This window comes from Dendrobates tinctorius, unplaced genomic scaffold, assembly GCF_039654945.1.
Source record: "Dendrobates tinctorius isolate UK_male_01 unplaced genomic scaffold, ASM3965494v1 ptg000013l, whole genome shotgun sequence".
Lineage (NCBI taxonomy): Eukaryota > Metazoa > Chordata > Amphibia > Anura > Dendrobatidae > Dendrobates > Dendrobates tinctorius.
This window is the reverse complement of record NW_027361681.1, coordinates 12444572-12732929: the sequence shown is the minus strand read 5'-3', so window position 1 is coordinate 12732929 and position 288358 is coordinate 12444572. Positions and strand designations below refer to the sequence as shown.

General features: G+C 46.8%; 3 protein-coding genes across 8 annotated transcripts; all 3 read left to right on the top strand.

Annotated features, from left to right (window-relative positions):
- The first annotated feature begins 55475 nt into the window (after positions 1-55475).
- On the top strand, positions 55476-103955 carry NOTCH1 (notch receptor 1). The gene is made up of 34 exons (XM_073559375.1): positions 55476-55826; positions 64609-64681; positions 80668-80933; positions 81034-81366; positions 88218-88340; positions 88418-88651; positions 88749-88904; positions 88995-89180; positions 89288-89401; positions 90460-90573; positions 91685-91918; positions 92444-92554; positions 92681-92873; positions 93188-93333; positions 93422-93535; positions 94651-94770; positions 95210-95362; positions 95464-95692; positions 95797-95998; positions 96098-96251; positions 96349-96533; positions 96618-96750; positions 96862-97119; positions 97202-97314; positions 97567-98135; positions 98306-98725; positions 98815-98963; positions 99449-99668; positions 99927-100017; positions 100241-100403; positions 100511-100809; positions 101038-101185; positions 101275-101372; positions 101485-103955. The coding sequence occupies exons 1-34, from the start codon at positions 55769-55771 to the stop codon at positions 102895-102897; spliced, it is 7572 nt and encodes a 2523-aa protein (XP_073415476.1). The 5' UTR covers positions 55476-55768; the 3' UTR covers positions 102898-103955.
- Positions 103956-159406: 55451 nt separating this feature from the next.
- On the top strand, positions 159407-254258 carry SEC16A (SEC16 homolog A, endoplasmic reticulum export factor). 5 transcript variants are annotated; one of them, XM_073559361.1, is made up of 33 exons: positions 159410-159566; positions 165700-168114; positions 168814-169245; positions 169535-169671; positions 180476-180537; positions 180628-180763; positions 180856-181051; positions 181134-181314; positions 181390-181532; positions 181985-182046; positions 182684-182822; positions 183317-183556; positions 183764-183861; positions 184398-184479; positions 184599-184716; positions 198247-198358; positions 211292-211397; positions 211482-211622; positions 214536-214649; positions 214756-214957; positions 229841-230074; positions 230248-230333; positions 231042-231089; positions 231179-231328; positions 231697-231774; positions 234232-234291; positions 234411-234531; positions 234741-234878; positions 244145-244236; positions 245037-245096; positions 247180-247239; positions 250431-250517; positions 253396-254258. In XM_073559361.1, the coding sequence occupies exons 2-33, from the start codon at positions 165754-165756 to the stop codon at positions 253462-253464; spliced, it is 6345 nt and encodes a 2114-aa protein (XP_073415462.1). In that variant the 5' UTR covers positions 159410-159566; positions 165700-165753; the 3' UTR covers positions 253465-254258. The 5 variants fall into 5 exon arrangements, with proteins under 5 accessions (XP_073415446.1, XP_073415428.1, XP_073415438.1 ...); XM_073559353.1 differs by having other exon boundaries at positions 168811-169245; XM_073559327.1 differs by having other exon boundaries at positions 159408-159566; positions 165700-169245.
- A 15625-nt stretch (positions 254259-269883) lies between these two features.
- LOC141069605 (phosphatidylinositol polyphosphate 5-phosphatase type IV-like) lies at positions 269884-286970 on the top strand. Of its 2 annotated transcripts, none has more exons than XM_073559318.1 (11): positions 269884-270022; positions 276675-277489; positions 278223-278346; positions 280749-280846; positions 281303-281427; positions 282072-282191; positions 282605-282712; positions 282945-283106; positions 283660-283775; positions 285366-285502; positions 286579-286970. In XM_073559318.1, the coding sequence occupies exons 2-11, from the start codon at positions 276807-276809 to the stop codon at positions 286709-286711; spliced, it is 1806 nt and encodes a 601-aa protein (XP_073415419.1). In that variant the 5' UTR covers positions 269884-270022; positions 276675-276806; the 3' UTR covers positions 286712-286970. The 2 variants fall into 2 exon arrangements, with proteins under 2 accessions (XP_073415419.1, XP_073415410.1); XM_073559309.1 differs by lacking the exon at positions 269884-270022 and adding an exon at positions 275581-275882.
- The last annotated feature ends 1388 nt before the right edge of the window (positions 286971-288358 follow it).

The following is a 288358-nucleotide window of genomic DNA, read 5'->3' as shown; positions in this document are numbered from 1 at the left end:
CAGCAAAAGATAATGCCCCGTCACACACAGCGAGATCGCTGATTTTGTGACGCCACAGCAATCTCGCCAGCGATCTCGCTGTGTGTGACACACACCAGCGACCGGGCCCCCTGCCGGGTATCGCTGATCGTGCAGCATCGTCCTGGGCCATTTTTTCATCGTTGCTCTCCCGCTGGCCAGCGCGCATCGCTGCGTGTGGTAGCGGGAGCCAACGATCAGCGGCGCTCCCAGCGCTCTAAGCAGGCGCTGGGAGCTGGTATCTAAGGTAAATATCGGGTTACTAAGCGGCGCGCGTCACTTAGTTACCCGATGTGTACCTTAGAAACCTGCGTGCTCGCAGCTCCCGATGCGAGCACGCAGGTTTCTAAGGGGAGCTTGCTCATCTTCTCTCCAAATCACACCTCACCACTTGTGCACTTGACCCTATCCCATCCCACCTCCTCCTCAACATCACCACCACTCTTATCCCATCCCTAACCCACCTCTTCAACCTATCACTAACTTCTGGTACCTTCCCTTCTGCTTTCAAACACGCCACAATCACACCTATCCCTAAAAAGCCAACCCTCGATCCAACAGCCACGTCCAGCTATCGCTCAATATCGCTGCTCCCATTCGCTTCTAAACTCCTGGAGCAGCATGACCACACTGAACTTTCCTCCCACCTCTCATCTAACTTGCTCTTTGACAATCTACAATCTGGCTTCCGCCCCCATCATTCCACTGAGACAGCCCTGACCAAAATAACCAACGGCCTACATACAGCCAAAGCTAACATACCCCCTGACGAAGGAGAGTATCTCCGAAACTCGCGTCGGGGCGAGTTATACCGGCACTTTATTCTATCTCTGGCTCATCAGGTAAATTGGCCTTTTTATTGTATGGTGTTCCACTGGATTACTGATGGTCATTCACTGTTTATTCACCATCACATTGTTATTTTAATGAAATAGTTGCTCACAGTGAATAACACTAATGGTTATTCACTGTTTATTCACCATCACATTTTAACTGCTCACAGTGATTATTTTATTGCTTTGCACAATTGCACAATTTTTTTATTGTGGTTTGGTTATTGTATGGCAATATATTTACCTGTTATTAATGTAGCCTGTGTATCATGGTTAATGGGAAAGCTTTAATATATAGCTAATTATCTATTATATGATTCCATGTATACAATTTCTGTGTGCCTTTTAAACTATTATCAATTTTGCACTATTTGTTGTACCATTTTTTAATAAAGGTAATTTAATATTATTGTTTTTTTTATTATTTTGTTTTAAAATAATTATTTTTTTATATATTATTAATTTTCATTTGTTCCTTTATCCCACCTGTTTCTTTTTCCACCACACCCAGAGTGCATAGTGGTACTTATCCCGAATGGTCTGCCATCCATTTGCTCCGGAGGGGGTTCTTGGCACTTTAATTGTGTATTCTATTGTATTTTGATATAGTGATACTTTATTGTTCCCCCACGGATTAACTTCTTAACAGCCAAAGCTAACGGACAATACTCTATACTCCTGCTTCTAGACCTGTCCTCTGCTTTCGACACAGTTGACCACTGCGTCCTACTACAGATCCTCTCCTCCTTTCGCATCAAAGACCTCACCCTATCCTGGATCTCCTCATACCTTTCCAACCGCACATTCAGCGTCTCCTACTCCCACACTACCTCCTCATCCCACCCTCTCTCTGTTGGAGTCCTCCAAGGCTCTGTTCTAGGACCCCTACTTTTCTCAATCTACACACTTGGTCTGGGGCAACTCATAAAGTCCCACAGATTCCAGTACCACCTTTATGCCGATGATACTCAGATCTACCTCTCTGTCCCAGACATCACCTCTCTGCTCTCCAGAATCCCAGAGTGTCTATCAGCCATATTCTCCTTCTTCTCCTCTCGCTTCCTCAAACTCAATGTGGACAAATCTGAACTGATAATCTTTCCCCCATCTCACAGATCTTCCTTACCTGACCTTTCTATAACAATTGACAACATCACGCTTTCCCCCGTACTGGAGGTCCACTGCCTCGGAGTAACCCTTGACTCTGCCCTGTCCTTCAAACCGCACATCCAAGCTCTCTCCACCTCGTCATCTCCAGCTCAAAAATATTTCCAGAATCCGTCCCTTCCTCAACCCTCAATCTACTAAAATGCTTGTGCATGCCCTCATCATCTCCCGCCTCGACTATTGCAACATCCTTTTCTGTGGCCTCCCTGCTAACACCCTTGCACCTCTCCAGGCAATCCTCAACTCTGCCGCCCGACTAATTCATCTCTCTCCTCGCTACTCCTCCTCTTCTCCCCTCTGCAAATCTCTTCACTGGCTCCCATTCCCTCAGCCTATCCAGTTCAAATTACTAATACTGACCTACAAGGCCATCTACAACCTGTCTCCTCCATACATCTCGGAACTTATCTCCCGATACCTTCCCTCACGTAATCTCCCGTCCTCCCAAGACCTCCTTCTCTCCTCCACACTTATTCGCTCCTCACCCAACTGCCTCCAAGACTTCTCCCGAATAGCCCCCATCCTCTGGAATTCCCTGCCTCAACACGTCCAGCTATCAACCACACTCAGATCCTTCAGACGGAAACCTGAAAACCCACCTCTTCAGGAAAGCCTACAACCTGCAATGATCCCCGCTGCCTCCTCACCACTACTGGAGCTACCGCCTCACCATCACTGGAGCTGCTGCAATCTCCCAACCTACTGTCTCCTTCCCTACCATCCTGTAGCATGTAAGCCCCTCTATATCAGTCTGTGATTGTTAGTTTGTTTGCTGTAAGTGATATCTGTAATCTGTATGTAACCCCTTCTCATGTACAGCACCATGGAACCAATGGTGCTTTATAAATAAATAATAATAATAATAAGGTACACATCAGGTAACTAAGTGACACGCGCCGCTTAGTAACCGGATATTTACCTTAGATACCAGCGTCCTCGCTGGTGCTGATCGCTGGTGAAGCTGCCTGTTTGGCAGCTCACCAGCGATCATGGAACGATGCACCAGTGATCCTGACAAGGTCGTATTGTTGTCGGGATCGCTGGTGCATCTTTAAGTGTAACGGTACCCATACAGTGAAGGAGCTGTCAGAGAAGTAGGAGGAGAACCAGGAGAGAACGGTGTCCTTGAGGCCCATAGAGTGAAGCATAGTGAGGAGGAGCTGATGGTCCACAGTGTTTAATGCTTCAGAGAGATCCAGGAGAATTAGCATGGAGTAGTGACCATTAGATTTAGCTGTTAGTAGATCATTAGAGACTTTAGTGAGTGCAGTTTCAGTAGAGTGTAAAGAGCAGAAACCGGATTGAAGAGGGTCAAGAAGAGAGTTATCTGAGAGATAGCGACTTAGACAAGAATGGACCAAGCGTTCCTGGAGTTTAGCCTCTTTCTGACATCTGACATAATGATTCGTCCATGTGACCAGGGCCTGCCTGACTATGGACAGATCATTACGTCATGGCAATCTCCGGCGATCACGGGGGGTGCACAAGTGATCGCCGCCGGGTGTCAGCTGATTCTCAACAGCTGACATCCGGCACTAGGTGCCAGGAGTAGTCACAGAATGCTCCCGGCTCATTAACCCACGAAATACTGCAATCAAACAAGATTGCAGCATTCCGGAAGCCGGCAAAGGGCTGACAGCCCCTCTGCCTTTGGTACCAGAGATGTCAGTGTCCGTGTGTAATACTTGCGGCACATGTGTGCATGCGCATGCCGCATCAGTACCACAAGGACTGGCACCAGTGAAGAAGTGTTACAGTAAGCGCTGTTCCCCGGCGCCGGGTGCTGAACACGGCTCTCATCATTCACTGCTGCTTTGCCAGTGATCGGTGCGAGCAGGGGTGAATGATGAGAGTTACATTTAAATAATAAAAGAGACAGCAGGTAGCGGCTGATGGGACTATTACTCCCATCAGCCTACCCCTGCTGCTGCTAATAACAGTGACAGCAGGAGTGGTGGATGGGAGTATTCATCTGCTGGTCCTGCGCTGTAAATAAATACGGTAATTTAAAAAAAAATGGCGTGGGTTCCCCCCTATTTTTGATAACCAGACAAAACTCACAGCAGGGGGCATCAACCCTCAGCTGTCAGCTTCAGCAAAGTTGGTTTTCCTGAATAGAGGGGTCCCCACGTTGTTTTTTTAAATTATTTAAATAAATAATTTAAAAAATGGCATAGGGTCCCCCCCATTTTTGACAACCAGCCTTGCTAAAGATAAGCTGGGGGCTGGTATTCTCAGGCTAGTAAGAGGCCATGGATATTGACCCCCAGCCTAAAAATAGCAGCCCACAGCTGCCCAGAAAAGGCACATCTATTAGATGCACCAATTCTGGCGCTTTGCCCGACTCTTCCCACTTGCACTGTAGCGGTGGCAAGTAGGGTAATATTTGTGGGGTTGATGTCACCTTTGTATTGTCAGGTGACATCAAGCAAACAGCTTAATAATGAGGGCGTCTATAAGACACCCATCAATTACTAATCCTATAGTTGTATTGTAAATAAAGACACAGCCAGAATAAAGTCTTTTATTTAAAAAAAATTACACAGACGCCTTTATTAATCTCAATTAAACCATACTTACAACCTCGCCTAATCCCAGCGAAGCCCTTGAACTCATGTAACATAGTAACATAGTAACATAGTTATTAAGGTTGAAGGGAGACTTTAAGTCCATCTAGTTCAACCCATATCCTATCCTAACTTGCCCTAACATGTTGATCCAGAGGAAGGCAAAAAAAAACCCATGTGGCAAACAGTAAGCTTCACATTGGGGAAAAAAATTCCTTCCCGACTCCACATACGGCAATCAGACTAGCTTCCTGGATCAACGCAATATTAAGGAAACTAGTGTATATACCCTGTAATATTATACTTTTCAAGAAAGGCATCCAGTCCCTTCTTAAATTTTAGTAGGGAATCACTCATTACAACATCATATGGCAGAGAGTTCCATAGTATCACTGATCTTTCAGTAAAGAATTTGCGCCTGTGAGTATGCTTAAACCTTCTTTCCTGTAGACATAGAGGATGCCCCCTTGTCCCCGTCACAGTTCTAAGAGTAAAAAGATCATTAGAAATGTCTTTGTATTGTCCCTGCATATATTTATACATTGTAATAAGATCACCCCTAAGCCTTCGATTTTCCAAACTAAATAACCCCAAGTGAACTAACCTATCTTGGTATTGCAGACCCCCCAGTTCTCTAATAACCTTGGTCGCTCTTCTCTGCAGCCGCTTCACTTCAGCTATGTCTTTCTTATACACCGGAGACCAGAACTGTACACAGTATTCTAAGTGTGGTCGCACTAGTGACTTATATAGAGGTAAAATTATGTTCTCCTCATGAGCATCTATGCCTCTTTTAATGCATCCCATTATTTTATTTGCCTTTGCAGCAGCTGCCTGACACTGTCCACTAAATGTGAGTTTGTCGTCCACCCATACACCCAGGTCTTTTTCAGTGGCAGTTTTGCCCAGTGTTTTACAATTAAGCACATAATTATACATCTTGTTCGTTCTACTCAAGTGCATGACCTTACATTTATCCCCATTTAAGCTCATTTGCCATTTATCAGCCCAAGGTTCTAGTTTACATAAATCCTCCTGTAATATACAATTGTCCTCCTCTTTATTGATTACCCTGCAGAGTTTAGTGTCATCTGCAAATATTGAAACTCTACTCTCTATGCCCCTACAAGGTCATTAATAAATATGTTAAAAAGAAGCGGGCCCAAAACTGACCCCTGTGGTACCCCACTGCTAACCGTGACCCAGTCCGAGTGTGCGCCATTAATAACCACCCTTTTTTTCCTATCCCTGAGCCAGCTCTTAACCCACTTACACATATTTTCCCCTATCCCCATTGTTCTCATTTTATGTATCAACCTTTTGTGTGGCACCGTATCAAAAGCTTTTGAAAAGTCCATGTACACCACGTCCACTGCATTCCCTTGGTCCAGTCCAGAACTTACCTCTTCATAAAAGCTTACCAGATTAGTCTGACAGGAACTGTCCCTTGTAAACCCATGTTGATATTGGGTCATGAGGCTATTCTTCTCCAGATACTCCAGTATAGTATCTCTTAACCTCCAGGATTTTACCCACAGTTGAGGTTAAACTTACTGGCCTATAATTTCCAAGTTCAGTTTTTTCCCCATTTTTGAATATTGGCACCACATTTGCTGTGCGCCAGTCCTGTGGTACAGACCCTGTTATTATGGAATCTTTAAAGATTAAAAATAATGGTCTATCTATGACTTTGCTTAATTCCTGCAGTACTCGGGGGTGTATCCCATTCGGGCCCGGGGATTTGTCAATTTTAGTGATTTTTAGACGTCGCCGTACTTCCTGCTGGGTTAAGCAGGTGACAATTAATGGAGAATTTTTATCCCTGATCATGTTATCCGTCATGGGATTTTCTTGTGTAAATACTGTTGAAAAAAAGTCATTTCGCATATTGGCTTTTTCCTCATCCTCATCCACCATTTCACCCAGACTATTTTTAAGGGGTCCAACACTATCATTTTTTAGCTTCTTACTAGTTCTTGTAGTTAAAGAATATTTTGGGATTATTTTTACTTTCTCTGGCAATGAGTCTCTCTGTCTCAATCTTTGCTATTTTGATTGGCTTTTTACAGAATTTATTTAATTTTCTGTATTTATTTAATGCCTCATCACTACCTACTTGCTTTAATTCACTAAATGCTTTATTTTTATCTCTTATTGCACCCCTTACAGCTCTATTTAGCCATAGTGGTTTCCTCCTATTTCTCACATGTTTATTCCCATATGGTATATATTGTGCACAGGTCCTATTCAGGATGCTAATAAACGTCTCCCATTTTCTTTGTGTATTTTTATGTCTCAGGATATCGTCCCAGTTAATTACACCAAGATCATCTCTCATCCGTTGGAAATTTGCCTTCCTGAAGTTTAGTGTCCTTGTAACCCCTCTACTACACATCTTATTAAAGGATACATGAAAACTTATTAATTTGTGATCACTATTACCCAAGTGACCCTCAACCCTTACATTTGATATGCGGTCTGGCCTGTTGGTTAATATTAGGTCTAGCAGTGCCCCCCCTCTTGTTGGGTCCTGAACCAGTTGTGAAAGGTAATTGTTTCTCATAGTTGTCAAAAACCTATTACCTTTGCTGGAACTGCAGTTTTCGATTCCCCAATGTATTTCAGGGTAGTTGAAGTCCCCCATAATAATGACTTCTCCTTGAGTCGCCGCTTCATCTATTTGCTTTATGAGGATATTCTCTGTTGCTTCCATTATTTTTGGAGACTTATAACAAACCCCTATCAGTAATTTACTATTATTCCCCCCTCTCCTTATCTCTACCCACAGGGACTCTACATTTTCATTAGATTCATATATATTATCACGCAGGATGGGTTTTAAGGATGATTTTACATATAAACACACGCCTCCCCCTCGCTTATTTGTACGGTCATTTCTTTTTTTTTTTAAACCAGTTATTTTTATTTAGGTTTCAAAAGATTTTAAACAATAAACAGTGGATATCAATATACATGTAACAATTCACATATCTTGTATGGTCATTTCTGAACAGACTATAGCCCTGTAAATTAACCGCCCAGTCGTGGCTCTCGTCCAGCCATGTCTCAGATATCCCCACCATGTCATAATTATGTTCCAACAACATTAACTCCAATTCCTCCATTTTGTTGGCGAGGCTTCTGGCATTAGTATACATGCACTTTATGTATCTCTCTGTACCTCTATTCTTTCTTAAATTATTAACTGTTTTAACCCCACCCCCCATGCCAACCCCACCCCCAATTTCATTATTTGTGCCCAGGTGTCTATCTGCTCTGTCTTCCCCTCCTATAAAAGAAATACCCTCCCCCCGTCCCTAGTTTAAACACTCCTCCAACCTTCTAGCCATTTTCTCCCCCAGCACAGCTGCACCCTACCCATTGAGGTGCAGCCCCGTCCCTAGCGTAGAACCTGTAGCCAACTGAGAAGCTGGCCCAGTTCTCCAGGAACCCAAACCCCTCCTTCCTACACCAATTCCTTAGCCACTTATTAACCTCCCTAATCTCCTGTTGCCTCTCTGGTGTGGCAACGTGGTACAGGAAGTATTTCTGAAAATACCACCTTGGAGGTCCTTGCTTTAAGCTTGCAGCCTAATTCCCTGAAATCATCTTTAAGGACCTTCCACCTACCTCTGACTTTGTCATTTGTGCCTATGTGCACCATGACCGCCGGATCCTCACCAGCCCCTCCCAGTAATCTGTCAACCTGATCAGCGATGTGTCGGACTCGAGAGCCAGGTAGGCAGCACACCGTTCGACGATCCCTGTCTTTGTGACAGATTGCCCTATCTGTTCCTCTAATAATTGAGTCTCCCACTACCAGCACCTGTCTGGCCTGCCCTGCTCTCCTATTTCCCCGCTTATTGGAGCAGACACTCCTCCGGCTTTCAGAGGACATGCCTTGCTGCAGCAGTGCTACTCCTGCACTAACACTTCCCTCATCTGCAAACTTATTGGGGTGTGCCAGATCAGGACTAGTCTCCCTGGTGTTCTTCCCTCTACCCCGCCTTCTAACTGTCACCCAGCTAGTTGCTTCATTGTCCTGCAGCTCCAACCTAGCATCCCCCCCTCATCTATCCCATTGAGCGTCTGCTCAGTGAGCAGAAGACTCCTTTCCATATTGTCTATGGATCTCAGTGTTGCCAGCTGCACATTTATATCCAGTATCTGGGCTTCCAAATGCACAACGTGCTCACATCTCGCACAGCAGTATGCACCCTCGACCGGCTGTTCAAGGATTTCAAACATGCGGCAAGACGTGCATTGGATGGCACTGGCAATAGTGGAGCACATCCTAATGGGGATTGCACCAGACAGAAAAGATAAGCAAAAATAAATAAAAAGTATTAATAAAATATAACAGCAATTCAGTAATACTTCCCTTGGAAACTCCCTGAATCCAAAGTCACTGAATCACAAGTAACACACTTACCACAGTTCGCACTTACGCTCAGGTCACACTCAACTCGTTCACACTTGCTCAGGCAGATTTAAAAGCAAGTAAAATAAAATAAAAAAAACAACAATATACCATACCTGTACGTCGTTGTGTTCCACACAGTAATCCATGTCTGGGGGATAATTAGTTTTCAACCTGGATGATGCCAAGATGCGACCGTCCCTGCTGAAAACCACTGGTGAATGAGCACTGGGAATGCAGCATCAGTGACCGGGGGTGACCTCATAGAGGTCACCTCCGGTCACTGAGCACCATTCCCAGCCGGGCTGAGCTGCGATCAGATCCCCGTTAGCACAGTGAGTGTTCATGGCTCACGGCGCTAGCGGGGATCTCACCAAAGTCACCTCATCTCAGCCCAGCTGGGAATGGATCCCAGTGACCGGAGGTTACCTCTGTGACGTCACCCTCAGTTGCTGACACTGCATTTCCAGTGGGGCTGAGCTGTGTCGACTTCGGTGAAATCCCCGCTAGCACTGTGAGCCGTGAGCACTCACTATGCTAGCGGAGATCTCACCGGATCTCATTCCAGCTCAGACTGCCTGGAAACGGAGCACAGTGACTGAAGGTAACCTCTATGACGTCACCCCCGGTCACTGATGCTGCATTCCTAGCTCATTCACCAGTGGTTTTCAGCCGGGACGGTCGCATCTTGGCAACGTCCAGGTTGAAAACTAATTGTCCCCCAGACATGGATTATAGCGTGGGACACAACGACAGACAGGTATTTGGTTCCAGTCAATTTTGCATTGAAAAAGTAAAATGGCGCTCCTTCTCTTCCGAGCACTGCAATGCGCCCACACATTGGTTTACCCCCTGTAGGGATTCGCTCTGGTAGGTAATGGCAGGGCTGCAGTAACGAGGCAACACACAGGCTTAAAGTCTAATTTCAGTGGTTTAATGTCACTTTGCAAACAGCAGGTTAACAGAAAATAAGGGAAAAACATAAATGTACTCCAGCTTGGAGAACCACTCGTCCCAGACTCACCCCTTGCACAGGACGGGCTTAACTAAGCGGCTGCCAGGTCCTGCGGCATCCGCCAGGTGCCATTCCCAGGGTTTTTGAGAGTCTTGCTGCTATAGTCCTGCAGCCCGGGGATCCTGTATACAAGTTCAGGCTAAGTCCAGCCAAGTTTCTGTAACTTCCAGACTCACACTCACCATGTGCCACACCAACCTCCATACATAGCCCCTAGCCCCTCCCACAAGTGAGGTAGACATCACATGGGCTGATCACGTGACCATGACATCATCGCAGGTCCTGCCTTTAGGAAAAAACCCAAACACTAATCTGCTGGGAGAAATGTATCTCCCATCCAGTAAACACCCTTTACTCTACCACATACCTCCCTCCTATGTTCAACCCGAGAGGGGTGGACACATGACATACAGTGAACTCTGGACGCAATGACTCCAGTGCCCATTTGATGGCCAGGCACTCTCTCTCCACAATACTGTACCTGGTTTCAGCTGGGGTAAGCTTCCGGCTTAGGAAACTAACGGGATGCTCTTCCCCGTTAACCTCCTCAGACAGCACTGCACCGAGCCCTATCTCAGAGGCATCAGTCTGCACAACAAACTCTCTTTTGAAATTTGGAGTGATCAGGACTGGCGTACCACACAGTACCTCTTTTAACTTTGTAAAGGCCCCCTATAACTGATCATTCCAGTGGACCATCACTGATTTCCTTCCTTTTAAGCAGTCTGTTAAAGGCGCGGACAGGGTTGCAAAGTCGGGAATGAAACGCCTGTAATATCCCACCAAACCTAAAAAGGCTTTTACCTGTTTTGTTGTGAGAGGACGGGGCCAGTTCTGAATTGCCTCCACTTTGTTTACTTGAGGCTTGAGAACTTCTCTCCCAGTGACGTAACCCAAGTACCGAGCTTCCTCCAACCCTATGGAACACTTCTTTGGGTTGGCAGTTAGCCCTGCTTGTCGCAGAGAGTCTATCACTGCCTGTACTTTTGCTAAGTGACTTTCCCAGTCGGTGCTGTACACAATAATATCGTCTAGATAGGCTGAGGCATAGCGCCGATGGGGACGGAGAACAATATCCATTAATCGCTGGAACATTGCTGGTGCGCCATGCAACCCAAAGGGTAACACCTTATACTGGAACAGCCCCTCGGGCGATACAAAAGCCGTTTTTTCCTTCGCCGCCTCTGTTAGGGGTACCTGCCAATAACCTTTTGTGAGGTCCAGAGTTGTAAAATACCGTGCCTGCCCAAACCGCTCTATCAACTCGTCAACCCGAGGCATGTGGTAGGCGTCAAACTTTGAAATGTCATTAAGCTTTCTAAAATCATTACAGAATCGTAGAGACCCATCAGGCTTGGGTATTAGGACTCTTGGGCTGGCCCACTCACTTTGGAACTCTTCTATGACCCTTAACTGTAGCACAGTTTTCACCTCTTCCGAGATGGCTTGTCGCCGGGCCTTAGGCACCCGATATGGCTTTAGTCGGACTTCGGCCTGTGGCTCCGTGTCATGTTGGATTAGGGAGGTGCGTCCGGGGAGCTCCAAAAAAAATCTGTATTTCGGCTAATGATCTCCCGGACCTCCTGAACCTGTCTAGGAGACAAAGTATCTGTAATTTTGACTGCGGTTTGTGCTTCTCCTGTCTCGCCCCGAGGTAATGGAGCCTTCTCCATCTGAAACGCAGGCAGCGGACTATCCCCACCAAGGTTTTCCCTATCTTTCCATGGTTTAAGCAAATTAACATGGTAAACCTGTTCTGACTTTCTCTGTCCTGGCTGGTGTACCTTGTAGTCTACTGGCCCCACTTTTTCCATGATCTCGTAGGGTCGCTGCCACCTTGCAAGGAATTTGCTATCTACGGTAGGCACAAGTACCAGCACCCGATACCCAGGGTTAAAGGTTTTTACCCGAGCCTCCCGGTTATAGACCCGACTCTGTGACTGTTGTGCTGCCTCCATATGTTCCCGGACTAAGTGTAGGACTGTCTCCATTCTTTCTTGCATTTTTGCAACATGTTCTATCACACTTTTGTGGGGCGTAGGTTGGTTCTCCCAGGCCTCTTTGGCTATATCGAGTAAACCCCGTGGATGTCTGCCGTACAATAGTTCAAAGGGCGAGAACCCTGTAGATGCCTGAGGCACCTCCCACACTGCAAACAACAAATCTGGCAATAAGAGATCCCAGTCCTTCCCATCTTTGGAAACTGCCTTTTATAACATGCTTTTCAGCGTCTTATTGAACCTTTCTACCAGGCCATCTGTTTGGGGATGATAGACCGATGTGTGCAACTGCTTAACAGTCAGCAAACTGCAGAGTTCCTTCATAATTTTTGACATAAAGGGGGTTCCCTGGTCTGTTAAAATCTCTTGAGGAATTCCCACCCGCGAAAACATACCCATGAGTTCCTTTGCTATAAGCTTAGCTGATGTGTGGTGCAGAGAAATGGCCTCAGGATATCGGGTAGCATAATCTAGAACTACCAGGATGTGTCAGTGTCCCCTTGCTAACTTATTGAGAGGCCCCACCAGATCCATTGCCACTCTCTTGAAGGGTACCTCTATAAGGCACCAAAGGACTCCGAAAGTGAGGCTGGGGACTGGTTACCTGGCACACTGGACAGGAATTACAGTACCATTTAACTTCTTCATGGACCCCTAGTCAGTAGAACCACTGCAGAATTCAGTCTAGGATTTTCTTTTTGCCCAAATGCCCACCAAGTACATGCGCATGCACTAAGTCCATTACCAGCCTACAATATGTCTGAGGTATGAGTAACTGTTCCACCAGTTCCCAACGTATTTTCTGTTAGGCGTCAGGTTCCTGCAGCTGCACAGCAGGACTCCAGAGCCTTGCATCCTGTGGTCTCCCATTCTTCTCCAACCACTCAGGAGCCTGCACAGCAATCTCGGCGTTGCAGGCACTCTGCTCAGACTAGCTCTGTAGGACTGGTTGTTGCTGCCACCTCTGGGTCAGCAATAGCAGCGCAGGCTGCCCTGCAGCAAGCCACTCCAGTGGCTAAGTCCTCTTGTCACACTACTGGGCATGCTCACGAGACGATCTCCCATTGGAGATCGGGAGTCACGTGCTCAAGTCCTTCTCCTGATCTGATTGGTCCAGCCCAGAGATTTGGAAGGTCCCGCACGGCTATAAAAGGTCCGCATGGCCACTCGGCCATGCGCTAGTATAGACTTTATTTGCTACTGTGTGAATGATGATGGATGCATGTACCTGCGAATGACTCATTAAGATCCCCTCCCTCTGATACTACGTATGTGGATAGGGACTTAGTCTTAAAGTCAGCGCCAGTAATAGGCACGCTTCAGGCCACGTTGCATATCTACACAGTGCTAGCGTCCGACGGTGCGCCCTCTCTTGGGCATTGTCGTACAGCGGCTGGTTCAGTCGCCGCGCTGCACTTGGGGCGTCCGCGGTTGCGACGACGCACGCACGGTAGGTCTAGACAGACACCGACCGTGTCTTGGGCCCAAGTCCTGTGACCATATACCGTGCGTGCACACCGCTGAGACCTGTGAGGTCAACAGACTCGGCATTTATGTTTATGCCTTAAGGCGCCTCTGTGAACATAACAGAGTATGCCCAGTGCACACCGGGTGACGTTCAACCCGTGTGCGATATACCGCCATATTGTGCATCTGCCATTATATAGCAGCAGTTTAACACCTCTGCACGGTGGACCCCGGGCGGCGAACGCACTTTCTATTATTTTATATTTAGTGCGTTCCGCTGTCCCTAACATTTTCTCCACTCGGTACAACAAATCTTGGTGTAGCTCAAAGCGTGGCAGCACTGTAGCTGCCCCAGGTTGTTGGGGTTCCCCATTGACAAACAGTACATTTTCTCTGGCCCGGGCCAAAGTAGGGTCTCGGAGTTGCGCCGTACCAAAATTGTCACCTGACACATTCAAGTCTGACAACTCGGGTACCGGCGGCAAGTCTTTCACCTCTCCAGCCAATACTTCTATGGGAGAATTCTTCCTCTCGTCCACCGAAGGGTAGGTTACCCCTACCGCCAGCACTTCTTCCTTCGGGCCACCAGGTTCATGCCCTACTTCTGGAGAATGTAACTTGGTTGCCTCTGGTGCCAGCAGTTGCTCTGCGGGTGATACAACAGATGGCCACAGCATAGAAAATAAAGGAAAGTCTCTTCCAATTATCACCTCATAATGCAAATTAGTCACAACCCCCACCTTGTGGCACCGCCTCCCCGCTGGCGTGCTGATCACCACAAGTGCGGTGGGATAGTCTTTTAAGTCCCCATGTATACACGAGAACCCAATTTTCCGACCCATATACTCGCTGGTTTGTATCCAGCTGGCTCGTACCAGGGTTACAAGACTCCCTGAGTCCAATAGGGCCACAGCCGGGGTGCCCTCCACTTCAACCTGACACAAATGTTCCATATTGGGACCTTTCGGGGTGCCCATTGCACACATCGGTTCGGCATAGTGAGACTGGCGGTACCCAAAGTTTGTGTCCATGCGCTCAGCCAGATGGGGGCAATCAGCTCTCATATGACCTGGATCTTGGCACCCCCCAGCAGATTATGGGGCTCCTTACGTCCCCAGATAAGTCCTGAGCGGCCTTCCTCGGCTCCGCTGACCGAACCAGGGGTGGAGAGTTAGGGAACCTTTGATAGCCCCATACATTTTTATGCGGTCTATCATCTGCATGGCATTAGTAGGGTGTCAGGAACACCACACTGCACTTGCTCACTGAGCCAGTGCGCATGTCCTGAGTCCAAACCTGTGCCCAAAGATACCTGTGGAGTGGGGCAGCAGTGGTGACGATGCGTGCTCCAGGCTCACAGGACCTGTGTCACTAAGGGTAGATAGCAGTGAAGGACCTACGATCATGTGACTGCAGGAGGCGGGGCTTAGCGTCCTGCTGCTGGAGATAAATGCAGGATTCAACTACTGGGATCCTCAAATCAGACAAGCGGGGGTCATACACAGAGAGGGCAGCGCGGTACCAGAGGGACAAGCAGAGAGCAGTCAGAACGCAAGCAAAGAGTCATACATGGAGATAGCAGCACTGTACAAGAGGGGCAATCAGAGACTAGTCAGGACATAGGCAATGAGTCAGAAACCAGAGAAGCAGATAAACAGTACAGAATCAAGAGACAAACTCACAACAGGGTACAGAACCGGGTCAGAACCATATAAGCAAGCTAGAAGACAATTAGAAGGCACAGGCACACAGGGGTCACCACACTCGGCCAAAAGCAAAAGTATAACTGACAGGGATTGGAGTCTCCCAGGGCTATAAGAAGCTCTCCTTGAGCCAAAGAGAGGCCACCATAATTAACCCCAGGTGTGCAGGTCAAGCCTGCACTGAGCTCAAGACATTAAGCCCTGATATGCAGGTCAAAACCTGCACTGGGATCATGACAGTACCCCCCTCTCAACGGGGGCCTCTGGACCCCCAGGCTTCCCCGGGTATTTGGCATGGAAAGCCCGAACCAGGTGATCTGCATGTACAGAGTGAGCAGGAACCCATGAGCGATCCTCCGATCCATATCCCTTCCAGTGAACCAGGTACTGCAAGGAGCGGCGCACCCGCCGAGAGTCCACAATATGTCCGACCTCATACTCCAAGTGACCCTCCACCAACACTGGAGGAACAGCAAGCTTGGAGTCCTCCTTGACAGACCCCACGGGTTTCAACAGCGATTTATGGAACACATTGGATATTTTCAAGGAGACGGGTAGAAGCAGCCTATATGCCACTGGGTTGACTATCTACACAATCTCATACGGACCAATGAATTTTGGTCCCAATTTAGCTGATAGTACCTTCAAGTTGATGTTACGTGTGGAAAGCCAAACCTTCTCCCCACCTGAAACATGTGTCCCGGGGCTCTCTTTTTGTCAGCAAAATATTTATACCTCCCCTGGGCCCGAGAGATATTACACCGAACTTAAGCCCAGAGGTTTTTTAACCATTGAACGGATCCCTCCGCCCCTGGACAACCGAAATCCACCCGTGAAAACTCCCCAAATGAGGATTAAACCCATATTTGATCTGGAATGGGGACATGTTGGTGGACTGATTCACCCAGTTGTTAAAAGCAAACTCCGCCAACGGTAACGCATCACACCAATCATCTTGTCTGGTGGAGGTCAGACACCTGAGAATCTGTTCCAGGGATTGATTGGTGCATTCCGTCTGACCATTACTCTCCGGGTGATATGCCGAGGAGAAGGAGAGTGAGATGCCCAATTTCTTACTGAATGCCCTCCAAAATTTGGCCACAAACTGCACACCTCTGTCAGACACAACATTCATTGGTACCCCATGCAATCGGACCACATGCTGCACAAACAACCTTGACAATGTTACTGCTGAGGGTAATGCTGCCAAGGTAAAGAAATGGGCTTGTTTCGAAAACCTGTTCACCACCACCCAGATCACGGTATTGCCCCTGGATGGTGGAAGACTGGTAATAAAGTCCATGGAGAGATGAGTCAATGGCCTATCAGGAACCGGTAACGGTATGAGTTCCCCAGCCGGCCAGTTATGCAAGCTTTTGGAATGGGCACAAACTTCACAAGCAGAAATGAATTTCTTGACATCGGACCCAAGTGAAGGCCACAAAAAACCCTGGCTACTGCCTCTCTAGTGGCCGTGATACCGGGATGAGCACTGAGCCTAGACTCATGAAACTCCTGCAGAAGTCTAGGCCGCAATAAATCTGGAACAAACAATTTATCTCCTGGCCTGGCCGCCGGAGCTAGGGACTGGGCCCTCATAATTTCTTGTTCCAATTCTGACGAGACCCCCGCCACTACCACCCCCGGGCAAAGAATGGAGGACGGCGGCTCGGGGGGAGACACGGGTCAAAACTTCTGGACAGCGCATCTGCTTTAACATTCTTGGACCCTGGTCGAAAAGTAATTGAGAATTGAAAGTGTGAAAAAAGAGTGACCAACGGGCTTGTCTAGGAGTAAGCCTCTTAGCAGATTCAAGGTATGCCAAACTTTTGTGATCAGTGATAACCGTGATAGGGTGAGCTGCCCCTTCCAAAAAGTGCCTCCATTCTTCGAATGCCAGCTTGACCGTAAGAAGTTCTCTATTGCCTACATCATAGTTTCTCTCGGCGGATGAGAACTTCTTGTAGAAGAAGGCACAGGGTTTGAGATTAGTAAGGGTGGCCAGACCCTGGGACAACACTGCCCCCACCCCTACTTCAGAAGCATCCACCTCCACAATAAATGGTTTGGACGTCTCTGGCTGAACCAACACCGGGGCGGACATGAAACATTTCTTAAGAGCTGAGAAGGACTCCTTAGCGAGTTCTGACCAATTTTTTACAACAGCCCCCTTCCGGGTAAGATCCGTGAGTGGTTTAACCACTTGAGAGAAACCTTTAATGAATCTCCGGTAATAGTTCGCAAATCCCAAGAAGCGCTGGAGCCCCTTGAGATCACGAGGCTGAACCCAGTCTGTGATCGCCAGCACCTTCTTAGGGTCCATACTAAACCCCTCACAAGATACAATCAGCCCCAAAAAAGACAGTTCCTGTACGAAAAACAAACATTTTTCCAATTTAGCAAACAAGTGGTTCTCGCTGAGTCTCTGGAGAACTGTCTGTAGGTGTTGCAAGTGAGACTGACTGTTCGGGGAATACACCAAAATGTCATCCAAATAAATGACAACAAAACGGCCTATCAGGTCAAAAAACACAACATTGATAAAGTTTTGGAAAATAGCGGGGGCATTAGTTAACCCAAACGGCATAACCAGGTTTTCAAAGAGTCCCTCTGATATGAGGAACACAGTTTTCCACTCGTCCCCTTCCCGAACCCTTATCAGGTTGTAGGCCCCCCGAAGATCTAATTTGGAGAACCATTGGGCCCCAGATAGCTGGTTACATAAGTCTGGGATGAGGGGAAGTGGATAAGTGTTCCTAACCGTTATCTTGTTAAGTTCCTGAAAGTCGAGGCACGGCCACAAACCACCATCTTTCTTCTTCACAAAGAAGAATCCTGCTGCCATGGGTGACACAGAAGGCCTGATATGCCCTTTGCGGAGACTCTCAGCTGTTGTGAACTCATTTTCTACTCCACCAGTTGAGAGTTCTCCTTCCGTTCTCCCTCTGGTGGTGACAGGAGGTAGTGAGGTTGGTTTAATTGGTAGTGATCTGCCACCTGATGAGGAGGATAACGATTGGATCTCTGGAGTATCAGACTGGATATAAGACAGCCGACGCCCTATCCTGGTGCTGGTGATTCAGTCTGCTTCTCAGGTCTTGGACTTCAGCTCTGTTCCAGTCTTCTCAAGTTAAGTTTGTTTTTGCTATTGTTCACACTTGCTCTTGTTGGTCAATTCAGTTTTTTGTGGTCAGCCAGCCCCTGCTGGGGTTATGCTGAATTTCCACTCCTATTTATCTGTATTTGCCTTTTGGTCCCTTATTAGATTGGCCTCTTTTTGCTCTGTCTCAGAATATTTCAGAGTGCTGATATAGTGGGAGAAGTCTAGTGACTTCAGGGTTAATTTTGCTATCAGAAGTGTTGGACATTATTTTTGTAGGGTTTTTTGCAGATTGCAGACAGTGTCTTTCCTTTCCTATCCTTTCTAGTTAATTTGGGCCCCATCGTTTGCTCAGCCTATTTTCCTGCCTGTGTTTGTGCTTTCATCTTGTTTCACCGTCAATACATGTGGGGGCTGTCTTTCCTTTGGGGTCTGCTCTGGGGCAGTTAGGTTTCCTCTTTACCTGCTTTAGGCTTATGTAGCTCTCCGGTTGTGACGAGGCGTCTAGGATCATCGTAGGTACGCTCCACGACTGCTGCTAGTTGTGTGGTAAGATCAGGGATCTGCAATCTGCATAGTTACCAACCTCTCTGGTTTTCTGAGACTTGGCTTGTGTTGTTTTTTCCTCCTCGGTGACCCGTTCATAACACTCAGCTATGTACTCCTTCATGGCTTGGCGCTCAGGCCCAGACAAATTGAACAATCGAGCCTTAGGTAACTTGGCTCCGGGTACTAAATCAATGGCACAATCGTAGGGTCTATGTGGTGGCAGCGCCTCAGCCTCGCTTTCGGAAAATACGTCTTCGAAATCCTTCAGGTACTCCGGAATACTTTCCAGACTGACAGACGACACAGATACAGTTTTAACAGAGTTAACAAGAGGCCCCAGATTACAACATTTATCTTTGCATACCCATTGAGTGATCTCCCCCGTCACCCAATCAATGGTAGGATTATGGCGTTGTAGCCAAGGCATCCCCAGTACCAGTCCTGCAGGCAAGTTATCTAACACAAGACAAGTTAATTTTTCCACATGAGTGGGACCCACTTTCAGAGAAAAAAGTTCAGACCTGGAACAGATACCGTCCCGGGTAAGAGAGGACGAGTTAATTGCCACAAGTTTAACAGGGTCCTGAAGCCTGACTGTCCCTATCTTATTAAGAGTTATAATCTGGGCATCAATCAGGTTAACAGCAGAGCCACAGTCAACAAAGACCGTAGTCTGAACAGGACCATCAGCAAGATCCAGTTCCACCCAAAGCACAATTTTTGCAAGTGAGGAAAAAGGTACCTGAAGGTCAGGGTAGCCTCGTCGATTACTACCCAGACCTAGTCGTTTTCCCGCCACCTTGGACGATGACGCACAGGAGGGGCAGTCCTTCTTCCAATGTCCAGATTCCCCACAATAAAAGCACAACTGCTTCTCCCGGCGGCATCTTCTTTGCTTCTCCTCACAGGTGACAGCGCTCACCTCCATAGCCTCAGGAGGAGTTCGGGTCTCACCTCCACTGGAGAATAAAGAGGTTTCGAGTTGCATCAACCCTCTTGCCCACAGTCTGCGATCCATACAAACCGCTTGGGTCATGGCATCCTCCAGGGAGTCAGGTGGAGGAGGAAGTGCCAGGGCATCCTTCAGACGTTCACACAGGCCTCTACGGAACAACCCCCGAAGGGCGGCATCACTCCAAGAAATCTTAGCTGCCCATCATCTAAATTCAGAACAGAACCACTCGGCTGAGTGCTTCCCCTGAGAGACACTCATCACCGTGTCCTCAACTAAACGCACTCTATCGGGCTCATCGTAAATAAGCCCTAAGGCCTCAAAAAACGCATCCACAGTCATTCTCTCTGGGGCAGAAGAGGAAAGAGAAAATGCCCAAGCTTACGGGGCCCCTCTAAGCAGGGAAATTATCACCCCCACCCTCTGTTTCTCATCCCCAGAGGAGCTGGGTCTCCAGGAGAAAAAGTGCTTACAGCCCTCCTTAAATGCTCTAAATTCATTTTTGTTACCAGCAAACGTATCTGGTAACTTAACCGGATATTCGGTTGAGACTAAAATGACATCTCTAGTCCCCACCTGCTGAAGCCAAAGAGAAACCATCCCCTGAACCAAGTCCGCAACCTGCCGTTGGGACTGGGTCAGAGTTTGGTGTTCTAAACTTAGCTTCTGCAGCGACTGAGTCAAGCATTTCACCTGCTCAGATAAAGCATGCATTGGGTCCATGCTGCAGAAGTGAGAGAAAAAAAAAGTTCACGGTCAGTTATAATGTCAGGAACACCGCACTGCACTTGCTCACTGAGCCAGTACGCATGTCCTGAGTCCAAACCTGTGCCCAAAGATACCTGTGGAGCGGGGCAGCAGTGGTGTCGATGCATGCTCCAGGCTCACAGGACCTGTGTCACTGAGGGTAGAAAGCAGTGAAGGACCTACGATCATGTGACTGCAGGGGGCGGGGCTTAGCGTCCTGCTGCTGGAGATAAATGCAGGATTCAACTACTGGGATTCTCAAATCAGACAAACGGGGGTCATACACAGAGGGCAGCGCGGTACCAGAGGGACAAGCAGAGAGTAGTCAGAACGTAAGCAATGAGTCATACACGGAGATAGCAGCCCAGTACAAGAGGGGCAATCAGAGACTAGTCAGGACATAGGCAATGAGTCAGAAAACAGAGAAGCAGATAAACAGTACAGAATCAAGAGACAAACTCACAACAGGGGACAGAACCGGCTCAGAACCATATAAGCAAGCTAGAAGACAATCAGAAGGCACAGGCACACAGGGGTCACCACACTCGGCCAAAGGCAAAAGTATAACTGACAGGGATTGGAGTTTCCCAGGGCTATAAGAAGCTCTCCTTGAGCCAAAGAGAGGCCACCATAATTAACCCCAGGCGTGCAGGTCAAGCCTGCACTGAGCTCAAGACATTAACCCCTGATGTGCAGGTCAAAACCTGCACTGGATTCATGACATAGGGGCTGCCTGTTCGACCCATGTCTGGAGGGAGGGGGCAAAGAACTCCAAAACTTATCAGCCACTATGCGGTCCAGCATGGCCGTGCGGGACAACACCTCAGGCTGCAACCACTTTCGTAACAGGTGCATCAGGTCGTAATACTGGGACCAAGCCGGCTTGGAGGGGGTAAACTCCCACTGGTTTACCCGCTGGGCCCGAACTAACACATTTACCCCAAGACATGCCAGTATCTCACCCTTGACGACCATGTAGTCCGCCTTTTGCTTCGTGGGTAGGTCCTGATACGCTTTCAAAGGTCCTGGAGTCAGAAACGGAGCGATGATTTCTGCCCACTGGTCCCGGGGTAGCTTCTCTCGCTCAGCGACTCCTTTGAACATCTCCAGGTATGCCTCCACATCGTCCGACTTCTCCATTTTGGGAACCGCTGTACGAACCGCTTTCCGGACATCATGGATTCCCCGGTTAGTTCCTTGTGTTTGCGCTGTCATGATATGCTGTATCAACAGCTGATTGGTTTCCTGCTGCTGCATAGCCTGCTGTCGCATGGCCTCCTGCTGCTGCTGCCGCATGGCCTCCTGCTGCTGCTGCATAACCTGCTGCTGCATAGCCTCATGCTGCTGTCGCATGGCCTGTATGAGCGTTTTTACCGTGGCCTCTATTTCTGGAAAGTTCCCCGCCTGGGTCTGTGCCACTCATTTCACCCAGGACATAGGCTGGGGTACAAATCAAAAATAAGAAAAACAGCCTGGCCTCACTGCGTTTGCCCGCATTCTCCACCAACTGTAGGAATTCGCTCTGGTAGGTAATGGCAGGGCTGCAGTAACGAGGCAACACACAGGCTTAAAGTCTAATTTCAGTGGTTTAATGTCACTTTGCAAACAGCAGGTTAACAGAAATAAGGGAAAAACATAAATGTACTCCAGCTTGGAGAACCACTCGTCCCAGACTCACCCCTTGCACAGGACGGGCTTAACTAAGCGGCTGCCAGGTCCTGCGGTATCCGCCAGGTGCCATTCCCAGGGTTGTTGAGAGTCTTGCTGCTATAGTCCTGCAGCCCGGGGATCCTGTATACAAGTTCAGGCTAAGTCCAGCCAAGTTCCTGTAACTTCCAGACACACACTCACCATGTGCCACACCAACCTCCATTACATAGCCCCTAGCCCCTCCCACAAGTGAGGTAGACATCACATGGGCTGATCACATGACCATGACATCATCGCAGGTCCTGTCTTTAGGGAAAAACCCAGCCAAACATTAATCTGCTGGGAGAAATGTAGCTCCCATCCAGTAAAACACCCTTTACTGTACCATACCCCCACATATGGGGTATCAGCATACTCCGGACAAATTGCACAACAACTCTTTGGGTCCAATTTCTCCTGTTACCCTTGGAAACATAAAAAAATTGGCGAAAAGTCATTTTTGTGAATAAAATATGATTTTTTATTTTTACGGCTCTACGTTATAAACTTCTGTGAAGCAATTAGGGGTTCAATGTGCTCACTACACATATAGATAAGTTCCTTAGGGCAGGGGTGGGGAACCTCAGGCCCCAGGGCAATTTACGGCCCTCGATGACCTTTAATCAGGCCCCCGGGCAGATTCTCAGGGACCACAGTACTTTGGCAGGGAGTTATATTTTGATTGCCACCAGCTCATTAATTTCTTGCTCAGTGGGCACACACATGCAGTGTTCACTACTGAACACTGAAGGGCATGCAATGAAAGATTACGTCCTGACACCAGTGCCAGAGTCAGGATGTACTTTGTGGGCGGAGTTTGTACGGCCCCCGAAGGATGGTATAAATATTCAAATGGCCCTTGGCAGAAAAAAGATTTCCCACCCCTGCCTTAGGGGGTCTAGTTTCCAAAATGCTGTCACTTGTGGGGGTTTCCACTGTTTAGGCACATCAGGGCCTCTCCAAACGCGAAATGGCATCCAATCTCAATTCCAACCAATTTTGCATTGAAAAGTCAAGCGGCGCTCCTACCCTTCCGAGCTCTGCCATGCGCCCAAACAATGGTTTACCTGCACATATGGGGTATCAGCGTACACAGGACAAATTGCACAACAACTTTTGGGGTCCAATTTCTCCTGTTACCCTTGGGAAAATAAAAAAAATTGGTTCTGAAGTAAATTTTTTGTGGAAAATGTTCATTTTTTTTAAGGGTTAATAAACTTCCTGATTGTGGTTTTGAGCACCTTCAGGGGTGCCGTTTTTAGAATGCTGTCACTTTTGGGTATTTTCTATCATATAGACCCCTCAAAGTGACTTCAAATGTGATGTGGTCCCTAAAAAAAATGGTGTAAAAATGAGACATCACTGTTTACATTTTAACCCTTATAACTTCCTAACAAAAAAAATGTTGGTTCCAAAATTGTGCTGATATAAAGTAAACATGTGGGAAATGTTACTTATTAAGTATTTTATGTGACATATCTGATTTAAGGACATGAAAAGTTGGAAAATTGCGAAATTTTCAAAATTTTTGCCAAATTTCCGTTTTTTTTCCACAAGTAAACACAAGCCATATCAAAGAAATTTTACCACTATCATGAAGAGCAATGTGTCATGAGAAACATTCTCAGAATCACCGGGATCCATGGAAGCGTTCCAGAGTTATTACCTCATATAGGCACAGTGGTCAGAATTGTAAAAATTGGCCTGGTCATTAACATGCAAACCACCCTTGGGGGTGAAGGGGTTAGAGATGAAGGGAAGACTCCAAATAGAGTCCAAATAGATATAATAAACAAAAACAGAAAAATAAAAGATGAATAAGATAATGTGAAATTTTTAATTTCCTCCTGCTCTCCAAAGTCTTAATAATGATAACCTATTTCATTTCTCAGATTCATTCCCAAAGGTGAATGAGTACCCAAATTAAAAATCCAGAACGCCACCCTCACCATTAGGTGTCTCCGCATATCACCACCTAGAGCCGATCTAATCATTTTCTCAAAAACAAAAACCTTGAGAGATGGGAGATTGCCTCTATGTAATAAAGTGTTTGGATGCAGTGGATATATACCTATTGTTATGATTATTACCAGGAATATCATTAATATGTTCGTTAATATGAACTTTTAGTTTGCGAGACGTACATTCAATGTACAGCTTATTATAGGCTGCACATTCAGTGGCATAAACAACGTGATCAGTTTTACAATTAATGAATTGCTTAATGTTAAAACTCTGGCTGAAGTCAGAATAAGAAAAGGAAGAACACTGGCGCACAAAGCTGCAGGTACTGCAGCGCCAGGCTCCACAACGGAAAAAGTCTTTAAAATTAAGCCAGGCCTGTATATCAGCTGTGTCTGCCTGCACCAGCCTGTCTGCATATCAGCCGTGCCCACTTGCACCTGCCTGCCAGTATATCAGCCTTGCCCATGTGCACCAGCCTGCCTGTGTAACAGCCATGCCCACCAGCACCAGCCTGCTGTACATCAGCCATGCCCGCCAGCACCTGCCTGCCTATATATCAGCTGTGGCCGCCTGCTCCAGCCTCCCTGTATATCAGCCTTCCCTGCCAGCACCTGCCTGCCTGTACATCAGCCGTACCCACTTGCACCAGCCAGTCTATATACTAGCCATACCTGCCTGCACATGCTGTGCCAGTCTGTATACCAGCCATACCTGTCTACACCTGCCATGTTTCCCAGTATTCCTGCTGTGCCTGTCTGTATAGTACTTATCAAGTCCATCTAGTCTTGGCTATTCCATCTGCCTGCCACATTGGGAGTCAACTGTCGTGCATTCGAGGTCTGTCCTGGAGTATACCTGGAGTCCATCTGCAGCCAAGTCTAACCTCACCATCAGGGGCTTTAGCGAAATGTCAGGTGTTCACCTAGTCATGCCCCTCCAGGCTCTTCTCGGATCACGGTGCAGTGATTCCACCAATCCTGTTACAACTAGCTGAATCCTTCTAAGCTTTATGTAGAAACAGGAGGTCAATTTTCCCTGTATGACTCATCAGTCACCGCAAAAGTCAATGGCAGGGATGGGGCAGTTTGGTCAGGAGTTGAAGAGTGGAATGATTTCTGCCGGGACAAGAAACTTCCTGTTTAGAGCAGAGAAAAGAGTAGAATTAGCTGGGTAGAAAGGCAAAATGAGCAATTGTAAATACACAGTGCTATCTACTATATAATCGTCTAATTCTGTCTGCCTGTCTCTCTGTTTGTTACGGAAATCCCGCGTCGTTGATTGGTCGCGGCCGACAGGTGCAGTCTGGCTGCGAATTGGCTCGGAATTCGAACGACGCACACCACCCCTACCGTCGGGAGATCTGCGGCGCTAGCCACTGATCTCCCGACGGTTGCCGCGGGTCATCTCCTGCCGCACGGAGGCATGATAATGTATATATTTTACCTGGAAAATTCTGTGTATTCATTGCATTATATTCATAAATAAAATACATACATATTCTAGAATACCCGATGCGTTAGAATCGGGCTACCATCTAGTATAATATGATGACTGCAATATAATAAGAGAATAAAAGATTTGATGGGAGTGCTTCTTTAAGGCTTCATGCACACTGACGTTTTATGGCTTGGCTTGATATGGATCTGTCATTGGGCACCTAGAGCTCCTGGGTAATTTTCTGTAGCTCGTACATCATATCATGATGGAGGCATGGGTGATATTGAAGTGATGGCCGGGGGACCACCACAATGCAGGGAAACTACAGTACGGAAGATGAGGTGCAAACAACAAATTGTTAATTTATTTACAGGCAAAGAATGCAGTGTTAGGAAAGTGTAAACAGGAGTATGCTATGACATAAAACAATTTACAAAAGTGATATTCGCTAGCTGGGCCGTACAAATTGCATGGTGCACAAACTATTACAGACCAGTGTATTTTGCAAAAGGCCAAACAATACAATGGCCGCACAGCTACCGTGCTCTGTCTATTGCAGCCTATCCAAGCCCTAAACATGTGTGCACATGGGGTTAACACTCACAGTAGTTGGTATCTCAGTCCATTCCCGGGGTCCATTCCTGGAAGCTCTGTGCAATGTGATCTTTTCCATTTGTGCAAGTTCAATGATGCTCCTAGAAACGCTGGATTCCTCCTCTGGGTTCCTTTCTTGTCTTTTCTTCATGGCTTCACACGGCAAGACAGGAAAGCCACCTTTTAATCCCCAGAATAGTTAACAAAGTCACAGTCGCAGACTAAACGTTCTTTTCCTCATAGCTCAGGCAGGCACACCTGCTTCCTGCAGAAATCTCGGGTCTCTTCTCCACACAGAAAAGCAGCCCCTCCCCTCTGTAGTCTGGCAGATGAAACCAAACAGCCTTTACAGCAGGGAAGCGCAGAATGTCCCACTGCTCTAACCAAGGGGGTGGTGTCTCTTAAAGGGGCAGCTTGTCTCTACTGTCCATAGCAATGCCACCTCCTTACATGCCTCCCTACTTAAAGATGGTCGTCCTCGACCATCACAGCATCAAGGTTGCAGTGGAATAGAGACACTTGCAATGCGGAACAGCACCTATAGGGGAGAAAACACAAGTGGAGAAACAGACAGAGAACACTGTTCTATGTATCGGGCTGGTGGAAACCCTGCAGTAGACTTCTGGGATCTCCAGATGTTTTGACTATCCTCCAGAGGAATACTTGCTGCAGGAGTTGTAGTAGGCTCTTGTCTGGACTCATCATCATGTGTCGGTAGTGATACCTCCAGAAGATTACCTTCTCTGTCCGGCTGAGGGCCCCCCACGGTGTCAGGGCCGATCCACCATTCATAATTGATTTCACCAGCAGGCAAGACTGGTTCAGGAGGTGGAGCATCACCCTCAAGCTGCACTGGTACAGGACGGACCTCGGACCGGCATGGCCGTAGCATATTCCTGTGGAGCACTCTAGGGGCGGACGCCCCATTCTCACCCTGCACCTTGTAGACCAGACCGTAAGCATACACTCGCTCGATGACTTTGTAAGACTGTACTTCCCATCTCTCGCTTAGTTTACCCTTGGGGCGTTTCTCTCTGACTAATACTCGGTTCTTGGGCCGAGCGGTATCTCTTGAATCGGTTTACGACCCAAATGTTCTTTCTCCTGTAGCTGCTGACCCACCAACCTCCATATTGTTTGCAGTCGTTTCCGATGTTCTTTCACCCATGAAGTGACGTTTCGCTCCATCAGCTCCTCTGGATGTTCCAACTTCAATTCAATGATCTCTCATCCAGCTCTTCCAAACAGCAGCAGATAGGGGGTGTAACCCGTGGTGGAATGGACCCGATTGTTGTAGGTCCAGACCAACTCTGGCAGGAAATCTGGCCAGCATGCCTTCTTGTCCTCTTCCAACGTCCTCAGCATTTGAAGGTCCGGTTGAAGCGTTCACATGCTCCGTTGCCTTGAGGATGGTAAGGGGTGGTCCGGCACTGCTCGATGCCATACAAACGGTACAGTTTTTCCATCACCATGCCTTGTAAACATGCACCTTGGTCAGAGTGGATGCGCTTTGGGCACCCATACACTCAGATGAAGTCTTGACAGATGGCCCGTGCCACCGACTCGGCAGTCTGATCTCTAGTCAGGGTGACTACCGAGAACTTGGAGAAATGGTCTGTCATCACCAAACAGTACTGTGGCCCCCGGGCTGAGTGTCCCACGAGGAGATAGTCGATCATCAGGACTTCTAGCGGTTCCTTAGTATGTATGGTCTGGATGGGTGCCCTTTGTTCAGTACTCTTAATGAGGTCGCATACCCGACATTGCCGGCAAACCTCTTCTACCACGGACTCCAACGGGGGGCAGTACACGTGCCGCTGTAACCACTGGTAGGTCTTTGTGGACCCGAAGTGGGCTCCGAATTCGTGGGCATCTTTAGCAAATTCTTTGGCCATTCCTCCTGGGATGACCATCTGCCACCTTACTTCAGTATCTTTCGGCTGTTGCCTCTTGCGATATAGCACCGATTCTCGCACCTCCAGCCTATCCCACTGGTGTAAGACACTCTTCATATCAGCGTCCAGACTCTCTCTCTCTTGTTTGCCTGGCTTCCACTTCTGCGCTACCCAGCATTTCATCTGTCTCAGCCCTCCGTCTTCATCTTGAACATTTCCCCACTCTTCATTGGTTCTCCCCAGAGATCGGGGTAGTGCGCAGGCCTCCCTACTCGACTGGACCGCAACCACTAGGGTCTTGAACTTACGGTAATCTGGGGTTTCTTCCTCTTTGAGTTGTTAATCAAGATCCCCCAGTGGAGTTTCAACATCGGCATTTGCATTTTCAGTAGCAGAGCGATAACGGATGGTAAAGTCAAACTTGGCCAGGCGAGCCACCCACTGTTGTTCTAAGGCCCCCAATTTAGCATTCTCAAGGTGAGCCAGGGGATTATTGTCCGTTTGAACTTGAATCTCAGTCCCTGCCAGGAAGTCCGCAAACTTCTCTGTCATGGCCCACACGAGGGCCAGGAGCTCTAACTGGAAAGAGCTGTAAGTATGGGGGTTTCTTTCACTATCTCGCAGGGACCTACTGGCATACCCAATGAGTCTCTCATGTCCATCCTGTATTTGGGAAAGTATTGCACTGAGTCCATGAAGGCTACTGTCTGTGTACAACAGGAACGGTTGATCGAAATCTGCGTAGGCCAAAATCGGGGCTGAAGTAAGAGCATTCTTTATAGCCTGGAAGGCCTCATCTCACCTCTGGTCCCAGGGGTTGCACTGGGTCTTCGGCACTCCGGCGGTCCCCCTCAGCAGTTCATTCAGAGGACCTGCCACCTTTGTAAAATCTTTGACAAACCGTTGGTAGTAGCCAGTGAGTCCAAGGAAGCCCTGGAGTTCCCGCACGGTTCGAGGATCTGGCCACTTCTGGATAGCAGCCACTTTTTCTGCTGAAGGCAGAACTCTGTTTTGTAACACTATGTAGCCCAGGTACTCGATCTCTCTCTTGAAGAGGTGGCACTTCTTTGGTTTCACCTTCAGGTTGTGAGCCAGCAGTCTTCCAAGTACCTGTCCAAGCCGGGCAAGATGGTTTTCGAACGAGGCAGAGAACACAATGATGTCATTCAGGTAGATCAGGGTAGCCTCAAAGATAAGTCTCCCAAACACTTTTCCATCAGCTGTTGAAACATGCCCGGAGCATTGGAGAGCCCGAATGGCATCCGGTTAAACTCGAACAATCCCATAGGGAGGATGAAGGCAGTTTTTTCCTTGTCTTTCTCGGCCACGGCCACTTGCCAGTATCCGCTTGCTAGGTCCAAGGTGGAGAAGTACTTGGCTTTCCCCAACGCTGTCAAGGATTCCTCGATGCGGGGTAACGGATATGAGTCTCGCACAGTGCAGGCATTGAGTTTCCTGTAATCTACACAGAACCGGATGGTTCCATCCTTCTTCTTGACGAGCACCACCGGTGCCGCCCAAGGGCTTTGACTACTCTGCACTACTACTAAATCCAGCATCTGCCTCAGTAATGTCTTCACCTCTTGGTATATCTTGGGTGGGATTTGCCGGTATCATTCTCGAATTGGGCGAGCGTCCCCGGTCGGTATCTCGTGTGTGATCGCTTCGGTACAGCCAAAATCTTTGGCGTGACGGGCGAATGCGGCCTGATTTTCCCACAGCATAGCTTCTATCGCCCGCCCATGCTCAGGGCCAAGAGTCTTCACATCCACTTCCATTTGGTCAAGGATGATTCGCCCATTCCACTCCGGGGATGGCTTCTCTTCGGGCCCCGCAGCGACTGCCAGGGTCCACTCAGCCCCTTTCTTTCTGACTCACCACTTCGCCATTGTGTAGGTACACCCGGGCCAGATCGGTCCCCCGTGGCAAGGTGACTTCCCCGGAGCCCACGTTCAAAGCTCTTATGGGGACGTGTCCTCGCTGGACCACAGCTATCGTACGAGCTATCATGTCTTCTTGGTCCACTCCTCCACCTACCACAGGCTGAACTATCACCTCCAGCCCGTCAAGGTTGCGATGAGTCCCCACTGGAAGGTGTAATATACTTTCTCGCTCGGGAGGCAGGATTACAGACTCCTTCCCAGGGGTCCTGATGACCCCTACCGCCTGATAAGATGGCACACTCTTCTGCGTCCCACAGACGCGGATCAATCGTTGAAGGGTTTCTTGAGTAGGCTTGTGTGTGGCAGGGGGTAGCCCCTCACACCCAGGGCAGCGGGGTACTCGATACCGGGCCGGTGTCAGGGGGATGTGAGGGGTATTGATGCTACTCCTTTGGCAAAGAATAAACCTCAGTTTTGGATCCAGGTGGTAATGCGGGTCGCCCCAGACCATCAAGAAAATTGCCGATTTTTTGGTGTTGCATAATCTGCATGATACCATTGTTCTGGGGTTTCCCTGGTTGCAAATCCATAATCCAGTTTTGGATTGGAAATCTGTGTCTGTGGTGAGTTGGGGTTGTCGGTGTGCCCTTAGTGACGCTCCTGTTTTCTCCACCTCTCCCCAGTCGCATGATGTTCCTGACTATTTGGCTGATTTTTATGATGTATTTAGTGAGAATGAGTCTGCGTCTTTGCCTCCTCATAGGAGTTATGACTGTGCAATTGAGCTGAGCTCTGGGTGTAAATTTCCCAAGGGTCGACTTTTCAATTTATCTGTACCCGAGCACGAGGCTATGCGATCCTGTATTAAGGAGGCATTGGAGAAGGGTCATATTAGACCATCCTCTTCACCCTTAGGTGCTGGGGTTTTTTTCGTGGCTAAAAAGGATGGTTCATTAAGGCCTTGTATTGACTATCGTGCCCTCAACAAAATTACTGTTAAATATCAGTATCCGTTACCCCTGATTTCTGATCTATTCTCCAGAGTTAAAGGTGCTTGCTGGTTTACCAAGCTTGACCTCAGGGGGGCGTATAATCTTATTCGCATTAAGCATGGGGATGAATGGAAGACGGCTTTTAATACTCCGGAGGGACATTTTGAGTACCTGGTGATGCCTTTTGGGCTCACTAATGCCCCTTCTGTCTTCCAGTGCTTCATGAACGATATATTTCTAGACTTTGTGGATAAATTTTTGATTATCTATCTGGATGATATTTTGATCTTCTCCAAGAATTGGGGTTCTCATGTGGAACATGTTAGGACTTTGTTCTGGATTTTGAGGGAGAATTCCCTGTATGTCAAGGGATCGAAATGCCTTTTTGGGGTACAGAGGATTTCATTTTTGGGATTTATTTTGTCTCCGTCAACTATTGAAATGGACCCGGCCAAGGTACAGGCCATTTATGATTGGGTTCAGCCCACTTCTTTGAAGGCCCTCCAGAAGTTTTTGGGTTTTGCTAATTTTTATCGGAAATTTATAGCTAATTTTTCTGGTATTGCCAAGCCATTGACGGATTTGATTAGGAAGGGTGCTGATGTGCTGAGTTGGTCTCCGGAGGCTGTTTCTTCCTTTCAGGAGCTGAAGCGAAGATTCACTTCTGCTCCGGTTTTGCGTCAACCTGATATCTCACTCCCGTTTCAGGTGGAGGTGGACGCTTCTGAGATTGGTGCAGGAGCGGTGTTGTCCCAAAAAGATCCTGTGACATCTAAAATGAATCCTTGTGCTTTCTTTTCCCGAAAGTTCTCCCCATCCAAACGTAACTATGATGTGGGGAATCGGGAACTGTTGGCCATGAAATGGGCATTTGAGGAGTGGAGACATTGGTTGGAGGGAGCCAAACACCAAGTCGTGGTCCTTACTGACCACAAGAATTTGATTTACCTGGAGTCGGCCAAGCGCTTGAATCCTAGACAGGCTAGGTGGGCCTTGTTTTTCACACGTTTTGATTTTGTGGTCTCTTTTCTTCCGGGCACTAAGAATGTCAAGGCTGATGCCCTCTCTAGGAGTTTCCTTGCTGATTCCCCTGTTGTGACTAAGCCTGCTACCATCTTAGGCGAGGGGGTAGTTCTTTCTGCCATCTCGCCCGATTTGAGACGTACTCTGGAAGAGTTTCAGGAGGACAAACCTGAGCGTTGTCCCAGTGGAAAGTTGTATGTTCCTGACCAGTGGAGGAAGAGAGTGATGTCTGAAGTTCATTGCTCTGCATTGGCTGGTCATCCAGGTATTTTTGGTACTAGAGATCTGGTGAGTCGGTCTTTTTGGTGGCCCGCCTTGTCTCATGATGTCAGGAATTTTGTGCAGTCCTGTGGGACTTGCTCCCGGTCTAAACCTTGTTCTCGCTCTAGTGGCTTGTTGATGCCTTTGCCGGTGCCCAGGAGGCCATGGACCCATATTTCAATGGATTTTATCTCTGATATGCCTGTCTCTCAGAGAATGACTGTTATTTGGGTGATTTGTGATAGATTCTCTAAGATGGTCCATCTTGTACCACTCCCTAAGTTGCCATCTTCCTCAGAGTTGGTGCCCTTGTTTTTGCAACAGGTGGTTCGCTTGCACGGGATTCCTGAGAACATTGTATCTGACAGAGGAGTTCAGGATGATTGGGTTTCATTTTTGCCCTTGGCCGAATTTGCTTTAAATAATAGAGCTAGTTCTGCCACTTTGATGTCACCTTTTTTTTGTAACTTTGGTTTCACCCTCGATTTTCTTCAGGGCAGGTGGAGCCTTCTGCCTGCCCAGGTGTTGACACTGTGGTGGAGAGAATGCACCAGATCTGGGACCAAGTAGTGGATAAGTTGTCTCTCTCCCAGGAAAAGGCCCAGCGGTTTTCCAACCGGCGTAGGACCGTTGGTCCCCAGTTTAAGGTGGGTGATATGGTTTGGTTGTCATCAAAAAATATCGCTATGAAGGTGGCTTCTCCTAAGTTTAAGCCTAGATTTATTGGACCTTACAAGATTTTGGAGATTATTAATCCGGTCTCTTTTCGGTTGGCTCACCTTGTCACATTTAAAATTCATAATGTGTTTCATAAGTCCTTGTTGAAGAGGTTTGTTGAACCAGTAGTTCCTGTGGTGGCACCTCCTGACCCTATATTGGTTGAAGGTAACATGGAATATGAGGTAGAGAAGATACTGGATTCCCGTCTGGCTAGACGGAGACTCCAGTATTTGGTTAAGTGGAAGGGTTATGGTCAGGAGGATAATTCCTGGGTCTCTGCCTCTGATATTCATGCCGAAAGATTGGTGCGTGCCTTTCATCGGGCTCACCCGGATCGCCCTGGTGGCATGGATGGTGGCATGGATGAGGGTTCGGTGACCCCTCCTCAAGGGGGAGGTACTGTTGTGAGTTCATTTTTCCCTTCACCATTGAGGTCTGATGAACTCCCTCCTCTGGTGAAGGAAGGTGGTGAGGCTGATTACCAAACACCTGGGCAGCTAGATGATGACTGGGTGGCTGCAATTGAGGACTGGATATAAGGCTGCCGACGCCCTTCTTCCTGGCTGGTGATTTTCCTGCTGGATTCTTGGAGACCAGTCTGATTCCTGCATCTCAAAGCTAAGTTTTTCTGCTCTGCTTTGTAATCTTCAGTTTTGTTTTTGTTTTGCCTTGTTTTTTGGGAGTTCTGCCATCCCCGGCCGGGTGTGAGCTGAATTCCATTTTTGTCTCTGGACTTAGCTGGTATTTTGTTTTTTCCTCCTTCGGTGACTCATCATAACAATTGGGTTTCATTTTTGCCCTTGGCCGAATTTGCTTTAAATAATAGAGCTCGTTCTGCCACTTTGATGTCACCTTTTTTTTGTAACTTTGGGTTTCATCCTCGATTCTCTTCAGGGCATGTGGAGTCTTCTGCCTGCCCAGGTGTTGACACTGTGGTGGAGAGAATGCACCAGATCTGGGACCAAGTGGTGGATAGGTTGTCTCTCTCCCAGGAAAAGGCCCAGCGGTTTTCCAACCGTCATAGGACCGTTGGTCCCCAGTTTAAGGTGGGTGATATGGTTTGGTTGTCATCAAAGAATATCTCTATGAAGGTGGCTTCTCCAAAGTTTAAACCTAGATTTATTGGACCTTACAAGATTTTTGAGATTCTTAATCCTGTCTCTTTTCGATTGGCTCTTCCTGTTACATTTAAGATCCATAACGTTTTTAATAAGTCTCTGTTAGGCTGGTTTCACATTCGCGTTAAAACGACGCTGCGCACTGCGTCGTTAAGCCCCGCCCCGATCCGGCTCCCTGCCCGCCCCATCCGGGATCACCGCCTACTTTCGCATTTGCACGCATGCGATCGGCGCACCCTATCTTTAGCATAGGGTGCGCAGATCATGCGCTGCCAGTGTGAAAGTAGCGTGCTGTGCACTTTTGACGGTGCGCCGTGCGCGCCGAAGTGCAACATGCTGCATTTTGGCGCGCACGGCGCACCGTCAAAAGTGCGCAGCACGCTACTTTCACACTGGCAGCGCATGATCTGCGCACCCTATGCTAAAGATAGGGTGCGCCGATCGCATGCGTGCAAATGCGAAAGTAGGAGGTGATCCCGGATGGGGCGGGCAGGGAGCCGGATCGGGGCGGGGCTTAACGACGCAGTGCGCAGCGTCGTTTTAACGCGAATGTGAAACCAGCCTTAAAGAGGTTTGTTGAGCCAGTAGTTCCTGTGGTGGCACCTCCTGACCCTGTATTGGTGGAAGGTAATGCGGAATATGAGGTTGAGAAGATACTGGATTCTCGCCTGGCTAGACGGAGACTCCAGTATTTGGTTAAATGGAAGGGTTATGGCCAGGAGGATAATTCTTGTGTTCCTGCATCCGATATTCATGCCGAAAGATTGGTTTGTGCTTTTCATCGGGCCCATCCTGATCGTCCTGGTGGCGTGGATGAGGGTTCGGTGACCCCTCCTCAAGGGGGAGGTACTGTTGTGAGTTAATTTTCCCCTTCACCGTTGATGTCTGATGAACTCCCTCTGCTGGTGAAGAGAGGTAGTGAAATTGATTGGGTTGAGAAGAACCTGTCATCTGAACAGGTGGAGCCTGATTGGACACCTGGAATCACTGAGTGGATATAAGGCAGCCGTCGCCCTACAGGGATGCTGGTGATCCTTTCTGCTCTGAGCTCTTGCAACCAGTTAGTCCTGTCTACTGAAAGCTAAGTTTTGCTCTCTTATTTTTCCATGAGATTTTGTCTGTTTGCTTCGTGTTTTGTGTTCAGCCTGCCTTTGTTGGGACGGGCTGAGCTCCATTTTTGTCTCTGATCAGTTTATCTCTTTGCTCTGTTTTCAGAATATACCTGAGTGCTGATATAGTGATTTTGAAGTCTAGCGACTTCAGGGCCTTTTTACCTATCAGACGGTTGGGACATTTTTGGTAGGGTTTTTTGCGGATTGCAGCCAGCATCTTTTCTGTCCTTTCCTATTTAGTTAGTTGGGCCCCATTGTTTGCTCAACCTGTCTTTCTGTCTGTGTTTGTGTTTTCATCTGCTTTTCACCGACAATACATGTTGGGGGTTGTCTATTGCTTTGGGGTCTGCTCTGGGGCAGTTTAGACTTCCCCTTTCTTTCTTTAGGCTTATTTAGTTCTCCGGCTGTGAACGAGGGGTCTAGGGCACCGTAGGAACCCCCCACGGCTACTGTTAGTTGTGTTGAATAGGATCAGGGGTCTGCAATCCGATAGCTACCAACCTCTCTGGTTTTCTGGACTTAGCTTGTATTTTTGTTTTTTCCTCCTTCGGCGACTCATTCATAACATTCCGCGCTGTTCCTTCTCTCTCTTATGGAAGCTGAGGTTGCAGGTCTACGTCCTTCTCTTTCTCTTCTCTTTCCCATGCCAGCTGGCTCAGATCACTGAGGCAGCTGCAGCACTTTCTTTCTAAACTGAACTCAAACTGAACTTCAGAACTGAACTTCTCTGGGACTCACTCCAAACTGACCTTCTGTCAGACTGACCTCCTATTCTCTACTTTCCCCTTCTTTTATACTAACTCCACCCACCTCCCAGCACATCTCGTGTTACGAAGCAGGGTTCCGCGAAGGGTGCTCTGCTACCCCCAGCCAGAAGCTGCTAGGTGGACCTACTGAATTATCCTGTGTGTGGGATGCAGGTGTTAGAGTGTGGAAAGGAGTTCCCAACTTACCTAGTTGGTGGGGCACAACACCTTAGGAGAAGGTGCAGTACCTCTGTGGCGACTGAGCCTCAGGGGCGCCAAATACCCCCCCGTTAAACACAGCACGTCCGCGGGCTGCAAGATAACAAAGTAGACAGCAAAGAAACATACAAAAATTTTGTAATGCTGCATTAACATTTCTTATACTAATCTTCCTAGTATAGGAGGTACTCATCTTGAACGTTACAAACAATTCTATCTTAGATTCTATCTAAAATTTTTAATTCTAAGTGCAATTCTCAATTCAAAATGCTATTCTCTGTAACACATTTTCTCTCATTTTTCTACTTTCACTGTCTCTTCTAGACGCAAGACGCTGACCACAAGTACCTGGTCCGTCACCTGTCTACTTTCAATTCTTTATTCATATCACTCATCTCTATATCAGACATTCCTAATTCTTCTATAAAGCCATTTCTCAGTTAATAATACTCAATAAACACATTATCAAATACTTCACAGTAAAACATTCAACAGTTATTCTTGTAAGGTGCTGGACACCGCTCCCAGCCGGGATCTCTTGCAGTGTCCTTTGAGGTAGACTTCATCTTCGAAAAGTGTTCACGCAAAAACATTATCTTTGTAAAGTGTCTCTATATGTAAAACCAAGAAAGGGCACCTAAAGAGGTGCAACTATTTACAAGTAAGAGGTTTTGGATCACTCCAAGTTCATGATCGCTAGTTCAAATTGTGAAAACGCTGCCATTGCAAAAACTAGGCAACAAAAGTGCTACCAGAAAAACAAAACATGATAGCAAAAACTACAAAGCACAACTGGTGCAAACAAACTCTCCTGGGTAACGAGATTTGAAAAGTGTAATTCTTAGTGCTGATCCCCTCCTAGGGCTCTGGAAGCTGAACTGGAACTGTTCTCAGAGGTGGTATCATCGTGATTCTGGCTTCTTGCCAAAGGGTCTTGAAGCTGTGGCAAATGGAACCCATGATGTATCTCAATGCCCGTCAACTGTTCTTCCTCAATAGGTGGTTCCACTGTTCTGGTACGAGGTCTAGCTCCTTGGGCCTCTGCAGCTTGCCGGCTCTGACAGGCCACTACCTGGGGACTGGGCAGCGAAGGAATCCCGAAATCACTGTCCCAAAACGATCCAAACCCCCTTCTGGCCTGTAGATGTCGAATCGGGCACGCCGGCTCCAACCGTACCCCCACCAGCATGGTCCTCCTCCTCCTCCCCATCAACCCATTAGGAAGGCCGTAGTATATACCTGAGAGGTCCCGACGGTGCGGCCTCTGCTCTGATGCAGGTGTGGTGGCAGCGGGTGCTGCCCGGTGAGACACCGGGGATGGTGGTGGAGCCAATAGCAGCTCCGGCTCAGAGGGGGTCGCTGGCGGGACCTGCGCAGCCGCGCCAGGTCCGGGCAGGGGCCTCTCTTCCTCCGCTTCAGCTCCCTCGGCTGTGTACAACTCCTCCGGTATTAGCGGCAAAGAGGGAACAGAGTACGCTGCTGGTGGCATGGCAGCGGCTCCAAGCTCCACAAGGTCTGCCAGGAAAAGATCCGGTGCAGCAGCGGCAGGTACCGGTGTCGCGGGTACCGCAGGTGTAGGCCCCTCCTGGGCGCGCTGCCGGCTCAGTCTCTCCAGGGCCTCCTGCCTCAGCCACAGCCGGGTGGTCAGCGTGACTATTTCTTCTTCCAAATGCCGGCAGTTCATCTCGCGGATCGGGTTGGAGCCGTCAGCCATGGCGCCAGGGGAATATGCTTCCCCGCGCTCCGCAGGCCTCCTTCCCTCACTCTCCAAAATGGCGTTCTGGCGTTCTTCTTCCTGCCTTGGCCCCTTTCCCGCCACTGGCTTCTTCTGCCCCTCCTTCCGGGGGCGGCGTCTTCTTCCAGCGCCTCCATACCAAGCCAGGATGCGTACCCCTCGGGGGGTGGGCCATTTATCTGTCACATAGTAATTTAGGCAGGGAAGGCCCAATACTCTTCGCGGTCTTTTCTTAGGACCTCCCATCTCTTCACGCCCTTCTTCTCCGCGCCAGCGGCCATTTCTAATGTCCATTTTACAGTCTATTAAATTTGGTCTTCTGCACATTTTCAAAAGCACAAAGTCTCACAAATCTCAGGTGCACAGAACCCGATGGAATCAGGTCTCATCATCCTTTTCGTGACGCCAAAATTGGTTTGCCCCTCACACCTAGGGCAGCTGGGTACTCGGTACTGGGCCGGTGTCAGGGGGATGTGTCACGGCAGCGGTGACCCGGTCCGTGGCCCTGGGCGCCCAATATCAATGGCGGTGATGTTAATAGTATAGTTTATATGGATAGTTCGTGACGCCACCCGTGGTGTTTGGCAAGTAAGATGTTGAGCCAACGCTGCGTGCAGATCCACTGGGACTGATGGTGTGGTGCAGCAAAGATGGTGTAGCTCCCCACAGATGGAGCTGTAGTCCCAGGGCAGTGTGGGTGCAATGGATGAGGAGAGGCGCAGAATGGTATATATGCTGGTACCCAGATGTAGCGGTGCTGAAGGTGTTAGCGATGAATGAATGGAGGACACCAGGGCTTGTAGTTTCAAAGCTTTACTCACAGTTCGTGGTACCCACTGGTGCCTGCCTCCGTGCCCGTGTCCTCTGGGGTAGAGACTCAATCAACCTCCCGGGCAAGTCAGGGTTCTCCTCTCCAACACTCCGCCAACATGTGCCTTTCCTGAACGACTCCTCTATTGCGCCTTTTAATGTGAAGAGCTCCAGTACCCTAGTTCTCTGGAATTCCTCCTGTCAGATGTTCCTAGAACCTTACTTGTATGACAGACAGCTGTAGCCTCTATCAGGGACTTCCCTCAGAGTCCTGGCTAGCAAATCGGTTGCTGTTGTGTCCTGGATGGGAGTAGTGCATTTACAGCCAACTACTCCACCGGTGTCTGCTGCAGAACCATAAGTGTCCATACAACCTCGGGGACCGGGCCCCGGCCTTGCGCTGAGAACCTATAGGCAGGGTTCCTCTTCCAACCCACAACTCATCTCTGTTCTCCTACTCCTTCGTTCCACGCTGTTCCTTCTCTCTCTTATGGAAGCTGAGGTTGCAGGTCTACGTCCTTCTCTTTCTCTTCTCTTTCCCGTGCCAGCTGGCTCAGATCACTGAGGCAGCTGCAGCACTCTCTTTCTAAACTGAAATCAAACTGAACTCAAAACTGAACTTCAGAACTGAACTTCTCTGGGACTCACCCCAGACTGACCTTCTGTCAGACTGACTTCCTATTCTCTACTTTCCCCTTCTTTTATACTAACTCCACCCACCTCCCAGCACATCTTGTGTTACGAAGCAGGGTTCCACGAAGGGTGCTCTGCTACCCCCAGCCTGAAGCTGCTAGGTGGACCTACTGAACTATCCTGTGTGTGGGATGCAGGTGTTGGATTGTGGAAAGGAGTTCCCAACTTACCTAGTTGGTGGGGCACTACACCTTAGGAGAAGGTGCAGTACCTCTGTGGCGACTGAGCCTCAGGGGCGCCACAGCAGCCTTCTTCCAATAACTGGGTCACCATTTGGTGAACATTATCTGATCAAGTTCTCGTAGGATATTCATTCCCAGTACTACAGGCACATCTTCTTTGATGGGCTCAGGGACTAGCAGGATCCCTTTCTTTCCTACTTCTTGCCCACAGATTCAAATATTCATCCACACAACCCCTGTGACCGTGATCGGCTGTTGATTGGCAGCAAACAACCGGATCAATTTCTCCTTCTCTGGCTTGGCCAGGGCTTGAAAATGCTGTTTGAAATATGATTCTGGCATCGTTGTTGTTAGGGTCGGTGGAACGCACCAGATATAAATAATGGAAGGCGCGTTCGCCGCCCGGGGTCCACCGTGCGGTAGATGACAAGACCGCTGCTGGACAATGGCAGATACGCTAGAAGTGCGATACAGCGCTCGGGTTAACGTCACCCGAGAGCCTGAGAGCGGACTCTGTTTAGTCACAGAGACGCCAAAGTATGAACTTAGACGTAAAGGCTGAACCTGTTAGCTGCACAGGTCAGCCGGCGTGTGGCGTCGCAGCCGCGAACACCAAAAGCTGCTACTACTGCAGCGCGGCCGTAACTGAAGCCGCTAAGCGACGATGCCGGAGGAGCCGGGCACCGACGGACGCTAGTGTAGGTGAGGAAGGCTCAGTGGCGTGTAGCCTGCCACAATCTGGAGCTGACTAACCCAACATACTGTCACCATTCGTAATATCCGAGGGAAGGGGTTTCATAATAAGTCAGACACCAGTCCATGCATCCATCACCATACACACACAGCATAATATGCTACACTAGCGCATGGCCGAGCCGCCATGCAGGCTTTTTATAGCCATGCGCTTCCGGGACCTTCCAGTACTATAGGAAGGACCAATCAGATCCGACATAGGACCTTCACATGTGACCCCTGCTCTCCACTGAGAGGACAAGTTGCGGGCATGCCCAGTCGCACGGCGCGAGGACTTAGCCTCTAGAGCAGTTCCCTGCAAAGCAGGTTGCGTTATCATTGCTGCACCAGAGGTGGCAGCAACATCCAGGCTCACAGAACGAGTCTGCGGGGAATGCCTGGTTCGCCGAGATTGCTGAGCAGGAGTCCGAGCGGTCGGAGGAGAATGGGAGACCGCAGGATGTCTGGCTCTGGATTCCCGCTGTGCAGTGCCAGGAATCCGACGCCTAACATTGGCCCCCCCTCTCTGAGCCTCACTGCGCTCAAAGGCCGCGATCAGGAGCGGTGCGTGAATATTTTCCACCGGCTCCCAGGTCCGAGCCTCGGGCCCATGACCCCTCCAGTCCACCAAATAAAATTTTTTGCCACGGACAAACCTGCGCCCCACGATGGCGTTAACCTCAAACTCATCAGACGATAAGTCTGATGACCCGGCAGATGACTCAGAAAACCGGACCATGTGAACTGGTTTGAGGAGGGACACATGGAACACGTCCGAAATGGCCAAATGTGGAGGTAGAGCCAGGCGGTAGACCACCGAGCTAAGTCGCTCGAGGACCTTGAATGGTCCAATGTATCGAGGTGCGAACTTGGGAGACTCAACCCGCAGTTTAATGTTTCGGGTGGAGAGCCATACCATGTCGCCAGGGGAGAAGCTTGGCGCAGGCCGCCGATGCATGTCGGCGGACGCCCTCATCCTTTCTTTAGATGCCCGGATAGCATCCTGAGTGCGATCCCAAATGTCCCGGGCCTCCACTGCCCAGTCTGCCACCCTGGAGTCAGTGGAGGACACTGGCATCGGGACAGGGACACGTGGATGTTTAGGGCCATAGTTTAGGAGAAAGGGCGTCTGACCAGTGGAATCAGCCACCGCATTGTTTAGGGCAAATTCTGCCCAAGGTAGCAAGGATGCCCAGTCATCCTGCCTGGCAGAGACAAAATGTCGTAAATAGGTGACCAAGGTCTGATTGGCTCTCTCGACCAAGCCATTCGTCTCGGGATGGTAAGCGGAGGATAGATTTAGCTCGATGCTGAGTAAACTGCAGAGCTCCCTCCAAAACCGAGACGCAAACTGGGGACCACGGTCACTCACGATTTTGTCCGGCATGCCATGTAGACGGAATACGTGTTTAATGAACAAGGTGGCCAGACCTCGAGCGGAAGGCAGGCGTGCGAGTGGCACCAGATGCACCATTTTGGAAAAATGGTCGGTGACCACCCAGATGACCGTACTGCCACCAGACTTGGGCAGGCCAACTATGAAGTCCATGCCAACCATCTCCCATGGTCTATCCGCCACTGGCAGGGGAAACAACAGCCCCGCCGGCCTCTGTCTAGAGGGTCTGTTCCGAGCACACGAAACACATGCCTGCACGTACTCCTTGACATCTCGAGCCATATGTGGCCACCAATATGACCTTGCCAGGAGTTCGGCGGTCCGTTTTTTACCAAAATGGCCACCCACTCTGGAGGCATGTGCCCAGGCGAGGACCTCCGGCCGTAGCTGAGGAGGCACCAAGGTCTTGCCCGGTGGTACCGACTCGAGCGCAACTGGAGCCACGGTCGTAAAACTCTCCGGCGGGAGAATTAACCGAGGCTCAGCCTCTCCCTCCTCCGCTGAGACCACTGAACGTGAGAGAGCATCCGCACGGACGTTCTTCTCTCCAGAGAGGTAGTGGAGGGTGAAGCGGAATCGTGAGAAGAAGAGCGACCACCTGGCCTGACGGGAATTCAGGCGTTGGGCCGTCTGTAGATAGACCAGGTTTTTATGGTCCGTATATACCAGAAAGGGAAACCGGGCTCCCTCCAGGAGATGTCTCCATTCAGAAAAAGCCAACTTCATGGCTAGCAGCTCCCTGTCGCCGATGGAGTAATTTTTCTCCGCCGGTGAGAAGGTCTTGGAATAGAAGAAGCAGGGGTGCTTCCGACCTTGAGCATCCTTTTGATAAAGGACTGCTCCTGCACCGACTGAAGAAGCGTCTACCTCAAGGATAAACGGCTTATCCACATCGGGACGATGTAATATGGGAGCGCCAGCAAAATGTGATTTTATAGCCGAGAAGGCCTTGGAGACATGTTCTGACCAAGCATTGGGGTTAGCTCCTTTCTTGGTGAGAGCAACCAAAGGAGCCACCAGTGTGGAAAAGTGTGGTATGAACTGGCGGTAGTAGTTCACGAACCCCAAAAAGCGCTGCACCGCTTTGAGGGAATGGGGTTCCTGCCAGTCCATTACCGCTTGTAGTTTGGCCGGATCCATGGCCAGCCCCTGGGCCGAGATGATATAGCCCAGGAACGGCAAGGACTCCTGCTCAAACTGGCACTTCTCCAGCTTGGCAAATAACGAGTTCGCCCGCAGACGGTCAAAGACCCTGCAGACGTCTCTCCGGTGGGTGGTCAAATCTGGCGAAAAGATGAGTATATCATCCAGATAGACCACCACCGAGGTAGAGAGCATGTCGCGGAAGACGTCGTTGACAAAATCTTGGAAGACAGCTGGGGCATTACAAAGGCCAAAGGGCATAACCAGGTATTCGTAATGGCCATCCCTGGTATTAAAAGCTGTCTTCCATTCGTCTCCTTCGCGAATGCGGATCAGGTTGTATGCACCCCGCAGATCTAGTTTAGTAAAGATCCGGGCCCCCCGCAACCTGTCAAATAACTCCGAGATCAACGGTAGGGGGTATTTGTTTTTAACCGTGATAGCATTGAGACCTCGGTAGTCGATGCAGGGGCGTAGCTCTCCGTTCTTCTTCTGTACGAAGAAGAATCCGGCACCAGCCGGTGACACCGATTTTCTGATGAAACCCCTAGCCAGGTTCTCCCGGATATACTGGGACATAGCCTCCGTCTCAGGGAGTGATAAAGGGTAAACACAGCCTCGGGGAGGCTCTGTGCCTGGCAGGAGATCAATCGGGCAATCATAGGAACGGTGCGGTGGGAGCGTCTCCGCAGACTTCTTAGAGAAGACGTCCGCGTAATGGTGGTAGGGTTTGGGGAGCGAGGAGAGATCTGCAGGCACTTCTGTGGAAGCCACCTGAACGCTGCCCCTCAGGCACCTTCCCTCACAGTCCTTGCCCCAGCCCAGTATCCTCCCTGAAGCCCAGTCAATATGCGGGGAGTGGCAACGAAGCCAGGGAACTCCGAGGAGCACCTGATCGATGCCATTGGGCATAATTAGCAGGGACAGAGTCTCCCGATGTGAGGGTGAAATAGAGTCCGAGTGGGGCTGTCTGATGGGTCACCTGAGATGGTAACGGTGCCCCATTTACCACCCTGATGGTCAGAGGTTGGGGGAGTATCACCAGAGGGATAGCGTGTCTCTGGGCAAAAGTCGAGGACATAAAGTTCCCCTCGGCCCCGGAATCCAGGGTGACCTCTGCCTCCCAGGAGGAGGACCCACTATCTAATGTACCCTGGAACACCGGTTTGGGTGAAAAGGGTCCCACCTTGGATTGACCACCACCTACGGCCACTGAACGTGGTCGTCCTTTCGACCGCTGAGGGCATGTGCCAGCCGAGTGGCCCAACTGTCGGCACCGATAACAGCGCACAGAGGTTCGCATCGGACGCAACTTAGTGCCGGTGCGAGACACCTCCATAGGCTCAGAGGAGAGGTGCTCCTGTGCGGGAAATTTCAGCGGCTCAGTAAAGGTGGGAGCCAAATTAACCCTACGTTTGGATTGCGCTCGTTCCAACCCGCGCTCCGTGTAGCGGAGATCAATGCGGGTGGAAACGGCGATCAACTCCTCCAAACTGGTGGGAATCTCCCTAGTAGCTAGAGCATCTTTTACGTGCTCAGCCAGGCCTCTCCAAAACACCGGGACCAACACTTTGTCCGGCCACTCTAACTCGGAAGCCAGTGTCCGAAACTGGACAGCATGATGGCTAACCGAAAGTGACCCTTGTGTTAAAGATAACAGTTGGAGAGCCGTATCGTGGGTGACCCGTGGTACCAAGAAGACTTGCTTCAGAGCCGCGAGGAACTGAGCAGCCCCCTGTACCACGGGATCACCACGTTCCCACAATGGCGTGGCCCACTGTAATGCCCGGCCAGACAACAGAGAGACAATAAATCCCACCTTAGCCCGCTCCGTAGGGAACCGTGCAGCCAGCAACTCCAGCTGGATGGAGCACTGACTAACGAATCCCCTACAGGAGGCACTATCACCCGAAAACTTATCGGGGAGCGGGAGGCGAGACATTGTCGGCAGGGGCAAAAGTGTGGGCGCACGTGAGACAGCCTCAGCGACTGTCTGAGCAGCAGCTAGCGCAGCATTCGCAGCTGAGTTGGTGCTCTCAATAGCCGCCAACCTGCTCTCCAGCTGCCGAATGTAGCGCTGCAGCTGCTGCACGTCTGCCATTGCCAGCCAGACCCTGGCGCTAGTGTAATGTTAGGGTCGGCGGAACGCACCAGATATAAATAATGGAAGGCGCGTTCGCCGCCCGGGGTCCACCGTGCGGTAGATGACAAGACCGCTGCTGGACAATGGCACATACGCTAGAAGTGCGATACAGCGCTCGGGTTAACGTCACCCGAGAGCCTGAGAGCGGACTGTTTAGTCACAGAGACGCCAAAGTATGAACTTAGACGTAAAGGCTGAACCTGTTAGCTGCACAGGTCAGCCGGCGTGTGGCGTCGCAGCCGCGAACACCAAAAGCTGCTACTACTGCAGCGCGGCCGTAACTGAAGCCGCTAAGCGACGATGCCGGAGGAGCCGGGCACCGACGGACGCTAGTGTAGGTGAGGAAGGCTCAGTGGCGTGTAGCCTGCCACAATCTGGAGCTGACTAACCCAACATACTGTCACCATTCGTAATATCCGAGGGAAGGGGTTTCATAATAAGTCAGACACCAGTCCATGCATCCATCACCATACACACACAGCATAATATGCTACACTAGCGCATGGCCGAGCCGCCATGCAGGCTTTTTATAGCCATGCGCTTCCGGGACCTTCCAGTACTATAGGAAGGACCAATCAGATCCGACATAGGACCTTCACATGTGACCCCTGCTCTCCACTGAGAGGACAAGTTGCGGGCATGCCCAGTCGCACGGCGCGAGGACTTAGCCTCTAGAGCAGTTCCCTGCAAAGCAGGTTGCGTTATCATTGCTGCACCAGAGGTGGCAGCAACATCCAGGCTCACAGAACGAGTCTGCGGGGAATGCCTGGTTCGCCGAGATTGCTGAGCAGGAGTCCGAGCGGTCGGAGGAGAATGGGAGACCGCAGGATGTCTGGCTCTGGATTCCCGCTGTGCAGTGCCAGGAATCCGACGCCTAACAGTTGTCACTTGTGAACCGGTATCTATCAAGCAATCCACTGGAACGCCCTCAAATTCAGCACGCAGGATGGGACTCCCAGCAATCGAGTGTTCATTATAAGGAGCGGCCTCTCTTCTTGCTTCCTCCACAGAGTGCCGTGTTACTGCAGGGGTTGGTAGTTTAACGGCGACTGTTGCTGGCTTTGAGCATAATTCCGGCAGTCCCTGGCAAGGTGCCCTTGTCCTCCACATTCCCAGCATTGGATGCCTCCTCTTTGCCGAGGGGCACCCCGAGCCTGTCTTGCCTCTGATGCCTGGTGGGGGGGAGCTTGCACCCACTGACCCCTTAAAGGTCGGTGGAAGGATGGTTATATGAGTGCGTTGAGTCAGACTGTTGTTCTCCCATTCTTTGCTCCATCCGGGTTAATTTATCTTGCATACTGACAAGAGACCGCTGCAAGTTGTACACTACCTGGACCAGCGCCTCCTGATGATTTGGGTCCCCTCTGGTATTGGCACCATGGACACGCATCACACCAGACGCGTAACTGTCTTCCTTGCTTCGGGCCACTGCTTCTGCCAGGATTTGACGGAATGAAAGAGTCGGTTCTATACGGACCCGTTCTGACAGTGCTCTCCTCATGGATGTGCTATGCAGTCCCAGAATAAATTGATCCCAGAGTACCCGGTCTTTGGAGCCTATGCCACCGAGCCCATCCGTCTCTTTCCTCTGCACTTCGGTCAACACTTCTTGCAGTGCTGTCGCATACAGAGAGATCCCTTCTTCTTCCTGCTGCAGTCTAGAGAAAAATTTGGCACGAAGGTGTCCCACGCTAGTAGTCTCGCCATAGATCTCTTCCAGGAATTTCATTAACTCCTTCAGGGTACTACGGGTGAGTTACAGCTGTAGACAGATGTTTTTACGGGCCTCTACCTCCAAGGCAGTCAAAGCAATGTCCACTTCAAGGTCTGTGCTGATGTTATAACTCTTCAGGGTGCTTTGCAGCTGGGACACCCAATCAGACAGGCAGGGGCATATTATTGCCGTCAAATTTTGGAAGCACACTAAATATGGTGCCCATAGGGAGTGTCCTTGCAGGGGTTCCACTAATGCCCAAAGCATCCCCACTAACACTAGCATTCTCGCCGTGGCCGCCTTCTGCCTGCATCTTGGTGACAGTAAAGCTGCTCGCAGCGCCGTTTGAAGTGATGGCCGGGGGACCACCACAATGCAGGGAGATTGCAGTATGCAAGATGAGGTGCAAACAACAAAGGGTTAATTTATTTACAGGCAAGGAATGCAGTGTTCGGAAAGTGTAAACAGGGGTATGCTATGACATAAAACAATTTACAAAAGTGATATTCTCTAGCTGGGCTGTACAAATGGCATGGTGCACCAACTATTACAGACCAGTGTATTTTGCAAAAGGCCAAACAATACAATAAAGTACAGTATGCTGCTACTCTAACTATAGCCTGACTGTCCGCTGCTACTTCGACCGCACGGCTACCGTGCTCTGTCTACTGCAACCTATCCTAAGCCCTAAACATGTGTGCACACGGGGTTAACACTCACAGTAGTTGGTATCTCAGTCCATTCCCGGGGGCCCCTGAAGCTTTGCAAGATGGTGCGCAGTTCTTCCTGGAAGCTCTGTGCAATGTGATACAGTATTTTCCTTGTGTGCAAGTTCAATGATGCTCCTAGAAATGGTGGATTCCTCCTCTGAGCTCCTTTCTTGTCTTTTCTTTGTGGCTTCTCACGGCAAGACAGGAAAGCCACCTTTTAATCCCCAGAATAGTTTACAAAGTCACAGTCGCAGACTAAATGTTCTTTTCCTCACAGCTCAGGCAGGCACACCTGCTTCCTGCAGAAATCTTCGGTCTCTTCGCCACACAGAAAAGCAGCCCCTCCCCTCTGTAGTCTGGCAGATGAAACCAAACAGCCTTTATAGCAGGGAAGCGCAGAATGTCCCACTGCTCTAACCAAGGGGGTGGTGTCTCTTAAAGGGGCAGCTTGTCTCTACTGTCCATAGCAATGCCACCCCCTTACAATATACTCACCCCATCATAGCACTGAGGTACAGAGACGCTCACTGTACAGCTTCTGAGCCTGTAGATAATGGACTATAATTTAATTCCATGGAGAGGCCCTAATACTGATAGAATATACTTTCAGTGTCCTTCAGTGTCCACCCCTCTGTATTCCCCCCAGCACTGGGCTGCAGGGGCTTATTCCAAGGATAGAGAAATATTCCTCACTAATACAAACTCCAGCATAGATTCTGCCCAAGGCAAAGTTTAGGATAAGTCAACATTCCCACGCCGGCACTCTATACAGAGTCGGGATTGCGCCAAAAAGGCTTGTGTTTTGCAAGGAGGGGAAAATACAGCAGAACCGAGAGCTGGTCCGTCCTCTCTGATCTCTGGAGGCGAAAGAACAACACTTGGCAGATGTGCAAAGTCTGTTCATATGAGTGTAATGTTTACATAGCGGCACAGAACTGTCCCGTGTGTGCCCGGAAAACAATGCTGCGCTTATCTTTTGTTATTGCTTAAAAAATACAGAGTCCAATGGGCAGGGTGGGCACATTTCTCACACCTGGGACCACTCTCTACCCTCTGCTGGGAGGCTGACCAAGCCATGGCCACCCAGGGATGCCGCACACCACAACCGCACCCTGGATACTGGTGTGTAGGTGAGCAGCGTACGGCTTATTATTAGTGCCCTCTGCACATCTAAGATCTGGATGGTTTAGGCCCTGATCCTTTATACGTTCCTGGCACAGACATAATGATGTGATGATAAGGGTGAAGGAGCAGTCATAGACCAGGAGGAAGAAAGTCAGGGAATTTATCAAAAGACATGTACACACAGATAGCAATGAGGGCTACAGAGGTAGAGGACCCTGGCGCGGTCCGTCCAAACCAGAAATCTGTGCCACAGTAAGGCCTCTTTCACACATCCGTCTGTCACCATCAGTCAAAATCCGCCGTTTTGCAAAAAAAACGGATCCACCATTTTTCTTGGCGGATCCATTTTTCTTCCCATTGACTTGCATTATCGGCAAATTTGACGGATGGTCAACTCTCTCTCTCTCCTTTTTCCAGGCACGGGTTCCTTTAAAATTCATCCTTACACGGATCCGTCAACACACCGGTGCCACCCGTTTCTTTCAGTCCGCCTACGGATCCGTTTTCCGCCATTTTAACGGATTTCGACTGAGCTGAAAAATGGATGTGTGAAACAGGCCTAAGTGGGAAGGAGAACAATGGTGCAATCACCCTGGAGGAATGCATGATGCCAAGGCCACTTTACTACTCTGCTTTTTGTGGACCCTCCAGGGGATGCAGCGGTAGCATCTGCGCTTTACATACACCGCAGCAATATACACAGCATGTGAGGGTTAATTTAGAGTGTGCATTCAAGTCCAGAGGCAATACTTTTACTATTAGCAGTGAGAAGATGGTCTTTCACAGTGGGTGAGGGGCTGTGACCCCCGACAAGGTGCAAGGCTTCATTTTAGCAAGTGTGCGCCACATTTATCAATGCAGTGCAACTTATTCTGCTGAAGAAAGTGTCAGTGAGTATAAGGCAGGTGTTGTCTCCCATCGCTGCTACCAGTGTGGAGGGGACATGTCTGGGCAGAGCACCCCGAGCCGGGTTCTTGTGCCATCAGCTTGTTATGAAGTGAGCGGGATGTTTTCTTTCGAAAGTTACAGGTAGAACGATGCTGATTCTTCCAGATAGAAACGTCTCACACATCTTCCTGCTGCTGTCATTGGCTGCCACTCTGTACAAACTAACCAGCCCCGAGCTCCCTGGCCGAGACTGAGGTTACTATGAATGTGACTGAGCAATAGCTGCTAAATCTGTCACCTCAGGCCATGAATGCTCAAACAGTAGATGTCCAATGATCTTCACCGAATATTAGAAAAATGCTCAGATCTGTCCTGATTAACAGAAATAACCTCTGGTCTGCCCTAATTATCAGCAATAACCTCAGATCTGCCCCGATTATCAGTAATGACTTCATATCGGCCCCCGATTATTAGTAATAACCTCAGATCTGCCCCGATTATCAGTAATGACTTCATATCGGCCCCCGATTATTAGTAATAACCTCAGATCTGCCCCGAATGGCAGTAATACCCTCAGGTCTCCCCCGATTATCATTAATAACCTCAGATAGGCTCCGATTATCTCTATATATAAAAGTGAATGTATGTATATACAGTTGTGGCCAAAAGTATTGACACCCCTGAAATTCTGTCAGATAATACTCAGCTTCTTCCTGAAAATGATTGCAAACACAAATTCTTTGGTATTATTATCTTCATTTAATTTGTCTTAAATGAAAAACACAAAAAGAATTGTCCTAAAGCCAAATTGGATATAATTCCACATCAAACATAAAAAAGAGGGTGGACAAAAGTATTGGCACTGTTCGAAAAATCATGTGATGCTTCTCTAATTTGTGTAATTAACAGCACCTGTAACTTACCTGTGGCACCTAACAGGTGTTGGCAATAACTAAATCACACTTGCAGCCAGTTGACATGGATTAAAGTTGACTCAACCTCTGTCCTGTGTCCTTGTGTGTACCACATTGAGCATGGAGAAAAGAAAGAAGACCAAAGAACTGTCTGAGGACTTGATAAACCAAATTGTGAGGAAGCATGAGCAATCTCAAGGCTACAAGTCCATCTCCAAAGACCTAACTGTTCCTGTGTCTACCGTGCGCAGTGTCATCAAGAAGTTTAAAGCCCATGGCACTGTGGCTAACCTCCCTAGATGTGGACGGAAAAGAAAAATTGACAAGAGATTTCAACGCAAGATTGTGCGGATGTTGGATAAAGAACCTCGACTAACATCCAAACAAGTTCAAGCTGCCCTGCAGTCCGAGGGTACAGCAGTGTCAACCTGTACTATCCGTCGGCGTCTGAATGAAAAGGGACTGTATGGTAGGAGACCCAGGAAGACCCCACTTCTTACCCCGAGACATAAAAAAGCCAGGCTGGAGTTTGCCAAAACTTACCTGAAAAAGCCTAAAACGTTTTGGAAGAATGTTCTCTGGTCAGATGAGACAAAAGTAGAGCTTTTTGGGCAAAGGCATCAACATAGAGTTTACAGGAGAAAAAAAGAGGCATTCAAAGAAAAGAACACGGTCCCTACAGTCAAACATGGCGGAGGTTCCCTGTTTTGGGGTTGCTTTGCTGCCTCTGGCACTGGACTGCTTGACTGTGTGCATGGCATTATGAAGTCTGAAGACTACCAACAAATTTTGCAGCATAATGTAGGGCCCAGTGTGAGAAAGCTGGGTCTCCCTCAGAGGTCATGGGTCTTCCAGCAGGACAATGACCCAAAACACACTTCAAAAAGCACTAGAAAATGGTTTGAGTGAAAGCACTGGAGACTTCTAAGGTGGCCAGCAATGAGTCCAGACCTGAATCCCATAGAACACCTGTGGAGAGATCTAAAAATGGCAGTTTGGAGAAGGCACCCTTCAAATATCAGGGACCTGGAGCAGTTTGCCAAAGAAGAATGGTGTAAAATTCCAGCAGAGCATTGTAAGAAACTCATTGATGGTTACCGGAAGCAGTTGGTCGCAGTTATTTTGGCTAAAGGTTGTGCAACCAAGTATTAGGCTGAGGGTGCCAATACTTTTGTCTGGCCCAATTTTGGAGTTTTGTGTGAAATGATCAATGTTTTGCTTTTTGCTTCATTCTCTTTTGTGTTTTTTTATTTAAGACAAATTAAATGAAGATAATAATACTTCAAAGAATTTGTGTTTGCAATCATTTTCAGGAAGAAACTGATGATTATCTGACAGAATTGCAGAGGTGTCAATACTTTTGGCCACAACTGTATGTGTGTGTGTATCACCAACCAATCACAAAGCATCTTTCATTTTACCAGAGCTGTTCAAAAGAAGCTGAGCTGTGATTGGTTGCTATGAGCAACAGTTTTCCTTGCAACCAATCACTAAGCATCTCTCATTTCACCAGAGCTGGTTAAAAGTAGCTGAGCTGTGATTGGTTGCTATGAGCAAGTTTTCCCACTTGACAACACCTCAGCAGACACTGAGGGTATGTGCACACGCTGCGGATCCGCGCGAATTTGCTGCGGGTTACAATCCGCAGCATGTCAATTCTTTGTGCGGATTCCTACCTTCACCATTGTGAGGTGAGAAACTGCAGATAATCCGCAGGTAAACCGCAGGTCTTTTGACCTGCGGATTTACCTGCGAATTTTACAAAATCCGCAGGGAGAAATCCGCAGCACCTAAAAACTACGTGGGCACATAGCCTGACATGGTGGGAGAAAACTAGCATCCCCGGGAACATAAGCTCCTAGCCATTGTGTGCCCCCCTGAAAGGAGCAGAGAGCACATGACAGAAATGAATCCCCCCCCTCAGGTATTATTACCCAAAAATAATCTGATTAAACTAAACAGAGCCTTGAGACTGATTCATAACAAAGGGCATTTTATCCCTTAGGCTGTGTTCACATGTTGCGTTTTTGCTGCTTTTTTTTTTCTGCAGGCAAAACTTGCTCTCTTGGCAGCAAAGAAGTTGCTTACAAACAGCAGGTTTTGCTGCTTTTCATTTGCTGCGTTTTTGTTGTCTCTTGTGCATGGCGATAAAGTTTAGTGCCCCCCAAAAAATCATGATGCAACTTTTTTAAGGTTTTTGCAGCAAAATCTCTCATTTTTGCACTTACTCATTGCTTTATATGGGTGAAAAAACGCTGTAAAAAAAAAAAACTGAAAGAAGTGACATGCTGAAGTTTGCAAAAACGCAGCAGTTTTCCAAATCAGTCAGGAAAAAAAACAATGTGTGCATGAGATTTCTGAAATCGCATAGCTTTTGCTGGTGGAGCTGGCATTAAACGCCAAAAGTCAGCACATTTCCCACAACTACCCACCAGTTTCTAGCTTCACCGGATTGATGAATTGATCTCTGACTTTTCAGCGCTGCTTCCAGCACAGATTTCCACATTCCGCAGGAGTAAATTCATCTTCCTATACTCTGGGCCCCCGATTCTGTCATTGCCCGGGGAAGGCTTTTTTCTAATATAATCCTCCTGCCAGTGCCAGGTAACTGTAATTACACTGGGGCGATGCCATGCTCAGTCTGCGGGGGATTTCCACCTCTTACATGAGAGTGATAACTAAATAGCGGATTTCCATTTCACATAACTTGTATTAAATCAGAGAATTCCCCGCAGATTTGGCTTCATCCTGTGGATAAATGCGGCCAATATCAGTCATGTATCGCCTACATCTGGGTGCCACAGACCAAGGGTGGTACCAGTGCTGGCACAATAAATGCCAACAAACAATGGCATCACTGCGGAGTATCCGGCGAAGGGCCCAATCTGCTCTATTTCAATCATCTATAGACCGACAAACGCCCTAAATTAGACTGTGGGGGTGTGCAGTGCCCCCAGAAGTGGGTCATGTCCTCCGCGTACTCCCACCCAAAGCATCCGTGTATACCCACAGCATATGCGTATTATGTGTGTGTATTATCTTCACATTCAGAGCTGCATTCACAATTCTGCTGGATGTCCTTTGGAATCTTTGCTCTTGCCTAAGCTTCCATAATACCCTGCATTCTGTTGCCTTATTGGAGATGTTACCTTCTGTATCTCACCATTGAGTAAGTACCTGGTGTCAGCGACGCAGCCAAGCACGAGTGGTACCGGCCCGAACCTGCAGAGGACGTCAGTGACAGTGAAGGCCCGGAGCCTGAGCGCTAACTGGAAGCCAGCATGGATGTGACACATCAGGTGTCAGTGAAGCTACAAAGTTACAAGTAACCACTGATTATAAGGACAGGGAAGGGACTGCTCTGCACTCAGCTGCAGACATTGGACGGGGAAGACTGAGCTGTCAGTGATCTGCGGCTGTGATCGCTCCTGATCAGCAGCAGTCCCTACACGCTCCAGATCCTCATCCTTTCCTCAGTGAATATAATGCATCACCTGTCAGGATTCTGGAGATTTAAAGGGATATTTCCATCTCCGAGATCCTATCCCATTATTTAGTAGGTGTAATAATAATATTAGTCCCTACCTTTATTAGGAATGTAGTTTAGTGTTTCTGATACTCTATGTCTCTATCCTCATGGGCAGGCATTGCAGGACCTTAGGTATCCATGGTTACAACCACTGATATAGTGACAGTAAGCTAGTTCTTAGTGGTCGTAACCATGGCTACCTAAGGTCCTGCAATGCCTGCCCATGAGGAAAGAGACATAGAGTATCAGAAAAACTCTACTACATTTCTAATTGGAGGTAGTTGCTATTATTGTTATTATTACACCTACTACATATTGGGATAGGATCTTGGCGATGGGAATATCCCTTTAGATATTCTTCTTTCTCCATTTATCTGAAGGGTGAAAACCAGCATGGCCGTCATTAAGGTTTTTGCTGGGGTCCATACCTAGTTCTCTTAGATCTCGGGATGGTGGTTCAGGAGTAAACAGGACCAGGTCAGGGCTGTTCTCATTCACTGACAGCAAGCAGAGCTTGAAAACGATGAAGAAATAAAACACAAAATGGGCAATTTGTCCAATGTTTTGCGGCAACCAGGATTTTGGGGCATTTTGTGTAGGGGATGGCATAAATAGAGGAATCTCACCATAACCCTCCTCAATCCTTCAGGAAATTGTGGTGAATAAAGGCGAGGAGTGGCCATTACCACCGTTTACCACTTTTTAACCTGTTGAAGACTGAAGTAAATAGTTATCCCTCACATCATATTGTCCGGTCTCCCAACCATTACTGCAGTGGATCCATCCCAGTGACGCCAGGGGGAGGGGGTGACAGATGGTTGTATCCAGTCCTCCATTGCTGAAATCCATACTGTGCCCTGACCACATGGCCTGTGCCTGAGGGTGGCCTCGGGTAACCCTTTCAGGGCCGGCCAAGGCGCTGCTTGGAGCAGTCAGTAAGGTCCCAGGGTCTGAGCTGTAATGGCGTTTTTGGGGCACCCTCTAAAGCAGGGTTCCCCAACTCCAGTCCTCAGGACCCACCAACAGGTCATGTTTTCAGGATTTCCTTTGTGGAATTATCACCTGAGCAATAATAAGGAAATCCTGAAAACATGACCTGTTGGTGGGCCTTGAGGACTGGAGTTGGGGAACCCTGCCATAGAGGGAATCGGAGGCCTGGAAAGATCCAGAGATTTCACATGATAATGGGAACCTTCTCATCGGTGTAAAATCAGCACTAAAGGGGTTGTCTGCAGGCCCTGCATAAAATAGGGCCTATGTTAGGGGTCACTGTAGCGTTTTCTGCCGCAGTCCCCTCACTTATCGGTTTAAGTTTAGCTGTGGCCAATAGAACCACAAGTACCAGCTGGCTCTATAGCCTATGGTTTCTCTGATGACCCATGTGACATGATGTGAGTAGCAATCACAGCCCTGCACACTGCTGGGAGTTACAGTCCCCTGACAGCTCTTCCTGTCACCAGTCCCTTGTGCCTGCAGCCATAGCCAGCACCCCCGGACCCTTCCCCCTCCTCCCCGATCGCTCAGCGCCCTCCACACTCCCATTCACATGGTAATGAGAGGGAGCATCAGCCCGATCCCTCCGCAGCCACAAGTCACAACTTTTGAAGTTTGTGCAGTAGTCCCTCCCTCTGCCGGCGGAAGGAGACTGGCCGGTCGCGCACACCCAACGCTGAGCGCTCACTCTGGCATTTCCCTGCTGAGACCTGGAGCAGAACTGCGGCTCCGGGGACTGAAAGAGCGCGAACGGACTCCTGCGCGGAGGAAGCGGCCACAGTGCGGGAGATAGGCGAGGAGCCGGGATTACACCGAGGAGCCGCCGTTCTCCGGGACTTATGTGTCTGCTGTAGCCGCATCCAGGAGGAATGGAGCGGGCAGGAGCCGCCGCTATACTGGTCCTGGCGCTGGTAGTCACAGCACACGGTAAGCGTGAGTCCAAGAGCTGACACTCCACACAGACCGACAGCGTCACACTGCAGGCGCTGTGCATAGGTACTGATACAGTGTCACACTGCAGGCGCTGTGCATAGGTACTGATACAGTGTCACACTGCAGGCGCTGTGCATAGGTACTGATACAGTGTCACACTGCAGGCGCTGTGCATAGGTACTGATACAGTGTCACACTGCAGGCGCTGTGCATAGGTACTGATACAGTGTCACACTGCAGGCGCTGTGCATAGGTACTGATACAGTGTCACACTGCAGGCGCTGTGCATAGGTACTGATACAGTGTCACACTGCAGGCGCTGTGGATAGGTACTGATACAGTGTCACACTGCAGGCGCTGTGCATAGGTACTGATACAGTGTCACACTGCAGGCGCTGTGCATAGGTACTGATACAGTGTCACACTGCAGGCGCTGTGCATAGGTACTGATACAGTGTCACACTGCAGGCGCTGTGCATAGGTACTGATACAGTGTCACACTGCAGGCACTGTGCATAGGTACTGATACAGTGTCACACTGCAGGCGCTGTGCATAGGTACTGATACAGTGTCACACTGCAGACGCTGTGAATAGATACTGATACAGTGTCACACTGCAGACGCTGTGAATAGATACTGATACAGCGTCACTCTGCAGGCGCTGTGCATAGGTACTGATACAGTGTAACATACGGGAGCAGTGTACGGACTGATGCAGTGTAACGTGTGGGAGCAGTGTACGGACTGATGCAGTGTAACGTGCGGGAGCAGTGTACGGACTGATGCAGTGTAACGTGCGGGAGCAGTGTACGGACTGATGCAGTGTAACGTGCGGGAGCAGTGTACGGACTGATGCAGTGTAACGTGCGGGAGCAGTGTACGGACTGATTCAGTGTAACGTGCGGGAGCAGTGTACGGACTGATTCAGTGTAACATGAGGGAGCAGTGTACAGACTGATGCAGTGTACAGACTGATACAGTGTATCGTGCGGGAGCAGTGTACGGACTGATACAGTCACTACAGACGCTGTGAATAGATACTGATACAGTGTAACATACAGGAGCTGTGTACAGAGTGATACAGTGTAACGTGCGGGAGCTGTGTATGGACTGATACAGTGTAACGTGCAGATGCAGTGTACGGACTGATAGTGTCACACTGCAGACGCTGTGAATAGATACTGATACAGTGTAACATACAGGAGCTGTGTACAGACTGATAGTGTAACGTACGGACTGATACAGTGTAACGTGCAGATGCAGTGTACGGACTGATGCAGTGTACCGTGCGGGAGCAGTGTACGGACTGATGCAGTGTACCGTGCGGGAGCAGTGTACGGACTGATGCAGTGTACCGTGCGGGAGCAGTGTACGGACTGATGCAGTGTACCGTGCGGGAGCAGTGTACGGACTGATGCAGTGTACCGTGCGGGAGCAGTGTACGGACTGATGCAGTGTACCGTGCGGGAGCAGTGTACGGACTGATGCAGTGTACCGTGCGGGAGCAGTGTACGGACTGATGCAGTGTACCGTGCGGGAGCAGTGTACGGACTGATGCAGTGTACCGTGCGGGAGCAGTGTACGGACTGATGCAGTGTACGGACTGATTCAGTGTAACATGAGGGAGCAGTGTACGGACTGATGCAGTGTAACGTGCGGGAGCAGTGTACGGACTGATGCAGTGTAACGTGCGGGAGCAGTGTACGGACTGATGCAGTGTACGGACTGATGCAGTGTAACGTGCGGGAGCAGTGTACGGACTGATGCAGTGTAACGTGCGGGAGCAGTGTACGGACTGATGCAGTGTAACGTGCGGGAGCAGTGTACGGACTGATGCAGTGTAACGTGCGGGAGCAGTGTACGGACTGATGCAGTGTAACGTGCGGGAGCAGTGTACGGACTGATGCAGTGTAACGTGCGGGAGCAGTGTACGGACTGATGCAGTGTAACGTGCGGGAGCAGTGTACGGACTGATGCAGTGTAACGTGCGGGAGCAGTGTACGGACTGATGCAGTGTAACGTGCGGGAGCAGTGTACGGACTGATGCAGTGTCACACTGCAGACGCTGTGAATAGATACTGATACAGTGTAACATACAGGAGCTGTGTACAGACTGATAGTGTAACGTACGGACTGATACAGTGTAACGTGCAGATGCAGTGTACGGACTGATGCAGTGTACCGTGCGGGAGCAGTGTACGGACTGATACAGTGTCACACTGCAGACGCTGTGATTAGATACTGATACAGTGTAACATACAGGAGCTGTGTACAGAGTGATACGGTGTAACGTGCGGGAGCTGTGTACGGACTGATACAGTGTAACGTGCAGATGCAGTGTACCGTGCGGGAGCAGTGTACGGACTGATAGTGTCACACTGCAGACGCTGTGAATAGATACTGATACAGTGTAACATACAGGAGCTGTGTACGGAGTGATGCATTGTAACGTGAGGGAGCAGTGTACGGAGTGATGCATTGTAACGTGCGGGAGCAGTGTACGGACTGATGCAGTGTAACGTGCGGGAGCAGTGTATGGACTGATGCAGTGTACGGACTGATGCAGTGTAACATGCGGGAGCAGTGTATGGACTGATGCAGTGTACGGACTGATACAGTGTAACGTGCAGGAGCAGTGTACGGACTGATGCAGTGTACGGAGTGATGCAGTGTAACGTGCGGGAGCGGTGTACGGAGTGATGCATTGTAACGTGCGGGAGCAGTGTACGGACTGATGCAGTGTACGGACTGATGCAGTGTAACGTGCGGGAGCAGTGTATGGACTGATGCAGTGTACGGACTGATGCAGTGTAACATGCGGGAGCAGTGTATGGACTGATGCAGTGTACGGACTGATACAGTGTAACGTGCGGGAGCAGTGTACGGACTGATGCAGTGTACGGAGTGATGCAGTGTAACGTGCGGGAGCGGTGTACGGAGTGATGCAGTGTAATGTGCGGGAGCGGTGTACGGAGTGATGCGGTGTACGGAGTCATACAGTGTAACGTGCGGGAGCGGTGTACGGACTGATGCAGTGTACGGAGTCATACAGTGCAACGTGCGGGAGCGGAGTACGGAGTGATACAGTGTAACGTGCGGGAGCAGTGTACGGACTGATGCAGTGTAACGTGCGAGAGCAGTGTACGGACTGATAGTGTCACACTGCAGACGCTGTGCATAGATACTGATACAGTGTAATGTGCGGGAGCGGTGTACGGACTGATACAGTGTAATGTGCGGGAGCGGTGTACGGAGTCATACAGTGTAACGTGCGGGAGCGGTGTACGGACTGATGCAGTGTAACGTGCGGGAGCGGTGTACGGACTGATGCAGTGTAACGTGCGGGAGCGGTGTACGGACTGATGCAGTGTAACGTGCGGGAGCAGTGTACGGACTGATGCAGTGTAACGTGCGGGAGCAGTGTACGGACTGATGCAGTGTAACGTGCGGGAGCAGTGTACGGACTGATGCAGTGTAACGTGCGAGAGCAGTGTACAGACTGATAGTGTCACACTGCAGACGCTGTGCATAGATACTGATACAGTGTAATGTGCGGGAGCGGTGTACGGACTGATACAGTGTAATGTGCGGGAGCGGTGTACGGAGTCATACAGTGTAACGTGCGGGAGCGGTGTACGGACTGATGCAGTGTACGGAGTCATACAGTGTAACGTGCGGGAGCGGTGTACGGACTGATGCAGTGTAACGTGCGGGAGCGGTGTACGGACTGATGCAGTGTAACGTGCGGGAGCAGTGTACGGACTGATGCAGTGTACGGACTGATGCAGTGTAACGTGCGAGAGCAGTGTGCGGACTGATACAGTGTCACACTGCAGACGCTGTGCATAGATACTGATACAGTGTAACGTGCGGGAGCGGTGTACGGACTGGTACCGTGTAAGGTGCGGGAGCGGTGTACGGACTGGTACCGTGTAAGGTGCGGGAGCGGTGTACGGACTGATACCGTGTAAGGTGCGGGAGCGGTGTACGGACTGGTACCGTGTAAGGTGCGGGAGCGGTGTACGGACTGATAGTGTCACACTGCAGACGCTGTGAATAGATACTGATAGTGTGTAACATACAGGAGCTGTGTACGGAGTGATACAGTGTAACGTGCGGGAGCTGTGTACGGAGTGATGCAGTGTACGGAGGGAGCAGTGTACAGAGTGATGCAGTGTAACGTGCGGGAGCAGTGTACGGACTGATGCAGTGTACGGACTGATGCAGTGTAACGTGAGGGAGCTGTGTACGGAGTGATGCAGTGTACGGACTGATGCAGTGTAACGTGAGGGAGCTGTGTACGGAGTGATGCAGTGTACCATGAGGGAGCTGTGTACGGAGTGATGCAGTGTAACGTGAGGGAGCAGTGTACGGAGTGATGCAGTGTAACGTGCGGGAGCAGTGTATGGACTGATGCAGTGTAACGTGAGGGAGCAGTGTATGGACTGATGCAGTGTAACGTGCGGGAGCAGTGTATGGACTGATACAGTGTAATGTGCAGGAGCAGTGTACGGACTGATGCAGTGTACGGAGTCATACAGTGTAATGTGCGGGAGCGGTGTACGGAGTCATACAGTGTAATGTGCGGGAGCGGTGTACGGAGTGATGCAGTGTAACGTGCGGGAGCGGTGTACGGAGTGATGCAGTGTAACGTGCGGGAGCGGTGTACGGAGTGATGCAGTGTAACGTGCGGGAGCGGTGTACGGAGTGATGCAGTGTAACGTGCGGGAGCGGTGTACGGAGTGATGCAGTGTAACGTGCGGGAGCGGTGTACGGAGTGATGCGGTGTATGGAGTCATACAGTGTAACGTGTGGGAGCGGTGTACGGACTGATGCAGTGTACGGAGTCATACAGTGTAACGTGCGGGAGCGGTGTACGGAGTGATGCAGTGTAACGTGCGGGAGCGGTGTACGGAGTGATGCAGTGTAACGTGAGGGAGCTGTGTACGGAGTGATGCAGTGTACCATGAGGGAGCTGTGTACGGAGTGATGCAGTGTACGGAGTGATGCAGTGTAACGTGAGGGAGCAGTGTATGGACTGATGCAGTGTAACGTGAGGGAGCAGTGTATGGACTGATGCAGTGTAACGTGCAGGAGCAGTGTATGGACTGATGCAGTGTACGGACTGATACAGTGTAATGTGCAGGAGCAGTGTACGGACTGATGCAGTGTACGGAGTCATACAGTGTAATGTGCGGGAGCGGTGTACGGAGTCATACAGTGTAATGTGCGGGAGCGGTGTACGGAGTGATGCAGTGTAACGTGCGGGAGCGGTGTACGGAGTGATGCAGTGTAACGTGCGGGAGCGGTGTACGGAGTGATGCAGTGTAACGTGCGGGAGCGGTGTACGGAGTGATGCAGTGTAACGTGCGGGAGCGGTGTACGGAGTGATGCAGTGTAACGTGCGGGAGCGGTGTACGGAGTGATGCAGTGTAACGTGCGGGAGCGGTGTACGGAGTGATGCGGTGTATGGAGTCATACAGTGTAACGTGTGGGAGCGGTGTACGGACTGATGCAGTGTACGGAGTCATACAGTGTAACGTGCGGGAGCGGTGTACGGAGTGATACAGTGTAACGTGCGGGAGCGGTGTACGGAGTGATGATACAGTGTAACGTGCGGGAGCAGTGTACGGACTGATGCAGTGTAACGTGCGAGAGCAGTGTACGGACTGATAGTGTCACACTGCAGACGCTGTGCATAGATACTGATACAGTGTAACGTGCGGGAGCGGTGTACGGACTGATACAGTGTAACGTGCGGGAGCGGTGTACGGACTGGTACCGTGTAAGATGCGGGAGCGGTGTACGGACTGGTACCGTGTAAGGTGCGGGAGCGGTGTACGGACTGGTCCCGTGTAATGTGCGGGAGCGGTGTACGGACTGGTACCGTGTACTGTATAATCACAAGGCTCTGATCACTCATGTCTGACCTGTGGAGCTGACAATCTTCAGCTGCTTTTGGTGGGTGCAAATGAGTCTCTGTCATACAACTGTTGCTCCTGTCCTGGGTCTATGACCCCTCCACTCATTATTGGGGAGCAGTGTGTAGACCTCTGGGGATGGGGTGTGTGTGACAGTCTCATCCTTCTCACAGTGTTTTGTAATTGTGGTACACAAGGTGCAGACAGCCTGGGCACCAAACTGCCAGTGAGGTGCTGAGCGTGCTGGGCCTTCTAGTTCCCAGGTGGAGGGAGCTGCAGATTCATCTTCTCATTGTCTCTTTTGCATTTGAGTTTTTGGTGTTTTGGCAAAAAAAAAACCCCTCTGACATCTGTGACTTCTGACAGCTGATGCCTTGGGTTGTGGTCGGTGGAGATTGGAGGTGCTATGAGGTTCCATTTTTAAAATCTTATGGTGAGGGGACTGCTGGTCGTGTATGGGTGGTCATTAGGTCTAATTGGGGGATTCTTTGTATTTTGGGGTCCACCTGGTTTCAGGCCTGGATTATTTTCTGTTCATACCTATGAAATCTCTTCTAGTGGGGCCGCTGCTGTTACTGGATGTCTTGTCCCATGAGCTTGCAGTCATTGCAGCGGCTTCACTGTCTGCTCCATTTTGAGGGTTTCCGCAGTTATTCTTCTGCTTTCTGTTTATTAACGGAAGCAGAGTCCCCCCACGCATAGGTGTCCTCGCCTTGTATCTTCACTGACATTTCTCCTTAATCAGCCCCCCACAGGCGCTGTGTCTCCCCCTACCACAACAGTAGTTATCAGTACAGGAAATGCTGGATCAGGAAGGGTTACATATCATGTTTATATAGAAATGTCTTTTTTTTACTTAGATACTTTATTGCTATTATGTAACTGGGGGTGGGGGTCTTTATGTGAAGCAGTGCCCCCCGGTGATCATATTAGGAAGTAGATGAGAACTTGACTTTTGCACTGTGCAAAGTTTTTGACTTTTCCCATTTTTCCCATCAGTGTCTATTGATAGTGATTGGCAGTGAGGGGCTTAGCAGGCTATCCTAGTGCTTGATGTTCGGGCTGCAGTGGTGCTGGGGTCAGTAGTGACAGCTGGGCGCTCTGGGTTACACTGGATCATGTCTCTGCCCTGCTGGAACGCTTGTATTTGACGATGTGCTCGCTCCATCACGGTGGAGTATAACATTTAGGTTTGCCCCATGTGCTCGGCGGACAAGTCTCTGAACTTGTTTTGGAGTTGAAATCTGTTCCTCTACGAAGAAGCTGGAGGCGCAAACTTTCCCCGTCTAGTTTCACAGCTCAGATCATTTCCTATCGCAGAATGACTTGCATGGAAATGGGAGGGAGGGGGTGAATGTCACACTTGTCTGGTTCTTAAACTTCTGAGTTTCCAAGCGTCTGACTATTTCAGCAGTCCATAAGAGAACGATACAGAGTGAAAATCAGACTGTTGTATTTTCTTCATTTTGCTAATTGTACCCAAGTCTGGAAAAATTGGGATACTTCCAATATGTCTGACATAACAGGATTGGCGCCCAGTCCTCATTGTCACTTCTGTCCTCCTAGTATCTGTTGTGTCCCAGTCCATGGCTTATAAGAGAGGCTGCCATAGCTCGCTGGGGTTTGTAGTATCACAGCAGTCATGGCCTCACAGGTGGAGCATGGCTCCTCTAGTGTGTTTTTTTTGAGAGAGGTTTTGTTCTGAAGAGTTAATTGGCCTTCTCTTTGATGCCCCCTCTCCAGGAGGGAAACACAGGCGGCAGTGTGCTCTCCTAGCAGGGGGTTATTATAGTCCCAGCTCTGGGCTGCAGGTATTATGTGACGGGGGAGCAGGACATGGATTCCTGTCCTGTGCTGAACAATATGCCAAGAGGTGTGTGGCTCCTCACAATGGCCAGCTCTGATTTCCCTCTTTGTTGGGAATGAAGAATAGACCCTGCTCTGCAGCTGTTGTGTTTTCCCAGGAGCCGCCTGGAGGGGTGGTGGCATTGTTTGTATGTCACACGTCCCCTCCCCCTCACCGGGTACTTCAGGACACAGGGGGGTATTATGCCATCAGTAGTGATGCTGAGGAATGACCCTTAAGATGTGGCACAATCTAGTCCTCATGTTTCTAAACCTTGTTGGGGGCATACCTCTCAAGTAGTAATATACCGTGACAACGAGACATAACTAGTAAAAGTGCCCATGGAGAGTCCCGGAAAGATCCATAACTAAACGTCCAAAAGTAAGTTGCTGGACACGACAATTCCCAGCATGACCAAGTCATAGTAGTTGTAAATCATTGTCTGCCATTGTTCCCTCCCCCATATGTAGCCACTCATTGTGAAATACTTCTCACAATTTTGCTTTCTGCTTCTTTTAAATCAAGACTTTAGTGCAGGAATTAAGAAGAATGTGTTTCCTTTCTGCAGTGATAAAACATGGCCAGGTGACCACAGGGTAGTGCCCCACCGGCTGATGCCCCATAGCAGTGCCTCCTACCCTGGTGTAATGTGTGTATATGAGGACCAGACTGCTACATCCCCGTTACAGTGTTGTATCATTCTGATTCCTGCCTCTGATCGTTCGTCGTTGTGTCGGTGTCCAGGGCGCATGACGATGATGTTACAGCTTTTCAGGCTCTGCTCCAGAGGGGCACTTGTGATTTTTGTTTTGGTTTGAAGTCTATGTCTCTGGGGAGTCCATTTCTAGTGACATAGCCAGTGCCTGGCAAAGCTGCCCATTGACATGGGTAACTGTCGCTTCTATGTATCAGTCGCAGTCTGCATCCACCGTAATATACTTTAATACTGAGCTTATAACTTCTGTTGTACTTCGCTGCCAGACTTTAATGGTGCTGTGACTTTTTGCAGGATTACGGTGTACGCAGCCAGGAGAAACATGCCTGAATAATGGGAGATGTGAGGCTAGCGGGACGGAGTGCAGGTGAGTCACCGTCATTTGTACAGCCATCTCTCCCTGAGTCTATAAACACAAATGTCACTATATAATAGAGCCCAGCTAGTTTTTGCTGTTACCAGCCATTTCAGGCAGGAAAAGGCTTGACTGTATTCACCTATCCTGATGATCATGTCTATACAGCAACATGGAATAAACGTCGCTATATAGGGGAATAAGGGAATGAAACAAATATCCTACAAACAATTGCTTTCTGTCAATTGAGGCTGGGGAGGGGTTGACTGCAGTCTTTCAACATCGGGATATTTATATTATATAATCAAATACAAAATATATACGGTATATCTATATGCACAAACTTGTCGTTATATTTGGGCACAGACATGAGGCAATTTCCTGGCAATGTCGGCAGCTTCCCCCCAGGATGATCCTGATGAACAATAGCGACTCCTTCAGGCCCATTGACAGGCAGTCTTACAAGGGGCAGCCCCTCTATTGTCAGCCCCTAATGAATACAGACCACTTTTTTCCCTCCGCCCTTCACACTGAAGCCACATGGCCGCTTGATGCTGTAAATCTTGTTTTCTTTTCATTGAGAAAAGCGACAGCTGGGGTTCGCTCAAAATGTGGTCTCCATTATTGAGAGATGCAGATTACCATTGTGTAACTAATCACCCGCTGGCCCAGAATGCACTGCGGACACTTTTTATTCTTGGGGACTGATTCTGTTACTCACCCCCAATCCCGAGGACAGTGAATGAAAAAATATAGAACTTTAGAGAAGATGCAATGAGAACTTGTATCCAGAGCACACCATCATGGAATATCCCTCGCCTCTCAATCGGGAGCGTCTGTACAAAAATAAAAATTGGCCAGTTTTCCTTCTATTTCTTCCCCAGTGAGATTTATCTAGTAGGATAGATGTGGTGGTTCTTCAGATCAGCGTGACGCTCATGAATCCCCTGAATGTGCGTTTTCTTGCAGCGTCTGAATGAAGCGTGTGACTGCAGATTTCTCTCCAGGAGTTTCCCGGCAGCTGTATCTAAATGAGCGACGCCTGCAATGATATATTTTTTTTTTTTTTTTGTGATTCTGTGTGTAATTTGTCTCTAGAAGCCAGATAAAGCGAAGCCGGGGTGGCAAGCTGCGAAAACAGCGTTCTTAAATGAGCGTGGTGACCATAATCTGCAGGCAGATGGCTGCCCGATCCCAGGGGCCCTCTGAATAACACAACTGTTCTGATGCATGTTTTCCAATGGTTCCTCCCGGTGTATTTGGCTGTGTAATGCTAAGTAGCTCAGTCACTTTAAGCCTGATCATCTCCTTAAATAATTTTCCCAAAGGGACGTTTTTAAAGAAAAGTGCAATTATCACCCTGTGTTCATGTATCCTGCCCCTCCCCCCACTGCAGGAACCCATGGACTTTAATTGCACCAATTAAACTCCTGGATTAGAATAAGGAGTAAATTTTCAGTGAATTGGTTAATGAGAAATCTCTGGTATTTGCTGTACCCTGCCCCTTTTCTGCTCTCTACTGATTTTGTAGGAGTCTCTGTCATCACAGCGCTGGGTCCAGATAAGCGTCAGGCTAGCGTGGCATCCGAGCCCGGCTGGGATACAATATGGCGCACTGGCTGGCAGCCACATCTCCATTTCACCTGTCTCTTATCAGTTTTGTCCACAAAGGTTCCATTATGTTTCCCCCAAATCCAATTAGAAAGTCAAGTGAAATAAAACCCGCTGAGGGAAAGGAGATTCCTGCTTTTCTGCCGCTGATGTGTAAAACGAGCAAGTCTCCCCCCATCTGCATAGTCTGAACCTTGCAGCCAGATTATATTGGGGGCACCTCCAAGTGCTTGGGGGCTTGATGGCACCTAGTTTTTAATCAAACGTCACAGTTAATATCCAGAACTTTTCGTTTGGTCACATTGGTTATTGGGCCAGTTATCCTATGGGTACTGGACATGGGTGCAGCCAGAACACAGCTTTCTCAGGCCACTGACTGAATAGTCTACCTGGGTGACAACTGTGTAAGCTGTAATGGTGCCATACTGGTTGTGACCCTGCTTTTCCTAATGAACAGAGCTTTATGGTGCCGATAGAAGGATGTGAAGTTCATCCACCTGTAGTCCCGTTATGAGGACGGGGAGTCTCCTGCTCTACAGCCTTTGTATCAAGGGCTGGATGTGAGAGGTCCCTTCCCATCCATCTGCCAGCGCTGTAGTCAGCAGATGTTTGCACAGACTGTCTCAGCTCCCCCCCCCTTCATCTTTTTTTTTTTTTTCCTACAACTCCCCAATAAAGGAGCACATGATGCTTCATATTGCCATCAATGGTGCCCCCTGTACGTAGGTCTTGATGCTGTAGGCACCATAGCTGTGTTTGATAAAGCATTGATAACAGTGTTACAAATACTCCAATATTTACAGGACTAAGTCCTGACCTGTGAAGGGCTAAGGGAAGTTCTTACTGAAGCTGTCTCCTTTGCCACAGAGGCCACCACAGTATTTGTCAGTGCTATTCTCGTCTTTAACCATTTGTAATGGACTCTGCTTTCTTTGTCGCTGATGTCCGTTTTCTAACAAACAGGTTACGGATTATTTTTGGTTTACAGAACTAACCTTTTGTCCTGTGTACACACTGTGCCCGGGTAGAATCTACAAGTGGCTGATAATAAGGAACTGCAGATGTTATATGCACCATGTGCCCGGCCAATGTGGATCTGAGTATATAGGCTGCCGTGCTAGGGGGCGACGCCATGCCTGACTGCCATTCTTGGAGTTTAATGTTCCATCCCCTGCCCTGCGGTTCCCATGCCCAGTGTGCTAATATTCATCGTATTTACCTCCTCGCTAGGGTAGCGTCCATACAGAGGTGGGAGAGTCGCAGCTCTATAGAGGTTAATAACTTGTTCAATGAGTCAAACATGCAAATAAGCCCCAAGGCTGCGCTGAGTTAATAGAGAGCAGTGGGGACAGTGTGCAAGGTTTGTTTTTTTTTCCCGCCTCATACATCCAAAGTGTGGAAATTAATGGAGCAGGGTGCTTATACATTACAATGAACTGTTGCAGAACTCTGTGTGTATTTATAGCATGGTGACAAAAAAACATTAACAAGGCTGACGGCAGATGATGGGGATTCTGGGTAACATGATGCATTTGTTTTAGGTTGAGGTCACAAAAAACCTTGAAATCCTCGTGTTTGTTTAGTCCAGGCGGTTTTGGAAAACCCTGTCCTTTCACATTTGTTCAGTCTCCCAGGATCCTAATAAAGAGCATGATCCCATACTTTAGGAGCCAGTTTCCTCCTATTGTCCATGCCTGGCCACTTGGAGTTTGTTGGTGTTGAAAGAGCTTGGGGTTCTCCCAAAAATCATCATCCATCATTCCAATCACTGGGGTCATGGATCCTGAGGAATGCCACCAAGGGGTGAGGCCAGACCTTTCTCGTCAGGTCTCTTGGCTTATAGAGGTCATCTTGGATATTTGTTTATAGAATTTATTGAGGTTCCTGGATGAGGGCTCATGCACATGACTGATTTTCTCAAGTGCTATCCATGGATTTCACTGATAGTACTCGTGCCTATGATATTCTATGGTGCTGTGCACACGTACACATTTTTTTTTGTTTCTTATTCCTAACTCCCCCACACACACCCCTCAGGCTGAGTGGTTCACAAAAAAAATTGGAGGCACGTCTGATTTTGATCCAAGGGGTCTGATCAAAATCGCCAATGCAAGACTGACAGAAAGGAGGAGGTGGGGAAATTTTATTTTTTTTCTCCACATACAAGAAAAACTGGTGCCATTCTGATCAAAGTCTGATCAGAAAAATCGGTCCATTTTTCACATTTGTGGAGAAATCAGTCATGTTAACCTACCCTAAAGCCCCCGTTACACACAGCGAGATTGCTAAAGCGACAACGATTTTGTGACGCAACAGTGACATCGGCAGCGATCTCGCCTAGTGTGACACGCGGCAACGACCGGCGCCCTGCTGCGATGTCGCTGATCGTGCTCGAACGTCCAGGATCATTTTTGATCGCTGGCGTCACGCTGACCAGCATGCATCGCTGTGTTTGACGCCCTTTATCAACGACGAGCGACCTCGTTGGCGACTCCGAGCGGAGGGGCGTGGAAAAGGTAGCGCTGAAGGACGCCTATTCAAAGTCGGAATCATTACAATAGACACTGTGTGACAAGGTGCCAACGATCGCCGTGGTCGTTAGTAACATCGCTGATGCGTCGTTATGGACATTGGCCTGTATGACTGCTTACTAGCGATGCACAAACGATCTTAGCCAGATCGTATCATTGTCGGGATCGTTGGTGCGTCGCTATGTGTAACAGTACCCTAATTCCCTGCTCCCATATTCCGACATTAACAGGGGATCTCGCAGAAGATGAAAGCAGGAGGAGTTGTAATAGCCATATTGACAGTTACCTGACTTGAAAAGTAATTTCTGAGTGTGAGATAAACACTTGATGGAAAACGACGAGTCATATTTAGCTTTGGAAACTTTCTTTTTGCTGAGTACCCCCGATGACTGCGCATTTAATTGGGTGGTATCTATGGGGAGCAATAAGATGCCTCCTGTGAGGACAATTTACTCAGATTCTCCTGATGTACTTTTGCAGTATATTACAGGTTATTAGTTGTAATGATCTGTCTCTTGGGTAGGTTATTACTTCTTTTCAGGGTTGATAATCTGATCATTTTACCCAATTTTACATAGACGTCTGTTTAACAACGGGCCGCAGATTCCTGGAACAGATGTAGAGAAACCACATGAAACTCCCATCCAGGTGGAGATCCATCTGCTGTGAAGAGGAGTAGGAGGCAGTCTGCTCAGTGGGTTAAACCGATCACTTGTGGTTTTGGTGGGGGAAGGTGTTCTAATAACTATCCCCACATTAGGCAAGGGAACCTGCTGGCATCTGTTAAAGATGCGGTCCGTGTTCTGAGGCTGCATATAGTAGAAAACTCCTATACAGTGCCTTGCGAAAGTATTCGGCCCCCTGGAACTTTTCAATCTTTTCCCACATATCATGCTTCAAACATAAAGATACCAAATGTAAATTTTTGGTGAAGAATGAACAACAAATGGGACACAATTGTGAAAGTTGATAGAAATGTTTTGGTTATTTTAAATTTTTGTGGAAATTCAAAAACTGAAATGTGGGGCATGCAATATTATTCGGCCCCTTTAACGTAATACCTTGTTGCGCCACTTTTTGCTGCGATTACAGCTGCAAGTCGCTTGGGGTATATCTCTATCAGATTTGTACATCGAGAGACTGAAATTCTTGCCCATTCTTCCTTGGCAAACAGCTCGAGCTCAGTGAGGTTTGATGGAGATCGTTTGGAACAGCAATTTTCAGTTCTTTCCACAGATCCTCGATTGGATTCAGGTCTGGACTTGGACTTGGCCATTCTAACACCTGGATACGTTTATTTGTGAACCATTCCATTGTAGATTTTGCTTTATGTTTGGGATCATAGTCTTGTTGGAAGACAAATCTCCGTCTCAGGTCTTTTACAGACTCCAACAGGTTTTCTTTAAGAATGGTCCTGTATTTGGCTCCATCCATCTTCCCATCAATTTTAACCATCTTCCCTGTCCCTGCTGAAGAAAAGCAGGCCCAAACCATGATGCTGCCACCACCATGTTTGACAGTGGGGATGGTGTGTTCAGGGTAATGAGCTGTGTTGCCTTTACGCCAAACATTTTATTTGGCATTGTTGCCAAAAAGTTCAATTTTGGTTTCATCTTACCAGAGCACCTTCTTCCACATGTTTGGTGTGTCTCCCAGGAGGCTTGTTGCAAACTTTAAATGACACTTTTTATGGATATATTTGAGAAATGGCTTTCTTCTTGCCACTCTTCCATAAAGATCAGATTTGTGCAGTGTATGACTGATTGTTGTCCTATGGACAGACTGTCCCACCTCAGCTGCAGATCACTGCAGTTCATCCAGAGTGATCATGGGCCTCTTGGCTGCATCTCTGATCAGTCTTGTCCTTGTTTGAGATGAAAGTTTAGAGGGATGGTGGGGTCTTGGTAGATTTGCAGTGGTATGATACTCCTTCCATTTCAATATGATAGCTTGCACAGTGCTCCTTGGGATGCTTAAAGTTTTGGAAATCATTTTGTATCCAAATCCGGCTTTAAACTTCTCCACAACAGTATCACGGACCTGCCTGTTGTGTTCCTTGGTCTTCATTATGCTCTCTGTGCTTCAAACAGAACCCTGAGACTATCACAGAGCAGATGCATTTATACGGAGACTTGATTACACACAGGTGGATTATATTTATCATTAGTCATTTAGGACAACACTGGATCATTCAGAGATCCACAATGAACTTCTGGAGTGAGTTTGCTGCACTGAAAGTGCCGAATAATATTGCAAGCTCCACTTTTCAGTTTTTGAATTTCCACAAAAATTTAAAATAATCAATAAATTTCGTTCAACTTCACAATTGTGTTCGACTTGTTGATTCTTCACCAAAAATTTACATTTGGTATCTTTGTTTGAAGCATTAAATGTGGGAAAAGGTTGAAAAGTTCCAGGGAGCCGAATACTTTCGCAGCGCACTGTAGTTGATATGAGACCATGGACTGTTCTTGTTTCCTTTCTAAATAGGACTGGGAATTGGGGGCAGAGGCAATAATCGTTCACCCCTGTTTGGAAACAGGAAAAACCCAATTTTGAGTTTTGCTCAGTAATCCCTCAAATTCTGCATCTATGTACATCACGTAAAGTTGTCAGAAACTGATTTGATGTCAAGGTTGGTTCCCGGGAAGTAATGATTGTCCCAAGTGGACAGTCTCTGCCATAATGAAAGTTTGGGTAATTTTATTTTATTAGATGAATAGGTCTCCATTGAGCGCTCGGGGGTATTATCAGCTTCCCTCTTAAGTCCATAGCTTTGTGACCGATATTTCTTTGAAGAGAATGACACAACACAGAAATGTCTCGCTCCTATAAAGTCCATTCGTAAGATCAGGATTGTGTCCTCGATAGTGAGTGCTGGCTGTATCTTACACCAAGTCCTTTCCAGCACCTGGAAACATTTAGAGCTTCTCCGAGCACTCAGTGAATTACTCTTAGAGGCTAGGGAGGGGGATGGAGCTAATTAAAGTCATGACCCCTTTACATTTTAAAACTTCTTTCCCACGGTTAACTTTATTTCTAGCGAAAGCAGAGTGGATACTGGGAGTAGAACATAAATCTGTGTCTACCACATAAGGCCACCAAGAGGATAACCTGGCTACTCTGACTGCAGCAAGCATCGATACAAGCACCAGTTATGTCAGTGGAGATTTCCGCCACCACTGAAGTTTTGCCTGATTGTGATCTCTGTGCATTTTCTAAGAATTTCAGTAGGAAGCAGCCAACATTGCCACCAGTCCATCTCCCCAGATTGCCTCATATTCCCACAATATTATTTCACAAGCTTTAACTGACTGGCTGAAAAAGAGTCCAGGACTGATACTGGAGAGAAGTGTGGCTGATATTTTCTGTTTGGAGTTCAATCCGATTCCCACGCTGCTGTGCGGCCCAGACTGGGGCTTTTCCCCTTCTTGTTTTGTGCTTTCCCTCTTGCTCCATTGTTGCTGTCGTATTTCTGGGGAGGAGGCGGCAGATGGCTGCACACACAATGGCCACAATCCCTGAACTCAGAAATAAGACTGGGGTCAAAGGTTACTGAGAAACATCTGCCATCTTGAGAGTCTTGGCAGCGGGGCGATCAGCACAAGGCAATAGTACCAAGTTTTATTGAACTTAAGTGTAGTAAATGTGCTGCAGATGGTTGTAATATAGATGACGGGATATTTGCATTTTGCGAGCAACTTCTGTTGCAAATTTTTTTTTTTACATTTTTAATTTAATTTTTGTAGCAGCAAATAAAAGTAGTATTTTTGCTTCCTCTTTTTTTTGGACATTTATTATGCTTTGTAGAAGTCACTGCTGCTTCCTGTCACCTCTGTACATAGTATGAAGCACAGCTGTCCATTCCCACTCTGGAGCCTAGTCTAATTTTCTGCTGTCTACAGGTGGATTCTCAGTCTTACACCATATAAACAGAGCAAATTTCCACTTGTTAGTAATATACTTGGATATGCTGATTACAGGTCCTGTCGTACGTCTGTTTTATCAATGGCTATAATGTCAGGCCCAGGTTAGGAAAAACCATAGTTAAATATACAATCAGTAAAGATTAGGCAGTTTACCCACTGGACACCAGCAAGGAAAAAAACACAACCTGTCATCAAAACGACGGTAATTTTAAAAGCTGAAACAAGAATTTCAGATGCAGGTGATGGTTTGCCGCCTGACTGCCAGGCACACACTGAATCAGCTGGCTATGTATTTAGCATCTCCTTGCTACTTTGGGTGAAATGTCTCCAGATTTCACACGAGCCAACCAGGGCCAGATCACTTTACAGATTAGCCTATTCATGCCCATGGTCATCAAATTGCTGGAATATATATATATATATATAATATATATATATATATATATAGTTTGTGTGTATCAGCCACGCCCACTCCACATAGCAACCAATCACTAACCATCTTTCATTTCACCAGAGCTGTTTAAAAGAAGCTGAGCTGTGATTGGTTGCTATGAGTAACAGTTTTCCTGTGGTAACTGAGGCCTATTATTCTTATCATTTCTATGGTGTTATCGTCCTTCTGTAAAGCTGGAAATAACACAATTTATTACCGTGCCGACACAGACCACCCTCTGACACAGACTGCAGGGGGAGCCCAGTATCACACAGGATAGGATTAGATACACAGCTCAGTATCACACAGGGTAGGATTAGATACACAGCTCAGCAGACTGTATCACACAGGATACGATTAGATACACAGCTCAGCAGTCAGTATCACACAGGATAGGATTAGATACACTGCTCAGCAGACAGTATCACACAGGATAGGATTAGATACACTGCTCAGCAGACAGTATCACACAGGATAGGATTAGATACACTGCTCAGCAGACAGTATCACACAGGATAGGATTAGATACACTGCTCAGCAGACAGTATCACACAGGATAGGATTAGATACACGGCTCAGCAGAAAGTATCACACAGGATAGAATTTAGATACACAGCCCAGTATCACACAGGGTAGGATTAGATACACAGCTCAGCAGACTTTATCACACAGGATACGATTAGATACACAGCTCAGCAGACAGTAACACACAGGGTAGGATTACATACACGGCTCAGCAGACAGTATCACACAGGATAGGATTAGATAAACAGCTCAGCAGTCAGTATCACACAAGATAGGACTAGATACACGGCTCAGCAGACAGTATCACACAGGATAGGATTAGATACACAGCTCAGCAGTCAGTATCACACAGGATAGGATTAGATACTCTGTTCAGCAGACAGTAACACAGGATAGGATTAGATACACGGCTCAGCAGACTGTATCACACAGGATAGGATTAGATACACGGCTCAGCAGACAGTAACACACAAGATAGGACTAGATACACGGCTCAGCAGACTGTATCACACAGGATAGGATTAGATACACGACTCAGCAGACTGTATCACACAGGATAGGATTAGATACACAACTCAGCAGACTGTATCACACAGGATAGGATTAGATACACAGCTCAGCAGACTGTATCACACAGGATAGGATTAGATACACAGCTCAGCAGACTATCACACAGGATAGGATTAGATACACAGCTCAGCAGACTATCACACAGGATAGGATTAGATACACAGCTCAGCAGACTATCACACAGGATAGGATTAGATACACAGCTCAACAGAGAGCAACACACAGGATAGGATTAGGTACACAGCTCAGGAGACAGTATCACTCAGGATAGGATTAGATGCACAGCTCAGCAGACTATCACACAGGATAGGATTAGATACACAGCTCAACAGAGAGCAACACACAGGATAGGATTAGGTACACAGCTCAGGAGACAGTATCACTCAGGATAGGATTAGATGCACAGCTCAGCAGATGGTATCACACAGGATAGGATTAGAAGCAAATCTTAACTCACTCCATCTCATTTGCCTTTTGATTTTAAACACCTCCAGTTTCCACTTTGAATGGCATTTGCAATGTCCACTAATAAGGCTCAGGGACAGTCCTTGAAAGTTGTAGGGATTGATTTGCAATCTCTATGCTTTTCTCATGGTCAACTTTACGTGGCCTGTTCAAGAGTTGGAACTGCCAAAAATCTGTTCATCTTTGCACCGAAAGGAAAAACCAAAAATGTTGTTTATCAAAAGGCTCTTGAATGAGGTGAAAATAAAATACTATCAATACTTAGGTAATCGTTTAGTTAATTTGTGTTGCAAATCTGTAGTGTTGAATATATGATGTGAAATGTTTTTATGTGCAATATAGTCATAATTTGTTATAACTAACCACAGTTAGTTACTATCCCCGGGTAACGCTAGTGATTTAGTAATGATGCAATCAGTAATGTTACATATGTGATTGCTGTGTGTCCTCTGTGTCGGAGATCCCCCTGTTTCTTCTTTAGGCTGTGTGCCCACGATGCGTTTTGTTAAGCGTTTCCGCGATGCGTTTTGTTAAGCGTTTCCGCAGCGTTTGAGCCGGATCAGACGCTGCAGAAATGCTTAAAAGATGCATCAAATTAATTAGCATGCATTTTTGGCTTTTTGTGGCAATGCATGCGTTCTTAACCGCTCAGGAATCACTTAGCGGCTAAAAACGCAGCATGCTCATTAATTCCCGCATTGCTCAGCGTTTTTAGCCATCCCCAATGTTCCCAGAAATCGCGTGTCAAAAAACGCGTCAAAAATCGCGCAAAAGACGCGCGTTTTCTGTGAAAGTGGATCCTTTTCCTGAGCGTTTAAAAACGCTAGCGTGGGCACATAGCCTTACTCTGTTTTTGACATTCGCCTTATCAATGTTGTTTTCGGTAGAGTATAGATTTCTTTTTTCCCTCGTGGAGATTTTCAGATCTGAGGCCTGTGTCGTCCGGGATGTGATGAGGTTTCATTAGACTCATCATGTGCTTCTTGTAAATGGCCTAAAGGAGAAGCGTCAACTCCTCTCCACATCCTGAAACTGGCGGCGTTAACGTCTCACAGATGTTTATCATCTGGAGAATTAAAAAAAAAAAAAATTCTTGCTGGAGTTTTTGGCAAGTTTAATATGTTTACAAGAGTGATGGGTGTAAAAAAAAAAATAAATAAAAAAGGATTGGAATGGTTTAAATGGTTTAATGTGTTCTTTATAGCGACATTCACCTGTTATTGTTACCTGTTATTTTGCAATATGAATATACAGAGCCAGTCCTGGTCACACAGATGAAGGTTTGTTACAGTGTATCATTGTAGGTAATTGCTATACTCCTGGTGTTAAAGCTTCCTAACACTCCTACCCAGTTTGGCTCCAGGTATGACAAGTTTTTGGTCTTTACCATAGTTTCATCCCCTGGAACTCAAACTGTGAAAAGTTTCAGGACTTTATCAATATTAAACGATTACAGTTTTAGAATTTTTTCTGTTGTACTCCTGTCCCTCTGAAAGCAGAAAATATGAACAATTTAGGAAATTCCATTTACTCAATAGATGCTAAAAATATTCCATAGTCTTTATCTTCAGACAGTCCCTTGAGTTGGGGCTCACCCAGAGTAAACACATCCTACGTGTCCCCTATCTGGACACATCCCTTTTGTATCAGAATGGGATCTTGTCCAGCTGTTTAGGAACTGTTAGGAATCAAGCATCAGTCCCAGATTCCTTGCCCACTGACAACTTGATGTGACAGACACCAGGTCATGAGTCAGGTACTGAGAAAATGGAAAACGTTAAACTTCCACCTGATGAAGATGGATCCTCTGTCAAAACGCTTTGTGGTTTAAACCCATCTCTTGTCTGAGACTTTCCTGCGCTCCTAAGACCTTTTTCCATTTTCTCATAGCTCCTATCCTCCATTGGAGGTTTTCGGCTGGAGCTGCGGTGGAGACATGACATCCTTGTCTGCCCCTGGGTTGCTTTCTAAGTGCTCCTTTATGACCGCTTATCACTGACTCTTATGAGTCAGGTAATGGCCGGGCTCCTCTAGAGACTTAAGCAGTTCCGCACTGGTTTTCATCCTGCGGTCCGCATTGTGTTTCAGTGTCGTTAGGTCTCTGATTCTTTTTGGCGATTTGTCTGAATAGTGGTAGTAAGTGGTTGGCGCCTTCTCTGGAATGTCGTCCCCTGCAGGTGCGTCCGGCCTTAGATAACACATTGACATGTGTGACATGGAACCCACAGGATAGCTGGCAGCGCATTAATATTAGCATGCACCCTGGAAAAGCGAGGTGGACTTTCCAACCGAGTGCACACTTCATACAAGCCACATGCCTTCACTGGCCTCAGCGGCCATTTAGGACAATGGCCTCTCTCATGAGCGCAGCTCGAGCCCGCTGCATTCTCCGACTGGAAGCAGAGACAGCAGCCACCCACAATCCTGGGCTCATTCTTCATGTTGATTGGGCCCTACTCCGCCAGAGGCAGCTGCCGCCTCTCATTAATATGCACACCTGTTCTTTGCAGCTTTTGTGCAGCCGGCAGATGCCCTAATTAATTTTGCTCCTATTCTCTGCGCTCCTTTTGGCCGGCATAATGCTTTCTCATTAACTTGAAATGTCTCCAGTTCCTAACAAATTCTCTCGCAATTCCCTAACAAAGAATATGTGAGCAGGGAAATCCAGGGGCAAGGGTCCTCCCTCGGAATTAAGGAAATAAATCAATACTTTCCCTAAAGTTTATTTTGTTACTTTTATTTCTATGCTTTTTTTTTTCTAGTAACAAACTTGAGAATTATTGATCCAACTAGATATAGCAGGAACTTCTTCTGCAGAACATAGAAGCTCATAATCGAATCTCTTGCTCAGTATGTGACTCCATTACACACACTGTCTCCTCAGTTTAGAGCTTTAGATATTCGGGAACCTGGGAAAGCCAAGTAACAACCCTTACGTGGACTATTGGTGTTCATTTCTTTTGTCCTTGGGCTCTTATGTAGCCTACAAATGCGATATATTAGCGTCTATAAATTGGGCCCGTCCAGACCTCCCTCTTAAAGCAATAGATGGGGCAGGTGTCTTTAAGACTTTTTTTTGGCTCTTGTCCCTTTTTGTGCAGTGGATGCAAATGGTCAGTCCTTTTGGTTTAGAACAGCAAATGGTGGTGGTGACCCAGTGTGGCCCAGCCCATTTGATGATGCCTGCATTTGATCCAGGCAGAGATGGAACTAGCTCAGAGTCCCATTCTGTGACTGATGTTTTGAAGGGTCGACATACAGCGGGTAAAATAAAGTATTGAACATGTCACCAATTTGATAAAGTTAAAATATTTCTAAAGGTGCCATTGAAGTGAAATTCTCACCAGATGTTGGTAACAACTCATCCAATCCACACGGGCAAAGAAATCAACCATAGATGTCCATAACTGTGTAATAAAGAGAAATCACACAGAGAAAAAGTATTGAACACACTTACTAAAATGTAACTAATACTTCGTACAAAAGCCTTTGTTGGTGAAGACAGCTTCAAGATGCCTCCTATATGGAGAAACTAGTCGCATGCATTGCTCAGGAGTGATTTAGGCCCATTCTTCCACACAAACGCTCTTTACATCCTGCAGGTTCCGTGGGCTACTTTGATAAGCTTTAACTCCTTCTATACATTTTCGTTGAATTCAGGTCCAGTGATTGGCCATTTTAGCAGCTTTATTTTCTTTTTCTGAAACCAATTGAGAGTTTCCTTGGTTGTGTGTTTGGGATCATTGCCTTGGGATCCTGGTAGATGGCGGCAGATTTCTATCAAGAGTGTCTCTGTAAATTTTATCTATTTATCCTTACTTCAATCATATGAAGTTTGCTAGTACCGAATGATGAAAAACAGCCCCACACCATGATCTCAGCTCTGAAATCTCCTCTCCCGAGATCTTGGTGCCGAGATCTCCATCTGCATATGCACCGCCCCCAGCATCCATTTTCATTTTCCTGGAGTCCATCGCATAGGAAACCATGGAACTGCGGGGGCTCTGGCCTTTCACATAATGTCTGCAGAGTCCCTTCAGCAGCATCGGACATCCACAGCGGCGCACCGCACATCCGAACACCCCCTCATCCCAGCCTGCGGCCTGCAGCAATGCTCCACTCTTTCCTCCTCCTGCCGCGACCCTGGGACCTTGCTCCACCGCGGCCGGTAAGGTTTATCCACATTATAAGACGCACCCCCATTTTCCCTCTAAATTTTTGGGGAAAAAATGCGTATTATAATCCGGAAAATACGGTACGTGGTCACTACAGGAGGCCACTATTTCAATTGACATTGACGTGTTAGCTCTCTCATTTCGATTGTTTTAGTTTTTCTCTTCCCAGCCACAATTAATGCCATATGTTCAATGTGAGGGCGATGTCTTCCTTCTCCTTAGATGTCTTATCGATTTTATTTATTTTTTTCTCTGACACTGATTATTCTAGGTCTTTCTGGAGATCTCCACAGGTGGTCCTTGGCTGTTGGACAACTCTTGTGATAATTCTTTTAACTCCTCTGTCTGAAATCTTGCAGAAAGCACTGTGGCCCATTTCCACTGCTGGATTATGGCCCCAACAGTGTTCACTGGAGCCTTCAGTATGGTATTTTAGAAATTCTTCTGTAACTAATACAATCGGCATATTTTGCAACAATAAGGTTGCAAAGGTCTTGAGGCAACTCCACTGGTTTTACCCATCATGATATATCTTGTGCTGCACCTTGGCAATGAGACACCTTTTTATAGGCCATCAGTTTAACCAGCTGAAATTATTTTTTCACTAAGTGACAGGATTTTTTTTCAAATTACTGATGGATTTCAGCTGGTGTCATGACTTTCCATGGCTTTTTGCACCTCTATCTTCATGTTTTCAATACTTTTCCCTTTGACATTTCTCATTATTACACACAACTTAATTTATAGACATCTATGGTTTGAGGTTGTTGCCTGTGTGGATTGGATGAGTTGTTACCGACATCTGGTGAGAATTTCATGGCAATAGCACCTTTAGAAATATCAATGCTTATTTCATATGCTGTATGTACCAATATACCCTTCCAGCTATAAATGGGTAAATATTCATTCAGTATATAGAACTTTTTAGAAGCCTACTCTTTTAGTGTGTTGTGTTTCCACCACTGCTCAATTTCCTTCTCCAGATTACAAGGAGCCTCCACCTCCAATCATCTGGCAGGGAGTTTGCTGCTTTGTGTTTGTTTAGTTTCTGTTTAGTTTCTTATGTTGACTTTTTATTTTTGGAATGATTGGGAAGTGATGATCCCTGACTGCAGGGGCCACGCGCACTCCCACAAATCTCCCTTTAATCTGTTTAGTTTGAGGCAAGCTTCGCCGGGCAATGCAGATGGTAACAGGTGGTGATGTAGGGGGTCACACATCTGCACCCCCTCTGATCCACAGGCTGCAGTGCTGCATGCTTATTTCATGCTTTTTACATGCGACACAGTCATGTTAAAGGCTTATCGCCAGGAGGTGTACGATTCTCCCGGGGCCCATCTTGCTAATGAAGGACAGATCTAGTTACCTTTCATGCATTGAATGAGCTACTAAAATAATCCAGAAGAGAGAGAGCTAAGAATATACAATCATTGAGTAAAACATATGAAGGAGGCATCCTACTCATCGGGGGGAGGGGGTTCCAGCGTCATGCGGGAACATTTCTACACTTGCTGTCACTCATCCCATTAAATAAAACTACATCTTGGAAGATAACAGGAAGCAATAAATTGTTTATACCTGTCCTAAAATTGGCCACTCTCAAGCCCAAATGGTCCCCAACAGGGAGCAACAGATTGCATTACTTGTCTTACATCCCCTCCCTAGCCTGAACTGGCTGATAACCAAGAACACCATATTGTGTTTAAGTGTCTGTATAATGTCTTCTTACAGAAGCTAAATTCTGATATTCCCCTTACAGATGCCCAAGTCCATATATTGGTGAGCGCTGCCAGTTTACCAATCCCTGCATGAGTAACCCATGTTTAAATGGTGGTTTCTGCCAATATGACATCAGAGGGAACGGAGCTTATTTCACCTGCAGCTGCCCGCTGGGTTATCAAGACTTGCGCTGCATCACTCGGAAGGACAATGTGTGTCTCAGCAACCCCTGTCGCAATGGAGGAACCTGCGAACTGACCACAGATGAGTGGAGCTATAAATGCAGATGTCCCCCAGGATGGACAGGTAGGAAATACATCTATATGGAATGGTGCTAGTGCTGGGGAGTCATTAGCTCTCGCATTCACTAGTGTCTGTCTCATGTTGCCTTTTTGCGTTTCTACAGGTGACACATGCCAGAAAGCAGACCCATGTGCATCGAACCCATGCGCTAATGGTGGAACCTGCGTCCCCTTTGATTCTCAATACATTTGTAAATGCCAAGGAGGATTTCATGGAGAAACCTGCAAATTGGACATTAACGAATGCATACAGAACCCCTGTAAGAATGGAGGGTCATGTACAAATGAAATAGGATCATTTTCCTGCAAATGCAAAAGCAGGTTTACTGGAAGCTACTGCGAAATCCCCTATGTGCCATGCACCCCGTCACCGTGCCAAAATGGTGGGACCTGCCGTCCGACAGATGACACATCGTATGACTGCACGTGTCTGCCAGGTAGGTCCATTTCTAGAGATTATATGCAGAGCGCCCGAACTGGATGTTTAATTGAGATGACGTCACCTGCACCAGGATGGTGACATAAAACCAATTATTGCAAGCTTAGTGCAAGAATGAGGTTATGAGCAGAGCGGAGGGATCCTGTGGCTGCAGACCTGTGTAAGCTTTGGGGCTTCTTGTACTGTGGCAGGAAATGTTTTGTCTGCTGTAATCACTCGCCGCTTCTCCCCACAATTCAAAGATATGGCCATGCATGTTGACCTGTTGCCCTGTCATAATGTGTGGCCATTTATAACATTTCTGATTTTCAGCCATAGCATTAAAGGGGAAGCTGCTAAATGATGTAAGTGTTCGTGTTATACGGCTTTAAGAAGAATGTCCGGCAATGTGATTTCACACTGTATACTCCAATCACATCCAAAACTGCATACACACATAATAATAGTAATACACACCTAACTAGTGAAAGCGCTCCACCACGGTAATGGACACAGGAGAAGATGTCCGGTCCCGCAGCCCCCACAGTAAGAAATTGTAAGTGACTAGGGTATACAAACAGATTTGCCTAATGACAGCAACAGGATAAGCGATGTGAAGAATAATGTGTATATTCAACATTGAGCCTCATCGTTCTGGCTGCAGTTTCCAAAGGGATCCTTTGCCTACATCACCACCGCTCACTGTTTGTCCATTGGGTCTGATTCTGAGAAGTAAGATGATGACCCCCAGAGCCGCACACTTCTAGAACAGGAAGCTTTCAACCTCGCACAAAGCAAAAGTTATCTCTTCCTCCTCAGCTCGGAAGAGCAATAAAAATAAAGAAATTCCTTCTGTTCAGACCAAGACACGTATGAAAACTCTTGATATTCCCTCATGCACCTGTAGAATCATCTCCTCCCGTGGAATACGAGGTGTCCAGCGTTCCACTGGTGTTTTTGTTATATTAATTGAATGAAAAGACAAAATTAGGCAGTAAAAAAAATATCTACTTTTATTGGAGAGCAAACAAATATAAAAGTTAGGATCTCAGGTCCGCAAGCTCAATTAACCCCTTAGTGACAGAGCCAATTTTGGTACTTAATCATCAGGCCAATTTTTACAATTCTGACCACTGTCACTTTATGAGGTTATAACTCTGGAACGCTTCAACATATCCCACTGATTCTGAGACTGTTTTTTCGTGACATATTGTACTTCATGTTAGTGGTTACATTTCTTCAATGTAATTTGCATTTATTTCTGAAAAAACGGAAATTTGGTGAAAATTTTGCAATTTTCAACATTTTCATAGAATCATAGAATCATAGAGTTGGAAGGGACCTCCTGGGCCATCTGGTCCAACCCCCTGCTCAAAGCAGGATTCGCTAAATCATCCCAGTCAGATGTCTGTCCAGCCTCTGTTTGAAGACTTCCATTGAAGGAGAACTCACCACTTCTCGTGGCAGCCTGTTCCACTCATTGATCACTCTAACTGTCAAAAAGTTTTTTCTAATATCTAATCTGTGTCTCCTCCCATTCAGTTTCATCCCATTGCTTCTAGTCTTTCCATGTGCAAATGAGAATAAAGTTGATCCTTCTACAATGTGACAGCCCTTTAGATATTTGTAGACAGCTATTAAGTCTCCTCTCAGTCTTCTCTTTTGCAAACTAAACATTCCCAAATCCTGCAACCTTTCCTCATAAGACAGGGTTTGCAGACCGGTCACCATTCTGGTCGCTCTTTTCTGAACTTGCTCCAGTTTGTTGATGTCTTTTTTAAAATGTGGTGCCCAAAACTGGACACAATATTCCAGATGAGGTCTGACCAAAGAGGAGTAGAGGGAAATAATGACTTCACGTGATCTAGACTGTATGCTTCTGTTAATACATCCTAGAATTGCATTTGCCTTTTTTGCTGCTGCATCACACTGTTGACTCATATTCAGTCTGTGATCTATTAATATACCCAAGTCTTTTTCACATGTGCTGTCACTTAGCCCTATTCCTCCCATTCTATATATGCTTTTTTCATTTTTATTGCCCAGATGTAGTACTTTGCATTTTTCCCTGTTAAAAACCATTCTGTTAGTTGCTGCCCACTTCTCCAGTTTATTTAAATCTTTTTGAATCCTCTCTCTCTCTTCTCTAGTATTAGCTATCCCTCCTAGCTTTGTGTCATCAGCCAATTTAATCAGTTTACCCTCAATTCCTTCATCTAAATCGTTGATAAAGATGTTGAACAATACAGGGCCCAGGACAGAGCCCTGTGGTACCCCACTTGAGACATTCTTCCAACTGGATGTGCAGCCATTTACGACCACTCTTTGGGTCCGATCACTAAGCCAGTTATGAATCCACCTAACAGTTGCCTTGTCCATTCCATACTTAGTCATTTTTTCAATAAGGATTGTATGATTTTTATTTTTGTACCCTTAAATGAGAGAGTCCTATCACACAAAATAGTTAATCAGTAATATTTCCCACGTCTCTGCTTTACATCAGCACAATTTTGGAAACATAATTTTTTATTTTTTGTTAGGACGTTATAAGGGTTAAAAGTTGACCAGTGATTTCTCATTTTTCCAACAGAATTTACAAAACCCATTTTTTTTTTTTTTTTTAGGGACCACCTCACATTTGTAGTGAGTTTGGGGGGTCAATATAAAAGAAAATGCCCAAAAGTGACACCATTCTAAAAACTGCACCCCTCAAGGTGCGCAAAACCACATTCAAGAAGTTTATTAACCCTTCAGGTGCTTCATGAGAACATTTTACTTTTTAAAAAAAAAATTACTTTGGAACCAATTTTTTTTTTATTTTCACAAGGGTATCAGGAGAAATTGGACCACAAAATTTGTTGTGCAATTTCTCTTGAGTACGCCAATACCCGTATGTGGGGGAAAGCCAGTGTTTGGGCGCACGGCAGGGCTCAGAAGAGAGGGAGCACGGTTTGACTTCATGAATGCAAAATTGGCTTAAATCAATGGTGGTGCCATGTTGCGTTTGAAGACCCCCTGATGTACCTAACAGTGGAAACCCCCCCAATTATAAGTCTATAACACACCCCTAACACACTCCTAACCCTAATCTCAACCCTAACTTTAGCCCAACTCCTAACTATAAGCCCAACCATAACCCTAATGGAAAAATGGAAATAAATACTTTTTTATTATATTTTTATCTAACTAAGGGGGTGAATAAAGGGGGGTTTGATTTACTATTTTTTTTTATTTTGATCACTGTGATATTGTCTATCACAGTGATCAAAATGAACCAATAGGAAAAATTTCCTATTGTTACCGGGTGCCAGTTGGCAGATATCGGCGGGTGCACTGCGCATGCGCCCACCATGTTCTTCCCGGAAGAAAACACTGGGGGTAGGGGGGATGCAGGAGGGTCCAGGGACATCTCATGTCTAGGGATCTCTCATGTGCGATCATATCAGAGGAGAGAGAAATTTAAATGGGAAATCTGGTTTTGTTTTTGTTTTTTTTTGTGGTCGCCATTATTCCGTGAATAATGGTGATTGCAACACTGGGGCCGGTAAAGACTGACTCGAGTCACATTCTCTGGGGTCCCAGCTACCCCTGGTAGCCGAGACCCTGGAGAAATTTCGACTCTGGAGGCGCTATACACTTATTTCTCAGCGCCGTTAACGGCGCTGAGGCGTAAGTACCTTTAACTGTCAGCGTGAAAAGGTGTATTGGCGGTCATTAAGGGGTTAATAGATGGATTAGAGGTATGTAATTTGCTACTGAACACTAAACTAACTATATTGGGCACCAGGAGAAACACAGAGCACTAAAGGGGTATTTCCATCTCCAAGAGCCTATCCTAATATGTAGTAGGTGTAATAATAATATTATCAAATACCTCCAATTAGAAATGTAGTTTAGTTTTTCTGATTCACTATGTCTCTTTCCTCATGTGCAGACATTGCAGGACCTTGTGTATCCATGGTTACAACCACTAGACATAGGTAATCTGAAAATCTGTACTACATTTCTAATTGGCAGTATTTGGTAATGTTCTTATTATACCTACTTCATATTGATATAGGATCTTGGCGATGGGAATACCCCTTTAATCCTACCGCCAGGTCAAGAAGTAGCCAAAGATTTAATAATCCCAAATTTAAAGGCACTTTGATATCTGGTGTTTAGTGCTGAAACGTGTGCCTGTGGCTTGTGCCTATAAACCTGCACCTGCTGTAGAATGTATGAAGTTGTGTCTGTGTGGACATGCTGGGAGTTGTGCTCTTCCGAAGCTGTATCTGGAGAGCATATGTGCAGTAAGATGTCTCCATTGTCTCCTGAATTCCAGACTATTCCATGGGTTAAGTTGTGAATCATCAGGTATTTTCTCCTTCCTCTTAGTTCTGCACCCAGGCATGTTAAAACTGGGCAAACATTAACCCGCATGATACTTTGAAGCTGAACAACAATAGCCGCCTCTATTTTATGGGCTTGTGGAGCAGGTGTCTTTAACAGCACATGCGACTTGGGACATTTTATCATAAAAAATGAAAACCTTCTGTAGAGATTGAGAGATCAAAGAGCAGAGCACATGATCCCCGGGTGTGTGTACGGCGGCTGGCGGTGGGGCGTCCCGCACTCCCATCACACCTGGATCATTATTGCCTTTTATTGACCTGTCCCGTATGCTTGCTGGCTGCTGATACATCCTGACGTTATGTTATGGTGTCTCCTGCAGCGTCTGTTATTTGAATGTTGGTTACAACCAGTTTGTTGCAGGGAATGAGGTGTGGGGCGTCAGCGCCAGCAGATTTAGAGACACTTTCGGAAAGACTTGTTTCTTGTTGTTGGATAAACACGTGCAGATCAGATTACAGCTGGCAGAGCACCGGCGCGCCGAACGGCAATGTTGTCACTGTACACAGAACGATGGATGGGGGCATACATTGTTCACATTCAACTCCAGTACTGGGCACCTCCTGGGCCCTGTTGCTGAACTACACCATTTATGTTCTCGCCTTCAGGCTGCACAAAAAGCTCTGCTTCTGTTTGCAGTAGAAATCCTGCTATTATCAGATAAATTGTGAGCAGTGATTTATGGCGTCGCCCTGGTTCTCACACAGGGTAACGTGTTCTGTGAATGGGAGCAAGTTCACACCGACCTGCATGCTGATTTATCCCTGTGTTGCTCTGTGTACAGTAAACTTAGATTTGATTAGAAAAGTTTGTTTTTCTCACAGTAAAACATTCTCTCCCTTGAACAATCAATTATCCAGTAATCTATAGATACGTGTTTACTGTAACTGAAGGCGTTACAATGTATTCAGTACAACTCTCCACCTAATTGACTCCTGTCATTGCTACAATGTACCCGCCGCTCACAGATGGTTGAAACTATCCCTTTACTGTGCTACGGATTGTCAGCCTCTGGTTGTATAGAGCAGGTGTCCCCAACCTGTAGCCCCGGAGTTACATGTCGCTTGCAGTCCCATGAATTGTGGCTCGCGACTGTCTTCCAGCTTGGTGCATTAGCTCCAGGTCAGGTCTAAGAAACAGGTATGAGGAGCACATCTCATAATGGTGAATTTTGTGAGTAGCCCTGCACAGAAGAGCAGATCTGGATACACATATACTGGTCTTAGGGGTTTAGAAATGTTTTAGGTATGGTACGCTGGAGGATGATACTACCTGTCAGAGGAGGTGCCTGAAGCTGGATGTGACAGTGTGTTGGGAGTCCTTGATGGGAGAATACTGAATGGGGGTATTGTGGGAAACCCTGTATCTCAGTGTACTGCTTGGGAGTGATTTCTGTGAAAAAGCTTTGGTTATCATTATACCTGTATACCCTTTGGTTGACTCTACTTTGAAGGGGATAGGAGCTGAATATGGCTCATGACCCTCTATCTAAGCTGAATATAGCTCTCAAGGTCAGAAAGGTTGGGGACCACTGGTATAGAGTATACTTGTTCACTGACACCAAGCAGAGATATTCAAAATGGTGACAAAGTGAAATATGAAGCCATAGAGCTGCAGAATTCTGACAATAGGTTGGCTGAAGAATCCCTATCCAAATGTCAAAAGAATCCATTTTCTGCAGAGAGTTCCTGATCCAGATTATCCACTTGGTGCCCATGCAACCATCCAGCTGATCATCTGTTGTGTTTGTGGGGGAAGATGGGCATGCTTGATTCCTACTTTCCAAAAAAAGCCAGTATCAGTGGTGCCTGGTCTCTGCTCATTCTCCACACCAGATCTGCTGCGACCATCACGCATGTACATGGGGTGTTTGAGAGCAAACTCATTGACCAAATGAATGTTCAGCCAGCAGCCATCTAAGGTTTATGACCACCTTTAGGAATGGCAAACGTTGTCACATAAGCTTTGTATGCTGCAGTAGCCTGATTAATAAGTAACTTGCCACATGTTGGTCTTGTGTAAGAGCTTCCAACAATCCTGCTGCAATAGAAGTCTATTGTGTACATTTTATGACTGGTCTACTCCTGGCCCTTCCCTGGCACATTGATTGCTTGCTGGAGACTTGGTCTAATCTCACTTGTTGCTCAATTCCCATCTTCCTCACACTTGGCAAACAAAACAACAAACTCCATGTAGCCAAGAGTGAAGTCTTCATCTAGTGCAAATCCCATAGAATAAGCTGCTCCCTTTGTGTATACTGCTGTCATCAGATAAGGTTGAATCATAAAAGGAGCTGTAATTTAATCCCAATCCTGTTACAGTTGGTATTGCCCATGAATATTTCACCTACACCTACCTGCATCTGTTATCTAGATTAAAATTGAACCTTTTCCTCCCCACAGTTCAGTTGTGATAAAAAATAATTTCCTTTATTATTTATTTGTCCCTTATTTTACACTTTTTTTTTTTTCTTCTAAGGATTTTCTGGCCAAAATTGTGATGAGAATATTGACGACTGTCCAGGAAACCAGTGCAAGAATGGAGGCACCTGTGTGGACGGAGTGAACACCTACAACTGCCGGTGTTCTCCTGACTGGACAGGTAGGGATAACTTTGTGTATTATATGATTCTAAGTTATCAGTGCTGCTGCCTCAGTCTTTCATTTTTCGTCCCGCAGGCCAGTACTGCACCGAAGATGTTGACGAGTGTCAGCTGATGCCAAACGCTTGTCAGAATGGAGGCACCTGTCACAACACCCATGGAGGATATAACTGTGTCTGCGTCAACGGATGGACGGGAGAGGACTGCAGTGAGAACATTGATGACTGTGCCAATGCCGCTTGTAACAGTGGAGCCACCTGCCATGATCGAGTAGCATCTTTCTACTGCGAATGTCCACACGGCCGCACTGGTGAGAATTTCTAATGTCTCCTGAGACTTCTGGGTATGTTTCATAGCTTCTTTGATCAGAATTGACTAAATCCTTGCTGTACTTTTTTGCTTTACAGGTCTGCTTTGTCACCTGGATGACGCTTGTATTAGCAACCCCTGCAACGAAGGCTCCAACTGTGACACCAACCCAGTGAATGGCAAAGCTATCTGTACCTGCCCCTCTGGGTATACGGGCCCTGCCTGCAACCATGATGTGGACGAATGTTCTCTAGGTAAAAAAAAAACTTCCAACCAGCCTCAATGAATACCATAACGTTAGACATTACTGGAAAGTCGCACTAACTCTTGGTTTGACTGTGCAGGTGCAAACCCCTGTGAACATGGTGGTAAATGTATCAACACTCAGGGCTCTTTCCAGTGCAACTGCCTCCCGGGCTACACAGGACCTCGCTGCGAGATTGATGTTAATGAGTGTCTCTCCAACCCCTGTCAGAATGACGCCACATGTCTGGACCAGATTGGCGAGTTCCAGTGTATCTGCATGCCAGGTTCGTCCATTACTGATAATAGGAAGATTTGGAGTCTTCACCTCCTCTATCTGGTTGTGTGGCTTTTAAAACTTCATCATCTGAACTGTTACTCTTTAATTCGTAAGGTTATGAAGGGAAGTTCTGTGAAATCAATTCTGACGAGTGTGCCAGCAGTCCCTGTCTACACAATGGCAGATGCATCGATAAAATCAATGAGTTTCACTGTGAATGCCCCACAGGTGAGAAAGCAGATCAATAGAACAGCGCTGCCTGGCAGGGCTACAACTAATCTGCACCCGCAGGCATCTTCCTTCCATCACTTCAGGAAAATTCCTCCCATCAGCTGCTGCTCGCCTGCCGATCGGAGATGGGTTGATTACATTTTATAATTTTATGTAGGAAAGAATGGTCACAACATTGGTTGCATCTTATGACATTTGTTTTGGTCTTCATAGTGGCTGCTGTTCTCTTTTTGTATATATTAAAGACCTTATTGTAAATGTGAATATTTTGCATAAATTTCACATAATGGATATTAGAGGCAATAACAGGAAGATGCTGTGTCCTGATGAAAGATTATGCATATTATATGTAGGGGCACTGACGTGTGCAATGCATGTGTGCAGTATAAAGAGGGGATTCTGGATATGTGAGGAGGGAGGTTAGGCTTTAGAGCTGAAGACAGCGTGATATTATAATCAGGATACGCCTAATCTCTGTAAAGAATGTAAATAGCATGATGTGAATGCGGCATCGGGGGCCCCCGTTCCCTTTCATTCCCAGCATGGATGCCTCCATGGTATCCTAAGTGAAGCACGTGCTTTGGCCCCCTGTGTCTAAGGATCAAGAAAGTTTCAATCCTAAAGTCATTCATAAGGCTACTGGTTCCTCTGGTCTCATGTGACCTGGGGTGGAGGACTGTGTGGTGTGAAGATGGACAATGAATGTTAAACTGAGCTTTGAGGATAGTAAGGCTGAGCCGACTGGAATCATGCTGAGAGGCATCGTCTCTGTATTCCATCTTAAGATGGGCATACAAGGCCTGGCTGCAATATTGGGTCTTTTAAGACTAGACTGTCCCCCTCTCCTGTCTTCATGTTTATTGCAGTCAGTGGATGATCATTTGGACAATGCATAGGTTTCTGGTCATTGCCAGAATGCACATTTCCCAATCATTCAAGCAGATTACAGAGCACAGCTGTAAACCCTGAAGCACGTTGATATCACCAATATGTCACTATATTCTTGCAAAAAATATTCCCTAAAAACAACTTTTCAACTTTTCCCTCCACCATAGGTTTTAATGGGCACTTATGTCAGTATGACATTGACGAGTGTGCCAGCACGCCCTGCAAAAATGGCGCCAAATGCGTGGATGGACCGAACTCCTACACCTGTCAGTGCACAGAAGGTAACGTAGTCTCTGCATCAGTTCTTTGTCTCTGTTTTGTCTGGCAGTTATCCAGAAAGAAATGTTGGGACTTGTGGTCTTGTGCTGACCAAAGAGAAAAATAATTTGATTGTCTAGAAGATTAGAAAATCTCTGTCCTATGTTGCAAAAGCCAATGGATTAATGATAAAAGAGCCTGGAAAGTGATCTGTCCTGGAGCAGATGTCTGCAGCTTTGGTGTCGCAATTAGAATGAAAGCGAAACGCTCCCCATGTGGAACGTAGGCCAGAGGTGTTGTCACACAGGGGCCCCTTTCTTTTCTCCTTTTGTCCTTTTATCTTCTCAAGCCAGAACGTTTTTTTTTTTTTATTGTGTGGAGAAGGAGGGGAAAAAAAAGACGCGGGAAAAGTTGGAGGCCGTTCTACAGAAAGGATTTTTTTTTCCTTCTTTTTCTCTTTTGCATTGAGCGGCAGGCTGCGAGGAGTGGCCTTGATGGGACGATGACATGAGCCCTCGGGGGAGACAATGCCACTATTGTCACCGCTGAGAGCTCACAGCTGAATCATTTCTAATCGGGCTCCTATGAATGGCAGCGAGCGATGAAAAGCTGTTATTTCCAGCAAGTGCGGCCACTGTGTGCTCTGAATGCTTCTCTCTGCGAGCAAACTGAGAAGACGGAGACACTTCAGTGGTGCACAGTTAATCACTGCAGCCTTTTTTTTCCCCATGTTTCATTAGTGACAGATGTAAAATTACAAGAGGAGAAACATTTTAAATACTTTCAGATAAGTTACTGAACATAGGAAGATAACTTTAATTTTGCTGGCCATATCTTACTGAAATAGTACCTGTGACCACTTTGGCCAGTACAGTTGTTGCTTTCCTAGATGCTAATATAGGTGACAGTCATCAGAGACTTGTACTGCTTCTCGCTGCCAATGCGAATTTGAAAAGTCTTTGACAAATGACTGATAGAGGTGATAACTTATATATCGCTGTTGAAAAATATCATCTCCTCTTAGGCTTCTGACAAAAAGTAAGTTATATTGATACCAACGTTTGGTCCACAAATGTAATTACCTGTCAGCTCCGTGTTTCTTGGCTCTAAGGTTAATTGCGTTCTTGTTTGCAGGATTTGCAGGTCCCCACTGTGAAGTGGATATAGATGACTGTAATCCAAACCCCTGCCACTATGGAACCTGCATCGATGGCATTGCCACCTTTACCTGTGAATGCACACCTGGCTATACTGGAAGGAAATGCGACACAGACATTAACGAATGTCTAAGCATGCCTTGTCAAAATGATGGACAGTGCATAAACAAAGTAAACTTCTACGAGTGCCAGTGCCTCAAAGGAACCACAGGTAAGAGGCACCATAGTCTTCTCCAGTGAACGGAACATACATTTTCCTCTGGCATCTGTTATAGGGAATCTCCCTGCTATTAAACCATGGACAGAGCTGGGAAGCGATCTAGATAATTCATGAGATTGACAGATTACAAAATCTAACACTTTAAGGGTGTGTGCACACGGTGCGGATTCTGCAGGTAACATGACCTGCGTTTTACCTGCAGATTTAGTGCAGTTTTTGTGCGGATTTCCCCTGCAGTTTTCACCTCCAGATTTCTATAATGGAGCAGATGAAAAACTGCTGCAGAACTGCACAAAAGAAGTGACATGCTGCTGTTTTAAATTCGCACCAAATCTGCACGGAAAAATCCGCAGCATGTGCACAGTGTTTTTTGTTTTACATAGCCTTAAATGGTACTGTACATCACTTGCAGTTTTGCTGCAGTTCTGCGGGGCCAAATCTGCTGCAGAACTGCACCAGAATCTGCACCGTGTGCAAATACCCTTATGCATTTTTTTTTTTTTTTTTTTTTTACAGGAACCAACTGTGAAGTAAATTTAGATGACTGTGGCAGCAATCCCTGTGACTCCGGAAAGTGTATTGATAAGATCAATGGTTACGAGTGTGCCTGTGAGCTGGGCTATGCTGGTAAGTGAGACAGATGATACATCACGGAGGAACCACAATTAGGAGAGGCTCCTTACTTCATTGAATTCAGATCCTCCTCTTTATAGGAATGCAATTCGCCATTTGTGACTTTTATGTTGTTTTCAGGAAAGATGTGTAACATTAACATTGACGAGTGCGCCAGCAATCCCTGCCACAATGGCGGAACCTGCGAAGATGTTATTAATGGCTTTCGGTGTACGTGTCCTGAGGGTTTCCAAGGACCAATGTGTCTGTCTGAAGTGGACGAGTGTAGGAGCAACCCTTGTATACATGGACTCTGCCGTGATGGCATCAATGGGTGAGTGTTGACAAGGGGTTGATATCACAGGTTAAAAGCTAGTTTACCCTCTTAGATGGAGTCCTTCCTGATCAACCTTGAACTTCTTAGTTTGCTCCATTTGTGGGAAAATTGTCTACGAATATAATAATACAGTTGCCCATAGTACCTCCTCCAGGGGCTATTACTAAACTTTTTCTCACCCTCTGAATGGTAAATATGCCTGATCGTGGATCAGGGGAAGTATTGGTTCCAGGAGCTGGCCCTATAGGAACAGCCATCTTGGATGACCATATATTTTTGGCCTCAGATCACATTCCATGTCTGTTCTCTAGATACAAATGTGACTGTGATTCGGGGTGGAGTGGAACCAACTGTGACATTAATAACAATGAATGTGACTCCAATCCGTGTATGAACGGGGGAACCTGTAAGGACATGACCAGCGGCTACATCTGCACTTGTAAGGAGGGCTTCAGTGGTAAGTGTCGCCATCCTCGCCTATCAGTACAATCAGAATTCTAATGGATAACCGGATTTATTTCTGACGCTATGTGCTTTATTTTAAGGACTGAACTGCCAGACTAACATCAATGAATGTGCATCTAACCCATGTCTCAATGAGGGGACGTGCATTGATGGCGTGGCTGGATACAAGTGCAACTGTATATTACCATACACTGGTAAGTCCATCAGCCAGGAGGCTGAATACTTTCTTATATAATCAGTGCTAGCGCCTGGGAGACTCAGCTTATGTTCATTGTTCTTTTCCAAGTGAAGGGAAGAAAATATTTTGCTTGGAAAAATTATCCATTGCCCCCACATACACTGTCTCTCCAAAAATAACATAATTTTCCCGCAAACAAGTTGAGGCTGTGCGATGAGACAAACCAATGATCCTGTCAAAGGTGGAAAAACCCTCAGTGTTGGCGTATTGAGTGCCATTTTTTGGATCGCTTTCGGGCAACAGGCTCACACTGCGCGTCTCAAGCCCTGGTGGGTGGGTGAGAGATTATTTTGACAGATTTGCAGTAGATGGGAATTGCTGTCCGAGTCAAATCCTGCTTACCGGCTTCCTGCTTCCCCTTCCATTAAAATGGCAATGTGCACAATTGCAGGAAACCCTACTGAATTTCCTGCCTGGCCCTGGTCTCCACAGTAACCTGATGAGGATAGTGAAGGCTTTGGAAAAAGGCCACGGCCTATCTGAGAGATAGCGGTTCACGGAGAAAATAAGTTTCCTACGTTTTATTTTTTCCGTATTGCTGAGGTCACATTTTAGCTGCTTGCTTTTCTAGGTTTTTTTCATATACTACCAATAAAGGTACTGTAACACTTAACGATGTACCAGCGATCCCGACCAGCGATATGACGCGGTCAGGTTCGCTGGTAAGTCGCTAAGTGGTCGCTAGTGAGCTGCCACACAGGCAGATCTCGCCAACGACATCGCTGGGGTCGGGGGTCGCTACTTACCTGTCACACTAGGCGATCCTGACGTCCTCCCGCCCGGCTCCACGCTCGTCTCTCCACAGGAAGCTGACGACGAGAAACGGTCCAGGACGTTCTCGCGCGATCAGCGATAAGCAGCGGGGGAGCGGTCGGAGGTAAGTATCAGACACAGCGATATCGCTAGCAATATCGCTATAACGTCACAAGTTATAGCGATATTGCTAGCGATATCGCTTAGTGTGACAGTACCTTAACACTGTAGCACAAATCCTGGAGATGATGCACTGATTATAATAAAACAGGTCTTGGCACACCGTTTTGGTAATGCTGTTTGTCTACTTACCTCCAGGAGCCACATGTGAGGATGTCTTGGCCCCCTGTGCGAATAACCCATGTAAAAATGATGGAAACTGTCGAGAATCAGAAGACTTTGAAAGTTTCTCCTGTGTCTGTCCTGCTGGTTGGCAAGGTAAATTTAGCCCTGTCTTTACCCGGGCATCGTAGCCTGATAAGGAGATATTCTCTCCTGATATGCCTTTCAGCACATTTTGTTTTACTTGCCTTTTTGGCTAGATCTTTGTGTGAAGTGATGGAATGGAGCTCCAGGTAAATGTTGCTGCATATTTTGTAGTCTCATCCATGTTTCTGTATTGGATCCCTTTGAGTAATATATAAAATCCCTCCGGTTGATGGCCGACAAGCTGCCTTGTTTGTTCTCAGTAATAAAGCCCCTGTAATTTGAGACTTCTAAATCCTTTGCTATAGAAACTCCTGCGGCAGCCGTACCAATGTGTGATCATTCAGCTGAGTGACTCGCAGATATTTTCCATAGATTTAACAACTAGTGACCTGAATCCATCCTCCATATCAGTACAATCTTATTCTTTTTTTTTTTTTTCCTCACAAAGGACAAACCTGTGAGATAGATATAAACGAATGCGTGAAAAACCCCTGCCGAAATGGCGCCCTTTGCCAGAACACCAATGGCAGCTACAAATGCATCTGTAAACCTGGATACACCGGCAGGAACTGCGAGACTGATATTAACGACTGCCAGCCGAGTGAGTGCATTGTGCCAGCCTCCAGCCGTCTCTTCTAGGTGGTGGAATTTTAGGGGGAGTGAGCAAGAAATTAATTGCCTTCCTGTGATTTTAATTTTCAGACCCCTGCCACAATGGAGGTTCCTGCACTGACGGCATCAATGCTTTCTACTGCAACTGCTTGCCTGGCTTCCGTGGGCCAAAGTGCGAAGAGGATATTAATGAGTGCGCCAGCAACCCCTGCAAGAACGGGGCAAATTGCACGGATTGTGTGAACAGCTACACCTGCACCTGCCCCTCGGGGTTTAGTGGAATTCACTGTGAAATAAACACTCCAGACTGTACAGAAAGGTAGAGCAGCTTCAAGATCACACACTCACACGGGAGAAAACGAGAAGCTTATTATTATATACAGCTGAATATTCTCCACCATTCACTGGTCTTGTCTTTTCCAGCTCCTGCTTCAATGGTGGCACCTGTGTGGACGGAATAAACACCTTTACCTGTCAGTGTCCGCCCGGATTCACCGGAAGCTACTGTCAGCATGACATCAATGAGTGTGACTCCAAACCTTGCCTTAATGGTGGCACGTGCCAGGACAGCTATGGGACCTACAAGTGCACCTGTCCCCAGGGCTACACCGGATTGAACTGTCAGGTACTTGGTACTATAAGCTGCAAGTTTACTACTTCTTGCTTAGGAAAGTCATGTTTTACATCTTCCACAATGTAACAACATTGATTTTATTTTCTACAGAATTTGGTGAGATGGTGCGACTCATCACCATGTAAAAATGGGGGTAAATGCTGGCAAACCAACAACCTGTATCGGTGTGAGTGTAATAGTGGCTGGACTGGGCTGTATTGTGATGTCCCCAATGTTTCATGCGATGTTGCGGCTTTACAACGAGGTGAGAGTTTCTTGGAGACCACTGTGCTTTATAATCACACGTTACTGCTTTCTTAAAATCCTGTCTTGTGTGACATTGCACTTTTTTCTGTCATCAGGTGTGGATGTCCATAGTCTCTGTCGGAATTCTGGGTCTTGTCGAGACACTGGGAACACCCACTACTGCCTGTGTCAGCCCGGATATACTGGAAGCTACTGCGAGGAGCAGGTGGATGAATGTAGTCCCAACCCATGCCAGAATGGAGCCACCTGTACAGACTACCTGGGTGGCTATTCCTGTGAGGTAAGCATCTATGGACCTTGCTGCTGTCAGTGCTAAATAAAATGGAGATCGGATATTTTTGTTATATATTCTTCTCTTTTGCAGTGTGTTGCAGGCTACCATGGGGTTAACTGTTCAGAGGAAATTAATGAGTGCCACTCTCACCCTTGCCAAAATGGAGGAACCTGCATTGATCTTATCAACACTTACAAATGCTCCTGTCCCAGAGGCACCCAAGGTAAGGCAGAAGCCATAAAAAGGACAGTGCAAATATGCAGGTGCCATATCAACTCTCCAGTTCTTATGTTGCATCAATATTCCACATTTTTTTCTATTTTTTTCATTCTAGGAGTTCACTGTGAAATTAACATTGATGACTGCAATCCGCTGTATGAGGGGCCAAACCAAGAACCTAAATGCTTCAATAGCGGCAAATGTGTTGATCGTGTTGGTGGATATCATTGTAAGTGTTTGCCAGGTTTTGTCGGGGAGCGCTGTGAGGGCGATGTGAACGAATGCCTTTCTAACCCCTGTGATGCCCGCGGTACCCAGAACTGCGTCCAGCTCGTGAATGATTACCGCTGTGAATGCCGACAAGGATTTACAGGTAACAAATATCTCTGGTCCCTTTCTTTCCTCTTGTCTTCAGTGCAAACCTCGAGTACTAATCCAATTACTTATGTCACTAGGGAGGCGCTGTGAGTCATTGCTTGATGGATGCAAAGGAAAACCATGCAAAAATGGTGGAACTTGTGCCATTGCAACAAATACGGAGCGAGGCTTCATCTGCAAGTGTCCCCTGGTAAGAGATGAGCATGAACTGCTGGGCAAAAAACCTATTGGCCACAATTCATCAAGACTGGTGTGTTTTCTCCCTAGTCTTTATGAGGGAGCGTGGTGGGAATCCTAGTTCATGAAGAATTGATGAATTAGGGCCCAAGTGTAGTTAACTAACTTTTCTATAAAAATGACACCTAGTCTTTTAACCTGTAAATCATGAAGATTAACATGAATTTGGAGATGGAACACTGAGTTGTAATTATTTTTTTTTAAGGGATTTGATGGAGCCAGTTGTGAATATGACACCCGTCTGTGTGGGAACCTTCATTGTCACAATGGTGGTACCTGTATATCTGCCCTCAAGACCCCTAAATGTGTCTGTTCAGATGAATTCACTGGACCCATGTGTCAGTACCCGGTCAGCAGCCCCTGTAATTCCAGCCCTTGTTACAATGGCGGCACGTGCAAGTTTGTAACAGAGGAACCTTTCTACCAGTGCATCTGCCCCCAGAACTTTAATGGTCTGTTTTGCCACATCTTGGACTATGGCTTTAAAGGCGGCCAAGGACAGGACATCGAACCACCTGAGTTTGAAGAAGCTTGTGGGATTGACCTATGTGCGGATCAGGCAGGAAACAAGATCTGCAACACGAACTGCAACACTCATGCCTGTGGGTGGGATGGAGGCGATTGCTCCCTGGATTTCCACGATCCTTGGAAGAATTGTACCGAGGCGCTGCAGTGCTGGAAATATTTTAACGATGGAAAATGCGACTCCCAGTGTAACAACGCAGGATGTCTCTATGACGGCTTTGACTGCCAGAACATTGACAATCAGTGCAAGTAAGTAAGAAAGTAGGGGTAAGTTGGGGGGGGGGGGAAGGGATGTACTGGGGCGGGCGTGCGAGCAGGGGGATGGCAGTGCTGACAGTGCAGAGAGCGGGGGGGGGAAAGTGCATGGCAACCTGCACTTGAAACCTCTGTGATTGACTCCGTTTTCCTAATTTTTCCAGCCCCCTTTATGACCAGTATTGCAAGGACCATTTCCAGGATGGTCATTGTGACCAAGGCTGTAACAATGCTGAGTGTGAGTGGGATGGTCTGGACTGCGCTAATAATATGCCTGAGAAATTGGCTGATGGCACCCTGGTATTAGTGGTCCTGGTACCCCCAGAAAAGCTGAAGAACATTTCTGTTGACTTCCTTCGAGAGTTAAGCAGGATCCTTCACACAAATGTTGTGTTTAAGAAGAATGAGCATGGAGATTATATGATTATCCCATATTACGGCAACAAAGAGGAGCTGAAGAAACATCACATCAAAAGATCCACAAGGGATTGGGCAGATGCCCCAAGTGCCATCTTTAGTGGTGTGAAGGATTCCCTGATGCTTGCCAGATATCGTAGAGAACTGGACCAGCTGGAGGTGAAAGGGTAGGTGAAATATATTCTTCAGACACAGTTACATGAGATAAAGCTTGCCATGATTGAATTATAAGTGACCTCTAATCCTCTATACACAGGTCAATCGTCTACCTGGAGATAGATAATAGGCAGTGTTTCCAGACCACTTCTCAGTGCTTCAATAGTGCCACAGACGTGGCGGCATTCCTCGGGGCTCTGGCATCACTTGGAAATCTAGACCTCCCATACAAGATAGAAGCTGTTAGAAGTAAGTTCCCAAACTTCAGGAGTCCGTACAATAAATCAGCGTCTTATATTTCATAAAGCTTAGTAAATAAAACGCCTTTCAACTTTTTTTTTTTCTACTGGATTCATGTCAGGATCATTAATTCTTTAAGAAAGGAGAGAAATTGATCAATAGCATACACGAGGTGGTAGAACCTTTATCTCAAAAATCCCATGTAAATCCTCTGACTTAGCAGCTCAACGAGAGCGCAGTGATGTGAAGTTGATTAATCCATTTTCTTAAAGGAGTAAAGAAAACCTGTCTCTTGATACTGCCATTCGGGGCAGGAGAGAATTTTAAGGGTAATTTGCAATTCTGATGAGTAACAGAAAATAATAGTATTTTTTTTAACGATTCTCCTTTTTTTTTTTTTTTTTTTATAGAGAGAATTCTGCTCATTTCCATTGTGCTTGTGCTTTGAAATGCAGCTTTAATGTCTGTCTCACCGAGCTTCTGGTTATCTTCAGGTGAAACGGCAACTCCACCGACCAGCTCACCGCTCTATCCCAGCCTTGGTGTCAGCCTGTGTGTCATCCTTGTCATCTTTGCTGTGGTGGGAGTCCTCATCCACAACAAGAAGAGACGACGGGAGCACGGTCACCTCTGGTTCCCAGAAGGGTTCAATGCAAAGGAGTCAACCAAAAAGAAGAGACGAGAGCCCCTTGGGGAGGATTCTGTAGGCTTAAAGTAAGTGTTGAACCTGGTGCTGGAAATGTGCTGATTGCCGCCACATTTCTTTCCATCTTTGACGTATTGGCACTTTGTTTTTATACTGCTTAAGTGCATTAAGTTCTGGGTTAACCATGTTAAATATTAAATGTTGGTTTGTTTTTTTTCTATTTTAACGTTTTAGCCTATTTTTTGTTGTTTTTATTTTTTACTTCATTGTAGGCCCAAAGTTTTAGCTGTGTTTTTTTTGTTTTTAATTTTTTTACTTCATTGTAGACCCTTAAAAAATGGTGCAGATGGTTCTTTGATGGATGATAATCAAAATGAGTGGGGAGATGAAGAAGCCTCAGAAAGCAAGAGATTCCGGGTAAAAACCATCTTTTAATAGTTGTACATCAGTTTGCACTGAGCTTTACATATTGGGTCTCCTTAAGGATAACTGTGCTTTGTTTGTTCTCTGTAGAGGTATTTGTGTTGCTTTTGGGTTTTTTTGACATATTTGTGCTGCATTTATAGATCAGGGAACTCCATAAGTTGTGTGTGTCTTTGAGCTGAAGGTGCCTCATGCTGAAAGTTGTCTTCTCCATTAGTTTGATGATCACGTTATACTTCCCGATCTTAATGATCAGAAAGACCACAGACAGTGGACTCAGCAACACCTGGATGCAGCCGATCTCAGAGCTCCATCTATGGCTCCTACTCCACCCCAAGGAGAGATTGATACTGACATGGATGTCAACGTGCGGGGACCAGGCAAGCTTTTATATATCTTTATTTTATTTTTTTAGGCATTAGATAAATGTTAGCAACATCCTGGGTACTAGAAAGTATTATCTTAACAGTCTCTTGTCTCCTTCCAGATGGCTTCACCCCACTTATGATCGCAGCATGCAGTGGAGGAGGACTAGAGACCGGGAACAGTGAAGAAGAGGAGGATACGCCTGCTAACATGATCTCTGACTTTATTGGACAAGGTGCAAGTCTACACAACCAAACTGACCGCACTGGAGAGACTGCCCTTCACTTGGCTGCTCGTTATGCCCGTGCTGATGCTGCCAAGCGGCTGCTGGAGTCCAGTGCCGATGCCAACGTGCCAGACAACATGGGGCGCACTCCTCTTCATGCTGCGGTGGCGGCTGATGCACAAGGCGTATTTCAGGTATGTAGTATTGTGTTTCTTCAAGTATAGACATTGTGTGATAAAATGTTACGTTGCTGCTTCTACCTTTTATGACGTGAGCACCAAGATAACTACAGAATGTTAATATGTTGACCCTCTTCCATAACAGTCTCCAAGCAAGGGCAGCTATAGAACTGAAGCTTAGAAAGGTGCAATTTTCTTGGAAATGCCTTTTAATGATTTTTTTTTTTTTTCCTTCTTGCACAGATTCTTATTCGGAACAGAGCAACAGAGTTAGATGCTCGCATGTACGACGGTACAACTCCGCTAATCCTAGCGGCTCGTCTGGCTGTGGAGGGTATGGTGGAAGAGCTAATCAACTCCCATGCTGATGTGAACGCAGTGGATGATCTTGGTAAGCACATGGACACTATTAAAGTCATCACATTTTTTTCTTGTCCTTTTGGGAATGTTTGTAAAATCTGTGCTTTTATGTCCTCCCAGGAAAATCTGCTTTACACTGGGCGGCTGCAGTGAATAACGTGGATGCAGCAACTGTTCTATTGAAAAATGGTGCCAACAAAGACATGCAAAATAATAAGGTGAAGCAAAAGTATTGTATTATCTGTAGCCTCGTGGAAATATGATGAAATGTTCTGTTGTAGAGAAATGTATTGTTACAAATCTTCTAACCTAATGCTTCTTTACATGCAGGAAGAAACTCCTTTGTTCCTCGCTGCAAGGGAAGGAAGCTATGAAACAGCCAAAGTGCTTCTGGATCACTACGCAAACCGAGACATCACTGACCACATGGATCGGCTTCCACGTGACATTGCACAAGAGCGCATGCACCACGATATTGTTCGATTATTGGATGACTATAACCTTGTGAGGAGTCCGCAGCTTCACAATGGTCCCATGGGAGCTTCATCTTTATCCCCCATCTGCTCTCCTAATGGTTATATTGGAAATATGAAGGCAGCAGTGCAAGGGAAGAAAGCTCGAAAGCCAAGTGCCAAAGCTTCTGGGTGCAAAGAGTCTAAAGACCTTAAAACCAGGAGGAAAAAGTGTCAAGATGGCAAGGGTGGGCTGCTAGATAGCAACAGCTCAAGTGTCCTCTCCCCTGTCGACTCACTGGAGTCTCCTCATGGCTACCTGTCTGATGTTTCATCTCCTCCACTGATGACTTCCCCATTCCAGCAGTCTCCATCGATGCCTCTCAGCCACCTCAACAATATGCCCGATACCCACATTAGCATGAATCACATGAATATGTCTGCCAAGCAAGAAATAGTTGGTGGTAGTAACCAAATGGGATTTGAGTCTATGACACCCCGTCTCGCTCATCTCTCCGTATCGAACCCCAGCACTGTGTTGAACGGAGGCTCCATGCAGTTTACAGTGGGTGGTTCAGTGATGAATGGCCAGTGTGACTGGCTGAGACTGCAGAATGGGATGGTCCCCAACCAGTACAATCCTATGAGAACTAGTCTCCAGCAGGGTGGCCATCAGCAAACTGCAGCAACCCTTCAGCACAGCTTGATATCCTCTTTGCATAATGGTTTGCAAACCACCGCTCTCTCGCCTATGATGAACTATCAGGTTATTCCCAATACACGTTTGTCCGGACAAACTCATCTTCTGCAAGCTCAGCAAATTCAGCAGATGCAGCAACAAAACCTGCAACTCCAGCAACAAAATATGCAACAGCAGCAGCAACACAATGCAACTTCTGCATCTACCACCCACATTGGTGCACCCTTCTGTGCAAATAACATGGCACAGTCAGACATGCAGCAGTTGACAAGTAACAACCTGCGTTCCTTAATTCCCCAGGATACCCAAATCCTAACTGGCTCTTTGCCAGCCACTCTTACTCAATCTATGTCAACCACCCAGTTCCTAACGCCACCCTCACAGCACAGTTACTCCTCTCCCATAGACAATACCCCAAGCCACCAGTTACAGGTCCCGGACCACCCTTTCTTAACGCCATCCCCTGAATCACCGGACCAGTGGTCAAGCTCATCCCCTCATTCCAATATATCTGATTGGTCTGAGGGTATATCAAGTCCTCCAACAAATATACAGCCCCAACATAATCACATTCCCGAGGCTTTCAAATAGACTCTACTAAAGACGAGCCATAAAGCAAGGCCTGGGCCAATATCAGACGCTGATACAGACTATGATAGGAAAACTTTTTATCCAATTTTATACTTCAAAGTCAAGAACTTTTTTTTTTTTTTAATTTATTTGCGTACTTTTTAGTGCTGACCTAAACCTTAACACTGCCCTTTTTTATTTATGTTTTCTGGATGAACTTGTCTTTTATTCTTTTTTTTTTTTTATATATATTCCTGCCTTAAAGTATAGGACTATAGATGTCTATTGTGTGATGATGACAGATTCTTTGTATTGAATATGGTATTTATTTTCTCCTCTGCTCACATCACCATCCATTGCAAAGAACAAAACACTTTGTCCCCTCACTGGCAAAAAATGTACATTTAAGGTGTAAAAAAAAATATATATATAATTGGGTGCAGCTTGTGTGGCCGTGGGGCCAAAAAACCCTCATCTGAGACCGTCTGCAGTATTATGGTCTATTTTTGAATGTGCTTTCCACATTTGAACACAAATTACTGGCGACTGAAAATGTTTGTTTCTAATGCCCCCAAACTGTTTTCTTTTTTTAATGGTAGAACGTGCTATTTGGTTATATTGATATCTCCCCCCTAGTTACATGTTATAATAGTTTTTGGTCAGTTTTTATACATTTGATATCTTTGTCCCAGAGCCATTGTTCCCACAAATCAGGAACAGCGCCTTTGGAGAAACAAACACAAAAAAGTGATTCTTTGGTACAAGCCTGTGGCATCTCTAAGCTTTGTATATAGACATTAGACCCATACTGTGGATTTTGTTTAAAAAGTCTACATGAATATCCCTTCAGGAAAACGCACCTGCTGCGGTTCTACGCCGTGAACTCTAATCTTACAAAGACATTTCGGCAAGGGACGGACGCTCTTATGAACACACGTCTGGAGAACAGTGAATTACGAGGTTGTCCTCCACTGTGAAAAGCGTATTGAGACTAATGTAGCTGGAGAGATGAACTCTTTCGTCCCTTCCTATATGTAGATTAATACCGGGAGTGTCTGACTTCATCTTGTAAAGAGAAATGGGAAAAAAAAAGGTCTAGAATGTAGTGACAAATATTGTATCTATCTCAACACAAAGTTGTAGTTTGGAAATAATGATGTATTTTTTTTTACGGCTTTGTAAGCAGTTTTGTTATAATAAATATTAAAAAAAAAATTCATTTTGTTAATATGGGAGAAGGGGAGGGTGACATAAGGCTGAATGTCCCAGCACTCCCTGCTTCTTTACCTTATTGTCGTGCGGACACTATCAGTCATCTGTATAAAGGATCAGCATCTGTATGAGTCATATGTACCGTGGGGAAAATAAGTATTTGATACACTGCTGATTTTGCAAGTTTTCCCACCTACAAAGAATGGAGAGGTATGTAATTTTTATGGTAGGTACACTGCAACTGTGAGAGACAGAATCTAAAAATTAAAAACAGAAAATCACATTATGATTATTAAATATTTCATGCAATAAAATGCAAATTAATTATGTATTTGATCAACCAGCAAGAATATTGGCTCTCACAGACCTGTTAGTTTTTTGGGTTTTTTTTTTTTAAGAAGCCTACTAATCAACTGTATTAATTGTAACTGTTTGAACTTGTTATCTATATAAGACACATTTGTACACTCAAACAATCACATTCCCACCTGTCCACCATGGCCAAGGCCAAAGAGCTGTCTCATCAAGGACAAAATTGTAGACCTGCACAAGGCTAGGACGATAGGCAAGCGATTTGGTGACAAGGCAAAAACTGTTGGCACAATTATTAGAAAATCGAAGAAGATGACAGTCAATCTTACTCGGTTTGGGGCTCCATGCAAGATCTCCCCTTGTGAGGTAAGGATGATTCTGAGAGGTCAGGAATCAGCCTAGTACTACATGGGAGGGCTTGGTTAATGACCTGAAGAGAGCTGGGACCACAGTCTCAAACATTACCGTTTGTAACACACTGCGTTGCCCTGCAGGATTTTCATCCATGACAAGGAAGGTCCCCCTGCTCACGCCAGCACATGTCCAGGCCCATTTGAAGTTCGCCATTGACCATCTAGATGATCCAGATGAGGCATGGGAGAAGGTCATGTGGTCAGATGAGACCAAAAAAGAACTTTGGTCTCAAGTCCACTCACCATGTTTGGAGGAAGATGAAGCATGAGTACAACCCCAAGAACACTGTCCCAACTGTGAAGCATGGTGGGTGAAACATTATACTTTGTGGGTGCTTTTCTGCAAATTGGACAGGACGACTGCACTGTATTGAAGAGAGTACCAGGAAAGATCTTTGAAAAAATTATTAAACAACATGTATGTAAGTACCTGGATAAGAAAGAAGTGATTAAACAGTCGGCATGGGTTTGTATCTAATAAGTCATGTCAGACTAACTTAATTTCCTTCTGTGACAGAATCACTGACTGGGTGGATCAGGGAAAATGCTGTAGATATAGTATATCTTGACTTCAGCAAAGCATTTAACAAAGTATCTCTCACCATCCTTATTTAAAAAATAACTAAGTATGGAATGGACAAGGCAACTGTTAGGTGGATTCATAACTGGCTTCGTGATCAATTCCAAAGAGTGGTCGTATAAATGGCTGCACATCCAGTTGGAAGAATGTCTCAAGTAGGGCACCACAGGGCTCTGTCCTGGACCCTGTATTGTTCAACATCTTTATCAACGATTTAGATGAAGGAATTGAGGGTAAACTGATTAAATTTGCTGATGACACAAAGCTAGGAGGGATAGCTAATACTAGAGAAGAGAAAGAGGATTCAAAAAGATATAAATAAACTGGAGCAGTAGGCAGCAACTAACAGAATGGTTTTTAACAGTGAAAAATGCAAAGTACTACATCTGGGCAATAAAAATGAAAAAAAGATATACAGAATGGGAGGAATAGGGCTAAGCAACAGTACATGTGAAAAAGACTTAGACTAATAGATCACTGACTGAACATGAGTCAACAGTGTGATGCAGCAGCAAAAAAAGGCAAATACAATTCTAGGAAGTATTAACCGAAGCATACAGTCTAGATCATATGAAGTCATAATTGCCCTCTATTCCTCTTTGGTCAGACCTCATCTGGAATACTGTGTGTTGTGAGTTCATTTTCCCCTTCACCATTGAGGTCTGATGAACTCCCTCTTCTGGTGAAGGAAGGTAGTGAGGCTGATTACAAAGCACCTGAGCAGAATGATGGTGACTGGAATTGCTGACTGGATATAAGGCAGCCGACACCCTTCTGCCTTGCTGGTGATTTCTCTGAGGGATTCTAGGAGACCAGTCTGATTCCTGCTCCTCAAAAGCTAAGTTTTCTGCTCTGTTTTTTGCATTTGTGTTTTGGTTTTGTTTTGCCTTGTTTTTCTGGATTTCTGCCTTCCCCTGCTGGGTGAACTGAATTCCTTTTTGCTCTGTCTTCAGAAAATACCTGAGTACTGATATAGTCTTCTTGAAGCCTAGCGTCTTCAGGGCTTTTTTCCCTATCAGTCTGTTGGCTCTTGTTTTTGAGAGGGTTTTGGCGGATTGCAGACAGCAGCTTTTCTATTCTGTCCTATTTAGTTAGCTTGGGCCCCATCATTTGCTCAGCCTATCTTTCTATCTGTGTGAGTGTTTTTTCATCTTGCTTCACAGTCATTATATGTTGGGGGCTGCCTATTGCTTTGGGGTCTGCTCTGGGGCAGTTTAGATTTCCCTTTCTGTCTTTAGGCTATGTAGTTCTCCGGCTGTGATCGAGGGGTCTAGGGCACCGTAGGAACCCCCCACAGCTACTGGTAGTTGTTGTTAGGTTCAGGGGTCTGCAATCCGATAGCTGCCAACTTCTCTGGTTTTCTGGACTTAGCTAATATTTCTGTTTTTGCCTCCTACGGTGACTCAATCATAACAACTGTATCCAGTTTTAGGCACCACGTTTTAAAAAAAGACATCAACAAACTGGAGTAAGTTCAGAGAAGAGCGACCAGAATGGTGACCGGTCTGCAAACCATGTCCTATGACGAACGGTTACAGGATTTGGGAATGTTTTAGCTTGCAAAAAAGACTCAGAGGAGACTTAATAGCTGTCTACAAATATCTGAAGGGCTATCACATTGTAGAAGGATCATCTTTATTCTCATTTGCACAAGGAAAGACTAGAAGCAATGGGATGAAACTGAATGGGAGGAGACACAGATTAGATATTAGTAAAAACTTTTTGACAGGGTGATCAATGAGTCGAACAGGCTGCCACGAGAGGTGGTGAGTTCTCCTTCAATAGAAGTCTTCAAACAGAGGCTGGACAGACACCTGTCTGGGATGATTTAGTGAATCCTGCTTTGAGTATGTGGTTGAACTAGATGGCCCAGGAGGTCCCTTCCAACTCTACCATTCTATTATTCTATAAGTATGGATGGTGTTATGTATCGCGAGAATTTGGCCAGTAACCTCGTTCCCTCAGTAAGCGCATTGAAGATGGGTCGTGGCTGGGTTTTCAAGCATGACAATGACCTAAAACACACAGCCAAGGCGGTAACTGTTGTGAGTTCATTTTCTGGTCCACCAGTTGTGAGTTCTCCTGCCAGGCTCCCTCTGGTGGTAACAGGAGGTAGTGAGGCTGATTTAATCAGTAGAGATCTGCCACCTGATAATGAGGATGACGATTGGACCTCAGGAATCTGACTGGATTTAAGACAGCCGACTCCCTATTCTGGTGCTGGTGATTCCTTCTGGCTTGTCAGGTCTTGGTTTTCAGCTCTGTTACAGTCATCTAAAGCTAAGTTTTTCTGCTAATGTTCACACTTGATTTTGTTGGTCTATTCAGTTTTTTGTGTGGTCAGCCAGCCCCGGCTGGGGCTGTGTTGAATTTCCACTCTTATTTACCTGTATTTGCCAATTTGCTTTTTGTCCCTTATTAGATTGGACTCTTTTTGTTTTGTCTCAGAATATTTCAGAGTGCTGATATAGTGGGAGAAGTCTAGTGACTTCAGGGTTAATTTTGCCATCAGAAATGTTGGACATTATTTTTGTAGGGTTTTTTTACAGATTGCAGACAGTGTCTTTCCTTTCCTATCCTTTCTAGTTACTTTGGGCCCCATCGTTTGCTCAGCCTATTTTCCTGCCTGTGTTTGTGCTTTCATCTTGTTTAACAGTCAATACATGTGTGGGGGCTGTCTTTCCTTTGGGGTCTGCTCTGGGGCAGTTAGTTTTCCCCTTTTCTTGCTTCAGGCTTATGTAGTTCTCCGGCTGTGACGAAGCATCTAGGATCATCGTAGGTACGCTCCACTGCTGCTAGTTGTGTGGTTAGGATCAGGGATCTGCAATCTGCATAGTTACCAACCTCTCTGGTTTTCTGTGACTTAGCTTGTTTTGTTTTTTTTCTCCTCGGTGACCCATTCATAACAGAATCACCAGCCATACCGCAGATTCTAGGGTACTCAAAAGCAGGAAAATGTTGTTAAAAAAAAAAAAGTGTCAATTATTTTTTTATAGATTTTTTTCATGTTTTCTCTGGGGCCGTAGGAGGATTTTTTTTTTTTTTCCTAATGGAGATTAAGCAATTGTCTGATCGTGTGGAGCAACTTGCTGCTGAAGTACAGGGAAATTCTACCTACCTCATTCAGTCACATGCTGCTGAACCTAAGATCCCTACTCCTGATGTGTTTTCTGGGGATCGGTCTAAATTTCTGAATTTTAAGAATAATTGTAAATTATTTCTTGCCTTCAAACCTAACTCATCGGGGAGCTCTGTGCAGCAGGTTAAAATTGTCATCTCCTTGCTGTGCGGCGATCCCCAGGATTGGGCTTTTTCTCTGACACCTGAAAATCCTATTCTGACTAATGTGGATGCATTTTTTTCAAGCCTTGGGGTTGTTGTATGATGAACCTAATGCTGTTGATCAAGCTGAGAGAACTCTGTTGGCATTAAACCAGGGTCAGGATTCTGCAGAGTTATACTGTCAAAAATTCTGAAAGTGGGCGGTCCTTACTACATGGAATAATATTGCATTGGCAGCTCTCTTTCGGAAGGGTTTATCAGAGACCGTAAAAGATGTTATGGTGGGATTACCTGTTCCCTCTGGTCTGGATGATTCTATGTCATTAGCCATTCAAGTTGATCGGCGTTTACGTGAACGTAAAACTACACGGGAGGCGCTGCCACCTTTTGAACAAACGTCTGAACCTATGCAATGTGATGGGGTTTTGTCTAGGGCGCAACGTCAGGAGTTTAGAAGGCGTAATAAGCTGTGTTTTTTCTGTGGAGACGTCTCATACTATTTCTGTCTGCCCTAAACGAGAGAAACGTTTTGCACACACATTTGCTGTGGGCAGTGTACAACCTAAGTTTCTTTTGGCAATTACACTGATCTGCTCCTTATCCACGTTTTCCACGAAGGCTTTTGTGGATTCAGGAGCAGCGTTGAATCTGATGGATTTGGACTTTGCTAAACGTTGTGTTTTTTCCATGACGCCTCTGCGGACGCCTATTCCTTTGAGGGGTATTGATGCTACTCCTTTGGTGGAGAATAAACCTCAGTTTTGGACCCAGGTGACAATGCGAGTTGCCCCAGACCACCAAGAAAATTGTAAATTTTTGGTGCTGCATAATTTGCATGATACTATTGTTCTGGGTTTTCCTTGGTTGCAAACTCATAATCCAGTTTTGGATTGGAAATCTGGGTCTATGGTGAGTTGGGGTTGTCAGTGTGTTCTTAGGGACGCTCCTGTTTTCTCCACCTCTCCTCAGTCTCGTGATATGCCTGATTATCTAGCCGATTTTTCTGATGTATTTAGTGAGAGCAAGTCTGCGTCTTTGCCTCATAGGAGTTATGACTGTGCAATTGAGTTGATGCCTGGGTGTAAATTTCCCAAGAGTCGGCTTTTCAACTTATCAGTACCCGAACATGATGCTATGCGATCCTATATTAAGGAGTCGTTGGGGAAGGGTCATATTAGACCATCCTCGTCACCTTTAGGTGCTGGTTTTTGTTTTTTTGTGGCCAAGAATGATGGTTCATTAAGACCGTGTATTGATTATCGTTCCCTTAACAAGATGACGGTTAAATATCAGTACCCGTTACCTCTGTTTTGTTTTAAACATCTTTTTTTATTATTTTAACAAAAAGGAATAACATTACATGCAACTAGTATGATCGAGCATCATTAGTTACATGAGTTTCCAGTCTGTCTTTAGGGAACGTATATTAACATCTCATATTTTACTACTTGTTGCATTTTACTATATACCGGGCCAGACAGGTTCTGTCCAAGTTTTGATATTTTAACTCGTAAGTCCAATACACGATCCTTGACGTAAAGCACTGGTGAGTCTGTACACAGTACCCGTTACCTCTGATGTCTGATTTATTCTCCAGAGTTAAGAGTGCCTGCTGGTTTACTAAGCTTGAGCTCAGGGGGCGTATAATCTTATTCGCATCAAGCACGGGGATGAATGGAAGACGGCGTTTAATACTCCGGAGGGACAGTTTGAGTACCTGGTGATGCCTTTTGGGCTCACTAATGCCCCTTCTGTCTTCCAGTCCTTTTATGAATATTTTCCGTGACTTTGTGGATAAGTTTTTGATCATCTATCTGGATGATATTTTGATCTTTTCTAGTGATTGGGAGTCTCATGTGGAACACGTCCGGACTGTGTTCCGGATTTTGATGGAGAATTCCCTGTTTGTTAAGGGATCGAAATGCCTCTTTGGTGTACAGAGGATTTCATTTTTGGGGTTTATCTTGTCTCCATCGACTATTGAAATGGATCCGGCCAAGGTACAGGCCATTTATGATTGGGTTCAGCCTACTTTGAAGGCCCTTCTGAAGTTTTTGGGTTTTGCTAATTTTTATCGTAAATTTATAGGTAATTTTTCTGGTATTGTCAAACCACTGACTGATCTGACCAAGAAGGGCGCTGATGTGCTGAATTGGTCTCCTGAGGCTGTCTCAGCATTTCAGGAGCTTAAGCAGAGATTTACTTCAGCTCCAGTTTTACGGCAACCTGATGTCTCACTTCCATTTCAGGTGGAGGTAGATGCTTCTGAGATTGGTGCAGGAGCTGTTTTGTCCCAAAAAGACCCTGTGACTTCTAAGATGAATTCCTGTGCCTTCTTTTCTCGAAAGTTCTCCCCATCTGAACGCAACTATGACGTGGGGAATCGGGAATTGTTGGCCATGAAATGGGCATTTGAGGAGTGGAGACATTGGTTGGAGGGAGCTAGACATCAAGTTGTGGTCCTCACCGATCACAAGAATTTGATTTATCTGGAGTCGGCCAAACGCTTGAATCCTAGACAGACTAGATGGGCCTTGTTTTTCACGCGTTTTAATTTTGTGGTCTCTTTTCTTCCGGGCACTAAGAATGTTAAGGCAGACGCCCTTTCTAGGAGTTTCTTTGCCGATTCCATTAGTGTGACCGAGCCTACTACCATCCTAGGTGAGGGGGTAGTTCTTTCTGCCATGTCGCCCGATTTGAGACGCGCCCTGGAAGAATTTCAGGAGGATAAACCTGAGCATTGCCCTATGGGAAAATTGTATGTTCCTGACCAGTGGAGAAAGAGAGTGATGTCTGAAATTCATTGCTCCGCATTGGCTGGTCATCCAGGTATTTTTGGTACCAGATATTTGGTGAGTTGGTCTTTTTGGTGGCCTGCCTTATCTCGTGATGTCAGGAATTTTGTACAGTCCTGTGGGGTTTGTTCTCGGTCTAAACCCTGTTCTCGTTCTAGTGGGTTGCTGATGCCCCTGCCGGTGCCCAGGAGGCCATGGACCCATATCTCAATGGATTTTATTTCTAATCTTCCTGTCTCTCAGAGGATGACTGTTATCTGGGTGATTTGTGATAGATTTTGGAAGATGGTCCATCTTGTAACACTCCTAAAGTTGCTGAGTTGGTGCCCTTGTTTTTACAACAGGTGGTTCGGTTACATGGGATTCCTGAGAACATTGTGTCCGACAGAGGAGTCCAGTTTGTTTCCAGATTCTGGAAAGCCTTTTGTTCCAATCTGGCAATTCAGTTATCCTTCTCCTCCGCGTTTCATCCCCAGACCAATGGACAGACTGCGAGAACAAGCCAGACCTTGGAGTCTTATTTGAGATGTTTTATATCTGCTGATCAGGATGATTGGGTCTTATTTTTGCCCTTGGCCCTTGGCCGAAGCTGTCACTCTCTCAGGAAAAGGCCCAGCGATTTTCCAACCGGCATATGACCATTGGTCCCCGGTTTAAAGTGGGTGATATGGTTTGGTTGTTGTCTAAGAATATTCCTATGAAGGTTGCATCTCCAAAATTTAAGCCAAGATTTATTGGACCTTATAAGATTTTGGAGATTCTTAATCCTGTTTCTTTTCGATTGGCTCTTCCAGTTACGTTCAAGATCCATAATGTATTTCACAAATCTCTGTTGAAGAGGTTTGTTGAGCCAGTGGTGCCTATGACAACACCTCCTGACCCTGTGTTGGTTGAAGGCAATGTGGAATATGAGGTAGAGAAAATATTGGATTCTCGTTTGGTTAGACGGAGACTCCAGTATTTGGTCAAATGGAAGGGTTATGGCCAGGAGGATAATTCTTGGGTCTCTGCCTCTGATATTCATGCCAATAGATTGGTTCGTGCTTTTCACCGGGCCAATCCTGATCGGCCTGGTGGCGTGGATGAGGGTTCGGTGACCCCTCCTCAAGGGGGCTACTGTTGAGTGTTCATTTTCTGGTCCACCAGTTGTGAGTTCTCCTGCCAGGCTCCCTCTGGTGGTAACAGGAGGTAGTGAGGCTGATTTTAATCAGTAGAGATCTGTCACCTGATAATGAGGATGACGATTGGACCTCAGGAATCTCAGACTGGATTTAAGACAGCCGACTCCCTATTCTGGTGCTGGTGATTCCTTCTGGCTTGTCAGGTCTTGGTTTTCAGCTCTGTTCCAGTCATCTAAAGCGAAGTTTTTCTGCTAATGTTCACGCTTGATTTTGTTGGTCTATTCAGTTTTTTTGTGTGGTCAGCCAGCCCCGGCTGGGCTGTGCTGAATTTCCACTCTTATTTACCTGTATTTGCCAATTTGATTTTTGTCCCTTATTAAATTGGCCTCTTTTTGCTCTGTCTTAGAATATTTCAGTGGGAGAAGTCTAGTGACTTCAGGGTTAATTTTGCTATGAGAAGTGTTGGACATTATTTTTGTAGGGTTTTTTACAGATTGCAGACAGTGTCTTTCCTTTCCTATCCTTTCTAGTTAGTTTGGGCCCCATCGTTTGCTCAGCCTATTTTCCTGCCTGTGTTTGTGCTTTCATCTTGTTTCACCGTCAATACATGTGTGGGGGTTGTCTTTCCTTTGGGGTCTGCTCTGGGGCAGTTAGTTTTCCCCTTTTCTTGCTTCAGGCTTATGTAGTTCTCCGGCTGTGACGAAGCGTCTAGGATCATCGTAGGTATGCTCCATGGCTGCTGCTAGTTGTGTGGTTAGGATCAGGGATCTGCAATCTGCATAGTTACCAACCTCTCTGGTTTTCTGTGACTTAGCTTGTTTTGTTTTCTTCTCCTCGGTGACTCATTCATAACAGGTAACCGTATGAAGCATTTCCCGGAGTGACTTTAGCCAGTCTCCACACCTGAACCCAAAAGAAAATCTTTGGAGGGAGCTGAAACTCAATGTTGCCCGGTGACAGCCCTGAAACTTGAAAAATCTGGAGATCTGTATGGAGGAGTGGGCCACAATCCCTGCTGCAGCGTGTGCAAACTTTGTCAAAAACTACAGAAAATGTCTGACATCTGTAATTGCAAACAAAGGTTTCTGTTCTAAATATTAAGTTCTCTTTTTTTTAATTGTATCAAATCCTTCATGCAATAAAGTGCAAATTACCGTGTATACTCGTGTATAAGCTGAGATTTTCATCCCATTTTTTTGGGTTGAAAGTCCCCCTCTCGGCTTATACATGAGTCATATACCTGGAGGTCGGCGGGGGTATCAGAGATCGTACTGACCCCCCGGCGCGGTCTCTGCAGCCCCCGCTTCTCCCACAGTCTCCCTTCAGTGGTCACGTGGTACTGCTCATTAAACTCATGAATATGTGCATTTTCATGAGTTTAATGAGCGGTACCACGTGACCGCTTAAGGAAGGGAGGGAGACCGTGGGAGAATGGGGCTGCAGAGACCGCGCCAGGAGGGGGCAAGTATATCTAATATTCACCTGTCCCTGGTCCATTGCTGCTGTCTGCTGTGTCCTCTGTCAGTGACGTTTAGGCAGCAGAGAGCGCGGTGACGTGGTTAGTGCGCGCCGCACCCTCTGCTGCCTGAAAAGTCACTGACTGGACGCGGTAGACAGTAGCGATGGACCGGGGAGAGGTGAATATCTCAGGTGCTGGGTCCTGAGCCAGCGGCGACACTGGCACCTGTCCCCCATAGCGCTCAGGACCCGACACCTGGCCCCCAGGGACGAGAGGTGAGCATGTCGCTTCTTTTTGCAGCGGCAGCATATGGGGGCATAATCTAGAGCATCTTATGGGGCATATTATTCTATGGAGCATCTTATGGGGCCATTATTATCCTTTGTGCAGCATTATATGGGGTGTATTTTGTATGGAGCATCTTATGTGGCCATCATGAACTGTATGGAGCATTATATGGGGCTCCTGATTCAATATGGATATTCAAAAACATTTAACCTACTGATGTCTCAATTTTTTTTACTTTTATTGGTATCTTTTTATTTTTGAAATTTACCAGTAGCTGCTGCATTTTCCACCCTAGGCTTATACGTGAGTCAATAAGTTTTTTGTGGCAAAATTAGGGGGGTTGGCTTATACACGTGTATACCGTAATTATGTAAAAATCATACAATGTGATTTTCTGGCGTTTTCTTTAAGAGTCTGTCCCTCACAGTTAAAGTGTACCTACGATAAAAATTACAGACCTCTCCATTCTTTGTAGGTGGGAAAACTTGCAAAATCGGCAATGTATCAAATACTTATTTTCCGCAAAGTATAAAGAAATAATTGCCTCCATAGTAAAGCAGCTCAGCTGAGGTGTTAAAAGAAAGGTGCATGTCAACAAACTTCCTGACTGTTTCCAAAAAAATTATTAGTTACTTCAGTACAAGATAAGGAATTTATGTACACAGTGATTGCACCAGCAGAATAGTGAGTGAGCTCTGAAGTATAATACAGGATGTAACTCGGGATCACTGCAGGATCCGTAATATCATGTATGTAAGGTCTTATTTGATATGGTTTTTTACATCTTCAGATTGAGATTCTTTGTGAAGCTGGTATTATATTCTGCACTTGCTGCATACATTTTACAGTTTTGTTGTGTTGACCACTTGTTGCTCACTGACCACTTCCTGCTTTTTGGTCTAAGGGGTGGGGTTTCATTAACCAAGCACTAATAAGCTTTTTAAGTTGTTTTATGTCAGATTTATATCTTGCAAAACATTAAGACATCCATGCCTTTCTAGCAGAGGCTTAGCTAGGGTTTTGGTTCGGGGGGGGAGGCGAAACTTCTGAGACGGCCCCTAACCAGAGAACCTCAGCAGATGACCGCGCTGTTGCCAAAAATAATCTATAAAATCTATATATATATATTCCATTATTGCGGCGTCAACGCGGCCCCTCCCAGTGCGCGCCGCAATAATGGAAGCGAGAGCGTCACATGACGCTCCCTCTCCCATCTAATTACCCTCTTCCTCTGACACCCAGCGGGTGCGCGATGACGTCACTTCATCGCGTCCCCACTGTGTGGCGGTCTGACTGCAGCGCATCTCCTGACATCAGAGCAGAGCCGCCACTGAAATCAGTGTGGGAGCAGAGGTGAGTATAGTTTTTTTTTTTTTTTTATTTATATAGTGAGTCCTGGTTGCAGCATGATATACCCCATATGAGGAGAGGGCATCATGATACCCCCTAAGAGGAGGGGGCAGCATTATATTCTTTGGGGGGGCTGTATTATAGAGAAAGAAAGAACGGAGAGAGAGAGGAAATAAAGAACAGCGAGAGAGAGAGAAAGATTAGAGAGAGAGAAAGAAAGAAGAGAGAGAAAGAAAAAAAGATTAGAGGAAGAAAGAACAGAGAGAGAAAGAAAGATTCTATGAAGAAACTATAGCAGCCCGACTCCCATTGTAGTGCCCACCTGAGCCTCCCGATGAAGGACATATCATGATCCACTCACATGACTGACATCCCCGAGTCCAAGACGATCCCGCTGTCCGCGCTGTAGGAGGAGACACGGTGATGGATCTGAAGCATTCCCTGAAGTGCCTCCATGGTTCCGTCACAATCTCCTCCCGAAATTACCTAATTTCCGGTCAGCTTCCAGCACGTCACTTCTGGTGGAACGTCATGTGCGAATTTTAAAGTGCTCCTCGGGGCTCTGCCGTGTACTCGGGAAAAGTAAGCTCCCGACCGGGGCAGACTCTCAAAATCGAGATGGTTGGGAGGTATGAATGCTCCCTACCATACACCTTGTACACGCATAGCTCCGTACACCTCATACACACACGGTTCCGCTTTCTATGTTTCGTATACTCACGGCTCTGCTCCATACACCTCGCACACACACGGCACCATTCAGTACACACATGGCTTCACTCCGTAAACCTCGTACACATGCGGCTCTGCTCCGTACACCTCGTACACACGCTGCTCTGCTCCGTATACCTCGTACACACACGGCTCCGTACACCTCGTACACACACGGCTCCACTCTGTACAGCTCGTACACACACATCTCCGCTCCATACACTTCGTACAGACGCGGTTCCGCTCCGTACACCTTATACACACACAGCTCTGCTACATGCACCCTGTAAACCCCTCTTGACTCCACACATAAACGTCCCCTCATCCAGCAGTATGACAACCAGCATGGCAGAGTCCTGCACACACTGAGACCCCTGATCATGTGACCTCGACTCCTCCCCTCCTGTGACCTCATTACAGGTCCTATTGCAGAAAACAGAACATAGCGGCAGAGCAGGGAGATGATCGATACTTCTTGCTCTGCTGCAGATAGTTACAGTAGCGTAGCCCGGGTGGCCCCCCTCAGAGCGCGGGGCCCGGGCCACCGCCCCCTCTGCCCCCCCGGTAGCTACGCTACTTAGCAGAGCTGTGTGTGTATGAGTTGTACGGAGCGGAGCCGCGTGTTTATGAGGTGTACAGAGGGGAGCCGTGTGTGTACGAGGTGTACAGAGTGGAGCCGCGTGTGTACGAGGTGTACAGAGCAGAGCCGCATGTGTACGAGGTGTACAGAGCGGAGCAGTGTGTACGAGGTGTACAGAGCTGAGCCGTGTGTGTATGAAGTGTACGGAGGAGCGGAGCCGCGTGTGTACGGGGTGTGCGGAGCAGAGCCGTGTGCGTACGATGTGTAAGGAGCGGAGCCGTTTGTGTATAGGGGGTGCGGAGCGGAGCCGTATGTGTACGGAGTGGAGCCGTGTATGTACGGAGTGGAGCAGAGCCATGTGTGTACGAGGTTTACGGAGTGGAGCCATGTGTGTACTGAGTGGAGACGTGTGTGTGTGGGGTGTACGGAGCGGAGCCGTGTGTGTACGAGGTTTATGGAGTGGAACCATGTGTGTACTGAGTAGAGCCGTGTGTGTGCAAGGTGTATGGAGCGGAGCCATGTGTGTACGAGGCATATAAAGCGGAACCGTGTGTGTATGAGGTGTGCGGAGTCGTGCGTGTACAAGGTGTATGGTGGGGAGCATTCATACCTAACAAACGTTCCGGATCCAGCGGGACAGTCCCGATTTTGAGAGTCTGCCCCGCTGTCCCGGCTGGGAGCTTACTTTTCCGCGGACACAGGCGTACACGGCAGAGCCCCGAGGAGCACTTTAAAACTTGCACGTGATGTTCCACTGGAAGTGATGCGCTGGAAGCAGAAATGAGGTAATTTCGGGAGGAGATTGTGACGGAACCATGGAGGCTTCAGATCCATCACCATGTACTCTGACAGCGCGGACAGCGGGATCGCCTTGGAATCAGGGATGTCGGCCATGTGAGCGGATCATGATATGTCCTGCACCAGGATGCTCAGGTGGGCACTACAATGGGAGCCGGGCTGCTATAGTCTCTTTATAGAATCTTTCTTTCTCTCTCTGTTTCTTGCTTTCTCTGTTCTTTCTCTCTCTCTGTTTCAATAGGGGAAGGGGGATGCTGCCTTATGCTACAGTCTGCCTATAGGGGATTAGGGGGCTGTCTTATACTATAGTCTGCCTATAGGGGGGGTGCTGCCTTACATTACAGTCTGCTTATGGGGGGCTGCAATATACTATTGAGTCTGCCTATGGAGGGCTGCATTATACTATATTGAGGACTATCTGGTGTATTATACTATATCTAGGCGGCCATCATACAGTGTGGGTATTACACTGAGGGGGCCATCCTACAGTGTTGGAGCCATCATTGTGGGATATTAAGTGGTCAATATGTATACAGTGAGGGGGCACTATACTGTGTATAGGGGAGCTGTACGGGGGGGAGACTCAGGACTTTATTAATTGTAAAGTGGGCACTTATTGTTATAGGGGAACTCAGGTTACTGTGACTATCAAAGCGGCACACAAAGGGCAATATTACATTCTAGGGGGCAAAATGTGGGCACTGTTTTCTAGGGCACTTGCACCCGGCATTACTATATTATAGAGGGATGCTTTAGAATTTAGAGGTCACACAGAACCACACAATAGGTGAAGTAATAGGGACACATACGGCAGCAGCGGCTCAGTATTGGTGTATCAGGTGCAGTAATAGGGACACATATGGCAGCAGCGGCTCAGTATTGGGGTATCAGGTGCAGTAATAGGGACACATACGGCAGCAGTGGCTCAGCATTGGGTATCAGGTGCAGTAATAGGGACAAATACGGCGGCAGCGGCTGAGCATTGTGGTATCAGGTGCAGTAATAGGGACACATACAGCAGCAGCTCAGTATTGGGGTATCAGGTGCAGTGATAGGGACACATACGGCAGAGGCTCAGCATTGGGGTATCAGGTGCAATAATAGGGGCACATACGGCAGCAGTGGCTCAGTATTGGGATATCAGCAGGATGAGGGGTTTGTGCAGGTTGGGGATTGATGGTGATGGAGCTGGAATATGAGAAGTGAAACGTGTCTTTGTTGTATTCTCTGTAGCCGAGTCCTGGCTGGAGAATCATCAGTGTCGGTCTGGGCCACATGGAAAAGACGTGAAAAGTGAACGACTCCATCAGAAAGAACGTCAGCGGTAAGTCACCAACTATAACTGTGCAGTAATCACTTGTATGTTTTGTAGGACTAGTATTTACCACTGACCATATGGCGGTAATATCCATGTTGGTCTTTATATAGAGATTATTTTCAGTAACAGCACAGTCGTCTCCTACATCCACTACAGAGTGCATCACCGAGTTGTAATCAAAGTTGCCTGGTTAGGGGCCCACTCAGAAGTTTTGCCCCTCCTGAACCAAAACCCTAGCTACGCCTCTGACAGGATCCAACACAGAATCTCCCACACACAGGAGAGCTTGTTTGGCCGAAGGCTCCCGAATTTTCTATGAGAAAGACGCTGAGTGACATGGCAGCTACAGTTGTGGCCAAAAGTATTGACACCCCTGCTATTCTGTCAGATAATACTCAGTTTCTTCCTGAAAATTATTGCAAACACAAGTTCTTTGGTATTATTATCTTCATTTAATTTGTCTTAAATGAAAAAACACAAAAAGAATTGTCCTAAAGCCAAATTGGATATAATTCCACACCAAACATAAAAAAGAGGGTGGACAAAAGTATTGGCACTGTTCGAAAAATCATGTGATGCTTCTCTAATTTGTGTAATTAACAGCACCTGTAACTTACCTGTGGCACCTAACAAGTGTTGGCGATAACTAAATCACACTTGCAGCCAGTTGACATGGATTAAAGTTGACTCAACCTCTGTCCTGTGTCCTTGTGTGTACCACATTGAGCATGGAGAAAAGAAAGATGACCAAAGAACTGTCTGAGAACTTGAGAAACCAAATTGTGAGGAAGCATGAGCAATCTCAAGGCTACAAGTCCATCTCCAAAGACCTGAATGTTCCTGTGTCTACCATGCGCAGTGTCATCAAGAAGTTTACAGCCCATGGCACTGTGGCTAACCTCCCTAGATGTGGACGGAAAAGAAAAATTGACAAGAGATTTCAATGCAAGATTGTGCGGATGTTGGATAAAGAACCTTGACTAACATCCAAACAAGTTCAAGCTGCCCTGCAGTCCGAGGGTTCAACAGTGTCAACCCGTACTATCCGTCGGCGTCTGAATGAAAAGGGACTGTATGGTAGGAGACCCAGGAAGACCCCACTTCTTACCCCGGGACTTAAAAAAGCCAGGCTGGAGTTTGCCAAAACTTACCTGAAAAAGCCTAAAACGTTTTGGAAGAATGTTCTCTGGTCAGATGAGACAAAAGTAGAGCTTTTTGGGCAAAGGCATCAACATAGAGTTTACAGGAGAAAAAAAGAGGCATTCAAAGAAAAGAACATGGTCCCTACAGTCAAACATGGCAGAGGTTCCCTGATGTTTTGGGGTTGCTTTGCTGCCTCTGGCACTGGATTGCTTGACCGTGTGCATGGCATTATGAAGTCTGAAGACTACCAACAAATTTTGCAGCATAATGTAGGGCCCAGTGTGAGAAAGCTGGGTCTCCCTCATAGGTCATGGGTCTTCCAGCAGGACAATGACCCAAAACACACTTCAAAAAGCACTAGAAAATGGTTTGAGAGAAAGCACTGGAGACTTCTAAGGTGGCCAGCAATGAGTCCAGACCTGAATCCCATAGAACACCTGTGGAGAGATCTAAAAATGGCAGGTTGGAGAAGGCATCCTTCAAATATCAGGGACCTGGAGCAGTTTGCCTAAGAAGAATGGTCTAAAATTCCAGCAGAGCATTGTAAGAAACTCATTGATGGTTACCGGAAGCGGTTGGTCGCAGTTATTTTGGCTAAAGGTTGTGCAACCAAGTATTAGGCTGAGGGTGCCAATACTTTTGCCTGGCCCATTTTTGGAGTTTTGTGTGAAATGATCAATGTTTTGCTTTTTGCTTCATTCTCTTTTGTGTTTTTTCATTTAAGACAAATTAAATGAAGATAATAATACCAAAGAATTTGTGTTTGCAATCATTTTCAGGAAGAAACTGAGTGTTATCTGACAGAATTGCAGGGGTGTCAATACTTTTGGCCACAACTGTAGGTGCTTATCTCAGGGAAAACAATATGGTCGGCAGTCTGAAATCAGACATACCAGATCATCATCGTCCCCCGATGATCAGTCACTCTGTGCCTTATACACATCACATTAGATATGTTGGCTGAACCCATCTTTCAGACAATATTAGTATAGAGTGTATAGGAGCTTTAGTAACTCATGTCTTTTTCTGAGCTCTGATTTATGACAAAGGGCCTGTAAAAGCCAATGGTGCAACATTTTTACTGAAACCCAATTGCAAGAAGTATTTTTAACTCCAAATACATGTGCTTAACTAGGAAAGAAAATAATATTCCCAAAGGTAGACAACACATTTAAAGAAGAGTTCCTGTTTATTAGCGCTACACAAAATTTTGGCATTATAGACGGAAGAGGGGATTGCAACTTTCCACCAGGTTAGTATGGGTGGTGACAGTTTTCACACGTAGCGGAGACACGTACACACATACACCCATTCAAATGAATGGGTCTATGCACATGTCAGTGTGTTTCCACGAACAATGTGTCTGTGGGCAAAACACGCTGACATGTCCGTTTTGCTGTCATCACGGACGGCAAAAGTCCCGCACACGTGCACACAAAGAACACACATTGATGTCCTCTGTGTGGCACAGACGGCCGCCGGGGAAGAAGCGCTACTGTAAGCGCTGTTCCGTGGTGGCTGGTGCTGAAGCCAGCTGTCATTCTCCCCTGCTTTGCCAACGAGGAGAATGATGAGCGCTACATTAAAGTCTGAACAACAGCAGGTGGTGGCTTTTGGGACTGTTACCCCCATCATCCAAAACCTGCTGTCTCTAATAACGGCTGATTGGGGTATTTCACAGTCCCTACCTGCTGTCGTTCGGACTTTAATATAACGCTCATCATTCGCCTCTGCTCGCCGGCAGAGAAGGGGAGAATGATGACATCTGGCTTCAGCACCAGCCACCGAGGAACAGCGCTTAAAGTAGTGCTTCTTCCCCGGCGGCTGTCCGTGTGGTACTGATGCGGCACACGGTTGCCACACGTGTGCCACAAGTAGTACACACACAGACACGGATATCTCCGGTATCGTTTTTCGGTACCGGAAATAGACGGACATGTGAAAGGGGACTTACAGACATACATAAGTTTCCTACACAATGCGGATGCCACTGCCGCTTTATATAACACCACAATAGCTGCAGCTCTTGAATCGGTCGCCCATCTCACACATACCAAAGCTCAAAAAATCAGCAGACAACCGTGGCACACCAGCCTGACCAAAGAACTGGACCAGATATCATCTCCCTACTAACCAGAATCCAACAATGTCTGTCCGCTATTTCATCCTTCTCCGCTAGATTTCTAAAACTTAACATGGACAAAACAGAATTCATCATCTTTCCCCCAGCTCACTCGATGCCCCCAACAGACCTATACATTAAAGTAAATGGCTGCTCACTCTCCCGAGTCCCACAAGCTCGCTGCCTCAGGCAGGGCCGTTTTTAGGCAAAGTGGGGCCCTAGGCAAAGTTTAAAATGGGGCCCCAAATGCTAACATATTGCACATCACACAGAAGCATTTCGATTGTATTTACATGCGCTGAGTTCAGGACACTAAATGAGTGTGATCGACAATATTGAAGTCGTTCAACACTTGTTTCCTGGCCTCTTTCCACCGTCTGAGAAAGAAAGATGGGGACAGAACAATCACTAATGAATCAATCTGTCCCCATACCGTATCATGTTATCAGCAGCACATCTACAGTTTACACCCCATAGTCCTCCATATAATATAATGTACCCCATAGTCCTCCATATAGTATAATACATTCCCTATAGTCCTGTCGTCCATATAGTATAATACACTCCTCAATATCCTCCATATAGTATAATACACTCCTCATATATTAAAATACACTCAGTCCTCCATATAATATAATACACTCCTCATAGTGCTCCATATGGTATAATACACCGCCAGTCATCCATGTAGTACAATTCACTTCCCATGGTATAATGCACCCCATAATTCTTCATATAGTATAATGTATTCCCCATAGTCCTTGATACAGTATAATGCAGCCCACATATAGTATAATGCAGCCCCGCCATAAAATATAATGCAACCTCCATAGAATATAATGCAGCCCCCCTCTTATTATATAATGCAGCAACCCCTTAGAGCATAATGCAGCCACCCCACAGAATATAATGCAGCCCCCCTCATATAGTATAATGCAGCCCCTCCACAGAATATATGGAAGCCCCCTCAGAGTATAATACAGCCCCCCCATAGAATATAATGCAGCCCCTTATATAGTATAATGTAGCCCCTCCATAGAATACAATGTAGCCCTCCTCATATAGTATAATGCAGCCCCAATAGAATATAATGTAGCCCCCTCATGAAGTATAATGAAGCCCCCATACAATATTATCTAGCCCCCCCATAGAATATAATGCAGCCCTCCATAGAATACAATGTAGCCTCTTCATATAGTATAATGTAGCCCCTCATAGTGTATGATACGATCACCCCCCATAGAATATAAGAAATATAATACAGCCCCCCATAGAATATAATGTATCCGCAAATAGAATATAATACATCCCACCTCCCCATAGAACATAATGTAGCCCCCATATTATATAACACAGCCTCACCCATAGAATATAATGTATAATGTACCCCCCCATGGTATATAACACAGCCTCACATGGTATATAGCACAGCCCCATGATATACAGCACAGCCTAACATGGTATACAGCTCAAGAAGGCACATGTGCAGGCCCGACTGAAGTTTGTTAATGAACACCTGGATGATTCTGTGAGTGATTGTGAGTGATTGGAGGAAGGTGCTGGTGTCAGATAAGTCAAAAGTTGAGCTCTTTGGCATTAACTCAACTCGCTGTGTTAGAAGGAAGAGAAATGCTGCCTATGACCCAAAGAACACTGTATTTTTCTGCTAAGGGCACAGGACTACTTCACCACATCAATGGGAGAATGGATGGAGGCATGTACCGTAAAATCCTGAGTGACAATCACTTTTCCTCTGACAGGACATTTAAAATGGGTCGTGGCTAGGTCTTCCAGCTAGACAATGACCCAAAACATACAGCCAAGGCAACAAAAGGAGTGGCTCAAAAAGAAGCACATTAAGGTCCTGGAGTGGCCTAGCCAGTCTCCAGACCTTAATCCCATAGAAAACTTTTGGAGGGAGTTGAAGCTCCGAGTTGCCAAGAGACAGCGTCAAAATCTTAATGATTTAGAGATGATCTGCAAAGAGGAGTGGACCAAATTTATTCTGGCGTGTGCAAACCTCATCATCAACTACAAAAAACGTCTGACTGCTGTGCTCGCCAACAAGGGTTTTGCCACCAAGTATTAAGTCTTGTTTTCAAAGAAAAGGGAATTCAGCTCACCTTTTGCTAGTTCTTGCGAACTTATCAATGATTCTGAGCACGGACACGTCTCTGCCAAAACGTCCTTGATGCAATCCAAAGAAGACACAAGTGATCAAAATCAATTAATATATTTCTTAATTTTATTTCTTTTTCTTTTTATAAATATTAAGTTTCTCACTCTTTTGATACATGATTTGCATTCTTGATTAATTGATTTTGATCACTTGTGTCTTGATTTTATATATTGTCCAGCTGATGTTTTGAGGTTACTCTGAGTCTAAGAGCAATTTCTGCTCGAAACGCGTTCAGAGATTCTTGGATTATCCCCATGCGGTAACTCCTTCTGATTTACCGATTTTCTGATCACAAGCAGCCATGTATTCATTTTTTAATATTATCAAATACATTTCTTGAATTTTACTTCTTGGAGATGGAATTTTTTCTTCTTTGGATTGACATTAAGTCTTGTTTGCTAGAGGGATCAAATACTTATTCCTTACTGCAAAATGCAAATAAATTTATATAATTTATACAATGTGATTTTCTGGATTTTATTTTTGGTATTCTATCTCTCAGTGTTAAAATTAACCTACATTTAAAATTATAGACTGTTCATGTCTTTGTCAGTGGGCAAACTTACAAAATCAGCAAGGGATCAAATAATTATTTCCCCCACTGTATACCTCCGCTATTCCCCGGCCTCTCCCCTCTGTCAAGCCCTTCACTGGCTTCCCATTACCCAGAGACTCCAGTTCAAAACCCTAACCATGACATACAAAGCCATCCACAACCTGTCTCCGCCATACATCTGTGATCTTGTCTCCTGGAATTTACCAGCACGCAACCTCCGATCCTCACAAGATCTCCTCTACTCCCCTCTTATCTCCTCTTCCCACAATCGCATACAAGATTTCTCCCGCGCATCCCCCCCTACTCTGGAACTCTCTACCCCAACATAATAGACTCATGCCTACTGTGGAAACCTTCAAAAATAACCTGAAGACATACTTCTTCCAACAAGCCTACAACCTGCAGTAACCACCGATCCACCAAACCACTGCACAACAAGCTCTACCCTCGCCTACTGTATCCTCAACCATCACTTGTAGATTGTGAGCCCTCGTGGGCAGGGTCCTCTCTCCTCCTGTATCAGTCGTGACTTGTATTGTTTAAGATTATTGTACTTGTTTTTTATGTATACCCCTTTTCACATGTAAAGCGCCATGGAATAAATGGTGCTATAATAATAAATAATAATAATAATGTATGCTGCAAGTATTACACACACACGGACACTGACATCTCCGATACCGTTGTTTTCCAGTACTGGAAAAAAAACGAATGAGTGAAACCGGCCTAACACAGTGCAGTTATTACACTGAATCAATCATTCCAGGTGTTAAGCACTGTTAACTCTTCCCTGCTCCAGGACTTCTGGGGCTAAATCTCCTCCCATGTGATTCATTGCATGTATGATGCGTTTTCGCCCTCTAGTGGCCCCAGTTAGCTCTGCATTACTACCACGAACCATGGCTGATCCTGTTGCGATTTGATGGTTTGAGATGTCCGTGCAGGGAAGAATGAGCATATGAGTCCTGCTGATGCCCAGGATGCAGCTGCAATACAAAAGGCCATCAGCTACACACAGTATTTCAGGAGAAGAGTGTGTTATTGTCTTATGGGAGAAAGTAACCTGTGACTGTTGATGTGACACTTAAAGAAATTTACTGCATGTGAGTAGTGTTATCGTACCTCGGTCACGAGCAATGTTCCCAGCAACACAAAGTTTTCCAGAAAACCTGATGTAGCAAAGGTGGGTCACACTCACAGCCATGTCATATAGAGAATTTGGCTCTCACATTCAGCCCTTTTGCCCCCCCCCCCGTATATAACATTTGTCCCTATTGCCCCCGAAGTATTACACTAGGGAGCAATAGGGCCATATGAATCACTTCCGTCCCCTTCCCCTTAATATAACCTCCAGCCCCCCGCCATACTGTCTGACTTTACTAATATGACAGAATAATTGATGGTGCTGAGCTCACTGATATCAGCAGGTCCTGTAATAGGAGCTACTGTGGTAACATGTCCGTTAATGGCATAATTATTCTCCAGATTCTTCCCCCATCACCTATGAGTGATATTAGTAAGAGGTGGAAGGAACTGCAGCAACTCAGCCACAAACTTGAGAACATGTAATATTACAGAACGGGGGGGGGGAGCTGACTGCTTAGGAGCAGAGGATAGAGAAGTCACCGAACTTCTGCTGACCCCTTGACTCCAGAGTCCAGACCTCCTCTGGGATTGACATCAGCACAAACACTGCGCTCCCGCCGGGAGCTTCATGGCTGAGCAGCTGCATGCAGCCGTACATCACCAAGCACAATGCCAAGCATCAAAAGGAGTTGTGTAAAGCCGCCAACAGTGCCGACATTAGGGGCAGGCAGACTAGGCAACTGCCTAGGGCCCCCAGCTAGTAGCCACTATGGGGCCCATAAGAGCCACCACATCACGCATTTAACTTATCGGCATCATGATGCTGATAGAGTTGAAAGCAGTGATGAAGGGCAGAGCGTCGGATGACACTCTCTCTCCAATCACTCTCTCTCTGCTTGTGACTCAGCAGTGGAGCAGATGAGACCGGAGCAGCGCCTGGAGCAGTGCGGGAACGAGGAGAGGTAAGTAGTGCGAGTGTGTCTTCATTAATGTGTGTGTATTATACTGTGTGTGTGCATTATAGTGTGGAGGGGCTGCACTCTGTGTGTAGTGGGGGCTGCATTATACTGTGTGTGTATGGTGGTGGCTGTATTTTACTGTGTATGTGATAGGGCTTCATTATACTATGTGTGTATGGTGGGGGCTGCATTATACTGTGTGTTGTGTGGGGGGCTGCATTATACTGTGTGTGTGTGGGATTCTGAATTATACTGTGTGGGGGGCTGCATTATACTATGTGTGTGGGAGATGACTGTACTATACTGTGTGTTTGTAGGGGGCTGCATTATACTCTGGGGGGCTGCATTATACTCTGAGGGGGCTGCATTGTACTCTGAGGGGGCTGTATTGTACTCTGAGGGGGCTGCATTATGCTCTTTGAGAGGGGCTGCATTGTACTCTGAGGGGGGCTGTAGTATACTCTGAGGGGGCTGCATTATGCTCTATGAGGGGGGCTGCATTATGCTCTATGAAGGGGGTTGCAGTACACTATGAAGGGGGCTGCAGTATACTCTGAGGGGGCTGCATTGTACTCTGAGGGGGGCTGTACTATACTCTGAGGGGGCTGCACTATGCTCTATGAGGGGGGCTGCATTATGCTCTATGAAGGGGGCTGCAGTATACTCTGAGGGGGGCTGCATTATACTCTGTGAAAGCGATGCAGTATATTCTATCAAGGAATTTGGGGAGTGTATTATATTATATGTACTATGTGGGACCTGCATTATACTGTATCGAAGACTATCTGTACCCATCATTCTTCCTCAGCCAGTGTAAAGAAACTCGGGAACAAGCGTCGAAAGACTTCAATATTGTCGATCACGCTCAACTGATATGTTTTTGTGTGATGGTGCAATATGTGAGCATTTGGGGCCCCACTTTAAACTTTTTCCCAGGGTCTTACTTTGTGTAAAACCGGCCCTGGCTGCCACCCCTGGACTCTGGAGGAAATGCATTCTGTGTAGTGGTGTGACTACTCCTGGAGAGGACCCTCTGGGTCGTGGCACCAACCCTCCCAGGGCGAGCTGACCTAGTGAGGACCATCCCCTACACAGGGAGTGTTAGGGGCAAGCCTAAAGGGGTAGGGTACCACGACTGCTGGCACCAGGTGGTCGGCTCACAGGAGACACGAGTGAGTGTGTCTGCAGGAATGTGCAAAGCGTGGACACAGGGACACGCCTGGTACAGGACGGTACAGGGTGAGTGTACAGAGGCACTGCAAGTACTGGAGAACACAAGGTGTGTACACGGGAGTGCGCTAGATACAGGATAGGTGCAAGGCGCATACACAAGAGCACGTATGGCATGCACCGACTAGCACGCCCGGGTGCGAGCAAAGCAGGACAAGTGCAAAGGAGCACATCAGAGTACAGAGTTAGGCAGAAGGTGTGCCAGGAGGTGCAACAGAGTACAGGATCAGAGCACAGGATCAGAGCGTGTGCCAGGAGGCACAACTGAGCACAAGGCAGAGTACAGGATCAGAGCATGTGTCAGGAGGCACAACTGAGCACAAGGCGGAGGACAGAATCAGAGCGTGTGCCAGGAGGCACAACTGAGCACAAGGCAGAGGACCCGAATACAGTGCACAGCCAGGCAAGGACAAGACTGTTGTGAGTTCATTTTCCCCTTCACCGTTGATGTCTGATGAACTCCCTCTGCTGGTGAAGAGAGGTAGTGAAATTGATTGGGATGGGAAAAACCTGTCATCTGAACAGGCGGAGCGTGATTGGACACCCGGAATCACTGAGTGGATATAAGGCAGCTGATGCCCTGCAGGGTTGCTGGTGATCCTTTCTGCTCTGAGCTCTTGCAAACCAGTTCAGTACCTGTCTTCTGAAAGCTAAGTTTTGCTCTCTTATTTTTCCATGAGATTGTGTCTGTTTACTTAGTGTTTGTGTTCTGCCTGCCCTTGTTGGTACAGGCTGAGCTCCATTTTTGTCTCTGGTAAAGTTGATCTTTTGCTCAGTCTTCAGAATATACCTGAGTGCTGATATAGTGATTTTGAAGTCTAGCAACTTCAGGGCTTTTTTTCCCTATCAGACGGTTGGGACATTTTTGGTAGGGTTTTTTGCGGATTGCAGCCAGCATCTTTTCTGTCCTTTCCTATTTAGTTAGTTGGGCCCCATCGTTTGCTCAACCTGTCTTTCTGTCTGTGTTTGTGTTTTCATCTGCTTTTCACCGACAATACATGTTGGGGGCTGTCTATTGCTTTGGGGTCTTTTCTGGGGCAGTTTAGATTTCCCCTTTCTTTCTTTAGGCTTATTTAGTTCTCCGGCTGTGAACGAGGGGTCTAGGGCACCGTAGGAACCCCCCACGGCTACTGTTAGTTGGGTGAATAGGATCAGAGGTCTGCAATCCGATAGCTACCAACCTCTCAGGTTTTCTGGACTTAGCTTGTATTTGTTTTTTCCTCCTCCGGTGACTCATTCATAACAGCAGACCAAGCCAGGAAACACAACAATAATCAGGCACCTCCCATAGGAAGAGGTAGCCTGATATAGTACATGATCACTAGGACTTCCGGGTCAGGTCCTCCAATACCATAGAGAGGACAGGCCCGGAGGCAGAGCTGAGAAGAGCGCGCATGTGCATAAAGAACATGGTGCAAACATGGAACTAAGTATGAGAGGTGCGCGTGCGCACCCGACGGGACCCCCGGAGCGACCGCGGCTCCGGAAGAGGTGACATCGGGACCGAGGGCCCGCCTCCAGGTGAGGGCGGCGTGACAGTACCCCCCCTTTACGCCCCCTCTTTCTAAGGCTGGAGAGGAACTTAGACAAAGCCTTAAAATTGTTACACCTGGTCCCCGTCCTGGTGCTGCGTCCAGGTCTGCCGCTGCCCCCCCGTTCTGGGCACTCACCTCGTGTCTCACATGCTGTCCTTAGGCAGCAGCCGGCTTCCTCTGTGTCTCCTGCTGCTGCTCAGCATTCAGGTCTCTCCCCTGCCTCCACCTCCTGGCATCCTGTCGGCAGATCTGTAACTAAAGCTATTAGGGCACGCCTGTGTGCTCTCCTGCCTTCTTAAAGGGACAGCGTGCATTTTTCAAAAAGAGCAATTATCCAGTGGCAGCGCGCTGGCTACTATTTCTGGCCTCTCCTCCAAAGGGAGAGCGCCAGAGCAACGAGTATCAATCATTGCTACATCTAGTTCTCTTGCTAACCTGTCTGCGCTGCGTCTGCAGTCTCTATGCATTCTCTAATGCTATCTGTCTCCACAGAGTGTCAGTATCCTGATCTTCCTGGTTATATCTGCAACCATCTGGGCGAAAGCCATCCCATTCCGCCAACAGCCATCCGAGTCCGAGGACTGTGTCAAGATCACTGGAACCAGCTACTTACCAGCTACCCAGATCCAGGACCCGTCTCATTACGGACTCTGCTGTTACTTCTGTTATCCCTTTTGGTCCCGCTGAGACAGCTGCCACGTGTCCGGGGTCTAACTGGAGGTAGCACCTGTGTCCTCCAGGTATTCCATTCTGGTCCTGTCTGAGGGGCTTTACTATGGGTACCCGGGGCTCACTAGTCACGCCCCCTTCGGAGCCCCCCGGACCGTGGTCCCGAGGTTCCACTTTGAAAATAAAAAACGAATGTGAACTTCACCATCGCTGCCTCCGCTTCCATTCATTACAAAAATCAATCAAGAAAAGGGTTTTCCCTCTTACCTTCTTCATGGCCAAAATGTCATTCACCTCAAACTCATCTCCCATGCCAACAGGCTGGGGAGGGTGGCCTGGAAAGGTATGAAACTGGTTAAGTACCACAGGTTTGAGGAGTGACACATGGAAGGAATTGGGAATACGGAGCGAAGGGGGTAGCTTCAGTTTGTATGCAACATCATTAATATGCCTGAGGACCTCAAAAGGACCAATATAACGGGACCTAGTTTGTAAGATGATACCTTAAGGCGGATGTATCTGGAGGAAAGCCACACCTTGTCACCAGGGAGATATGGAGGAACGTCCAGGCGCCTCGCTAGCGTGTAGTTTCATTCTGTCTCGTGCTTTCTCGAGAGCGGTTTTGGTCTCCTGTCATACCCTGGAGAACTCCACGGACAGAGTCGGCAGCAGGTACCCCCGAGACAGGAAGTACCGGCAGAGGCACACTGGGATGCTGTCCAAAGACGATGAAGAAAGGAGACTTGGTGGACGATTCACTGGAGTGGTTATTGAAGGCGAACTGAGCCCAAGGAAGTAGACTGACCCAGTCATTCTGATGAGCATTTGAAAAGTGCCGGAGATAGGATGTAAGGATTTGGTTGGTACGTTCCACCTGCCCATTGGTTTGGGGGTGATAGGCGGAAGAGAAGTCCAATGATACTTTCATGAGTCTGAATAGAGCTCTCCAGAACCAGGAGGTGAATTGGACCCCTCTGTCCGACACGATGTGCAGAGGGAAGCCGTGAATATTGAAGATGTGGGAAATGAAGATCTTCGCCAAGTCAGGAGCAGAGGGTAGACTGTGAAGAGGAATGAAATGGGCCATCTTCGAGAATCTGTCTACAACCACTAGGATCACCGTACAACCGGAGGAACGAGGCAGATCAGTAATGAAATCCATGGCTATGGGCTGCCATGGAGCCGACAGTACAGGGAGCGGGAGCAGAAGACCGGAGGGTGGTTGTCTGGGTATCTTGTTCTGGGAGCAGGAAGGGCAAGAAGCCACAAAGTCTTTAACATCCTGGGAAAGGGAAGGTCACCAGTAGTAGCGAGAGATTAGGGAAAAAAAGACGAATATCCCCGGTTTAACACACGTTTTTGGTTTTTCTCAGCCACAAAGGTTCTTCCCGGAGGTGTGGTTAACTTGATAGGAGCCACGGTAATTACCTTGGATAGGTCAATGATATGAGAAGTTTCCTCTTTAATATCAGATAACAGGAAAGATCTTGATAACGCATCCGCTCTAACGTTTTTATCGCCGGGCCGATAATGTAATTCAAAGTCAAAGCGGGCGAAGAACAAGGACCACCTGGCTTGCCGAGGGTTGAGCCTCTGTGCGGACTGGATGTACGCCAGGTTCTTATGGTCCGTGAAGATCTTGAATGGATGTATGGCACCTTCCAGTAAGTATCTCCATTCCTCCAAGGCCAATTTAATGGCCAATAACTCTTTGTCGCCAATTGAGTAGTTCTACTCAGCTGGGGAGAATACTTTAGAAAAGAAGCCACAGGTGATTAAGCGTCCAGAAGAAGATTTCTGCAGAAGGACATCGCCGGCCCCGGTAGAGGATGCGACCACCTGGAGAGTGAAAGGTTTACTAACCTCAGGATGATGAAGCGCTGGAGCAGAGGTGAAGGCTTGTTTCAAGGACTGGAAGGCATCTTCAGCCTCAGGGGTCAAGCATTTCGGTTAGCTTCTTTGCGGATAAGGGATGAGATGGGGAGAACCAACGAGGAGAAATGGGGAACGAACTGTCGGTAGTAGTTCGCAAAACCAAGAAAGCTTGGATTGCCTTCACCCCATGGGGCCGTGGCCAATCGAGAATGGCGGGCACCTTTGCCGGATCCATGCATAGACCAGAGTCTGAGATAATGTACCCCAAAAAGGGCAAAGACGTCTGTTTGAAGGCACACTTCTCCAGCTTGGCGTAAAGGCGGTTCTCCCTCAGGCGCTGGAGGACTTGATGCACATTCTTTCTGTGAGCAGAGAGATCTGGAGAAAAAACGAGGATGTTGTTCAAATAGACTACCACACAGGAGTACAGCATATCCCAGAAAACGTCATTCACGAACTCCTGGAATACCGCTGGGGCATTGCAGAGACTGAAGGGCATGACCAAGTACTCGTAGTGACCATCTCGGGTGTTGAAGGCGATCTTTCACTCGTCATCGGAACGCATGCGGGTCAAGTTGTAGACCCCACGAAGATCCAGTTTGGTGAAAATTCCCCCCGCCGGGTATCGCTGATCGTGCTCTAATGTTCTGGGCCATTTTTTGATCGTTGGTCTCCTGCTGGCCAGCACGCAGCGTGTGGCAGCAGGAGACCATCGATCAGCGAGCTCCCAGCGCTATAAGCAGATGCTGGGAGCTGGTATCCAAGGTAAATATCGGGTAACTAAGCGCGCAATATCCAAGGTACACAGCGGGTAACTAAGCGACGCGCTCGCTTAGTTACCCGATATTTATCTTGGATACCAGCGTCCTCGCTGGTCCTCATCGCTAGTGAGTCTGCCTGTTTGACAGCTCACCAGCGATCATGTAGCGAGGCACCAGCGATCCTGACAAGGTCGTATCGTTGTCGGGATAGCTGATGCATCGTTTAGTGTAACGGGACCCTTAGTTCCAGTGATAGGAAATCTTAATCTTCAGCCCAAAATATTGTGTACAATTGTAGCTTCCGGATTTGTGGGAACAGTTTATAGAAGGCCTTGTTCCCCATAACTGTGCCCCGTGCACAGGCTCCATACAGACATGAAGAGTGGAAGAAAATGAGCGGCCGCACAGAGCCTGGACCTCAGCCCATCCAAGAACGGAGATTGTGAGTCCGGACTCCCCCAACATTAGGGTCTGACCACCTCACAAATGCTCTTCTGCTTGAAGAGCATTTGTGTCTCCAAAAACACCTCCAGGATCTTGTAGAAAACCTACCCAGAAGAGTTGCGATATCTGAATATGGTGACTCCATATTTTATGATTCCTTAGACCCCTCTGAACACGAAATCAGTCGCTGACTATAAAATGATACAGCCTGGAGGAAGCGGACGGATATCTGTGAAAATGGCCCCCATCACAGGACTAATGGAGGTTAAGACTACAGAGATGAGGATGGCTCTGGTAAATCGTCAACTGCCATCTTTACTTGCCACAGAGCCTTTCTTCATTATTCCACAGCGCAAACACCTGACTGTTACCCACACGGCGAGGACAGAGGAAGCACCCATGGCACAAGATCACATTTATATATGATGCTGAAATTGGTTTCTTATTTGTCTAGTTTCATTAGTTTCATAGTCTGCATTTTTCTGTTTGTTACAGGTTTAACAACAAAAATCAAAATTCACAATAATAACATATAATGCAGCAGGGTGCCCTGGTGTGAATACACTTGAAAGCAGCTACAAAAAATAATAAAACTGGCACGAAAATGGGCATCAAAGTGGGCACCGAAGGGCGTTATTGAAAGGGTTAAATGACTTTAGGCCACTGATCTTACAATACAAACACAAAGATAGGAAACCCTGTATCTAATTCATTCAGGTCACTCTAGCTTGGTTCAAACAGGTTCTTGGCATCAGAATTGGCATCAAAGTGGGCAGACAGTCGTTTTTAACAAGCAACTGGTGTTTTTAAGGGGTTAAATTACTTTGGGCTACTGATCTCACACCACCATTCCCTAGAAAGAGATGCCCCACATCAAATGCAGGTCACTCTAGCCTGGCTCAAAATTTTGGGCATCAGAACTGGCATTTCCCCATATTTGAATAAGTAACTGGTGCCAGGAACGTCAGGCTTATAGAATCAGAGAATCATAGAATCGTAGAGTTGGAAGGGACCTCCTGGGCCATCTGGTCCAACCCCCTGCTCAAAGCAGGATTCGCTAAATCATCCCAGTCAGATGTCTGTCCAGCCTCTGTTTGACTCCAGAAGGACGTTACCGAGGCGATCATCCGAGACTTGCTGCCCCGCTCCAGCCCGCGGCCACTGCGGCCCAAGTTCAACCCGCGGCCGCTGCCGCCTCCCCTCAGTTCGCGGCTGCGGCCTACCCGCGGCCGCTGCCGTCTCGCTCCAGCCCGCGGCTGCGGCCTGTTTCCCGCTACCCGCAGCCGCCCTGTTCCCAACAGTGGCCGCAGTGAGTACAGTGCCGTCGGCGGCCACCACTGTCCCGCTCCGGTCCGCAGCAGGGACCGGGCCTCTGCTGACCGCGGACTCCCCGTCGCAGCCGTTAGCTGCGCAGGTGGCCTGTCATTCACCACCACACATCGCTGCTGCTTGCCCCAGGCCAGGGGCTGCGGCCCAACCGTCCAAGGACTTCGTCATCGCCTCAGCAACTGGGCCCAGCAACTACTACGCCGAAAGACCACCAACCCGAACGGCGAGGGACGTCTGGACGGCTAAGTTGATTTTATAATTAAGGACCCGTAGTCAGCCATACCGTGGCCCTATAGTGACCGGCTGTTGCCGGAAGTAGTCGCGTTCTACCCGTTTGTGTGTGCTTGTATAGAACCCCTGCGAGGGCAACCCGTGTTACTGGGTCGCCCTCCCAGGGCTGTGGGGTACTCGGTACCGGGCCGGTGTCAGCGGGATGCGTCACAGCAGCGGGGACCCGGTCCATTACCCTGGGCGCCCAAGTAATGGGGGAATGTAATGGATTGAATGAATAGTTCGTGACGCCACCTGTGGTGTTCAGCAAGTGAGATGTTGAGCCGACGCTGCATGCAGATCCTCTGGGGCTGGTGGTGTGTTGCAGCCAAGATGGTGAAGCTCCCCACAGGTGGCGCTGTAGCCCTAGGGCAGTGTAGATGTAGGGGGAGAGGAGAGGCACAAACGGTGTGGAAGCTGGTACCCAGATGCAGCGGGGCTGGGTGCGTTGGAGCAAGAATGAATGGAGGACACCAGGGCTTGTAGTTCCAAAGCTTTACTCACAGTCTGTAGTACACACAGGTGTCTGCCTCCGTGCCGTGTCCTCCGGGTCAGGGACTCAATCAACCTTCAGGCCAGATGGAATGCTCCCTTCCAACACTCCGCCAACATGTGCCTTTCTGAACGTCTCCTCTTATAGCGCCTTTAAGTGTGAAGCACTCCTAGTACGGAGTTACACTGGAGTTCCTCCTGACGGATGTTCCCAAGAACTCTACTTGTACGGCAGACAGCTGTAGCCTGCTTCGGGGACTCCTTACTCCTGAGTCCCGGCTCACTATCAATGTTGCTGTTGTGCCCCCAAGTCTTAGATGGGAGTAGTGCATTTACAGACCACTACTCCACCGGTGTCTGCTGTAGAACCATTAGTGTCCATACAACCTCGGGGACCGGGCCCCGGCCTTGCGCTTAGAACTTCTAGGCAGGGTTCTTCCTCTAACCCACGTCCTCTGTTCCCTTTTACTCCTGTGTTCCGTACTATTCTTTCCTTCTTATGGAAGCTCAGGTTTCGGTTCAATGTCTTTCTCCTTCTTTCCTTTCCCGTGCCAGCAGACCCAGGTCACTGAGATCTGCTGCAGCACCTCCTTCCTTCATCCCTCTCCCAGGGATCTTCTCTCCTCACTCCTCTCTGAGTGACTCTCTGACTGACTGACCTCGAACTGCCTGAAATTCTAAACCTTCCCACTCTTTTATGTATTCTAACTCCACCCGCCTCCCAGCACGTTTCGTGTTCCAAGCAGGGAGCCACCAAAGGTGCTCTGCTACACTCCAAGCAGGGAGCCGCAATGTGGCTTTGCTGAACTACCATGTTGTGTGGGATGCAGGTGTTGGAGCGTGGTCAGGAGCCTCCAACTTACCTGGATGGTGGGGTACCACACCTCAGGAGGAGGTGCAGTACCTCTGTGGCGACTGAGCCTCAGGGGCGCCACATTACCCCTTTTGGCGATCAGGCCGGGACAGAGGAAACTTCCCTCTAGTCTATTAAACGTTATTATAGAAAGCACCAAATTGTCTCGCGACTCGTCACTGCATCCTGCGTACCTGCAAACACCACATTTGGCGTAGTCGGCAGGATGCAGTCTCTGAGCGCAGACGGCGGTGCGCCTGATCAGAGTGGGGTTGCGGGCGCTGATGATGATGGGGGTCCCCGCTCCAGCATCTCCCTGGGGGCTATGCTAAGTAACTTGCCCCTGTTTTCTGGCTCCGATACGCTGTTGTGGAGCTGGACCGAAAGTATGCGGGGCCTCTTCCGCATGCACCCCATGACCCCCGATTTAGAGGCTGAGGTGGGCTTTATGGCGCTAGATGGGGAAGCCCGGAAGTCGGTAATGTTGAGACCCCCGGGGCGTCGCAACACCTTCGCCAGGGTCTTACAGATCCTGGAAGAGACCAACGGGGATCCAACAGACGTGGGGGAGTTGAGAACCCGGTTGTTCAGTAAGATGCAGGGGGAGGGGAGACCATCCAGGCCCTCCAGGAGCTACACACCGCCATAGAAAGGAAGGACGGAATAGGGGTAGGGCCCATCAACATTACCCTGCGTGACCTGCTAGTGACTGGACTCCGGGACCCTCTAATCAAGCAGGCATTGTGGGAACAGGTCCGAGTGAACCCACGTTTAGCCTTCTCCGAAGTGGGGAGTCAGGCCCGGGTGCGAGAGCAAGAGCAGGGGATGACGGCTCCTGTGGGGAAGGCCTGGAGCCTGGAGTCTTCCGTAAGCGTTGTTGAAGAACCTCGATGGATCGAGGAAATTACACAAGAACTGAAGAGTATCCGGGGCGAGCTGGCTGAAGTGAAGAACGGAGCCCGTGCCCGGCCGACCTGGCTACAATTCCGGGCCCTGGGGGCCTCGCAATACCCTTGGTGGCCGAGCCTCACTGCCCCGGTGGGCATGGGGGACGCCGCTCGGAGCCGGAAGCCACAACGTGGGGGGGTGGAAGTCCCGAAGAACTGGTCGCTAAGTGCCCAATAGTATGGGCCGAAGTCAAGGGTCGTGCCGTACGGTGCCTAGTGGATACAGGGTCGCAGGTAACGACCATGCCGGCAACGTACTTCCAGCAGCATTTTCCGGAAGCGTCAAGGCCCCAATGGGGGCCCATGATATGACTAGTGGCCGCAAACCAACTGCCGGTACCTGTCGCCGGAGTGCTGTGGCTTCAGATGACATTATGTGGTAAATCCCTTGGCCGCCGGGGAGTGGTCCTAACCCAAGGAGAGACTAACGACCGTCATCCGATCATCTTGGGCATGAACATACTGCGGGAGTTCGGCAATCTACTCCTCAACGATTCCACACAGGAGACCCTAAGTCAGTGGGGTTCTCGCACGGCCCAGGGGCAGGTCTTCCAGCGGTTGGTGCGGGAGGCGCGAGTGCTCCAGGAGTGTCAGGAGGGTGAGGCGCTGGGCAAGGTCATCGCACCGGCGGCCCCTCCGCTCCTGCTTCCTCCGGGGCAGACGGTGGTGGCTCTGCCGATCCACACCCCGATACCACTGGAGGGCGTGGAGGTGCAGGTGGAACCATGTTACTCGGAGCGCCTGCACCCTGGCATCCTGGCGGCCCGCTCCCTGGCCACAGTGTGGGAAGGGACCGTCTTGGTACGTTGTGTCAACCTGGAAGATCAGGATGTCGCCCTGAAGCCCCGGGCCAAAATGGCCAAACTAGTAAGGCCATTGGAGGAGATGCTGCCGGACCCCGCGATCCAGTTGAGGGTGCAACCCGAAGATCCCTGGGCAGTAACGGTACGAACCCAACAGGCTGCCGCATCCTCGGCCCAAGAAAAAGGTCGAGTCATCCTGGAGAGAATGCAGGCCGAAGTTTCCGGCCTAGCGCCAGCCCAGCTTCTCCAAGTGGAGACACTTCCTGGACAATTTTACAGTGTCTTCGCCAGCCACGAGGACGACTTCGGATGTACCACGGCCATCACGCATGGGATCCCCACGGCAGGAGCGGCCCCCATCCGGGAGCGATATTGGCAAATACCACCGCAGCTATACCAGGAAGTGAAAACTCTGTTAGCCCAAATGCTCCGGAAGGGGGTCATACGAGAAAGCCAAAGCCCTTGGGCGGCCCCTATTGTCCTGGGTCGGAAAAAAGATGGCACTCTGCATTTTTGCATGGATTATTGGAAGTTGAACGCCTGCACCATCAAGGATTCGTATCCATTGACCCGCATAGAAGAGTCTCTGTCCGCCCTGGGGAATGCGACGTACTTTTCAACCCTTGACCTGGCCAGTGGGTACTGGCAGGTGCCGATGTCGGAGGAAGACAGGGCCAAGACAGCATTCATCCTTCCCATGGAACTGTTCGAGTTCAATTGAATGCCGTTTGGGCTGGCCAACGCCCCAGGAACTTTCCAGCGGTTGATGGAGCGGTGTCTAGGAGACCTCAACTTTGAAGCCACGTTGATATACCTGGATGATATTATCATCTATTCCGCCACGGTCAAGGAACACCTGAAGCGGTTGGGGCAGGTGCTCGGCCGGCTGCAGAAGTACGGGTTAAAGGTAAAGCCCCAGAAATGCCACCTGTTCCGCACCCAAATCAAGTACCTGGGGCATACCGTCTCGGCAGAGGGCGTCCGACCATCCCTGGAAAAGGTCGCTGCCATCCAGGGGTGGCCTACCCCCGAGACGGTGAAGGACGTGCGGGCCTTCCTGGGGTTGGCCAGCTATTACCGTCGGTTCATGAAGAATTTTGCACGCCGAACTCGTGCCCTGCAAGACCTGCTGAAGGGGGCTCCCGCCGGGGCGAATGGACCGAAGGTATTGGCATATGCGGATTTCTAGCAACCATTCATCCTGCATACCGACGGGAGCCTCCAGGGACTAGGAGCTGTGTTGTCACAGGTGCAGGACAGCCGGGAGAAAGTGATCGCCTATGGTAGCCAGTCGCTGCACGACTCAGAACGCAACCCGGACAATTACAGCTCCTTTAAGCTCGAGCTCCTCGCGGTAGTGTGGGCAATGACGGAGCGGTTCGCAGAGTACCTGGCAGGCTCCGAGGTAGTAGTGCGGACCGATAACAACCCGTTAGCCCATTTGGACAATGCCAAACTGGGGGCCCTCGAGCAGCGGTGGGTGGCTCGGATGGCCAAATTAAATTATAAGATTATCTACAAACGGGGAGCTGAAAACGTGCACGCCGACGCGCTCTCCAGAATCCGACACACCACCCCTGGGAGAAGTCGAGACGACGAATTAGAAGCAGACGAGACGTCGTTCGCCCTCACCACCGCCGCGCTTACAGTCCACACGCAAGAAGCGCCTCATCCGGGACTCCTAGGAGGGATGCTGGAACAGCCCTGCGACAACTGGATCCAGCAACAACAAGAAGATACAGAAATTGGACTCCTGCGCCGATGGGTGGCCACCGGTAAATTGCCCACGGGCTCACAAAGACAGACTTTGACCAAAGATATGTTGCTGATGTTGTGCCAGTGGGAAAAACTAGCCATCAAAAAGGGACTTTTATATAAAAAAACCATGTCACGAACCAAGTCAGCTACGATATGGCAGGTGATCGTGCCCGGAGCCCATCTCGACCAACTGGCCCAGGAAGCCCATGAAAAAGGGGCTCATTTTGGTGCTCAAAAGACTTTACAATGGCTGCAGCAGATAGTGTACCACCCACGCTTGCATGCTGCTGTAGAAGAAGTTTGTCGAACCTGCCGTCCATGCGAGCTCGCTAAACCCCCCGCGCAATGAGCCCCAGTGCAAACTATTGTAACATCAGCCCCTCTGGAGCTTCTTACAGTGGACTATCTGACCATAGGTCCTGCCTATCAGGGGTATGAACATTGTCTCATTATGGTGGACCATTTCACCAAGTTCGCCGTGGTCACCCCCACCTGAGTCCAAACAGCGGAGTCGGCCGCCTATGCGATTTGCAAGAACTTTATTCAAGTGTACGGCTGTCCACAACGAATACATTCAGACCAAGGGGTGTGCTTCCTAGGAAAAGTCATGGAAGAGCTACACTATCTTTACTGTATCGATAAATCGCGGACTACGCCATACCACCCGCAGGGAAACGGAGCCTGCGAACGATTCAATCGTACGCTAATCCAAATGCTGTGCACCCTGGAGAGCGCCCGCTGGCCTGAATATGTCCCCGAGCTGGTGTGCGTATATAACAATCGGGTGCATCGAGTGACTGGTTACACCCCCTACTCATTGCTGTTCGGACGGGAAGGCAAAGGAATTACGGAGGTGGAATTAAACCCGGAAGAACCCCAACCCTGGACCGGGGTATCCTCGTGGGTCCAAAATCACCGGCTGCAGACCCTCCACCGTATCGTCCATACAAAGCTCTAGGATCTAGAACACCAGGGGGGAGCACTGCCCCCACCCATTGACTTTCAGACTGGGGATCAGGTACTCGTACTTGATCAACTCCCCCAAAACAAGTTAGAACCACGGTGGGAGGTGAACCCGTACCGAGTGTTGCACCGAATAAGCCCCGACGGGCCTGTATACGAAATACAATCTGAAGGAAACAACGCGCCTCTCACTCGGGTTGTGCACCGTAACATGTTACGACCTTGTACGTCTACCGATCCCCCGCGGCTTGAACCGACCCTCCAGGTCCCCGACCCCCTGCCCCCGGTCTGGGACCTGGATGACGAAGAGGACTTCCCCGTCGCATCTGCGGGTCGCCCTAGTAGTGGCACTACAGTAGACCCGGGCATCCCACCGAAACCAACTACTTTATTCGACCACCCTCCACCACCCCAGAAGACTCCACTACACCCGAGCTTCGACGCTCCGAGTGGTCAACAGCTGGCAAACCCCCTGAACGTTACGAACAGGACCAGTTCGTATGGCGACAAGGACTGTCATCCCAAAAAACTAACCCGAACCTACAAAAACCCTCACCCGAGGACTGTCGAGCATACAGGGTGGGGGAGTGTGGGAGGAACGGCCCCCGTCGAGTGTCCGGGCCGGAACCAAGGGAGCCGTCATCTGGGTTCCGGGGGAAACTGTCCCCGGGGGGGTAGAATACGGGGACGGACCGTTGTGACAGACAGATGGGCTGGGGGAGGGACCAGTATAAAGAAGGTGGGGAATTCCCGGGACGATGAGTCAGCAGACCGGGACATTAAACTTAAGTCCATGAATTACTGTTCAATTAAGTGCGCTACTGAACAAATACCGAATCCAGATTAAGTAAAAGGATTAACCATGGTTAATCCTTTTACTTAATCTGGATTCGGTATTTGTTCAGCAGCGCACTTAAGTCCATGAATTACTGTTCCATTAAGTTTAATGTTATGGCGGTCACGGAGTGAACCTTTGGACGTGCAGCAAGCTGAGAACTGAATTTATGTGTTTGAATCTCTCCTGGAAAAGGTGAGTGTATTCCTTTATTTCTTTCAAATAACATCTCTGATAAGACCCTATTGCGCCTTTTTTTCCTATAGTTTTTATATACAGTAGACCGGGACAGAGACAGCAGGAGACCGTGGGAGCGGCTGAAAGCGAGAGCGACCCACCAGTGTCAGGGAGGACGCTCACCGAGGACTCCAGAAGGACGATACTGAGGCGATCATCCGAGACTTGCTGCCCTGCTCCAGCCCGCGGCCACTGCGGCCCCAGTTCAACCCGCGGCCGCTGCCGCTTTCCCTCAGCCCGCGGCCTACCCGCGGCCGCTGCCATCTCGCTCCAGCCCGCGGCTGCGGCCTGTTCCCCGCCACCCGCAGCCGCCCTGTTCCCACCAGTGGCCGCGGCGAGTACAGTGCCGTCGGAGGCCACCACTGTCCCGCTCCGGTCCGCAGCAGGGGACGGGCCTCTGCTGACCGCGGACTCCCCGTCGCAGCCGTTAGCTGCGCAGGTGGCCTGTCATTAGCCACCACACATCGCTGCAGCTTGCCCCAGGCCAGGGGCTATGGCCCAACTGTCCAAGGACTCTGCCGAAGTCCGTGGGGCTCCAGTGTCATCAGCGCGCCGGAGTGCGCGAAGACTTCGTCATCGCCTCAGCAACTGGGCCCAGCAACTACTACGCCGAAAGACCACCAACCCCAATGGCGAGGGACGTCTGGACGGCTAAGTTGACTTTATAATTAAGGACCCGTAGTCGGCCATACCGTGGCCCTATAGTGACCAGCTGTTGCTGGAAGTAGTCGTGTTCTACCCATTTGTGTGTGCTTGTATAGAACCCCTGCTGTTGTGAGTTCATTTTTCCCCTCACCATTGAGGTCTGATGAACTCCCTCCTCTGGTGAAGGAAGGTAGTGAGGCTGATTATCAAATACCTGGGCAGCTAGATGATGACTGGGTGTCTGGAATTGAGGACTGGATATAAGGCTGCCGACGCCCTTCTTCCTGGCTGGTGATTTTCCTGCTGGATTCTTGGAGACCAGTCTGATTCCTGCATCTCAAAGCTAAGTTTTTCTGCTCTGCTTTGTACTCTTCAGTTTTGTTTTTGTTTTGCCTTGTTTTTTGGGAGTTCTGCCATCCCCGGCCGGGGGTGAGCTGAATTCCATTTTTGTCTCTGATCTGTTGATCTTTTGCTCTGTCTTCAGAATATACCTGAGTGCTGATATAGTCTTTTGAAGCCTAGCGACTTCAGGGCCTGTTTTTCCTATCAGTCGGTTGGCTCATTTTGATAGGGTTTTTGCGGATGGCAGACAGCAGCTTTTCTATCCTGTCCTATGTAGTTAGCTTGGGCCCCATCATTTGCTCAACCTATCTTTCTATCTGTGTTAGTGTTTTCATCTTGCTTCACCGTCATTATATGTTGGGGGCTGCCTATTGCTTTGGGGTCTGCTCTGGGGCAGTTTAGTTTGTGTCTAGATTTTGGAGGACTTTCTGTTCCAAGCTGGGAATTCAGTTGTCCTTCTCCTCTGCGTTTCACCCTCAGACCAATGGGCAGACGGAGAGAACAAACCAGACTTTGGAGTCGTATTTGAGATGTTTTATTTCTGCCGATCAGGATGATTGGGTTTCATTTTTGCCCTTGGCCGAATTTGCTTTAAATAATAGAGCTAGTTCTGCCACTTTGATGTCACCTTTTTTTTGTAACTTTGGTTTTCACCCTCGATTTTCTTCAGGGCAGGTGGAGCCTTCTGCCTGCCCAGGTGTTGACACTGTGGTGGAGAGAATGCACCAGATCTGGGACCAAGTAGTGGATAAGTTGTCTCTCTCCCAGGAAAAGGCCCAGCGGTTTTCCAACCGGCGTAGGACCGTTGGTCCCCAGTTTAAGGTGGGTGATATGGTTTGGTTGTCATCAAAAAATATCGCTATGAAGGTGGCTTCTCCTAAGTTTAAGCCTAGATTTATTGGACCTTACAAGATTTTGGAGATTATTAATCCGGTCTCTTTTCGGTTGGCTCTTCCTGTCACATTTAAAATTCATAATGTGTTTCATAAGTCCTTGTTGAAGAGGTTTGTTGAACCAGTAGTTCCTGTGGTGGCACCTCCTGACCCTATATTGGTTGAAGGTAACATGGAATATGAGGTAGAGAAGATACTGGATTCCCGTCTGGCTAGACGGAGACTCCAGTATTTGGTTAAGTGGAAGGGTTATGGTCAGGAGGATAATTCCTGGGTCTCTGCCTCTGATATTCATGCCGAAAGATTGGTGCATGCCTTTCATCGGGCTTACCCGGATCGCCCTGGTGGCATGGATGAGGGTTCGGTGACCCCTCCTCAAGGGGGAGGTACTGTTGTGAGTTCATTTTTCCCTTCACCATTGAGGTCTGATGAACTCCCTCCTCTGGTGAAGGAAGGTAGTGAGGCTGATTATCAAACACCTGGGCAGCTAGATGATGACTGGGTGGCTGGAATTGAGGACTGGATATAAGGCTGCCGACGCCCTTCTTCCTGGCTGGTGATTTTCCTGCTGGATTCTTGGAGACCAGTCTGATTCATGCATCTCAAAGCTAAGTTTTTCTGCTCTGCTTTGTACTCTTCAGTTTTGTTTTTGTTTTGCCTTGTTTTTTGGGAGTTCTGCCATCCCCGGCCGGGGGTGAGCTGAATTCCATTTTTGTCTCTGATCAGTTGAACTTTTGCTCCGTCTTCAGAATATACCTGAGTGCTGATATAGTCTTTTGAAGCCTAGCGACTTCAGGGCCTGTTTTTCCTATCAGTCAGTTGGCTCATTTTGATAGGGTTTTTGCGGATGGCAGACAGCAGCTTTCCTATCCTGTCCTATGTAGTTAGCTTGGGCCCTATCATTTGCTCAACCTATCTTTCTATCTGTGTTAGTGTTTTCATCTTGCTTCACCGTCATTATATGTTGGGGGCTGCCTATTGCTTTGGGGTCTGCTCTGGGGCAGTTTAGTTTTTCCCCTTTCTGTCTTTAGGCTATGTAGTTCTCCGGCTGTGATCGAGGGGTCTAGGGCACCGTAGGAACCCCCCACGGCTACTGCTAGTTGTTGTGGATAGGTCCAGGGGTCTGCAATCCGATAGCTGCCAACCTCTCTGGTTTTTCTGGGCTTAGCTGGTATTTTGTTTTTTCCTCCTTCGGTGACTCAACATAACACCCTGCGAGGGCAACCCGTGTTACCCCTTTTGGTGATCAGGCTGGGACTGAGGAAACTTCCCTCTAGTCTATTAAACGTTATTATTGAAAGCACCAAATTTTCTCGCGACTCGTCACTGCATCCTGCGTACCTGCAAATACCACATTTGCAGGCTCATAGCTTAAAACTGGACAACCCCTTTAACCCTTAAAACAAATTAGTGGGCTATTTGCTCACTTTCATGCCAGATCTGATGACCAGAACTCATTTAGGCCAGGCTGCAGTGACCTAAGTTTGATGTGGGGTACAACTATCTATGTAATCGTGGTGTGAGATCAGTGGCCCAAAGTCGTTTAACCCCTTAAAAAACCAGTTGCTTATTCAAATCTGGGAGAATTGGCTATTTGCCCACTATGATCCCAGTTCTGATTCCCAGAACTCATTTGAGCCAGGCTGCAGTGACCTTATTTTGATGTGGGGTATCACTATTTTTGTGATGGCCATGAGAGATCAGTGACCCAAAGTCATTCAACCCCTTAGAAAAATAAGTTACTTATTCTGGGAAAATTGCCTATTTAGCCACTTAAATGCCAGCTCTAATGCCCAAAACCCTTGGGCCAGGCTGGAGTGATCTGAATTGGATGTGTGGCATCACTATGTAATGGTGATGTGAATTATGTGACCCATAAGTCATTTATTCTCTTGTAAGGTGACTGCGGGACACATAGTAGATGGGAGATATGTATCACAGAGGTGCATGTTCTCTGTGATATAAATCTGGAGTAATGCTCTAGTACACATAGTACTAAAAGGGGTTAATCGGCCATGTTAGGCGAGGTCTTATTGTGAGCAGCTGATGAGTTAGGGCGGAATGGCTGCTCACAATATGTCCCCCCTGGGTATGGTTCACATTGTAAACTGGGACGTGAAGGTTTAAGAATACTCACAGACGCGGATTCTTTACTGTAAGAGCAGTGAGACTATGGAACTCTCTGCCATATGATGTTGTAATGAGTGATTCCCTAATAAAATTTAAGAAGTCACTGGATGCCTTTCTTGAAAAGTATAATATTGCAGGGTATATACACTAGTTTCCTTAATATTGCGTTGATCCAGGGAGCTAGTCTGATTGCCGTATGTGAAGCTTACTGTTTGCCACATTAGTTTTTTTTGCCTTCCTCTGGATCAACATGTTAGGGCAAGTTAGGATAGGATATGGGTTGAACTAGATGGACTTAAAGTCTTCCTTCAACCTTAATAACTATGTTACTATGTGTTTATCACACACATGGTTCTGTGTGTGGAGGTGTGTAGACCTCCAGGATTGAGTGCCTTTGCCAAAGGACTAAGAAGCTGAACTCTAACTCAAGCTGGCGACCCCGCATTATTGTATGGACTTTTTACTTTATGTTTCACTTTGTGAAGGGCTTTATTTGAGTTTTCCTGTGTTGTAGTTTATGAGGACTGAAATAAATCAGCCGGACTTTTAAATAGAAATGGTTCCTGTGAACCTCATGTTGCTCCAGAGCATTGTTACATTTGGTGGAGAATGCGGGCAGCGTTCACAGGTAACACGTGTGACTGTTGCAGAAATACTGCATGTCTTGGGTGAACGCGGCTATAAGCCAGCGAGCAATGTCAGACAGCATGGAGGATCTGATTAAACACCTGGTGCAAGCCCAGCAACAACAACACCTGGCACAACAAGAGACATATAAACTGTTTATGAAACAGCTCCAGCAACAGCAAGAGTTCCAGCAACATAAGCAGCACTGACAACAGCAGAAAACTGAATTACTCGCAGAGGAGATGCATGGCACAGCGGCAGCTCAGAATTTTTTTTAATTATATTTTCACGGCTTAACGTTATAAACTTCTGTGAAGCCCCTGTGGGTTCAAGGAGTTCAATACACATCTAGATAAGTTACATAGGGGGTCTAGTTTCCAAAATGGTGTCACTTGTGGGGGATTTCCAAACGCGACATGGCATCCACTAATTATTCCAGCAAATTTTACATTCAAAAAGTCAAATGGCGCTCCTTCCCTTCTGAGCCCTGTCTTCTGTGCCCAAACAGTAGATTTCCCCCACATATTGGACATTGGCATGCTCAGGAGAAATCGCACAACAATTTTTATGGTCCATTTTTTCATGCTACCCTTGCGAAAGTAAAAAAAAAAATTAGATCTAAAGGAAAATTTTTGTGAAAGAAAAGTAAATGTTTATTTTTTCTTTCCACATTCCAAAAATTCCTGCAAAGCACCTGAAGGGTTAATCTTTTTGAATGTGGTTTTGAGGGGTGCAGTTTTTAGAATTGTATCACTTTTGGGTATTTTCTGTCATATAGTCACTTCAAATGTGAGATGGTCAAAAAAAAAAGTTTTGCAAATTTTGTTGTAAAAATGAGAAATCGTTGGTCAACTTTTAACCCTTATAACTTCCTAACAAAAATAATTATGTTTTGAAAATAGTTTTGATGTAAAGTAGACGTGTGAGAAATATTATTTATTAACTATTTTGTATGATATGACTCTCTGATTTAAGAGAATAAAAATGTAAAGTTTTAAAATTGCAAAATTTTAAAAATTTTCGCCAAATTTCTATTTTTTTTCCACAAATAAACGCGTCATATCTAAGAAATTTTACAACTATCATGGAGTACAATATGGTTAAACAACCTCTGTTTTCCTTCAACACATTTTTCCACAAATCTTCATCAAACCTGCTACCCGGCGGACAACCAGACAGTGAACAAAACCCATTTTCTGCACAAATTTCTTTATTTCTCCTTCACCATTTTGACAGCACCTCTACCATGCTCAATCTGTCTCTTAATTAACAGATTACTCTTATTCTGTCTTTCAAAAGGAATACTGGTGTAACAATCCTGCTGGCATCACTGCATGGCCTCCCATCTCCCACACACCAACTTACTTGTCACGCGGCGGCTGCCGCGGACCTCCTCTCTTACCTCCCTCCGGCCCCGGCTCACCCGCTCTCCGGGGGTCACCTCTCTGCCTCACCGGCCGCTGCGGGCCTCGCTGCGGCCTCTCCCGGTCCCCCGTCCACGGCCCACGCCTGCCTCTGTCCGGCCCCCTGGTGCGCGCTCCCGCTCCTCCTCCTCGGCGGGTGCGTCTCCTCACTATGGCCGGGCGCGCGCTCTCCCCCGCCTGAGGACGCGCGTCTCCTCCTCCAGCTGGAGGTCATGACCCGGCAGGCCTTCGCTCTCCCTATATCAGGCCGCCTCCTTCTGGAGGCGATGCCTGACTATCATTAGCTTTTGCTAGTGACTCTGGCCGCTCTCCTAGCGCTCCCCTGCCTTTTCCGTGCATTTACCTTTCTCCTCTTGTGTTTCCTTTCCTAGGTCCTGTGGCTTCAGTCCTCGCCCGTTTCCCTCCTGTGTCTACAAGCCTTGCCATTCCTCCTGTCTCGCCAAGACTTGCCGTCTCTCCTGTGTCTCCGAGCCGTGTCGTCTGTCCAGTGCCTGCCCTTCGGATCCACCTCTCTGACCGCCCTGACCTTCCCGGGTACCGGCTGCCGTGGTGATAGTCCCCCGTGGGCCTGCCCCATACACTCCCTGTATAGGGGGTGGTCCACCTGGTCAGCTCACCCTTGGGGGGTTCGTTGCCACGGTCTAGTGGGTCCACCCCAGGAGTACCTTACATTACTCACTGCTCCAGGCCATGCTGTGATTTCTGCCTGCTGCCAGCTCTATGCTCTGTACTGCTTGTCTCCTATCTGCTCTGTGCATGTTTCCTGGCTGTGTGCATAGGGGGGCGGTGCCAGAACTCTGGTTCTTATGGAGTCAGGGTGCACCTGTCTAATGTGTCCCTGACCAATTACTAAGAGCCCTCTAGTATTTAGGGCAGCTCCACCCAGTGGAACCTTGCCTTTGCAATGTGTTAACTCAGTTAGTGTCTTGCTACTGAGCTGCCAGGTCTTGCTCTGTGTTCCTCCTTCTCTGGAGGCTTTACTCCTAGCTTTGCTTGGTACTTCTCTGTCTGCCCTCCAGGAGGCAGACTATCCTGGTCTCTGAGTCTTTGTTCTTGCCTTGCTTTGTACCTGTGTATGCGCTGGTCCCTGTGTCATACTGTTGCCCTGTCTGAACTCTGTCCTACCTTTCTCTGTCTGTTTCCTTGTCTTTGGCTTCTTTCCCTGCTGTGTCTTTCCTTATGTCCTCCCTGCTGTCTCTTTCCTTATGTCCTCCCTGTCTGCTTGTGTTCCGCACTCTTGCGGCTCTGTTCGTGCTCTGCTCTCTTGCAACACTGCCTGCTCTGTACTCTTTAGGCTCTGCCTGTGCGCCGTACTCTTGCACAAGCAGCAATGGATGTTGCTGAGTGAAAATTGCAAACTGCCATTGTAGTGACCAGTACATTATGCCCAGCTCATGCTTTTGGAGACATGCACCTGTAAATTAGGCAGGCTCTCATCACTACAGAAATGCCAAAAATGTAGGGCACTAAATGTGGTTTAGGCACACTGGGGCTCAGAAGGGAGGGGGCATTTGGATTTGGGAGCACAGAATTTGCTGAACTTGTTTTCAGGGGCATGGAGTCATTTAGCTTTTCCAGAGCCTTTTGCTACCAGTAACGTGGAAGCCCCTATATTTCTGTTAACAGAAGACAGACCTGAGTGAAGGCTTGTTTTTTTGTGGATTGAGTTGAAGCTTTATTGGGAACATTTTACATAGCAGTTATGATCACATTTATCCTGCGCTCTACGCTGAGCACTCACATCAGGGCTTCCATCTAAATCTCCAAGCGACGTGACAGGTGAAACCCCAGATTGATCCATTTGCTATAATGAGGCAGCAGAGTTACTCTGGACACCGTCTGGCCTCTGTTCAGTGGTGTCATTTTCAGAAGTGCACAAAACTGTGGGCGAAGACACTTTTATGCAGTCCTAGCAAGATGGACACCACCGGATCACAGGTCCTATGGCACCCACCGTGCCTCCATCTGCTTCATTACAGGGAATCTTCCGCCGGGGGTCCTGTCTGAATCACGTATTTCAGAGATTTACACAGAATCCCCGGTGTAAGCGCTTAGCGCAGAGCGCACGATAAATGTGAGCCAAGCCTTACTGCGATCTTTGGGTGGCAGAATGAAAAAATCAGCAGCATGGGAAGACTTGGTTTTATTTCTTTTTTTCTAACGTTCCTCGTGCGGTATAAGTGATTAGGCGACTTTATTCTTCGGGTCGGTGCGATAACAGTGATAGCAAATTTATATTGGGTTTTTATGTTTGGCTGCTATCACACAGTAAAAAACGCTTTTTATTGCAATAACTAGTTTTTGCATCACGATATTTTGAGAGCTATAAATCTTACATATTTCGGCCAACAGAGTCATGTTATGGTTTGTTTTTTTGCGGAACGAGCTGACGTTTTTTTTGGTACCATTTTCGGGCACATGGCATTTGTTGATCGCTTTGTATTCTGATTTTTGGGAGACAGAATTAACAAAACCAGCAATTCAGGAATTGCTTTTTGTTTTGTTTTTTTATACTGTTCTGCGTGTGGCAAAATTGGTAAGGCAGCTTTATTCTTTGGGTCAGTACGATTACAGCGATACCCAATTTATTTATTTTTTTTATGTTTTGGCGCTTTATGCTACTTTCACACTTGCGTGTTTTTGCGCTGCGCACGCAGTGCAAACGCGCATAAAAAAACGCATCATGCGTTTTCTTGTTTTTTTATGCATGGTTTTTACAAAAAAAACGCATGCGTTTTTAAACGCTGACGTGCGCATGACCATCAGCGCTCCCATAGACTTTAATGTGTTTTTGCGTGAATTCCGTGCGCATTGCGTGCGCATGCGTTTTTTTGAGACAGGTCGGACGCACCAAAAATGCAACAGGTTGCATTTTGTGCACCTGGGCGCACACTACAAAAAAAAGCATACGCATACAAACGCGTCCAAACGCATGACAATGCACACCCATGTTATATATAGGAAAAACGCATGCGCATGCATGCGCAAAAACGCAGCGCAAAAAAACGCAAGTGTGAAACCAGCCTTACACAATAATAACTATTTTTTAGAAAAAATAAATAAAATACGCACTGATAAAGTACGTGTGCGCAGGAGCCGAAGGAGACGCAAGGAGGAGGACATCATCGTATGAAGATAGGAGGCACCGGACCGCGACACCCACCGCACCGTCCTCCGGAGAGTATAATCTAACGTGTTTTTCTTATTTTTCAGGTTTCATCAGGGGTTTATCTACAGCATTCTGTAATGGTGGTGGCCTCAGCTTATGGGGCAAAAATGGGGTGATAGATTCCCTTTAAATAAACTACATACATATTCTAGAATACCCGATGCGTTAGAATCGGGCCACCATCTAGTATATACAGTATATATATATACACACAGTTGTGGCCAAAAGTATTGACACCCCTGCAATTCTGTCAGATAATACTCAGTTTCTTCCTGAAAATGATTGCAAACACAAATACTTTGGTATTATTATCTTCATTTAATTTGTCTTGAACAAACACAAAAGAGAATGAAGCAAAAAGCAAAACATTGATCATTTCACACAAAACTCCAAAAATGGGCCAGACAAAAGTATTGGCACCCTCAGCCTAATACTTGGTTGCACAACCTTTAGCCAAAATAACTGCGACCAACCGCTTCCGGTAACCATCAATGAGTTTCTTACAATGCTCTGCTGGAATTTTAGACCATTCTTCTTTGGCCAACTGCTCCAGGTCCCTGATATTAGAAGGATGCCTTCTCCAAATTGTCATTTTTAGATCTCTCCACAGGTGTTCTATGGGATTCAGGTCTGGACTCATTGCTGGCCACCTTAGAAGTCTCCAGTGCTTTCTCTCAAACCATTTTCTAGTGCTTTTTGAAGTGTGTTTTGGGTCATTGTCCTGCTGGAAGACCCATGACCTCTGAGGGAGACCCAGCTTTCTCACACTGGGCCCTACATTATGCTGCAAAATTTGATGGTAGCCTTCAGACTTCATAATGCCATGCACACGGTCAAGCCGTCCAGTGCCAGAGGCAGCAAAGCAACCCCAAAACATCAGGGAACCTCCGCCATGTTTGACTGTAGGGACCGTGTTCTTTTCTTTGAATGCCTCGTTTTTTCTCCTGTAAACTCTATGTTGATGCCTTTGCCCAAAAAGCTCTACTTTTGTCTCATCTGACCAGAGAACATTCTTCCAAAACGTTTTAGGCTTTTTCAGGTAAGTTTTGGCAAACTCCAGCCTGGCTTTTTTAAGTCACGGGGTAAGAAGTGGGGTCTTCCTGGGTCTCCTACCATACAGTCCCTTTTCATTCAGACGCCGACGGATAGTACAGGTTGACACTGTTGTACCCTCGGACTGCAGGGCAGCTTGAACTTGTTTGGATGTTAGTCGAGGTTCTTTATCCAACATCCGCACAATCTTGCGTTGAAATCTCTTGTCAATTTTTATTTTCCGTCCACATCTAGGGAGGTTAGCCACAGTGCCATGGGCTTTAAACTTCTTGATGACACTGCGCACGGTAGACGCAGGAACATTCAGGTCTTTGGAGGTGGACTTGTAGCCTTGAGATTGCTCATGCTTCCTCACAATTTGGTTTCTCAAGTCCTCAGACAGTTCTTTGGTCTTCTTTCTTTTCTCCATGCTCAATGTGGTACACACAAGGTCACAGGACAGAGGTTGAGTCAACTTTAATCCATGTCAACTGGCTGCAAGTGTGATTTAGTTATTGCCAACACTTGTTAGGTGCCACAGGTAAGTTACAGGTGCTGTTAATTACACAAATTAGAGAAGCATCACAAGATTTTTCGAACAGTGCCAATACTTTTGTCCAACCTCATTTTTATTTTTGGTGTGGAATTATATCCAATTTGGCTTTAGGACAATTCTTTTTGTGTTTTTTCATTTAAGACAAATTAAATGAAGATAATAATACCAAAGAATTTGTGTTTGCAATCATTTTCAGGAAGAAACTGAGTATTAGCTGACAGAATTGCAGGGGTGTCAATACTTTTGGCCACAACTGTATGTGTATATATATATATATATATATATATATATATATATATAAATATATATTTATTTACACAGGGTGGTCCAAAAGTAGGTGGACAGTATGTGTAATAGGGTAATGAAACATTTCCTAATAAATGGATTGGCCGAAGAGGCGCACTTGATTGGCCGGCACGTTCACCAGGCTTGACCCCAATGCATTTTTTCTTTTGGGGAGTACTCAAGGACAAAGTTTATAGTCGAAAACCAAAAAGTGTCAGTGATTTGAAAAATTACATAAGAGATGCATTTCAAGAAATGAATACCCAAAGAGACTTGTGCAAAAATGTTTGTTGACGCGTAAGAGGTAGACTTCAAAGCTGTGCAAATTGTGATGGAAAACAGTTTGAGCACCTGCGTTGATAAAATTTAAGAGCTTTTTTATTATTGTTCAGAATAAAATTTAATTGTCAATGTTATGCTTGTGTTAGTAAATATAATTTGATATATAAATCAAAATAAATGTTATTATTTTCTGTCCCCTACTTTTGGACCACCATGTATGTATTACTTAAACAAGGCCAAAAAAAGGGAACATCATTAAAAACGAAAACAAAAAAATGCATTTACCTCACAGCGCTGACGACACGGGGGAGGGCTCCCAGAAGAAGACATGTCTGCCGCTAGCTGTCTGGCTGGCCTGGCTCTGTGGCTGGTAGCCTGGCTTCCGCTGGCTGGCTGGCCTGGCTCTGTAGCTGGTGGCCTGGCTCTGTAGCTGGTAGCCTGGCTTCCGCTGCCTGGCTGGTCCTAGCTCTGTGGCTGGCAGGTTTTAGCTCTGTAGCTGCTCTGTGGGTGGCACGTTTGCTCTGTGGCTGGCAGGTTTGCTCTGTGGCTGGAAGATTTTAGTTCTGTGGCTGGCTGTCTTGCTGGCTGGTAAATGGATGAGGGCCTCACTGACATTGTTTATATCTGTTTCTTGGGGGCTGGCCAATTGGATCTGAGCATGCTCGGTAGCCGGATCCATCTTTTTCCGGATCCGGCGCATTCCGGTGCCCATAGACTTCCATTGTAGCAAAAAGCCGTAAGCGCCGCGTCCGGCGCAGTCTGGTTTTTCGCCGCAGACAAAAAAAAAGTTACTGTAGACGTTTTTTCCAGATGCTGGAAATAAAATTTTTGCCGGATCTGGCCAAAACCAGAAGAAACAGGAGGCCATGCGGCGCATTCCGGCGCTAATACAAGTCAATGAGAAAAAAACGGTTCCGGCGGCAGATTTAGCCAGTTCTGGTTTTTCTAAAAATAGCCAGATCCAGCCTGTCGGAAAAAACCTGATGTGTGAAAGTAGCTTTAGCTGACTACTAGTCAGCGACACCACTCCTGTGAATTTTCTTGGTGCTGACCTGCTGCAGAAGATATGCGCCAACACACAATAACTGAAGGATGGTACTGTGTAATTCTCTGGTACCCCAAACAATGAGGAGGTTTGTCTACTGGTTGTCTGTGACTATAAGCCTTGGTTCATGTTTGTCACAGTATGCTCCGAAGAGGAAACCGCCCAGTTTCTGTCTACTAAACCGGAATACCTCTGATCCAATGGGCCAGCAGATATAGGCCACCAGTCTGTGCACCCAGTTAGAGTTGATCTAAAGAACAGAGCCCCTTTGCCAAAGAAGCCACAATACCCATTGCGCATGGCACAGGCAGATGCAATATCCAAGAAGGAGTTTTTAGAAAAAGGGGTTAATGTTGAAATTACATCACCATGCAATACACCACTGTTCCCAGTCAAGAAAAAGGAATATAAAGGTCAGACTGCCTAGTACCACATGGTCCATGACTTACAGGCTATTAATGAGGCCACTGTCCTCAATACGCCCATTGTGCCTAATCCGCATACCCTATTGGCACTGATTTCTCACATGGCCACCAACCCATTTCACGGTCATTGATTTAGCTAATGCTTTCTTCTCATTACCACTCCACTCTGATTCTTGGTATTTGTTTGCCTTCTAACCCTGAGAATTGCTTGAATGTGGCACACTTATAGTTTCATTGCTTGTTGTGGCTTGTGTGTGTATATCCGATGGTGTGACAGGCAGAGAATCCGGTAAAGCAGTGTAGGAAGGTCGGCTTCTCTTAGGGAAGGAGAATGCATCTGGGGGAATCTGAAGACGTGCACTTTGGCTGGAACAGCCACCCACTGCCACAAGAGAAGGGAATTGAGAGAGCAGGAGTTATTTATCTATTCTGACTCCATTTTGTTTTTTGTACACACATCTCTTTGCAAGCAAAATGGAGTCTATGGAAATGGGGATGTGAGATATGGGAAAATGATATCTAATTGATATAATTCTGATATCTGATAGAATTCCCTGTCAGATAGTTTGGCCCAAAAATACTTGCTCCAAACTCAGCCCCCACCCTTGGCATTCCCCTAGGCCAAAAGGGAAGTCAAATACACCTCAAACAATGGGACCTCATTATCCAGCGAAGGCACTTCCTTGGACAGAGCAGACCAATGTTTTTTTTAAATTAGCTCAAGCAACTAGGCCTTTGAAACTCTCTCCGGGGGGCGCAAAAGGCACAGACCATGTGTTGGAAAGCACCAAATTCAGCAATTATCACAGGGGAGTGAATTCTTTGCGTAGTTGCCAGCCAACTGGCTTCCTTTGTTTGACTCAGGCTACATGCAGACATAGTGGCACCACAGATCCCAGCACAAGGTTCTGAGATAGTGAGTCTAGAAAATGACCTATAACAGAGTGTAATATCTCTGAACCTAGCCGAGCACATAATCAGAATCTGCAATCCTTTCCCCTTATGCCCATACCATGCAGCCACCTCTAGAACTCTGCGTTACTGGGTTATAAAGCCTAGCTACCAGGAATTAAATATGGAAGCCATATTTGGTCTCCCTCCACAGATAGAATCCAGCAGAACCCAGTGGCGAAACCGCCGTCCTGTTTCGGGCCTCGGGCGGAAAGTTATGGGCATCAACGATTCTGGCCGGAAAACCATGCTCTCAGATATGGTAGGAGGGAGGCCGCACAGCCCAGAGTTGGGTGCAGCGTGTGGGAGGGAGCAACCTATGGGATAATAGGCAGCTATTCACTTTGAACTCAGTTTTTCTACTGGCAGGGACCTGAGTTTGATGCAGGGCATCACTATCTGTGTATTCTTAGTGTGAGATCAGTGGCCCAAAATCATTTAACCCCTTAAAAACATCAGTTACTTATTCAAATGGCCAAAATCAACTGTCTGACCACTTTGATGCCAGTTCTGATGCCCAGAACCCTTTTGGGCCAGGGTGGACAGACTTGGTTTTGATGTGGGGCTCCCTGTTCTATATGTCTGCAGTGTGATATCAGTAACCCACTCATTTAACCCCTTAAACACACCAGTTACTTATTCAAATGGCCAAAATCAACTATCTGCCCACTTTGATGCCAGTTCTGATGCCCAGAACACATTTGGGTCAGGCTGAGACCTGGTTTTGATGTGGGGCTCCCTGTTCTATATGTCTGCACTGTGATATCACTGGCCCAAAGTCATTTAACCCCTTAAAAACATCAGTTACTTATTCAAATCTGTGAAAATTGGCTGTTTGCCCACTTTGATGCCAATTCTGATGCCCAGAACTCATTTAGGACAGGCTGGAGGGACCTGGGCTTGATACAGGGCATAACTATCTGTGTATTCTTAGTGTGAGATCAGTGGCCCAAAGTAATTTAACCCTTTAAAAACATCAGTTACTTATTAAAATCTGTGAAAATGGGCTGTTTGCCCAATTTGATGCCAATTCTGATGCCCAGAACACATTTGGGCCAGGCTAACGGGACCTAGGTTTGATGCAGGGCATCACTATCTGTGTATTCTTAGTGTGAGATCAGTGGCCCAAAAATCACTTAATCCCTTAAAAACACCAGTTACTTATTCAAATGGCCCAAATCGACTGCCCAATTTGATGCCAGTTCTGATGCCCCGAATCCATTTGGACCAGGCTGAAAAGACCTGGTTTTGATGTGGGGCTCCCTGTTCTATATATCTGCACTGAGAGATCAGTGGCCCAAAGTCATTTAACCCCTTAAAAACATCAGTTACTTATTCAAATATGTGAAAATGGGCTGTTTGCCCACTTTGATGCCAATTCTGATGCCCAGAATCCATTTGGGCAGGCTAACAGTACCTAGATTTGATGAAGGGCATCATTTTCTGTGTTTTCTAAGTGTGAAATCAGTGGCACAAAGTCATGTAATCCCTTAAAGATATCAGTTACTTATTCAAATCTGTGAAAATTGGCTGTTTGCCCACTTTGAAGCCAATTCTGATGCCCAGAACTCATTTCAGCCAGGCTGGAGGGACCTGGGTTTGATACAGGGCATCACTATCTGTGTATTCTTAGTGTGAGATCAGTGGCCCAGTCATTTAACCCCTTAAAAACACTAGTTACTTATTCAAATGGACAAAACTGTCTGCCCACTTTGATGCAAGTTCTGATGCCCAGAACACATTTGGGTCAGGCTGAAGAGACCTGGTTTTGATGAAGGGCTCCCTGTTCTATATATATGTCTGCACTGTGATATCAGAGGCCCATAGTAATTTCACCTCTTAAAAACATCAGTTACTTATTCAAATCTTTGAAAATTGGCTGTTTGCCAGTTTGATGCCAATTCTGATGCCCAGAACTAATTTGGGCCAGGCTGGAGGGACCTGGGTTTCACACAGGGCATCACTTTGTGTGTATTTTTAGTGTGAGATCAGTGGCCCAAAGTCATTTAACCCCTTAAAAACATCAGTTACTTATTCAAATCTGTGCAAAGTGGCTGTTTGCCTACTTAGGCCTGTTTCACTCTTCAGTTTTTTGACGTCAGTCAAAATCCGCCACTTTTAGAAAAAAACGGACCCGCCTATTTTTTGGCGGATCCGTTTTTTTCCCCCATAGACTTGCATTAGCGGCGGATTTTGACTGATATTCGGGCGTCAGATCCGTTTTTTGACGGATCCGTGAAAATTTTAGCGTCTTCCGGGCGGAAGAGACGGACGATGCAACGTTTTTTTGCAGCGACGGTCCGCTATTTTATAGTGCGCATGCCCGGCAGATTTCACCTGCCAGCATATTAACCCTAAATACCGTTCTGGAAGCGCTGAAAAAAATCTCTCTCTATCTCAACGGCAGTGGATCCGTTTTTAACAGCTCTGGCGGATTTAGCCTTCCGTCAAGAAACGAAAATGTGAAACAGGCCTTAGATACCAATTCTGATGCCCAGAACCCATTTGGGCCAGGCTGGAGGTACGTGGGTTTGATGTGGGGCATCACTATCTGTGTATTCTTACTCTGACATCAGTGGTCCAAAGTCATTTAACCCCTTAAAAACACCAGTTACTTATTCAAATGGCCAAAATCGACTGTCTGACCACTTTGATGCCAGTTCTGATGCCCAGAACCCATTTGGGCCAGGCTGGAGGGACCTGGTTTTGATGTGGGGCTCCCTGTTCTATATGTCTGCACTGTGATATCACTGGCCCAAAGTCATTTAACCCCTTAAAACAGTTACTTATTCAAATCTGTGAAAATCTGCTGTTTGCCCACTTTTATGCCAATTCTGATGCCCAGAACCCATTTGAGCAAGGTTGTAAGGACCTGGGTTTGATGCAGGGCATCACTATCTGTGTATTCTTAGTGTGATATCAGTGGCCCAGTCATTTAACCCTTTCATTAACGCCCTTCGGTGCCCACTCTGATGCCTATTTTTGTGCCAGTTTTATAGTTTTTGTAGCTGTTAAGTGTATTCACATCAGGGCACCTCGCTGCATTGTATGTTATTATTGTGATACTTATTTTTTGTTGTTAAAACTATAAAAAACAGAAAAGAAAAAATTATCGAATAAGAAACTGAACGAATAAGAAACCAACTTCAGCCCATCTTTAGCCCCGAATAAAAAAAACAAACTTCAGCTTTATCACATTTATTCGATATTTTAATATTTTCCTAACAAAATACTGAATATTGTGTAGCGTGATCTAACCTTGCAGGACGAGATGGAGTTAATCACGTTTTGTCGTGCTGGGACTTGCAGTTCGTCAGCAGCGAAAAACCGCAGCGGCGATTACCTCAGAATCCGAAACCAACAATATGGCCGCCGGCCGCTCAGTGGCGACACAATTTAGAGGTAGACGACACCCACCTCCTCGCCCAGATCTCAGTCTTGGATCGGGGTCTGGTGACGTCATAACGTTACGTTTACTGACGTGGGAATGTACACGTCGCCGAGCCGGATATCCAAGATGGCGGCTCTGCCGACTTCAGCTTAGTTCGTTCGCTGCCTGTAGACGGTGAACGGGAGCCGTTGATCTGTGTGCGCCGAGCTGAGGCCGCTGGGACTGTAGGTGAGGAGGAGCGGGGAGCACAGCGCGAATATGGGGAATGTAGGGTCCTGGGTATAACTCTCTGGGGGCTCTGTGTGATGTATGGTCCTGGTTATAAATCTTGAAGGGGGTCGCTGTGTGGTGAGTGGTCCCGGTATCTCTCTGTGATACTGGTTATAAATCTTGCTGAGGTGGGTGGTCTGTCTGATGTGTGATCCCTGGTCATAAATCTTGGAGAGGGTAGGTTCTCCGTGTGATGTGTGGTCCCAGTTATAAATCTTGGAGAAGAGGGGGGGGTCTCCGTGTGATGTGTGGTCCCAGTTATGGATCTTGGAGAAGAGGGGGGGTCTCCGTGTGATGTGTGGTCCCAGTTATGGATCTTGGAGAAGAGGGGGGGGTCTCCGTGTGATGTGTGGTCCCAGTTATGGATCTTGGAGAAGAGGGGGGTCTCCGTGTGATGTGTTGTCCCAGTTATAGATCTTGGAGAAGAGGGGGGTCTCCGTGTGATGTGTGGTCCCAGTTATAGATCTTGGAGAAGAGGGGGGGTCTCCGTGTGATGTGTGGTCCCAGTTATAGATCTTGGAGAAGAGGGGGGGTCTCCGTGTGATGTGTGGTCCCAGTTATGGATCTTGGAGAAGAGGGGGGGGTCTCCGTGTGATGTGTGGTCCCAGTTATGGATCTTGGAGAAGAGGGGGGGGTCTCCGTGTGATGTGTGGTCCCAGTTATGGATCTTGGAGAAGAGGGGGGTCTCCGTGTGATGTGTTGTCCCAGTTATAGATCTTGGAGAAGAGGGGGGTCTCCGTGTGATGCGTGGTCCCAGTTATGGATCTTGGAGAAGAGGGGGGTCTCCGTGTGATGTGTGGTCCCAGTTATAAATCTTGGAGAAGAGGGGGGTCTCCGTGTGATGTGTGGTCCCAGTTATAAATCTTGGAGAAGAGGGGGGTCTCCGTGTGATGTGTGGTCCCAGTTATAAATCTTGGAGAAGAGGGGGGTCTCCGTGTGATGTGTGGTCCCAGTTATAAATCTTGGAGAAGAGGGGGGTCTCCGTGTGATGTGTGGTCCCAGTTATAAATCTTGGAGAAGAGGGGGTCTCCGTGTGATGTGTGGTCCCAGTTATAAATCTTGGAGAAGAGGGGGGGGTCTCCGTGTGATGTGTGGTCCCAGTTATAAATCTTGGAGAAGAGGGGGGTCTCCGTGTGATGTGTGGTCCCAGTTATAAATCTTGGAGAAGAGGGGGGTCTCCGTGTGATGTGTGGTCCCAGTTATAAATCTTGGAGAAGAGGGGGTCTCCGTGTGATGTGTGGTCCCAGTTATAAATCTTGGAGAAGAGGGGGTCTCCGTGTGATGTGTGGTCCCAGTTATAAATCTTGGAGAAGAGGGGGTCTCCGTGTGATGTGTGGTCCCAGTTATAAATCTTGGAGAAGAGGCGGGCCTCCGTGTGATGTGTGGTCCCAGTTGTAAATCTTGGAGAGTGGGGGGGCCTCCGTGTGATGAGTGGTCCCAGTTTATATGTGTGATACTGGTTATAAATCTTGCTGAGGGGGGTGATCTGTCTGATGTGTGATCCCTAGTTATAAATCTTGTAGAAGGGGGTTCTGTGTGTGATGTATGGTCTTGGGTATAAATCCCGAGGGTCTGTGTGTGTGATGTATGGTCTTGGGTATAAATCCCGAGGGTCTGTGTGTGTGATGTATGGTCTTGGGTATAAATCCCGGGGGTCTGTGTGTGTGATATGTGGTCTTGGGCATAAATCCCCGGGGTCTGTGTGTGATGTGTGTTCCCTGTTATAAATCTCAAGGGGGGTCTGTGTATGTGATTTTTGGTTCAGCGTATAAGTCTGGGGGGGAGGGGGCTGTGTGTGATGTGTGGTCCCGGTTGTAAATCTCAAGGGGTCTGTCTGTGATGTGTGGTCCCGGGTGTAAATCTTAGGGGCGTTTGTGTGTGTGATGGGTGGTCTTGAGTATAAGTCTCATGTGTCGGTGTGTGGTCCTGGGTATAAATCCCAGGGGTCTGTGTGTGATGTGTGGTCCCAATTACTCTCCAAGGAGGAACCTTACCCCTTAGGGTATGTGCACATGCTGCGGAATGCTCTGCGGATTGGCCTGCGGTTTTTCATCTCCCCAATGGAGGAGATGGCAAACCACAGCGGATCCGCAGAAAGAATTGACATGTCAATTCTTTCTGCGGTTTTGAAACCGCAGCAAATCCGCGCGAAAAATTCCGCAGCGTCTGCACAGCGGGTTTTTTTTTTTTCCATATTTTGTATAAAGGTACTGTACAACGCAGCAGAGACTGCTGCGGATGCGCAGCGGCCAAATCTGCTGCGGATGTGCACACGGAGTTTTTTGCCTCTGCGGATTTTGTAGTGAAAATCGCAGATAAATCCGCAGGACTAAAGTCCTGCGGTTTTGCCCTGCGGTTTCACACCTCATAATGGATGAGGTGTGAAACTGCAGGCAGCGTTTCTGCACTAAAGAATTGACATGCTGCGGATTGTAAACTGCAGCAAAACCGCGCGGAAAAATCCACAGCATGTGCACTGCGTTTTCCAGTTTACCATTGAAAACAATGGTACTGTACAACACACCTAAATCTGCTGCGGACCCGCAGCTGCAGAAACGCTGCATATCCGCAGCAGAATCCGCAACGTGTGCACATACCCTTAGACCTCAGTCCTGAGCCTCTCACCTAGCCAAATCAGTTCTCATACTTTGCACTGACGAGGGCCAATAGCCCGAAACACCGTGTCTGCAAATTGAGATTCCGATTTGGCATTTATCACAAGTCATATTACAAGACTCGTTAAAGGGTTGATTGTGACTTGTAGGATCGCTACTACCAACAGGTGGCGCTGTTTCCCTCTTTCTCTCTGTAGAGGCAATTTGCATATTACGGTAAATGGTCCCAATTAGGGGTCTCAGTAGGGTTTGTCTGTGTTAGATGTATGGTCCTGGATATGAATCTTCAGAGGTCTGTGTGTGATTTGTGGTCCTGAGTTTAAATCTGTGGGGAGGCTCTGTGTGCTGTGGTCCTGTGTGTAAATCTGAAGGGGGTTTGTGTGTGTGATGTATGATTCCGGGTATAAATCTCAAGGGGTCTGTGTGTGATGTGTGGTCCCAGGTATAAATCTTTGGTGGGGGTTAGTGTGTGTGTGTGGTGTTCCAGATCTAAATTTCAGGGGGTGTTTGTATGATGTGTGGTCCCAGGTCTAAATCTCGGGGTCTGTTTGTGATGTGTCGTCCCGGGCATAAATCTTGGGGGGGTTCTTTGTGATTTGTGGTCCCGGGTGTAAATCTCAGTGGGGGCAGAGGTCTGCGTGTGTGATGTGTGGTCCCAGGTAAATCTAAGGGGGTCTGTGTGTGATGTGTGGTCCTGGGTGTAAACCTTAGGCTATGTGCCCACAATCCGAAAGTAGCAGCGCATTTTCGCTGCCGTTCCTTTGAACGAAGGTAAATCCGCGTGTGTTCACTGAACCATACGGATTTACTGCTGTCAATAATACTTTCTATTGATGAAATTTCTGTTGCAGAGACTAGTGACATGAGAATCTGACATGCTGCTGTACTGAAAGTTGCACCGCATGTCAGTTTCTGCGAGTGATCCGCAGGCACGCATAGTGGGCATGGGATTTCTAGAAATCCTATCCAATATGCTGTAACATCTGGCTGGTGTGGTTTTGAAGCTGCATAAATACACAGCGTCAAAACCACAGCGATTCCTGATCATGCGCACGTATCCTCAGGTTCTGTGTGTGATGTGATCCTGGGTATAAATGATTAAGAGGCTTTTGTGCTTATGGCCCTCAGATAACTTGGGGTTCAGTCGGTGTATTGAGCTGTGTGGGGCTAGCCATGGAGGGGTCTTGGCCTGGAAAGCGACTGTGCTGCTGGTGACTTTTGAAACACGGGATGAGTGACACATGTCAGCATCCTCCCACCCCCATCAGTTTGCTGTCCATCAGTCAGTGGGTGGAAGTATAGGGCTTCAGTTTGCTCTGCAGAGCATTTCTGCCCTTTATATTCCATGTACGCAGAATGTTTCTCCCTCAGGCCATAGAAACTAAAAGCCATCCTTATTTCTTTGCGTATTCCCTGGAGTCCTAGGGGTGACATTAGAAATGTTATCTGGGAACATGTGGGACATGTGTCCCTGGTCACTGTGCTTTTTGACCCCCCCCCCCTTCATATTTACTGAGGCCTCATCAGGGGCTGTGGCCTTAGGATCAGGATGATATTGTTGCAAATGGGACTTTACAACTAATCTGTCATGTCCTGTTAACTCTTTAGTTTCTGGCTTCTCTGCAGGATGCAAAAGCTTTTGCTACTCTGCGATGGAGAGGAGGACATTGTAGTTTACATCTGGGAGATGAGAGCCTGAAATTTCTTCTCCCAGCTGAGGGTCTGTCACAGTGTAGAACATCCTCTGTCTCCTGAAAGCGTCTTGTAATGATTGTTACAGTGTATCAGTTTATAGACCAGAATGTTTTATCTCACTGGATACTATTGTAGCAAACCCTCAGCTGTGTGATGCATGAAGTGGAAACAATGCACACTCTCCATGCATTGACAGTAAGCGGAGAGCTTTAAAACATTAAGTTAAAAATAAAGTTGAAAATGACAATTTTTTTTTTTTCCCTTTAAAGATTAGATTGTGCGCCCTAAAAATACATTTTGCACATAATTTTTGATACATCCAGTTTACTTTACAAAGACCCCTAAAATACCAATGCTACTCCACCCGGGAAGTGGGCGCCTGTCTAATAGTCCTTAGGCTGTGTGCACACGCTGCGGATTCAGTTTTAGCTGCGGTGTACAGTACCATTCATTTGAATGGGAAAAAAAAAACGCTGTGCCGACGCTGCGGAAAAAACCGCCCGGATTTGCTGCGGTTTTGAATCCGCAGAAAGAATTGCATGTCAATTCTTTCTGCGGAAACCGCTGCGGGTTCCTATCTCCACCATTGTGGAGATAGTGAATCCGCAGGACCAAACCGCAGGCAAAACCGCAGATAATCCGCAGGTCTTTGGACCTGCGGATTATCTGCGGTTTTTTCAAAATCCGTGCGGATTAATCCGCAGCGGATTCCGCAGCGTGTGCACATACCCTTAGAGTGGAGAACAGGATATGCTGGTACATGTAGTCTTGGTGACATAGTCTGGGGGTCATGTGATCTGCTCTGGCTGTGCGTCCTCTCGCTGGCATCTGATATGATCTCTGGCTGTTTGCTCTTTGACGTTCGCTGTTCCACGTCAGTTGCAGCTAGTTATTTGCTTTCTACGTTTCATTTCATCTGCAGAATTCGTGCTTGTGTTGCTTTTTTACAGGCGATGTCCTTGGGGTGTGTGCACACGTTGCGTATTCTGCTGCGGATCCACAGCGGTTTTGGCCCTGCGGGACCGCAGCAGTTTCTGCTGCGTTGTACAGTACCCTTTTAGCCTATGGAAAATGAAATCCGCAGTGCACACTGTGCGGCATTTTCCGCTCGGATTTGCTGCGGTTTCAAATCAGCAGCATGTCAATTCTTTGTGCAGATTCCGCTGCGGTTTGGCACCTGCTCCATGGCAGGTGTCAAACCGCAGGGGAAACCCGCAGGCTAAAACACAGAAAAACTGCAGATAAACCGCAGGTCTTTTGACCTGCAGATTTACCTGCGGTTTTTTTCAAATCCGCACGTAAAATTACGCAGAGCAATCCGCAGCGTATGCACGTAGCATGGTGTCTGCAGTCCAGGGTTTCCCTGGTGTTAGGTGGCACCATGGGAAGACTATGTAATGAGGCCTGGTGATCGGTGTTGCATCCTGGTCGGCTAAAGAATCATGGGTAGTGACTGCACAGTGGAGCCAATGCTGCCCTGCTCTGCTCCCCTCACTCCTGGACATTCGTGCTCTGGCTTGTACTAGTTGTGGACTAAACCTTTCTCTTTGCAGTTAGTCATGGCAGACACGATATATTTACTGCTCATACAGGGCCGGCCACAGACTGGTGACCCAGTCCACGTCTCGCCCAGTACCTGGCCGCCATCTTTAAATCATAATCCTCAGAGATGGTTCTGGTATAGTCCTGTAATGACAGGTTGAGGAGGCCGCGCCTTTCTTGTGTGCCGTGCATGAGCCATCATCACTTTGCTGTTTACCATCTTGTCTTCTCCTCTGCAGGGCAGTATCCTGAAATTTCCATTAGAAGATCATTTTTGGTTACTACAGAGGAAAATGCAGCCGCCGCCTCCTCAAGCTGGTCCTCCGGGGATGGGGGGACCTCCTCGCATCGGAATGACAACTACCAATCAATACTGGCGTAGGAGAACGCCTACTCCTTCAACAGTAGCGCCCCCACCAGTGCAACCAGTCACAGACCCTTTTGCTTTCGGCAGAATGACCCCCCAAAATATTCCACCAACTACTGCACCTAATGCTACCATTATGTCAGCACCCAGTCCATCTATGTCACTGTACCCCCAGTCTGCTGCTGCTCCTCTGACCTCATCTCTTGGTGACGGAGGTCAAGTGTCACCGGTGTCTTCATCTCATTACTTGGGAGCTGGTGCCGCGTATAGTTATGTGTCTGCTCCTTCAGTACCAATTGGGCATTTTACAAATAACATGGCTTCACCCCCTACCAGTCACCCTGCTGTATCATCCCTGCAAAACACAACCAGTGGACTAGATAACACCAATGTGTCTGTACCGGGCCAATCTCACAGTAGGCAAGGCATTCATACGGAAATGAATAGCAGCAGTAATGCTCCTCAATTACAGTCTCAGCAAACCACTGCACCATGGTCCTTGTCCCCAGCCACTCCACCTACCTCCACACACCATGTCCCTGCTACTCAGCAATCAGCTCACACTGCTCCCTATTACTCCCCTCCATACCTAGAAGTTTCACACTTGCCTACCCAGACCAGTGACCCTGGATATTTTTCGGCACCACAACGGACTTCATCAGTAACTTATCCTCTTGGAGGTGGATCAGGTCAAGTACAGCAACATAATATACCGCAATATGACAGCCTCATGCCAATGGATAACACACTCAACCAGAATCCAGAACACAACAGCTGGTACAGCCGACCATATCCGGATCCACTTAATCAAGCTCCTCTGCCGAATCCCAACACCGTACAGATCGGCGCACCATTCTCTGCACCAGAAAACAGACCCCAGAGCGAGCCGGCAAGACCTATGGGGCAAATCTGCAGTGAGACAGATTCTGGGACCATATCCATGTTCTTCAAAGGGGATGAAGCTGAAAATGTGGAGATCCCTTCTACACACCAGCAGCACAGTCCTGGACAGCAAGCTGTGAATACAACTTGCTACCAGAGCCCTTGCTACCAGGGGAGCTTGCATCCATTTACTGCCCCACCAGGTGTCCCTAGTGTTGCCTCACCTTTACATCCTAGCGCTCCTAACCCTCAGCAGACTTCATTATCCCAAAGTGCCAGTGGTTTTCATGATCCTCATGTCCCATGGAAAACCGAAAATCAATCTGCAGAGGCCAAAGCGTCTCCAGAGCTCCTGTATGATAATGTGGAGAACATAGAATGTGTACAGAACTTGGAAGTTCTTCCCAATGAGGCCCCTAATAGCCTATTTTCTACTGGAGTAAACCCCGAGGCCTTTAGATACGGACCTGTTCTTGGTTTTTCTCTGCCCAAGAATACAGTGAACCACACTGAAGGAGGCACAAACCTGGAGGCTCCTGGCGCAACACCTCATCCTGTCAGATCGGATAGCGTATCTTCTAGTTACAGTAACTTAAGTCATAGAAGTTTGCCTGTTTCGGCAAGACCTCAGGAGCCGGAGGGCACCTTCATTCAGAAGGAGAGTGGAAGGCTTGAGAATGAAAATAGTTTCTTCAAGCAGATTGATTCCTCACCATTGTCTGGCGACGTTTCTGTGCATGGAATGTCGCAAAACACACACCATGGAAATCTATCTCAGCCGCTCACACCAAGTCCACCAAAACCTACCGGGATCTTTCAGGCGAGTGTCAACAGCTCCTTTGAGCCCGTCCGTTCTCACTCGGGTGTTAAAGCTACAGATATCAATAAGTCGAAAGTCAGCGATGTCCAAGAGAACCATAAGCTGCCGACAGCTTCTCACAATGCAGGGCTGGCCGCTTCTCCTGGGAACTTGGAACTACCACCTGATAATCTGGAAACCATATTTTCTTGTAAAACTAGCGCTGAGGTTTGTGCTGTAAACAGTGGACACCAATTTCCGGGAGGATCCACGCTGGATAACATAACATTACTGCTAGAGAAACGCCCATCCTCCAGAGCGCACGGCTCAAATAAGAAGTGTGAGAGTCCCGCTACCACGCTGTGGGCACAAGGAGAGCTGCCCAATTTTGGAGGGAATGTCCTTCTGGCCCCTCCAGCTCCTGCTGTTTATGTACCTTCTAAACCTCAGACTGAAGTCATTCAACCCCCAGAGGAAGGGTCATTGGAGGTACAACATGGCAGGCCCGATCTGAGCCAGTTCTCTGCTTCACCAAAGGAGCACATATCTTCTGAAAACCTGGAGAACCCTCCAAAGATTGGGGATGATGAACATTCCCTGTCCCAGGCAAGTTCCGGCTATGCCAGCTTGTTGTCCTCTCCGCCTACTGAAACTTTACAGAATCAGCCCGTTTTGATTGCTCCACCTAGTAAAAGCTATAATCTGGCGCAACCTGTTAATTTTTCTCTCTCTTTACCCAATCAAATAAAAAGCCTTAATTCTGCTAAAGACTTCTCTGCTGACAAGCTGCTTCCTGCTAGCGGTTTTGCTGCAGATCAGAGCGCAGTATCTTCTCTTGTTCCTCCTCTTAAGCCGCCCCCATCCTCTAATCCAGCTCATAAATTCCCAGCCATTATTGAGCCTTTCTCGGACTCTCTCCCCAATCGTCCTCAGAATGTGCTGCTTTCTTCACCATCTAATCAAATTCCTCTTAATTTAGTGACTGAAAATCACAAAATTTCTAAGAATGAAAGTGTCACTGAGTCCACAAGTAAGAGTTTGCTCCCCAGCTCTGGGTCACATTTACACATAGGTAATGGAGCAGGAATGCATGTGCCTCCGGTCAGTAGTAATGGCTTCAAATTAGAAAATGCTGGTGCACTTGATTTCACCGTTCCACGCACACCTGCCAATCACAGCATAAATGGGCCAACATCAGTACCAACTAGGCCTCCAATTGCAGGGCCCCTCTATCCCAGTCAGACCACTGTTCTCCCAAATTTTCAGCCAGGATCTGATTATAACAAACAGGTTTTTTACCAGCAGGTTACTAAAGGCGTTCAGCCCCAAGCGGTTGAGATGTCACAGCCTGGACCTGGGGCTCCTCCTGAATACATGACTCCTGCGTCTCAGCCCCAAGCACAAACCATCGCAGGTAAACCTCCTGCTTACCCACAGCAAACAGATGCTCACATGCAGGGTCCTCCAAACACTGCCGGCCTTCCTTACAGCGGGCCTGCAGAGCCGGGGGCAAAATATGGCCCTACTGAACACCCACCATATCCTAGTCAGCCTGCGACTGGCATATCTGCACCTGTCAACTTTGCCGAGTATCCGGATCCATCAAGACCTCCCGCCTCTCATACTCCTCAGCAAGTAGATCCATACTATTACTACAGAAGTTATGGCACATACCCCACACCGTACCAGCAGCCTTACCCACCAACGGACCCCCGAGCTCCTCATCTGTACTACCAGGTAAAACTCTAGGCAATGTGTGGCATTTCAAGGGACAGCCTACTTACTGTAGGAGGTCTGCATTTATTTGAATGCATTTTATAGTGTATCCAGGGTATAATATACCAAGTAGATGGATCTATTTATACATATATAGAGATACTCACGAGAGCAGCGCCCCTGTAAGCCATTGACCTCTATCACGTCTTCTATGATACTATCACTCAGTTACCCTGTTATATTACTATAAAAGCTTTATATGAATTAAGAGTAAACTTGGCACCTTTGTTCTATCATTTACTCCATGCAGGACCCCTACGGAGCTTATGACTCGGCATACAGACAGTACAGCAACTCCAGTTTTGCAAACTCTGGAAAGTACCAATACCAGGAACCTGAGCGGCCCAGCTCTAGGTCCAGTCACTGCTCAGATCGACCATCTTCAAGGTTTGTTGATCTTATTTTTTTCTACAATTCATGTAAAGTGGTATCTGCAGGATATGCCATAAATGTCTGGTAAGTGCGACCCACATCTGCCTCAAGAACGAGGTCTCCTTACCCAACACGAATGTAGAGGGGGGCTGTAAATGCGCAACTTTCTACAATGACTTATACTGGAATTAGTAAAATGGTGGAGCATTGAACGAATTGGAGTTAATGTTGTTGGACATGGTGGGGATATCTGAGACATGGCTGGATGAGAGCCATGATTGGGCGGTTAATTTACAGGGCTATAGTCTGTTCAGAAATGACCGTACAAATAAACGAGGAGGAGGCGTGTGTTTATATGTAAAATCTTCCTTAACCCCTTACCTACAATTGACGTAATATTCCGTCCATGTGACCATGGACCTAATTACCATGGACGGAATATTACGTCATCGCGATCAGCGGCGCCCACGTGGTGAGCGCCGCTGATCGCGGCCGAGTGTCAGCTAATTATCATAGCTGACACCCGGCACAATGTGTCAGAGGCGGTCACGGACCGCCCCCGACACGTTAACCCCTTGCACACCGCGATCAAACGCGATCGCGGTGTACCGGGGGTTAAAGGGAAGCATCGGCAGGGAGGGGGCTCCCTCCGTGCTTCCCTGAGCCCCCCACGGCAGCGCAATGTGCAGCGCTGCTGCGGGGGACTCCCTTCCTCCAGGCCCCCGAATCCAAGATGGCGACGGGGGCCTTCGGGGGCCTGAGGAAGCTGGCTTCCTCAGTGCCTGCAAAGCGCAGGCATGAGGAAGTCTGCAACAGTGCCTGTGACAGATCGCTGATCTGTCACAGTGATCTGTGATGTGACAGATCAGCGATCTGTCACAGGACAGTGATGTCCCACCTGGGACAAGGTAATAAAGTAAAAAAAAAAAAAAAAAAAAAAAAAAAAAAGTGTTAAAAATAATTTAAAAAAAATCGCTAAATAAATTCGTTAAAAAAAAAAAATATTCCCCAATAAATCCATTTTTTGAAAATAAAAAAAAACCAAAACAATAAAAGTACACATATTTGGTATCGCCGCGTCCGTAATGACCTGCCCTATAAAACTGTCCCATTAGTTAACCCCTTTAGCGAACCCCTTAAAAAATAAAAATAAAAAACGAAGCAAAAAATAATGATTTATTATCATACCACCGAACAAAAAGTGCAATAACGCGCGATCAAAAAGACGCATATAAATATCCATGGTACCGCTGAAAACGTCATCTTGTCCCGCAAAAAACGAGCCACCACACAGCATCATCAGCGAAAAAATAAAAAAGTTATAGCTCGCAGAATAAAGCGATACAAAAATAATTATTTTTTATATAAAATTGTTTTCAGTGCAAAAAACCGACAAAACATAAAAAAACGACCTAAATGAGGTATCGCTGTAACCGTACTGACCCGAAGAATAAAAACGCGTTATCAATTTTACCGCACGCGGAACGGTGTAAACGCACCCCCCAAAAGAAATTCATGAAAAGCTGGTTTTTGTTCATTCTGCATCCCAAAAATCGGAATAAAAAGCGATCAAAAAATGTCACGTGCCCGAAAATGGTACCAATAAAAACGTCAACTCGTCCCGCAAAAAATAAGACCTCACATGACTCGGTGGGTCAAAATATGGAAAAATTATAGCTCGCAATATGTGGTGATGCAAAAACTATTTTTACAATAAAAAGCGTCTTTTAGCGTGCGACAGCCGCCAAACATAAAAACCGCCATAAATCGTAAATCAAACCCCCCGTTATCACCCCCTTAGTTAGAGAAAAATAATAAAACTAAAAGAAAATGTATTTATTTCTATTTTCCCGCTAGGGTTAGGGCTAGGGTTAGGGCTAGGGTTAGGGTTAGGGATAGGGTTAGGGCTAGGGCTCAGATTAGGGTTAGGGGTGTGTTGAGGTTAGGGTTGGAGTTATAATTGGGGGTTTCCACTGTTTGGGCACATCAGGTGCTCTCCAAAGGCAACATGGCGTCTGATCTCAATTCCATCCAATTCTGCGTTGAAAAAGTCAAATGGTGCTCCTTCCCTTCCAAGCTCTGCCATGTGCCCAAACAGTGTTTTACCCCCACATGTAGGGTATCAGCCTACTCAGGACAAATTACAAAACAACTTTTGGGGTCCAATTTCTCCTGTTACCCTTAGGAAAATAAAAAATTGGGGGCAAAAATATAATTTTGCGGAAAAAAATGTTTTTTTTATTTTCACGCCCAGGCGTTATAAACTTCTGTGAAGCACTTGGGGGTTCAAAGTGCTCTCCACACATCTAGATAAGCTCCGTGGGGGGTCTAGTTTCCAAAATGGGGTCACTTGTGGGGAGTTTCAATAGTTTAGGTACATCAGGGGCTCTCCAAACGCACATGACACCCGCATACCAATCCATCAAAGTCTGCATTCCAAAACGTCACTACTTCCCTTCCGAGCCCCGACGTGTGCCCATACAGTAGTTTTCTCCCACATATGAGGTATCGGCGTACTCAGGACAAATTGGACAACAACTTTTGGGGTCCAATTTCTCCTGTTACCCTTGGGAAAATAAAAAAATGGGGACTAAAAGATCATGTTTGTGGAAAAAATAAGATTTTTTTATTTTCACGCCCGGTCGTTATAAACTTCTGTGAAGCACTGGGGGGTTCAAAGTGCTCACCACACATCTAGATAAGTTCATTAGGGGGTCTAGTTTCCAAAATGGGGTCACTTGTGGGGGGTTTCCACTGTTTAGGTACATCAGGGGCTCTCCAAACGCAACATGACACCCGCAGACCATTCCATCAAAGTCTGCATTCCAAAACGTCACTACTTCCCTTCCGAGCCCCGACGTGTGCCCATACAGTAGTTTTCTCCCACATATGAGGTATCGGCGTACTCAGGACAAATTGGACAACAACTTTTGGGGTCCAATTTCTCCTGTTACCCTTGGGAAAATAAAAAAATGGGGACTAAAAGATCATGTTTGTGGAAAAAATACGATTTTTTTATTTTCACGCCCGGACGTTATAAACTTCAGTGAAGCACTGGGGGGTTCAAAGTGCTCACCACACATCTAGATAAGTTCCTTGGGGGGTCTAGTTTCCAAAATGGTGTCATTTGTGGGGGGTTTCTACTGTTTTGGTACATCAGGGGCTTTCCTAATGCGACATGGTGTCCGATCTCAATTCCAGCCAAAAACGTCAAATGGCGCTGCTTCCCTTCCGAGCTCTGCCATACGCCCAAATAGTGGTTTACACCCACATGTGGGGTATCAGCGTACTCAGGATAAATTGCACAATATCTTTTAGGGTCCTGTTACTTTTGGAAAAATAAGAATTGAGGGTGAAAAGATCATTTTTGTGGAAAAAATATGATTTTTTAATTGTACTGCTGTACGTTATAAACTTCTGTGAAGCCCTTGGGGGTTCAAAGTTCTCACCACACATCTAGATAAGTTCTTTGGGGGGTCTAGATTCCAAAATGGTGTCATTTGTGGGGGGTTTCCACTGTTTTGGTACATCAGGGGTTTTCCAATCGCGACATGGTGTCCGATCTCAATTCTAGCCAAAAACGTCAAATGGCGCTGCTTCCCTTCCGAGCTCTGCTATGCGCCCAAATAGTCATTTACACCCACATATGGGGTATCAGCGTACTCAGGACAAATTGCACAATAACTTTTAGGGTCCTGTTACCCTTGGAAAAATAAAAATTGTGGGTGAAAAGATCATTTTTGTGGAAAAAATATGATTTTTTAATTGTACCCCTGTACGTTATAAACTTCTGTGAAGCCCTTGTGGGTTCAAAGTTCTCACCACATATCTAGATAAGTTCCTTGGGGGGTCTAGTTTCCAAAATGGGGTCACTTGGGGGGGTTTCCACTGTTTAGGTACATCAGGGGCTCGCCAAACGTGACATGGCGTCCGATCTGAATTCCAGCCAATTTTGCATTGAAAAAGTCAAACGGCGCTCGTTCCATTCTGAGCTCTGCCATGCGCCGAAACAGTGGTTCCCCCCCACATATCAGGTATCAGCGTACTCAGGACAAATTGCACAATAACTTTTGCAGTCCAATTTCTCCTGTTACCCTTGGTAAAATAAAGAAAATTGAACCTGAAGTATTTTTTTTGTGAAAAAAAGTTAAATGTTCATTTTTTTTTTAATATTCAAAAAATTCCTGTGACGCACCTAAAGGGTTAATAAACTTCTTGAATGTGGTTTTAAGCACCTTGAGGGGTGCAGTTTTTAGAATGGTGTCACTTTTGGGTATTTTCTATCATATAGACCCCTCAAAGTGGCTTCAAATGTGAAGTGGTCCCTAAAAATAAAATGGTGTTGCAAAAATGAGAAATCGCTGGTCAATTTTTAACCCTTATAACTTCCTAGCAAAAAAAAATTTTGGTTGCAAAATTGTGCTGATGTAAAGTAAACATGTGGGAAAGGTTATGTATTAAGTTTTTTGTGTGCCGTATCGCTGTGATTTAAGGGCATAAAAATTCAAAGTTGGAAAATTGCGACATTTTCAAAATTTTCGCCAAATTTCCGTTTTTTTCACAAATAAACGCAAGTTATTTGAATGCAATTTTACCACTAACATGAAGTACAATATGTCACGAGAAAACAATGTCAGAATCACCAGGATCCATGAAAGCATTCCAGAGTTATGACCTCATAAAGGTACAGTGGTCAGAATTGTAAAAATTGGCCCGGTAGTTAACGTGCAAACCACCCTTGGTAGTGAAGGGGTTAAAACCCATCCTGCGTGATAATATATATGAATCTAATGACAATGTAGAGTCCCTTTGGGTGGAGATAAGGGGAGGGGGAAAAATAAATTACTGATAGGGGTTTGTTATAAAAAAAATAATAGCAGGGGTATATTTACCAATGGCGAGATGTGTTATTTATAGCAGATTGGTACTGACTGGTTTGTTAAAACTTAACTTTTAATAACCCTTTATAAAAACAAATAATATCAACAAAAAGTGCCATACAAAGTGCTCGTGCTAAAGTGCATATAAAATGTCAGATTGTTCAATGCCGCCTGAAATAGCCCATAAGGACAATAAAGCAATCGTTATATCAAGTTGTACCTTAATTTCAGCAGCCACACCTCTAAGTGTAGCATGCGTATTAGGCCTCAGTCCCTAAAACCAGATACCACAAAGACAGCCTAGAACTCCACATAGAAACTGTCCTTTTAGGGTAAGACTGTTCCCTATGCTCTATATATGTCCATAAAGAACATTAAAAAACCAATGAGTGAGTCACTGTACAAATATCAAACACCCTCAGAGAAAAGTGTATAGGATCTCCTTTTATATTATTGACCACATAACGCCTTTCTGGTGTATGAACTAGATATTGTACTTATCTCAGATATCGTTGTTTTTCATAGCGATACCCGAATTCTGCTCACAACGAGGGGGCTCCACACGTCAGCATATCATGAATCGCTGGGTAGCTCAATTCCCTCTGTATATCTCCCAACGCGTTTCATCTACCACAAATTCATCAGGGGAGTAGTGGCATTTAGTCAGGTGGCATTGCACGCCATATCGCGTTCTCATTACCTTTTATATATTTTCAGAAGTCCCGCGGTCTATCCCTATTTCCGGACGCCGGGGCTGGCACTTCCGGTTTTCACCTTGCTTAGACCCTTAGCCTCCTCTCCTGCCCCACTTCCTGGGCATGTCTAAGGGCCAGAAACGTCACATCCGGTGACGCGTCATAGCCAGATCCTATGCCCCACTTCCTGGGTTCGTCCTAGCATCGGCGGCGTCCCATCCGGTTTAAACAGCGATGTAAACACATCGTGTTCATGTGACTCGCCCGTGCCCATGGCAACCAGATGCTATTGTACGTATCTAGCTAAGACGTTCGGCGTCTCGTTCCATAGAAAGGGGCCCGGGCTGGAAACATCATTCATCTATTCTCATTTAAGTATATCCAATATTAATAACTTAGAGACGTGTATAATTTAAAGAAATCAGCCAAACTATCTTCTGTCTTTTGCTGATGAACCCATATAAGGGACATTTTCTGTATATTCCTAGATCCAAATATTTTACATCTTGATCAAGATGCAGAACGTATGATTACACTTTCCAGAGGCAAAAAATTTTTTTTTACCAGAATGCATTTATGAAAATATCATATTAATCAATAGATGTTGCATGGTATATACTGGACACCACGGACCTTTTTTTGGGAAAAAGACAGAAGATACGTACAATAGCATCTGGTTGCCATGGGCACGGGCGAGTCACATGAACGCGATGTGTTTACATCGCTGTTTAAACCGGATGGGACGCCGCCGATGCTAGGACGAACCCAGGAAGTGGGGCATAGGATCTGGCTATGACGCGTCACCGGATGTGACGTTTCTGGCCCTTAGACATGCCCAGGAAGTGGGGCAGGAGAGGAGGCTAAGGGTCTAAGCAAGGTGAAAACCGGAAGTGCCAGCCCCGGCGTCCGGAAATAGGGATAGACCGCGGGACTTCTGAAAATATATAAAAGGTAATGCGAACGCGATATGGCGTGCAATGCCACCTGACTAAATGCCACTACTCCCCTGATGAATTTGTGGTAGATGAAACGCGTTGGGAGATATACAGAGGGAATTGAGCTACCCAGCGATTCATGATATGCTGACGTGTGGAGCCCCCTCGTTGTGAGCAGAATTCGGGTATCGCTATGAAAAACAACGATATCTGAGATAAGTACAATATCTAGTTCATACACCAGAAAGGCGTTATGTGGTCAATAATATAAAAGGAGATCCTATACACTTTTCTCTGAGGGTGTTTGATATTTGTACAGTGACTCACTCATTGGTTTTTTAATGTTCTTTATGGACATATATAGAGCATAGGGAACAGTCTTACCCTAAAAGGACAGTTTCTATGTGGAGTTCTAGGCTGTCTTTGTGGTATCTGGTTTTAGGGACTGAGGCCTAATACGCATGCTACACTTAGAGGTGTGGCTGCTGAAATTAAGGTACAACTTGATATAACGATTGCTTTATTGTCCTTATGGGCTATTTCAGGCGGCATTGAACAATCTGACATTTTATATGCACTTTAGCACGAGCACTTTGTATGGCACTTTTTGTTGACATTACTTGTTTTTATAAAGGGTTATTAAAAGTTAAGTTTAAACAAACCAGTCCGTACCAATCTGCTATAGGGGTTTGTTATAAGTCTTCAAAAATAATGGAAGCAACGGAGAATATCCTCATAGAGCAAATAGATGAAGCGGCGACTCAAGGAGAAGTCATTATTATGGGGGACTTCAACTACCCGGAAATACATTGGGGAACCGAAACCTGCAGTTCCGGCAAAGGTAATAGGTTTCTGACAACGATGAGAGACGATTACCTTTCACAACTGGTTCAGGGCCCAACAAGTGGGGGGGCACTGCTAGACCTAATATTAACTAACAGGCCAGACCGCATATCAAATATAAGGGTTGAGTGTCACTTGGGTAATAGTGATCACAAAATAAGTTTTCTGGTGTCCTTTAATAAGATGTGTAGTCGAGGGGTTACAAGGACACTAAACTTCAGGAAGGCAAATTTCCAACGAATGAGAGATGATCTTGGTGCAATTAACTGGAACGATATCCTGAGACATAAAAATACACACAGAAAATGGGAGATGTTTATTAGCATCCTGAATAGGACCTGTGCACAGTATATACCATATGGGAATAAGCATGTGAGAAATAGGAGGAAACCACTATGGTTAAATAGAGCTGTAAGGGGAGCAATAAGTGACAAAAATAAAGCATTTAGAGAATTAAAGCAAATAGGTAGTGATGAGGCATTAAATAAATACAGAAAATTAAATTCTGTAAGAAGCAAATCAAGATAGCAAAGATTGAGACGGAGAGACTCATTGCCAGAGAAAGTAAAAATAATCACAAAATATTCTTTAACTACATAAATAGTAAGAAGCTAAAAAATGATAGTGTTGCCCCCCTTAAAAATATTCTGGGTGAAATGGTGGATGAGGAAAAAGCCAATATGCTAAATGACTTTTTTCAACAGTATTTACACAAGAAAATCCCATGACGGATAACATGATAAGGGATAAAAATTCTCCATTAAATGTCACGTGCTTAACCCAGCAAGAAGTACGGCGGCGTCTAAAAATCACTAAAATTGACAAATCCCCGGGCCTGGATGGGATACACCCCCCGAGTACTGCAGGAATTAAGTACAGTCATAGACCATTATTTGTAATCTTTAAAGATTCCATAATGACAGGGTCTGTACCACAGGACTGGCGTATAGCAAATGTGGTGCCAATATTCAAAAAGGGGACAAAAACTGAACTTGGAAATTATAGGCCAGGAAGTTTAACCAACTGTGGGTAAAATACTGGTGGGTTTTCTAAGAGATACTGTACTGGAGTATCTGAAGAAGAATAACCTCATGACCCAATATCAACATAGGTTTACAAGGGACCGTTCCTGTCAGACTAATCTGATAAGCTTTTATGAAGAAGTAAATTCCGGACTGGACCAAGGGAATGCAGTGGACGTGGTGTACATGGACTTTTCAAAAGCTTTTGATATGGTGCAACACAAAAGGTTGATGCATAAAATGAGAAGAATGGGGATTGGGGAAAATATTTGTAAGTGGGTTAAGAGCTGGCTCAGGGATAGGAAACAGGGTGGTTATTAATGGAGCACACTCGGACTGGGTCACGGTTGGCAGTGGGGTATCACAGGGGTCAGTATTGGGCCCACTTCTTTTTAACATATTTATTAATGACCTTGTAGGGGGCTTAGAGAGTAGAATTTCAATATTTGCAGATGACACTAAGCTCTGCAGGGTAATCAACACAGAGGAGGACAATTTTATATTACAGGAGGATATATGTAAACTAGAAGCTTAGGCTGATAAATGGCAAATGAGCTTTAATGGGGATAAATGTAAGGTCATGCACTTGGGTAGAACGAACAAGATGTATAATTATGTGCTTAATTGTAAAACACTGGGCAAAACTGTCACTGAAAAAGACCTGGGTGTATGGGTGGACGACAAACTCACATTTAGTGGACAGTGTCGGGCAGCTGCTGCAAAGGCAAATAAAATAATGGGATGCATTAAAAGAGGCATAGATGCTCATGAGAACATAATTTTACCTCTATATAAGTCACAAGTGCGACCACACTTAGAATACTGTGTACAGTTCTGGTCTCCGGTGTATAAGAAAGACATAGCTGAACTGGAGCGGGTGCAGAGAAGAGGTTATTAGGGAACTAGGGGGGTGTCCTGTGCTCCTCCATAAAATAAATCCTGCAATTTCAAACTTATGCTGCAGATGTGACAATGTGGAAGGGTCTATGCTTCATATATGGTGGTCTTGCAGTCTTCTACGTCCATTTTGGGAAGCTGTTTTTGGAGCCTTTCACTTGATGACGGGCGTTCGCTGTGAGCCATCCCCACAAATAGCTCTCCTTTCATTGATTCCTGGGTCTATAACAACCATAAAGAAAGGAATTATGAGGTTCTGCTTAATAGCGGCCAGAACAATTATTCCCCGGTACTGGAGAGCGACAAGGGTTCCGTCTGCGGTGGAGTGGGTGTCCAAGATGGATAGAGTGAACTGAATGCAGTCGCTTATGGCTCAAGATGATGAATCTGTGACCGAGCGGGGACAAATGTGGTTCCTCTGGGAGACATTCAAGGAGAGTTCGGAGTTTCCGGGCTGGTTAACTGAGTTTCCATAGGTTTCGTAGGGTAGCTGGGTCCGAGGTTGGTTTATTTCCCCCTCCCCTTCCCCCATTTCTTACCCACTTTCTCTATTCTCTTTCCCTCTTCTTGACTTTATTTCTCTATATCTGCCTTTTTCCTACACAATCTCAGAATGATTAGTCCAAAGGTTACTAAAATGTGAATGGACATGACGTGTCTGATTTGAGATATCTAGAATTACAAGCTTGTTTTGTCCCTCACAATGTTGTATTTTACCTGTCTGTATATTCTGATGTATTCATATGTATATCATCTTTCTGGATTGTTGTACCTTATTTTGAAAAGTTTAATAAACACATTTATGGGAAAAAATTAGGGAACTAGGGGGTCTGCAATACCAAGACAGGTTATTACACTTGGGGTTATTTAGTTTGGAAAATCGAAGGCTTAGGGGTGATCTTATTACAATGTATAAATATATGCGGGGACAATACAAAGACCTTTCTAATGATCTTTTTACTCTTAGACCTGTGACGGGGACAAGGGGGCATCCTCTACGTCTGGAGGAAAGAAGGTTTAAGCATACTCACAGACGCGGATTCTTTACTGTAAGAGCAGTGAGACTATGGAACTCTCTGCCATATGATGTTGTAATGAGTGATTGCCTACTAAAATTTAAGAAGGGACTGGATGCCTTTCTTGAAAAGTATAATATTACAGGGTATATACACTAGTTTCCTTAATATTGTGTTGATCCAGGGAGCTAGTCTGATTGCCGTATGTGGAGTCGGGAAGGAATTTTTTTCCCCAATGTGAAACTTACTGTTTGCCATATGGGTTTTTTTTTGCCTTCCTCTGGATCAACATGTTAGGGCAGGTTAGGATAGGATATGGGTTGAACTAGATGGACTTAAAGTCTTTCTTCATCCTTAATAACTATGTTACTATGTTACTTTCTGAGCTGCCTAGAAGTCACTGGGGAGACCAGCAATGTCATATTTGTGTTTATGGTGGAACGAGACTGCCCCTTTACTCCTCCATTATATATTTATGGTTTTCCACTTCTGACATATGACACTTGCTGTAACACCATTTTCTCATTTCAGGCAGGGCTACAATGCTCCGGCCAATTACTATGATTATTACCAGAGTCAATATGAATATGGAGGTGAGTGGTGTAAACCCATTTATAATGACTGTATTCTGGATACCAGAAACTGAACAGCTTTTTTTTTTTTTTTTTTTTTTTTTAATACAGACCCTACCAGATGGGATCGGTATCCTGGAGCCTACGACCCTGGATACAGGGACTCTCAAAGTAGTTACTGGAGCTATGTGTACGGCAGCCGTGAGGATGCCTATAACAGGAAGGTTCCTTATGCTTACCCAAGCAGGTAGATGATACTGTAAGGAAAGCAATGTGGACTCCATGGTGTTCTGCTGCATCTACTGATGGACAGCTCTCACCCACCCCTGTCCCCTGTAGATATGCGTATGAGGATCGCTGGCAGTATGACCCCCGCTATGTTGGTGGATTTGATGATGAGCCTGATGCTCAGAGAGATCTTACAAAGGATGACTTTGATCGGCGCAGTGTGCACAGTGATCATTCAGCTCGCAGCATACACAGCGAACGAAGCACCCACAGCCGCCGCAGCAGCTTCAGTTCTCGCTCACAGCAGGTGACCTCCCCTGAATACTTCCTTTTCCTCTTCCGGTAAAGCATCTGAGCCTTGAATATTTAATGTGACTGTCTTTCTCCAGAGCCAAGTCTACAAAAGCGAACAGGACTTAACAGCTAATGCCTATGGTGGCCAAATGCCCAATCCCTCACTTGATGATTACTCCTATGGCATGTATCCTAATGACTATAGCACCCAGCAGTCACTGGAGAGCTACAAGTACGGTTACCCGGACAATAGTGAGTGGCAGCCAGTGGAACAAGGTGAGCGCTCCCTATACCGCTACACCCTACCCCCTGACCTCAAAGCAAGTGGGATTAACTCTTGTCTATCTGCAGTCGCTTCCAGGTCATTGACCCCAGAGAAGTTCGCGAGCCCCCATGTATGTGCAAGGTTTGGTTCTGGTGGACATTTAATTAAAGTGCTTCCCAATTTACCCTCTGATGGGCAGCCGACATTAGTGGAGATCCACAATATGGAGGTGAGAGGTCAAACAAGAAAATTAATTGCAGAGAAGTATCATATGATGTAATCATTGATCCTCTCTCCTTCTGTACTTGTGTGTGCCTTGTATTGCCCATGTTTATTGTACTTGTCTATGTATGCCCCTTTTTCACATGTAAAGTGCCATGGAATAAATGGTGCTATAATCATGAGTAATAATAATAATCCCTGAATGAGAATTCTATAACAAAGTCCTCAAAGCCAAACCTTGGCTGAAAGGTAAAATCTACTTTCTAAAGCGACTATAATTTTGAGTCCTTGCCATTTTCAAAATATCTGCTTGCTGTCAGTGACTGGAATACACAGAACTGGATGCAGTAGAGATGACAATCTGATAGACATGTTTCCATCTTGGATCCACTTCTGACCGGTTACTAACTTTCCACCACCAGTCTGCTTCGATATACTAATGGGATTTTTTTTCCCCAGGTTATCATGCAGAACAGCCCGGAGCAGGAGCAGATGAGGGCTTTCCCTGGACCTTTGGTCAAGTAAGAATCGTGTCACCTCCATTAAAGAGGTTGTCCCCTCTTTTTCATTGATGACTTATCCTTAGGATAGGTCAACAGTGTCTGATCTACTGGAGACTGACACAAGATACCTCTGTCAATCGGCTGTTATCGGTGTTGGCGACCACCGACTGGAAGTATTCGCTTTAGGAGCTGGCCCTCTTCTGATAGTGGCCGCCGCCATGTACTGCACATGCACCACCTGTTGATTTGAATAGGGGTCAGATGGCAGTACCAAGCCTCGGCCACTATCAGAAGAAAGAGCAGCTCGGCAAGTGAGTACTGGCGGCCACCGACACGATATCAGCTGATCAGCAGGAGTGTCGGGTGTTGGACCCCAGCCGATCAGACATTGATGACCTATCTTTAGTATAGGCCATTAATGTAAAAGTATTAAGCAACCTCTTTAATTCATCTTTGACAAATCCTTGTTGAATAAAGGGAGTGAAACATTGAAAAATGAACTTCAGTGGCATAGGTCAGCCATTAACCATGAATAAACTCATTAGGAGGGAGAGGGTAAACTTGTCAGACCCTTGCCTTATATGCAGGTGGTTATGTCTCGGTTTGTGTCTGTTGTCTGGAAAGTAACCACTCACGGATCTTTCTTAATTTGCAGAGATGAAACTCACAAAGTCGATGTCATCAATTTTGCACAAAATAAAGCCAAAGATTGTTCCCAAAACGAGAACTTGTTAGATCAGGAGTCTGCTCGTCTGTTGTGGGACTTCATTGTTCTCATGTGCCGGCAGAATGGGGTGAGTAGTTCTGACGTTGCAAGTCAGCACGGAGGCTTCAGTGATGCATCATGTGTAGCTGCGCATATCTCTGCATGGTCTGCTTTGAGCGTGTGCTGTGCATTTCCCTGCCCGGTCTCAGTGGTGCATGTTGCTCCGTGTATTCCTGCTTGGTCTCTGTGGGTTGTGTGGCTGCGCGTATCCCTTGGACGGCGTCCGTGGGGCTGCGCGTATCCCTTGGACGGCGTCCGTGGGGCTGCGCGTATCCCTTGGACGGCGTCCGTGGGGCTGCGCGTATCCCTTGGACGGCGTCCGTGGGGCTGCGCGTATCCCTTGGACGGCGTCCGTGGGGCTGCGCGTATCCCTTGGACGGCGTCCGTGGGGCTGCGCGTATCCCTTGGATGGCGTCCGTGGGGCTGCGCACCTTCCATTGCAGACATGTGCCACATAACATACAGTATTTGTAATATTTTTCTTGCTGTCTCAAATTTTGATCTGCAATCTGTGTCTTGTAGACCGTTGTAGGGACAGACATCGCAGAGCTTCTCCTCCAGGACCACAAAACTGTCTGGCTTCCAGGGAAGTCACCGAACGAAGCCAATCTGATCGATTTCACCAACGAGCCTCTAGAGCAGGAGGAGGAGTCCGTGGCGTCTCAGCTCTCTTTCCTTACAGACACCTTACCTGACTCTGGGGTTGTTTTGGAGAAGGAGACAGAGCGATTCAGGGAGCTGCTGCTTTTCGGACGTAAAAAGGTTAATGTCCTGTTAATTATTGACTCGTCATGCAGATTTTCTTTTCTCCTGTCTTGTTAACACTGTGGAGTCCTGTGCACAGTTTCTCACTTTTCTTGTGACATATGATTCCTTTGCTTTCTGAATATTTCATGTGTCTATTTGTGAGTGACAGTGGATCAGCAATGCCGGTATTGAATTTCCATGTGAATATCTCTTCTTTCATAGGATGCTCTAGAGTCTGCCATGAAGCATGGGCTGTGGGGCCACGCTCTGCTGCTCGCCAGTAAAATGGATAGTCGCACACACGCCCGAGTAATGACCAGGTAACGCATACCAGAAATGATGTTATGTAATTGATATCCTGGCGGTTTTTTCTATGACATGTCACTTACTGCCCCGTGCACTCACCACATGTCCTGTTACACGAGGATCAGATTCTTCCCGTAGTGCGTGCTGTAGGAGATTTTACATCACTGGGTTCTATTGCTTTCAATGCCTCATTTATGCTCACTACACTCTTGAAATACTTTGTGCTGCTGTTTTAACTTTAATTCTTGTTCATGCCCTACCTTATTCCCCGTTTTCATTGATACATTTTTCAAAGACATACTGATAGGGAATTTAGATTGTGAGCCCATCGGGGACAGCGATGATAATGTGTGGAATGTTAGCGCTATATAAAAATAAAGATTATTATTATTTTCAGTTCAGCAGTCTGTGGGGATAACTGTGAGATCAGCTATAGGAATCTAGAGAGGATAGTCTGGGTAGATGTCTGTATACCTCAGTCACCCTCTTCCATGACAGCTCCCCCTGGTAAATCTCCACAGCCAACATTTCTTTTGTGTTTGATTTCTAGATTTGCGAACAGTCTCCCGATTAATGATCCCCTGCAGACTGTGTATCAGCTACTCTCTGGGAGGATGCCGGCAGCCGCCACGGTGAGTGTTGGGGACTGGAGACCTTATGCACTCGCGATTGTGCAGCACATGCTGCTGAATGCCTTCTATACTTGTATATCTGCATTGGAGAATGTAACAATATACAATGCTCATTGCAGTGTTGTGGAGATGAGAAATGGGGCGACTGGCGACCACATCTTGCTATGGTGCTTTCCAACGTAACCAATAATGTGGATGTACCAACCAGGACCATCGTGACTATGGGAGATACTTTGGGTGAGTCCGATTTTTGGTGGTCCACACTGCAGATATTGTGCATTGAAGGGAATCCCAGAATTGTGCTCAGTAACCTACAGACAGTGTAAGGTTGACGCCATTATAGTATACTGTTTAAAAGGATACCCGGTTGATGAAATCCATCTAGTGGTTGTTGTTTAACCCCTTTCTGACATCTGATGTAATAATCTGTCCATGTGCCCTGGCTCTATCTGACCAGGAACGGATTATTAAGTCATGGCCGGCGTGCGTATGTCAGCTGATTCTGACAGTTCACACCAGACATAAGTGGTAGGAGCAGTCGCGCACTGCTTTCGGCACGTTAACCCCGTAAATGCTGTGATCACAGCATTCTGGGAGCTTGTAGAGGGCTCACAGCCCCTCTGCCTTTGGATCGGAGACCCCGCGGCGTGACGCCGAGTCCCGATTGTTGCCATGGTGACCCGATGTCTTCATGACGACATCCAGGTCACCAGAGCTAGGAAAGTTTCTGGTCATGTGCTGTGCATGACCAGCAACTTTTTCTGTCATTGCAGAGCTGACAGTTTATACAGCATGAGGATGCTGCAGCATCCCCATGCTGTACAAGTGACCAGCCAGCAAAAGATGATAGTGGGACAAAGTAAAAAAGTTAAAAGTAAAAAAATTATAGTACCGTATTTTTCGGACTATAAGATGCACTTTTTTCCTCCCAAAATGTGGAGGAAAATAGGGGGTACGTCTTATAGTCCAAATGTACCGGCTGTGGTGAGGGAGCGGTTTCGGCGGAGCAGCGGGTCACAGAGGCAGGAGCCGGTGGCTGCTGCTAACTCCTGTACCTGCTGCTAAAGAGAAATGAATATTCACTGCAATCCACCCCCATGGGCGTGGAGGTCATTGAATATTCATTTCTTTTTGGCATCCTGGTATGATTGGATCCATCCCGTTCCTGGTATGATTGCCCCCATCCTGGTCCTGGTATGCATGGACCCATCAGAAAAGATTAAAAAGAAAAAAACATTACACATACCTTCCTTCGCAGTGTCCTGCTCCATTGCCAGCAGCTGCTTAATGCTTGTAAGCAGCGCATGGCAGGTACGTCATGCGCTGCTCACAAGCAGAACACAGCTGCCGGAATACTCACCGGGACTCTTCATCGCAGAGAGCAGTGAGTATTCATTGCTCCTCAGTAGTGCCCAGTGTCAACCACCGGCTTCCTGCTGCTACCGGCAGAATATTCATTTCTCTCAAGTATCGGCACACATGACCGCCGGCAGCGGCAGGAAGGCTCTGTCATGTGCCCAAAAATGGTACCAATAAAATTGTCAACTCGTCCCTCAAAAAACAAGCCCTCACCTGACTTTGTGGACCAAAATATAGAAAACTGATAGCTCTCAAAATATGGCGATTCAAAAAGAGGGATTTTTGATACTTACCGTAAAATCTTTCTTGGAGCCTTCATTGGGGGGGGGGGGGGGGGCACAGGTAACATATGCTGCTGTCGCTAGGAGGCGCTGACAGTAGGTAAAAAAGAAAAAAAATAGCTCCTCCCCAGCAGTATACACCCACCGGCAGGCACAAAGCAACTCAATTGGTGTTAAAGCAGTAGAAGAAGCAGCCAGAAGCTCAACATATGTACCAACCCAAAACAGTGGCACGTAGGCCAACAATGGTACAAACAATCAGGGAGGGTACTGTGTCCCCCAATGAAGCCTCCAAGATAGATTTTACGTTAAATCCCAAAAATCCCTCTTTATTGCTTCATTGGGGACACAGGTAACCATGGGACGTCCAAAAGCAGTCCCAAGGGTGGCAAAAGGAAAAGTTATGTAAAGGAACCTAGGTCGGCTGGTGCAAAACCGCCACCTACAGTACCTGCCTACCCACGCCTGCATCAGCCATGGCTTGGATATTAACCTTGTAAAACTTTGCAAAGGTGTGTTAAGACGACCAGGTTGCATCCCTGCAGATCTGTAAGGCCGAAACCTGGTGACAAACAGCCCAGGAAGCCCCCACAGCCCTGGTGGAGTGAGCCCTCACTCCTGGAGGAGGCTGCTTGCCCTGAACGCGGTATGCCTCCGATATTGCCGAACGTATCTAATGAGCAATAGTGGACCTAGAAGCTGGGAACCCCTTTCGACGACCTTCAAAGATGACCGAGAATTGGACTGACGAAAAGAAGCAATCCTAGAAAGGTAGACTCGAGTAGCTCTGATCAAATCCAGCTTGTGGAGGGACTTTTCCAGGGGATGAACTGGAGAAGAGAAGGATGGACGATGTCTTCATTGATGTGAAAGGCAGAAACTACCTTGGGCAGGAAGGTAGGAACGGGTCGGAGGAGAACCTTGTCCTGGTGCAGGATCAGGAAAGGAGAACAACAAGACAATGCTGCTAGCTCGGAAACCCTCCTTATAGACATAATGGCTACTAGGAAGGCCACTTTCCAAGACAGGAGAGAGAATGAGAGATCCTAGATGAGCTCAAAGGGCTTGCGCTGAAGAACGTCGAGAACGAGATTGAGATCCTATGGATCTACCGGAGGATGGTAAGGTGGCGCCAGGTGGGCGACCCACTGAATAAAAGTCTTCACCTGGGAAAGGGAATCCAAATCTCGCTGGTAGAGTATTGACAGAGCAGATACCTGACCCTTAAGGGTAATGATCGAGAGATGCGAGGCCCGCTTGAAGAAAGCCAATGATGGATGGAAGGGAAAAGGACATTGGAAACAAACTGTTCTCCTCACACCACCTAAAGAAGACCTTCCAACATCTGTGGTAGATTTGTGAGGATGCTGGTTTTCTCGCCTTAATCATGGTCTGGATGACCTTGTGAGAAAATCCGGCTTCCTTCAGGACTGTGGCCTCAACGGCCATGCCGTTAAACTCAGAGACTGAGAACTCGGGTGGAAGAGGGGGCCCTTGTGAGAGGAGATCTGGGCGGTCTGGAAGCATCCAGGGAACGTCCATGAGCATGTTCACCAGCTCCGCATACCGGGCCAGTCTGGAGCAATCAGAAGAACGGGAACCCCTTATACCTTTATCTTTTTACGACTCTCAGAATCAAGGGGAGAGGCGGAAAAAGATAAAGCAGCCAAAACTGGGACCACGGGATCAATAGGGCGTCGCAGCCAATGGTCATCGGATCCCAGGACCTGGGGGGGGGGTTCCACCGTGAGAGACTCTGCTCATTTGCCAGTAAGGTCTGGTCTAAAGGGATACAAGGTGTCTGTTTCCTTCCAGGGAAACGCTTTTCGGGATGCTCCCAGTGTTTAGCCATTGTTGCCTCAAACTCTTTGAGTGGGCAAGGTCCGGGGAGGATGTTTTACCCGTTTAAAGGAAACGGCGTGTTCTTGAGCGGGAACCTTGTCCTCTTTTCGTTTTAAGGGTTTGCGTAATAGCCAAAATAAGGTTATCAATCATGTCTTGTATCTTGGAAGCCTTATCCGAATCAGAGTCAGACCCGGACTGGAAATCGACATCTGACCCAAATGCCTCATCCTCTGAGGAGGTATGGGGAGAGAGGGGCATCCTGGAAGATGCAGAGGGGGCCAAGGAACTGGATGAGGTGCTAGGGAGAGTCGGCTTCCTAGACCTTTATCCCGATCTTTCCATGTGAAGGTCGTGGTCAGGTGTGTGCGAATCACTAAATTCGGAAGACGTTCCAGAGCCTGGACGAGGGACTGCGATATTTTTGTCAGGTCCGAGACCCACTGAGACATGGCAACAGCCCACTCTGGAGAGAGGGGTTTGCTCTCATCCTGGGCATTAGAGTGCTTCTGTGGGGCAGACATGGTGGGCGGACTGCAGGACTGGCAGAAGGGGGATGGCTGACCTGAGGACCACATTCTCTTACAGCGGGCAGAGTGTGGGCGTGGCTAAGCTACGGAGGGAAAAACAAAAGCATGACTGTGATTGGCCGGCCTGCCAGAGGGCGTGGCTGGCCCGGATGAACGGCCGGCAGAAATGGGAACTGCCCTTATGATAGGCTTTCCGCCGGGGGGGGCGTGTCCCAGCTGGGAAGACGGGGGGGATCTGATAGGAGGAAGGAACAACTCGTGCAGAGCGGGGGGCGTGGCCGGGAAACGCTGGCCAGCGAAAGAGAAGGCAGAAAGCTGATAGGCTGATGCGCCGGGTGAGTGTCCAGCCAGGAGAATAGGCCAGACAGGAGATAGGTGCCTCTCTGATTGGAGGGCCTTCAGGGAGGCGTGTTCCGGCGGGGAAGCTCCACTACAGGAAGAAAAGGGACTCAAAAAGAAAATAGCACGCGCAACTGGACAGAAAAAAGAGTGCGAAATTCCAATGTGTGGAAGCCGGTGAGTCCTGGCTAGAGCTGCGCAGAGCCAGCGTGTCCGATAGGGTAGCCTTGCAGTGCTGCGGGGGGGGGGGGGGGGCTGACCGGGAGAGAGGGACATACATACCAGCCACGGAGGGGGGGTGTCCAGAGTCCTCTTCACAGATGAGGTTCGCATCAGGAGCCCTCGGATGGTAGAAGGTCGCTGGAAAACATGGATCCTCCTTCCCACCCTATCGCCGGACGGTGCAGAAGACTGCATCAACCCCTTACAAGAAGAGGGGAGGCCACCGCTGGTGACCACAGTCTTCCTCTCAGCCCTCTCCGAGGAGAGGGGTGAGGTGGGGAATAGCAAAGGACCGGCCACTGGAAAATCACCCTGAAACACCAGTGAAGGTGACAGAGGATAAGTGACATTCGCATAAGTGTGGAAAAACAGGGTGAGACGTTACACCCTGTTACCCTGAAGTTGAAGAACCTGAAAAACAAAGGAAAAAGATTAATAAAACACAACAGGTGACCTGAAAAGGAAAAAACTGCAGATCTGGGGTTAGATCCAGGTCTGCCTCCTACAGACACTGTCAGTGGGTGTATACTGCTGGGGAGGAGCTATTTTTTTTTTTTTTTTGCCTAGTGTCAGCACCTCCTAGCAACAGCAACATACACCCTGGGATACCCGCGTCCCCCAATGAAGCGAAAAATAAACTATTTTTTGCAATAAAAAGCATATTTTAGTGCGTGACAGCAGCCAAACATAAAAACCTGATATAAATGTGGCATGGCTGTAATCGCATCGACCCGATGAATAAAGGCGCCATATTGCTTATACTGCACGAGGAATGGTGTAAAAAATAAACCCAATTCTTCACCTGCTGTTTTTTTCATTCTGCCTCCCAAAGATCGCAGTAAGGCTTGGGTGCAGATTTTTTCTGCGCTCTGCACTGAGCGCTTGCACAAGAGTTTCCGTGTAAATCTCTGAAATATGTGATTCAGTCAGAACCTCTGGTGGAAGATTCACTATAATGAGGCAGATGGAGGCACTGTAGAGGCCATCTGACCTGTGATCCGACGGTGTCTGTCTTGTTAGGATTGCATAAAAGCGCCGTCTGCCACAGTTTTGTGCACTTCTGAAAATGACACCGCTGAACAGAAGCCAGACTGAGTCCAGAGTAACTCTCTTACCTCATTATAGTGAATGGATTCCTCTTGGGTTTCAGCTGAATCATGTTACTCAGAGATTTAGATGGAAACCATAAAATAAGTGCTCAGCAGTGCTAGATAAATGTGATCCTAAATGTTATGTAAAATGTTCTCAATAAAAGCTTCAAAAAGAGTCACTTGAGGGGGGATTCTGCTCTTCTAGCAGTTAGGGGGCTCTGTATATGGAGTCCGCAAACTGTTCTAGGAGGCAAGTAGCACTCTGTTGGGGGGTGTGGCTATGTAGCTGAAGAGAGAGGACGCATGTCGGGAGAGCTCCCAAGAAATCCGGCCTTTATCCTGTAATTAGGACCTCATCACTGCAGCATACCTGGCGGTGTTTGGACCCCTGGATATCAGGACCCTCCTGGACCCCCGCGGGAGGACGTGCTCTGTCAGTGAGAGCTGCGGCGTCTGCCCTTACCGCTGCAGCGCTACTCGGGCAGTGAATCTCCATACTGAGGATTAGAGGGGACGCGCGGTGAGTGCCCTGGAAGATTAGGCCCTGCATTCTCCCTTCCACTGATAAACTTGCTATACCCGTTGGTGCCATTACTGTGGGAGCCTCTGGATTCCCCCGACTACTGCTGTCTCTGTGGGTGCTGCGGGGCCCCCCCTCCCCCATTGGTCGCAAGAAATCCTACTGACTCGGCACCGGACGCTGCCCTCATAATTTCACGTGGCCCCCTCTATGTGGGAATTATTCCTGGGCTGTAATAATCTAATAGCCCTGCTGTGTTCACGATCCGACGTGGGAAATCCCCGGAGCATATCCTGAATCGTTCTAAGGGATCAGGAGCAGCAGAAAAATTTAGTTTGCCAAACTTGACCCCTCTGAAAGTGCACGATCCCTCAGAAACTAACCCTCTCAAGTTCAGCTTAAAAATCGTCCATCTCGGGGAGGAGAGGAATCTGAGCAGGAAGAACTGACCCTCAAACAGGCGTCCGAACAGTTGATGCAGGCCATCTCCTTGACCAGGACATCCCTGACTGAGAAAATAGAGGACGTATACACGGAGGTGGGACGACTTCGACAAGATATGCAAACCATGAGGGGACGCATTACAGAAATGGAGACAAGAGTGTCCCAGGTGGAGGACACCATCGCGCCTATGGAGGCCAAGTTAACAAAAGTGGCAGGTTCTATGAACGCCTGGAGGCAGAAAGCGGACGATCTGGAGAATAGAATGCGTCGGAATAATATCCGTGTCATTGGTCTGCCGGAACGCTCAGAAGGTCAACATCCTGAGCAATTTCTGGAGGGTTGGCTCAAGGCTTCGTTGCGAGATGCATTCTCTCCGGTGTTTGCCGTTGAGAGGGCTCATAGGGTCCCTACGAGACCCCTTCCTCCGGAAGCCCCACCTAGACCTTTCCTGGCACATCTCAACTGTAAAGACAGAGACACTATTCTGCGTCTTGCATGGCAAAAAAGTCCTATCAAGTTCAACAATGCTGTGATCTCGATTTTCCCGGATTTCTGCATGGAACTTCAGAAACAGAGGGCGCAATTCATCGAAGTAAAGAAGCGGCTCAGAGAGAGAAATATTATGTTCTCAATGATTTATCCGGTCCGGGTTGTTCATGGGGGCTACTCCTGTGTTTTTACGGATCCGGCGGTGGCGACTGGGTGGCTGCGGTCTCATATGGAATCCTCTGCAAAGGAATCCTAATATGCTAACCTATATTCTCTTTCTATTGGTCTAACTGGAGCTCTTCCTGCAGGTATCCAGTCTACCAATAATACTGGACCCCTTGCTTGTTTTTCGATGGGAGCGTGAGACTTTGCTCCAAAAATGTTTGGTTCTTATTTTGTTTTCTGTTTTACAACGGTTTTGATTATTTAGGTAGAAGTCGCAGGCAATGGCAATATCAATCTCTATGTGGTGCCTCTAAACTTTACTCGGGCAATACTACATGCCATGTTCAGCGGAGTAAAACATGGGGTCTGAATTGATATGTATGACATGGAACGTGAGAGGTATAAAGACTCCTGGGAAAAAGATAAAGGTTTTCTCGCAGATCAGACAGTATCGCCCTCACATTGTGGCCTTGGTGGAGACGCACTTGACCAGAGATACAGCTCGATGCGTGCAGAAACCTTGGGTACAATGGTCTGTTCACGCATTTCACACTAGTTATTCGAGAGGGGTCTCACTGCTGGTACATAGAGATGTTAGATGGGAAACCAGGGAGACCTGGAGGGATCCTGAGGGTCGCTTTGTTTTTGTACACACATTGATAAATACCAGGAAATGTGTAATCCTATGTGTTTATAACCCCCCTCCGGCCAGTACGTCCATTCTTCAAACAGCAATGAGCTTTGCCCTAAATTATCCAGATGCGGACGTTATCTGTATGGGAGACTTCAACATGATTATGAATACCTGCCTTGATAAATTGAGATTGGATGGAGGAGCGTATGGGGGAGCCTCTTTACCGACTGTGTCCCAACTGTCATTATTTATGGAAGGTAGTGGGTGGCTAGATTTATGGAGGATGCGTCCCCCTGAGTCAATGGAATACAACTGCCACTCATCCACTAAGCACTCTCTATCGCGCATAGATTATATATTCGGATCCAGTGGTCTAGCGATGTGGGTGGACAATATAGAACATGGTAGTAGGGGGATTTCACACCATAGTCCGGTCATCCTTAGAATTAATATGGGCAATCAAATAACAGGACGGTCTGGAAGTTGAACCCATTTTGGTTAAAGTTAATACTGACTTCAGATAGAACGATCGATCAGTTGCATTGTTTAATCTCGTCCCACCCAGAACCTCAAGATATCAATTTATTCTTGGATGCCCTTAAGGCATACCTGAGGGGCTGTTTGTCCTTCACGATCTCTTATATAAAGAGGGTAACCTCGAGGGAGGATGATGAGATGGAGCAACGATTGAAAGATTCAGAGGCTACATATATTTCCAACCAAACTAGCGTAATAGGATGGAGTGGTTGGCTGCTCAGAGATTATATACTCAGCATATAGACTCTAAAGGCCCTTTTACATTTAGCGATGCACCAGCGATCCGACCCGGTCAGGATCGCTGGTGCATCGCTAAATGATCGCTAGTGAGCTTTCACACAGATCTCACAGCGATGCAGCAGCGACACAGTGCACGATACCTTTCACACACAGCGATGAAGACGTCCTCCCGCACGCGTCGCTCGTCGTCACAGCAGGAAGCCCCAGCAGGAAGCTGACGACGAGAAATGGAGCCGGACATTCTCGCGCGATCAGCGATGGACAGCGGGGGAGCCGGTCGGATGTAAGTATCACACATAGCGATATCGCTATAACGTCACAAAATCTGTGACATTATAGCGATATCGCTATGTGTAAAACCCCCTTAAGTCTAAGCATAAACTATTTTTTACCCGTCAATCTTATTTTGAGCTGGGAAATCAAGCAAGCAAATTCCTAGCCTATTTGGTGCGCCAACACAACACCTCAAACACTATTACAGATTCGTAGGTCAGATGATTCATTGGTGTCTTCAACCGAGGAGATACTCGGCTGTTTTTATGATTATTACAGGTCATTATGAGTCTAAAAGCGACTTTGACAAGTTGGGGTGCTTGGACTATTTGTCAGATATAACAGTCCCTATACTAGACCCTGAACAGCGAACCCTTATGGACGCTGAAATCACTGCGGAGGAGATAGAAAATGCCATGTCGGACATGGCCTCCGGGAAGGCCCCTGGACCAGACGGATTCCCTATTGAATTCTACAGGAAATACTGGGATATATTAACGCCACTTCTGGTTAAAGTATTTCGGGGAATTTGGGAAGGGAAATCTATGCCTGACTCCTTTTATGAGGCTAATATCATAGTGCTTAGGAAGGAGGGCAAGGACCCTTTGGAATGTAGCTCCTACCGCCCTATCTCGTTAGTAAATGTGGACTATAAAATTTTCTCTAAGATCCTACCTACCAAACTGAATTCGATTATACTGAACCTTGTACATTCTGATCAGACGGGCTTTGTGCCTGGTAAGAGCACTTCCATTAATATCAGACGGGTCCAGTCAATAGTCCAATATAGCTCCCTAGTGCCAGATAACAAGTGGGCACTGGCATCGCTAGACGCAGCCAAGGCCTTTGAGTCTCGAGTGGCCTTTCCTCTCCGCGTGCTTGCAAAGATATGGCTTTGGGGAAAAATTTATAAATTGGGTCAAAATACTATATATGAAGCCCAAAGCCCGTATTATAGTAAATAATTCTGTGTCCGAATCTTTTCCATTACATAGGGGGACTCGTCAGGGGTGCCCCCTCTCCCCAGCCCTCTTCACCCTTGCGATTGAAGCACTAGCAATACGTTTTAGGTCTTCCCCTGGCATCAGAGGTATAGACATAGCGGGTTGGGTAGATACCATTGGTCTGTATGCTGATGATATGGTGATATTTATGGACGAAGCGGAGGAAACTCTGCCGAAAGTAATTGCCACTATAGATAGATTCAGTAAATATTCAGGTCTATATATAAATTGGGAGAAGTCCGCTTTGTTATCCCTTTCCCATGCCCCAGCTAGAGGCTCTCTCCTCGCTGTCAATCATATCTAATTTTAAATATTTGGGTATATACATATCTCATAACAGTGCGCTTGACTTACAACTTAATATTCACCCACTGCTAGAACTGGTTAAAGTGAAATTTGCTACTTAGAGCAAACTCCCGTTGTCTGTAGCCGGACGCATTAATCTGGTTAAAATGATATTACTTCCACAGCTTAATTACTTCCTTCAGCACAGTGCTGTCATGGTACCCAAGTTTTTTTTTGTGAATCTTAATTCCCAGATTTATATGGGGGAAAACTAGGCCTAAACTTAAATTGTCCTCTCTGCAGAGACCAAAAAAGGGAGGTGGGGCGGCGTTACCAGATTTTTTTCCTATACTATTTGGCTGGGCAGGCTAAAGCTAAATGGATGCCGGGTAATCGCCTTCCCAATTCTGAGAGCCACCTGCTTCATGCTGCACGAACCGATTGCCTACTAGGTTTCACCTTGAGTTGGAAAGGACTAAGGTCCCTCGTCTATTACCCTTGCTCCGATTGGTGCGATTAGCATGGAGGCAAATTAAAAAAGTAATCGAATTTAAAGATTTTATAGCTGAAATGCCCCTGTGGAACAATGATTATCTCCCCGAATTATTGAATCACCCATCCACCGATTTTTGAAATCAACATAATGTCTCCTTGATAGGAGACTTGTATGGCCAAGGGACCTTAATGTCTTTTGAGCAGTTACAGGCTACACATAATATCCCGAGGTCCCAATTTTTCCGCTATTTACAGTTGAGATCAGCTCTTCAATCTTTCACAAGAGGTAGGGGTGTAGACCGTACTATTTCATCTCTACCCCTGATAGGAATCCTTAATTCGCAGGGTCCCCAGGGTCTGATCTCCTCTTTATATACGTACATGTTGTCTGTGGGAACGGAATCTGCTATAAACTCTATCAAAAGGAGGTGGGAAAGACTCATCCCTAATACGCAGGGAGAGGAGTGGGAAGAGATCCTGGAATCTCTGGTTGGAGTATCACCTTCTGTTAATAATAGAATGATACAGCTATATAATAAATCGGTCATACTTGACTCCGATACGACTCTTTAGGATGGGTCGATTTCAATCATCAGAATGTCCGTGATGTATTTTATCAGATGCAGATTTTGTTCACATGATATGGCAATGCCCCATTGTTCTAAATTACTGGAAGGAGGTGACGTTGCTTCTGTCATCCTTGATGCAGGTTTCTGTTCCTCTTGAACCACTGGTCTGCTTATTTGGGGTATGGGATTAGGAGATTTGGGGTCACTATGCCGGGATCTTTTTGCGTGAGACACTGTTTATGGCACGAAAGGTATTGGCACTACAGTGGATGGAGGGATTCATGTCCCTCCCTTGGAATGTGGATTAACCTGGGGAACTCGATTGTTCCATACGAACATACATTATATCAAAACCGGGGGTGCCTGGGTAAGTTTGAGAAGATTTGGAAGAGGTGGAATTCCTCTCACCTTACTTTGCAAGATTGAGACGTCACGTATGAGATTATAGGATATAAGATATTAGGCTGCGCCGTAGTAAATACCAGTTGTTGTAGTAGTAGCTGTAGTTTAGGAATTCCTTTTTTTTTTTTTAATCTCTGAATAATGCGATAAAGGCTTGTGAAACTCAACTGATATACATGCTTTACAATGGCTGTTCTTTCTGTACACTGGAAGGGTTATGTGTGTATTTTCATTATCATGCGCCAATATGTATGTTATGCATTCTTTTTGTTCAATAAACGAATTAAAAAAAAAAAAATAGCACTCCGTTCCCTCCATATGGCTAAGTAGTACTGTACAGCCACATATGGGGTATTGCCACGTTCAGTAGAAATTATGGGACAAATTTTGGGGCCTTTTTTACCCACTTCTTGTGTGAAAATGTAAAATCTGGGGCTAAAACAAAAGTTTAGTGGTAAAAATGTAGTTACTTTGTGTTCACTGCCCAATGGTATAAAATTCTGTGACACACCCATAGAGTAAATATGACACTCCACCCCTAGATGAAATCATTGAGAGGTGTAGTTTGTAATATGGGGTCACTTACGGGGGGGGTTCTGCAGTTCTGGCACCTCATGGGCTTTCCAAGTGTGTCATTGCACCTGCAAACCATAACCGTAAAATCTGGTGCTCCTTGTCTTCTGAGCTTTGCACTGTGCCTGAAAAATATTTCCTGATTACCTGTAGAGTATTGGCGCACTCAGGAGAAAAAATGGACCTCAGTTTGTTGTCAAAACATTTCCTATTAGCCCTTTAGAAAAATTAAAAACTTGGGGCTAAAGCAGCATTTTAATGGTAAAAATGTAATTTATTCACTACTCAGTGGTATAAAATTCTGTGAGGCACATGTGGTGCTAATATGATCAGTGCTCTATGTAGCACAAGAGATCGGATGATTGAATGTAGGTTGGTGTAAGAATGTAATAGAATGTAAGTCCGCAAGGACAGGGTCCTCTCCCCTCTGTACCAGTCTGTCATTGTAAATTTGTTTACTGTTAACAATGTCTATAACTTTGTATGTAACCCCCTTCCCATGTACAGCACCATGGAATTAATGGCGCTATATAAATTAATAATAATAATAATGATTGCAGCTTCTAGTCTGCCATGGAGACTATTGATGTAAGTAAAAAGTAAGAACAATTTATATTTTTATTTGAATCTTTTTTTTTTTTTTTTTAAAGTTCAAATCACCCCCCTTTTGCCCCCTTCAAAATTAAAAGATAAAATCAAATATACACACATTTGGTATCACTGCTTTCAGAATTGACCAATCTATCAATATATAAAAATAATTAATCCAGTCGGTAAACGGCGAAGTGAGAGAAAAAATCAAAGCACCAGAAAAAGGTTTTTTTGGTCACTGCAACATTGCAATAACGGGCAATCAAAAGATTATATACACACCAAAATGATATCAATAAAACCGTCAGAGCGGCACGCAAAAAGTAAGACCTCACCCGGCCCCAGATCCCCAAAAATGGAGACGCTACGGGTCTCGGAAAATGTCAGCATTTTTTTGTTTTTATACAAACTTTGCAATGTTTTTTTCACCACTTAAATAAAATAAAAAGAAACTAGACATGTTTGGTGTCAGTGTACTCGTAATGACCTGAAGAATCATAATGGCAGGACAGTTTCAACATTTTTGCAATGTTACCACATTTGGAATTTTTTTTACCGTTTTCCAGTACATGATATGGTAAAATCAATGGTGCTATTCAAAAGTACAACTCGTCCCACAAAAAACAAGCCCTTACATGGCCATAATGACAGAAAAATAAAAAGTTAATGGCAGTGGGAAGAAGGGAAGGCAAAAATGGAAACTCAAAAATGGAAATACCCCTGGTCCTTAAGGAGTTAATGTAAGCTTATTGCCTGGAGGTCCATGATAACTTGTGTAATGAAGCATTGCCTATAAATAATGCTTTGGTGTAGAATTATACAAAGTTTTGAAACTTTTAATCTTGTCTGACCAATTTCTTACATTAATTTCCCATCTCCCAGCATCCCGAGGACTCTTAGAAGCTGCTCATTTCTGCTATTTAATGGCGCAGGTCGGTTTTGGCGTATTCACCAAGAAAACAACCAAGTTAGTTCTCATCGGCACCAACCACGGGTGAGAACACGGCATGAGAATTCTTTTAATAGCCAATGACATTAACCTGCACCCACTGTACGCACAGAAATTTCTATATCGCTTCAGTGAGGGACACCGGAATCCATGGGTATATGCTGCTGCCACTAGGATGCTGATACTATGCACAAAATAATTATCTCCTCCCAAGCAGTGTACACCCCACCGACTGCACCAAGTTAATCAGTATAGCCTAGTGTTAGTAGGAGGTGGACATGGGTCTGTCACTAGACCCTTATCTCTACCTCTGTTTTCGGAATTTTTCAGTAATGATTTCTGCTTTCTTTTTCAGAAGGTTTCCTCTTCTATCTCTTGGCAGGAAACAGTGTGAACAGTCACTCTGTTATCCCACGTAGAGACAGAGTATGGCGTGGGATGACATCCTGACGTCTGTTCTTGCATCCGAGACCTCTTCAGGGACGAAGAGATTACCCCCTTTTATTGGCAGGTTTTCCCCACCTTTGATATCGTTCATCAGTAGAGGCTTAGGCTAATAATTCAGCCGTAGAGAGTGGAGCATCTGGCCAAATCCCAAGACCAGAAGAAGATTTATCGGAGGTGTAAGCAGTGTGTACAAATTCTGACAGCTTTGTCTAGACTGGGGCATGTACAGACAGTGGGGAAAAAAAGTATTTAGTTAGCCACCAATTGTGCAAGTTCTTCCACTTAAAAAGGAGAGAGGCCTGTAATTTACATCATAGGTAGACCACAACTATGAGAGTCAGAATGAGAAAACAAATCTGGAAAATCACCTTGTCTGATTTGGCAAGATATGTTTTTCAAATTATGGTGGAAAATAAGTATTTGGTCTTGGTCAACTAAAAACATGCAAGATTTCTGGCTTTCACAGACCTGTAACTTCTTCAAGAGGTTCCAGTCCTACACATTACCTGTAGTAATTGCACCTGTTTGAACTTATCAGAATAAAAGACACCTGTCCACAACCTCAGTCACACGCCATACTCCACTATGGTGAAGACCAAAGAGCTGTTGAAGGACGCCAGAGACAAAATTGTAACCTTGCACCAGGCTGGGAAGACTGAATCTGCAATAGGCAAGCAGCTTGGTGTGATGTAATCAACTGTGGGAGCAATAATAAGAAAATGGAAGACATACAAGACCACTGATAATCTCCATCGATCTGGGGCTCCACGCAAGATCTCACCCTGTGGAGTCAAAATGATCACAAGAACGATGAGCAAAAATCCCAAAACCACACGGGGGGACCTAGCGAATGACCTGCATAGAGCTGGGACCACCGTAACAAAGGCTACCATGAGTAACACACTACGCCGCCAGGGACTCAGATCCTGCAGTGCCAGACTTGTCCCCCTGCTTAAGCCAGTACGTGTCCGGGCCCGTCTGAAGTTTGCTTGAGAGCATTTGGATTATCCAGAAGAGTATTGGGAGAATGTCATATGGTCTGATGAAACCAAAGTAGCACTGTATAGTAGGAACAAAACTCGTCGTGTTTGGAGGAGACAGAATGCTGAGTTGCATCCAAAGAACACCATACCTACTGTGAAGCATGGAGGTTGCAACATAATATTTTGGGTCTGTTTCTCTGCAAAGGGACCCCAGGACGACTGATCCGTGTACATGAAAGAATGAATGGGACATGTATCGTGAGATTTTCAGTGCAAACCTCCTTCCATCAGCAAGGGTATCAAAGATGAAACGTGGATGGGTCTTTCAGTATGATAATGATCCCAAGCACACCTCCAGGGCAACAAAGGAGTGGCTTCTTAAGAAGCATATAAACGTCCTGTAGTGGCCTAGCTAGTCTCCAGATCTCAACCCCATAGAAAATCTTTGGAGGGATTTGAAAGTCTGTGTTGCCCACTGACAGGCCCAAAACATCACAGCTCGAGAGGAGATCAGCATGGATGATTGGGCCAACATACTACCAACAGTGTGTGCTATCTTTGTGAAGACTTACAGAAAACGATTGACCTCTGTCATTGCCAACAAAGGATATATAACAAAATATTGAGATGAACATTTGTTAATGACCAAATATTTTCCACCATAATTTGCAAAATAAATCTTGCCAAATCAGACAAGGTAACTTTCTGGATTTTTCTCATTTTGACTCTCATAGTTGTGGTCTACCTATAATGTCAATTATAGGCCTCATAGTTTTAAGTGGGAGATTTTGCACAATTGGTGGCTGACTAAATACTTTTTCTCTTTCGCCCATGACGGCACCACGGAGAGAGGGGATCCGCCCCACGGGGACAGGAAGCCTACAGGTAAAAAGGAGGTACCTCTCTCCCGCATCAGTTGGTTTCCTGTCCGCATAGGGAACCTACAGACTTACCAGTCGTCGCGATGACGGGGCCGACCAGGCTGGAAGATGACAGCGGGAGCCCCCTGTCCCAGCTGGGGCGGTTACCCGAGGCGCCACCGCTGGGGTCAGCGGGCCTCCAGGGGGGGGGGGAGGCGGCAAAAGCGCTCCAGAAGACCGCCTCTCCTGAAGATAGCGTCCCCACTCAGAAGCCGGCCCGGAACCAGTATGGCGGCCAAGACGGCCCGGGACAGGTGCTGGAGGTCAACGGGCGCCGGGAGCTCCAGCAGCACGAGCAGAGACGCGTCAGCCGCAGTGCAAGGCATTGCTGGGAGCCAGGACTGCGGCAGTGCGCATATGCGGGGCGGAGCGTCGCCTGGTCCACGTGGGGCGGCGCAAGGCATCACTGGAAGGCCCGGGAGTGCGCGGGGCGGAGCGTCGCCTGGTCCACGTGGGGTGGCGCAAGGCATCACTGGAAGGCCTGGGAGTGCGCGGGGCGGTGTGCCGCCTGGTCACGTGAGGTAGCGCAAGGCATCTCTGGGAGCCGGCGCTGAGCACCCAGAGTGGGGGGGGAGAGAAATAAAAAAGCAAACGTGCTGGCCGCTCGGTTAAAGGATGCAGGAAGCACAACACCGATCTGTTCCTGAGAACATGAGTTTGGAGCCACAGGAAGAGCAGCAGCTGCTGGACATGTCCCCTGACGCAGGACCCCAGCAGCAACCGCAGCAATCGCCGCAAAGGCACCGCAAGAAGGATCCCACAGGGAACCATTCCCAGCGACGCAATAGCAGCAGCCGCTCGGAGTCCCGACGCACCAAGGAGTCCGGTGGGACGGGTCACAAAAGACAAGCATCTTGCAGATCCGGGAGCCCCTTCAGACTCTGTATCCTTCTTCTGTCCGGTGGGTGAGTGAGCTACGTGAATGTACATGCTATAACTAGGGCCTGTCCTCCTTCTCTTATAGGGGAAGAAGTGCACGCAAAAAGCCAACCACAAGATTTGCCCACTTTGTAAAGAGGAGCTTCCCGCAGGGTGGGGGAAAAGGCTCTGCCAATCCTGCATTGAGCACACTATATGCAAGGAATCCCCAGGTTTCACCATTGACCTTAGAAACCTAATTAAACACCAAGTAGAGAACACCCTCAAATCCCTCCAGGGAGGAAGTAAAAAGCATAGAAAGCCTAAAAGCAGGGATCCCGAGTCAGATCACAGCAATAGGGAGAGCGAATCTTCTGCATCAGACACAGACAGCCCGTCGTCCGACTCCTTGTCCTCTGCCGAGGTGGTCGCAGCTGTTTCCCTATAGAGGAAACGGATAATTTAATAAAGGCAATCAGAACCACTATTGGGACTGGTGTCTACTAGTCCTAAAGGACCATTCAGGATGCCATGTTCAGTGGGTTAGAGCAGAAGAAAAGGAGATCATTCCCTATGAACGATAAAACTCAGGCGCTAATACAGAGGGAGTGGAAAAGACCGGAGAAAAAAGGCCGCCTAGCCCCCAAAAGAAAATATCCCTTTGAAGACCCAAGCTGTTCATTTTGGGACAAAGCACCAAAGGAGGACGTAGCCATTGTGAAAGCCTCAAAAAAATTCTCTCTGCCGTTTGAGGACATGGGGACACTGAAAGATCCCATGGACAAAAAAGCGGATACGTTCCTGAAGGGATCCTGGGAGGCAGCCGGAGGAGGGCTGAAACCCGCCATAGCCGCCACCTGCACTGTTAGAGCCCTTATGGTGTGGTTGGATAAGTTGGAGGACCAGCTAAAAAACAAAACTCAGAGAGGTGCAATTCTAGACTCCGTCCCATTGATGAGAGGTGCGGCGGCCTTTTTAGCGGACACATCCGCAGATTCAATCAGGCTAACAGCCAGGGCAGCCTCATTCTCGAACGCAGCTAGAAGGGCCCTATTGCTCAAGTGCTGGATGGGAGACCTGCAAACAAAAACAAAACTTTGCTCCATTCCCTGTGAAGGTGAATTCCTTTTTGGACCTACGCTAGATGATATACTCAACAAAGCGGGGGATAAAAATAAGTCTTTCCCTAACCCATCCAATTTCCCCTTCAAGCGTTTTCGGAGCAGGAAATTTAACCAGAGGATGCCACCTAAAAACTCCCAGGACAAGTGGGAATATAGAAGAGGCAAAGGAAAGGGGTTCATGTTTGGAAACCCAGCAGACAAGAAACCACCCCAATGAAGGTGTCTCCCAGGTAGGAGGAAGAGTGGCCCTCTTCTCCCAACCTGGGAAAACATATCAAACAGTCAATGGATCTTAAACATCATAAAATCAGGCCTCAAGTTAAATTTTCACACCTCACCCAAACCCTCTTTCGTAGTGACCCCACAGAGGCAGTCAGCGGAAGAACAAGCTACGATTCAACAGGAGATTCAGACCCTGGTGGAGAAATCAGTATTGCAAGAGGTCCCTCGCCAAGAAAGAGGAAAAAGGCTTCTATTCCCCTATCTTAGAATCATAGAGTTGGAAGAGACCTCCTGGGCCATCTGGTCCAATCCCCTGCTCTCAAAGCAGGATTCGCTAAATCATCCCAGACAGATGTCTGTCCAGCCTCTGTTTGAAGACTTCTATTGAAGGAGAACTCACCACCTCTCGTGGCAGCCTGTTCCACTCATTGATCACTCTAACTGTCAAAAAGTTTTTTCTAATATCTAATGTGTCTCCTCCCATTCAGTTTCATCCCATTGCTTCTAGTCTTTCCTTGTGCAAATGAGAATAAAGATGAGCCTTCTACAATGTGACAGCCCTTGAGATATTTGTAGACAGCTATTAAGTCTCCTCTCAGTCTTCTCTTTTGCAAGCTAAACATTTCCAAATTCTGCAACCTTTCCTCATAAGACAGGGTTTGCAGACCGGTCACCATTCTGGTCGCTCTTTTCTGAACTTGCTCCAGTTTGTTGATGTCGTTTTTTGTTTTTTTTTAAAATGTGGTGCCCAAAACTGGACACAGTATTCCAGATGAGGTCTGACCAAAGAGGAATAGAGGGCAATAATGACTTCTCATGATCTAGACTGTATGCTTCTGTTAATACATCCTAGAATTGCATTTGCTTTTTTTGCTGCTGCATCACACTGTTGACTCATATTCAGTCTGTGATCGATTAGTATACCCAAGTCTTTTTCACATGTGCTGTTGCTTAGCCCTATTCGTCCAATACTGTATATGCTTTTTTCATTTTTATTGCCCAGATGTAGTGCTTTGCATTTTTCCCTGTTAAAAACCATTCTGTTAGTTGCTGCCCACTGCTCCAGTTTATATCTTTTTTGAATCCTCTCTCTTCTCTAGTATTAGCTATCCCTCCTAGCTTTGTGTCATCAGCAAATTTAATCAGTTTACCCTCCATTCCTTCATCTAAATCGTTGATAAAGATGTTGAACAATACAGGGCCCAGGAGAGCCCTGTGGTACCCCACTTGAGACATTCTTCCAACTGGATGTGCAGCTTTTTACGACCACTCTTTGGGTCCGATCACTAAGCCAGTTATGAATCCACCTAACAGTTGCCTTGTCCATTCCATACTTAGCCATTTTTTCAATAAGGATTGTGTGAGATACTTTTTCAAATGCTTTGCTGAAGTCAAGATATACTATATCTACAGCATTTCCCTGATGCACCCAATCAGTGATTCTGTCATAGGAGGAAGCCAGATGGGGATATTCAGGACAATAATAAACCTGAAAAAATTAAACAAGTGCCTGATAATCCACCCATTCAAAATGGAAACAATAAAATTGGCAGTGAAAATGCTGTTTCCGTCCTGTTACATGGCTGTACGCGACCTAAAAGACGTGTACTACCACGTCCCCATACACGTGGACTACCGCCAATTTCTCAGGATAGCAGTAACTATGGGAGGAGAGATAAAACACTATCAATTCAAAGCTCTCCCGTTTGGGCTGGCCATCGCCCCGAGGGTGTTCACAAAAATCATAGCAGAGGTCATGCCACATCTAAGGCATCAGGACATCCTAGTAGTCTCATACTTGGACGATTTCCTAGTAATAGGCAACTCCCCGTCCCACTGCAGGGACCAGTTGAGCAGGACTAGGAATTCTCTGACCGGCCTAGGTTGGCTGCTAAATCTACCAAAATTCCGGATGATCCCGAGCCAAGGACAAGAGTATTTTGGCATAACCATATATCCCCTCAGGCAGGAGTGTCGACTCCCGGAAGGGAAAATGCTACACATAAAACAAATAGCATCAGGAGCAATAACTCACACAGTAACAACACTGAGGAAGGCCATGTCCCTGCTCGGGTTAATGACTGCCTGTATGCCAGCTGTGCAGTGGGCACAAGCTCACACAAGGGATCTCCAGTGGGAAACACTAGCGGCAGAAATTTCCCTTCACGGAAATTTAGAAGGGCGGTTAGACATATCACCCGGAACAGCTCGCTCACTAGAATGGTGGACGGAATCATCCAACCTATCCAGGGGGGTCCCTTGGGTAATACCGGTATTTAGAGTCCTTCAGACGCAAGCCCCAGGGGGTGGGGGGCTCACTTGGACAATCAGGTAACTCAGGGGGTCTTGACAGAGGACGAAAAGGCAGCCCCCCTCGAACATGAAGGAGCTGCTAGCGGTAAATCTCGCCCTCCTGTATTTTGTGGAATCCCTCAGAACCCACCACATAAGGGTGTTTCCAGACAACCGCCCGGTAGTGGCTTACTTAAACCATCAGGGGGGTACAAGATCATGCGCCCTAATGACAGTGACAAGATCAATTCTCCAGTTTCCAGAGGAAAACCTAGGCTCACTGACAGCACTCCACATAAAAGGGGCAGACAATGTTAAGGCAGACTTTCTAAGTCGCACACAGCTGAGACAGGGTGAGTGGGAGTTGAACCAGGAAATTTTTAACCAGATCACGGTACTATGGGGGAAACCCGATCTAGACCTGTTCGCCAACAGGACAAATCGGAAGGTGAAAACATTCTGCTCCATAGACCCCTCTGGGAATCCAGTAGCCCTGGACGCCCTCATGATCCCCTGACACTTTCCCCTTGTTTATGCGTTTCCACCAATAGCCCTAATTCCATCAGTTCTGAGGAAGATACGGGAGGACAAAGCAAGGGTAATATTAATAGCCCCCTTCTGGCCGTGAAGGACGTGGTTCTCTTGGTTGAGGAGAATGTCCATCTCCAACCCTTGGGTCCTCCTGATATCCCGAACTTACTCTCTCAGGCCCAGTACTGCACCCCCAGGTGGAGAACCTACATATGACGGCCTGGAATTTGAAAGGGCTCTATTAAGCAACAGAGGCTTCTCCCAAAATTTAGTACGAAGTAGAAAACCGATAGCCACTAAACAGTACGGGAGGGTCTGAAGGAAGTTCCTTTCAGTATCAAGGGCCAGTCCAAAGGGGAAGTTACCCATACCAAAGATCTTAGAGTTCCTACAAAAGGGCTTAGAGCAAGGTATAGCTACCAGCACACTAAAGGTTCAAGTGGCGACCCTTGGGGCCTTATACAACTGTGACTTGGCAGGGAATCGTTGGGTGTCCAGATTCATTAAGGCAGCCAGTAGATCCAGGCCTATGTCTTTCCTAAACACTCCTCCCTGGGATCTAAACTTGGTGCTCTGCCCTGACCAAGCCTCCCTTTGAGCCTTTACAAGAAGCACCGCTAAAATTAATATCTCTCAAGACCTCCCTCTTGATAGCCCTGACATGGGCCCGTAGAATTACTGACATCCAGGCCCTGTCAGCCTTCCTTCCATTTACACAGATCCTGGATGACAGGGTGGTACATAGGACAGACCCAACCTATCTGCCGAAGGTAGCGTCTCGATTCCACAGAACTCAAGAAATCTCCCCTCCTTTTGCCTCAATCCCAAAAACAAAGGAGAAGAGACCCTACACACATTATATGTTAGGAGATGCCTAATTGAATATCTAGCGGCCACCAGGGAGTGTAGAAAGGATAGGTCTCTTTTTGTCTGCTTCCAGGGACCAAGAAAGGGGCGAAAAACATCAAAGAGCACACTGGCGAGGTGGATAAGAGACGCCATCACCTTGTCGTACTCGTCACAGGGTGCGGATATTCCAGGTAGAATAACGGCCCATTCCACTAGAGCGGTGTCAGCTTCCTGGGCAGAGAGAGCAGGCGTCTCCATTGAGCACATATGTAGAGCCGCCACTTGGTCCTTTCCTACGTTCTTCAACCACTATCGGCTGGACCTAGTCACCTCAGATCTAACCTTTGGTAGAAGGGTGCTGGAGGCAGTGCCCCCCCCCCCCCCCTAATTGATAGTCTCTGCAATTCTCTCCGTGGTGCCGTCATGGGGGAAAGAGAAAAGCGTAGTTACTTACCGTTAACGGTATTTCTCTAAGCCCATTTCGGCACCCGTATATTCCCTCCCTACACGTGTGGGGTGCGCACTTATGGTGAATACAGTTTAGTCAAAAAGTCACTAGGTGTCTCCTCTATGCAGTTTAATGATTATAGAAATTTTTTCTTAAAGTTGTTGTGTTAGTATTAGGCTGAAGTTCCGTTAATGCTCTATAAAACAACTGATGCGGGAGAGAGGTACCGCCTTTTTTTCCTGAAGGTTTCCTGTCCCCGTGGGGCGGATCCCCTCCGTGGTGCAGTCATGGTCTCCGAGAAATACCGTTAACAGTAAGTAATTACGCTTTTTTTCCCCACTGTATGTGTGGGGCTCTTTATTAGGAGTTAGTGTGTGTGTGTGTGTGTGTGTGTGTGTGTGTGTGTGTGTGTGTGTGTGTGTGTGTGTGTGTGTGTATTTTTTCTGCATCGGGCCTTAGGCCTGCTCTTCACCTGGTTCTTAGTCCTTCGTGCCGCTCCCTCCACCTGATCCTGCCACTCTTCTTACTCTAGACCTCGGCTTCTGTGTGGCCTAGCTGCGGTGCTTGACTCCGCCCCCTCACTCCATCCACGTCATGCAGGCTTTTCTGCCTCTCGCCTCGGACATGCCCCTTCTCCTTTTTCTGTGGCGTGGGAAACTGCACACTTTTTTCTGTCAGGGGGCCTGCCTGTTCTTCCCCGCGTTAGCCATTTTCTGGCATCTGAACACAGCATCACAGGAGCCTCTCCAGCCATCCCTTCAGACCCCTCTTCACCGCAGAACCCTAGGATCATCTTGCAGGACTTCCGTTCTTCTGTGGGTAAGCTCTTCTCTGCAGACTGACGCTCTCCTCAGTAACCTCCTCTTTATCTCTCCGCTAACCTCTTTCATTTGTTAGTGAGCCTGTCTTGCTCTTCTATCATGCCTAATTTTAGAGGCGTGCAGTCCCGTTCTCCAGCCTCTATTTTGTTCTTCCTGTAAATGCAGACTCCCTTCAGGTCAGTCTTCTCGCCTCTGTTTGGATTGCAGCAATAGCAATCCCTCTGTGCTTACTACTCCTGAGTCATCCACCTCTTCCTGAGAGTGCTCCCCTTCTCCCGTTCTTCCCTTCATCTGTCCAAGGTGCCTCAGACCCTGGTATCCATACTTGACAGACTGGCCATTCCTCTCTCTGCGGAAGCTGGCAGATCCCATAACCCTTCCTTACATCCTTCTTCAGATATCAGCAATGGCCATAAGAGGGCTAGGCAGGAGAGTCACTTCAGTTCCTCTTTTTGCTTCCCAGCTGTCCTCCCCAGATGCGCCAGCAGTACCAGAGACCATATGGCTAAAGTCATGGCAGGTGGACTTGTCCTCTAAGAAGTCTCTGATAAGTCTGCCCTTTCAGGGATCACAACTGTTTGGAAGCAGGCTGGACCAGATCATAATGGAGGCCACCGGTGGAAGAAGTTCTGTTCTTCCTCAAGCTAAATCTCAATGCTCTCTTCAAAAGTGTAAATGTATTCAGTCTTCCATGACAGCACCACGGGACAGGGGAATCGCCCTTCAGGGACAAGAAACCTACCGACCTAAAGGGGCGGCACCTCTCTCCCGCATCATTTGGTTTCCTGTCCCTGACGGGTGAACCTCTTCAGACAAACCTGTGAAGAACGTAGAAGATAGAAGGTATTCCCAGGCCCGGCCAGTCTGCTCAGGCAGCAAGGGTCCCCTTCCTCTGCAGATCCGGTGCCCTGGAAGCGCCACAGTGGGTCCAGGAGGACTGCACGATAGTGAGCGGTAGCAAGCAATCAGTGTCCAGGTAGGATGACTGGCTTGGTCGTGGTCCGACGCTTGAGGTGCAGGTAAGTATAGCGGGCTGACGACGGTGTAAATGCGTCCGGGGAGCGTCCTGTGACGTGGCTGGGACGTGCCCCCTGTGACGCAGCCAGGGCGGTGCCCTCTGTGACGCCGGGGATGTGGTGGACTTCCGTGGCTGTAAGTCCGGGAGAGCGCGATTCCTGGGGCAGCGGGCGGCGCCGGTCGGGGACATGTGGGTCAGTATCGTCGGCCGGATGGGGGGTGTCGCTGGACGTGGGGGCGCAGGGACGGGGGCACGGCCAGCAGTCCCGGGGGAAGAAGCACATGGAGGACATGCTGACCTGGTAGTGACCGTGGGGTACTGCCCACTTAAGTGACCCAAGGTATCCCTCCCTGGTTCCGGGTTTCTTCACAGCCATCTCCTCGCTTCTCCGAACAGTCGTCCTCATTCCTGTCTCACCTCAGGAACATATTACAGGGTTCTGTTCAAACCTTTTTGTTGTTCCAAAGAAGGATGGTACAGTTCGACCCATCCTAGATCTCAAGTTACTGAACAAAAGGGTCCGTCTTCATCTCAGAATGGAATCCCTTTTTTGTCATAGCTTCCATGGAATTTCAAGAGTTCCTGCGTTCAGTGGATATCCAAGATGCACATCTCCACGTCCCAATTTTTCCGAGTCATCAGAGATTCCTGTGCTTTGCGGTACGGCAGGGCCACTTTCAATTAGTCTGTCTACCATTCGGCCTGGCAACCGCACCCAGGGTCTTTGCAAAGATAATGTCTATGGTGAAGGCCATTCTACGGACCCAGGGTCTAGTGATTCTGCTTTACCTCGACGATATCCTCGTCAAGGCCCCATCATTCTCTCTAGCCCAGGAAAGCCTGTCCATCACTTGATACCCTGCCTCGACTAAGCGTCTGATTTTACTTGGCATGAGCTGTTAAACACCCTTCAGGCGAGGGGGGTTTGCTCTCTTCAGGCCCCTCGCTCTCCATCCCTTTGCTCAGCCATGGTGGTTTTGGGCAGGATGTTGGCGGCTGCGATTCCCTTCGCTCAGTTTCACACTAGGCCCTTTGAACAGGCCATCCTATCACAATGAAACAGGTCTGTTCTCTCCCTATATTGTCCACTCCAGATTTCATCCCGAATCAGAGCGTCCCTATACTGGTGGCTGTCCTCCCCCCTCATTGATCGGAGTCAGTCCTTCCTCATCCACTGGCAGGTGATTACAAATAATGCTGGTCTCCTCTGCTGCGGAGCTGTATTCCGCAAGCTCTTGGTCAAGGGTAGTTGGACACTGGAAGAGTCTTCGCTGCCAATCAGTATTCTCGGGATCAGAGCCATTCTTCTTTCCCTCCTCTACTGGCAGGACCTTCTCAGGGAACTACCAGTTCGAGTCCAGACAAACAATGCTACGCCGGTGGCATATGTCAATCACCAGGGAGGACCTCTTGATTCCTCAGGCCATGGCTGAAGTATCTAAAATTACTTCTTTGGGCAGAGAACAAGGTTCTGGCAATATCTGCAGTGCACATCCCCGGCATAGACAATTGGGTCACAGGGTTTCTCAGTCCGGGCGGCTATCTTGGAGGCGTACCGGGTTAAGACTCGCTACTAAACCCATGTGGGTGCCTCCTGGGCTGTTCACCTTCGGGCATCCGCCTTACAGCTTTGCAAAACAGTGACATGGTCTTCTATTTACTCATTCGCCAAGTTTTACAGGGTTCATACCTACGCCTCAGCGGATGCAAGCCTAGGTAGGAGAATCTTGCAAGCAGCAGTGGCTAGTTCTCTGACCTGAATGTCGTGGGTGCTGTTTCCCTCCCCTGAGACTGCATTGGAATGTCTTGTGATTTCCTGGGTCCCCCAATGAAGCGATAGAGAAAAACAGAATTTTTGGTTACTCACTGTAAAATCTTTCTCAGAGCCTTCATTGGGGGACACAGCACCCTCCCATGTTTGACAACTGTGTTGATTATTTCTACTGTTATAGTTTGGTATTGTGATTTCACTCTTATATTGTTCCTTTACATGATAATGTGTGCAAACTGTAAAGCGCTGCGGAATATGTTAGCGCTATATAAAAATAAAGATTATTATTTACATGTTGCTTCTCCTTTGTTCTCACAAACTGGTTAATTTGGTGCCAGTAAGTGGGATGTACACTGCTGAGGAGGAGCTAATTTTTTGTGCATAGTGTTAGCCTCCTCGTGGCAGCAGCATACACCCATGGTTTCCTGTGTTCCCCAATGAAGGCTCTGAGAAACAGATTTTATGGTGAGTAACCAAAAATCCTGTTTTCCCTTCCATAAATAACAATTATTTTACACCCTCACCGCCAATTACTGTCTTCTGTTGTCCACCACTTCTTGTGATAGTACACACTTATGATTTAGTAGCATAAGTATACATCAGGTGCCCAGTGGTCTTTTCTTGAGGTTGTGGATTTACTTAAATTTTATGTTCTGTGATATTTATTTATTTTCATTTTTAAATTTTCTCTTAGTTTGCCTTTCACTAAGTTTGCCTCTAATGAAGCCATCCAGAGGACAGAAGCCTATGAGTATGCCCAATCACTGGGGGCTCAGACCATCTCCCTCCCCAATATTCAGGTAAGAGGCTGTCGGAGTAGATGGGATCAGCAGTGCTCTGCAATGTGACTGAGCTCAGTGTTTACAGTAGATTTTGTCTTCCAGGTTTACAAGTTCATCTATGCTTGTCGCCTGGCTGAATATGGCCTCTCCGCTCAGGCCTTCCATTATTGTGAAGTCATCTCCAAGACTATTGCCAAGCACCCATCCTACTACTCTTCGGTGCTGGTGGGCCAGCTGCTTGAGGTAAATATTTCCTACCCTATTTATATGCAGCAGAATAACAACTGCTCTGTGGATTTTTTTCGCCATTATGTCCCTTGATTCCTCATGGAGAACGTCCAGATTCACGCCATTAAATAGCAGTGGGGTGTAGCATTGTGTGGGTTCCCTGGCACATCAAGGATTGAAACACGTGTCAGACCTACTTCTGACAGGGTAATATTTGCTTACTGCTGAGGTTTTGCTACAGACTTACGTTTTTTCTTCCATGATACATTGTGACAAGACCGTGCAGGACTGTATGTATATAGAAACAAAGTGAATTTATACCCTACTGTAAGTAGAAGCAAAATATAATAGACATCCCACTAGCGCCAAGGTGTACCCAAATTCGTGATGGTCCTAATCTCTAGTATTAAAACCTTATTGTGGATGCACGGTGGTGGGGGGTTATCAGTGGGTGCTCTAGTCCGCTGGCCCAAGACCCTGGACTCATTCCACTAAAAGCCCATTCTCCTTTTTCCGTGGGCATAATACTACTGGAACAACACAGGGTGAGGGTAAAACAGTGTGTCAATACTTTATTGATCCACCACCACCAGACAATGGCACATAGAACAGTCCCAGCAAAATATTGTATATACTTGCGTATAAGCCGAGATTTTCAGCCCAATTTTTGGGGCTGAAAGTCCCCCATATACTGCATATACGTACCCCCTCCTGGCGGGTCTCTGCAGCCACCCTGCTCCCGTGGGTTCCCTTCCTTCTTTCAGTGGTCACGTGGTACCGCTTATTAAAGTCATGAATATACGCATATTCATGACTTTAATGAGTTGTACCACGTGACCGCTGAAGGAAGGAAGGGAGATCGTGGGAGAAGCGGGGGGCTGCAGAGACCGCGCCAGGAGGGGGTAAGTATATGCAGTATTCACCTGTCCCCATTCCAACGCTGCTCACCGCTGTCTGCTGGGCCCTCTGTCAGTGACGTTCAGGCAGCAGAGGGCGCGATGGCGTAGTTAGTGCATGCCGCACCCTCTGCCTGAACAGTCACTGACAAAGGACCTGGCAGACAGCGGCGAGCAGCGTTGGAACAGACAGGTGAATATCTCAGGTGCTGGGGTCCTGAGCCAGCGGTGACACCGGCACCTGGCCCCCAGCGACAAGAGGTGAGCGTGTCATTTTTTTTTAATTTTTTTTTTATTTGCAGCATCTTATGGGGCATAGTCTATGGAGCATCTTATGGGACCATAACCTTTATGGAGCAGCATATGGGGCATAATATTCTATGGAGCATCTTATGGGGCCCATCATGAACTGTATGGAGCATTATATGGGGCTCCTGATTCAATATCGATATTCAAAAACATTTAACCTACTGATGTCTCAATTAATTTTACTTTTATTGGTATCTATTTTTATTTTTGAAATTTACCAGTAGCTGCTGCATTTTCCACCCTAGGCTTATACGCGAGTCAATAAGTTTTCCCAGTATTTTGTGGCAAAATTAGGGGGTCGGCTAATACTCAGGTCGGCTTATACACGAGTATATACAGTACCCACGATGGTGCAAAATTAGAGAGTCTCTCTTCCACTGGCTCCCCGAGATTAGAGCAGATTAAGGCTGACTACCCCCACCTGTGGTACCCTCCTTTTGGTGGGTATCCACAAAGAGGAGGTAATGACAAGCTTAGGAAGCTGACAGTCCATTGAGGCACATGACCAGGAGACTGGATGGTCCCAACCTGGCTTCTCTGCACATCTTAATGGAGCCAGGTGACTGGATGGTCCCAACCTGGCTTCTCCAAATGTATCCGTGGAGGTCAGGTGACATGATGGTTCCAACCTGGTTTCTCTAAACATCTCCATGGGGCCAGGTGATCGGAGGGTCCCAATCCTAGTTTCCCCAAATGTATCCATGGATTCCAGGTGACCGGAGGGTCACTACCTGGATTTTCTGGACGTCCCCATGGAGCCAGATGACTGGATGGTCCCAACCTAGTTTCCCCAGATGTCTCCATGGGTTCAGTAATAATCAATGGAGCAAATCTGTATTCTTCCAGCTAGGGCTGTGGTCCTTAAGCTGGCATCCTGTAGAATGTCAAATCTGTGTCCTTGATGGAGCCATGTTGTCCTGGGTGTTGTTCTGTCAAGTCCCACTTGATACAGAGGCAAATCCTCCCTTAAATAGTTCACAATGGTCCTTCAAGCCATCATCCACAGGTCAAGGGGATGGTGTGATGAGATTAACTCGCATTGTTTGAGTATTTAATCAGTCTGCCTAGTTTGTCCTCCTCTATTTTGCAGGTCAACAAACTAGCTAGCCTGGTAAAATGTGTAATCAACATATTAACAAGCATGGATTATTCAATTACCCTATGTTCCTGTCCCTCAAAGATAGCAGACAATGAGTTGTAGCAAACAGCAACTCTAAAGTCAACATCCAAGCTAATAAGAACAATAGGCTGTGTTTCTTGACCAACCCTCAAAAACACCGACATTAAAAAGTAAACAAAGATAATAGCTTCCTGGCTATTTTCAGGCTGACTGAAAATAGACATCTGGATAATTAAGATTAAGTGTTGTGTCATCACACTTACCATGTGTCAAAGTGACGTCACTGTGAATAAGGGCCGAGTGGGACCGGGTGCCGAATATGAATACCCACCAAATGGGAAGCTATGTAAACATAATGACCAGCTCAAAGAAAGGGAGACCCCACCCTTAACTGCACTAAGTGCACAAACCTGAAACGTAACCGAAAAGAATGAACTGGAGTACAAGTTGCTATGTATGCAAAATAGGAGCATGCTCAACTCTGTATGTATGTGCAGCTGTAATATTTGGGAACCCAATTGAGTCTTTTACACTAATTATGTTGTTCCTGCATGGAGCCCTCGTGATGCTGTTAACCTTGTGAATGCTGCTGCTGTTTTTCAGGTGTCCTCACACTTGAGGTTTTTCGATCCTCAGTTAAAGGAGAAACCCGAGCAGGAGTTATTTGTGGAGCCGCCCTGGCTTCTTAGGCTGCGACACTTGGACATGCAGATGAAGGTATGCTTACAAAAATTCAAGCAGATGTTTTTGATGGAGTAGGACGGTTTGAATCAAGGTTTCTCTTGTTGTATTACACTCTTCTTTTTTTTTTTTTTTTTTTAAGCAAGGTACTGTGGTATACAATACTGGCAGGACGACTCCGCTGCAGTACGCCTGCAGCACGCCAAGCTCTGAGCAAGATCATGTCAGTCAGTCTGAGGGCATCGCTGCTACACATGATGTGCCCGTCATGACAGATAATCCGCTCCTGACTAACTTCCTCCCCAATATGACATCTACTCAGGGGGTTCAGCTGGCGCTGCCGGGTAAGGACACAAGCCATGACAATTTACTTCACTAATGCAAGGCAGACAAACAGCCTTTCCCTACCTCTGTCATGTAATGGGATATTTTACTTACTGTCTTAATGGGTTCACAAACCAACACTGAGGTGGGCAGTGATGAACTGTAGAGAAAATGAATGCACAGGATCTTAGGCATTGATGTCTTAGCACAAATGGTGCAGAAATCTTACAAAGTGGAATAACGTCCGTCATTCTTGTCCTGGCAAGTTGTCTGTTGGATTTTGGTACAGCAGACAGAGAGTGCGGTTTATGTAAAGCACTATTACAGTGGCTTGCGAAAGTATTTACTCCCCTTGGCTTTTTACTTATTTTGCTACATCACAACCTGTTTAAATATTTTTGTAATCCGATTTGTGTGTGATGCACAAAATTGTTGAAGTCAGAAAAATATAGGCATACATTAAATTTATGGGATCAAATAACTAAAAATTGGCATGTGTATATTTATTCACCCCTTTTGCTGTGAAGCAACTAAAAAATTTTTGATGCAAACAATTACTTTCATGCTTAGTGAAAGGAAGACCCCCTGTGTGCAATCTGTTATGTCTGTCAGTATACACACCTCTTTTCTGAAAGGCCACAGAGGCTGGAAAATCTGCAGGTGCCAAACCAACACGGCTCATCACCCCAAGAACACTATGCCCACAGCAATGTGGTGGAAGCATCATGCTGTGGGATGTTTATTGTCAGCAGGGACAGGGAAAATGGTCCAAGTCAATTTGAAAATGGATTATGCAAAATACAGGGATATTATTGAGCAAAAGCTATTTCAGTCTGTTGGTAATTTGAGACTGTGATGGAGGTTCACCTTCCAAAAGACAATGACTCAAAGCATACTGCTAAGGCTTCTTTCACACTTCACTCTTTTGACATCAGTCGAAACCTGCCCTTTTTTGAAAAAAAACGGATCCGTTTTTTTTAGTGGAATCCGTTTTTTTTTTTTCTCATTGACTTCATTAGGGACAGATTGCAACGCATGGCTGTCCCGTTGCATCCGTCATTTGACGGATCCGTCGGAATTTCAGCGTCCGTCGATTGGATACAACGGACATAGTAACGTTTTTTGCCTGCTTTGAAAAGACGGCTGGTGACCGATTCGTCGCCGTCCATCACCTGCTATATTGGACGCCTATGGGCGGTGGATCCGTCACTGACGGAATCCACTGATTCCGTCTTTTGAGCATGCCCGGAAGAATTTCCATTCATTTCATTTAACCCCAAAAGCCATTCTGGCACAAAAAATCTTTTTCTTTCTTTCTTTCTTTCTTTCTTTCTTTCTTTCTTTCTTTCTTTCTTTCTTTCTTTCTTTCTTTTTTTCTCTCTCTTTTTCTTTCTCTCTCTTTTTCTTTCTCTCTCTCTCTCTCTCTCTCTCTCTCTCTCTCTCTCTCTTTTTCTTTCTCTCTCTCTCTTTTTCTTTCTCTCTCTCTCTTTTTCTCTCTCTCTCTCTTTTTCTTTCTCTCTCTCTCTCTCTCTTTTTCTTTCTCTCTCTCTCTTTTTCTTTCTCTCTCTCTCTCTTTTTCTTTCTCTCTCTCTTTTTCTTTCTCTCTCTTTTTCTTTCTCTCTCTTTTTCTTTCTCTCTCTTTTTCTTTCTCTTTTTCTTTTTCTTTCTCTCTTTTTCTTTCTCTTTCTCTCTTTTTCTTTCTCTTTCTCTCTTTTTCTTTCTCTTTCTTTCTCTTTTTCTTTCTCTTTCTTTCTCTCTTTTTCTTTCTCTTTCTTTCTCTCTTTTTCTTTCTCTTTCTTTCTTTCTCTTTTTCTTTCTCTTTCTTTCTCTTTTTCTTTCTCTTTCTTTCTCTTTCTCTCTTTTTCTTTCTCTTTCTTTCTCTTTTTCTTTCTCTTTCTTTCTCTTTCTCTTTCTTTCTCTTTCTCTTTCTCTCTTTTTCTTTCTCTCTTTTTCTTTCTCTCTTTTTCTTTCTCTCTTTTTCTTTCTCTCTTTTTCTTTCTCTCTTTTTCTTTCTCTCTTTTTCTTTCTCTCTTTTTCTTTCTCTCTCTCTCTACACCAGCAGATGACATGGCTCCCCAAACCATCATTGATTGTGGATACTTCACACTAGACCTTGGAAATCAAGGTCCTAGAGTCAGTCTGGAGGAAGAGTGGAGAGACAGACAATCCAAGCTGCTTGAGGTCTGGTGTGAAGTTTCCACAATCAGTGATGGTTTGGGGAGCCATGTCATCTGCTGGTGTAGGTCCACTGTGTTTTATCAAGACCAAAGTCTGCGCAGCCGTCTACCAGGAAATTTTAGAGCACTTCATGCTTCCCTCTGCCGACAAGCTTTTTGGAGATGGAAATTTCATTCTCCAGCAGGACTTGGCACCTGTCCACACAGCCAAAAGTATCGATACCTCCTTTAAAAACGACAGTATCGCTGTGCTTGATTGGCCAGCAAACTTGCCTGACCTTAACGCCGTAGAGAATCTATGTGGTATTGTCAAGAGGAAGATGAGAGACATTAGACCCAACAATACACAAGCTGAAGGCTGCTATTAAAGCAACCTGGGCTTCCATAACACCTCAGCAGTGCCACAGGCTGATCGCCTCCATGCCATGCCGCATTGATGCAGTAATTGATGCCAAAGGAGACTGACCAAGTATTGAGTGCATTAACTGAATATACATTTCAGTAGACCAACATTTCAGATTTTAAAATCATTTTTTTCAAGCTGGTGTTATAAAGTATTCTATGTTACTGAGATAATGACTTTTGGCTTTCATTGGCTGTAAGCCATAATCATCAACAGTAAAAGAAATAAATACTTGAAATAGATCACTGTTTGTAACAATTCTATATTAGGAGTTTCACTTTATGTATTGAAGAACTGAAATAAATTAACTTTTTGATGATCTAATTTTGTGAGATGCACCTGCATATTCCACTACACATAGTCATGGCCTAAAGTGTTGGCACAATGGAAATTGTTTCAGAAAATGAAATATTTCTCCCAGAAATGTATTGCAAATACACGTTTTGTTATACATGTGTTTATTTTATTTTGTGTGTGTGTGTGTGTATTGGAACAACACATTCAAATTGGACACTATTTCACAAAAAAATAAAAAATGTACCTGACAAAATTGTTGGCACCTTGCTGAAATTGCTGGTAAGCAACTTTGTTTCAAGCATGTGATGCTCGTTCAAGCTAGCCTTTGGAAAAGGAACAGGTGCAGCATGAAAATCACACCTGAAATCGGGAAAAGTTGACTCAATCTTTGCAATGTATTTGTGTGTTACACATTAAGTATGAAGAACAGAAAGAGAAGAGAACTGTCTGAGGACTTGAAAGCCAAAATTGTTGAAAAATTTCAATCTCAAGGTTACAAGTCCATCTCCAAAGATCTTGAGGTTCCTTTGTCCATGGTGCACAACATAATTAAAAAGTTCTCAACCCATGGCACTGTAAATAATCCCCCTGGACGGCAGAGAAAAATTGATCGAAGGTTACAACGCTGGAGAGTCTGGATGGTTGATAAGCAGCCCCAATCAAGTTCCAAAGAAATTCAAGCTGTCCTGCAGGCTCAGGGGCATCAGTGTCAACGCTAACTCCGTCAACATTTGAGAGAAATGAAACGCTATAGCAGAAGCCCCAAGAGGATCCCACTGCTGACAAAGAGACATAAAAATGCTAGAGTGCAGTTTACCAAAATGTACGAGAGTAAGCTCAAATCTATCTTTGAAAGCTTGTTATGGACAGATGAGACCAAGATAGAGCTTTTTGGTAAAGCACATCATTCTACTGTTTACCGAAAAAAGAATGCGGCCTACAAAGAAAAGAACACAGTACCTACAGTCAAATATGGTGGAGGCTCAAAGATGTTTTGGGGTGATTTTGCTGCCTCTGGCACTGGGTGCCTTGACTGTGCACGGCATCATGAAATATGAAGATTACCAAAGTATTTGGGGGTTGCAATGTAGTGCCCAGTGTCAGAAATATGGGTTTGCATCATAGGTTGTTTGTCTTCCAGCAGGACACTGACACAAAACCTACTTCAAGATGCACCCAGAAATGGATGGAAACAGCGCTGGAGAGGTCTGAAGTGGCCAGCAAGGAGTCCGGATCTAAATTCCATTGAACACCTTTGGAGAGATCTTAAAATTGCTGTTGGGAGAAGGCACCCTTCAAATGAGAGTCCTGGAACAGTTTCCAAAAGAAAAGTAGTCCAAAATTTCAGTTGAGGGGTGTTGGAAGCTTATTGATGGTTATAGGAAGCTATTGCAGTTATTTATTCCAAAGAGTGTGCAACCAAATACTAAATTGAGGGTACCAACAATTTTGTCCGGCCCATGTTGGCGGGTTTGTGTGAAATTCTGTCCAGTTTGCTAGTTTTTTTGTGGTGTTCCAATACACACAAAGGAAATAAATGTGTATAACAAATGTGTGATTACAATAATTTTCTAGGAGAAATAATTCAGTTTCTGAAGCAATTTCAAGGGGGCCAACACTTTCGGCAATAACTGTGCAAAAGCACATTGTGGTGACATGTCTGTGATTAGTTGGTGACTAGTCTATTCATCTCTTGCCATTACGAGCTCAGCCCTAGTGATGACTAGAGTGTGTAGATTAGTCTTGGTCTTCACAATGCTGTGAGGAGTGGTAGATGAAATGTGACCTGATTGGAGTGATGGTCGCCAACATGTCCTGCTATGTGTAGCTGACAGGTGATGGACGTGAGGTAGATGATGTGTCCTGGTGATGGCACCACATAACCTGCTATAAAGGCGTGTACACCAGGATTTGTGTCCTTGGCTTCTGTACCATTGACCTTTCATTATAATCTTTGTACCAGGGGCCCATTATAGATTTTAACCCCTTCCTGACATGAGACGTACTATCCCGTCCATGGGACCCGGGCCCCTATGCCCATGGACGGGATAGTACGTCTACCGCGATCAGCGGCGCCCACGTGGTGAGCGCTGCTGATCGCGGTCGGGTGTCAACAGATTATCACAGCTGACACCCGGCACAATGTGTCAGGGGCGGTCACGGACCGCCCCCGATACGTTAACCCCTTGCACACCGCGATCAAACACGATCGCGGTATACCGGGGGTTAAAGGGAAGCATCGGCAGGGAGGGGGCTCCCTCCGTGCTTCCCTGAGCCCCCCACGGCAGCGCAATGTGCAGCGCTGCTGCGGGGGACTCCTTTCCTCCAGGCCCCCGAATCCAAGATGGCGACGGGGGCCTGCAGGAAGCTGGCTTCCTCAGTGCCTGCAAAGCGCAGGCAAGAGGAAGTCTTCAATGCCTGTGACAGATTGCTGATCTGTCACAGTGATCTGTGATGTGACAGATCAGCGATCTGTCACAGGACAGTGATGTCCCACCTGGGACTATAATAAAGTAAAAAAAAATAAAAAAAAAAGTGTAAAAATAATTTTAAAAAATCGCCAAATAAATTAGTAAAAAAAAAAATATATATTCCCCAATAAATTCATTTTTTGAAAATAAAAAAAAACAAAACAATAAAAGTACACATATTAGGTATCGCCGCGTCCGTAACGACCCGCCCTATAAAACTTTCCCATTAGTTAACCCCTTTAGCGAACCCCTTAAAAAATAAAAATAAAAAACGAAGCAAAAAATGATTTATCATACCGCCAAACAAAGTGTAATAACGCGCGATCAAAAAGACGCATATAAATATCCATGGTACCGCTGAAAACGTCATCTTGTCCCGCAAAAAACGAGCCACCACACAGCATCATCAGCGAAAAAATAAAAAAGTTATAGCTCGCAGAATAAAGCGATGCAAAAATAATTATTTTTTATATAAAATAGTTTTCATTGCATAAAACTGCCAAAACATAAAAAAACGACCTAAATGAGGTATCGCTGTAACCGTACTGACCCGAAGAATAAAACCGCTTTATCAATTTTACCGCACGCGGAACGGTGTAAACGCACCCCCCCAAAAGAAATTCAGGAAACGCTGGTTTTTGTTCATTCTGCGTCCCAAAAATCGGAATAAAAAGCGATCAAAAAATGTCACATGTCCGAAAATGGTACCGATAAAAACGTCAACTTGTCCTGCAAAAAATAAGACCTCACATGACTCGGTGGGTCAAAATACGGAAAAATTATAGCTCTCAATATGTGGTGATGCAAAAACTATTTTTACAATAAAAAGCGTCTTTCAGCGTGCGACAGCCGCCAAACCTAAAAACCGCCATAAATAGTAAATCAAACCCCCCGTTATCACCCCCTTAGTTAGGGAAAAATAATAAAATTAAAAAAATGTATTTATTTCCATTTTTCCGCTAGGGTTAGGGCTAGGGTTAGGGCTAGGGCTAGGGTTAGGGTTAGGGCTAGGGTTAGGGCTGAGATTAGGGTTAGGGGTGTGTTGGGGTTCGGGTTGGAGTTAGAATTGGGGGTTTCCACTGTTTGGGCACATCAGGGGCTCTCCAAATGCAACATTGCGTCTGATCTCAATTCCAGCCAATTCTGAGTTGAAAAAGTCATATGGTGCTCCTTCCCTTCCAAGCTCTGCCATGCGCCCAAACAGTGTTTTACCCCCACATGTAGGGTATCAGCCTACTCAGGACAAATTGCAAAACTATTTTTGGGGTCCAATTTCTCCTGTTACCCTTGGGAAAATAAAAAATTGGGGGCAAAAATATCATTTTTGTGGAAAAAAATGATTTTATTATTTTCACGTCCGAGCGTTATAAACTTCTGTAAAGCACTTGGGGGTTCAAAGTGCTCACCACACATCTAGATAAGTTCCTTAGGGGTTCTCGTTTCCAAAATGGGGTCATTTCTCGTTCGCCTTATTGGGGGACACAGAGACCTTGGGTGTATGCTGCTGCCACTAGGAGGCTGACACTATGAACAAAAAAAGATAGCTCCTCCTCCGCAGTGTACACCCCACCGACCGGCAGAGAATTCCTCAGTTTAGCTTAGTGTCAGTAGGAGGTGGACACGGGTCTTTTATTAGACCCATATCTACCTCGTCGTGCGTCGTTCCTTTTCAGGTTCTACGGAGGGATACAGAGTGAAAAGTCACATCTGTACTCCCACATGGAGTCTGCAAGTACGGCGTGTACTGCCACCCCGTATCCTTGCAGTTCTCCGCGGCAGGACCAGCCAGACAGACGCCGACACCAAGACGTGCCAGCGACTCCAGGGGTCCTTGTCGCCAGTCTCCCTCCCACTCGCCTACCAGAGCCTGTCGGTTGGATGAGACGCAAGACTTCTTCAGACAGGTAACGGATCGTGGATAGGTGAGTATTAGGCCCCGGCTTCATATTTATTTACCTGCTGCCCATTCCCGACGGTCACCTCTTCAATGGTCACAGGGGTAGGCGCTGCGGTCGCTCGCAGTCGCCACAAGGCTATAGGCAGCTCAATGTTGCTGGGCATCCCCCCCCTTCCCTCCCCCCTTTCTGGGTACAGGGAGCACAGGGTTTTTTCCCATTGGGAGCGACTTGCGACGTCCCACTTTTTCGGACCTCCTCGCCGACCCCCTGCTGACAGGCGGCCGCCGCAACTAATTTAGGCCCCGGCTTCAGTCCGGGCCTACCGCTGGGTCGCGGCCACGCCAACCCGGCCCTTTGTTCTAAGCGGGCTTCTCTCCCACTCTTCCCAGGCCCTCCCACCGCCTGTCCTTCACCTGCCCAGCCTGCTATTGTTTAGAGGGCGGTGAATTTTAACCCTGCGAGGTGCTCCGCCCTCCCTCCTCTCCTAAGGCGCGCTTTTTCTCAGGACGGCGCCATTTTCCCAGCCTGTTAGCCGGGCACCAGCTCCTCACTGGACAGCATCTTTTCCAGCTGGTTTTTTCAGGAGGTCTGTCGGCCGGATTTCGCTCTGACCTGCATCCACTGACAGGTCGCAGAGCATCGCTTCTGGGGATACCGGACCGTGAGTAGCTCTGCACTGCAGACTGACCCTTCTCCGCCCTCTGTCCCCCAACCTTCCGGCATTACCTCAGCTTTTCACGATGTCTAAGTCTGATCGTACCCGCTCTACCGCCCCCCCCTGCACTTTAGTCAAGTACTTTGCATGTTCTTCGTGCAATCGCAAACTTCCCTCAGGCCAGTCCACTCCCCTCTGCCTGGATTGTAGCAATCCAATTCAGCCTGACGCCGTCCAGGAGCCATCTGCGGCCCCAGGTGAGAGTGAGCCCCCCATGCCTGGCTGGGCCTCCTCGCTATCTCAATCAGTGGCAGACCTCACCAGGGTGTCTCAGTCCCTGGTGGCCGTTCTTGATAAGTTGCCCCTGGACTCTTCAGCAGGGCCAAGCAGGTCCCAAATTGTTCCATCTGAATCAGCCAGCGGTAGTCGCAAAAGACCCAGGCAAGATTCCCAGCCGGAATCCTCTCCTAGTCCCATCTCACCGCATAGCCCTTCTCACCAGTCTCCCTCTCGGGCCTCCTCTCTCGAGTCAGGGGAAGCGCTTTCGGACAGGTCATCTGAGGGGATTTTAGAGCTGGATTCAGACCAGGATGCAAGCATGAAGGTGTCAGTGCAGGACCTCATTGCTGCGATCCATCATACCTTCGATATTGCTGACTCCCCTGCGAAATCCTCAGATCAGGAGGTTTCGTTCAGACGGGCAGAAACTCCCTCCAGGGTTTTTCCTTTCCATTCCCAGTTTGGGAAAATTTTTACCAAGGAAAGAGAGGATCCGACCAGACGCTTTCAAAGAGGAAAACGTCTCGGCATACTCTACCCATTTGCTAAGGAGCTCACGGACAACTGGTCGGCCTCTCCCTCGGTCGATCCGCCCGTGTCCAGGCTATCCAATAACACGGTTCTCCCGCTTTCAGGCGTGGCGTCCCTAAAGGATTCTAATGACAGGATTATAGAATCCCTGGCGAAGTCTGCCTTTGAAGCGGCTTCAGTGGCGGTGTGTCCAATCTTTGCTTCATCCTGGACAGCAAAGACCATAGCCACGTGGGCAGACGACCTTCGGCAGGGCATCTTAGATAAGGCGCAACCGGAGCATTTGGCCAATCAGATCTCCCATGCTGGGGACTATCTTCTCTCCGCTTCCTTGGATGTTGCATCCTGTGCAGTTCAGGCGTCAAGCAACGTTATTGCAATTCGACGTACACTTTGGCTAAAGGCATGGCAAGCGGACTTGTCTTCTAAAAAGTCCCTCACTAACCTGCCTTTTCAGGGGGTGCGCCTCTTTGGGTCCCAATTGGACCAGATTATTAAGGACGCCACCGGAGGCACGAGTTCACTCCTCCCTCAGTCCAAGCCTCGCAGACCCCCACTAAGGCGTCAGTTTCGACCCTTTCGGACTTTCCGCCGTTTCAATACGGCGGACAACTCCTCCAGCCAACAGAGACCGCAGGCTCGCCAGGAGAGAAGGAAAGTTTCCTTCAGACCCACTCCTTCCTGGCGACCCCACTCCTCCCAGGGCAGACCGTCCAGATCTAGATCTGGACGGTCTACTTCAGCATGACTATCATCGGGCACGCGAAGGGCGTTTCCAATTGGGAGGTCGACTTCTTTCCTTCAGGGACGTTTGGCTGGCCGCCGTGGAGGACGCCTGGGTCAGGGAGGTCGTATCCTCAGGATACAAGATAGAGTTCGTCTCTCTCCCACGGGATCGTTTCTTCGAATCCCGGCCTCCAAAGGATCCAGCCTTGATCCCGGGGTTCTCTACAGCTATCGCCGCTCTCCTCAGTTCCGGGGTGATTGTGCCCGTTCCCGAATCGGAGCGCTTCACGGGGTTCTACTCGAACCTGTTTGTAGTGCCGAAAAAAGACGGCGCAGTTCGACCCATCTTGGATCTCAAGCTGCTCAACAAGAGGGTCCGCCTTCGCCACTTCCGCATGGAGTCGCTTCGCTCGGTCATCGCCTCCATGGAGGAGCAGGAATTCATGTGCTCAATAGACATCCAAGATGCCTATTTACATGTTCCAATTTTCTCCGGACATCAGAAGTTCCTGCGCTTTGCGATTCGACAGCACCACTACCAGTTTGTCGCACTGCCGTTCGGTCTTGCCACCGCTCCCAGAGTCTTCACGAAGATCATGGCTGCGTTGATGGCTTTGTTGAGAGTCAGAGGCCTCGTTCTTTTCCCGTACCTAGACGATATTCTGATCAAGGCTCCCTCATTCCAACAGGCTCACCAAAGTTTGTCAATCGTCCTGGACACTCTTTCCAATTTCGGGTGGATCGTCAACAGGAAAAAGTCCTGTCTGATTCCTACCCAACGCCTGGTCTTTCTAGGTCTTCTGTTCGACACTCGTCGGTCAAGGGTCTTTCTCCCACAAGAAAAGATTCTCTCTCTGCAGCAGGAAGTACGATCGCTGCAGACCTCGCGATTCCCATCCCTCCGTACAGCCATGAGGGTCCTGGGAAAGATGGTCGCGGCGATAGAGGCAGTTCCCTTTGCCCAATTTCACGCCAGGCCTCTCCAGCAGGCCATTCTGTCGAAATGGAACAGGTCACCTCGGTCCCTGGATCGCCCTGTCCATCTTTCTTACCGGATCAAGCGGTCTCTCAACTGGTGGTTGTCGTCACCTCTCATTCTATCGGGTCGATCCTTCCTTCCCATTCACTGGCAGATAGTAACCACAGATGCCAGTCTCCTCGGTTGGGGTGCTGTGTTCCGCAACCACACTGTTCAGGGTCGATGGTCGGATCGGGAATCAGCGCTACCGATCAACGTTCTGGAGATTCGAGCGATCCATCTTGCTCTGGTCCACTGGGAAAGGCTCCTCAAGGGACTGCCGGTACGGATTCAGACAGACAACGCCACAGCGGTGGCATATGTCAACCGCCAAGGGGGAACACGGAGTGTTTCAGCCCTGGCGGAGGTGTCCAAGATTCTTCGTTGGGCGGAGATTTCCGTCCCGACAATTTCCGCGGTTCACATTCCCGGCGTAGACAACTGGGCCACCGATTTTCTCAGCCGCGAGGGTCTCGCGGCGGGAGAATGGTCCCTACATCCGGAAGTGTTTCATCTGCTCTGCCTTCGGTGGGGAACCCCGGATGTAGACCTCATGTCGTCTCGCCTCAACAGGAAAGTCCCACAATTCGTGTCCAGGTCTCGGGACCCTCTGGCAGTGGGCGCCGACGCCCTGGCCGTTCCTTGGTCCCAGTTCGAACTTCCCTACCTGTTCCCTCCTCTGCCTCTTCTTCCCAAGCTGTTGAAGAAGATCAAGGCAGAAGGACTTCCGGTCATTCTCATCGCCCCGAATTGGCCCAGAAGGTCTTGGTTCGCGGACATTGTCAACCTTCTCGCGGACGCCCCCTGGAAGCTTCCAGACAGAACAGATCTGCTGTCTCAGGGTCCGATTTGCCACCCCAATTCTCGGCCGCTCAATTTAACGGCGTGGCTGTTGAGACCGAGGTTCTGAAACGAGCAGGATTTTCCGACCACGTAATTCAGACCATGATCCGAGCCAGAAAGCCATCATCTTCCAAGATTTACTACCGTACTTGGAAGGCCTATTTCACTTGGTGTGAGACCAATGACGTCGCGCCCATGTCCTTTTCGCTCCCTTCAGTCCTAGCGTTTCTTCAGGCAGGATTGGATGCGGGGCTTGCCCTCAGTTCCCTGAAGGGTCAAGTTTCGGCGCTGTCCATTCTGTTTCAGAAAACGTTGGCTTCCCGTCCTCAGGTTAAGACCTTTCTTCAGGGCGTGGCTCACACGGTCCCGCCGTACCGGGCGCCCGTGGATCCATGGGATCTTAATCTGGTTCTTGAGGTTCTGCAAGGTCCGCCCTTTGAACCCCTCAGGGATATTTCCCTTTCTCTCCTTTCTTGGAAGGTAGCCTTTCTGGTGGCCATCACCTCCGTCCGGCGCGTGTCGGAATTGGCAGCTCTTTCGTGCCGCTCTCCCTTTCTGGTTCTCCACCAGGATAAGGTAGTTCTGCGGCCTCCGCCCTCGTTCCTTCCGAAGGTGGTGTCCTCGTTTCACCTCAACGAGGATATCGTGCTCCCGTCCTTTTGTCCGAATCCAACTCATCCCCGAGAGCGGTCCTTAAACAAGCTGGACCTGGTTAGGGCGGTAAGAGTCTATCTGTCTAGGACGACTTCCTTGCGAAAGACAGAGTCTCTTTTCATTATCCCTGATGGAGCGCGGAAAGGTCACCCGGCGTCAAAAGCCACCATTGCTCGCTGGATCAGATCGGCTATCCTGGAAGCCTACCGTGTTAAGCGTCGCGGAGCCCCTCCGGGTATCAGGGCCCACTCTACTCGAGCAGTGGGTGCCTCCTGGGCGGTGCGCCACAGAGCTTCCGCACTGCAGCTTTGCAAAGCTGCAACATGGTCATCGGTTCACACGTTTGTGAAATTCTACAGAGTCCACACCTACGCTTCGGCGGACGCCAGCCTAGGTAGACGGATTCTGCAGGCCGTGGTGGTGAGTCCGCTGGCCTGATGGAAGTTTGTTTCCCACCCCAGGGACTGCTTTGGGACGTCCCAAGGTCTCTGTGTCCCCCAATAAGGCGAACGAGAAAACAGGATTTTTGGGTTGCTTACCGTAAAATCTGTTTCTCGGAGCCTTTATTGGGGGACACAGCACCCTCCCATGTTTTACAGCTCCTGTTCTTACTTTGGTTGAATGGTTACAGTTGAGTTGTTTATGTTGTCAACCTATTCTGTTACTTCTCCTACTGCTTTCTCACTAACTGAGGAATTCTCTGCCGGTCGGTGGGGTGTACACTGCGGAGGAGGAGCTATCTTTTTTTGTGCATAGTGTCAGCCTCCTAGTGGCAGCAGCATACACCCAAGGTCTCTGTGTCCCCCAATGAAGGCTCCGAGAAACAGATTTTACGGTAAGCAACCCAAAAATCCTGTTTTGTGGGTGTTTCCACTGTTTAGGTACATTAGGGGCTCTCCAAAGGCAACATGACACCCGCAGACCATTCCATCAAAGTCTGCATTCCAAAACGTCACTACTTCCCTTCCGAGCCCTGACGTGTGTCCATACAGTAGTTTTCTCCCACATATGGGGTGTCAGCGTACTCAGGACAAATTGGACAACAACTTTTGGGGTTCAATTTCTCCTGCTACCCTTGGGAAAATAAAAAAATTGGGGACTAATTGATCATGTTTGTGGAAAAAATACGATTTTTTTATTTTCATGCCCTGGCATTATAAACTTCTGTGAAGCCCTTGGGGGTTCAAAGTTCTCACCTCACATCTAAATAAGTTCCTTAGGGGTCTAGTTTTCAAAATGGGGTCATTTGTGGGGGGTTTCCACTGTTTAGGTACATTAGGGGCTCTCCAAAGGCAACATGACACCCGCAGACCATTCCATCAATGTCTGCATTCCAAAACGTCACTACTTCCCTTCCGAGCCCCGACGTGTGCCCATACAGTAGTTTTCTCCCACATATGGGGTATCAGCGTACTCAGGACAAATTGGACAACAACTTTTGGGGTCTAATTTCTCCTGTTACCCTTGGGAAAATAAAAAAAAAGGTGACTAAAAGATCATGTTTGTGGAAAAAATACGAATTTTTTATTTTCACGCCCGGGCGTTATAAACTTCTGTGAACCACTGGGGGATTCAAAGTTCTCACCACACATCTAGATAAGTTCCTTAGGGGGTCTAGTTTCCAAAATGGTGTCATTTGTGGGGGGTTTCCACTGTTTTGGTACATCAGGGGTTTTCCAATCGCGACATGATGTCCGATCTCAATTCCAGCCAAAAACGTCAAATGGCGCTGCTTCCCTTCCGAGCTCTGCCATGCGCCCAAATAGTGGTTTACCCCCACATGTGGGGTATCAGCATACTCAGGACAAATTGCACAATAACTTTTAGGGTCCTGTTACCCTTGGGAAAATAAAAATTGGGGTGAAAAGATCATTTTTGTGGAAAAAATATGATTTTTTAATTGTACCGCTGTACGTTATAAACTTCTGTAAAGCCCTTGTGGGTTCAAAGTTCTCACCACATATCTAGATAAGTTCCTTGGGGGGTCTAGTTTCCAAAATGGGGTCACTTGTAGAGGGTTTCCACTGTTTAGGTACACCAGGGACTCTCCAAACGTGACATGGCGTCCGATCTGAATTCCAGCCAATTTTGCATTGAAAAAGTCAAACGGCGCTCCTTCCATTCTGAGCTCTGCCATGCGCCGAAACAGTCGTTCCCCCCCACAAATCAGGTATCAGCGTACTCAGGACAAATTGCACAATAACTTTTGCAGTCCAATTTCTCCTGTTACCCTTGGTAAAATAAAAAAAATTGAACCTGAAGTACTTTTTTTGTGAAAAAAAGTTAGATGTTCATTTTTTTTTAAATATTCAAAAAAATTCCTGTGACGCACCTAAAGGGTTAATGAACTTCTTGAATGTGGTTTTGAGCACCTTAAGGGGTGCAGTTTTTAGAATGGTGTCACTTTTGGGTATTTTCTATCCTATAGACCCCTCAAAGTGGCTTCAAATGTGATGTGGTCCTAAAAATAAAATGGTGTTGTTAAAATGAGAAATCGCTGGTCAACTTTTAACCCTTATAACTTCCTAACAAAAAAAAATGTTGGTTCCAAAATTGTGCTGATGTAAAGTAAACATGTGGGAAATGTTAGTTATCAAGTTTTTTGTGTGCCATATCTCTGTGATTTAAGGGCATAAAAATTCAAAGTTGGAAAATTGCGAAATTTTCAAAATTTTTGCCAAATTTCCATTTTTTTCACAAATAAACACAAGTTATTTGAATGAAATTTTACCAGTAACATGAAGTACAATATGTCACGAGAAAACAATGTCAGAATCACCGGGATCCATGGAAGCGTTCCAGAGTTATGACCTCATAAAGGGACAGTGGTCAGAATTGTAAAAATTGGCCCGGTCATGAACGTGCAAACCACCCTTGGGGGTGAAGGGGTTAATGTAAGGGTGTTGATAGTTTTTTCAATTTTATTTTTTTTTTTATATATATATTTCCAGGTCCTGATAACACTGCCGCTCTTTATCCACCACCTGTTCCTCCTGTTAGTGATATGCCGAGCACTGTCCCACCCCATGCATTTATACCGGCACCCATGCCAGCACTTGGACCAGGGTTTGTACCTGTAAGCAGTGAACAGGTGTCCTCGTATACCCCAGCTCCCATGGAAACTGTACCAAGCCCTCCTCACTCTGCAGGATTCACTCCTCCAGAACAGTGGATCCAGGATCCAGGTGAGTTGATTACTCCAAATCTGCACCACATGGGATGGACATTCCCTTCCGTGGCCTTATCTTTTTACAGGTCTGTGTGGAGTGACCTGCATTGAGGTAGGGGCTTTCCAACCTATTCGATGATCCATGGAGCATGTGTAAAAGAAGCTTTATTCATTCTTATTTGTCTTAAGCCATACAGAGACCCCCTACCAACTCCCCTACCAAAACCACCTTCCATGACTCTGGATTTGACTTCTATGGTGAAATGGCAAAAATGGTAAGTATCCATGTCCTGAGTAATCTAAAGAATCATACAGAGGGATCCTACAGGGCAGAACTTTGCAAAATCTTGTGTCTAAAGGCGTACACAAAATTGTATAGCCAAGAGAGGGAAGGAGAAAATGCCAGACACCAATGCAATATAAATATATCTCCATGGGATATGTAACTATCTTGAAAATGGCTCTAATTTGATTTAACTATTCTGTGACTTCCAGTTGTTTTTCTTCTTAGTAGCTGAGTTAAGTTTTAGCTAAATGGATAACTTTTACATTCATGCTAGTGGTTTACATGCATATACTTATGGATAAATTTATGTTTAGCACTGTTGTATACACTCAATGATTTTTTAGCACCCATTTTGTTGACTCTCTTTATTACTATCTCCTGGATGTATTTCCATAGACTTTCACGTGCATATGAGAACTTAATAACTGAGATCTGCTATAGTTACTCATCAAAATTTCCTTCTATGCTTTCGACAGCACGTCATTTTGTGTTACAATCTTAGCCATTTTCTTATGTCTTACCATGTCCGCTTTGTCTTTGTTTCCCCTTTATTCATTGTTTTTAACCCATTAACTATTTAATACAGGATATATTTTTATTGCATTGGGGTTTGGCATTTTCTCCCCCCTTTCTTCATCCTATCACACGCAGGGATAATGCTGCTGTCAGTGATTATTACCCATTGCTGTTCTCTCAGGCTCCAGGACCGAGGTCCAGAACGGTGTCTCAGTCGTCATCTCATATGGTGAGCTGCTACTAACTGTATATTGTATGGCGATTCAACTTCTGCTCCACATTGTCCCTCTCACTGTATAATTGTGTTCTTATGTACAGAGACGGACCAGGACCACCTCTGAATCCTCCACCCATTCAGTAGGGTCCAACCGCAGGAGTTCCATCGGTTTGCAGCCGTCACCTCCACCCATTCCTGAAATTAAAAAACCTGAGCCCAAGAAAGAAGGGAAGGCCATTGCTTCACATGGGGTGAGCGGAGCAGTATTTTTGCTGCAGGTCATAGAGACCAAGTGGTCACATTAGTACAGTTATATCGCTATACAAAACTGTAGTTTTGAAATACCCTATAGAAGGTCGTCTCACCGCCTTAAAAGCCGGAAGGTAAGCAGCACTTTAAGGAACTGCTGTACGAGCCGTTCTCTGTGCACTAGTAGAGTCTAGATGCACTATGTCAGTACAGGATCAATAATGGCTGGTGCAGCGTTTCTTACAAACCTGACCACGAAGTACAGCAAAACTCACTGATAAGCTGTATAACTGACCCTTATGTGTTGTACATTATAACGTAAGCTCAGCATTTAGTCCTTATACTTGTCTCTCTTCAAACCATTTTGTAGAGCGGTAGAAGTTGGTTTGGCTGGCTGATGAGGAAAGGAAAGAACGAAGCTCACCTGCCAGATGACAGGAATAAATCTGTAAGGATGAGCAGCTTGTATTCTGCTTTCTGTGCTGTAGGGCACCGTTGTACGCCTGCGTCTCTACTGCCACCTCTCCCTGAGGAAGTCACCAGGTTTATGTCCGACCTAAGGACAGACCCTCATCCGACACTGGTAGATGTAGTTCTCATAAGGTCGTTGTTTACCTCCTGCATCATGAGCGGAGCACTATAGTTCTCCCCGTGATGTGCACTCCTATGGAGCCCTCCAAATTCAGGGGTTGCCCCTCCATCGCTGATTGACAGCTTTTCCACTATGTGTGGTGTAGTATTAAACTGCAGGACGGTTGAGCTCATGAATGTGGACCACTCGGCTCTCATTGTAGGGGATAAACTTATCTTCTGCAAGTTACTTAATATTTCAAGTGATGGTGCCTGCATCTGGGGCTCGGTCATTTCTTTGATAGGCCAACATACACTCGGTGACAGATTCCCTTTAAAAGTGTTTTCCTTTTTTTTTTTTCTTTTATTACTCTTAAGGCTTAGATATGTACAGGGGTTGGACAAAATAATGGGAACACCTGGAAACATCAACAAAAGTTAGTGTAATATGGTGTAGGTCCACCTTTTGCGGCGATTATAGCCTCAATTATCCGAGGTATGGATTCATACAAGGTGTGAATTGTTTCCAAAGGAACTTTAGCCCATTCTTCAATTAAAACACCCTCCATTCTTTGAGTGACGATGGCGGCGGAAATCAACGTCTAACTTGAATCTCTAAAATCGACCATAAATGCTCAATAATGTTGAGGTCTGGGGATTGTGGGGGCCAGATGAGATGCTCAACTTCATTACAATGTTCCTCGTGCCATGCTTTAACAATTCTAGCTGTATGAATTGGTGCATTATCATCCTGAAAGATGGTGTTCACCTCCGGGAACAGTGCTTGAACCATAGGATGCACTTGGTTGCACAAAATGCCTAAATAAGCTCGGCTGTTAATTCTTCCATGAAGGGATATCATTGGCCCGGCGGATCGCCACAAAATAGCGCCCCAGATCATCACAGAACCTCCGCCGTGTTTTACGGTTGGGAGAAGGCAGTCTGGATGGAATGCTTCTTTCGGCTGTCTCCAAACGTACACTCGGCCGGAGGTCGGAAATAGGGTAAACGATGATTCGTCTGAGAATATCACGTTTCCACTGATGGAGGGACCAATTCTGGAGGTTTCTACACCACTCTAAACACTTGGAAACATTTGTCATTGAGAGCAGCGGTTTTCGAATTGCAGCTCGTCTGTGGAATCCATATTTGTGCAGCTCCCGACGAACATTTTTCGTGGAAACTGTGTTCTGTAGGTGTTCATTGAGCTCAGCAGTGATTTTCAGAGCCGTGGTCTTGTGATCCTCTCTCACAATTCGCTTTAGAGTCCGACGGTCTCTCTCGGTCAACTTCGACTTTCGGCCGGACCTGTGCTTTGCTGCGGACGTTTTTCCTTCTCTTTCAAACGCAGTCATTACTTTAGAGACAGTACCTCTTGACACGCCAAGCATTCGGGCACTTTCTGTTACACTAGCGCCTGCCATACGAGCACCAACAATTTGACCTCTTTGAAAATCCGAGAGGTCTGCCATTGCTATCAGGTTTTCATCAATGTTCTTGCAATTCTGCAAAACAAAATGTTAATTTGCATACACATATCACAAATAATCAACTAAAAAACATTACCATATGTCACGGTTTGCATGTTTATAACATGTTCGAAGATTATGATGCCAAAACGTTAGGTGTTTCCATTATTTTGTCCAAACCCTGTATATAATAACACAGAGCTTTTACTCGCCTCCCCCGGTCCAGAAATGACTCTTTGATGCCCTATGATCCATGTATTGGCTGTAACAGTAATACCTAGACTACAGCACTCGTGATCGGATGCAGCGGTTACTCGACTCAACTCTCCTGCCGTTGTCGACTACACAAGTTGCTAAGCCCAGCAATAGGTCAACGTCAACTGTGCTGCTCATCAGTGACCAAAGCAGCAACCTTGCGGCGGCGTTGGCTCCAGGGAGGGTGAGCAAAAGCTCAGTATGATAAGTTGTACATCTGAGCCTATGAAGTAATAAAAGTTAAAACAGAACGACCCCTTCTAAACATTGATACTCATTGCGGTATCAATAAATTGTGACGGCCAAGAAACAATCCGTTATCCACATTTTCTCCTCCTGCTTTGCTGGGAAAGCTATCCCCCTTTCTGACTCCCATAGGGCTAGTCTTCTGAAAGGCAAATCATCCCATGCTTGATGATTAGTCCATGTTTGGCTGCCATAATCACCCATAATCTACATCTGAGGGAGCTTGGCTGCTTTGTATGATTTATAAGCGCTATATTGAGTGGCAGTCTTTGGTTGGCTTCCCTGATGCCTGCTGATCGTCGTCCACAGTGTTGGACTAATGACGTTTTGCCAGTCACTTGCTGAAGGCTTTTTTTGTGTTGTAGATTGTTTGGGATGAAGCACGACAGCGATGGATTAACCTGGATGAGCCGGAGGGAGAGGATGTGAGTATCCAGCTGCCAGTGTTTGCTATTTGGGCTCAGCTGTGTCTTGTCCTCATTGGAGGATGGATGGTGGTTATTCTGTACTTCTGTTTGATCCAAATGACATATTTTTATTCCAGAACAAGCCACTACCACCTCCTCCATCCAGCATGCCTAAAAGATCTCTGGCTGTTCCTTCAGGCCCAGGATTACTGAGTGCTCCCCCCAATCCTTCAGTTAACATGTTCTCCATAAAAGCAGGTACAAGTAATGCTTCTTTAAATCCAAATCAGTGGTGTAAGGAACCCAGTGATGTGACCCTTGATGTCATAATCTACTGATAGGCTATTGCTGTAAGACCAGACTACCCCTTACATTAGTTGCTGCTGGCATGAGAACTGATTCTCTATTTCCATGTGTAGTGCTGACATATTCTGAGTGCACTCATTCTGCTTGTCACCCTCTGCCAGGTGGAGCGCGGGCCCGATATGTGGATGTGTTAAACCTAGGAGGCAACAAACCTACCAACTCTGTGCCGCCACCAGCTGATCTGTTTGCTCCTTTGACCCCGATGCCGATCCCTACAAATCTTTTTGTCCCAAACGCAGGTATCTGATGCTTTTTGTCTCTTATTCATTTCTTAGTGTTTCGGTGAATCCTGTAAGTGTTGTATGTTTAGCCTGCACGTTTAATTTTCTCCTACGCCTCATTGGGGGACACAGGACCATGGGTGTTATGCTGCTGCCACTAGCAGGACACTAAGTGAACATAGCAAGATTAACTCCTCTTCAGTATACATCCTCCTGCTGGCTCAGATTGAACCAGTTTTCGCTTAGTGTCTGTAGGAGGCACTTGGGTCCAAAAGTTTTTAATTTCAATTCTTGTTTTTTCTGTAAATTTTTATTTTTTAATTAACGGAGTGAAGGGGGCGATGGATCCTTTCAAGGGTCCATTCTCCCCCGAACCATTAACAAGCAAGAACGCGGAGTATACCTCCCGTACTCTCTGCTGCGACAAATGGGGCTTGCCTGATTTCACTTTGGGGCGACTGTTCCTTCACGGTCCCGATCTCCCCACACCTACAAAAGGGCGAGCACATGGAAGGTCGCCTTCATGCTTCCTCTCCTGGGCCCAGAACTATAGCAGGACAACTGACCTAGTTTCAGCATTGGACAGAGGTCCCTATCTAATGGCGTCCTGCAACCCCACTGCGTCAGGCAAGCGACGGATGGACGGAAGGGTCCTCTCCATCCCCCTGTCTAGAGGGAGGATGGACTGAGGTATATACCTTTATGAGCAGCACAACTCCGGCTCTGCTGCATCACCTCTGTGAGTATGAGGTCGGCTGCCAGCGCGTCCTTCTGCATGATCCTCCACACACAGAGGGAGCCGGGGGGGAAGCGCTGGCCCGGTGCCAGCGGCGCTCGTTCTGTGCCCCGTCGCGGCCCCCGCAATTTGCATGGCTCCACCCACCGCGAGAACTGCCCACGCTCCTGGCGCTTCTCATCCTGAACGAGAAGCACCCTTCTAGTCTCGGGGGCCATGATGATTTATGCAGCCGGTTTTGTGATGGCTGCGGGGGCACACTGATTGACAGCGCTGCCAGTAACGCTGCAGGGACTGCGGAAAAGCTTCTGCAAATTAGGACCACCGACTTCTCCACTGGAGACACAGGAGCAGGATCTTGGGTAAGCTGAATTGAGCCTCTGGAGGAGAGCTTAACCCCTTCTCTGCGCATGCTACATGCCTTTCTCTGCACCTGCAGCCCATACTCTGTCTTTAACCCTTAGGAGCACACTATGTCTCAATATAAGGAGTCCAAAAAGGCTAACAAGTGTTTTTAACCTCATGTGCCACTTGCAATACTGCCTTGCCCCGAGCTCACAATACTCAGTTATGCACGAATTGTGACCTGGAATGTGCCGAGAGGCCACCCGCTGCCGCACCGACCCCACTGAGTCTAGTCCCCCTGAATGGGCTGCGTCCATGTCGCGGTCTATGGCTTCCCTGGCCAAAGCAATAGACTCTCCGGGGCCCCTCTTTAAGTCATAACGTAACTTTGTCGGCCGTGCAGGGCTCTGGCGACGGTCGGGAACCGTCCACCAGCAGGGGTCGTACTCGGTCAAAGGGGCCTCATGTTTCTAGAAAAAAGACCCATGACGCGTCCCCCGATCATGCTCATGCTTCGTCGTCTGCGAGTTCCATTCCTCGCTCTCCCTCTCCTGAGGTTCGCAGCGCACATGACTCCGAATACGAGTCTGATGCGTCCTTAGTTCAGGATTCCCCGAATTATCAGACGCTTGATTTCCTTATTGAGTCGGTCAACAAGACTCTGATGGTGGACAAGGAAAATATATCCGCTCTGGAACACGTAGTGTCCTTTAAGAAAACTAAACGTGCTCACAAAGTATTTGCCAATCATCCTGAGTTTAAGGACATCGTCCAGAGACACAGGGACCGGTCACATAAACAGTTCATAGGTCAAAAGCCTATTGAGTCAAAATATCCCTTTGCTCCAGATCTAATGAAGGATGGGCAGCACGGTGGCTCAGTGGATAGCACTGCAGCCTTGCAGTGCTGGAGTCCCGGGTTCGAAGGACAACAACTGCAAGGAGTTTGTATGTTCTCCTCGTGTTTGCGTGGGTTTCCTCCGGGTACTCTGGTTTCCTCCCACACTCCAAAGACATACTGATAGAGAATTTAGATTGTGAGCCCCATCGGGGACAGTGATGATAATGTGTGCAAACTGTAAAGCGCTGCGGAATATGTTAGCGCTATATAAAAATAAAGATTATTTATTATTGGCTACAGTCCCCTTCAGTGGATCCTCCTATATCACGTCTTGCATCCAAAACGCTCCTATCCTTGTCTGATGGTTCCTCAGTCAAAAACCCCACTGACTGTCAAATTGACTACCTTGCTCGGTCAGTCTTTGAGGCCTCTGGAGCAGCCCTCTTCCCATCCTTCGCTGCGACCTGGGTGGCTAAATCTATGGTCGCTTCGGCTGAGGTTTTAACCACAGCCATTCATGACAGCAATCTTCCCCCGGAGGCAGCCAACCTCGCTGGTCAGATAGCTCAAACCGGGAATTTTGTAGTAAATGCTTCGTTAGATGCAGCCAATTGCGCTGCAATGGCAGCAGCAAATGCCGTCTCCATCAGAAGGGCATTATGGCTCCAAGATTGGCGAGCGGATTCCGCTTCCAAGAAGCCGTTAACCTCTCTGCCTTACCAGAGTGGTTGCTTATTTGGAGAGAAACTGGACCAGCTCATCAGACACTACCGGGGGGGGGGAGAGTAAATTCCTTCCTCAACAAAGGCCCACCTGGCCGATTCGGAATCAACAAGAGCTTCGGTCTCTTCGCAACAACTCCAGCTGGTCCTCTACGACCTTTTCTTATAGATCAGGGTGGTCTCCGCATGGAGACAGGGGTTCCCTGGTCTCATACAGACCTAACCGCACCTTGAAAACCAGGCCAAAGACGTCTGGATCTAAGGGATCCAGATCCCTTAGATCTTCTACACAATGACTCGTGGCATCCGGCGGGCACTGACAAAGTAGGCAGCCGTTTACTTTCCTTCCGTCAAGCCTGGCTCTCAGTCGTCCACAACGAGTGGGTCAGAGAGCTGGTGTCCTCCGGATACAAAATAGTTTTCTTCCCCTCCCCCAACACATTTTTTCCTGCCTTCTCCCAAAAGACAACAGCCTTTCTTCAGGCCGTAGATGCACTGCGAAGGGACATTATTCCAGTGCCTCAGGACGAAAGATTCAAGGGTTTTTACTCGAACCTATTTGTGGTTCCAAAGAAGGATGGAGCGATGTGGCCAATACTGGACTTAAAGCTGTTAACCTCTTTCTGACATCCGACTTACTATCCCGTCCACGGTACCCAGGCCTGTATAACCAGGGACGCGATAGTACGTCACCACGATCAGCGGCGCTCGCGGGGGGGAGTGCCGCTGATCGTGGCCGGGTGTCAGTTGATAACAGACCGCCCACTGCACACTGTGATCAAACACGATCGCAGTGTACCGGGGGCAGGGAAGAATCACTCAGAGAGGGGGCTCCCTGCATGCTTCCCTAAGACCCTCGGAGCAGTGCGATGTGCTGGCGCTGCTCCGAGGGTCTCCTCCCTGCAGGCCCCCGGATCCAAGATGGCCGTGGCGGCCTTCGGGGTCCTGCAGAGAGGCGGCTTCCTCAGTGCCTGCTAAGAGCAGGCACTGAGAGAGCCTCTGCAGCTCCTGTCAGATCGCTGATCTGACACAGCTCTGTGCAAAGTGTCAGATCAGTGATCTGACACTAGACAGTGATGTCCTCCCCGGGACAATAAAATAAAGTATAAAAAAAAAAAAAAAAAAAAAAAAAAGTGTAAAAATAATTTATAAAAAAAATCTCTAAATTAAAAAAAAATATTCCCTAATTATTTTTTGTAAATAAAAGAATAAACAAAAGTATACATATTTAGTATCGCCTCGTCCGTAACAACCCGCCCTATAAAACTGTCCCACTAGTTAACCCCTTAAAGCATTGTCTTTTGCTTTTTTTTTTATCATCATACCGCCGAACAAAAAGTGCAATAACGCGCGATCAAAAAGACTGATATAACCATGTTACCGCTGAAAACGTCATCTTGTCCCTCAATAAACGAGCCGCCATACAGCATCATCAGCGAAAAAATAAAAAGCTTGCAGAATAAAGCGATGCAAAATTTTTTTTATATAAAATTGTTTTTATTGTATAAAAGCGGCAAAACATAAAAAAAAATAAATGAGGTATTGCTGTAATCGTACTGACCCGAAGAATAAAACCGCTTTATCAATTTTACCACACGTGGAACGGTGTAAACGCCCCCCCCCCCCCCCCAACAAAGAATTTCATGAAATGCTGGTTTTGGTTCATTCTGCGTCCAAAAAATTGGAATAAAAAGTAATCCAAAAAATGTCACATGCCCGAAAATAGTACCAATACAAACGACAACTCGTCCTGCAAAACATAAGACCTCACATGACTCTGTGGGTCAAAATACGGAATAATTATAGCTCTCAAAATGTGGTGATGCAAAAACTATTTTTTACAATAAAAAGCGTCTTTTAGCATGACAGCTGCCAAACAAAAAAGCTGGTATAAATAGTAAATCAAACCCCCCTTTATCACCCCCCTAGTTAGGGAAAAATAATAAAATAAAAAAATGTATTTCCATTTTCCCGTTAGGGCTAGGGTTAGGGCTGAGATTAGGGTTAGGGGTGTGTTGGGGTTAGGGTTGGAGTTAGAATTGGGGGGTTTCCACTGTTTAGGCACATCAGGGGCATCTGATCTCAATTCCAGCCAATTCTGCGTTGAAAAAGTCAAACGTTGCTCCTTTCCTTCCAAGCTCTGCCATGCGCCCAAACAGTGGTTTACTCCCAAATATGGGGTATCGGCTTACTCAGGACAAATTGGACAACAACTTTTGGGGTCTAATTTCTCCTGTTACCCTTGGGAAAATAAAAAAATTGGGGACTAAAAGATCATGTTTGTGGAAAAAAATCATTTTTTTATTTTACGTCTGTACGTTATAAACTTCTGTGAAGCCCCTTGGGGGTTCAAAGTTCTCAGCACATATCTAGATAAGTTCATTGGGGGGGTCTTGTTTCCACATCAGGGACTCCCCAAACGTGACATGGCGTCCGATCTGAATTCCAGCCAATTTTGTGTTGAAAAAGTCAAACTGCGCTCCTTCACTTGTGAGCTCTGCCATGCACTGAAACAGTGATTCCCCCCTCCCACATAACAGGTATCGGCATACTCAGGACAAATTGCACAATAACTTTTACTGTCCAATTTCTCCTGTTACCCTTGGTAAAATAAAAAAATTGGACCTGAAGTAAATTTTTTTTGTGGAAAAAAAAAAGATAAATGTTAATTTTTTTTTTTTTTTTTTTTTAAACATTCAAAAAATTCCTGTGAAGCACCTGAAGGGTTAATAAACTTCTTGAATGTGGTTTTGAGCACCTTGAGGGGTGCAGTTTTTATAATTGTCAGTTTTGGGTATTTTATATCATATAGACCCCTCTAAGTGATTTCAAATTTGATGTGGTCCCTTAAAAAAATGGCGGTGTGAAAATGAGAAATCGATGGTCAACTTTTAACCCTTATAACTTCCTAAAGAAAAAATTTTGTTCCGAAATTGTGCTGATGTAAAGTAAACATGTGGGAAATGTTACTTATTAAGTTTTTTGTGTGCCATAACTCTGATTTAAAGGCAGAAAAAATCAAAGTTGGAAAATTGCGAAATTTTCGCCAAATTTCCGTTTTTTTCACAAATAAACGCAAGTTATATGAATTACATTTTACCACTAACATGAAGCACAATATGTCACGAGAAAACATTGTCAGAATCCCCAGGATCCATGGAAGCGTTCCAGTTAATACCTCCTAAAAGGACAGGGATCAGAATTGTAAAAATTGGCCCGGTCATTAACATGCAAACCACCCTTGGGGGTAAAAGGAGTTAAATACGTTATGTCAAGGATAGGCGGTTCAGAATGGAATCTATCTGCTCAGTTGTCGCCTCGATGGAAAAAGGAGTGTTCTTGGCATCCATCGATATCCAGGATGCTTATCTTCACATCCCAATTTTTCCTCCCCATCAACAGTTCCTATGCTTCGCAGTTCGCAGGGAACGCTTCCAGTTCGTTGCCTTGCCCTTCGGCCTCGCCACCGCCCCCAGAGTCTTCACCAAGTTCATGGCGGCTGTCATGGCTATTCTTCACACGGGGAGTGGTGGTGCTTCCGTATCTGGAAGATCTACTGATCAAAGCCCCATCTCTTCCAGCCTGCGAGGAGTCCGTAAGTATCACGGTGGATACACTTTCTCGCCTGGGCTGGAAAATGAACTTCAAAAAGTCTTCTCCAGTACCGGCTCAGCAAATTTCCTTCTTGGGAATGATCCTGGACACTTCCCGCAGGTTGGTAATTCTCCCTCCAGAAAAGGTCTTGGCTTTAAAACATGGAGCACGGATTCTTTCCCGTCCGGTTCCTCAATCCATGCGTTTCAGCATGGGGATTCTCGGGAAAATGGTAGCAGACTCCATACATTTCAGCATGGGGATTCTCGGGAAAATGGTGGCAGACTCCATACGTTTCAGCGTGGGGATTCTCGGGAAAATGGTGGCAGACTCCATACGTTTCAGCATGGGGATTCTTGGGAAAATGGTAGCAGACTCCATACGTTTCAGCGTGGGGATTCTCGGGGAAAATGGTAGCAGCAACACAGGCGGTCCCGTTCGCACAGCTTCACCTCTGCCCTTTGCATCATGCGCTGCTGTTGGCTTGGGACAGGGACCCATTCTCTCTTGACCGTTGGTTCCGTCTGTCTCAGCGGGTCAGACAGACCCTCAGGTGGTGGACGCTGAAGTCTTCCTTGGACCAAGGGAAGTTCTTTCTTCTAGTACGTTGGTTAGTGGTGACCATCGACACCAGTCGTCTTGACTGGGGTGCAGTTTTCCGCCACTACATGGCACAAGGTCGTTGGTCCATTCGAGAGTCGCGTCTCCCCATCAACATCTTGGAGATACGAGCGCTCAAGTTGACCCTTTTGCATTTTCATCATCTCCTCGCAGGTCACCCCATCAGGATCCAATCCGACAACGCCATGGCTGTGGCGTATATCAACAGTCAAGGGGGCACCCGCAGCAGGACAGCCATGCACAAAGTGGGTCACATCCTCCAATGGGCCGAGAGCAACCATTCGGTCATCTCGGTGGTCCATATCCCAGGCGTAGAGAATTGGCTGGCGGACTTTCTCAGTCGCCAGGGCCTCATTTCTGGAGAGTGGTCTCTTCATCCGGAAATCTTTCAGCAGATTTGTCGTCGCTGGGGGACTCCGGATGTGGATCTCAAGGCTTCAAGCCTAAACAACATGGTTCCCCAGTTCATTGCTCGATCACACGATCCAGTCGTTATCGGAGCGGATGCCCTGGTTCTTCCGTGGCATCAGTTTCTGCTCCCTTACATATTCCTCCCTCTCCCCTTACTTCCAAGGGTCATCAAGAAAATCAGAGCAGAGGGGGTACCAGTGATTCTAGTCGCGCCGGACTGGCCGCACCTGGCATAGTATGCAGAACTAGTTCAACTTATCGCCGACGTTCCTTGGCGACTACCAGATCACACGGATCTACTTTCGCTGGGCCCAATTTACCACCAGAACTCTGGGGCCCTGTCTTTGACGGCGTGGCCATTGAATCCTGGATTCTAGCCCAAGCTGGATTCTCTCATGAAGTGATCTCCACCATGATTAGTGCTAGGAAGCCTGCGTCCATGCGCATTTATCGCATCGGGAGAACCTTCTTCTCATGGTGCAAGGCCCATGGACGATCTCCTCTGGTGTTCTCCATTCCTTCCATCCTGGAATTCCTGCAGTCCGGATTAGACAGGTCTCGAGCTTATCTCGCTCAAAGGACAAGTTTCAGCCTTATCAGTTCTATTCCAACGCAAGATTGCCACCAGATTACAGGTGAAGACGTTCATTCAGGGAGGTTCCCATGTGGCGCCTCCCTATAAAATTCCGTTGGAATCATGGGATCTTAACTTGTTCCTCGGAGCTCTACAGGAAGCCCCTTTCGAACCACTGCAGGACGTATCGCTAACCTTTCTTTCTTGGAAGGTGGTTTTCCTAGTAGCGATCACGTCAATCAGGCGAGTCTGAGTTGGCGGCCGTGTCCTGCCGGCCTTCGTTCCTGATTTTTCAGGCAGTCTTGAGGATGTCCCCGTCTTTTCTACCCAAAGTTGTTTCCTCTCTTCATCTCAATGAGGATATTGTTTTGCCTTCATTCTGTCCGGCACCAGTCCATCGTATCGAGAAGGTACGTCTCCTTTTCGCAAGTCAGATGCTCTGTTCGTGCTTGCAGAGGGGCATAGGAAGGACCTAGCCGCTTCAAAGGCCATACTAGCCAAGTGAATTCGCTTGGCTATTCAGGAGTCCTACCATTTCAGGGGACACCTGTCCCAGCAGGGATTAAGGCGCACTCTATTCGGTCAGTGGGCACCTCTTGGGCCATTCGGCACCAGGCGTCAGCAGAATAGGTTTGCAAAGCTGGGACTTTGTCCAGCTTGCATACTTTTACAAAACACTACCACATGCATATGCAGAGGCCAGAGAATGTAGCTCTTGGCAGACGCATTCTGCAATAGGCAGTACCACATCTTTAATGCAGTGGTACATTGGGTATTAGCAGTTGTGTTGCTCCCCACCCAGGGACTGCTTTAGGACGTCCTATGGTCCTGTGCCCCCCAATGAGGCGTAGGAGAAATTGGAATTTTTGTATACACACCGTAAAATCCTTTTCTCCGAGCCAATCATTGTGGGACACATTACCCACCCTGTTAGCCTATTGTTTTTTGTTTTTTTTTTTCATTCTTAGTTTTGACATAGTTTATTTGTTTAAAGCTCCTACTGCTTTGTTACCAAACTAGTTTAATCTGAGCCAGCAGGAGGGTGTATAATGCAGAGGAGGAGTTAATCTTTCTATGTTCACTTATTGTCCTCCTAGTGGCAGCAGCATAACACCCATGGTCATGTGTCCCCCAATGATTGGCTCAGAGAAAAGGATTTTACGATGAGTACACAAAAATCCCTATTTTCCATGTAACTTACTGAGCAGCATTTATTCCAATGCATAAACTGATTCCAAATTATTATAAAGAAGTTATATCTCTAAATATTATGTGCCGTCCGATCAAATCCATCATTCAGATGCTCCGCAGTAGGAGCTTCTCTCTGCGTCCACTCTCTCTGATCTTGATATTCGCAGACAGTCCTTGGGGTTCTGTGATCTCAGTGGACGGCTCCTGTGATGTTTGCATGATCCAAATATGTTTCCATTGTTTCTGACAGTCCCAGAAGAGGCTCACCCCCCTATAGGTTCTGAGGCAGAAATGGTACAGCCGTCAGATCAACCGGGTATCGACGGCTCCGCACAGACACAGGTGAGACGCTGCATTTCCTCATGATGTTTGGGTTGAAGGATTAGTGGTCCGGTTGCTGAGCGAACAATACAGCACTGATTTTCTGCTAAATGAAATTGACTTTTTGGTATTTAATCAGAACCTTCTTGCACCACATGCTCTAAACTTTCAGACAAATAATGAACATTACATTGCAAGATATTTGTATCATTATCTTGTTCCCCTACATCCTGGATTCCTGTTTGCCAGGGGGGCTTCTAATGATTAACAGTTCGGCACAGCGGTATGGTTGTGCAGATTCCGAACTGTTAACTCTCAGATACTGAAAGCACAGGTAGATTTGTTTCTGCAGCATTGGAGGAACTGGCTGGGATCTGGACCAAATGGCTTTTGGCTCCAGCAAATACGGTCAGCTACAGAGCCTTGCTTACAAGCTCAAATGAAAGTGACTATCCACCTCTGGTTATAGAGCAGTGGTGGCTGGTAACCTAGAAGGTTGGGCTCCCATAATTTATCTCAGGACCTGATGAAATTCATTCTCACTGCCAGGAGTCTAATGGGGCCTAACAGTGTTTGCATTTGAGAGTGATTCAGTATTATAATATCATGGTGCAGATTATGGCAGACATTTTGCAATGTCCCATCAGAAATTTCCATGTGTTACATTGATGAATTGAAATTTCTTTCGGATTTGCCACCTCTGAATGTAAAGTAGCAGCTGCATTCCAGGCGGGTGGGAGTTGTGCTAGTCTCTGCAGAAATATTCAGTGCTTTGGCTTCATAAGCACTTAATAGAAACATATTTACTTCTTTTCTTTCAGTTTTTGGCACCTGGACTGGATCTCCCAGCAACTAATAATGAAGACGTCCCCTCTGGAGAGGTAAGGTCCAGCGTGATCAGATGGTCACTCATGAACTGCATTGTGTCATTTCTCATCATAGTTCATTACTTGTGACATAACCGATGCGGAGGAGCATGCAGTTGCTGTGGCTAATACGAAAGCGCCCCTCAATATACAGTGGGGACGATAAGTATTTGATACACTGCCAATTTTGTAAGCTTTCCCACCTACAAAGAATGGAGATGACTGTAATTTATCATAGGTGCACTTCAACTGTGAGACAGAATCTTAAAAAAAATCCAGAAAATCATATTGCATAATTTGTACATGATTAATTTGCATTTTATTGCATGAAATAAGTATTTGCTACAATAACAAAAAACGACCTTAATATTTGGTACAGAAATCTTTAGCAATGAGAGGTCAGACGTTTCCTGTAGTTCTTGACCAAGTTTGCACACACTGCAGCAGGGATTTTGGCCCACTCCTCCATACAGATCTTCTCCAGATGTTTCAGGTTTCGGGGCTGTTGCTGAGCAACATTAAGTTTCACCTCCCTCCCATAGATTTTCCATTGAGTGCAGGTCTGGAGACTGGCTAAGCTACTCCTGCACCTGGAAATGCTTCTTACAGAGCCACTCCTTAGTTGCCCTGGTTGTGTGTTTTGGGTCATTGTCAGGAAGACCCAACCACAATCCATCTTCAAGGCTCTTAGTGAAGGAAGGAGGTTGTTTGCCAAAATCATGACCCCCATCCATCCCTCCCTTCATTACGGTGCAGGTGAGCTGTCCCCTTTGCAGAAAAGCACACCTTGCCTGCCCTGCAGAATTTTATTCCGTGACGGCATAGTGTTACTAACGGTAATGTTTGGGGTCATTGACCGGGTCCTCCCGTGTAGTTATGGGCTGATTCCTGACCTTTCTCAGAATCATCCTTATCCCACAAGGTGAGATCTTGCATGCAGCCCCAGACCAAGGAAGATTGGCATTCATCATGTGTTTTTCATTTTCTAATGAGTTTACCAACAGTTTTTGCCTTCTAACCAAGCTGCTTGCCTATTGTTCTCCACCCTATCCCATCCTTGTGCAGGTCTACAATTTTGTTGCTGGTGTCCTTACAGCTCTTTGGTCTCTGCCATGGTGGAGAGGTTGAAGTGTGATTGAGTGTGTGGACATGTGTCTTTTATACAGGTAATGAGTTCAAGAGCAAATTAATACAGCTAATTAGTGCAGAGTAGGAGGGCTTCTTAAAGTAAAACTAACAGGTCTGTGAGAACCATAATTCTTACTGGTTGGTTGGTGATCAAATACTTATTTCATGCAATAAAATGCAATTTAATCATGCAATAGTTTTTATTTTTAGGTTCTGTCTCTCACAGGTGAAGTGTACCTCCGATAAAAATTACAGACCTCTCCATTCTTTGTAGGTGGGAAAACATGCAAAATCGGCAGTTTATTAAATACTTATTTTCTCCACTGTACCTGTAAGTGGTAGAGCTCTATTTGCTGTCACTGTTCTCATACAGGGCAGAAGATGGGCATCCGAACATGTATAGCAGCTTGTGATTCCAGAAAACTGCTACTGTTTGGGTCCATTCGGGAGGTTAACTGTCCGAGCAGTGTCCTCCTCCTTGGGTAAAGCTTCGATCTTCTGGTGCCAAATGCTGCACTTGACGTTGGAGTCAGACTTACGTTTTTGAGGCTCTTGGGCTGGGGTTTCACATTGCGTTTGGTTGGTTCTCTTTGATGCTGCGGCCTCCAAGAAACAGTTTCCTATATGTAATATATTTGTGGGGCCATTACCAATAGACAAGCTGCGTCTAATTAGCATCCAGCTCTGCTGTGACTTTTAGGAATCTGCTTCTTAACGGCCACACCTCTGACGCTCACTATAACCTCCGTGTGACCTTAGCCTAAGACCCCCTCCCCAACATTCGCTCTCCACACTTTCAGCAACTGTGGGCAGTTCGCTTCTGCAGTGGTCGGCATCCGGCTGTTTTATCTGCTTTCCCCCTGCATTTGCGGTATTTTGGTCACACTACTGCAGGAAGTGATGCACGATGATTTGCATGATTATTTGTTATTTCTTTTTGTGTGTGGATTTTGCTTTTTTTTCTTTGTAGCTTTCTCGGTCTAGTTCTCTGAGTTCCTTATCTCGTGAAGTAAGCCAGCATTTTCATCAGGTACATACCGCTGGCTGCCATTGTTACTGTTCTTTTTATCACCCTTGTTTTTTCTTTTTTTTTTTTTTTTAAACGTTTCATGTACTAATTTTGCTTGCCTTCTATTGTACCCTTGTCCTAACCCTGTGGAGTTGGCAGGAATGGCTCTGCACACTCGTTGCTTCATGTCTTACTCTTCCGGGTTACTCATGCTATCGACCCCGGCAGTCGCTCCACAGTCTCTACAGCGCCCCCCCCTTCTGTAGATGGAGCTTCTGTTTTGCTCATCTCTATTGCACTCCATTTAATCTTCTCCCTGTATACATCTCTGCTTGCTGTCAACGAATACAACAGTCCTGCCATTGTCTTGTACTTCCCACACACAGATTTGGCAATAATTAAGAGATCACTGCACAGTTTTATAATAATCAGCTTCTCTACATGTCTGACAGCCATTCCATTCCAGTGTCAGTTGAATTCCAACCAGAGTACACCTCATTCTACTTAATGTGCTTCTGATTAGGTGATCACCTGAACCAAATCTTATTTAACAAAGGAAAGTATATAAAACCCTTTTGTGGTGGTCACAATCCTCTTGCAATAGGACAAGCTGGATGGCAAAAAAAAGTGATAGTAATATCCCAAAAGTAATAGGAATGAAAAAATTACTTTTAACCATGCCAAAGTAGTTGAAAAGAAAAGTCATGAGTGAGGAAAAGAAGGGCTCAATTCTGGCTTTACTAGCAGAGGGATACAGTGAGCGTCATGTTGCCTCCATCATTAAAATTTCTAAGACGGCAGGCCATTACAACAAGGTCAAGACTGACCGGGATGGCTGTCGTCTTAGCAACTGAATGATGACATCAAGTGACCTTACAAAAGGAATGGCAAATGGCAGCTAGGGTGAAGTGCACTGCAAGAACAGTTCGTAACAAGCTCCTAGAGGCAGGGCTCAAGTCATGTAAAGGTAGAAAAAAGCCTTTCATCAATGAGAAGCAAAGGAGAGCCAGGCTGAAGGTTGCCAAAGACCATAAGGATTGGACCATAGAGGACTGGAGTAAGGTAATCTTCTCTGATGAGTCTAATTTTCAGCTTTGCCCAACACTTGTTCGGCTAATGGTTAGACGTAGACCTGGAGAGGCGTAGAAGCCACAGTGTCTTGCACCCACTGTGAAATTTGGTGGAGAATTCGTGATGATCTGGGGATTCTTCAGCAAGGCTAAAATTGGGCAGGTTAATCTTTGCAAAGGACGTATGAATCTGCTCAGGCACTGTTCCCCAATTCTGAGGACTGGTTTTTGCAGCAGGACAATGCGTCATGCCACACAGCTAGGTCAATCAATGTGTGGATGAAAACCACATCAAATCCCTGTCATGGGCAGCCCAATCTCCAGACTTGAACCCCATTGAAAACCTCTGGAATGTAATCAAGAGGAAGATGGATAGTCACAAGCCATCAAAGAACTGCTTAAATTTTTGTACCAGGAATGGCATAAGGTCACCCAAAAGCTGTGTGACAGACTGGTGGCAATCGTGCCAAGACGCATGAAAGCTGTGATTTAAAAGTCATAGTTATTCCACAAAATATTGATTTCTGAACTCTTCCGGAGTTAAAACATGAGTATTGTTGTTTCTAAATTATGAACTTGTTTTCTTAGCATTATTTGAGGTCTGCAAGCACTGCATTTTTTTGTTATTTTGACCATTTCTCATTTTCTGAAAATAAATACGAACTTTCGTGCTAGGAAATTATAAGACATGTTGTCAGTAGTTTATAGAATAAAAGAGCAATTTACATTTTTACTCAAAAATATACCCATAAAGAGAAAAATCAGACAAACTGAAAATTTTGCAGTGGTCTCTAATTTTTGCCAGAGCTGTAGGTGCCTGACTAATTACTGATGAGATGTGGACCCACAGGACTAAATCACCCGTGTCCATTCATTGACAGCAAGCTGGTCTTTTGGAAGTGGAGGGGCGCTATATAGCACAATGCATATTAGATGTTTATACTTTCAGGACACAGTACAGGTCAATATTAGAAGTTGGCTCTAAGCTCCTTTCACTTCCAAAGCTGCCGTGACCTTTTGATTGCAGCTTTGTGTGTGAATAGAGTGTAAGCCATGATTTGGATCGTGTTCCCTTCATTCACACTTGTTTATTGCTGACTCTTTGGCTGCTTTCAGTGCTGCTGCCTGCACACTCGCGTGGATGGTGCGTACACGCTCCAACAGACATTCTGCTTGAATTTGTCTTGGGCTTTGGTTCCTGACTATTATAGTAACGACACAGTATGTGTTTACCTAGGAGCCTGCCTGTTCCTCCCCACCCGGTGCATGCAGCATGATCCTTCCGCCGCTCCCTGGACCTTTTCTTCACCGCTGTGGTCTCCTGGATCGTCTACTGCACTGTGAAGGAGTTTCCCTACAGAGCTGTAGAGATGGGTTATAGAAAACTGAGAAAGGAGAGGTCTCTGCATAATGAAAAGCTCCAGGGCTAATTACATTCCTCACCAGTACTCTGCTTGCTGTCAGTGACTCGAAGAATTCTTTTTAAAACAAGAAGCTGAAAACTTTGTTCTCCCCTCTCCATACAACAGCTGAGGATTTGTGACATGTGTCCAGTCTTGACAATCTGCTGCGAGGTGAACAGAAGGGTCAGAAACGGCGATGCAACTTGCCACTTCTGGATGAAACTCCCCTCACTTCATTGCCAATTGCCACATGACTGTTTTACAGTTGTGTGACCATTTTCCCCTCGAGGGTGGCCAGAGCTTTGTCCACTCTGAGGCATTCCTGCCACCATTCTAAGCTATTTCCCACCCCAATACCTTATAATTAGCAATGTTTTCAATTTGCCCTCCTGCACAGTGGCCATCCTTTAGCTGTGTGAGTCATGCTAGGTCAGGTAGGGCTGGCTTAATATTGCTGAATGGAAAAATAAATGCTCTTGTCTAATGACATCAAGCAGAGATCCATGCAGAGATCTTTAAAATGGTGAGAAATACAAATTTTTTTAAGTTGTGTTCCAACACCTATCGTGTGTGGAGACATCTGGTGCTCGGCTGAAGTCATTACGATAAGCATGAGGTAACAGGGCGACTGCTCTGTCGGACGGGGTCACCTGGTCATCACTGTTCAGCTCTGTGTGCAGGCTCCTTCACTGGTGTTGCGAAATAAGTTGTAGATCTGACCCCACTACATTTCTTCCAGGTCTCTGGTAACATGGCTCCCAGCAGCGGAGGTCCTCCCCCTCCTGGTGCCGCCGTTCCCTTCTATAATCCTGCAAGTTTTGCACAAGTAAGTAACGGCAGAATAGTGACCACAGCTCTGAAGGAATAGACGTGATGTAACAGCATAATAGTGACCACAGCTCTGGAGGAATAGACGTGATGTAACAGCATAATAGTAACCACAGCTCTGAAGGAATAGACGTGATGCAACAGCATAATAGTGACCACAGCTCTGAAGGAATAGACATGATGTAACAGCATAATAGTGACCACAGCTCTGAAGGAGTGGACGTGATGTAACATCATAATAGTGACCACAGCTCTGAAGGAATAGACGTGATGTAACAGCATAATAGTGACCACAGCTCTGAAGGAATAGACGTGATGTAACAGCATAATAGTGACCACAGCTCTGAAGGAGTGGATGTGATGTAACATCATAATAGTGACCACAGCTCTGAAGGAATAGACGTGATGTAACAGCATAATAGTGACCACAGCTCTGAAGGAATAGACGTGATGTAACAGCATAATAGTAACCACAGCTCTGAAGGAATAGAGGTGATGCAACAGCATAATGGTGACCACAGCTCTGAAGGAATAGACGTGATGTAACAGCATAATAGTGACCACAGCTCTGAAGGACTAGACGTGATGTAACAGCATAATAGTGACCACAGCTCTGAAGGAATAGACGTGATGTAACAGCATAATAGTGATCACAGCTCTGAAGGAATAGACGTGATGTAGCAGCATAATAGTGATCACAGCTCTGAAGGAATAGACGCGATGTAACATCATAATAGTGACCACAGCTCTGAAGGAATAGACTCGATGTAGCAGCATAATAGTGATTACAGCTCTGAAGGAATTGACGTGATGTAACAGCATAATAGTGACCACAGCTCTGAAGGAATAGACGTGATGTAACCGCATAATAGTGACCACAGCTCTGAAGGAATAGACGTGATGTAACCGCATAATAGTGACCACAGCTCTGAAGGAATAGACGTGATGTAACAGCATAATAGTGACCACAGCTCTGAAGGAATAGACGTGATGTAACAGCATAATAGTGACCACAGCTCTGGAGGAATAGACGTCATGTAACATCATAATAGTGACCACAGCTCTGAAGGAATAGACGTGATGTAACAGCATAATAGTGACCACAGCTCTGAAGGAATAGACGTGATGTAACAGCATAATAGTGACCACAGCTCTGAAGGAATAGACTCGATGTAGCAGCATAATAGTGATTACAGCTCTGAAGGAATTGACGTGATGTAGCAGCATAATAGTGATCACAGCTCTGAAGGAATAGACGTGATGTAACCGCATAATAGTGACCACAGCTCTGAAGGAATAGACGTGATGTAACAGCATAATAGTGACCACAGCTCTGGAGGAATAGACGTGATGTAACATCATAATAGTGACCACAGCTCTGAAGGAATAGACGTGATGTAACAGCATAATAGTGACCACAGCTCTGAAGGAATAGACGTGATGTAACAGCATAATAGTGACCACAGCTCTGAAGGAATAGACGTGATGTAACAGCATAATAGTGACCACAGCTCTGAAGGAATAGACGTGATGCAACAGCATAATAGTGACCACAGCTCTGAAGGAATAGACATGATGTAACAGCATAATAGTGACCACAGCTCTGAAGGAGTGGACGTGATGTAACATCATAATAGTGACCACAGCTCTGAAGGAATAGACGTGATGTAACAGCATAATAGTGACCACAGCTCTGAAGGAATAGACGTGATGTAACAGCATAATAGTGACCACAGCTCTGAAGGAGTGGACGTGATGTAACATAATAGTGACCACAGCTCTGAAGGAATAGACGTGATGTAACAGCATAATAGTGACCACAGCTCTGAAGGAATAGACGTGATGTAACAGCATAATAGTAACCACAGCTCTGAAGGAATAGAGGTGATGCAACAGCATAATGGTGACCACAGCTCTGAAGGAATAGACGTGATGTAACAGCATAATAGTGACCACAGCTCTGAAGGACTAGACGTGATGTAACAGCATAATAGTGACCACAGCTCTGAAGGAATAGACGTGATGTAACAGCATAATAGTGATCACAGCTCTGAAGGAATAGACGTGATGTAGCAGCATAATAGTGATCACAGCTCTGAAGGAATAGACGCGATGTAACAGCATAATAGTGATTACAGCTCTGAAGGAATTGACGTGATGTAACAGCATAATAGTGACCACAGCTCTGAAGGAATAGACGTGATGTAACCGCATAATAGTGACCACAGCTCTGAAGGAATAGACGTGATGTAACAGCATAATAGTGACCACAGCTCTGGAGGAATAGACGTCATGTAACAGCATAATAGTGACCACAGCTCTGAAGGAATAGACGTGATGTAGCAGCATAATAGTGATCACAGCTCTGAAGGAATAGACGCGATGTAACATCATAATAGTGACCACAGCTCTGAAGGAATAGACTCGATGTAGCAGCATAATAGTGATTACAGCTCTGAAGGAATTGACGTGATGTAACAGCATAATAGTGACCACAGCTCTGAAGGAATAGACGTGATGTAACCGCATAATAGTGACCACAGCTCTGAAGGAATAGACGTGATGTAACAGCATAATAGTGACCACAGCTCTGGAGGAATAGACGTCATGTAACAGCATAATAGTGACCACAGCTCTGAAGGAATAGACGTGATGTAACAGCATAATAGTAACCACAGCTCTGAAGGAATAGACGCGATGTAACAGCAGAATAGGGACCGCAGATTTGGGGGTAACTGGAGGATGACACAATGTAACAGCAGAATAGTGACCGCAGCTATGTAGGTGACTGGAGAATAAGGTGTGATTTATCATTGTAGATCTTTCTCTTATTGCATGTAACACATCTGACCTGATTCTTCCTCCTGTACCCACAGCCTCCTGCCCCATCGGGTGTAGCGCGGCCTGGACGACTTGGTCAGAGGAAATATCCATCTCTGAAGTAGATCCGCCATCCGTTGCGAATCCTCACAAACATTTCACAAGTTCCTGACTGCAGCTTCCAGCAACTCTGAGCAGGAGACATGAATTCATCTTCTGGGTGATATGATTGTGATCAGAGAGAACTGGTTTGCATTGAATGCCCCACCCCCTCAACACCCAGGGGCCCAGAACATTTTAGAACAAATCTATGGAGAGAATAATTGTCGCTCCTTGTGGCCTTTCCCTTCTTGTCCTCATTAACGCTGCACAGGACGAGTGCTGAGGTCCTGCATAAAATAGCACGGCCATGGTGTGGCAGCGTTCCTCCCCTTTCCCACCCAGAGAATAATAATATATTAAGACTGTGATTAATGAAAGTCAGAAGATTCCACCCCGTATTCGAACTGTAGGCGACGTCTCCCTGGAATCTGCCACTTGTATAGCCTTTTGTAACATAGGTCCTGGCAGATGGGGGGGTCAGCAGCGGCACTTCTGCTGTAGACCCTCTTCCTCCTGTAGATTACTTCCTCATTTTCCTATTTTTCTGATCTGTGATTTTTTTTTTTTTTTTTTTTAAAGTGCAATATAATTCTCTGATTAAATGAATCCTGGAAATAAATCAAGGAAATCTCTGCCGCCTGCTTGAAGCAAAGACTTAGTTCTCACCACCCCTCCCCTGTCTTCCTGTGTCTTAAAGAGACTGCGTGCTCGGCTTCTAAGGGACGCGTAGGACGTCCGCGTGACGGAGACTGAACGCTTTTAAATGTTTTTTAAATTTATTTAAATAAAAAAGTGCACAAAAGCTTTGATTTCATAACATGCTGAGCAGTCTCTGAGCTGGGGGGAATCGGTGGGAGCGCGTGGGGAGTGTACGCTCACCAGCAGAATAGTGAGCACAGCTCTGGAGTATAATACAAGGTGCTGTTTTGTGTCTCTACTGTATTTGGTTTATGGTAATATGTTGCAGTAATACCTCCTAGCTCGTTCACCCTTGCTTCTATCTCTGATGATTGTTCTGTGGACAGAAGCGGCCATATCTGGGGTTCAGCAGTACCACCCCCCCTCCCCCAGAGGGCTTAGTCTTTGCAGTGATAGATCATTATGCAGTGAAGTAGAAAGCTTCAAGATGTGAGCTGGTGTGACCAAATACTAATCCATATTTCATAGAATCGTAGAGTTGGAAGGGACCTCCTGGGCCATCTGGTCCAACCCCCTGCTCAAAGCAGGATTCGCTAAATCATCCCAGCCAGATGTCTGTCCAGCCTCTGTTTGAAGACTTCCATTGAAGGAGAACTCACCACTTCTCGTGGCAGCCTGTTCCACTCATTGATCACTCTAACTCTCAAAAAGTTTTTTCTAATAACTAATCTGTGTCTCCTCCCATTCAGTTTCATCCCATTGCTTCTAGGCTTTCCTTGTGCAAATGAGAATAAAGATGATCCTTCTACAATGTGACAGCCCTTTAGATATTTGTAGACAGCTATTAAGTCTCCTCTCAGTCTTCTCTTTTGCAAACTAAACATTCCCAAATCCTGCAACCTTTCCTCATAAGACAGGGTTTGCAGACTGGTCACCATTCTGGTCGCTCTTTTCTGAACTTGCTCCAGTTTGTTGATGTCTTTTTTAAAATGTGGTGCCCAAAACTGGACACAATATTCCAGTTGAGGTCTGACCAAAGAGGAGTAGAGGGCAATAATGACTTCACGTGATCTAGACTGTATGCTTCTGTTAATACATCCTAGAATTTAATTTGCCTTTTTTGCTGCTGCATCACACTGTTGACTCATATTCAGTCTGTGATCTATTAGTATACCCAAGTCTTTTTCACATGTGCTGTTGCGTAGCCCTATTCCTCCCATTCTGTATATGCTTTTTTCATTTTTATTGCCCAGATGTAGTACTTTGCATTTTTCCCTGTTAAAAACCATTCTGTTAGTTGCTGCCCACTGCTCCAGTTTATTTATATCTTTTTGAATCCTCTCTCTCTCTTCTCTAGTATTAGCTATCCCTCCTAGCTTTGTGTCATCAGCAAATTTAATCAGTTTACCCTCAATTCCTTCATCTAAATCGTTGATAAAGATGTTGAACAATACAGGGCCCAGGACAGAGCTCTGTGGTACCCCACTTGAGACCTCCTTCCAACTGGATGTGCAGCCATTTATGACCACTCTTTGGGTCCGATCACTAAGCCAGTTATGAATCCACCTAACAGTTGCCTTGTCCATTCCATACTTAGTCATTTTTTCAATAAGGATTGTGTGAGATACTTTGTCAAATGCTTTGCTGAAGTCAAGATATACTATATCTACAGCATTTCCTTGATCCACCCAATCAGTGATTCTGTCATAGAAGGAAATTAAGTTAGTCTGACATGACTTATTAGTTACAAACCCATGCTGACTCTGTTTAATCACTTCATTCTTATCCAGGTACTGACACGTTGTTTAATAATTTGTTCAAAGATCTTTCCTGGTATAGAAGTCAGACTCACCGGCCTATAGTTGCCTGGGTCCACCACCTTCCCCTGTTTGAAGATAGGAACAACATTTGCTCTTCTCCAGTCTTCTGGGACTTCTCCTGTTCTCCAAGAATTTTCAAAGATTATGGAGAGGGGTTCAAAAATTTCTTCTGCTATCTCCTTCAGTACTCTGGGGTGTAATTCATCTGGACCTGGAGACTTGAATTCATTTAGGTTAGCTAAGTGAATTTTGAGCATTGTCCCATCTTTCTTTCAGCTGGAGACATGCAGATTTGTCTTAAATCTGTGGTTCCCTTGCTACTTAGCTGCAGACAATGAGGATTTAGACAGAAGTAGCCCTATAAGATTGGGAGGTCTCTTGTCTGACACAACTTAAAATTGACCTCATGAGTCCCGTCTCCACTGACAACCAATATTCTGCACAGTCGATATGATCCCCAGGGAAGAGGATACTCCTGCACAGTGGCACTAGGCAGATCTAAAATGTGAACAATGGCAAAGCTAAAAATTAATGGTACCACTGCCCCACTGTCAGGAACATCCGGAGGGAGCTGTACTTGCCATGGTGGTTGAAGTTGCAGCAATAAGCAGATTCAAAAATCCAGACTACAGAGGGTTAACACCACCCTATAGTACTGTGGGTGCGTGAGGGAGTCCATTAAGGCTGTGTATGTGAAGAGGTAGGTGCCTGTGACCACCTAGCACTGGGTCAAAAAATGTCCAGACTAGCTCTGGAATTGAGCGCTGCGTCTTCCAGGGGTCTTGTGGAATCATCCTGGGGACTTCATATGATTGCTGCAGCCAATTATTTGCCGGTGATCGTCTGCAGTGGTTTAATTTCCATCTCACCTCGTAAAAATGTGGAAAATTTACCTGAAATTTGTTTCCCTGAGTCCTCAGGTAGAACACGGAAGGGTTAATGACACTTCGTCTGTCCAGACATTAATTTGCAGTTCATAATAATTTAGCCAATTATCCAATCGCACCCCTCTACAAATATACTACCAAAGCAAGGGTGAGACATATGGTGTGTAGCTGTGAATAACGCGTGGGAGGGATGTGCTGTCTGAGGACTCAAAGAAATTAAAATTTCAGGTAAATTTCCACTTCCTCATCGTCCTCAGGCAGAACATGAAAGGAACTTAGAAAGCAGCACAAAGAAAAAATGGGCAGGACTAAAGGTTACATGCCCCCATTAACACTCTTTGCCAAAGGTTGAATTCTCAAAAGCTAAGACATCGCGCCTGTAATGTTTAACAAAAGGTGAATGCCGATGATCAAGTACCTGTCCTATATATTTGATGTAGGAACATAACATTTTTCTGCACCAGAGAAAGCCATGGAACGGGTAGCTTGAGCATGAAGATTTCTGGAAGGTTCTGACCTGAAGTTAGAAAAACCCTTGGGGGGCGGGGAATAGTGTATCATCTTAAACTTTAAAGCCCATAAGCCAGTGGGATTAGGTACAGGAAACTCAGAATGGAGACCATATACTCAACAATCCGTTTAGTAGGAAAAGATTCAGTAATTTGCACCTTGGATTTAAAAGATAGAGATTATCATGCAGCCATCAAGCCTTCTCATCAGCGGTTCCTGAGGTTTGCGCTAAAACATCAAGAGGCAGTTCATAATTTTCAGTTCCAGTTCCTCCTGTTCGGCCTATCCTCAGGCCCTCAAATATTCACAAAATTAATAACAGAAGTAGTTGCCTTTCTGAGGAAGGAAGGGATAATCATTTTCCCGTACTTGGACGATCTCCTTTTAGTGGCAGACTCAGTGCAGCAACTCGACCGCCATCTCTCAAGAAATATCCTCACCTTAAGAAAGTTGGATTGGTTCCGCAATAGGAAGAAGTCCAATATAGAGCCAGGGACACAAAATACACTGCTCAAAAAAATAAAGGGAACACTTAAACAACAGAATATAACTCCAAGTAAATCAACCTTCTGTGAAATCAAACTGTTCACTTAGGAAGCAACACTGACAATCAATTTCACATGCTGTTGTGCAAATGGAATAGACAACAGATGGAAATTATTGGCAATTATCAAGACACCCTCAATAAAGGAGTGGTTCTGCAGGTGGGTACCACAGACAACATCTCAGTACCAATGCTTTCTGGCTGATGTTTTGGTCACTTTTGAATGTTGGTTGTGCTCACAATCGTGGTAGCATGGGACGGACTCTACAACTCACACAAGTGGCTCAGGTAGTGCAGCTCATCCAGGATGGCACATCAATGTGAACTGTGGCAAGAAGGTTTGCTGTGTCTGTCGGCGTAGTGTCCAGAGGCTGTGGAGGCGCTACCAGGAGACAGGCCAGTACACCAGGAGATGTGGAGGGGGCTGTAGGAGGGCAACAATCCAGCAGCAGGACCACTACCTCCGCCACCACCACAGCCCAACACTGTGCAGGACGCTTGGCATTTCACAGAACACCAGAATTGGAAAATTTGCCACTGGCGTCCTGTGCTCTTCACAGATGAAAGCAGGTTTACACTGAGCACATGTGACAGACGTGAGAGTCTGGAGACGCCGTGGAGAGTGATCTGCTGCCTGAAACATCATTCTTCAGCATGACCGGTTTGGCAGTGGGTCAGTAATGGTGTGGGGTGGCATTTCTTTCGAGGGCCGCATGGTGTTGGGCTGTGAGCACAACCCCCATCCGTGGATGTCGGGCACTCAGACCATCCTCATGGAGTCAGTTTCTAACAGTTTGTGCAGACACATGCACATTTGTGGACTGCTGGAGGTCATTTTGCAGGGCTCTGTCAGTGCTCCTCCTGTTCCTCCTTGCACAAAGGTGGAGGTAGCAGTCTTGTTACTGGGTTGTTGCCCTCCTACGGCCCTCTCCACGTCTCCTAGTGTACTGGCCTGTCTCCTGGTAGTGCCTCCAGCCTCTGGACACTACTCTGACAGACACGGCAAACCTTGCCACAGCTCGCATTGATGTACCATCCTGGATGAGCTGCACTACCTGAGCCACTTATTTGGGTTGTAGAGTCCGTCTCATGCTACCACGAGTGTGAAAGTACAACCAGCATTCAAAAGTGACCAAAACATAAGCCAGAAAGCATTGGAACTGAGATGTGGTCTGTGGTCCCCACCTGCAGAACCACTCCTTTATTGAGGGTGTCTTGATAATTGCCAATAATTTCCATCTGTTGTCTATTCCATTTGCACAACAGCATGTGAAATTGATTGTCAATCAGTGTTGCTTCTAAAGTGGACAGTTTGATTTACTTGGAGTTATATTCTGTTGTTTAAGTGTTCGCTTTATTTTTTTGAGCAGTGTAAAGCCGGAAAAAGTCAAGAACGAGATTTGCTCTTTCCAGAGGAAAAAGCTGGTGTCAATCAGACTTGCAATGAGAGTGCTGGGATTAATGACATCCTGTATTTCAGTTGTACAGTGAGGTCAAGTCCACTCAAGAATTCTTCATAGAGCGATATTGTCCACCTAGGACAGGCGGCCATCAGGGCTGGACAAGAAAATTGTTATATCTGCAGAAGTAAGGCTAGTTTCACACTAGCGTTTATGAGCGCAGCAACGGCCTGCGCACGGCTGCCGCTAAGCCCCGCCCCCTGCCGCGCCCCGCCGGTAGCTCCGCCCACCGGTGCATGACGCTGCATGCGCCCTGCGTCCCCTATCTTTATCAAAGGGGGCGCAGGCCGTGCGCAGTATGCGTTTGGCGGCGCATGCGTCCATTTGACGGTGCGCCGACCTGCGCCAAACGCAACCTGCTGCAGTTTGGTTGCGTCGCCGCACCGTCAAAAAGGCGCATGCGCCGCCAAACGCATGCTGCGCCCCCTGTGATAAAGATAGGGGACGCAGGGCGCATGCAGCGCCATGCGCCGGTGGGCGGAGCTACCGGCGGGGCGCGGCAGGGGGTGGGGCTTAGCGGCGGCCGTGCGCAGGCCGTCGCTGCGCTCATAAACGCTAGTGTGAAACTAGCCTAAAAAAGTTGTTACCATGGTGGATATCTATAAAAAAAAAAAATCTCCAGAAAGCGTTGCCTTGGATCCTCTCCCCATGCATCTGGGTCACTATCGATGGAACTCAGCAAGTTTGGGGCACCGAGGTGAAAGGTCAGTACCTGCAGTGGGCATTGGTCTCCAGAAGTCCATGCCAGGTCCTCAAACTACAGAGAACTGCGGGCATTATGGGAGATGCTCCAGAGGTGCTAGGACTGTCTCGGGGGGCCAACCTGTCAAAATCCTGTCAGACAACGTCACAGTTGTTTCCCTTGTCATCAGAGGGGCCCTAAATGTCATTTTATGCAAACTCTAGCTTTACAAATTTTCTATTGGGCGTACGGGACTGTCTTATTCCATACTGGTGGTTCAGAGAAACATAATGTTTCTCAGAATGGAATCTAAACGCAGCCGAGTTTCAACAGTTAACCCGGAGTTGGGGTATTCTTCGAGTAGATCTGTTTGTGTCCTGGAAAAACAAAGGTGACAAGCTTTTCCCTTAACCTGGAAGACAATCCTGATGTAATGGACCCCTTTTCTCAGAATTGGATCAAGGATCTGTTATATGCCTGCCAGCCTTTTCCGTTGATCTCAGGCGTCTTGAGAAAGATTCAGGAAGATCGGACTATGGTAATACTGATCAGCCCCTTCTGGATGAAACTGAACAGGTTCCCTCTCTATAGTCAGATGGCTCTGGAAGATCTGCTTTCCCTTCCAGTGAGAGACTACCATCTCTCTTAAGGTCCCCTCCTACATCACAAAATAGAGCTATTACTAACAGCTTGAATCCTGAGAGGCCGATCCTAATCTCTTGTGTTCTGTTGGATCGGGTGGTCACGGCGATGTAGGCGAGCGGTGCTAGTTATAAGAAAATCTGGAAGAAATTCTGTTCACAATACAGGAAGACCGTCATAGATATCTCCTGCCCGGATATCCCAAAGATCCTGTGTTTCTTACAACTAGGGTTCTAGAAATATGAGGCCAAGTATGTTGAGTCCAGATTTCCGCACTGGCCATCTGTTTTGACTATCTTTTGGTGAACCATCCTTGGTCTAAAGCAATTAAGGAGATTGAGACTCACAAATAGGAAATCGGCACTCCCGTGGGATTTAAACCTAGTACTAAATGGTCTATGTAAGTCTCCTTATGAACCCCAGAAGGACATTGGTATCAAAATGCTTTCCCTGAAGACCAGCTTCTTGGTAGCCATCACTTTGGCAAAAAGAGTAGTGGAAACTGAGGCCCTGTCAGAGATCCTTATCTACGCATACTGGAAGATTGTATCATACTTGGACTAGACCCAATGCTTCTTCTGAAAGTGGTGTCCAGTGCCAACTTGAATCAGGAGATTATCTATTTACTGGATGTAATACAGACAGTTCTACAGTATGTGGAGGCTACCAAAGGTTGCAGGTGGGATTCGAACCTTTTCATCCAATTTGTGGTGAAAACTATAGCCAAAAAGACTTCAAAGGTGACATTCAACGAGTGCGATGCCACCATCTTTAATTGGGTCCACTGCACCCTGATTGTGCATTTGTTTTGAGGCCTTGGTAGGTAAGCATCTCTGCCTTTTTCTGGAAGAAAAAGGTACATGATCTTGTCTACAAAACTGGCAACTCCAACCTCCAATGGCTCCACCTCAGGTAAATGAACCTGCTCTGGGGAAGTCTAACGGGCACCCTGTTGTTCACTACATCTCTCATGGATTCTGCAGTCCGTCTGTGTGGCCTGGGTCATGGCATCTGCCAAAGAACTAGAGGAGTTATGAAGAACCAGAGTGTCCTCAAGAGTCTTGGAAAGACTTGCAAAACTGGCATCTGACAGCTCCATCATTTCATAGAACTTAATTGGACCACTGGCAACTCAAAACAGTGGTCCTTAGCAGCATATTCCCCCTGTGCCAGGTTCATGATCTTTGCATCAGCGACCTTGATCTTTCCGGGTTTGTCATAGATCAAACCTAAGGCGTCAACAAAAGACTGTTCTGGGGCTTGTGGGGACAAAGAAACTACCCAGTACTGAGGACTTGGGTTGTGAGCTTATCTGCTTTGGCCAAAATAGTAACTAATACCCCATATCTATTTATCTTTTTGCACTTTTTATCATTTTTGCAGGATGCAGCTAGAGCCCTTCATTCCGGCTTGGTTTTTCTGTGTGATGCATGTATACAGTGGTGAGCGGCCCGCCTTCTATTACTATGGGCGTCATTAATAGGCCGCTCAGACACTATGCATCACACTTATCAGTGTGACTTATGTCTTATACAAGCCTTATTAGTGTGCATTTTTTCCACTAGGCAGCCAGATCTTGATGGGTTACTGGCTGTCTTCATCAGTGGAATGCACCTGTGCTGCCCCAGCCTTTATCACTGGGGCTTTGCTGCATCCTGCCAGTGCATCAGTCAGGGTTTGGTGAGTTACCTTACAAATGATGTGTTTTCCAGTACTGAGGACCCCTTCACAGTAAGGACATGAGGATTCCCATTCGCTGGAATGCATTTTCTGAAGACCGAGGTCACAGGGTAAAAAATAATCTACAGCACTCTCTGAACACTAACTGTTTTTTCTCTCCCAAAATGTTATCAAGGAGGGCCATTACAGGTGCAGGGGAGAAGCTACCGATGTCACTGTCACCAGTGGCGGGCTATAGGAAGTTTTCATCAAACTACTTATATGGCACTGCAACTGTCGACGATTCAAAACTCTGGCTTTCCTTAGCCAGATCATAATTTATCTGCATCAGATTTGCCACCTGATCACAGAGCATGTGAACTAGATCCATAATGGTTAAGAAGACAAGAGTATTGGCCAGTCAGAATGTGACGCTGAGTCACTTCTCACGTACAAGCCAGGAGGGTAGATCTTAAACAGAGGAACGAGACAAAGGCATAGTCGGATCACAGTCCAGTATCAGAATTCCAAAATCAGTGTGTCAAAGCAAAAGGGGTTAAAAAAAAAAAAAAAAAAAAATTAGTAGTGAAAAGGCAAATCCAGCAACGAAAATCAGAATATCAGAGTAAGGCCGGGATCACGCATGCGAGGAATACGGCTGAGTCTCCCATGTTAATACCTGGCACTTCCGCCGACACTCAGGAGCGGCGTGTGCGGCTCCGCTCCTGAGTGCCAGCAACAGTGCTGGGTATTAACATGCGAGACTCGGCCATGTTCCTCGCATGTGTGATCCCGGCCTAAAGAGCAGCACACCACTGAGCTGAAAGCTACGACTGACAATAGCAACAAGAGCGACAGCTGGAGGATTTCAAGCAGGCCCGACCTAGTTGGGCTGCAAGGAAATCCTATACACAAAACTGACTGCCCAGCACGTCTCTGAATGCTATAGGATGGCCGAGCTGTCACTTACAATGCTGACAGTCCGGCACACCCCTGCAATCCATAGAATGCCTGAGCTGTTACTCACTGTGGCCCTAGGACACAGAGAGTGGCAGGATCGTGACAATTGGTGTTCCCAAAAATATTATTTCTGATAGAGGGATTCTTTTTCTGAATAGCTTTGGTGTAGTTTTTGCTACAGACTTGGGTATCATGCTGTCTTTTTCCTCAAATTGAGGCTAATGGTCAAACAGAAGGGTTGAAGCAGGAGGTAGAGCAGTATGAGATGTTTTTGTGGCGCTAATCACCACTCAGACAAGCCGGGAGGTTGGGTAGTCAAGAGGTCCAAGGCCAATAGCCAGGAGGATACGTCATAGACAGAGGGGTGAGATAAAGGCAGGTAGCAATTCCAAGATGGTAGCTGATCGTGACAAAAGGGCTAAGCAAACGCAAGTTCAAAGACAAATCCAAGGTCGAAAAAGAAATAGCAGAATTCAAGACTAGTAGCACAGAGCGCGCACACATACCTCTTGAGCAAAGCTGCAGCTGGCTAGATAGCCAGGTAATTACTCCGACCATGAGATACATGGATGAAGCCCTGGCACACCGTGGCCCTAATTGGACAGCTAAACTGTCACTCAAGACACTGAAAGCTCAGTACGCGCCAGCATCTGATTAGACGGCTGAGCTGTCAATCACCATACTGACAGCTCAGCATGCCACTGTCCTAGATTGGACGACAGAACTGTCATTCACTGCATCCAGACATACTGACAGGAGGAATCGTGACAGTTTTGTTTCATCAGGAAGACTGGGTGAAGTTTCAGCCCCTTGTCGCGTTTGCTCTAAATAACTGTTCCTCTACAGCTACCGGGACCTCTCCTGCTTTTTTTGCTATGGTGGTTTTCATCCAGTGTTTGGGAACTTTTCAGGGTTACAGTTCTCCGTGCCAGAGGAGGAGAGATTTTCTTCCTGATTAATTATGGTCTGGAGGCAGGTCGAAATGGGTCTTTGGGTTCCTAGTAAGCTGTCTTTGGGGTGAGGAATTTTGTATGATTGTCCTAAAAAAAATAAATAAAATCTGCGCTTAAGGGTCAAGTCTAGGAAGTTTGCACCTAAATTTGTAGATAATTATAAAATTATGAATTTTTAATTTTGTGACTGTTAAATTAGAACTTTCTATTGCCTTGAGAATCAATTCTTTCCATTCTTCCCTGAATTTAAAGGGCTCATGGTCCTTAAGATATAATTGAGGTGGATTTGGAAGGGGGGGAATCAGGCGTACAAGGTACAGCAAGTTCTTGATTCCAGGTGGGTCAGTTGTCGTCTGCAGTATCTCATTAAGTGGAAAAGATATGGTCCTGAAGATAACTTTTGGGTTAATTCGGAGGATGGTCATGTGGATCGCCTGGTGAGAGAGTTCCATCAGCAACATCAAAGGCTTCTGAGGGTCTGGTGGCTTCTTGTAGAAGAGGGGGATTCTGTCGTAGCTGATTGGGGATTTGATCCGTTGACCTGTTGTTGCATGGTCGGTTCCTCTGTTTGCTGAGCTATTGCCTTTTCTTCCCTGTCCAAATGCTGATTGTTTCTATCATCTTTGTTTTCCTTTCCTGGTTTTATGCTCTCCAGGTATTTCTCATTTTCCAGTTTTCGTTTGTCATATCGCATTCTGGGTTTCATATGGTCATACTTCATTGCACTTCCTTGTTGGCTATACCTTTTGATGGATGTGTGCTCAGGAGTTCCAACTCTTCAGCTAAGGAGTTTATCTTGCTTGGTAAAATCCAGTTGTATTCTTGCAGTTAGTCTGTTTGCTTTCCCTCCCAGCACATTTTCCTTTTACCACTGTTAGTTTTCTGGGACATTTCTCTTGTTCCTTTTATTTTTGGTCTCCCTTAGCTTTCCCTCTCTACTCTGTACGAATGTTTGTTTCTCACCTGGGTTTTCGCATCTTGATACTTTCCTTTCCTCAGTTGACAATGTGTTGCGGCTTCACCTCTGGTTCCTCAGGAGGTATGAGAAACTCCTCGCCAGCCTATTAGGAAGTTAGGTCCGAGGTGTTTTTTTTAGTTGTGTGGCTAAGGTCTTTCCTGGCTTGGGAACTAGAAAAAAAAAAAAATAGATGAGTATACCCCTTATGCGCCTGCTAGACAGCCTGACTACATGTGGGGATTTCCTAACAAACAGGCAATCCCATGTTTTCAGGCTGGCTAGCAGCCGTAAATTATGCAGCTACGGTGACAGAAACGAAATCTCTGAGTATGCCAAAATACTCGATCACCCAAGCATGCTCGGGAAATCTCATGTAACGAGTATACTCGCTCATCACTAGAACTAACCATTCCTTTAGAGTCCAGTGTTCCCCAACTCTGGTCCTCAAGAGCCTCTAATAATAATAATAATAATAATAATAATAATCTTTATATAGCGCCAACATATTCCGCAGCGCTTTACAGTTGAACAGTTTCAAACACAACAGTCATAAGTAACAACGTTAACAATACAATAATTAAAGCGAAATAAGACGACCCTGCTCGTGGAGCTTACAATCTACAATGAGGTGGGGGGGATACAAAGCACAGGTTTGTATTTACAATGATGTATTTACAATGACGGTCCAGCCATCTTCAGGGGGTGGGGGTTAGATGGAGATAGTGAATGGGCTACACACACACACAAACATGACTTTGATTACTGAATGTGATAGGCCGCTCTGAACAAATGTGTTTTGAGCGAGCGCCTAAAACTATGCAAATTGTGGATGGTCCTAATATTTTGTGGTAGAGCATTCCAGAGGATTGGCTCAGCACGGGAGAAGTCTTGGAGTCGGGAGTGGGAGGTACCGATTAGGGCAGAGGTTAGTCGAAAGTCATTTGCAGAGCGCTGTGGTCGGTTAGGCCGATAGACAGAAATGAGGGAGGAGATGTAAGGGGGTGCCGCACTGTGGAGAGCTTTGTGGGTGAGAACAAGTACTTTGAATTGTACCCTGTAATGAATTGGCAGCCAGTGTAACGACTGGCGAAGAGCGGACGCGTCTGAGAAACGATTAGCCAGATGGACAACCCTGGCTGCTGCATTAAGGATAGACTGGAGAGGGGAGAGTCGAGTGAGAGGGAGGCCAATTAATAGAGCATTACAGTAGTCTAGGCGGGAGTGGATCAGGGCGACAGTGAGAGTTTTTGTTGTTTCCATGGTGAGAAAAGGGCGGATTCTAGAGATGTTCTTTAGGTGTAAGCGGCATGAGCGGGCAAGAGATTGTATATGGGAGGTGAAGGAGAGATCGGAGTCGAACATAACACCCAGACAGCGCACCTGCTGTCGGGGTGTTATGTGGGTGGCACCCACAGAGAGGGAAATGTCAGATTTAGGGAGGTTAGTAGATGGTGGGAGCAGAAGAAGTTCAGTTTTGGAGAGGTTGAGTTTCAGATAGAGAGCAGACATGATGTTGGAGACTGCAGACAGACAGTCAGTGGCGTTCTGTAGTACAGCGGAGGTAAGGTCAGGGGATGATGTGTACAGTTGTGTGTCATCAGCATAAAGATGGTACTGAAAGCCAAATCTGCTGATGGTCTGTCCAATTGGGGCTGTATAGAGAGAGAAGAGAAGGGGGCCAAGGACTGAGCCCTGAGGTACCCCAACAGTGAGAGGAAGAGGAGATGAAGTGGAGCCAGAAAACAGAACACTGAAGGAGCGGTCGGAAAGATAGGAGGAGAACCAGGAAAGAGCAGTGTCCTTAATGCCTAGTGACTGGAGCCTAGAGAGTAGGAGAGGATGGTCAACAGTGTCGAAAGCTGCAGAAAGGTCGAGAAGAATGAGCAGAGAATGGTCACCATTACGTTTTGCTGTCAGAAGGTCATTGGTCACTTTGATGAGTGCAGTTTCTGTCGAATGTAGGGGGCGGAAACCGGACTGTGAAGGGTCTAGGAGGGAGTGAGTGGAGAGGTAACGGGTAAGGCGTGAGTATATCAGGCGCTCCAAGAGTTTAGAGATGAAGGGGAGATTGGAGACTGGTCTGTAGTTGTTTGTGCAGGATGGGTCAAGGGGGGGTTTCTTTAGTAATGGAGTAATGATAGAGTGTTTGAAAAAGGAGGGGAAAATGCCAGAGGAGAGGGAGAGATTAAAGATTGTAGTTAGGTGAGTTGTGACGACTGGGGAGAGAGACTGGAGGAGATGTGAGGGAATGGGGTCGGTTGTGCATGTAGTTGGACGAGAAGAGGAGAGGAGCCTGGAGACTTCTTCTTCTGTGATGGGAGCAAATGTGGAGAGTGAGCCAGGGGAAATGCAGGGAGGGATGGGAGTCACTGAACTTGGTGATTGGGAGCGGATTTCCTGACGGATATTGTCTATTTTCTCTATAAAGTGGTAGGCCAGGTCATCAGCGCAAATGTCTGTGATAGGGGCTTGTGCTTTTGGCCTGAGGAGGGAGTGAAAGGTGTCAAAAAGTTTCTTGGGGTTGTTGGATAGTGAGGAGATCAGGGTGGTGAAGTAGGTCTGTTTGGCGAGGTGAAGGGCAGAGTTATATGTCCTTAACATAAATTTGAAGTGTATGAAGTCTTCTGGTGTGTGTGTTTTCCTCCATAAGCGTTCAGCACAGCTAGAGCATCGCTGGAGAAATCGGGTTTGCGATGTGAGCCAGGGCTGTTTCACTCTGTGTTTGGAGGTTCTGAGGGTGAGGGGAGCTACTTGGTCAAGGGTGCTTCTAAGAGTGTCATTGAAGTGATGTACAGCCAGATCAGGACAGGACAAAGAAGAGATTGGGGACAATGATGAGTGTAGGGAGTCTGAAAGTGTATGAGGGTTAATGGCTTGTAGATTTCTGACTGAATGGTAGGTAGGAGGGTGCTGGGGTGAGCGAGGATTTGTGAGTGTAAAGGAGAGAATGTTGTGGTCAGAGAGGGGAAGCGGTGAGTTATCTAGGTAGGAGATTGAGCAGAGCCGGGCGAAAACCAGGTCCAGGGTGTTACCGTCTTTGTGTGTTTCAGAGGTTGAGAGAAGCCTAGAGAAGTGGTTAGTGATAGAAGCTGGGATGCAGATGTGGAAGTGGGGCTGTTAATGGGGATGTTGAAGTCTCCCAGGATAAGGGTTGGTAGTTCTGAGGACATGAAGTGCGGCAGCCAGGCAGAGAAATGGTCCAGGAAGTGGGTGGGTGAGCCTGGGGGCCGGTATATGACGGCTACTCTGAGGGAGAGGGGACGAGAGAGCCTGATGGTGTGGACTTCAAAATAAGGGAATGAGAGTGATGGAACTGAGGGGATGACCTGGAAAGTGCATTGTGGGGACAGGAGTATGCCGACTCCACCACCAGGTCTATTTGTCGGTCTCGGGGAATGGGAGAATTGTAAGCCGCCATGGGAAATGGCAGCAGGAGAGAGTGTCAGAATCCTGAATCCAGGTTTCCGTGAGGGCCAACAAATTCAGAGAGTTTTTCAGAAAGTAATTGTGTAGGAAAGGAAGCTTGTTGCATACAGACCGTGGATTCCAAAGGGCACAATTGAAAGAAGGAGATGAAGGAGTGCAAGTGATATTAGTAAGATTATTAAGGTTTCGATGTGAGGTAGGGTAGGGGTTGAGGCTGGGGAATGGTGGACCGGGGTTGGGGGAGATGTCCCCTGAAATCAGTAGGAGCAGGAAGATAAAGAGCAAGTAGTTTTTGGAATTGTATGAAGATTTTATGTGCAGTGTGTTTGGGCAAGATGGGCTGAGGCTTTTTAAGAAGGTGAGAAGTGCATGGGAGCTGTACATGGGAGAAGCAAAGAGAGAGGAGCTGATGTATATGAGTCGTGATGGAGGGGGGATTGGTCGGTGAAAGTGGATTGCAAGAGAACATAGGAGGATAGGAATAAAGCACATGGTTAAAAGGGACAGCAGAGTGAGGGTTACCTGACTCCTGTCCTGACTAACTGCCATGTAATAACTGCTGTATCCCGACGCTTATCTTCGTGACGCTTTGCTTCTGTGATGCGTGCACCCCTATGGATGGTTCTAAATTTATAGTCCAGACTGCAGGGTCTGAAGAGATGGATTGTGGGAACTGGTTGAGGATAATTTGGCAGCTGGGGTCAGCACACCAGGGGTTTTTTTTTGGGATGATCAAAGACATTCAGCCTGGCAACATCTATTTTAACACCTCCACCAGATAAGATCTACACTGATCCCAGTCATGGAAATGCAACAGTGAGTTTTAAGTACAATGCACCAAATGATTTATAACAAAGAATTAGCAGACACATTAAACTATGTTTCTAGATGGTAAAGCAGCAGATGACACAGCAGACAGCAAGCAGAGGGAATTTTTACCATTAGAGTCTATTGCAGCAGATGAGACAGCAATCAGAGGTGGGAAGTTGTACCATTTGAATATGTTGCAGAAGACAGCAAGCAGAGGGAATTTTTACCATTAGAGTCTATTGCAGCAGATGAGACAGCAATCAGAGGTGGGAAGTTGTACCATTTGAATATGTTGCAGAAGACAGCAAGCAGAGGGAATTTTTACCTGTATGAAGAGAGAAGATGGATTTTAGTTCTGTGCCATGTAATAACTGCTGTATCCCGACGCTTATCTTCGTGACGCTTTGCTTCTGTGATGCGTGCACCCCTATGGATGGTTCTAAATTTATAGTCCAGACTGCAGGGTCTGAAGAGATGGATTGTGGGAACTGGTTGAGGATAATTTGGCAGCTGGGGTCAGCACACCAGGGGGGTTTTTTTGGGATGATCAAAGACATTCAGCCTGGCAACATCTATTTTAACACCTCCACCAGATAAGATCTACACTGATCCCAGTCATGGAAATGCAACAGTGAGTTTTAAGTACAATGCACCAAATGATTTATAACAAAGAATTAGCAGACACATTAAACTATGTTTCTAGATGGTAAAGCAGCAGATGACACAGCAGACAGCAAGCAGAGGGAATTTTTACCATTAGAGTCTATTGCAGCAGATGAGACAGCAATCAGAGGTGGGAAGTTGTACCATTTGAATATGTTGCAGAAGACAGCAAGCAGAGGGAATTTTTACCATTAGAGTCTATTGCAGCAGATGAGACAGCAATCAGAGGTGGGAAGTTGTACCATTTGAATATGTTGCAGAAGACAGCAAGCAGAGGGAATTTTTACCATTAGAGTCTATTGCAGCAGATGAGACAGCAATCAGAGGTGGGAAGTTGTACCATTTGAATATGTTGCAGAAGACAGCAAGCAGAGGGAATTTTTACCATTAGAGTCTATTGCAGCAGATGAGACAGCAATCAGAGGTGGGAAGTTGTACCATTTGAATATGTTGCAGAAGACAGCAAGCAGAGGGAATTTTTACCTGTATGAAGAGAGAAGATGGATTTTAGTTCTGTGCCATGTAATAACTGCTGTATCCCGACGCTTATCTTCGTGACGCTTTGCTTCTGTGATGCGTGCACCCCCACATGCGGTCATGGTTTCAGGATTTCCTTAGTATTGCACAGGTGATGGAATTATTGCCTGCCCAGGTGATGTGATGATCGTCTTGGCAATCCTAAGGAAATCCTGAAAACATGACCTGTTGGAAGTTCTTGAGGACTGGAGTTGGGGAACAGCCACGCGGAGAAATCCGCAGCATGTGCACAGCGTTTTTCAGTTTACCATTGAAAACAATGGTACTGTACAACGCAGCTAAGGCTAAGTGCACACGTTGCAGAAAATTTCTGCTCAAAAACCTGAATCCCTTCCCAGAAACCGCATCTATTTTTCCACGGCGGTTTTTGCACGTTTTTGATGCGTTTTTTTCCGCAGCGGTTTCAAACCTCATGGAAGAAGCCAAAACCGCAGAAAAATCCGCAAAATTAATGAGCATGCTGTGTTTTTTACCACGATGCGTTTTTTTGCGGTAAAAAACACATCAATGTGCAAAATGCATAGAAATGACTGGGAAGCTTATTTTTAGCGGTTTTATAGTGAAAACCGCGGTAAAAACCGCTAAAAAAAACGCTGTGTGTGAACACAGCCTCAATCTGCTGCGGACCCTCAGGGCCAGAAAAGCTGCGGATACACAGCAGAATCCACACCGTGTGCATATAGCCTTAGGGGTAAGTTCACGCTAGGCGTTTTTCAATGTTTGTTTTTTTCGGGCGCATCAAAACCTGATCTCCTGGCAGGTAAGAAGCTGCAGGAAAAAAATTGTTTTCCTTGTTTTTTTTCTTGCGGCAGTTTTGGTATACTAGATTTGTGCATGCTGATAAAGTTCAGTGTTGAAAAAAAGAAGTCCTATTCCATAGAATCAGGTTTTGGAAAAAAAACAAAACGCAACAAAACGTGATACCTGCGTTTTTCTCAATGTTTTTTCATCTCCCATTCAGGTCAAATGGGTGAAAAACACTGAACGAAGTGACATGCTCTATGTCCAAAAAACCATGCAAAGCACAAATCCTGATGAGATAAAAAGCAGCAATGTGTGGGCATGAGATTTCTGAAATCTTTGCTGGTCCTGTAAACACAGCTGAAAATTTGCTTTAACCCCTTAGTGACAGAGCCATTTTACTGCTAAATGACCAGGCCAATTTTTACAATTATGACCACTGTCACTTTATGAGGTTATAACTCTGGAACGCTTTAACAGATCCTGCTAATTCTGATTGTTTTTTCATGACATATTGTACTTCATGTTAGTGGTAAATTTTCTTCGATATGTCTTGTGTTTATTTATGAAAAAAATGAAAATATGGCGAAAATTTAGAAAATTTTGCAATTTTAAAACTTTAAATTTTTATGCCCTTAAATCAGAGAGATGTGTCACATGAATTTCTTAATAAATAACATTTCCCACATGTCTACTTTACATCAGCACAATTTTGGAAACAAAATTTTTTTTTGTTAGGAAATTATAAGGGTTAAAAGTTGACAAACGATTTCTCATTTTTACAACAAAATTTACAAAACCATTTTTTTAGAGACCACATCATATTTAAAGTCATTTTGAGGGGTGTACATGACAGAAAATACCCAAAAGTGACACCATTCTAAAAACTAAACCCCTCAATGTGCTCAAAACCACATTCAAGAAGTTTATTAACCCTTTACGTGCTTCACAGGAACTAAAGAAATGTGGAAGGAAAAAATTAACATTTAACTTTTTTTTGCAAAAAATTTACTTCAGAACCAATTTTTTTTATTTTTACAAGTGGTAAAAGAGAAAATAAACCAGAAAATTTGTTGTGCAATTTCTCCTGAATACGCCAATACTCCATATATGTGGGGGTAAACCACTTTTTCAGCGCACGGCAGAGCTCACAAGGGAAGGAGCACCGTTTGACTTTTTCAACGCAGAATTGGCTGCAATTGAGATCGGATGCCATGTTGCGTTCGGAGAGTACCTAATGTTCCTAAACAGTGGAAACGCCCAACAAGTGACTCAATTTTGGAAACTAGACCCCTTAAGGAAGTTATCTAGATGTGTGGTGAGCACTTTGAACCTTCAAGTGCTTCACAGAAGTTTATAACGTAGAGCCGTGAAAAAAAAATCATTTTTTTTCCACAAAAATGATCTTTTTGCCCCAAAATTTTTATTTTTACAAGGGTAACAGGAGAAATCATACCCCCACAGTTGTTGTGCGATTTGTCCTGAGTATGCTGATACCCCATATGTGGGGGTAAACCACTGTTTGGGCGCACGGCAGAGCTCAGAAGGGAAGGAGTACCGTTTGGCTTTTTCAATGCAGAATTGGCTGGAATTGAGATTGGATGCCATGTCGCTTTTGGAGAGCACCTGATGTGCCTAAACAGTGATAAGAAACCCACAAGTGACCCCATTTTGGAAACTAGACCCCCAAAGGAGCTTATCTAAATATGTGGTGAGCACTTTAAACCCCCAAGTGCTTCACAGAAGTTAATAAACGCAGAGCCGCAAAAATAAAAAATCATTTTATCATTGATTTTTTAGCCCGCTATTTTTTATTTTCCTAAGGGTAACAGGAGAAATTGGACTAAAAAATTGTTGTGCAATTTGTCCTGAGTACGCTGATACCCCATATGTGGGGGAGGGGACCACTGTTTTGGCGCATGGGAGAGCTCGGAAGGGAAGGAGGGCCATTTTGGAATGCAGACTTTGATGGAATGTTCTGTGGGCGTCATGTTGCGTTTGCAGAGCCCCTGATGTGCCTAAACAGTATAAACCCCCCACAAGTGACAGTTTGGAAACTAGACCCCCCCCAAGGAGCGGATCTAGATGTGTGGTGAGCACTTTGAACCTCCAAGTGCTTCACAGAAGTTTATAATGCAGAGCCGTGAAAATAAAGTCTTTTTTCCACAAAAGTGATTTTTTTTTAGCCCCCAATTTTTTTATTTTCCCAAGGTAACAGGAGAAATTAGACCCCCAAAGTTGGTAAATAGTGGAAACCCCTCAATTCTTGCTCCAACCCTAATCCCAATCCTAATTCTAATCCTAATTCGCCCTAACCCTAATTCTAATCCTAATTCTAACCCTAACCCTAATTCCAACCCTAACCCTAATGGAAAAATGAAAAAAAAAAATATATATTTTCTTTATTTCATTGTGTTTGCCTATCTAAGGGGGTGATAAACGGGGGGGGGGGCTATTTACTATTTTTTTTATTTTGATCACTATGATAGTTTATCATAGTGATCAAAATGAATGAATGGAATCTGCCAGCCGGAGCCTGCAGATTCCCGGCAGGCGCACTGCGCATGCGCCCGCCATTTTCTCCGGATCCGAGATGGCGGCGCCCACCGGAGGAAGCCGCAGGGACCCAGGACCACCGGGAGGGGACAGAGGACCACCGGGAAGTACAGTGGGGGATCGGGGACCTTATTTCTCTCTCCTTTCTTGTGCAATCACATCAGCGGAAAGAGAAATTAAATGCAAAATCGCGGCTTTTTTTGCGGTCGCCGTTATAGGGTTAATAACGGCGATCGCAAAAGCGGGGTCGGTAAAAACCGACCCGATTCATGTTCTCTGGGGTCTCGGCTACCCCTGCAGCTGAGACCCCGGAGAAAATCCGACACTGGGGGGCGCTATTTACTTACTCCACAGTGCCGTGAATTAGCGGCGCTGTGGTTTAAGTACCCTTAATTACCGCCGTTAAAAGGCATATCAGCGGTCGTTAAGGGGTTAAAAAAGTTGAAAAAAAACACCTAGTGTGTACGCAGCCTTAGTGTCTCCGCAGCCCCTGCCTCCTATTTTTCAGACTGGTTGGGCCCATAAACGCGCGCAGTCACCGCCCACAAGCCATACACGCGCGCAGCCACCGCCCACACGCCATACATGCGCAGTCACCGCCCACAAGCCATACACGCACACAGTCACCGCCCACAAGCCATACACGCACACAGTCACCGCCCACAAGCCATACACGCACACAGTCACCGCCCACAAGCCATACACGCACACAGTCACCGCCCACAAGCCATACACGCACAGTCACCGCCCACAAGCCATACACGCGTGCAGCCACCGCCCACACGCCATACACGCGCGCAGCCACCGCCCACACGCCATACACGCGCGCAGCCACCGCCCACACGCCATACACGCGCGCAGCCACCGCCCACACGCCATACACGCGCGCAGCCACCGCCCACACGCCATACACGCGCGCAGCCACCGCCCACACGCCATACACGCGCGCAGCCACCGCCCACACGCCATACACGCGCGCAGCCACCGCCCACACGCCATACACGCGCGCAGCCACCGCCCACACGCCATACACGCGCGCAGCCACCGCCCACACGCCATACACGCGCGCAGTCACCGCCCACACGCCATACACGCGCGCAGTCACCGCCCACACTCTTCCCCCCTCCCGATCTGCAGCGTTTCATCTCCAGCAAAACCGCAGATCTTTTTTAGACCTGCAGTTTTGCTGTGGCTCAATGCATGTCAATGGGTGCAGAAACGCTGCAGATCCGCACAAAGAGTTGACGTTGCGGATTTGAACAGGCAACGTTTCCGCACGGATTTTTCTGCAGCATGTGCGCAGCGTTTTTCATTGATTGCAATGGTACTGGACAACGCAGGAGAATCTGCAAAGTGTGCACATACCCTTACAGATTACCCGGGGCGCTGCATAGGCCGCCAGACACCTCAGTGTCTGAACTGAACAGGGAACAAGGCGGAAATGGACACTGTGACATAGAGAAAGGCGGGAAGTCACCTCAGGACAAACAGCTGATCAGTGAGGTGCAGGGTTCTGTTCATATTTGTTTTGGTTTTTTTTCCTCCCTTGGCTTATATTAATAAGCCAAGGGAGGATATAAAGGGATATCCAGCAATGAACACTGCGCTAATAAGTGTGGGCAGCGCAAATGAGTACTATAGAGTGGGCCCCTGTGCAGAGACCTCATCCCTCCAACAGGAGCAGCTCTGCGAGGCTGCGAGCGATGATTTCCTCCCACCTCCAGGGGCCGCTGTGCGCCGTCTGTGCGGAGTCCTCCCATCACTAGAGGCCGCTCGCAGTATATGCGGTGATCTCCTCTCACCACCAGAGGCCGCTGTGGGCAGTATGTGCGGAGATCTCCCACCTCCAGAGGCCGCTGTGGGCAGTATGTGCGGAGATCTCCCACCTCCAGAGGCCGCTGTGGGCAGTGTGCGAGTTTTCTCGTCTCTAAGACGCTCATTGTGCTGGTTACTAGGTGCGGGATGTGGGCTTTAGTCACCCGAGGTACTCAGCGGTGAGTGTAATATCAGCGAGCGGAGACCTGAAGCTCGACTGAGGTGTCTGTAGGGGAGAGGGTAACCCGATGTCTGTGAGGGGTGGTCACATTGATATCTGTGGGGGACCATTGGTCACCCCGATATCTGCCCGGGGACCATTGGTCACCCTGATGTCTGCCTGGGGACCATTGGTCGCCCCGATGTGTGCCCGGGGGGCCATTGGTGGCCCCGATGTGTGCCCGGGGGGCCATTGGTGGCCCCGATGTGTGCCCCGGGGGGCCATTGGTGACCCCGATGTGTGCGCGGGGGGCCATTGGTGGCTCCGATGTGTGCCCGGGGGGCCATTGGTGGCTCCGATGTGTGCCCGGGGGGCCAGTGGTGGCCCCGATGTGTGCCCGGGGGGCCAGTGGTGGCCCCGATGTGTGCCCGGGGGGCCAGTGGTCATCTCGATGTCATCTTTCACCCCCACCTCTTATCTGTTGATTCTCCTATTACTCCATTTGTTCTCCTGGTTATGGCTATAGTTGGTGGAAAGGACAGTGACCTCCATCATCCAGTTTCTCTGTGTCCGGGAATGTACAGAGCCTGACGTTCTCGTGCTGTGGTCACTACTTACCACCTGATGTAATCTTATGAGTGAGGTGTTCCTGTATTTGGGGGGTGTCGGGGCGTTTTCTGAGGGGACTCTGTCCTGATTAGTGTGGAGAATAACTGAGCACTAGTCAGATTTTTCCCGTGAGTCCTGTGTGCAGAGCGTCCGTATCTATAGGAACCTGCGAGGGATGATTGTCTCATGTCTCTGATTGCAGATCCTGCTCTGTGCAGTGATGCCGGCAGTCATCACCCTCCTCAGGATGGAGCTTCCAATCTGTGGCCGAAGATCGGTTTGTCTTTCCTTCATGCACGTCGGGGACATTAATGAGCTGTAACCTGCACCAACCATGCCCACAAGGATGGAGCTGAAGATGTCTCACACCTCTCAGTCTTCTGACCTCGGACGTGTCATAGTGGATGATGATGGCTCTGACCTGACCCTAAACAAAGAGCAGGAGATCAGGGACTGGATAGAGAAGCAGATGGATGATGCGCCGCTGCTCAGTAAGAACCTTACAAATCATGTTGTACCCAAACCCCCCATCAGACCAAAGCCGCGACTGCAAAGATTGGAAAGAGCCTTCTCCCTGGATGACCAGAGCTGGCGCCGGAGGTTTAAGGCGAGCCAGGGGAGCTTAACGGACCCTAATGAAAGTGGTTCCTCTAACGGGTCTCTTCAGGAAGCCTCGGCTATCGAGGATCTGGCATCTGAGTCATCAGGGACCACTCACTTGCAGGCCAACATGGTGTCAAGATTCCCAAAAATAAGTCATAAACCTTGTCTCGCACACACCAAGCCCCTGCAGCTTCTCCCCCAGTTAGAAGCCAACACAAGCCTGAGGACACAGAGGACGACTAATAGGATGGAGCTGGATTACAGGGATTATAAGCACCAGCAGCTTCTGCGCCATAGCACCAGCCTGGGCGACACACGACTGAACGGTGCAGGCTGCGACCTCCACTCCAATGAGTCCATGAAAAGCACTTACAGCCTTCTCACACCTCTACGCTCCAAGGATGTGCGCAACAGGTGAGGACACCCCCAAAATCTGGGGCGTAGTGTGCCCAGGATTATTTGTATTCAGCTTGGGGGTTACCTGTGTTTGGGATCTGCACGGCCGTATGTTTCCGCATGTGAGAGATATAAACATGGATCCAGACATGCTTCTATTTCAGGGGCTCGTGGCTGCAATATGGAACTCTGCGGCCCCTTCATTTGTTTTTTAATGGGTTTAATATTTTGATAAATTACACGTGAGAGTTGATATAATTGACCCGTGGGGGGGGGCACCATGATCCACATGACCACTGCAGCCTCCTCATGCTGCCAGCATCAGTGTCAAGGCTAGTGATTGGCTGCAGCATTCACTGGGTTGTACATGATTTAATTGCTCAGGGCAATAGAGAAAGGTGGGGATGAGACATTGCTGGCCGATTTTTAGACTTGCTGATCAGTCCATATGAGTCCGCTCTGTGAGATTTGGAGGGACCTCTGAGGGTGATATTCTCATTCCTCCCCCGGTGTCATCTATGTGAAGTCACAATCAAACCTAAAATACTTCACAGTTCTCAATTTCTCAAAAAGAAGGGTCTGCAGCTTTCTTTATTGTAAGTGACTAGAAGCTGAGTAATATAAGGATGTGTGCTGCATCCATACATGGTAGGACATTCAGCTACATACAGACCTCACAGATGGGTATTTGATGATCCCCTAAGACCACCATTATCGGTACCATTCTGCAGACTGTTTCCTGTCTTCTCAGGAGTTATTTGGAGGGGAGTCTCTTGGCCAGCGGCGCATTGCTCGGAGCTGAGGAACTAGATCGATATTTCCCAGAGAGGCTGCTGCGAGTTTTCATTGCTACGTGGAACATGCAGGGACGCAAGGTGAGATGAGGAGCGCGGCGTGATGCGGCAGAGGCAGCTCAGTGTGCAGCATGTTTGTTGAGTGGGTGGATTCTTGCTAGTGTGCTCTGACTAATCAGATGTCTCCACACTGCTGTTATCCCTCTCGCATCACAGCTTGAGTCTCACATAGACTCTGAGGCAGAGATGCTGCAGCTGCATCCCCCCCCTTCCTGTATTCTATACTGTAATTGATTTCTTTGGACGAGGTCTCGAAGATCCGCAGGCTGCAGGACAGCGAGGAAAACGTCGCTGCCCCATAATATCACAGATCATGTACGCTTAACTGCTCTAACCACAGGTGCCCGGAGCCCCGCCCCCCCGTAACAGATATCAGCGCTGCAAGATGGGGCTGTCACTGATGTAACACCTCCCTCCTCTAATAGCTCCGTTCCTTTAATAATTAGGTCCCTTTCTTGGTTCCTATGTGCGGGCCCAGTTGGGATTTTCTTTTACTGCAATTCATTATCTGCAACCCCTTGTTTTTGTCATGAGGGTATAGAAACTCTTTCCATTTCTTACTCTGCGCTCTATATTTACCAACACCGTCCAAGGGAGGCTATAAATACAATCTTTCCTGTACTGAGAATTGTGCCATCCCTGGAGTGTCAGGCCCTTAACTCTTTGTAGCATAGAGCACTTAATGATTCCTCGTGTTCTCTGCACCTGATGTCGCCTTATTCCGGGACGCTCATCTGTATCCACTTACCTAGGGTTATCAGTAGTGACGTTTCTCTGTGCCCTCTTGCCCCAGGATATCAGTAGTGTCGCTCCCCTGTGCCCTCTTATCTCGGGATATCAGTAGTGTCGCTCCCCTGTGCCCTCTTATCTCGGGATATCAGTAGTGTCGTTCCCCCGTGCCCTCTTATCTCGGGATATCAGTAGTGTCGCTCCCCGGTGCCCTCTTACCCAGGATATCAGTAGTGACATTCCTATGTGCCCTCTTACCCCAAGATATCAGTAGTGTCTCTCCCCTGTGCCCTCTTATCTCGGGCTATCAGAAGTGTCGCTCCCCTGTGCCCTCTTACCCCAGGATATCAGTAGTGTCGCTCCCCCGTGCCCTCTTATCTCGGGATATCAGTAGTATTGCTCCCCTGTGCCCTCTTATCTCGGGATATCAGTAGTGTCGTTCCCCTGTGCCCTCTTACCCCAGGATATCAGTAGTGTCGCTCCCCCGTGCCCTCTTATCTCGGGATATCCGTAGTGTCGCTCCCCCGTGCCCTCTTATCTCGGGATATCAGTAGTGTCGCTCCCCCGTGCCCTCTTACCTCTGGATATCAGTAGTGTCGCTCCCCTGTGCCCTCTTACCCCAGGATATCAGTAGTGTCGCTCCCCTGTGCCCTCTTACCCCAGGATATCAGTAGTGTCGCTCCCCTGTGCCCTCTTACCCCAGGATATCAGTAGTGTCGCTCCCCTGTGCCCTCTTACCCCAGGATATCAGTAGTGTCGCTCCCCTGTGCCCTCTTACCCCAGGATATCAGTAGTGTCGCTCCCCTGTGCCCTCTTATCCCAGGATATCAGTAGTGTCGCTCCCCTGTGCCCTCTTACCCCAGGATATCAGTAGTGTCGCTCCCCTGTGCCCTCTTACCCCAGGATATCAGTAGTGTCGCTCCCCTGTGCCCTCTTACCCCAGGATATCAGTAGTGTCGCTCCCCTGTGCCCTCTTACCCCAGGATATCAGTAGTGTCGCTCCCCTGTGCCCTCTTACCCCAGGATATCAGTAGTGTCGCTCCCCTGTGCCCTCTTACCCCAGGATATCAGTAGTGTCGCTCCCCTGTGCCCTCTTACCCCGGGATATCAGTAGTGTCGCTCCCCTGTGCCCTCTTACCCCGGGATATCAGTAGTGTCGCTCCCCCGTGCACTCTTACCCCGGGATATCAGTAGTGTCGCTCCCCCGTGCCCTCTTATCTCGGGATATCCGTAGTGTCGCTCCCCCGTGCCCTCTTTCTTCGGGATATCAGTAGTGTCGCTCCCCTGTGCCCTCTTACTTCGGGAAGTCAGTAGTGATGCTTCTTTGTGCCCTCTTACTTCGGGATATCAGTAGTGATGATCTTTTGACACCCCAGAGGCATGCATCCAGAATCATAAGCTAATTACGGATTATCAGATGCCAGAACAAAGGGTTCTTTGATAACGTCACCTGTTTCCTGCAATACCCAAGATGTATGAAAGTTGCTGACATCCCGCAGTAACACACGACTTGCATTGTATTATTTTCTGATACAGTTGCTCGGGCAGATGTGCGATATGGTTGTATATCTCGCAGTCATTATTCACATTAGTCTGCAGATGTTCGGGGTAACGTGTATCACCTGCTTGGGATTATACAGACGTGGGTTCATGTATCCTTGTGTATGATGTTTCTCCCCCTTTGCTTCATGCAGGAGCTCCCGGAGACGCTGGATGACTTCTTGCTGCCATCAGATGATGATTTTGCACAAGATATGTATGTTATTGGTGTCCAGGAAGGAAGCCCAGACCGGTCAGTGCCCCAATCATTTTATATGTGTGAAATTGGAGAATCGTATTTGCTTGCTTCTGTTATCACATTTGTCTGTGATTCATGTGAACATGACCTACCTGCAGTACCAGACATGGCCGCAGAGCAGCGCTATATTTGGGAGGGAGAATCCATGTTTCATAGTGTGATACAATCTGTACAGTAAAGCTGAGCAGCCCCATCGCCTGAGGCTGCCCCTATATCCACATGACACTTTCTACCTGTAAACTTGACATAGAATGTGGAGTGAAGCCACCATCTACATCGCTGTGCACACTTGTACTTGTGATTGATTGCTCACACTCTGTCCTTGGGGCTCTGTCCTTTCATCCCTGTGGGTAGATGTGATTGAAGCCGTCATTTCCTGGCTGTACAGCCATTAAGTAGTCTCTTAGATTGATGCCCGCAGTCACTCATGACCCTTGTGTGTATTCACAGGCGGGAGTGGGAGGTTCGACTCCAGGAGACCCTGGGACCACATTACGTGCTGCTCCACTCCAGTGCTCATGGCGTCCTCTACCTGTCAGTCTTCATTCGACGAGACCTGATCTGGTTCTGCTCTGGTAAGATCTGTTCTCCCTGCTTTCCACATGTGGGTCTCCTGCGATCATGGACATGGGAGATGTGGGGGTCACCAGCAGAGAGGGGACAGTACACAGAAACTAGAGATTAGCGAATACCTTTAAAGGACCCTGGACCATCAGCCATGTCCATAGCTCATGGTCACCAGATGTGAACCTCCAACCCGCAGGTATCCCTGGCACCTCTTTGTAGGCCTGGCTTTACACTATTGAGGTGTGACACACATGACTTCTTGCTGAGCCAACAAATCTAAAGAGGTGCCCTTGATGCCTGTGGGGAGGAGAAGGTTCATTGGACTCCTATTTGGTGGCCATGGACTAATGACCTAACCACTGTTCTGGGGTCCTGGGAATTTATCCGCTCATCTTTAATAACAATTACTTTATAAGGATTTCTGAGGCTACAGGTCATCCTGAGTGTTGGAGGTCTGTGTTAGACTTTTCTAAGGGCATACCAGTAATCCAGAACATCAGATAATCCAGCACTGGTGGGTTGGATTGAAGGTATGCTGCTGTACGCATTGTGTGGACTTTACAGGAAGTTATAAAGCTTTGGAGGTGTCAGCAGGGCAATGTGATGGGATCTATCCCTTTGTGTATTGATCCTGATGTGTTCTCTTCTATAGAGGTGGAATATGCCACGGTCACCACACGGATCGTCTCACAGATCAAGACCAAGGGAGCCCTCGCCGTGTCCTTCACTTTTTTTGGAACCTCCTTCCTCTTGATTACGTCGCATTTCACATGTAAGAATATGTCCAATCTGCTGTGTGTGGCGCTCGACCCGATAATGACTATGCAACTTCTAATAGACTTTCCGCTCCAACCATTGTAAGGAGCTCTTTCCTGCTTGTTGTCAGTGAATGGTCACATTCTTGTTTGTAGTCCAATGCTTAAATCCTCTGCGGACCCAGTCCTGCTCATTACAGTGTGTGGATGTGTACTCTGATACATTGTAACAAACTCTCATCTGTGTGAGGAAATGGTTTTAGCTTCTGGGTATTAGTGACAACGTCTTGTTAATTCTTTGGCAGCAACCAGAGATGTTGATATGAAGGGATGAGAAAATAATGATCTGGTTATTTATAAGCCATTCAGTAAAAACTCTAAAGCCGGACCCTGTGTCCGTCCATTCTGATCTGAGTGTTTCTTTTGGCAGCTGGAGATGGCAAAGTCATCGAGAGGATCCTCGACTACAAGAAAATAGTTGAGGGTTTGGCACTACCTCGTAATATTCCTGACACCAACCCGTACCGCTCCAATCCCTGTGAGTATGATCAGTCACCGGTGTCTTGTCTTGTTCTGCTCATTAGTCTCCAACTGCACACCCCGTGTGATGAGCTGTAGTTCCAACTTCTGCCTCCGGAGGCAGTGCAGTAATATTGGAAGGTTCCAGACGTAGTGAATGATGGCACTGTATAAGGGGACGCACAGGTTGTTCCAGCATGGATAATAATCTCTTGTTTCTTCTCCATCTTCTCTTCTGCTTGACCTTCCAGTGGACGTTACAAGTCGCTTTGATGAAGTTTTCTGGTTCGGTGACTTTAACTTCCGATTGAACAAGGATCGTTCAGGAGTGAACTCCATTTTACAACGTAAACCGGAGTTAGACATGTCACGGCTGCTGCAGTACGATCAGCTGATCAAAGAGATGAACGACGGTAATGGTGGATTGGATGCTAATTTATTTAACTTTTTTTGATTCTTCACAGGTGAAAGTTCATATGAGTGAGAATAGCGGCTGCGGAGCATTAATTTGTTACAAATGTACAATAACAGATTAGTTTGTATGTTCTCCCCGTGTTTGTTGGGTTTCCTCTGGGTTCTCCGGTTTCTTCCCACACTCCAAAGACATACTGATAGGGAATTTAGATTGTGAGCCCCATCGGGGGCAGTGCCAATAATGTCTGCAAAGCGCTGTGGAATTAATGGCGCTATATAAATGAGTAAAATCAATAAATACATAGTATATACTGCAGTGCAGCCCCCCCCTCCCCCGCTGCAGACAGACATAGGATTTAGGGGCGTCTCACAAAGCCGTTATGCCGTCAGCAAAAGTCGTGGATTAGGAAAGAGGAGACCGAGGTGCAGGTGAACAAATCTGAGCTGGAAAATGAGCACAGACCGCCATCTGCTCCAGCCTCAGATTACAGGGAGACTCTAAATGTTGCTCCTGCGCACTCTCATAAGCTTATTATTTCTCTTTCTCTCCAGGGTCTATATTTAAGGGATTTGAAGAGGCTGCTATTCAGTTTCTCCCCACATATAAGTTTGACATTGGCTGTGACGAATATGACAGCACATCGAAGCAGAGAACGCCGTCCTATACGGTAAGAGAAAAGCTGGGGGGACCTGAACCTCTTATTTGTGTCACATGTTAAAGCTGTGAACTTGGTATCAATAGACATCCTTGACTAGGAGGGCTTGCTCTAACAGAAGCCATAGCTTTAGAAATCCGCTGGATAGAACATTTTCTTTGTTTATATGCAAATGAGGTGTATGGATCACTGTGGGCGGAGACATGCGATCCAGAGCCTTTTCTCTGGCAGTTACACTGGCTAGCTCCTCCCCCACTGCAATACTTCACAGTACTGGGCCAGTGAAGGTGTTGGAGAGCAGGTGCTGCTCTGCATCGGGTAGCCCCACCTGTGGAGCTCCAAGCATTTCATTTGCATATAGATTTTTCTCCCAAACTATCCAGTGGATTTTTAAACTACAGCTTACTGCTCCTCTCCCCCCCCCCCCCCCCCATCACTGCAGCCAGTTTTTCTTTTACAACTTACATTTTTTCTTCCTAATTCTAGAGCCATAGCATCATTTTTCTGTCGATGGCGATATAAATGCTTGTTTTTTGGGGGAATTGATGCAGTTTTAAATGACATTCATTTTGCCACATAATGTACAAAAAATTCCAAGTGGGATGAAATGTTTAAAAAAAAAATGCATGTCTAACACTGTTTTGTTTTTCTGGCGTTCATTCTATGACAAGAATAGGACTAAAATGGTTAATCGGCCATGACAGTTTGATTATGAGCAGCTGAAGTGTTGGGAGAGACGGCTGCTCACCGTATCTCCATCCCTGGATGTGGTTCAGTGTGTAGAATGAGAACTGTTTGTCTCTCACATGTCTGTGTGTATGGAGGTGTGCAGACCTCCTGGATTGAGTGCTTTTTCTAAAGGACTAAGAAGCTGGACTCTCGTGCTGGTTAGCCAGCCTGACTTATTGTACGGACTTTTTGCTTTATGTTTTACTTCATACTTTACTAAGGCTGTATTTCAGTTTCCTACAATGTGGTTTATTAGGAATGAAATAAAGCAGCCGGACTAGAAATGGTTCCTGTGATACCTTAGATCGCTCCCAAATGAGTTGCATTGTTACAACAGATACATGGAAACTTAGGAAAACTATTATATAGTGCGTGACCACATGTGGACTCCTGGGAAAAGCAGCTCTGTCGTCACCTTATACTAGATCGTCCACCCAGGTTTCCTCCAACTCAGTGTCATATCTAGATTACACAACTTTTTTGTTTGCAAAAGAAATATAACCTTACACCCTGCCCCCTCTCCAGTGGAGATATTGCCGTTACCTGGTGGTTACAGTGCCCTGTGCCGTTCTTTAGATCCCCTTTTGCATGGTCCTCCACGTGACCAGCTCTGGTGGGTCGCACATGTCTAGTCACTTGGTCCCACCAACCAGGGATACTTGTATATGGACTGTGTTTGAAAAATGCTCCTAATAGACATAACTGCTGTTTTTTTCCAGAAGGGGCTACATATGGTGAAAGGGTCATAGCCTCTCACAATGCTCAAGTTGCCCCTTCAAACGAGGTAATGGAGGTGGCCGCATATAGCAAGCCTCTTATATAACCACCGTTACCCTCAGTGCACGCCGCACACTAATCTCTGGATCTCTGCAGGATCGGGTGGTGTACAAGAGTCGGAATAAGGGCGATATCCGCGTCCTGAAGTACGCCTCCTGCTCCCTGGTGAAGACCTCCGACCACAGGCCTGTATTCGGATTATTTCAAGTGAGGATCAGACCCGGCAGAGACAAGTAAGTAATAATTGGCGCCCGCGGGGTCTGTGCTATGATATCTGGTTCTTAGTGGACAACCGTCCAACGCTTATCCACAGGATCGGCGTGGGGGTCTGACCCCTGTGAGTGGCAGAATAAGTACTCCTGTCCCCACTAGTGTATCAGTGTATGTGCTCGACCGACATTCTGTATATTCTCTGTCACTTCCTGAAAAACCAAGCGCAGCACCATAATGAACCGAGCGGTGGTGGGGACAGATATGCCTTGTTCCGCCACTCGGTGCGGGGCCCAATGGTTGGATCCACACCGATCTGCAAACGAAAATGATTGAAAGAAGTTGTCCCCTTGGAACTAGTTTATGCCACTGGGTGGACCCATCAGAAATAGCATTACTAACATCCAGAGGCTGAGAACGTCCTGCTCACTGAGCTGCATGGCTCAGTATGAGACCGTGCTGATACAGTGCAACAAATTATGCTCCCGTGTCTGCTGGGGAGGATCCGGACCAGATTCAGCTCTTGGAGGGTAAAGAAGATTTCCATGAGGTAAGTGGCTATACATCAATCTGTGTCTGGGCCCCCAATGATATGACCATGGGGTCCACGCGCCCTGTTATTTGCAGTAACCCTTCCTTGTAAGAAATGCAGAGAATGGGGACTCTAGCTCCTCAGTCTTGCAGTATAATGCTCCTACAGGTGTACAGCCACATTAGCTTATCAAATTTTAACGGTGAAGAGATATCTGGCTCTACGTGAATAAATCTAATTTATTTCAGGAACATAAATATAGACAGGACAGCTCAGTCAACAAAACCCAACGCGTTCTGACCAGAAAGACCATCATTCAGACCTTCTGGTCAAAACGCATTGGTTTTGCTGACTGAGCTGTCCTGTCTATATATTTATGTTCCTGAAATAAATTAGATTTTAGTCCACTCACTGTGTGCAACGTATCTTTTCACCGTTAGTGTTCCCTGTAAAATAAGTATGCGCAACGGCACGCATCTGATTTCTCCCGCATCTGCGTCCCTATTACCTGTCTTTCAGTATTGGCGTTTGCACAGTGTAAAGTTGCCCTTGTGTTCTTCCTCGCAGCATCCCCTTGGCGGCCGGACTGTTTGACCGCGAGTTGTATCTACTGGGCATCAAGAGGAGAATCTCCCGAGAGCTGCAGAAACAGCACGCAATGAAAAACCAAAAAAACAGCAGCGTCTGCGCCATCTCCTGACAGGAGGCAGCGCTGATCAGAAGAAGAAACACCGCGCTGCCTGCAGTGGGAATGTCCTTATACCTCTCCTGGGGCAAAAAAACTCTGCAATTATTGACTGTAGAACCTTGGAATCAGAAAAATGGAGTCTGAACCACTGTCTGCAACGCTGCCATCTCACCACAAGCCTGTAGAGGGTGCTCTGCATCCTGCAATCATTCCTGGGCCTTCTGCTAATAATATTATGTAATATATGTAAATAGATATTTATCTGGAACAATTCCGTGTCTGTGCATTGTGACGAGGCCGCTTCTGCGGTCTCTGATATTCCAGTTCCACTCACTGTCAGCAGCTTGGAAATGGTGAGAAATAGTTTCCATTTATTGCGATGTAGAACCTGAACGTCCTTCCTGAGCATGTTCTGGCTACACAGCTGAGGAGTATGCTCCAATGTGTCAGTGTGTAGGGAAGAGCCTTCAGCCTGAGGTCTATGAAATGAGACGTGCTGCCAAGTCTACGTTCACCAACACATTGTGACCAGTCTTCACCGCTGTAAGCAGGACAGGTTGTTAACAAAAATATTTGCATTCACTGACTGCAATCAAATCGATAATTAAGGAGAACCAAACAAAATAGCTTAGAAATTGTATTAGAGGATTATGGATCACATTAGGGGTCTTACTGCTGGAACACGGGGCTCTGCACCCATCAGAGAGGCGAACAATAACTTGTGTCACAAAGGGGAACATGGAAATGATGCCGCATTATAAGAGGCGCCTTATGATCCCCTGTAAATGTCACCTGACACAGGAGGGGTTTGAGTCCCTTTCCCACAGCATGGACCTCCAGAGTCTGCCGGTGGGTGACACTGAGGGAGATCCTCCATATATTGGTCCATAGTTGGGGTGGTCTCGGGTGCAGAATGCTGAGAAGATCCATTAATGAAAATGCCAGTTACTATCCTCCATTTTGGTTCACATTGCTCTTACCTTAGAATCCTAATATTTAGGGATCGTTGCATAGTAGTGACGTTTTACTGTATGACCCTCACATTTCTGCAGGAGATTGCTGCTTCTCAGGATCTGGATTGTCCATGACACCAAGGATCTTAAAGGAGGCAGCAGATAGTCCCCAGGAAGCAGAGGAGAAGATGAAGACAAAGGCTGCGGGGACGTATGGCTGCGTTACACAGATCCGTATCACAACAGTGGATCCGCACACCCGGCAGCTCCTGCTGCTGACAGTGACGGGATGTCGCACAGCCGCTGCTCAGTGGTTTTCCCAACACCACTAAAAAAGAACGATCAGAGAAGGTGGACTGTAACTGCCATTATAACTTAATGCATTTTAAATGTGCAGCATTTTCTTTTCCACACCTGTCTAAAGCTTCTGCAAAGTAAGAATGATTTCAAAGATAGAAATGTTGATAGTCTGCATTTTGTTGTTTTCAATTGAATGAACAAAAGAAATCAGTTTATGAGGTAAATCGGCAGGAGGTTGTGCCAAACATCTTGGAGAAGTGACCCCAGATGATCTGTGTACAAGGCTTGTGCATGAGTCAGATACATAATACTGGCCTGAGGTATCAGATGCTGCAGCCGGACAACTACCCCAAACATCCAGCCAATGTCATTAAGAACAGAGTCATGGAAGTGGTGGTACGACCCC

Excerpts from the sequence above, each read along its gene's own strand:
- NOTCH1 (XM_073559375.1), top strand. The coding sequence starts at position 55,769 with ATGGAGCGGGCAGGAGCCGCCGCTATACTGGTCCTGGCGCTGGTAGTC. Across the intron at positions 64,682-80,667 it reads GCTAGCGGGACGGAGTGCAG|ATGCCCAAGTCCATATATTG; the intron begins GTGAGTCACCGT and ends TTCCCCTTACAG. Across the intron at positions 89,402-90,459 it reads TCACTGTGAATGCCCCACAG|GTTTTAATGGGCACTTATGT; the intron begins GTGAGAAAGCAG and ends CCTCCACCATAG.
- SEC16A (XM_073559327.1), top strand. The coding sequence starts at position 165,754 with ATGCAGCCGCCGCCTCCTCAAGCTGGTCCTCCGGGGATGGGGGGACCT. Across the intron at positions 234,532-234,740 it reads CATGTTCTCCATAAAAGCAG|GTGGAGCGCGGGCCCGATAT; the intron begins GTACAAGTAATG and ends ACCCTCTGCCAG. Across the intron at positions 247,240-250,430 it reads TAAGCCAGCATTTTCATCAG|GTCTCTGGTAACATGGCTCC; the intron begins GTACATACCGCT and ends CATTTCTTCCAG.
- LOC141069605 (XM_073559318.1), top strand. The coding sequence starts at position 276,807 with ATGCCCACAAGGATGGAGCTGAAGATGTCTCACACCTCTCAGTCTTCT. Across the intron at positions 277,490-278,222 it reads TCCAAGGATGTGCGCAACAG|GAGTTATTTGGAGGGGAGTC; the intron begins GTGAGGACACCC and ends CTGTCTTCTCAG. Across the intron at positions 280,847-281,302 it reads CAGGAAGGAAGCCCAGACCG|GCGGGAGTGGGAGGTTCGAC; the intron begins GTCAGTGCCCCA and ends GTGTATTCACAG.